This window comes from Candoia aspera, chromosome 1 (assembly GCF_035149785.1).
Source record: "Candoia aspera isolate rCanAsp1 chromosome 1, rCanAsp1.hap2, whole genome shotgun sequence".
In the NCBI taxonomy this organism is placed as follows: domain Eukaryota; kingdom Metazoa; phylum Chordata; class Lepidosauria; order Squamata; family Boidae; genus Candoia; species Candoia aspera.
This window is the reverse complement of record NC_086153.1, coordinates 94,410,741-94,699,098: the sequence shown is the minus strand read 5'-3', so window position 1 is coordinate 94,699,098 and position 288,358 is coordinate 94,410,741. Positions and strand designations below refer to the sequence as shown.

General features: G+C 38.4%; 3 protein-coding genes and 1 pseudogene across 12 annotated transcripts; 1 reads left to right on the top strand and 3 right to left on the bottom strand.

Annotated features, from left to right (window-relative positions):
* Window positions 1-45,499: 45,499 nt before the first annotated feature.
* On the bottom strand, window positions 45,500-159,367 carry EPB41L2 (erythrocyte membrane protein band 4.1 like 2). Of its 8 annotated transcripts, none has more exons than XM_063310029.1 (21): window positions 159,264-159,367; window positions 123,815-124,260; window positions 121,486-121,686; window positions 110,811-110,915; window positions 102,385-102,427; window positions 96,327-96,402; window positions 94,562-94,780; window positions 90,675-90,762; window positions 88,802-88,954; window positions 87,210-87,307; window positions 74,747-74,919; window positions 73,195-73,352; window positions 66,317-66,349; window positions 63,360-63,506; window positions 58,654-58,707; window positions 57,895-58,440; window positions 56,525-56,647; window positions 55,425-55,517; window positions 53,669-53,749; window positions 48,996-49,101; window positions 45,500-46,905 (listed from the first exon to the last, which is right to left on the bottom strand). In XM_063310029.1, exons 2-20 carry the CDS (start codon window positions 124,244-124,246, stop codon window positions 48,997-48,999), a joined length of 2,928 nt encoding a protein of 975 aa, XP_063166099.1. In that variant the 5' UTR covers window positions 124,247-124,260; window positions 159,264-159,367; the 3' UTR covers window positions 45,500-46,905; window position 48,996. The 8 variants fall into 8 exon arrangements, with proteins under 8 accessions (XP_063166099.1, XP_063166082.1, XP_063166091.1 ...); XM_063310012.1 differs by lacking the exon at window positions 66,317-66,349 and adding an exon at window positions 66,070-66,132; XM_063310021.1 differs by lacking the exons at window positions 66,317-66,349; window positions 159,264-159,367 and adding exons at window positions 66,070-66,132; window positions 132,439-132,458.
* On the bottom strand, window positions 148,935-149,417 carry LOC134488575 (V-type proton ATPase 16 kDa proteolipid subunit c-like; annotated as a pseudogene).
* Window positions 159,368-183,424: 24,057 nt separating the features above from the next.
* Window positions 183,425-270,863, top strand: AKAP7 (A-kinase anchoring protein 7). Of its 3 annotated transcripts, none has more exons than XM_063310093.1 (8): window positions 183,425-183,766; window positions 191,711-191,848; window positions 193,178-193,320; window positions 196,886-197,022; window positions 205,691-205,851; window positions 227,673-227,782; window positions 240,710-240,857; window positions 266,714-270,863. In XM_063310093.1, the coding sequence occupies exons 1-8, from the start codon at window positions 183,487-183,489 to the stop codon at window positions 266,911-266,913; spliced, it is 1,317 nt and encodes a 438-aa protein (XP_063166163.1). In that variant the 5' UTR covers window positions 183,425-183,486; the 3' UTR covers window positions 266,914-270,863. The 3 variants fall into 3 exon arrangements, with proteins under 3 accessions (XP_063166163.1, XP_063166171.1, XP_063166154.1); XM_063310084.1 differs by lacking the exon at window positions 266,714-270,863 and adding an exon at window positions 265,786-266,684 and having other exon boundaries at window positions 183,430-183,766; XM_063310101.1 differs by lacking the exons at window positions 191,711-191,848; window positions 266,714-270,863 and adding an exon at window positions 265,786-266,684 and having other exon boundaries at window positions 183,429-183,766.
* On the bottom strand, window positions 229,428-232,223 carry MSH5 (mutS homolog 5). The gene has a single exon (XM_063291049.1). It carries the CDS (start codon window positions 232,221-232,223, stop codon window positions 229,782-229,784), a length of 2,442 nt encoding a protein of 813 aa, XP_063147119.1. The 3' UTR covers window positions 229,428-229,781.
* Window positions 270,864-288,358: the final 17,495 nt, after the last annotated feature.

Below are 288,358 nucleotides of genomic sequence, written 5' to 3'. Positions count from 1 at the left end.
AGGGAAACACAGGTTATTAATCTCAAACACTCAGCCCTCCCAAGCATAAAGAATCACACGCTTAGACAGATTAGTTTAAGATAAGTAAAAGAATTTCTTACCGAGTTTATTGTTGCTTCTGTTACATCCATCTTGGTGAAAAGATGAAGTTCCTTTGTTCTTCTTCTATTTCTAAACACTTAGTTTGCCCTAAACTCTCACCCCTACAGCTGCCAAGAACTGTGTGGAAGAAAGGGGAATTCCAGACCCACCACATGGTGCCCAGAATGGAGGAGAGCAGCACACATCTGTGTGCTTGCTTCTGGTGGATAAGAAGGAAGAGAGAAAGAGGAAGTGGGAGTGGCAACAAACAGCTTCCTCAGAGTTGCATTGTGGGACAACTTAATGTACATGTTAATTCACATGCAAATGAGGCATGCTGGATTTGCCAGAACTTCCAAGATGAATGGAATGGTTTCTTGTTCAATTATGGTTACCAGTTCAGGGCTGCAAAAATCCAAATGGCTACTAGATTTTTAAATTTTTTATTTATTTATACAATGTAGAGGCCACCAACTCTGAATATCTCTGGATGGATTACAATTTTAAATGGTAAGAACACTGAAAAGAAACAGAAAAGAAATCGTAAGCAAGCCAAAGACAAACATAAGCAAAGAAAAGCCCATCTAACGGGCTCAACCATCACCCTGCCCAAAGGCTAGGAGAATAGTCAGGTCTTTAACAGCTTCCTGAATGCGGTCAGGGTGGAAGCCATCTGGATTTCTGGGGGGATATTATTCCAGAGGGCAGATGCTGCAACAGAGTAGTCATGCTTCCTGGGTCCCGCCAGATGATACGGCTTAATTCAGCTGAACCCTAAAAGCAATCCAGATAAATATTCTTAAACCCTTATCCCACTTCAAAATAAACCAAAGCATTTACATATCCCCACAATGAGCACAGAGTTTTTTTCTAAAAAAAATCAAACAGCCCAACTGCCCCCCCCCCAAATTCCAACTTCTCTTCAGGAGACCTCCTATCCATAATAACCTCTTCTTTTCCATAGTGTTCCATCAGAAGATCAATTTCACTTATCACTTGCAACTCGCTCTGTCCCTTTAATTTCTTCAACTTGACTATCCGATCATCATCTAGCATTTCAACAGAAGTCAAAGAGACATTTCTGTTGCTGTTGAGTTCCTCAGTTTCATCCATGACATCCCCAACCAGATGACACATTTTAGATCTCATATTTTCCAGAATGTCCTGAATGCCTTGCATAAAAACTTGGTGGGAATCAGAAAGAATCTGTTTAAAACCTTGTTGGTAGTCAGAGAAAGTCTGTTTAAAATCCTCCATGTCTCAAGCAATAGATTATGGCGCCCCCTAGGAGCTTAACCAGCAAAAGTTGAAGATATGAAAGAATTGCAGAATGTGAAAGTGAGGTATGCAGACAGTTCCCCAGGGAAAGTAGAAGCAGAAAACTGAAAGTTGAAAACAGCTGATTCAACATGTAGGGGAATGCTAATATCTTCAAATTTAGTACAAAAATAATAACAGGGAGACAATTATTTACTCTCAATCCTCCTTAATATTTGGATGGAAAACAAAGTCCAAAACTTAAAAAGAATTTTTAAAAAAAATTAATCCCAAAAATAATGATAAGCACCAAGACAGCCCACTTTTCCTTGCTGTATAAAGCCTCTCTTAGGGTACATGTACTTAAAAGAAATATAAATTGGGTGATTTAGAAATGGGGTGGCCAGTCTTAGTGTCCCTTTAAGGCTACAGTGTGGGTTGGAAATGGTGACATCCCAGCCTCCCGGCTGCTCTTACCAATCGAGCGCAAATGCTGTTTGCAATCTTCTGGCTGCAAGCAGCCATCTGGAGGACAGATGGGGTGATTCCAGGTGTTTTCTTTTTTCTGTAAAAACACTCCTGGGCTTCAGGAAAAACCTGCCTGAGCCCCAAAAAACTGCCCCTTTGTCAGTTCTGCCCTCTGAGCCCGCGGGCACAGCTGTTCAGTCCGCCATGTCCCCATCAGAAATCAGATGATACGGCTTAATTGATGGGATACAAAACATGCCCACTCAGCCTGATCTCATCAGATGACAGCAAAGAGTTAGATTTTTCTGTAGCTCTTAGCCTAGTTATTATGGAATCATTAAAAAAAGGAAGGTATTTAGAACATTTGTGCTTTCAAATATCTATTCAAAAATTAAAATAAAAAGCGATTAAGGTGCTGGACTAGAAACTAGGAGACAATGAGTTCTAGCCCTTCCTTAAGCATGAAAGCCAGTCGGGTGACTTAGGGCCAGTAATGCTCTCTCAGCCCAACCCATCTCATAGGGTTGTTGTGGATGAAACAGGTGGTGTAACATTATCTATGCCACCTGGAGTTGTACAAAATAAAGGTGAGATAAAATGAGGAGGAGGATGACTTCACATTATAGTAAACTTGGCCCAGCTATAAAGACTTAAAGTAACACTCCAAGGATGTGGCTGTTGTTCTCACAGCATTCTGAGCCAAAACAAATCAAGCACATTTTAGACTTGAGTAGCTCATTTATGGTTCAGGGTGTCATGTGAACAGAAAAAATCGAGTTGAATATATCATAGCTTAATTAACAATGGAGAAGAGTGTCATGTAAAACATCCTCAATCTTGATTCCTCCAATATTATATTGGTTTCAGACATCATAGTGGGCTATAGTTTCCTGTAACCACGATAATTGAACAAGCCATCTGGTTCACAAATAATACTAAGACTGAAAACATGATTTAAAAATCACAGTGGTTTGCTCATACATTATACTAAACCCAAACAAAAGCAATCAGACAGCTTGGTGTCATATATGAACACAACCATTATCCAAAATCCTTTCTCCATGCCCTAGGAAGAGGTCTGCTGCAGATCAAAATTATGGAACACAAAGTAAAAAAACCTTTGTATTTAATTAATTCTATGGAACCCAATCATAGACCCATTTTAAATAAATCTTTTAATTAACAATGCCTTGCTGTGAAGACTGAATGAGCAATCAAAGTCCAATAGACAACACCATGAAGTTCACATAAGTCAAAATGTTCAGAGAGTACACTTTTAGAATTAAAGTATTTATATAGGATGCGATCCTGTACACACTAATCTTCAGCTCAAATGAAACAGCTCAGTGGAAAAGTTTTGTTTAGGTGTTTTTACTGTTTCACTATTAAAAATAAATTATCTCTTTCAAAAATATTTTAAGAACTGTAGGGAGACAACATTTCTTATAATTAAGCAAGTTGTAAGCTTGTGAATTCCTGTGCTCAGCAGATTTACAGAAAAGGGGGAAAAAATCATTTTTTCCCCATTTTTTAAATTGACATTCTCTCTAGGTGGCTGTGCTCCCCATGCCAATGTCTTTTTAATACGCCTTGCAGTTAGGTTTTTTATGCTAACACTAAACAGACACACATCTTTTTCCATGCTAAAGACTCAGGATTGCTATCACACTTGTTTCAGCTGTGAAATAATTTCAATTAATTATAACTAAAGCTGCATCATTGTTGCTAAGTTAAACCCACCATTTCAAAACAAACTGATTCAGACTTAATACATACAGATTAAGATATTTTAAAAATAGAACTTTTTTTAACAAATCCAATGCATTCTTCATTCACAGATAAAATTGAGGCTTCCCCAACCCTTGCAAGCTTTTCTGCATTGGCTGCTAATCTTTCCTTACCTCTGTTCAGGCAGACTATTCACATCTACATTTAAGAATGCAAAAATAAAGAAAAAATCAAGGAGCAAGCATTCTTCAGGCCATCCTTTCCATCCTGATATCCCCACATTAATAAGAAATATTTGTAAGAAACCAACAGTTTTCAGCTGAATGTAATTACAGTTTCCCCGCATATCTTCCCTGGCAACACAAGGAGATGGAAAGGGTTGTGTTTTCCATCTCTATCTATGAACTGAACATGTTAATATGGTAAATATAACTTTGTGTGTTTCTCCTGTAGGCTTAAATGTGGGTGAGAGGTGAATGGAGGGTAATGTACCTGCTTGTCACAAGGATTCTTCCATTTAGTGTCGACAGTTGGATGTTGAATTGATCTCCCAAGCCTCTTGTCACCCAGATGAAGAATGCCCACTTGGGACCACTGAGCAGAATGGAAATTACCTCAGACGATTTCCCACAAATGCATTGTGCCTTGGCAGCTTACTGAAACATGCATAGATGACTTACATACATGATTTAGTTGTTTAAAGAAGGCCCTACTATACTGGAGGTGGGCTGCTTTTCAGATGCAGATCACCCTTGCTGCAATGGCTATGTCATCTTGGCTCCTCTACATCCCCTACCGCCCTCAGGATTGAGGTGGTTGATCAATTGTATTAATACCTGTACACAAACACAGAAATGTTTGAGAAGCAATTCAAATATTTGAAGACATCTGATTGGAATTGCAACACTACGGACTTTTTCATACAATCCTATCTACATACAAAGATCAGTGTTCCTGGGGAGGGGCAAGGGGTATGGACAAATGCGGTATTGTAGCATCACAGTGCAAGCCCCACCCCTTTTCAGTGTGTGTTCTGACACTGCACAGATGACAAAAAGAGGCAGAACTTTTAGCCCAATGCTGCCTTTGTTACTCTGATGAAAATAGCAGGATCCTGCAGACAACAATGACCATCCAGTTGAGTTGATGGCATTCCAGGAAAATCACAGCATGGAGCTATAAGATATTTTTCAACAGTACTGTGGATCTCCACGTTTCTCTGTAATACAATGCAATATATGGGACTACTTCCAGCACAAGCCACCATTGAATTCTAAACATTTTTATTTATTTATTTATTTATTTAATAAATGTATAGGCTGCCCAACTAACACACAGTGAATATGGGCGGCTTACAAAATTAAAACTCATAATATAAAAAACCCATGACACCCCCCCCCGCCCCCCATGGCAGCTACAAACACAATCAAATCAACCACTTGATTGGCTCCGTCTCAACCTGGGGTCTCCAGGCCTGCTGACAGAACCACGTCTTCAGGGCCTTTCATAAAAATGTCAAGGTGGAGGCCAATCCAAACTCTGGGGGTATGGTGTTCCACAGGGAGGGAGCCACCAGGGAGAAGGCCCTTTTTCGTGGTCCCACTAGATGAGCTTCCCTCATAGAAGGGACCCATAACATACCCTGCCTCCCCACTCTGGTGGGCCAGGTAGATGTAACTGGGGAAAGGTGGTCCTTCAAATAACCAGGCCCAAGCCATGTAAAAAGGTAAAGGTCTCCCTTGACGTAAAGTCCAGTCGTGTCCGACTCTAGGGGGCGGTGCTCATCTCTGTTTCAAAGCCTTGGAGCCGGCGTTGTCCATAGGACACTTCCGGGTCATGTGGCCAGCATGACTCACGGAACGCCGTTACCTTCCCGCCGAAGCGGTACCAATTAATCTACTCACATTTGCATGTTTTTCGAACTGCTTGGTGTGCAGAAGCTGGGACGAGCAACGGGAGCTCACCCCGCCGCGCGGTTTCGAACCGCCGACCTTCCGATCGACAGCTCAGCGGTTTAACCCGCAGCGCCACCGCGTCCAAGCCATGTAGGGCTTTATAAATTTATAAAGTATTAGATTAGTTATTTTTCTTATGGTTGAAACCACTGTATGCAAAAAAACGGTACATCTAATTTTCAGGTTCCCTTAGTCAAATAGCAAATCTTACATTTAGATGTGAAGTGCTGAATTAAAAGCCACATGTCATTGAATACATCTGCCACTGAAGGATGCTCTTTTCGGGAAGCAGTTTGATCCAAGTCCAACTGGAGAGATGCCTTCAGTTTTTATTCACAGAGAAAAACCTGTGTCTGTCTATTAGCCTCAAATATGCTGATGGACATATTCTACATCTTTTATTAAGGGATTTTTAAATAAAAACTGAGAAGAAGAAGATATTTGTATTGCTTTTGCCTGTTGGTTCCAGTGACATCATTTATCTTGAAATGCTTGGCTGATTTAACTTGTTATTTATTGCCGACTCTAACCTAAAGTGACAGCACTTCACAATCTGATTCTCTTAAACATTTGCAGATGCCAGACACACTGACACGAAGTCAAAGTTCATTTCTATTTTCCATTAGAGGTGCTCACATCTCAGCTGTATTCTTTATTTTGCTACAAATTTGGTTTCTAGAGCATAACATTTAATATGACAAGTTTAATCCTTACCAATTAATGCCATCGTATGTGCAAGAAGTTCTAAATCATAGGGTTAAGAGGATCTGTAATACCAGTGTTGCTGAATGTAAAACTAATCCTCCTTTCACATTACCCCAGATTAGGGGAAAAAAAATCTATTCAGTATAGTTCAAATTCAAAAATGTTGATGACACCTAATATGCGAAAGCAAGAATGCCCAGATATATTGTCATGAGTACTGCTGGTGAACAGGAGGGGGCCCCTATCCAGGGGGAGAAACCCATGCGTAGTTTAGAAGCTTTGAATCTCCCATCGAAAAAACTCAGAGCAGGCCCACCTTAGATTTCTGGGTTTTATCTGTGTGGGTTTTCCCACTGCCTTTCAGTTCAGCAGGATTTTCTGTCTAGTAGAGTAGAACAATAAACACTAGAGATCAAACCAATCATCTCAGTGTGGTTCTTCATTCCAAGATAGGACACGTATTCACCTTTTGTCAAAATACTTCTCTGATGATGGATATTTTCTATACTGCAAGGTTCCTCACTCTGATGATCTTTTGATCGGTTCGCTTCTTTGGCCATTTTGGCTTGGAATCATAGATGTTGCTGTTGAGCACCTCTGGGGAACATGAGATTGGAGAAGGTTGGTTTTCTGCTTTTACATAAGAGTAGTGCTGTTTGCCTGATATTTACTACTTATTTATTAAAGGTCTAATTGAATGTTTTCAACTGAGGTACAATTAAGTAGTCTTGGACAGAATTGGCCTTAATAGCTTTAATTTTACATGCAAACATTCACTCACACATAACCATCTCTTCAGATTGCAATACAGATTCTTTCATTTACTCCAGATTCCAGCTTGACTTGTGGCAAAAGCTGTGCATTGCTGGCTTAAACATCAGGGCCACATTCCAAAACCTAGTGGTGGAACCCTCTCCAGTTATATATTTTTAGGCCTGAAAGCTGGCTGGGTGACCTTGGGCCAGTCACTCTCTCTCAACCCAACTCACCTCACAGGGTTGTTGTTGTGGGGAAAATAGGAGGAGGAAGTAGTATTAGGTATGTTCGCCGCCTTGAGTTTTATAAAAAAAAATAATAAAGGCAGGATAGAAAATAAAATAATAAATAAATAAATAAATAATGCTTTCCTCTTTGGTCACATTAAAAATTGCAATATGATAATAATTTATGTAGACATGTAAGGCTTTGAGGGCAAATAATTGAGGCTTCAGACTATGCACCTCTGTCTTAAGGTTTTAAATTAAAGTGGGGAGGTATGTTCCCTTATGCTTTTTAAAATTATTTTCATCTTATTTATTTGTTTGTTTGTTTGTTTGTTTGTTTTATCTTCAGTTACATGATGCTCCCAAATGGCTGAAAAAAACAATAACATTTAGTACTGTTGCAATAAGATCGATGCTTTTGAACTGTGGTGTTGGAGGAAAATTCTGAGAGTGCCTTGGACTGCAAGAAGATCCAACCAGTCCATCCTCCAGGAAATAAAGCCAGACTGCTCACTTGAGGGAATGATATTAAAGGCAAAACTGAAATACTTTGGCCACATAATGAGAAGACAGGACACCCTGGAGATGATGCTGATGCTAGGGAGAGTGGAGGGCAAAAGGAAGAGGGGCCGACCAAGGGCAAGATGGATAGATGATATTCTAGAGGTGACGGACCCGTCCCTGGGGGAGCTGGGGGTGTTGACGACCGACAGGAAGCTCTAGCGTGGGCTGGTCCATGAAGTCACGAAGAGTTGGAAGTGACTGAACGAATAAACAACAACAACAACAACTGTTGCAATGCTTCAGCTAGAAATATTATCCAGGCAGCGATTCTTTTGGATATCAAGAGACAGGGTTTTCCTGTCTGTCTGAAGAATGTCATGGGTTGCAACTGGAATTTCCTGCAGGTGCTCTACCCCTGAGCTACAGTCCTGCCCTGTAGAATGTTTTGTGGTCCACATCATAATAAATAGGTGGCCATTTCTTTGGAAGTTTGCACATTTTAGGTTTTAAAAAGAGCCAGAACCAGGGGATTGATTCTATCTCATGCTAGTTTAAGAGAGCCATAGTCTGGCCCACAGGTGGTGCAGATTAGAGTAGAACATGAAACCATCTCCTAATCCCAACATGCCTTAAATCAAGGTATGTTTGCACCCCCTACTGGGTGTACTGTGAACATAGAGCAAATTATTCCCTGTGGAACAATTACTGAAGAATTCATACAGTTCCAGAGGGTTTCAAAATGTCCAAGGAAACTTGACACTGAGGAGGCCACAATCCTGAAAGTACTAAAGTATAGAAAGTATATTAATCATCAGTATGATTTTGGTGAAGAGTTAAGATTTGAGGCCACCGAGGAAGGACTCGAAATGTGTCTGGCCCACTGAGTGTCAAGTTTCCTTTGGAATTAGGAAAACGCTGTTCATCTCCTCCATACTATGTTCTACCCTCAGACCAGAGGACAGAGAATCTACAGGAGAAGGATATTTCATTCATGGACTGTGCAGGAAATTTACCTCCCAGGAATCTGGGGATTATATTTCATTTGGGCATTTTACAGATGCCTATATTTTTAAACAGTATTTAATTTTGAGTAATTTTTCTAAAGCATATAACTTGTTTTCTATTCATATTGCTGCTCATAAGGATTTAACTTGATTCTTGCTCTGTCTTTACACAATCTTTATTAGGTTTTGTCAACTTGTTTTGCAATCCCTCCTGGCTCATGCAGGATGAACTATACAGAGAAAAAACACATTCAACAGAAACAAAAGTGTTTTTTATGCCCTGTCCATTTTGCTCTTCCAGCCAAAATACTTCAGTATTTGGATAGATGGTATCAGTAGATATTTGCAAATCCAAAGTTTTTCTAATGCTTGTTTAAACACTCTCTTACAAAAGGGGCCCTTCTGCCCAGGGGAAGCCAGGATTTGTTGATTATTGTTTCAGAGTGTGGATTTGCATTTTCCAAGTCTCCAGGCCCTGTTTCCTTCATCTAATTAAAAATAGGTTGATAGAAATGAAATAGATGGGCTTGAATGGAGTACTTTACTTGTATGAAGCACCTGGGAGTACAGATTATTCAAGAAGAGAAAAATCACAGCCCTCAGGACCTGGCTCTGCAAATATGTGTTTAGTTAAGTGACAGTGACCCTCAATCTATCATCACTTCCTGCTTGAAACACCTTCTTAAAACCTGTTTTTTCTGAATATCTTAGTTGAGACACATCTTTTCAGTACTGTCTTCAAGCAGCTCATGCATGTATGGCTTTTGTCCTGTCCTTTTCTAAGTTAAGCTGAGCTAAGATAAGATAATATTTTTAAAGTGTTATAAAAAGTTCTTCACCTGTGGGTTAAATTCAGTTTTAATCTGATTCACAACTCTTCATATTTACTTATCTATACTAACTTTTACCTTTAGAATGATTTAAACTGGAGCATAGATATGCATCCATGTGTACATTCTTTTCCTGGCTTAAAAAATTATAGACAGGTGGAACACTTCTATGGTGACAGGTAAGGAGGATCAATAATTAAATAACCAAAGGACCCAAGCTCTTCTAGGAAGAAAACAGGATTTGCCATTTTATTTTTCAGTCTGGCTTTTTGTCATCCTGATTTTTTTTTCTGTTTGCTCTCCCAAAACTTCCACTGATCGAGGAGATTACTATCAAAGGCTGCTTAAGCCTTCCCTCTTTATTAGAATCATATTGGCAGAAATGAGGATTTTGTCTGCATGGGATCCATTATCTCTTCCAGGATGCTTTTTTGAACTCCTACTGTCAATGGGGGTACAATTGTGCAATGGTAATTGTCCATCAAATTCTGGATGAGCTCCTAGCTTTGCACCCTAAACAACAACTGTAAAATTATCCAGGGTATTGGGAGATGGAGGAAGCACCAGTAAAGTCACCAGTCCTAATGCTACCTACAGCCAGTTTCTCCTTTCAAAAACACTCTGAGATTGATCAATATAGATAGAGAGAGATGCTGTATATGGATGTAGAGGTACAGGTAGAGATATATTTCAGAGGATCAATGGGAAATAAACGGGCTTGGACATAATATAGTCTCCCCACCCCACCCCATGAACAGTACAATTGTTTTTATTCATAGATTTTACTTTCTCTGAAGAGGAGCAGCAACCACCTAGTGCACTGCCTCACATATTCTTTAATGTTCTTTAGTACAATTTTATCCCACCTAGACCAGAAGTCTTTCTCCCCCTTTCCTACTCTAGCTTCACAGATCTGGAAAATGGGTTATGCTGAAAGATGGTGACCAGCCCAAAGACATATAATGAGCATCATGGCTGAATGAAGAGCTGAACTTGTCTCTTTAAATCTTAGTCCAGCATAGACTAAGATCTTAATCCAAGTATCTTCTTCTTCATGCATACCTCTAAATGCTATAGAGTAAGCATGAGTTATTTTTATATCCACTTACTTTTGAGCAGATGGTCATGGTAACACCCTGATCTTCCCAGACTGGGGGCAGCTCATAGAAGCAAGAGCAATTTTCATAGAATAGGTTCTGATGGGGCTCTTCAATAAAATCAAAACAAGAGAATACATTTTCCTTTGTGTTATATTTTTATGCCGTGGGCTCTACAGGTTAATTTTTTGCCTTGTCCAGTGAAACAATAACATACATAACACAAAAAGGGGATTCAGGTGCCCGTATTTTTTGGCTGTAATTGGCATGAAAGTAAGTTATATTTACTGCTGAAATACAAAAGATTAAATAATGGAACAAATGGATTATAATATTCTGCCCACACTAAAGAGCTTTAATTAGTATTAGAGAGAGGATGGTTTTCCATTTTTAAGAAAAGAAACAACATGGCTATTGTCCAAAGGGACTCAATTCCTAGCAGATAAAATGGTAGTCAGTGGAAATGCAAGATAATTTATACTTCTTTTTGATTAACTGTCCTTGAACAGCTGTGATAAGAGATGTACACAAACTTTACTTGCTGCTTTTGGTTAGCAATAAAACATTCTTGGACTGCTGCCTGTTCTGAAAGATGGTAAAATTAGGAAAACAACCTATTTTTCTGAGCACTGATCATATAATGTGTTTTGTAAATAATCCTGGCCACTCCTACTCCAGTATAAATCCTACAAAATGCAATGGGATCCCAGGGAAGGGAGTCTTAATAATACTAATCCACTTCAGGAAGGTACAAATTCCTACTAAGCATTCAGCTGTAGAAATTTGAGTTTAACAGCTGGAGTTACACAAGCTAAAAATGTACAGCTGTGAAGGATACAGCCATGAACTGGTGACTACCTATGTTACGATTTTGTTGCAGAAAGCTAGCAGGATGATCAAACCTGGTTTCAGTGTGGCTTATGCTGCTAGCTTCAGTGTATTTTTCTGTTACCTTTGGTGACACCAAGTGGTAAACAGAAGCACTGTTATTTTAAATAACTTACTATGTACATATAGAACATGAAGAGAATAAAAATATGGTTATAGTGTATAGCTGACATTTGATTCATTAAGGTTGAAGTCCTAAGCATAGTTACTTTGGACTAAGCATCACTAAACAAGGTAGAAACAACAAAGTGTTTTTGTGCCACCTTAACAAATTACTGCATATGTTGTGGGTATGCACAAGTCACTCTGTGCATCTGATGAGTAACAAATGCTTGTGTGATAATGAATTTATTAGGTTTTAAAGTGCCACAAGATTATTTTTGCATAGCTGCATCTTGGAACCAAGTAAAGTAGGTCTTAGTTACTTCTGAACACTAAGCTCACCCCTTATTCTTTGGAGAATGCATAATTGCATCAATTTTCATTTGCAGATCTTTATGTCTATGATTTAAATTAGTTAACCAAATTTGACTAATTTAGTTAACATAAGAACACTGACAAATCCTACTGAATCATCTTGAAGGTCTGTTGTACTTGGATTCGCATGATGTGTCCAGTCCTAGGCTGAGTTCCCACATCAATCTAAGCCAAAATGAGATTCTTTAGTTTCAGTTTAACACAGCCTTTCTCAACTTTTTGACACTAGAGGAACCCTTGAAATATGTTTCAGGCCTCAAGGAATCCCTGCACATTCAGGCTCAAATATAGGCCAGAAGTCACAAAATTATTATCTTTGTTTTATGTGTAGGCCTGTATATATGCATTAACAGTGTTCTTAAATTAAAAATAAGGAATGAATCTTACCTCTTTAATGTGAAGTTGCCCGAATTGGAAATAATTTTTTAAATAAATTGTGATCTCCCAGGGAACCCCTAGGGACCTCTCACAGAACCCTAGGGTTCCACGGAACACTGGTTGAGAAACTCTGGCTTAACATGTAGTATGAAGCCTATAATTGTAAGTGATAAGTATTATGGCTTAACATCAGGTGTGAACCAGAAAGTATAGTTTCTTTAGTTTTGGTGTAGCATGTTGTCTGTGTTGTATGAAACAAATCATTGTGATTCATAAAACATGGCTCATGGTTTAACATTATGTGTGAAGCATGCCATTATGGTTTATTTTAGATATGGTTGCTCAACAAATCATACCTCAATGTAATAGGTAGACTTAGCTTCCAAGGCACAAAATAGCCAGTCAGGGAGACCAAATGCTTTTTGCAAATACCTGTGCTACAGATTTAGCAAGTGTTGCAAAAATCTGTACTTTCCAGAATGTTCCCCACTACAGTAACACACACTTTAGCAATGGCATGATTGTCCCTTAATATGCCCCATAATAAAAGCAAATGTATGAAGTGCAAGGCACATATCATTACATTCAACCAACATTTTGAAAGTGCACAGCTTACCATCCATACTTCTAAAGGTTTAGATTTTTTTAACAGTAGCACTCAAATTTGGGGGTCCTTGAGTCATTCAGTGCACTGCCAAAGGTGCACTGAAATGTCTGGATGCATCATTGCAACCCTCTCTAATCTGGGGTCTTCAACTCCCCTTCACTTACAGTCAGCTTGAGCTTCAACTCTCATAACATCCAGTCATTGGTTTAAGGACTTTGCTGTATCAAACCAGCTAAGCCAATGGCTACAAAGAAGACATGAGCCACCTGCATGCCAAGCTGCCCTGGACAGTTGAGTCCCAAGGTGTTTGTGGGCTTTGGAGATGCTATTTTTGAATGCAGCAAAAGGATCAAAGCAATTCTTATTGAGAATAGTATTCCATTATGTTGTGTAGAATAAGGAATATTTCCATTTTCTTAATGACATAAGAGAGCTCTCCTGTGTGTTTCACATCTAATGATAAAGGAAAAGCTAAAATTAGGAAGATGATTAGCACTTTGAAGCCATCCATAAATTATTTTAATAAGCTTTACCATAATTCATGTCCTTGTATGTTATTTTTCTCTCTAAAGTGGCAGTGAGAACAAAGTCAAATCTTTGTAAGCTCATCAGCTTCTGCACATTGTCATAAGCTTGTTAAGAACTCTTTCTGTGGCAGACATGCTCATTTATGGGAGATAACATGGGAAATGTACACTAATATATTAATGATTATATGTCATTGCTTTCTGCCAACGGATGTGGTATGCTGTTGGTTAGGCCAGTTAGCCCATGGAATAATTATTTGCCTTTCCAGAACAAGGGAAAATTGAAGTCACAATCTCCATTGCCATGGGAAAATAATGTATTCTTTCAGTGACTGATGAGGTAATCAATTAAGGATTTGTTCTGTTCCATTTGCATAAAATGAGTTTGCAAATAGCATTTGTTTCCTTGTATTGTAGATTTCTACAACAAGCAGGTTAGAAATTCTGTCATTCAAACTCAACCTGAATGGTAATTAAAAGCAATCTCTTTGTGCTGTGAGATAGGATTAGATAGATTTCTGGGACAAGAAGCTGTATAATATTTAAGAATTCACCCCTTTTTGCTAAAATTAATTTAAGAATGTAGATGAGTCGGCCCCTCTTCCTTTTGCCTTCCACTTTCCCTAGCATCAGCATCTTCTCCAGGGTGTCCTGTCTTCTCATTATGTGGCCAAAGTATTTCAGTTTTGCCTTTAATATCATTCCCGCAAGTGAGCAGTCTGGCTTTATTTCCTGGAGTATGGACTGGTTTGATCTTCTTGCAGTCCAAGGCACTCTCAGAATTTTCCTCCAACACCACAGTTCAAAAGCATTGATCTTCCTTCTCTCAGCCTTCCTTATGGTCCAGCTCTCACAGCCATATGTTACTACGGGGAACACCATTGCTTTATGCGGACCTTTGTTGTTATGTCTCTGCTCTTAACTATTTTATCGAGATTTGTCATTGCTCTTCTCCCAAGGATTAAGTGTCTTCTGATTTCGTGACTGCAGTCAGCATCTGCAGTAATCTTCGCACCTAGAAATGCAAAGTCTTTCACTGCTTCTACATTTTCTCCCTCTATTTGCCAGTTATCAATCAAGCTGGTGGCCATAATCTTGGTTTTTTTGAGGTTTAGCTGCAAGCCAGCTTTTGCACTTTCTTCTTTCACCTTCATCATAAGGCTCCTCAGTTCCTCTTCGCTTTCAGCCATCAAAGTGGTATCATCTGCATATCTGAGATTGTTAATGTTTCTTCCAGCGATTTTAACTCCAGCCTTGGATTCCTCAAGCTCAGTTTGTCGCATGATGTGTTCTGCGTACAAGTTGAATAGGTAGGGTGAGAGTATACAGCCCTGCCGTACTCCTTTCCCAATCTTAAACCAGTCCGTTGTTCCGTGGTCTGTTCTTACTGTTGCTACTTGGTCGTTATACAGATTCCTCAGGAGGCATACAAGATGACTTGGTATCCCCATACCACTAAGAACTTGCCACAATTTGTTATGGTCCACATAGTCAAAGGCTTTAGAATAGTCAATAAAACAGAAATAGATGTTTTTTCTGAAACTCCCTGGCTTTTTCCATTATCCAGTGGATATTGGCAATTTGGTCCCTAGTTCCTCTGCCTTTTCTAAACCCAGCTTGTGCATCTGGCAATTCTCGCTCCATGAATTGCTGAAGTCTACCTTGCAGGATCTTGAGCATTACCTTACTGGCATGTGAGATGAGTGCCACTGTTCGATAGTTTGAACATTCTTTAGTGTTTCCCTTTTTTGGTATGGGGATATAAGTTGATTTTTTCCAGTCTGATGGCCATTCTTGTGTTTTCCAAATTTGCTGGCATATAGCATGCATTACCTTGACAGCATCATCTCGCAAGATTTTGAACAGTTCAGCTGGGATGCCATCGTCTCCTGCTGCCTTGTTATTAGCATGCTTCTTAAGGCCATTCAACCTCACTCTTCAGGATGTCTGGCCCTAGCTCACTGACCACACCGTCAAAGCTATCCCCAATATTGTTATCCTTCCTATACAGGTCTTCTGTATATTCTTGCCACCTTTTCTTGATCTCTTCTTCTTCTGTTAGGTCCTTGCCATCTTTGTTTTTGATCATACCCATTTTGGCCTGGAATTTACCTCCAATGTTTCTAATTTTCTGGAAGAGGTCTCTTGTCCTTCCTATTCTACTGTCTTCTTCCACTTCCACTCATTGTTTGTTTAAAAATAATTCCTTATCTCTTCTGGCTAGCCTCTGGAATTTTGCATTTAATTGGGCATATCTCCCCCTATCACTGTTGCCTTTTGCTTTCCTTCTTTCTTGGGCTACTTCTAGTGTCTCAGCAGACAGCCATTTTGCCTTCTTGGTTTTCTCTTTCTTTGGGATGTATTTTGTTGCCGCCTCCTGAATAATGCTGCCAACTTCTGTCCAGAGTTCTTCCGGGACCCTATCTACTAAGTCCAGTCCCTTAAATCGATTCTTCACCTCCACTGCATATTCCTTAGGAATATTAGTGAGCTCATATCTAGCTGATCTGTGGGTCTTCCCTAATCTCTTTAGTCTGATCCTAAATTGTCCAATAAGAGGTTCGTGATCGGAACCACAGTCAGCTCCAGGTCTTGTTTTTACCGACTGTGTAGATGTCCGCCACCTTTGGCTGCAAAGGATGTAGTCCATCTGATTTTGGTGTTGTCCATCTGGTGAAGTCCATGTATAAAGCCATCTCTTAGGTTGTTGGAAGAGAGTGTTTGTTATGCAGAGTGAGTTGTCTTGGCAAAATTATATCAGCCTATGTCCTGCTTCATTTTGTTCTCCCAGGCCATGCTTATCTGTAATTCCAGGTGTCATTTGACTTCCCACCTTAGCATTCCAGTCTCCCATGATGAAAATAACATCTCTTTTAGGCTTGTTGTCCAGGAGGTGCTGCAGATCCTCATAGAACTGCTCTACTTCAGCTTCTTCAGCATCTGTGGTTGGGGCGTATATTTGGATCACTGTGATGTTAGATGGCTTGCCCTGAATTCGAATTGAGATCATTCTATCATTTTTTGGATTATATCCAAGCACTGCTTTAGCCCCTTGACTATTAATTATGAAGGCTACTCCATTTCTTCTGTGGTCCTCTTGTCCACAGTAGTAGATCTGGTGGTCATTTGATGTGAAGTGGCCCATTCCAGTCCATTTCAGTTCACTGATGCCCAAAATGTCTATCTTTAATCTTGACATCTTACCAATAACCACATCCAATTTGCCCTGGCTCATAAATCTTACATTCCAGGTTCCAATGGTGTGTTGATCCTTAGAACATCGGATTCGCTGTTCACCACCAGCACCGTCGGCCACTAGCCGTCCTTTTGGCTTTGAGCTAGCTGCGTCATCATGTCTGGGACTAGTTGAACTCATCCTCTGTTCCTCCCCAGTGGCATTTTGACCATCTTCCGACCTGGGGGTCTCATCTTCCAATGGTATACCGACATATCTCTGATTGTACTGATCCATTGAGTTTTCATGGCAAGAATACTGAGGTGGGTTGCCATTACCTTCCCCAGGGATTGCATTTTGTCTGACCTCTCTGTCATGACCTTCCCATTTTGGGTGGCCCTTCACGGTTTAGCTCATGGCATCATTGAGGTGCTCAAGCTCCAGCACCACAACAAGGTAGTGATCCTTTGCTGAAGAATCCCATGTATACAATGGCACAATTGGTGGAAGTTAGATTGTGCATTTATAATTCCACAAGGAATCTTGGGAAGGTGGGCTTAGCTACTGCATAATTTCTTCCTTGTTTGCCAGGTCCAGAACTTTAGAGGTGGAACATTTCTCTTTGCCTGGGCAAATCAGAGTCAGATGGTGACTTTCACTTTTATTTAATCTTTTATTGATAAACCTTAGGGTAGGTTTCTCCATAAATCCTAGCATTCCCTGATAGTCCTTTGGTGTATCTCATACATTAATCAGTTAAGAATAAGATGAATCAGATCATTCTTTATTTTAGATATATACAGAGAGAGAGAGGGGGGATATGATGTCTCCTGCAGTGTTAGATGTTCTGTTCAGAACTGGAAATCTGTCCCAGGAAAGGAACAGTAGTAAGAGGGCAGAATGGGAGGAGAGAGGAGAAGAGAGGGAAAGGAAGCAGTTGGATAGGATGGATTTTACTGCAATAAAGCTCTTGATAAATAAAGGAGAGCAACTGGGTTCTTGTGTTCTCTCAGATTGGTTGTTTTCCTGCAGATATTTTATTACCTGGCTAAGTAACATCATAAGTGCATGGGAGAGTGGAGTTTGCTGATTGCTTATATATAGTAGCTTGCCCTGCTAGTCTTGGTTGGCATGTAGTTTCTTCCCTGATTATTAATCTGATACTGTTTCCTGTTTATCTGAATGTTGGTTGCTAGGACGATGTGCTCTGGACTGTTTGTTTCCTTTCTTGACCTTTGATTTCATATGGCTTATATGGGTAACCACTATGCATCTGTTGATGGCTGATTTGTCAGAGTGCCAAGCTTTCAGGAATTTCTTGGCTTTTTTTTTTTTTTGCTTGATCTAAAATCTTAAGTTTCCCAGTTGAAACTGTGGTTGAATTTGTCTATGTACTGAGAGATTCAGGGATGTTCATCGTCCTGTCTTCTGACTGCCATTGAAATTCGTGGATGTGATCTGCCAATCTTCTACCTCCCTGTCCTATAGAGTGGCTTTTACTGTCCTTACAATATAGGTGTCTTTTTTTCTTTTGTTATTGATGGTGTTACCTGACTTAATAACCAAGCTCAGAGAACACTAAGAACTCAACAGTTCAGCTCTGAGATATGTCCTTTACTATTGAAATGGGGACAAGGTAGGATTTCCACAAGCCTGAACCATCAGTAAGTAAAGACTGCTTGAGAGAGGTAGCCAAGGGATTATGATTTTAGACAAAGAGAAAAACAGGACTTCATTTTTGTTTGAATCCAAGGGGAAGAAACATCTGTTTCAAAGTAATAGTTCTTACAAATCATATTTAATCAAAACACATGATAATTCTTTATAAATAATCTTATTTCTGGCAGAAACCCCCAATTTTGCATTTATAAAGCACTGTTTCCTTAGTGGTATGGTGACAGGGCAGGAAAAACTGCTACATACTCACTTTCATGTATAGGTTTCTATGGAGACTGTCAATTTTTTTTTTTTGGTCATTCCAGCTTTTATTGGTGCCTTATTTTAGCTCAAGAATGGGACTACTGGATATTCTAATGTCACAGAGGCAAGTCTATATCACAAATTCATCATTGGTCATACATTATGCAAATTAAACCAGGCAGTCCTAAATGTGTATATATCTGAAGTAAGCTCCAGTGAATTCAATGGAACAAGAAAGTATATGATTATAACTTAACTGTTTGGTGTCAGGAAAAAATCTTGATGACAGGTGAGAATGCAGGAATACTTGTCTCTTAAAAGTATGATTCCCAAGTGAAGAGACGGTTGTTTAAACAATTCATGTTAGCAGTGTAACAGTGAATGTATAACAGTGAATGTATAAACTTCCAAAGTATTGAAATTATGATTCACATGGAAGTATGTTCCTATTTTATACTCACCCAGTATTTCCTGTAGTCAAAAGCTTAACATTTGATCAACGAATTGTGAAAGTTGTTTCTAAGTGACGCTCAAAGCATATTAGAGATATTTTAAAATGTTCCTTGAGAAAGCAAGCAGCTATTTGCAGAAGAATGGAATCAGTTTTCTTCGTGCCAGACTGGCAGTGCCAGATTCATTTTCCTGCTGCAACATGGCTGCCAATTGATGAAAGGAAGTCACCTGGACTCATTTTAAGAATTTGATTCTGGGAGAGGAAGGTTTAGAAAAGGGGGAGAGTGCTATTTGACCAGGTACAATAGGTATACTATACGTAAGTACCTGGGAACTTTACAAACTGGGCTGTTTAAGTCATACAGGAAATACAGTTTCTAGCTGAAATCTTCCTACAGCCACTATGTCAGAACTAACAACACTGTAGAATTTCCAATCAAAAACAAATGTTAAATCACTGTGGGCTTCTCAATCCCAAAGTTCTGTTTTTATTGTCAACCTGTTATTATTTTATGCTAGGAAAAGCAGCTACATAAAAGTGTTGACTTAAGGCAGGTGAGATTGTTGAGTTTGCCACAAGACGTATTTCTTACCAAGTTTTCTCTTTCTTACCAACTTTTCTTTTTCCCTCAACTAATGAACATTCACTCTGGGGCCAAAAGCAGCTTAGAGGTTATTATTTTTAGGAGAAAAGTTACCTTTTGAGAAAGAGAAAAGCATCTCCAGTCACTCCACCTTATATAAATCCACATACACACACGCAATCTTGCAGATCATATTGTTTACATGCCTCAGGATAGTGCAAACACACAATCATAGACAAAACACTAATATGATGGTATGTGACGTTGTGATGGAACACGATGTGTTGGTGGAGCTTCTGTGCAGCAAACTCAAATCTAGGCATCATTATGGTTTCTTAAAAAATATTGGGGTTGTTCTCTCAAACATAAAGTCTCTTTTTAAAGAAAAATCTCAGTGGAATTTGTCTGTTGAATAAGAAGATTTATGAACAAGTAAATGTTCTTTAAAACCTGGGTTTATAGATTTTAGGGTGAATTGTTATCAGAAAGTACATAAAGCAAATCCTCAGGTATTAACTACAGGAAATCCCTTGTAAAGCTAACTTTAGCTATGCTGTTCTTAACTGTATGTAAACAAGCTTGCTTGAAATGAAATATTTGACAGAAAATAAAATACACTACAAGAACAAAACCCAACAGCTTGAGGTAATTTTTTTTTAATTATGAGGCTAATTGGGGGAAGGGAGATCATTATTTTAAAATGTAGTTGCAGTTTCTGGAAAATCTCAACAATACAGTACTTGGATGAAATTTGGGCTAGTAATGAAAAAGTATGGTCAGAAGATCCAAAGAGCAGAGTTGGTCCTACCATTAGACAGTATGAAGCAGCCATCTTCGGCAACTCAGGGTTAATGAAATAATAATGTATTGTTTCAGTTTTCCATAATTTTAGGGACTAAAGAGAGAAAGAGACAAAGGAGAAGGTTTCTGCCCAGGACAAAACAATTTCACGGAGCTTGGATTTGGCCTGGGAGGATTCTGCCTCAAGCAGCAAAATGTTTTAGGCCAGTTTTGCCAAGGAAATAGGAAATCATTGAGGGAAGTTTTGAATCAGAATTGTATATTCTGTTTCTAAGAATGGAAGGGAGCACAGTGGCAAGAGAGGAGTGTCTATATGTTCTTAAGCTAAGATGAACTCAGATTCTGTACTATAGTTGCAGAATGTGTATGAAAAAGATAAAGATTCAAAACAAAACAGATAATCCTTTGACTTCTTCCCTCTCCACTGTTGGAAAAGGACTTGCTGGTATAAACTGACCTGGTGATTTTGTTATGCTGAATCTCTGCTGCCTTTAATTCAGCTTGCATTGAATTAAAGGCAGCCATGCGTGCTATCAGAACCATCACCTGTGAGGCAATGGCTTTCTTAGCAGATAGAGAGGCAGAGGCAGAATCAGTCTGATTAGGAGAGTCATCACAACTACCCAGCCACTGAAAAGGGGAGGAAAACATAACAAACAGTGTGGAAAAAAGGAAATACCAGTAATTTCACTTTATCTTCAGCAGTAAAGCATTTCATTTCTGCAAAGCCTGTACCATCAATTCAGGGGGATAAAGTTTACTGCTATTGCTTCTTGCCAGGCATGCAAAGCCAGACCAAGAAATACGTTCACATTTTGGAGGGAAAGGCCTAGCAACAGATTTAGTTTACTCATGAGGTTTGAGGGAACACTGTGGAATTACTCTGTTAACACTTTAATGAGCTAAACAGCAAATATATGCAAGCTACACATAATGAGACCTCAAGAATACTGTCTTGGAAGAGGCTGATCGTATTGTTTCAGAGGCATTTGGATGGGCTGATTCTCTGTTGACACATAAATTACACTTTTTCTCATCAACATTATTCTGATACCATGGCTTAAAATTTAACTAGGAAAGGGTGGCCAAGTCTCAAACTTTGAGAGCTGATAAAAATGAGAATCTCTTTTTGGAACTCAGAATCATGAAGCCTCACTGCTGATGCACTTCCTTGATGCACTTCCTTCCTTTAGGCTGTTTCCAGTGCAGTGGTACCCACTGTTGCCCTGTGCAGTGCAGGCAGAGAAGGGGTAGGGGACACATAATTCACTACCGACGTCATCATCATCTGTCATGAGCAGTGTGGTCGTTAATGGTGACTTGCTTCCAGAATTTCCAAATTTCTTTACATTGCCAACACCAGATAAGGCAACAACTGTTAACACAGTTGCTTACCATATCTCCCTTGTCCTGTCCATTTTTTCTTCCTTGAGGCTTGTTCATAACAATTCCATTGATTAAAGAGAGTTGATTAAAGAGAGTTGCCAGATTACCACCAAGGAGCTGGCCCCAACAGTCACCCTGGCAGCAAAAACAGCTAATTGAGAAGAGCTCTCATTTTTGGAATAGCTCCATTGAATTGGCCTCTTTGCCTAGAGATTGCTTTCCCTTGTAGGTCCAGAGAGCATTACCATCTGTCATGGTGCCCATGAAATGCAAAACTTATTTCCCTATGCAATACGTATTTCATTACCAGCTCCTAGACAGGACCTTCTGTTGGGGATGTATCAGTTGTGATAGTGAAGAATAGAAGGCAGAGCTGGTAGGGAACCTACTATCAAAGGGCACCTTTTAAGTGTCTTTCCATATCAAAGGATGGCTCTGGGATGGCTCATAATCTAATAATTGAATGAATGAGCAACTTAGGTGCATTTCTTCATATAGGCTTGAGGCATTTCAATTTTCAAGCAAAGCTAACTGTTTTAGGGCAATTCTGCATGGCAACTTGAATGCTTGGCTCCCATGGTGCTCCTAAAGTAAAGGTAAAGGTTTCCGTTTAGTCGTGTCCAGCACTAGGGGGCGGTGCTCATCTCCATTTCATGGCCGAAGAGCTAGCGTTGTCCGAAGACACTTCTGTGGTCATGTGGTGAGCATGACAGTCACGGAATGCTGTTACCTTCCCACCAAAGCAGTACCTATTTATCTACTCTCATTTGCTTGCTTTCGAATTGCTAGGCTTGCAAGAGCTGGGGTGAGCATGGGAACTCACTCCATCACACGGCACTCAGGTCTCGAAGCGCCGAACTTGCAACCTTCTGGTCGACAAGCATGGCGTCTTAACCACTGAGCCACCATGCCCCTATGGTGCTCCTAGATGTTACTTAAACCTCAGTCCAGACTATGGCTGCCACAAGACCATACAGTCCATTTTTTGTCCTTCTGATCCATGCAGGGAAGGCCAGACTTGCTGGCTGGCTGGCTGTGTGAACCAGTCTTCCAAGTTCCTACTTTTTCTTTTTAGGGATTGTTCCTTCCTCACCAATCCCTGTGCCTTTCTTCTACTTTTCCAGATGTTTGCACATTTGGATGCCTCCACCCCCTTCTCATATCTTCTCCTTTGACACTAACGCAGACCCTTTCTCTTGACTCCCCTCCCCCCAATTTTGTAAACTCCAATGCTACAATAAACCAAGCAATAGAGAAAAGGTTGGTCTTTTGCTCCCGCGTTCCTCTGTAGCTCCATGCAAACTTTGTAGGAAGGAAGTTCAGCTTCATAGAAACAAAGTACTAAGCTTTGTATGTTGCAACTCAAAAAAGTTTCTAAAAAATCAGGGGTGGGGTAAATTTTGCAGTGCTTGCATCCAGATTGGGCAGAAATCAAAAGGTGTCCACTGGGAGGTCCAGGGATTAAATGGAATTTGCATTGAGGTAATGTATTTGCTATTTATAGGGTTGATATAATATATTTACTCCTGCAAGCTGCTCTACCTACTGTATCAGCACTTTTGAGTTACTCCTGATGTAGTGTAACCAACGCTCTGGCACCTGCTTTCAGTCCCAATTTGTTTGCCAATCTCTGTTTTTATTTTAGGACTACTACAAATGGTGCTAACTAACCTTTTTTTTCCTTCTGTATTATTTGTCACTCTGTGATAAAAATTTAATGTTTTCTCTGAAAGTGAAGAAAACTGTCTTCTGTGATACTTGCTTCTTTGGAACACAAAGCAATGCTATTTATGTATTTATTTAAGCAACAAGGAACATTCTTCAGATATAGGCCAACAGACAATTACTGGAAGTCTTAGAGCCCGCTGTGAGCAATTAGCACCACATTTTATAGATAAAATCACTTGCACCCATGCCAACTTGGATAAAACTTTTATGAAGTCAAAGATAGATGCAGCCAGAATGACTGTCTAGTAATGTTATTACGGATACTTTTCAGCTTGTGTAGCCTGGGGATATATACAAGCTGCTTGTTCTGTCCCAAATCTAATGTAGTGGAAATATTTAATCTCCAGAATCTAAATAACTAATAAACCTTTGGAGCCAGTCCTAGGAATGAATCATTTCACATCCCTGGGGGAAAAAAGGAAAAATTAAATAAGAATACAGAGAGGAGACCCTGGAGAACAAGTGTCAGAATATATATTCATATGCCAATATTAAATATTTCTGTCATTTTTTTTCTTCTGTGCATGTGTACTTGGGTATGTTTGTGTGTATAATCTGCCTTACTCTTTTGGTACATATACATTATTCTGGATGGCTTCTATTTTGATTTTATTGAGCTGATCTCTGAGACTACGGGAAGTGTGTGTGAAGGGTGAAAAGGAAAGATGGTAAGATTATAATAGCTTTGGATTCTCTTTCCATGAGTCATCTTGTCACTGGTCATCTTGGTTTTATCATATCCCATCAGACTGCATCAACATGCAGCAGAACATAGCTATCGTATGTTCTATGATGCCTCCAGTGTTGGGGGTTTGTTACAGTAAGGATCAGAGGATGTGGTCATAAAAGTCAAGATAGCACCCGTGATGGTGTGTTCAGAGCTCTACCATCTTGACTTTTGGACAACCCGGGTAAAAAATGTTAAGTATGGAAAGAAGACCCAACTTGCAAATGGACACACACCAGGCAGTAGTATTCGGCCACAGCTCTGTGAGAGCTTTCCTCAAGCGCCTGGAGGCCACCTCTGCTCTTCATACTTTCTCACATCACAGCATTAAGGCAGCTAAAATTTGGCAGCAGCTTTGCTGGAATCCTTCCCATACTGTTCCTCTGTCATCTCATTGAGGGCTTGGGATATACAAATGTAAAAGCTATCATTAAAAGGTGTGTGTCTGGGGGAACAACACAGAGTAAAAGCACAATGACAGTAAGGAACCACACAAATCCCCTTAAGCGCTCATTAAGGCTTACCATATGCACAGTACACTGAAGTGTTCTTTGCTGCTTCTCAGAATAAACAGGAGCTAAAAGGAAGTTGCAGAGCTCTTCCTTCCTCTCATTTGGCTCATAACCAACTGTTTTCAGAGTGCATTAACACAGTTTTCATTCACATCAGCTGCCATTGGTAATAACTGAGCAAATCAGAGATTACAATAAGCTTTAGTAATAAAGTTCTGAAACTGGAGAGAGGGGTGGTGGCAGATGGGCAGGGTTCCCTTGCCCTCCCCTTGCTCCTCTCTTCCACTGAATTAGATGTTTCTGGGCTGCAAGAGTGTTCCAGACAGATGTTGGCAAACTGGGGTCAAGAGATGGCAGGAGACTTCCCTTCATGTGAGTACAGCATAGCAGTGGACCTCAGTATCTCATCTTCCGGGTAGCTGTCAAAAACCATAAACCTGTGATATTGGGCCCATCAAATGATTTACACTCCAACAAGCTGAGAAGTTATTTTCTCTAAAGTCTCACCTAGAACGAGATCACACTTCCAAAAGTGCAGCTTTTCCAAATGTGCACTGAATAACTGAAAGGATCTTGTGTGAATGGAAAAGGGAAGCCAAGGGAGATGTGGGGAATTGAATGAAATTTAAATGCTCAGCTTTTAATGGCAGATAAACCATTCTTGTGTCTAAGTTAAAAGCAAATTGGAGGGTAGACAAAAATGGGAAACTATTCTTGGAAAGCTGCCCCTCAGCTTCCATATGGAAAATGTAGCATCCATATGCATCCCTTGCTCCAGCTGGACAGGGAATCATAGCGCTGACTTAATAAAACTTGACAAATGAAAGAAGAGCAGTTTGTTTGCCCCATCACTCCATAACATCTGGCAACAGCTGGCTGGGGTGTCAGGCCAAGGTCTTAATAACATTTCTTCTGATCCTTGTAATGGAAGATGTCAGTGGTTTTATCTGGGATCTTCTTCATGCAAAGTGTTTGCTCTGCTGCAAGCTGTAATCCTTGCAGGATGGCAGTGCAGATGATCTATATTTTTATCTATAGACACAGATGATCTATATTTTAAAATCATGACACTGCATGCAATACTAAAAAAGTTAAGCATCATGACTGGAAATGCCCTTGGGGTAAGTTGAGTGAAGAACAGTCTGCTTTCTTAGACAAATGCTCACAAGGCTAGTTTGGCTGAATTGACACATTCTATGGGCTGCAGCCCTGAATCTCTGCAGAGTTAGCTCATGGTGCACTCAGAGGCTCTTGCAATTAACAGATGAACCACTCAATATACAAGTTAACTAAAAAACAGGGAACAGGGTATGGTATTGGACTTCATGATATAGCAATCCTCCAAGCAAATTTGTGCAGTGAATTGAAAAGCTTAATGTATGTACTGTATGTCAGAAGTTGGAGTTCTAAGCCTAGCCCCATTCCTGCTTAGAGATGGGAATGAGCTGTCTATTGGTGAAGCTTCCTGAAACTAGGAAACTGTAGGTATATATACCAGTATTCATCACTAGACCCAGGATGCTAAGTCTACCAGCTAGAAGAAGACTCCACAGATCCCAAAAGCTAGGAGATCTCAATCAATCAATCAATTTTATTTCAGTCAGACCAGCATACAACTAGTAACATAACAATTATGCTAAAATAGAAATAAAAATATAAAGTCATATTGATAGCATAAAATAAAGATGAAATTATCAAGGTAAAATTACAGAGTACAGGTATTAAAAAGCAAAAGAATCCTATAAAATTACAATTGTTTTTACAATGAATAATCTAAATACTATAAATAACTAGGGCAAATAACTATAAAAGGACATAAGTAATACTAGAATTTATAAAACTACAAAAGTGTAAAGCTACGCTAGCTTATATTAAGCTAGGAGATATAAAACAGTGCTAGAGGCTGGTAAAAGGAGGATGAATGAAGGAGGTTTAGGAGAGAGAACAATGCCTTTTGATGCTTCAGGGACTCTGCCAAAACAACAACAACAAAACTTTCTTGCATAGGAAGAAGAAACAAGCACTTTCTAACTCCCAGTCTCTCTCAGTGAGGGAGGAAAAAGGCACCAGTTGAGGCACCTTATCAGAGTTTAGCAGATTAAGCAGGTGGGAACAGAATGCATGGGTTGAGTCTGAGCTCTTACATATCTTGTTCATGGGATTCATTAACCCTTGGAAGTCCAGTGAAGTAACAAGGGCTTTCACAAACACCTGGCTAAGAAGGTAAGCTGTAAACTATGCACAAATGAGGATTCTTTTATAGTACCATGCAAACCATTCAAAAGAAGTGTTTTGCAACAGGCAGGAGAAGAGTCATCATGGATCTTAAGCTTTCTTCAAAATGATGGAAATGGCATCTTGTCATCACAACACCAGCTTCGCCCCTTTTATATATCTAAGAGACATCATAACATATGTACAAAAGGGTTAGAGATTGCATTGTGATGGTGTGGTGCTACTTTTGTCACTTGTCGCACTGTAGCTGCCTCTGAGTGGAAGTGCAAAGAATACACCTCTTTGTTCATTGTTAAAGCAGCCGTGTTTTTACAAGGCTCACAAGCTGCTTTGGAAGCTACTTCTAGACATCTCCGCAGCAAAACAAAATGGTGGTGCAAGACACACCAAGTGATCAGGGATAGAACTGACCAAAGTTTATTAGCAACAGGCCAGATGGATCTGCCTGTTTTCTTCAGAGTGTGCTACAGAGACAAAGAAGTTCTCATTAGTTTCAACAAGGGATGAGCCAGCATGCAGAGCACCCTGGCATTCTGTTTATTTTTATTGGCTTGTTAGCTTCAGAGGGAACAACAGTTGAAACAGTTCTTTGTGCTCCTAAACAAGGAGAATATATTGGGATTTCAAACAATTGTGAGCCTCTAGCCATAACACTTGATTAGCAGGAGACTCATCTTGTGCCAAAATGGGACTGCACCTTTGTCTAGCAACCTTCTTGTTTTTCAGACAGAACAAGTATCTTTTTACCTATCTACCATCTATCAGAATGGCTGAAAAATGCTAGTATTTCTTTTAGAAAACTTCACCCTTCCCAGCATTCTTAATCTTTAGGAAATATTGGTGAGCCTCTGGCCTGTTTTCAGGTCACTTACATTGCCAACATGGACTGGGAAAATATCTCAAGAGGACTCTGTGAATTCACTTTTAATGTGAGGAGCTGATTGGGAGGAAGAGGACAAAAGCTGTGTGACCTTTGATGGAGCATCCTCAATTCTTCATTAGGAAGAATAAAACGTTGAACATATTGCTCAGGGGAGGTTGCAACTTAATTAGCTCAGAAAGGGCAATGCTGTGAGGCTTAATTTAGAATTGCTCTTTGTGAAGTGTGCTGAGGCTGCACTGACCGTGGCAATGGCTTGTTGCTTTGGAAAACACAACAAAGCTTTGCTCCCTTGTGTGGCTACAGACAGGAATTCTCTGGCTTCCACGTTCTTATTATGACCTTGGAGCAGCATTTCTAGGCATCCTGGAAATCACTGAAAAAATGAGCCAGATTTTGGGGAGGGAAAGCTTCAGCAAGCTGCTAAATAGCGGCCATGCATTCCTTCTAGTGGTTCATTTCTATACAGACAGCCAAAGCAGAATTTTGCTGAAACCACACCCATTATCAAGTTCTGATGACTCATAATAGGCTTCTCAGTGAAATTATGCCCAGAGGCTTTTATTGCAATGCTGCATGTCTCTGAAGGAATCCTGACTTGAAAAACAAATCTCGCAGTTGCACTATTATTACCAGAAACAACATTTATATATTGTAGGCCAGCCTTGGGTTAAGTCAAGGTTCAACGGATGCCTACCAGCATGTATTTTGCGGCCCCTCAGAACCACTTTAGTGTGAGCGGGGCCCAAAATATGGGATCTGTTTTGCAAGTTTGGGGTGGGGGGCTTTAACAGAGTAAAAATAATGCCTTGGTTGGATAGATGCTTAAGGCATAATTTTTACCTCTTCAAATTCTAAAAACCTTCTCCCTCCAAAAACAGGGATTCCCCCAGTGTTGGAGTGTAGCCCTTGATATGCTGTACTAGGTCTGGTGCAGCCTTTCAGATAAGCAGAGAGAAGTATCTGACTCAGGATTGTCCTTTGATACATTTTGAAAATACAACAAATGGCTCAGTTTATAAACTATTTTGGGTTCCAAAATAGTCTGTGGGTTTGGATACTGTGTAAATTGGCCAGGAATGGGTCTTCGGCTTATTGTGGTATATGAATGTAATTACAAGCTCATAAATCTACTTGATGGGAGAATATCTTGCCCATCTTTGGTGAAGAGGAAAAAAAAACTTCCTCACAGGGAAGGGCTGCCTGTCTTGTCTGAGCCATGAGGTTCCAGACAGTCAACATGCAGGTAGAGGGTTAAATAAATCACAGATCGTCCAAGAGTCAGCTAAAGCAGGTGATGCTAGTCCAGAAAGCACAAGGCAAGACAGGTCAAAGTCCAGGCCAGGTCAGAGTCCAAAAAAAAAAAAAAAGCAAGGCAGTGGTCCAAGACAGAATTAAAGAGCTAGTTATAGGAATGTGTAAAGTACAGAAAATGTTTCCAGCATTGGGTTCCTCTCAAATGGCAAGTTTTATACAAAAGCTTCAAGTCTTTACTTCCAGCAGAAGTGGAATGACTAGAACTTCACCCAGCATGTAGACCCACTTGGGAGCAAGGGATCCCAAATAGATTATTTCCAAAAAGTTTTTTCTTGTGAGCTCATGTTTCTATGCTTCTCATACCTTTTGTGATCCTGTGACACTGCTGCCCTTGTGGGCTTGGAGGTCATTCTGAGGAACCCAGACTACTGTCTGGGGCTTCAGGTCCCATACTTAGAGGGACAAATGCCACTGTTTGTTATGCTGGGGCCTGATTCAGTGCATTCATTGGTGTCTAAGGCCTCCTTGGTTCTCCCCATTTTCAGCAGATTATGATCTGCTTTGTTTTTTCTCCCTTAATGCAATTACCCATTTCATCTATCATCTCTTTTGACCCTTGGTCCATCTACCATTAGTGTCAGCAGTTTGAAGAGGCCTGGACTAATGGAGGGGCAGCTACAGTTGCAAGCAGTTCCATTCTCCTATGAGTCATCTCAACATGTCTGACTAGCTTTTAAATGGTCACATTTAGCTCAACTTTTTGATTTTTGCTGAACTTCCTAACTCAGTTAAACTAATACAACTGAGTAGAATCCGTGTGTACTTCTGCTGGCTTTGTGCCTAATCTCAGCTACAGCTACTAAACAAATAGTGTGTCCCTTAAGGCATCCCTAACAAGTGCTAGAATTTTGAAATGTCAAAACTTGGCACAAATGAGATATGCCCAGGAACAAATTAAGAAAGCTGGAGCAGCCGTCAAGATGAAGGCAACACTCTGAGCATCCATGAATAGCAGAGAAAGCAAAGCAGTAAAAGCTTCAAAGGCATTGTTTTTCCATAAAGAAGGGGGGGGGTGTTTGCAAAAAGATTGCTTTCCTCCTGAAGAAAACGAGCAATAGGAAAGATCAAGATACTTTCTAGTCTGCCCTCTGAGATACTGAAAGGTGATTTGATATTACACTGATGGGCAAGGCCTGAAAACAAGAGGCACCCTATAGCTTATGCAGATAATTGCTTTTGATGCCTGTGTGTCAACAGAAGCTTATTAGTACCAAAACAAGTAAAAGGAATGGGTTTTTTTGGGGGGGGGGGAGAAGAGGAGATTAGAAGGGTATGAATCATCCATTGTCAATCACTTAGAAAAAGGCTGAAGCTCTAAAGGCACAGACACTGACCCATATAGCAGCAGCAGCAGCAGGCTTGTTTTCTTAGCAGCAGGTTTTTATCTCTAAGCAGTTTTCAGTTCGGATCCCTGGTTGCACGACCAGTTAGCCCTTGTGCTTCTGTTCAAATCTACCTCCTCTGCCAGCACCCCAAGCCTTCTTAGAATGCCTCTCTTTTGGAAGATGCCTACTAGCATAACCAGTTTAATTGCATTTTGATTACATTTCCTGGGTTATTTAAATATATATTTATATATTTATTATTTTTTTATTTTTTAAATTACCCACTGGGCATTGTTGTGTGTGCAGCCTTTCCCAAGCTAGGGTTTTGACTACTTCTTTCCAAGGGTGTGCCAAAAAGAATGGGAAAGAAACTTGCTGGAGCCCCCTGTTAAATTGGGAGGGTTATCAGAACCCCTTGTGGAAACAGTTTGGTAACATTTAACCCTGCAGCCATGGAGAGTGGTGAGATCATGTGGAAAGAAGCCCTAAAGAGGGATTCACTCATAGTGGCAGATTGCAACTGCAGGGGCAAAGGAAGAAAGATGGGTTGCAGTTTGATCTTGCTTAATGAGGGCTGAGTGTGAGAGCACTGAGGAAGACCAGAGAGAAGATGTTATCTGGCTGCATTAATTACTCTCATCTCTTCTTAATTGGTTCCAGATGAAAGAGGAAAAGGGAAAGTGAGACAAAGAGGATGTCTTTATTTTTGCAGACCTCAAATACTTTTCTCATCTTTCCTCCCTGCTCCACATCTAGCCAAAGACCATGCTGACTGAAAATCATGGGAGTTGTCATCCAAGCACACCAGGTTGGGAAAATTGATCTATCCTCTTCTTTGCTTGCTCTGGTTTATGGGTGTGCAAATATTTTCAGATCCAACCATAAATATAGTATATGTTAGGATGATGGTAGATTGATTACAATAAATACAATTAAAGATATAAAACATAAAAATGAATAAAACAGTCCTAACTAAAATATTTTGTCTCTAAATGTTTCAGGAGTGAGATGTCATGAAACTTTCCACTTCATGTGCTAAACTAGAGATCAGCCATTTTGAGCATTTGGGGGATATTTCAAGCTTGTGTGTGCCAAGGTCAAAATGCTTCTGAAATGCATGGGATGGTGGGCTTCTGGAGAGGAATTATGGCGGGCTGATGTCTCCAAAGGAGTGGAGAGACACCATGGCTGAGAAAGCAGGCTGGAAGGCAGATGCTGGCCTGTGAAATCTCTCCGGATCAGAGAGAGATCGTGAAATAACCCAGTTGCACTCCAGATGGTGGCTCCTTGTGGGTAAAATGCAGAAATGGAAGTTTTTAGCAGTCAGCTTGGGAGTTGAGCAGCCGGGAGTCCGGGATTCCATCTACGCTCACAATTGCAGTGCAGCCTATACAATAAGCCCTCCCATTCTCATTTCTTAATCACTTTGGGAAATAATTAATCTACAGATATAGATTTCCTTTGCGTCAAAACTTTTTTCAGGATTGCAAAAAATAAAGAGAGACTTTAAGGACTTAAAGAGTCAATAAATTTTTGCAAAAAGCGTAATGAAGAGAAGATTTAAGAAAGTGTTAAAACGAATAAAGGGGACAGTTACTTTCCTATTTTTAAAATTTTTACTATTTTTATTTTTGTTGAAAGTGCTTTTGTATAAACTTGAACTAAACTAGTTAAAGAGACCAGAGCTTCTTGGGAAGGCTGTTTGTTTCCTGTTAAGGATTGCATCTAATTGGTAGACTCTACATAACAAAGGATAAGGTAATGAACTAGACTGTGACATTTCATTACTATAGTGATGTGATTTGTGATGTGGCTTAAAGTGACAGAGAGCTATCAGAGACAAAAGTGTTAAAGCCACAAAAAGATAAAAGAAGGGGAAAAGAAAAAAAGGGGGAAGCTTGCCATTTCCTCTTGCTTGTTTGAGATACTTTCACTTTTGGATTATAATATATAATGGCAACTACAAGAGAAGGCAGGAAGGGATCGCTAGAGCAGCCTGCAGAGAAAACAGTTACACCTGATTTGCTTCAAAAACTATTTCAAGAAATGGGCAATAAGATAGAAACTTTTGAAAAAAGACTTGATGAAAGACTTGCAAAGATGAAAGAGGATGACAAAAAGATGGAAAGTTCTATAAAGCAAGTATCTGGAGAGGTAAAACAAATCAATGATAAAGTGGAAATTTTAGAGAGTAAGACAGAAGTTACAGATAGAGAGTTGGAAGGAGAATTCGATAAACTGGCTTTATTGGAATTGAGAGAGAAGGAATTTTGTTTGAGATTTAGAGTTATTCCAGAGGTTTCTGATGAAGATATTAGAGAAAGGATTATTAAAGTCTTGGCTAATTTTCTGGATTGTGAAGAGGAAGATATGGAGACAGAAATTGATAAAGTTTATAGAATAAATTCTAGATTTGCCAGAACAATAAATATTCCAAGGGATACTTTGGTGCATTTATTTAGCGTATGGCATACAATGCCAGGAAGTCTACAATGTTTTTACACACAACGGATGTTCTGGCGCCGACAGTTGCTAGTTCTTTGTTGCACCGGTGCACCACAAGAAGGCGAGCTAGCTTCGCACTGGCTGGCCAGCAGCGTTCCTAGGGAAGTCGGCTCATCCGGGGCTTTTTCTCCACCAATCCTCCACCATCCGCGTCCAGGCAGATCCAGCGCCGGTTCCTGTTCCTGTGCAGAGTGCCACCAGCATTTCCCCCCACCAAAATGGGGGTACCTATTTATCTACTCGCAGATGATATGCTTTCGAACTGCTAGGTGGGCAGGAGCTAGGGACGAAATGACGGGAGCTCACTTCCGTCACATGGAGCTGGGCTCGAACCGTTGGAGCGTCAATCATTTTTGGCCAGCAAACTCCAGCGTCATTAAGCTGCTGCGCCACCGCGTCCCCACTTTGGTGCATTTTGTTAGGAAACAAACAAGGGATCAAGTTCTGCAGCATCATTTTAATACAAGTTTAAAAATGGATAATACAGATATAATTGTTTTGGAAGAAAATTCTATTAGAATTTTACATAAGAGAAAAGAATATGCCTGTTTGGCTGAAAAATTAAAATAGAAAAAGATCCCATTTGGATGGGATAAATTGGAAAGTATGATTTTTACTTTTAAACAGCAGAGATTTAGACTGTATTCTGTTCAGACGGTGAGAGATTTTTCAGAATGATTCACAGAAGAATTGGAGAAGATGCAAATGGATTTTATATATGACAACTGCAGCAAGATTATTATATGCTCAAAAGTGGAAAGGTTCAGCACTACGCCCAATGGAGGAATGGTTGGTGAAGATGATGGAACTTGCAGAGATGGCTAAATTGTCTTCCTTGATTAAAAAAGATACAATATTTACATTTATTGCTGACTGGAAACCTCTTATAGACTTTTTGCATGAAACAGAAAAAAATGAACTTATGATTTGTGGTTTTGATTAGAAAAAAACTAGATAATAGAAAAAAGAGAGCTTGTCTTTTTGTAGCCACAGAGTAAGAGATAAGTTTGTAATCATACTTGTATTTGCTGCAAAGAAAATCAGAAGCTTCCTCTTTCTATTTCTTTTTATCTTTTCTTTTTGCACTTCTGTCTTTTTTTTTCTCTCTTCCTTTCTTCTCTTCTCTTCTTTACTTTATATTAGTGTTAGTTTTTCTTTTTAAAACATTTAATAACATTTATATGGGGAAAAAAATGAAATGCATGAGATGGCCTGCCTTGCACTTTGAAGGGATTCATTTTGCAATATGTCAAGTAAAAAACATTTGTTTCCCATTTTTCTTTTTTTTGTATACACCTACTCTGGTGAGACACAGTAAAGGAAAAGCCACATTCAGAGCACACTGGCAACATATATCATACTGGCTGATATACTGACTTATAAATACACCATGGAAGGAGTCCACTAGATGGAGGTGGACTTTCCACCTTCCTTTCAAGAATCCCCATCCTCAGTTACTATTATCTGCTGTATCCGCAGGATCTCTGATCCTATGAGTAGCAATTTGGGAAGCTGGAATGGTTCCTATATCTGTGCACACATCTGAATCCAACCTTGTGTGTGTAATAATGGTTTGGCAATCAACAGGGAATGCAAGGATCTTCACATAAATTTACTCAGTTTAAGCCCCCAGCCTGAGTGATGTTCCAGAAGAAATCAAGACTGTAGTTTAGCATTTATTATCAGGTTATGGTGGAAAACTGAGGATAAAAAATAGGGTGAAGCTTAAAATAGGGCTTTTCTGTCAGGGAAAGATTATGAGGAGCAGGGAGACAACTGAGCCTTATTGTGATGCAGAACTATAGTACTGAGGGGTGAAATGTGGTAAATTAAATTAGCATTCACAAGAAGTGAATGGCATGCCATGATGAATGCCAAATGTCATTTTTTATTTCATGTCACATTACACCTGCCACGGGTAAGTGACAGAAAGTATTTAATTCACCATCGCTAACAATGGTGAACTACAGTAAGTCTACAGCATTCATAAATAGCAATTTCATGCCTTGTAAGAGTAGTCATGCCAGCCACATGACCACGGAAGTGTTTACGGACAATGCCGGCTCTTCGGCTTTGAAACAGAGATGAGCACCGCCCCTTAGAGTCGGACGCAACTGGACTTAATGTCAAGGGAAACCTTAAGAGTTTCAAGGGTTTTAGGGCTCCAGCCAAGATATACAGACTCCAGTATATTTAAATCAAGCCCTCTTGGGTCACCGGGGATCCCCAAATATTAATCCAGCCCTAACCGCACTTTCCTTTTGGATTGCCCCTTGAAAACTTAAAAGAAAGTAGTTTCTTTCAGCCACTATCAGATCTGTTGAGATAAGATTGGCAGGGCACAAACTGTTGGATTATCTCAAAGACTCTCTCCATCCTGGAAATCAATATTGTTGGCAGAAGCAAATTAAACATGGGAAGTCTCAAGTTCATTGCACAGAGCAACTCTCTGCACGCAAGAGTGTAGAATGTCACTTCACTTGTTATCCAGCTGATTCACCTACCACATACCACACTAAAGGGGTATTCCATTGTGATTATTATTCAGATTGCTTTTCTTACACCTTGTGTCACAGCTGCTTCTTTATTTTAGCTCAAACTGATCAGAATAATACTATTCACTTGAATTCTAATATAGATGCTTGTGATATCTTCCAATTTATTTATTTTCCAATTTTGAGGCTGCCCAACTCCTTAACAACTCTGGAGCCAACGCTCCTTACAAATAAAAGGAAAACTGTACTTATAAAAAGAAATCATAGCCAACCAGAAGCACAATACAACTAGTCATAAAACCAAACTTAAGTAAAGGGGACTCCACATCCATCCTACCCCAAGACCTGGGAGAACCACTAAGGTTTTAATGAATGTCTTAAGGATTGGACATACGTTTGAGGAAACATAATTTTTAAGCACTTCTATATGATTGAGAATCTTGAATGAAATTAGAATATCTAGCAGAGATTGTATGTTGACAGTTTGGAGAATATAGCTTAGAAAAACAGCTATGGAAAATTTTAACCAGAAATCTGTATGGCTCCAATCCTAACAATGTTCTGAAATCTTTGAAAACTTGCTGTTGCTCCCATGCCTCAGAATAAAATGGTTGCTGAATCCCTGTTGTTGTTTTTTGGAGTGGGGTGGGGTGGGGGATTGTTGTGCTTGTTTCTTCTGGATGTGCATGATCTTTCCCTTTTTATCTTACAGTTCTTTACTTTTTAAAGCGTAAGCTATCCAGAGCCTCTATCAAAAAACTGAAGTGTCCCTCACTATCACAAAGTTCATGTTCCATATGAATGTTAAGACTGCTGTTAGACATAATAGCTACCCACATGCTTTAGTTGAATATCTACTAATACAAGTTTGTCCAATCCAGCTCCTAGATCTAAAAAAAAAAAAAGCTTTCATTAAGTAGAATATGTATACCAACATCTGGTTGTAATTTTTCCAGCTTGTTACACATTTGTCCATTCTTTTTATTAATCTAAGTGGGTTTACATTCCAACTGACTAGTTTAAATACCATACTTTCTTGTAGTCAAAAATATTTCTCAAGGTCATTTTCCCAGGGTGAGAAGAATTTTACACTATAATAAGCATAATAAATAGGAAATATATAAGGAAAAAAGATTTAACCATGTTTCAATGAAGCTACCTCTGATACCAGTACATATAGTTATCCTAACTCTTACTCTAGCACCCAGTCCCAATGGTAACATAAACATAAAGCTACTAGTAACCATTCAACTGATTGAGCCTTGAATCAAACATTGCATCCTAGCTGCCAGCTAACTGGGAAGATGGGAGAACCTTCCTGCCAGACCCATTCTTCCTAGGGCTCCTGAAGATTCTTGATAGGCTGGCACTGGCCAGGCTGAACCTCTTGACACCCTCTAATCCAGAGTTTCTCAAACTTGGCAACTTTAAGATGTGTGGACTTCAATTCCCAGAATTCTCCAGCCAGCCATTGATTGGGGAATTCTGGGAGTTGAAGCCCACACATCTTAAAGTTGCCAAGTTTGAGAAACACTGCTCTAATCTATCTAGTTGGGTAGTTCTTCTACCAGGCATCTCTCCCTTCAGGCCAGCTCTAGAAAAACAGAAAGGAAAATGCTTTGGATCTTCTTGTCCAACGTCCAGAAATATAGAACAACTCTTCTGCCAATTCTGAAATACAAGGGATAGTTCTACAACCATGCAAATTTAAATGAGACACTTCTTTTTTAAAACCAATGAAGCCAAATCCCTAGTTATAAAAAGTTTATTGAGGAAATAGGAATACAGAAAAACCTAGGAAAAACAACCATCACACAACACAGAATTCCAAATAAAATGAATATACTCAGCCTAACTTAACTAGGTACTATCTGCTTGAGTAAGATCTTAGGTTTCAGCACATAGCCCAAGTTCACTGCAGGGAGGATTGCTGAAAAAAGTTAATTTGGACCTCCTGCCTAGATGTTGTTAGCAGGCCTTACTTGCTTTTTCTGCCTTGAGCACTGTCCTCAGCTCTAAAGTTTGCATGTGAAAGCAGGACTTTGGGGTGGGGGTGGGGAGAGAGAGATTAACTATTGATTATCTAATCAGGTAAAATGCTGATGTCCAATGTTTAGCCAGCAAACAACAAATTATCTAGTAACTGAACCCATCTTCTTATGAGTCTAGATGGAATGATAGAGATGCAGGCAAGGTTTTACCAGTTATCCTATTATATAAAAAGGGTTATATGAGAGAAAACAAAATAGGAATTCCATCTATTCAGACCTCTCAGCATGAGTCAGCTTACCAGATGCTTTAAGGGGCACTGTTCTAGTGCATCAAAAACTAGGGTGTTCTTATACCACATCTCTCCCTTCAGGTCAGCTCTAGTAAAACAGAAAGGAAAATGCTTTGGCCCCAAATAATTTGCGTACTGTAAGTTGAGAGAGATGTCAGGAAGAATAGAAGACATGAGAGGCATGTGCAACAAGAGCAGAATACGAACAGACCAAATATAACAAGTACAATTACATCTCCATAGGCATAATTTCAGCTCAGCAAGTGGCTAAAGTGGTACACCACTTGTATACAGAAAGACGGGAGCAGCATATAAAATAAGACAGGTAGGTTAAAAAATACATTGTCACTGAAATATACACATGCAGGAAATCAAGTAAAATTCCCTACTAGACATGGGCTATTCTGAGTGAGAAAGTAATAGTTTCTGACATGACATGGTAATATTGACTTCTACAACCTGATAATAGAACAGAATAAAAAATTCATGATTATGGGTATCTATTCTGTCATATTTATTAAAATAGTTGCTTAGTTGAAAAGATGCTTTTGTGAAATATCAGCAACAAATTTGCCTCTTTTGTCATTTGAAGGATGCCTTTCACAGTCAAACCATGTACACATGTAAGATCCTATTTTCACTGATTTTGCAGTTCTGTGTCAGCACAGCAACACTAAGTGTTACAAATACATAGACATGGCATCCATAAAGTAAACTAGCCACTCTATAAGCAACCAATTGCCTGTTGTTCAGTCATTTTGATTTTCATCTGATTAAGTGCAGTCCTCCACTGCTTTCATTACTCACAGACAACATACAGTTCAGAAAGTTGAGCAGCAATCCTTGAGAGATTTGTTTTTATGCTTTATTTGGTTGTGAATCATCAAATAACGAAGCTTCAAGAATAATTAGAACAATGCATAGGATTTATGTTAGTTAGGTGGACGCTATAGGTGTGTACATCTGTTTCATATCTGGATATGTCAATATGGTTTTACTTTATATGGTTCTGATTGGAGAAAATGCATTGCAAATAAAAGAGAATCAAAAGGACTCTAATCAGATTAGAGTAGAAAAACTCCATGAACAGGTTGAAATGTCCCCTTTGGATTGATATCATCATATCTGCTCATGAAGATAACGGAAGAGATGAAGAGACACCAAGGACATTTCAGTGCTCAATGATTTCTTAGCATTTCATGTGTGATTAAATTGATCTATTAGGAAAAAAAACACATCCTAGGCGTTTATCTTTCAGCTTGTATCACTAGTTCTATTTAAACATCCAAAATATCACATTGGATGGTAACCCCACTTTCTTTGGCAACACACCTTAGAATTTCTTAGGGGCATCCAATGATAGCACCTAATCCCCAAATATTATGCCATATTTTCTGGGAACAGAATGAGAGATAATAAATAGCAATATCCACCACCTTCCTGTGCAGAAAAGTAGCTTTCAGCACATAGTAAAGCAATACAAATGCCAAAAATGCATCATATATAACATAATACTCTTATATTAACTGTCTTGATTATAGTAACTAATCAGGGGAGAAGACATCCGAACAATGATTGACTGCAGGAAAGAAAAGAGAACTTCTTTTATTCCAAGTCTAGTCTAATTAGACCACTCTGAGTAATTCCAACAGTGTTTTAAACTTTGCGCTGAGTAACTCTGTAACCAAGTGGCCTTATTAGAAATCACAGGCTTGTACAAACAAAACAAAGTCCAGAAGGGAAAAAAATGTCATAAGGACTGAGCAAAGGCCCTGCAGCAGAAGCAAGGATTATCAAGGAACGCAAACATAAGTTCACATTTAGTAGGCCTACATAAAAACTACTTGTGTTTGCTAGGCCATGGGATATACTCTAGCAGTGTTTGTGAGCAAGGTGCCTGGCTGGTTTCTCTTCACTGGGATCTTCCTGCCTGTAACTTTACTTCTATTACTGCTCATTGCCTACCTCCGGATCAAGCTGAAAGAGGGTAAGTCAGCCACCACGGGAGGAGGGTCTGAAAGGTGAGCAAGAAGGCAGCAGTATCATAATATAGAAGGTTTTGCCTTGAAGTTATACACGAATTAGGACTGAATAGTTCAAGCTGCCTGTTGAAATGCTAAATACCCACTATCTTACTTGTAATTAAGATTATGCTAAATACACTCCAACATAGAGCAGCCCTTCTGATAAGGTTTGCCAGTATATGAAATGCAAATGCCTTCATGCCTGACTGCTGGGACAGCTGGTTGGGACTGCTGGAAGCTGGATTAGCGTATTTGGGAGAAAAATAGGTTATCCATACCTGAACAAACTTTTTTGGATTGTTCAAGTATGCCTCATGTCCACTTTCTGTTTCAAGCCCTTCCATAAAAATTTGACTATTGCAATGTGCAAAATGTTCTTCTGAGATGTGGAAGTCTTTATCCTCTCTCATTTATTTCTAATCTACACTTGATCTTAGCCAAAAGGCCAAGAAGCAATCTGTTTTCATTGTTTGGGAAGTAGATATACTATGATTCTTACCTAACTTGCCTCCAATGCCCTAAGAATAAAAATGCTTTCGTTAAATATTCAAGTTAGCACATTATTTTATCACAAGGATTCTCCACCTAATTGTGTCTTATTGGCCTTTTTTCCATTCAACAGTTGCAAATGTTTTTATTCTTTTCAGTGAACAAGCAGTTGTCTCTGGCCAATAATCCCACAGATGCCGTCCTCCAGTACTATGCCAAGTGCAGCAAATTGAGGAGTTCAAAAAGAAAGCAAGATCTTCAGTAAGAAGATGATAACTTCTTTGGAGAATGTCATTTTGGATGATAGGTTCAGCTTCATCTATTTACTGGAGAAATTCAACTGCAGCTTACTACTATACAAAACCCGGGAAAGATATTCTGATGATGTGGTTAAGACAAAGATAAAACAAACCATTATTTAAAATGACTTTTAGTTAGTTTGCTTCTTCTGATGAGGCAACATCTTTCTGAACCTCATCCAGAAAATAGCTTCATTTTCTGTTGGGGAAAAAAACCTTACAAGATAGAAGCACAGAGTTTTATTCTGTTTTTTCTGTATCGGTATTTTGAAATATTTGCAATTGTTAAGTGATAGAAATAGAGACAAATGAAATACTGTTCTGATACAAACAGTAAGAGATGATGCACAAAAATACATACAACAAACATTGCTGCTTTCTTCTGTCTAATGGTTTTGTCTTTACCTTGCTTAGGACTAATGAATTGGGGTTTTGTTGCAAAGAATTGTCTTTCCTGACTACATTATCTTTGCCAAGACCACCTTCCAATTACTACTGCTAAACATTGATGACATGTTTTCCTTTCATTCTGAGGCAGGAAACACACACAAATTTTAGGCTGAAAATAAATATCATGTTTTAAAAGATATTACTGTAAAATAATTACTGTAAAAAGAACAGGTAAAATGATATTTTCCCCTTTGCATTATCATTCCACCGAATGCGGCTCTTGGATCCCCCAAAATGTTAGACTTATCATGAAGCTGACCAAACAATGCATAACACTAAGTGTTTTGGAAGACATCTTTTTCAATCTGGGTTCTGGCTTGGCTTGGGACTGAATCAGCCTTGGTCAGCCCTGACTTCTTATAGGTAGGTAGGTAGGTAGGTAGGTAGGTAGGTAGGTAGGTAGGAAGGAAGGATAATTTTACTCTGTTGCTTTGCTTCATATCTCAGCTGCTTTTGATACTGTATATTACAATATTTTCCTGGACCATTTGTGTGAGCTGGGAATTGGAAGCACTATGCTAGACTGATTCCAATCTTACTTGCAAAAACAATTTCAGAGAATAGTATTGGTTGACCATGCCTCTGCTCCCTGACAGCTGTTTTGTGAGATACCATAATGCTCTATTTTATCCGCAGAACATCTGGCCATGCACATGTTACGCTCTGCTGAAGCAACTGCACTGGCTGACAGTTAGCTACCAAACCAGGTTTACCTTTGGCATGTAAACAGTCTCAGATACTTGACAGATCACTTCCCCCAGTAGAGTCCTGCATAACCAGTAAGATTAACAGAAGACAACCTGCTACATTTGCTGTGATTTATAGTCTGCAAATGTTTGCCATCTTGCAGTCACTTGCCCCCTCTGTAGTACCAGCTCTATATATTCTTTCCCCCAGTATCTGTGAGGTGCTTACTATTATATCTTTTAATAATTTTAATTCTACTACTTGTACATTGCTTTAAAACTAGGGATTATCCTGGTTCAAATCCACCCTAATTCACAAAATCTCATTCAGAGTACTGTAAATGCAAGAATGCAGGACATAGATTTACAGAGTTTGGCAAAGTGAATTCATTGTTCACTGCCACCTGTTTCAAGCAACATAAACACAGGCTATACCCCTGGGATCACTGGTTGGAAAATATACTAGGAAATGTGAGATGGTGAAGTAGAACCCAGTCAGCCAGTGCAGATTGTGGAACAGTTCATGAATTACTGGCATCAAATGTACATGTTAATTTTAGAAAATTAAGGAGAGGGAGCATTTGGGAAAATATTCCCAAAATTTCAAAGAGGAAAAAATTCAAGGGGCTTTCAGAACAAGACAGCTGGAGAACCAGGGAGGATGAAAGCCTTGGAGAAGGAGAATATATGGCAACTGAACACAGACTTTCAATGTCAAACAAGAAATGATAATAAAAAATATCTCAAACTAGATGGTCATCACTAAGAAAAAGGAAAAAGGAGAGATGTTCTAAGATCACAAAAAAATCAGGGAAAATTACAGCTAAGGCAGGATTACTGAAGAGTAAATATGGAACAGTTCTAAAAGAAGCAAATGAAGTTAAAGAAGCCATAGAAACTATATTTAAATTTTATTTTTATTTTATTTATCAAATTTGTCACTGCCCATCTCTTCCCACCGAAGGGGCTCTGGGCAGTTTACAACAAAATAATCAAAAAACAATAAACATATAATAAAATTCCAGTATAAAAGTGCACTATAAAACAATTACACATAGCTACTAAATATAAATAAAGCCCAGATGGCTGTGATCTCATTCAGTCCTTGCATAGGAGGGGCACTTCAAGGCACTAGCCAACCCCAAGGATGACTATTCTCCTCCCTGCCTCAAGCCTGGTGGCAGAGCCAATCTCCGAAAGGCTAGGAGCGATGGGGCTAACCTCACCTCCGGGGGCAAGATGTTCCATATAAATGCTTTATAAATGGGATTTTAGAATGATAGAAATATTTACAGACAGAGAATATATTCAGAAAGCAACAACACTAGACCAGCTGTTAAACAGTGAGGCAAAAGACCAGCTGTTAAACAGAAAACACTAGATGTAGCTGAAGTTGAAATGGCTAAACTACAGGAGAAGGGGCAATTGAAGTGCTAACAATTCTGTGTTAACAAATAAGAAGGAAGACCGTGTACTGAAATTGGAAAAGAATGGTGTATGTACCTATACTGAAGGTGGCAGATATAAGATATAATGTACAAATTACCAAACCGTTGTACTAACTCCTCATGCAGGCAAAATTCTGCTTAAGGTCTTACTAAGGAACACAGCCATACCTGGAGAAAAAAATGACAAACAAATAGGTAGGTTCCAGAAAGGGCAAAGTTTCCACAGGATCAAATAGCTAACATTAAATGGATAATGGAAGGAGCAAGACAATTTAAAAAGATTTACTTTTGCTTTATTGATTACAGCAAGTTTTTTTATTATGTACCTCATGCCAGAATGTGAAAGTAAGGCTACTGGATGTGCCAGAACATTTGGTTATTCTTTTGAGTAGTCTTTACAGTGAGCAAGAAGCTGTTAAGAACTGAGTTTGGAGAAATATTGTGGTTCAGAATAGTGCAGGGAGTAAGACAAGGATGCATACTGTCCCTGTATTTGTTTAACTTAAATGGCAGGATTGAAAGCTGGAATCAAATTTGGAGGTTAAATACTAATGAGATATGCAGAGTACACTACTTTGTTAGCTGAAAGATTCAGAAGAGCTCACTGTGAAAGTAAAAATGGGAAATGAAAAATCTGGGTTAATGTTAAATAACAAGAGAGTAAAAGTATTGTCAACCAGTATACTTAGTAAACCCACATTGAAGAAGTGAAGATAGTAGATACTTATGTTTTCTTGTGCTCAGAAATTAAAATGGGGAGTATGAAACATTAAAAATGAGGTTTATCCTAGGGAAGAAGATAATGACAAACTTAATCAAGGTAATGAAGGCTAAGAACATTGCCATGACAACAAAAATCAGAATAATTAAAGCAATGGCTTCTCCAGGAGCAGTGTATGTCTGTTGAGAAAAAGAAATAAGATAGATGCCTTTAAATTATGGATTTTAGAGTCTGTTAGTCAGTTACTTAAAGAGCCATGGTTTGGAAGAAGAATCAACAATACATCCTGGATGAAATAAAAAACTGACTATTCTCTTGAGGGAGTATCAGCAAGCAGAAACATACTTTGGTCATTTGATATGAGAAGATGATAGATTAGAAAAAATGACTATCCTGGGCAAAGTATCCTTTGGGGGAAGCATAAAAAGGGGAAGAAAATAGGTAAGATTGATGGAGGGGACCAAGGATGTTATTGGAATGTCATTGAAAGAGCTGTGGATTATCACTGGGGACAGGTTGCGATGATTGGCAGTCACCAAGGTGTGGCTCAAGAGTTTGTAACTCACAAACAAGCTGTGTTCTTTCATTCCACTATCTGAATTTGTACTTCCTAAAAACCTTACAATTGCTCCCACTTAAAATCTGAATTGATGTAGCCCACTTGTTTTAATGAACTAATAAATTCTACATGGTTCTTCCTTAGTTACTAATTATTTTATTTATAAAAATAGGACCTTTCATCATACAAATGGTATATAGCAGGTCCCCAGTTTAAGAACAAGTTCCGTTCCTAAGTCTGTCCTTAAGTCGAATTTGTATATAAGTCGGAACAGTCATTAAGCATCAGTTAGTCAAACGTCAGTCTTAATATATAGTATATATTTTACCTTTCTATACATATAAAACACTTAAGAAACACTTCAAATACACTAAAACATCTTAAATATAATAATATACAAAGAAGTATTGAGTATTTAACCCAAAACATTGTACTTAACTCAAATTTTTAATACAATAGCCATTATGGCAATCTGTTCTTACCCAGGAGTCATCCGTAAACTGAGATGTTCTTAAACGGGGGACCTGCTGTAAACCCTACCTAACACTAACTGTAAACCATCAACATTTTTAACAGGTCCACTGCATCTTTGGGATCTGAGGATGGAAATCAGAGGTAGAGCTCAGAATCATCAGCACACTAGTGACATTTCAGCCCAAATCTTCAGTTTCATATAACTGCTAAAAAGCATGAGAGCTACAAAGGAATTTTATATAATCCAAAAGATCAGTGGCCATAGGGTGGGACACAAGTCCCTTTCCCTACTCTCTAAGAGTGATCCTCCAAGTACCAGAATTATCTTTCTCTAGAAAAGCAAAGCACTTTAGATAACATGTATTTAAGTAAACAGAAGGGAGAAAAGCAAAGTAATTTAGATAACATGTATTTTAGTAAATAAAAATATGTTCCTAACAATTTTTTCAATCCCTACACAATATATTTATAAAAGTTAAGCCATGCTGATAGGCTGGCATTCGTTTTTTAATGTCAAATATGACAGCAGTGAAACATTTAGAGAATAAAGAAACTTTATTTTATAACAGTATTATGGAAGTAAAATATCACTTAATACAACTTCAAGCTACTATAACTTTAATATGGCATTTTAACTATACAGTACATATGGACAACAATGGAGAAAAATAGATATAGTTAACAGGTTTTCATAGAGACCTCCTCAGTAGCAGGCACCATTGATAATGGGCCTAGGCCATACCCTTGGTTCCTTATAGTCCTCAAAACCTGTTCCTATTATTAGGCAAACTACTTAAAAACAGTAACTGCTCAACAGATGTGTCAGTTATAAACAGGAGTTAATGAGTTTTTACTAGGGCTGTGCAGTACTTAAGATTTAAAGGCAAAAAGGCACTTCAAACGGCCCAAGAGACCTTCTGTAGTACCTGACTGCAGCTGCTTAGGTGAAACCTGTCTATTCCTGGGATCACATAGACAATCCCATGGAAAAAACGAGTTTTGTTTAAGGAGTTGCAGAGGGATACTGCATGTGCTTGTTTCCACTGTATGCTCTGAAGCTTTTCTGTATTTGAATCCCAAGCACTGCACAACCCTGCTTTTTATGCAATGCAGACTTTCAGCAGATGCATTTATATAATGAAAGTTTTTGACATTTAGCATATTAAGAGAAAAGCATTAAAGTTTTAAGCTGCCTAAATTTGCTGGAAGGGAAGAGAATAAAGTCCTTCCAACCCTAGAATGTTGCAGACCACAGATCTCTTTGAAGAGACTAGTTGAGGACAGCGAAGTGCAAAAAAAAGGCTACTTGAACAGTGCTCAGTCAGTAGAAATATTTTTATAACTAACTCGCTTCTATATGAAACCAGCACCAGTTCCCTCAAAAAGCAAGAGACCCTCAGAACAAACAGAAAACGTTTATATAGGAATCTATATAAAATTCATACAAGTTTTCAATTTACTTTCCCTGCCAAGCTATAAGAAAATTTCGTATTTTTTTAATGAAAAGAATATTTTTCTTGTATTGTTTGATATTTACCTGAAAAAGTAAAATTATTCCAGTAAGAGTCTTTGAGACATTCTGAAAAGGCTATATCTAAATTAGTCAGGGCTTCTTTTCCCTGCTTATTAAAACTGCTCAAGTAAACAGTGCTTCCTAAATATTTTTGTTTACTTTCATGCGAACAAGAAATCAGTTATACAAAAATAGCAAGGAATTGTGCAAAAAAAAAATCCTCTAAACCTTATTAAAAATCCAAGAATGTTAAGAATTGGTTATAAAAACAAAGACAGACATGAGAAAAGGTAAGGTTTGGTGTTGGCCATTCAGTCTAGAGGTGTTTGGTCCCTGTGGTGAGGCTTGGTAAATTCAGTGAAAGAATGGTGGGGATACCAACTTGGAATGATTTAAGTTCTTCATAGTCTCAAAGCATTCTTCATAAATCTAAAGAAGCAAGCAATTTAATGTAATTTTTAATGTTATTATACATGTCAAAGTATATTAAAAACATTTTTACCAAATTGCCTCTTTTCCCTTTCGGAAACATTTTTCCTTTTTGAGGCCCCATGCCACATTTTTCTGATAAATTCCAGCTCTTTCTATAATGAACTGGTCACATCCAACCACCATTAGTTGGAGATGGACAGAACCTGCTACTTCATTCTATAATTATAAACAGCAGAATTACCCTTAGATTTTAGAACCTGAAGACCCAGCTATGGTCGAAAATCCTTATATATCTTTAGGTAAACATAACTCCCATTTATGGAAATAACTCGTTATTGGAGCAGGTTCTAGTCAAATGGTAATTTGCTTCTTATTGTCATGACCAATATACCACCAAATAGGAGAGTATATGATATAAAAATTAAAATCTCTTCTATCTAAGTATATCATATTTCTTAAGTTAGGCATGCCTAGTTGTGTCCCTGTCTTAAGAGAGACTGCAGAGACTAATAAAGTCAAGTATCTGGTGCTACATACTTCCCTTCCACATCTGGATAACTTTGGAAAGGCAATGGTATCAGCGGAGAGGCTCAATTTCTACCCATTTAGGACACAGATTACTTTGAAATCCGTGGGTCTCTCAAGATGCTGTCATTATATTGATCCAAAATCCTAAGAATGGGAATATAACTGATACTTCCCTGGGACCCAGATCTAGTTGTGACTTCAAGACAGGTATCAAAAGCTTTTTACTACTTAACTTACGGTAAAGTCATTCACCCGGAGAGGACGCAAGAGAGATTGCTTGGCCTCCATAATGCAGAAATTTGGTAATAACATTTTTTGTATTATCTGTACCTTAAATTCAAGGGTTGCAATTTAGAAACCACAATTAGGGTTAGCATAAAGCTCAATTTCCATCAAGATCACTAATGACTGCTGGAATACACTGTTCTTATAAGCAGCTTGTGAATATCTACAATTTGATATGTCAGAGTGTTTGAAAATCCATCTGGTTATTAATTCATCCAAAGCATTTACATGCGACTTAAAAAAAGTCTTATTACTGAATAACAGGGCACACAACTTTCTTACCACACTTTGGATTTTTTTTAAAAAATGTTGAATATCATTGGAGGGGATAGCCAAAATTTTATCTTTAGGGGAATGTAAAGCATCTATTTTTCTGTTGTTTTTTTTAATCGCAAATGAACGAAGTATCTCCGCATAAAAAGCAACATTTAAATTTGTGGGCTTGTCACCATATTTCAGTGGAATAACCTAGGGGCTGCAAAAGAGCTCATCATGTAAGTGATCAGATACTTAATTTACCTCTGAATCAGAGCAGTTGCCCCCTGCTAAGTTTACAAGCTGTGTGACAAATAGTCACCCATGGGAAAACCTGCCCAGTTATTACTAAGAGGGCCTTCTCCAGTGTGGCTCTCACACTATGGAAGGTGCTTTCTAAGGAGCTGTGTTATTTAGAAAGATGGTAAAAACATACCTCTTTCACCAGACTTTTAATTGTTAAGTATTTTAATTATGATTTTAAACAGATTAATTTTATGTTTTCCACTCTATATTTTCTTTGCTGGAATAAACAGAAGGGTGGGGTATAAATTGAATACATATATAAAACTTAAATAGGCTGTCCATTAAATCTTCCTGCATCAGGAAGACAACAAATACTGTAGGTTGGAACAAGAGACTGTATTAGATCTTCATGCATGAATATTTAATGTAACACCAGGTGGTATCAAATTATTTTGTCAGTATTCTCAATAGACAGGCATCCTTTTTTCCAGCTCTCCATGTTTTGACACTACAAACTGCCTCCATTTCCTTTTGTTTTTTGCTCCTGTATTCTTGTTTCCTCAACCTACCTTAAAAAAAAACCAAAATGGAAGAGTAAAATCATTGCAGAATCAGAGAAGATCCATTTACCCGCCATCAGGAATATTCAAGGCCAGGTTTTCATGTGATTGGTATCAACAATCAGCACTTCTAAAGCCATAATGAAGAAAATTTCCTACAATTAACTATTATATTGAGTACTGTTGTAGACATTATGAGTTGAAGATTCTTACCTTAATGGGCTTCCTCTTCAAGCTCACTTTCCTTATGCACCACTACTCTTGTTACAGACATATCAGGGTGCTGCTCTTTGGCTTCCTTAATGGCTTGTGCCAGTGCCTGCAATGTCAGGAAAAATGGACTAACTATGGGAATTAAAATTAACAGTGGGTTTAATGCGTAATGGCTAGCAAGGCTCCTAACACTAATCTTCCTGGAACAATTTTATTTTGGGAGGAAAACTGGACAGATAAAATATACTTTTCCTGAGTAACTTTGTATGTTCTAGTCTGTGTACTGAGGTACAGGTAGCCCTCACTTAACTACGGTAAGTTGGACTGGAATTTAAAGTGCGATGTCACATGACTGCATCGCTTAGCAACGGCAATCCTGGCAGTTCCTGTTGCCATTAAGTGAAAAATGCGGGTTGTTAAGTGAGGACCTCACATGACCGCAACTTGTGACTTCCTGCTGGCTTCCTGCAAGCAAAGTCAATGGGGAAGCCGGCTGGAAGTTGCAAGTCCTGGATGGCTTGCAAGCATGCTGGAGGGTAAGTGAATATATGGAGTGAGGTGGCGAGTGCGTGTGGGCTGGGGAGGGGGTGCTGCGGCATGAGCACGCTACAGAGTACAAGGCTAGAATAAAAAGTGGCAAGAGTGACTTGCAGCCTTCCCTTCCCCATTGATTTTGCTTGTGGGAAGACAGCAGGGAAGGTCGCAAATGGTGATCACGAGACTGTGGAGGTGGTACAATGGCCGGAACTTTGAGGACTGGTCATAAGTACCACTCGTTCAGTGGCACTGCAACTTCAAACAGTTGCTGAACAAGTGGTCATTCACCCAGGACTACCTGTATTTTATTTATTCATTAGAAAAGTTATCTTAAATACATAACTGGGCAGTGAGCAAAGTAAACAATACTTTAAAAAAGTAACCAATCTAAATAATCCAATGCAAGAAAATAATAACCAAGCAATACATAACAATTGGGGACCCTTAATATCCTGGCCCTAATTCTTGGGGGAAAAGCCAGGTTTTAACAGTTTTCTGGAAGGCCAAGAGAGTTGCGGCCATCCCAATCTCAGAGGGGAGGCTGTTATATAGGGCAGGTTTTTATTTATTTATTTATTTATTTATTTTCTATCCAGCCTTTTAATGGCGAACATACCTAATACTCCTCCCTCCTCCTAATTTCCCCACAACAACAACCCTGTGAGGTGAGTTGGGCTGACAGAGAGTGACTGGCCCAATTATGACAGAGCAGGCCCTGTTTGACAGAAGGGACCTGGAGCATGCCCACCCTGTCAGATCTGGTGAAATGGGTAGAAACCCTCAGAGGCTGGCAGTCCCACAAGTAACCTTGGCCCATATATGTTGGGCTTTAAAGGTGATACTTAGCATCTTTAATTACGCCTGGAAGTATACTAGTAGCCAATGCAGCTCACTCAGCAGCAGTGCTGCACAGACAAACTTTGGAACACCCAAAACTGCATGTGCTGCCATATTCTATACTACAGGTAGTCCTCGACTTACAACCATTTGTCTAGCGACCATTCAAAGTTACTGTCAGAAGCAAGCTTGTCTCTAACTCAGAATTAGTTTCACTTTCTGAGTCAGAGGAGGAATTGGAAACTTCTTGGGCTGGAATCAGAGAAACAAAACTCCAGCATGACTCAGCAGAGCGGGAAGAACTTACAACGCTGATTGGGTGAGATCTGGAGGAGGATTTGAATTTGCCAATCAGTGCACGCCAGAGACGGGCTGAAAAACGGGTGACGGAGAAGGCAGCCCGATTGGCTACAGGAGACTCCAAACGCGCCAAAGATCAGGATAAAAGGCAGCCGCGCCAAGAGCAAGCTGCCTGAGACAACCGATCCTCTAAGCCTGCAGCTTCGGGAGAAGAATCCCTACCAGCATCAGAAGCAGTGTCTGTAGTCGAGGAGGAACCAGCGCTCGACTTCCAGCCTGAAGACGGGAATTTCATGCCTGCTGCATGTGAGGAATCAGAGTCACCTGAGCCCAGTAATCTGCGTTGTTTCAAGCCTCGAAGGCTCGCATTCTCCTCAGTGGCACAGCTACTTTGGGAATTTTCCATGCCGCTGTTTGATCATAGATCGCTGCAACCGCTCTTCGCAGACTCCAGAGAGTTTCGGAGATTTTCACCTACCTTTTTCAGGATTTGGGTTCGTGGCACACATGGTCCTTCCAGCCGAGTCCAGCCTAGTTCCGAGTTCCAAGCCTTGCTCCAAGATCTCAGTCCGGAGAATTCCGCCTAGTCCGGAGCTTCCAGCCGAGTCCAGCCTAGCTCACGTTCCAAGCCTTGTTTTCCAGCCTTTGTGTCATAAAATACAACCTAGTCCAGAGACCTCAGTCGAGTCTAACCTTGCTCCAAGTTCGAGTCCTGATTCAAGTCCTCAGTGCATCCCTGTCTGCTGCTCGCAGTCCTGCTTCCAGGTCAAGTGAGCCAGTTACCTAGTATCTATGCTGTTCCAGTATTGTTCCAGTTTGAGAACTGTTGTCTCCAGCTCTTGAATTCTGGTTGAACCCAGTCTTGTCTTCAGTGGAAGATCCTCTTTGCTGCCTTGCCGTGCCAGTTAACCTTGGTTCATCTAGTCTTCATATTTCAAGGACTATTTGATTGTTAATAGTTATTTAATAAGGAGTTTTTATTAAGAATCGGTCTGGTGCATAGTCTGAACAGGATAGTTAAAACAGCGCTGAAAAAAGTGACTTGCAGCCAATCCTAGCACTTACAACCGTCGCAGAGTCCCCATGATCATGGGATCATGTGATCAAAATTCGGGTGCCTGGCAACTGGCATGTATTTATGATAGTTGCAGGGTCCTGGGGTCACGTGATTGCCATTGCAACCTTCCCAGCCAGCTTCCAACAAGCAAAATCAATGGGGAAAGCTGGATTTGCTTAATGTCATGATTTACTTAATGACCAAAACAAAAGAGGTCGTAAAATTGAGCACAGTCATATGATGCCTCACTTAATGACTGCATCGCTTAGCAACCAAAGTTATGGTTCCAATTGTGGTCATAAATCAAGGACTACCTGTAGTTGAAGCTTCAAAGTGTTCTTTTTTTATATACTGTATCATGTACTTCAAATATTTATAGCCTCTTTTTCAGTTGAGTCTCACTAAGTGGCTTAATCAAAAATATTAAACTAAGCATATAATGCACATAATGAAACAACAAACTATGCAAGACAGGAAAAAAGAAAAAAACTTTTAAAGTAGCATAGTAGAAGTTAGAAATACATTTACAAATTTGCTGAATGATATCAAGTAAAGTACTGTCAGAGTAAGGATTCTTTTTCATGTTTTGTTTTGTAAGGTACAGAAGACTACACAGTTGCATATGAATAATAAAGCAATTATTTTCTTCTGCTAACTTCCAATATGCCTTCTTCTAGTATTTAGCCTATTTTCCCTACTTGAGCTGATCTAGAATCTCAGACTAATGAAACAGAGTTTACCAAACAAACAATGGGCACTTGGAAGAGTTAAGTATTTCCCTCTTGCTAATCATTTCTACTCTACAATTTGGTCTTTCCCTCTTCAATTTGTGCTAATGTGGTAACTGCAGAATTTGGAATATGTGTTGCCAGAACACTAGACAGTAAGTTTACTCTAAATGTTACTTGTTGATGTGGAAAAGGTCAGCAACTTTACCCAAGTGATCTTCTGAAAATATAATTGGGGATAAACAAAATCAATGTTAGTTTAGCTTTTACAGATATACTGGGAAATCTCAATAGGATCTAAGCCAAAATAAATAATAATTGCTTTCTATATACAGTTATACTAAACTTCAGTTGAAAAAAAATGCAAAAACAAACCCTAAAGAGCAATATAAAGGAATATACAATCACATCTTTTTTCTGTGCCTAACATTTCTTTAGTAGTAATATCTTAGAATGTATGGAAATAACAAGAATAAAGAATAAAACTGGATAAAAAAGATTCCTATTTAAAGTCTATCACAGATTGCAATCTCTTGAAACGCTGCCCAGTATACTACTGAATAAAAGCATCCATGTATTTTACAAGAAAAAACAAACATTCATGGAGCCATACAAAGATTAGAGTCAAATAGATGCATAGGACCCACTGCAAGATTACTTTAGGATGCCATAATTTTATAGACTCCTAAATGGATTATACTGAAAGGAGATAAATTTAATTTTATTAAAATAAATATGTTATCTGACCTTTTCAAACTCCCCAGCTGTACTGAGCATGTGCTGGAAAGGATATCCCTCAGGTCTAACACTAAGCTGCTCTGCCATTTCATTTCAAGCTTCAAGGAGAGATTGAATTTGTCACATACATCCAAATCTCAGATTAAATTTACTTAGAGGCCTTCATACACTACCATTAAGAAATTAAAATTAAATCCTAGTTTCATTTATTTATGAAGAGCTTAACAAGGGCTAACTATGAGTTTAATGAACATTTGTGATTTTTTTGTTTTGTTTTTATCCACAATAGTCGATCTTTTTGTAAATGAAGCATTTTGCAAATTAAACACATTTTAAGTATTGTTCATTTTCTTACTAGGTCCAATTCTTATATCTTATATATATTCTTATATCTTCCTTCCCTCTATATACAAAGAGATAATTGCTTCATTATAGGCTAAATAGGGTACAGAACACAGCATTAAATTTTGCCTCACCTGATCATGATCAAGATCTGCATCTCCGGTGATAACAATCCGCTTTTCAATTCTGGTTTCTGACACACCACCTTTTACCATCTAGAGGTTTCACAAGAAAAGGGTTATATAATCCTATAATGCTGTGAATTTGCTTGACAAATATCGCAATGAAATAGAAATTCAACAGAATCTACCTGTGCAAAATTAGACAGAACTACAATACTTAAAATGGAGTCTGAGTAGAGAGGAAAAAGCTAATGCATTCTCACTTCTAGATTAATATTCCTGCTATCCACATTTCCCTGACCCCTATTGTATATGTTATCTACTGGAACTGTTTCTGCTACAGGTGCACTTTATTGATAACTGCAAGCAGTCATAGACTCTTTTCAGCAAAACTTCCTCTGAATGCATCATATTAGGAAAAAGATGGCTAGAGAACCATTTATTTAATAATGCAAGAAAGAAAATAATAACTGGAAACAAAATTCTCAAATATATGTCCAGCTGAATACGGCTTGGAACCTTTTAGTGTTCTACTAGCCTCCCAATCAGAAAAACAAGATTCAAAATGCAAAGTAAAATAGTTCTTGCCTTGCAAATTCAATTGTGCCAAAGTCAGTGCATCCAGCACCTCTCTGCCTTCACTAGCCAAGGAAAAATAGGCATCACGGATGAAAAGGTAAATAGAGGTTTTTGCCTCCATTCCAGCAACTAGTGGCTGCTATTTGTTTGATGGCTGGCTTCATTTGATTCATATCTTTATCAACAGGGGAGGAGGAAGGAGGAATTCTTTTCAAAGGTAAGCTTGAAAGGGAAAGAAACCCTTTCTGAGAAGGAAACCCATAAAGGAGGGGAACTAGGGATAGATTTGGCTCTTGAGCTAGATTCCATTCCCTGCACTAGGGTTAGATGAGAATTAAAAGAGTTCTCCTATCAGTTGCCTGGCTTTTATTAAATTAATTGTTTGAAATCAACATTTTCTAGAAAGCCCACAAACAAGAAGATACTGGGGGTGAGGGGTAGGGTGGAAGAAGAATTAATCTACTCTACATTTAAAATGGTCAGCAAAGCCCCCCTGTTGCAGAGTTTTGAAATGCTCTTCTATGTACTTCTTGATTGGCTCCAACTTTTACAGTATTTATTTTTATCAACTGCTCTGTTGTTCATTAAACATTCATTTTTTATTTCTGACATAGGATCATAATTTTATTATTGCTTTGTTTTTGTTTGTATGTTACTTTAATAATTTTATTGTGCAGTGCCTTGAAGTATTTGCTGAAATACTAAAAAAGGAAAAGCATTAGCAAGATCTATGTTTCTTAGCGTAAAGTAACATACAAAAGCATATAGAACTTTATGAAGCTAGTATTCATATCTGAGAAGCCAACTATAAAAGCCATCTCTAACCAAGCCAATTACAATTAAAATAAATATTCCTTAGGGGAATATAACCATATCACAGTAATAAAAAAATTCTGATGTACATGAATACATAGGCTTGATTACTTTGGCTTCACTCATCCTTTTAATGGCATATTTAAAGCAACTTCTACAGCATATTTAGATGGACATATGCAAATATGGCTTCAACTTTGTTTAGTTAGGAAAAAGAACAAGGACCTTTATGAACTGCTGAGTTGCTCCCACAGCAGGAAGAATCAAACAGAAACAAATGACCTTGTTCATATAAACCAGAATTACAAAGCTCAAAGACTCAGAAAATAGCTGAGTTACAAAAGCTTCACATTCTAAATTATTCCATTTTTCCTACCTTAGTAATATGTGTAGTTGTGGTAGTAGAGATAGATTCCGATGTGATCGTCTGTGCACTTAACAGCATACCGGCATCACCACCATCATCAAACTACATGGTCAAGAAGAGCACAGAGTCGATTTTGATTAAGAATTAAACAAAAACCTAACTTCATGAATTCGTTAAGCAAAAACAACCTTGTAAGAAATCAAATATTGTCTCTCATCAACTACGTTATTGACTGCATTGTACTCAAGCACTGTTTGTTATTTCCTGATTATGAAAGCAGTGCCATTCCTTCTCTGATTGTGACCTTATAGTAAACAGTATGATCTTCTGACTGAAAAACATCCAATTCCAGTCCATTTCAAATTGTTGATGCCTAAGATGTCAATATGTAGTTGATTCATTTCATCTTTCGTTGTGTTGAGCTTTCCCATATTCATGCTTTTTCTATTCCATGATCCCACTGTAATTTTCTCTTTGCAGAGAATTCAGATTTTCTTTCCTGTTAGGCAAGTTCAATGACTAGATGTACCAAAGACTTTAACCTAGCAGCATCATAAACACCATAATTACTCCAAAATACCATCAGCATATACTCCAGGCATTCTTCGCTCATGACTCCCAGGAACACCCCACCACCACCACCACAAGGAAGCAGCATAGCAGGAACCTGAGGGGGAATGATTCTTTAGAAGGGATCAATTTCTTAGAGAACAGAACAATATTTTCTTGTGCTGAGGATATATGAAGAGGTAGGCTCTTGTACTGGGCAATCAGACATTAGAAACATAAAGATGGGCTTGTGACAGGCTTACAGACTTACTAGGCATCCCAATTTGTCTAGATAGGCTAATGTATAGTGTGTGGGAGAAATCAGTAATTGTGGTGCATATTATCACCCTATTATTACCTATACAGGATCAGAAACAATATTTCTCTCAATAACCATTTGGGAAATATATGAAAAGAAAGCCACTGTTGTGCTCATTATTTGCTTGTAACTTCCAAGAGGCATCTGACTGGCATTTTTCATATCTTCTTAAGTTCTTATTCTTATTTAGATAGGCAATCCCTTTCAACAAACTTAGCTAATTTAAATTAAACCTCTATACCTGAGGAGATTCATAGGTGATCGTTTTAGTCTCTGTCTGGACAATTGGAACTTCTTTGGTGGATATTTCAGTTCTTTGTGAAGCATCTGAAATCGTCACCATCTCAGTTTTAATAAGCGGAGGCTAGTATTCAGAAAATACAGAAGGCTGAATTCAAAAGTCATGAAACAGTAAAGTATATAGTATGTAGACTACAAATCAAGCTTGATGTGAGAAAATAATGGTTATTGTAAAGATATTCCTCGATTTCCTAAAGTCAAATCTTAACATGAGGGACACAATCCTGACATACAATATCATCAATAACCTACCTAAAAAGCATTTTCAAACCATATTAGATATTCTTTCCTATATAAAATATCTGTTAACAGATAAATAATGTTAACAGATTAACAAAAAAAAATGTCCAAGTCCTTCAAATGTGCAACTCCTAAACATCTGAAACAGCTATGAAGTACAGAACAGGCGTTATTTGGCTTTTCAATATACCAGTGATGCCTGGCCAGGTATGGTTAAGTAAAATCTACTTTCATTAATTCAAAAGACGACACTCAGTTATGAATCTATACAGATTCCAGAGCACACCATATTGCTTAAACCCTGCCCCTCCATATACCCAAATCTAGCTGATTGGCACTATTAGTTTTTTTTTAAAACAAGATTGCTTACTAAATATATCATATGAGATAGGATACTTTAAGTTATGTTTTATTTCCCATCATTCAGTATAATTAGACTGCATATTTTGGACTCAGAAAATTTTGATTTACCATCTACCATAATATATTAGCGTCTTTATAGGCCTGTCTTTATGATGTAAAATAATGATAACAGTAGATGCAAAGGCTTTTGGCAAACAGCAATAAATCTGATAATGAATATATCCAATGATGCTTCATGAAGCACAGATATCCATATATGAATGTAGTGATGTTGTGCCAAGCTCCAGAAAATAATTTCATACAATATACAGGAAACATATATGTTTTAAACTTTTACAAATATTTTACAAAATCTTTTGTTTTAAGAAGTAAATTGCATGTTAAACATACTGTTTTTACTACTCACATTAGAAAGCTTTATATTGGGTCATGAAAGACCAATCAGCTAAATGCTAGAAGACTCATACAAAGCAACACATGCAAACAGAAGAGGAACATGAGAAACTTAAAAAAGAAAAAAAAGATGATATAATCCCAGACAAATTCCTTCTTCTCAGAAGAAATGTCAAAGACTGACTTTGACTGCCAACATTCTCCCCTTCCCTCTGCAGTATTATGAAATCTGAATAAGACAGAGAAGAAGAAAGGCAGAAATATGTGACCCTGTGGTGAAGACAATTCCAGGTCACTTCCTCTTCTACCATTTACCTCTGAGCAACAAATTAATTGTGGTGAAACATCGACGTCAATATGCGATGCTTCTCCATTTAGTTTGGGTTGATCTTCCTCCTTTTCTTCTTTTAGGCTTCCGTCATCCAATTTTCTTAACTTTGTCTTTTCTGATGTCTTTGTGGAAGCTTCATTTGTCTGGGCCAGAACGTCAGTCAACTGCTCATGCTCAATTGCTGTTTGGATTGGACTAACTTCTTCTGAAAATTGAACACACGCTTCTGCTGATGAGTCGTGTTTTTCCTCTTTGATAGTTTCATTTTCTTCCAACTCTTCTCTTATAGAATCTTGCATAATCTGCTGGTGTGGCTGATACTCTCCTGCTTCATCTTCACTCTCACTACTGCCGCTACTGGATGACAGTGATGAAGAGTCTTTTTTTGATAGATGTTCCATCTTCTGACTTTCCCCACCACCACAGACAAATGGTATTTTCCCCCTGTTGGTATCGTCTGTGACTACTGTCTCTGCTATCCCAACCTCTGCCTGCTTCTTCTCCACTATGTCCAGAGTCTCATGTGAACTCTGCACAAAACAAATGGATGAGAAAAAACAGAAAGTACAACATATGAATAAACAAAATAACGAACATAAAACTAAGTGACGGGTGGTTCAGGTCATATGAAGAGCAAAAATGATTTGCAATTGTTAAATGAAAAACAACACCAATAACAAACAAAAGAAGAAAGAAGGTTTTGAAATGTAAAAGCTCAATGGACTATGGCAAAATAGTAGAACCTTAATAGTCCTGCTGGTTCCAATGGAAGGCTCTTCTGTTTGGAAAGTAAATTTCTGTGAAACAAAAAGTAATTGGAAGATATATAAATACAATTTTTACACTCAACTGACACAAACATCTGACTTTACCATTTTCCAACTCACGGAGGGACTGACTAGACACTCATACATTTATGGTGCAGTTTTGTTAGTCACAAAAAAACAAGAATGCTGAAAATATAAGAGTACTTGGGCAGGTGACTCTGCTAGGGTCTTATTATGGGATAAGTTAAACGCCAATATAAACTTACTTTCTCTCTTTCTCTCTCTCTCTCTCTCTCTAGTATTGGTAATAAAGTACCATTTCTCTCATAAATAACAAAGGCCAAACCATCCAAGCTAATACTAACTAGTACAGGCTTCACTTAGTCAAATTAAAGAAATGTCCATCAATTTCATATACAGTATGTACCTGCAATCTGGTTTCTAACTAACTTGTAGGCATTTCTGAGTAAGTTGCTACAACTACCAAATATTCGTATTTCACTGAACATAACAACACTTCCTAAATCATTATAATGTAAGAACTGTGGAGCTAATGTAGCTCGAAAGAAATGTGAAATTTGTCCATATAAAGATATTGTATCAGGTGAAGGAGTTCAATTAATAATGGAAGCATAAAGCAGTATTACTACAACATAGTAATGATTTCCTGCTTCAAAGAAATTGACACTGGATATTAACATTTAGCATCTTTTATTACCTATGCCATAGGTCCTAGCGTATAGACAAATCAGTTAATAGAATTTAAAAGCTAAATGATGTAGAAATATGAACAAGTAAGCAAAGGGCATTTTTTAATTCAATTAAACCTAGCACAGCATCTGTGACATGATGGGGAATTTTGGTTTTAGCAGGTATAAAGGGTTGATGTAGTTCAAGTTGATGTGCTTTCAAATACATGTGAGATAGATACACACACACACAAATAGAAAGAACTTTTGTTTTTTATGATCTATCCCCAAGAAACATACAGATTAATGGTGAAATAGTTTTACCTTATTATTTTTACAAAAAAAAAATCTTTGCATTTAAAATTTCATTAGCTATTGAATTTTTTTTTTTTTAAAAACAGAATGTAAGTGCCTGTAGTGTAGTCATCTATTCTCAATGCATTTAGGGACGTAACTCTGAAAGAACATTGATGGAAAAAGCCCACCATACAACATTATATGTTTTTTAAAAAATGACTGGACACTGAATTTATTGGACATAAACATTTATCTGACATGTTAAAAGTCACCCACCCACAACTCTATGGCTTTGGTTTGGGAAAAGGAAATGTGTAAGAGCACCTCAGGTAATAGCTGAGAGATGGATGAGGCAGAGTGTTTTTCAGAAGGTGCATTATCTTTCCCAACATCGCCCTCTGCTGTCCACGAGAAAGCTGAAGTGAAGGCAGATTTCATGCTAGTGGAAAACCCCTCTTTACTAAATAAAATGGATGCTATCTCCTCTTCTAGGCTCTAGACAAGTTAGAAAGTGGAAATCAACAAATTAACACTAGAAGACAGAAGTGATCTAGAAGAAAAAAGAAAGAAAGAAACAGGGAAAAAAGGGAACGATCATGCAAGAAGAGTGACAAACACAGAAAGAATAGTACATTCAAAGATGTTTTACTTCTAGGACAAAAATATATATTTAAAGTTAATTCAATATTTGCCATTGCATATAATCCTCTTTCTTCTATTTTTAAAACTACAGATTTCAAACTACAACACTCTGACATGGCCATTAAAATTTGGTCACATTTTCAATTGTTTTCCCTCTACATGTTGGCTGAACTTGCTTAATAAATATTTCACTTTCCGTGGGATATTAATACTAAAGATAAGAGTAGGTTCAACGATGAATGTAATAAACCCGCACAATCAATGTGAACCAAATGCTTTCATTCTGCTTAATTCTGTGGTTTTATTTAAACTTGCACATTATATGCAAAACAGTAAAGTAATACCTGGATATGGAAAACGGACAGTAAGCTAGAATTAATTTGTAACACAAACTGTAATACAAGTAAAGTTGACCTAATTTTAAGTTTTGATTGTCTCTTTAAATTTTTTAAAAATTAAATGATTTGCACATATAAAACATGAGTTAGGTCAAATAGGAGCACTTATCAAATGATTTTAGTTTATTTCAAAGTACAGCAAAAAAGGACCTTAAGATATTTGGATATTCCTTGAAATAAAGAATTAAAGCTTTTTGAAGGGGGCAATTACACAACAATTCTCTTTAAAAACATATATTGTTCCATTTATTTAAGTACTGCAAAACATCACTCTTTCTTTGTAAAGCTCTAACTTCATTTTCCTCGTAAGGCTGCAAAAGTTCTACATCTACATTTATTGATTAAACTTAGTATACTTGCCATACACCAAGGTTTCTCAGTATGTTCAATACTAATACGTTTAAGTTAAAGTATATCTTGATCAGGAGTATCCTACACAGCATCTAAAGTTGTTCTAACAGGTTATTGTAATCTTTTCGTTTACTAAAAAGATCCCATGCTTTCAAATGAGTTAAATAAAAGCAATATGCAATGGTTACTGATGTTTCCTCACTTTAATATGTCCCCCCCTCTCTCTGTGTGTACATAAGCACACACACAGTCTTTATAGGAATGATAAAATTCAGGAATAAGACTTATCAGTGCTGTTATAGAGCATAAGAAGCTGCACTAGTAACTTTATATAACTGCATATAACATTCATGTGCATAGGGTAAAAGACAAGAAGAAGAAAAGTGTGAATTAGAGGTAGACCTTTTAGCTTGTAAACATTATAGATTTTAGATGAACTAAGTAAATATGTCTGTATATCATGTATTTTAATACTATATAAATTCTAGCCTACATGAATGAAAATGTGTACAAAGGTTACCACTATCATAGTTATCTCATTAAATGGGTACAATTAAATGAACTACTACTACAACAACACCGCTACAATTACATTCACTTTCTGCTCAGTAATTTGGTATATCTATTGGTACTGGATGAAGAAATATAGCACATTACTGAAAAGGAAATCCAGATTCCTGGAAGTTATATAAATAATTTTTGCAAAATTATTCAATCACATATGCTGTGCTAGGCAATAGTGGATGAAAATGCTGTTGAAAATACCCCCTCACCAAAGATAGTTCATTAGGGGCTCTGAATTTGGAGAAAGAACAAGCAGTCTTCAAACTTAAAAGAACTGCCACTATTTAATTGCCTGTTAAAGTTTCAGTTGGAATATCTACTTTGGACATTGCTATTTGGTAGACAAAAAAGACAGAAATTGAACAATTAAGTAGTAACAAAACAGATAACAGAGCCCCAAACACTTGGAAGTATAGAAACAAAGGATAAGGTTCTAGACAGCTTCATTTGCCATTCCTTTGTGCTCTTTTGTCAACCTGTGGATCCTTTAAGTCCATTCTTACTCCACTGAAGGCAGATACCCATTCCTCCTTGTTTACATTCATTGTGGGAATTTTGTATTTTTTTTTTTCCAAATCAAAGAAATGAACAGGGAAGTAGCTTTACAAAGCATCAACACAAGAGGTGGAGGACCTCTCAGAAACATAGGCATTGAAATGTATGGAACTTTTGTACTCAGATCCCACAGTCATTTCATGCATGAATGTCCAGTAAAATGCTGGCACACCATTAAAAAATGAAGTGTCTTATGAACTAGCTAAAAAGCTTGTATGCTGTCTTGCACGAGAAGCTATATGCTACTTTCCCCAAAATACTCAAAATATGAACGTCTAGCAGTCTAGCAATAGGATATCACTTATACTGTATAAATACATTAAACTTATTTTATGTATCTATAATATGACACTAATACAGCTTATAGAAAAATGATGAAAAAGCTCTGAGCCTCCTAATGCATACATATTTTATAATGAAGTTCTGGTCAAATCAAGAGGATAACCCCAGAGTCAGTAATTTCAGGACTGCCATGTTCATACAGATTAAAATTGTGTTAGAAGAGTACTATGAAAAATATGTGGCCCAATATTCAAATTCCATATATCTGTACTCAAATTGGTAGCAATTTCTAACAAGAATCTCTAAATGCCAACTTATTAAGGGGATATATTTATTTGTGAAAGTAGCTTTCTAAGTTGGCGTCCTTATTTTTCTACAAAATTGTTAACTATGACCCCTAATTGAATAGTGAAGATATTGTACTAAAGTTCTATGGACACCTTGAATGCTATTATGTTTCAGGATATTTTTATAATATTATAAATCCCTGATGCTTTGACTACATTGCATCCTTCAGCAATCTTAAACACATTAGTTTGTGAGATGGAGAGAAAATGCTGTAAATGATGCTTCTCTCCTACTTTTTTCTGACAGACTGCTTCCTCTGTCATTTACTGTAAACAGTGAGCAAACAAAGCCACTTAAGAATTTTGAATGAATATGATTAGAACTGCACTACCAAATGTTACTCTAATGAGGTATGATTCTAAAATGGGCAATATCTTCAACTCTGGTTTCCTTACTACTTGTGAACAGAAAGCAAAACATGCACAAAAAGTTAATAAGTATTAGCTGCAAATAAATCTCACATCAGCAGTGAAGAGACAGTCCTATTTTTCTTATGAATATGAAAAAAGTCACATAGTTTACTATGGAATGCTGACAAGGGTCTTTAATGACATACCCCTTGTGCCTGTAGAGTTAGAGGTGTGATACGCCGTTTTTCCCATTCATTGGGGCGTGGCTCAGGAGTAGATTCCATAAAATTGCGCTTGAGTTCACTAATGCTAGCCTGATGCTTCAGTAATTCATCCTGAGTCTTATCCAGCTCCTACCAATGTGTAATGTAAAAAGAGCAGGGTAACATACAACAAACAAAGATAATTTAAAAAAAAAAAACACCATGAAAAGTGCCTAGTATTTGAAAATACAAGAGCAGTTTGCCATTTTAAAAATATTCATCTTTACTTTTTTCAGGAAAACAAATACCTTGTTTTTATTTCCATTAGAATGTTGAAAATCATGCAATGCAAATATTTCAGATAAAATAAACATTTGATGTTGCTGCATTACTAGTATTTTGCAGGCACATTTTAATGCTTTTATGCATTGTGATGCAACATGATGCACACTGACCTAAAAGGGACAGACCGTTAAGTTGATGAGAAGAAATACAGTACTTGGGCAGGGGACTGCCAGGGCCTTTACACTACCTACTGGAATGAAATCCATTCCACAAATATGAGGAACTGATGTACATGTAAGGTTATGAATCCTATTATGCAACAAGTGAATTGTTACAATGAGTCTGCATATTCTAAGGTTTCTTACAAGTACTACCTTGTAATTGTAATTGCCTTTGTTACAGGTATTACAATTAATCAGACTATTTGTTCATTTTTATGTCAGTGAAATATACTAGGAAAGGAGCTGGGAATTAGAGTAACTTGGCTTAACTATCAGAAGAAGAGCCAGAATATGCTCTCACTACAACAGAATCTCTATCAATGAATCTGCATTTATTTGCAGCAATACGTAACGCTATAGAAAAAAAGTAGAACAGTTCATTTGGAGACACTTAGCTGGAAGGACCACAATCTTTCCTTGTCTACCAATGAATTTACTACAAGAAAGCAGCAAATTACAGCTGCCTTTTTTAAATGAAACAAAATATAGCTTAGTGAAAACAGATGACTTTGTCATCCACCTATTGAGCTTTCAGCTGAATTATTTCAGCGTACAAAACTGACTTCTGCAGTTTTTTCTAAATAGTATGTCATTGTTAATGACACATGAAAAGGGAGGGATAAAAACTACTTTGCAATTAATTTGAAGACATCTCAAATATTATTTGTAAAACAAATGAAATAGTAAAGAAGTATGCCATTGGGCTAAATGATTAATTCAATCAAATTGAGAAGCAGAGTTCAGTTCTCCTTATATGTTATCCTTGTGTCCATGAAGCCAAGTGGATACATAGCAGGGGAGAGTGAGAAAACTAATATATTGTATATTCTAAGAAACAAGAAAAAAACAGAATCAGGATTACGCTGGGGAAGGGCATTAAAACAGGAAGTAGAGAAAACAGTTTCCCACAGACTTGGGGAAACAGGATGTTTTGTGCTGCTATTCTTATCAACAAAAGTCTTATTTGACAATATTCAAGCATCACAATGTATGACAATATAAACTGTATAAATAAAAATAATTTCAAGGGACAAGTGAAATTTTAGTGGCAATCTGAATAATGGAGATTAACTGGAATTTATTACAACTTGTATCAATTCAATATTTTTAAAAAATAAGTTTGATTAAAATTAGGCACTTTTCTTGGATTTGTTCAATGCAATGTTATGCAATAATATCTACAATGTTTGGTAAAATTATGCCAAGATATATTAAATTATCAGAAGCTGCCAGAAAGCAACAGAACATATTAGTAAGGTTACTGTAAATCTACAGTTCTATACATCATATATCTATCTACCTATCTCTGAGATATCCTAAATTTAAGATTGGAAATAGCCCCATCTGGATGTTCAACTTTGTTTTTTACTTACAAATTATGCTGTCAAAAGAGTCTAACGCCACAATTTCATCTTCAAAGCACTTGGCAACCAGTACTTCTTGCTATCATAAAAACTAATTTACAGTATGAGAAAATTAAACTTACAATACTTTAGAAAGGATTGCATGTTGCACACAACTTATTTAGGAAGAGAACTCAGAACTTGTGTTCTAACTTTAAAGCAACATTTTCTCAGTCAGGTGTAAGAAGTGGTATAAGGCAATGGGCTAGAAACCAGGAGACTGAGAGTTCTAGTCCCGCCTTAGGCATGAAAGCCGGCTGGGTGACCTTGGGCCAGTCTCTCTCTCTCTCAGCCCAACCCACCTCACAGGGTGGTTGTTGTGGGGAAAACAGGAGGAGGAAGGAGTATTAGGTATGTTCCCCGCCTTGAGTTATTTATAAAAATAATAAAAGGCGGGATAGAAAATAAATAAATAAATAAATAAATAAATAAATAAAATACGCCTTGAGTTATTTATAAACATAATAAAGGTGGGATAGAAAATAAAAATAAAAATAAAGTAAAAATAAAATATACTGAACATTCCAGGTGGAGCCTCTATAATGTGACAGGCATTTCTAAAAAATTCTGTCTTTTAAGTCTTTAACATCTAAACAGGGCTATGTCCCACTTGCCACTGTAAAATGGTTTTAACAGCTGCCAACTTAACTCATTTTATAGAATTACCAAGACAGAACATGCATGTTCAAGTTGAACTTCCCCATGCATTTCATGCATTGTGCCCAAAACAGCCTGCAGGTGATTTCCCATCCATGCAGCCTAGCAGCCCATGAGAACAGAAAGTACTCCTTTGATTATACAGACCTCCAACATTAAATTGCTATGTCTGACATAAATATTTTCCCCATTTACTCTCAAGGAATAAATCTGTAAAATTAAAGCACACACACACACATAAAAGAGAACAGGGGAAAAAAAAAGCCCATGATCATCAAAACAGCCAAAAAGTGCTTAAAAGTTCAATAAATAGGGCTCTGAAATTAAATACAGAAGGGCACCATGCAAACATAAACTACAGAAGCTTCAAACACTGGTAATGGCAGGCAGCAACCTTCTTGTGAATTTTGTCCTCTTCCATCTCCGCCTACGTAGTGGAGTCACCCAGAGATCAGCAAAAAAAGGAGAATTAGGGGAAGCTACTGAAGCAGCACAGAGTCTTTAACTGGAAATACTGTGAACAACTTAGCCTATTTCCAAGTACTGAATGCATTGGCTTCATATATTACTCAATTTATTAAACCACTAGTCATCTACCCATAGCACTCAAGAAATGGCTGAAATGGAAATTCTGTCTCTCTACAGACAGAACTCTCTATTAGTGTATTTTTCTCCATAACTTTAAAGGAGTTTTAAAAACAGAGCATTGTGTAAAAAAACCCAAGTTTTTTAGTTTTGAACTTTCTAAGTGAACTCTCATAATACCAGAATACAGTCTGCTGTCTATGCTCAATAAAATAAAGTGTCTTGACTTTCGGCAGGGACATGGCAGACTGAACAGCTGTGCTCATGGGCTCCGCGGGCAGAACTGACAATGTGGCAGGTTTTTTTGGGCTCAGGCAGGCTTTTCCTGAAGCCCAAGAGCGTTTTACCGGGAAAGGAAAACACCTGGAATTACCCTATTTGTCCTCCAGGACGACAGCTTGCAGCCAAGAGATTGTAAACTGTGTTCGCACTTGACTGGTAAGGGCTGCCAGGAGGCTGGGATGTCACCATTTCCAAGCCATGCTGTAGCCTTAAAGGGACATTAAGACCGGCCACTCCATTTCTAAATCACCCAATTTATTTTTCTTTTAAGGATGTGTACCCTAAGAGAGGCTTTCTACAGCAAACAGAAACAGTTCTCTTGGTGCTTATGGTTATTTTTGTGATTATTTTTTAAAAAGCAGATTTTTAAGCTTTGGATTTTGCTTTCCATCCAACTATTAAGGAGGGTTGACTATGTAATTGCCTCCCTGCTATTATTTTTGTACTAAATTTGAAGATTTTAGCATTTTCCTACATGTTGAATCTACTGTTTTGAACTTTCAGCTTTCTGTTGCTACTTTCCCTGGGGAACTGCCTGTTATCATACTTTCACTTCTGTAAACATGTCTCAGAATTTTTCTATTGTCTCCCACATTCGTTGGTTAAGTACCTAGGGGGCGCCATAATCTACTGCATGAGTCATGGAGGATTTCAATCAGACTGTTTCCTACTTTCACTGAGACTTTAAACAGATGTTTTCTGAGTCCTGCCAAGCTTTTATGCAAGGTATTCAGGACATTGTGGAAAACATGAGGTTTAAAATGTGCCATCTGGTTGGGGATGTCGTGGAAGAAATTGAAAAGCTTAACAATGATAGAAATGTCTCTTCTAATAGCGAGATTGGGGCTTCTGTTGAAATGCTGCATGAAGATCGGATAGTTGAGTTGAAGAAATTAAAGGGACAGATCGAACTGCCAGCCATAAGTGGAACTGAATTGCTGATGGAATGTAATGGAAAAGAAGGGGGTTCTTATGTACGGGAGGCTTTTTGTTAAGAAGTCGGAGTTCTTAAGGGGGCAGTTGGGCTGTCTGATTTCTTTATGAAAAAACGCTCTGTGTGTGTTGTGGGGAAGTGTAAATGCTCTGGTTTATTTTGAAGAATTTTTAAGAATATTTATCTGGATTGCTTCTAGGGCTGGTTTGACTTCATTCATCTCTAACAATTTGGATTAAGATTAACAAGGTATAATAATAAGTGCTTGGTTTTAGGCTTAATATGATTAAGATATTATAATTGTTGTATTATTAATTACAATGGCAGGCAATTTATATGCCTTTTAGTTTGATTTTTATTACAGTAGATAGAAATGTATAGAATAGTAGTAGGAAGGAAATAATTAAATAAATGTTATCTTTGGGGGGAAGTTGACTAGGAAGTTTATACACACACACACAGTGTGTGTGTGTGTGTATACAAAAGCATATATAAATAATTTTTTCTTTTTCTTTTAATATAAGGGGATGGAGCGACTGTATTTAGCGATTTTTATAATGTGCCAATGGAATGATTTATAGAAATAATGTGATTTTGGTTTAATATAGAGTAAGGGATTGATTATGGAAAATTTGTTAAATATCCTTGCTGTTAAAAGTCAGAAATCACCTCTTCTTGTAATTTAAAAAAAATAATTATCTTACGTTTTCATTCTTTTTTAGTTTTTTCTTTTTGTAGTTTTTTGCTTTTTTGTAGTTTTTATCTTTGTCTTAAATCTAATAGATAGATGCAAGATATATATTTATTTGGTCAATGACCAGCAAAATTTAAAAGAAAAAAAAGTACAATCAAGAAATACAATAAACTACAAACTAACAAAATATATCACATAATGATACAGCATTCACTCTGCCATTACTGTATTAATACATTTGTTACCTTATGGGGTGAGCCTAAAACATTAGAAATTATACAATAATAAATTATAAAATGAAAGTAAAAATATATATCCCCTGACAATTTATCAATTAAAATATTTCAAATTTAAAAGTACTTTTTAAAATAGGGAGTTATTTCCTTTTCTGGATTTGTCTTATTTTCATTGCAGCAACACAGAATTTGGCAACTGTACGCGTAATGTAAGGTATTAAATCCTGACGTAGATAGTTCATGTAAAAATTATCTGGATACCCAGGGAGTTTTTCTATTAGGGGCAAAATGTAAATTGACCTGATATCCCTATAAAGTTTACAGTGTAGCAGTACATGTAAAATGGTTTCTACTTCCTCTTCACCGCATGGGGAGATACGCTCAGCTATGGGGACTTTGTTGTATCTGCCTTGGAGTAGTGCAGATGGGAGAATATTGAATCTGGCTTTAAAGAATGCGATCCTCAACTTAGGAAATGTTAAATTTAGGAGATATCTTGCTGGTTCCCATACACCCCTGTTTATCCAAATTCTGTTATGTTGTGGGAGCCTATTAAATTCATTCTGGAACTCCATGTCCTTCATTCTTTGGATGACTATTCGTTTGGCTTGATCATAGCCTAATGATGTTAAGAATAGAGGAGAGAGTCCATACGAAGCCCGCTTATATTCTACCGCCTGCATTAGATCTAATAAAATTCTTATAAAACAAATAAAATAAATTGTCTTTCAGGATTTTCTTTGTTCTATTGAAAAATGTTTAAAATCAACTAAGATCACTCAAGTAACACAGCATAGTTCTCCTAAAGTTGATAAATAGATCTTGGTTCATGTATAATGTTAAGCTATGATTAAGGTTTTGTAATGAACTCCTTGCAGCTCCCCCACCCATCATATACTTCACTGAATTATTTTATCTTTAATTCAAGCTCGGTACGTACAAAATGTTTCAAATTCAAACCACTTCAGCATGATGTAGTTGTCCAGTTTCCAGCATGAAACCGATTGTTGCATTGATTCTGAAAGTGTTTTGAGTGCTGGATACACTTCCAATATGGTTGAAATAGACGATTTGCCTCACATAATTGGGTTTCCTTCTGAATCTGAAACATTTTGCCTATTCCTTGCACAAGCCATATTGTGAATCACTGTTTGCAACTAGTTGGCGGTCCTTTTTAAGAGGGGAAGCACAAACCATTATTCAGTTCTTTAGATGCAGCTGATCTGCATTAACAAGGAGACAAGACATTACTGGAATAGATAAAGAATGTGACTGAAAATACACAAATGCACAATTCACTCATATAATATCAGAGGATGGTTTGGTGTTAAGGATTAAATTATTCCTCCCCTTGCACAGTCAGGAGGAGACATCTGGAAAGTCTTGTCAACCCATAGCTTTTTGTATTGTAAAAATCCAGTAGTTAACCTTATTGATTTAGAGTCTGTCCTGGATAACACAGGAGAGAGAAGATTTAAATCCAAAGAGATGTAGAACAATTATAACCAGAAAGGTTATAAAATCAGAAGGTTTAACATAAAACTTCAATGATATTTTTTAATTTTCTCTGGAAATTACTGATTTTGTATGATCCATGTTGGAGAAGTTGGGGTGGGGCCAATGTAAACAAAGACACCAGGACAGAGGCAGCACAGAAAGCCATGTCCTTCTCACTTATGAAATATTATTCAAACATAATGCCAAATACAACTAAAGACAAGTTGTCTTCAACAGGATTAACATGTTTAACATTTGCCCATATCAAAGAGATGTATATTTATGTGACCTCTGGTAAACTCTGGCTTCAATTCTAATTTTTTCCCCCAAAGTTAAATTCCCCTCCCCAAACCCCAGTAATATTGTTTCACATTCTGATTAACACTGAATTACAGTTCCAACACAGGGCTTTAAATGTACTATATACAGAATTCAGGACCATTCTCCCAGTTCTTTTTCTGGGCCAAGGGTAATATTTGACCTTTGAGTGGCATGCTAGAGGCCACACTCTGAAAAATAAAGGATGGATTCATGATTTTAAAAAATAATGTTGATTTGTTTCATTAACATTTAATTAAATATAAGTGTATTTAATATGTTTGCTCTTCAATATGCTTAATAAGTTCTAACAACATTTGGAAAACTCTAGAAGCCACAGCTAAACCTTCCAAAGGTCACAGGCAGCTTTGCTATGGCATGACAAAAAGAAAATCAGAATTAGCTGCTGAATTACTGAGTTGTTGCCACTGTTGAACAATTCACCAAACTGGTTTTAAAAATGATTTATGGACAAAAGAGAGTTTCACAGAACTTGCTTTAAAGTATGTTTGTATCAGCAAACCCCAACTAAGACTGTGTTCAGGTCTGTGGTTTATTATTAGCGAAAATAAACATTTCCAGTCTCCTCCTCACAGCTACACTGGAGGAAGGGATAACATACAAACTTGCATTGTATAAAGCCTTATTCTAATCATAATACACAACTGCTTATTGTTACATCTGAACAAAGCCTTTTGAGTATTTGTCAAAACTAGACAGCAGTATCTAAAAGAAAGTGGCAGAAATATCTAAAAGAAGGGGGAGAGAACATATATTAAAGGAAACGAGTTAAAATATTTCTCAAATAACTAAGGAATGCTAAATAATTTACAGAATACTGTGTCTAAAGGCCAGCTGCTTGCTTGGCAGGTTGTATGTTTCACTTCTGGGAATGCTTTGACCTAGTCTGTTTTGGAAGAGACATTCTGTAAGAATAGCACCTCCGTACATAAGTTTGTATGGACTTGATTGCTATAAGCATGAAGCAAAGGTAAAACGAAAGGGTTTTATCTATTTCAGTGGTGTGCAATCTGAGACCCTCCAGTACTCTAAGATTGCACTTCTGAAAACGGATGGTCAGTTTTTGGCAGTGCAATTTTTCACTTGATTTGGGATATTCTTAACATACTAGAAAATATTTTAATGTAGCTTGTGTTCTAAAACTTCTCTTTAAGAATAGTATCAAGTAGATCATACTATATATCTACTTTTTAATTCATATAGAATTAATATAGACAGTTATACATCAATAGATGACATTAAACAAACAGCCACATTGGCCTCATTCTGGAAGTATGAATTACCTCTAAATATGTGCAAGCAAATCTGCATACAAAAGACAGTTAGGCAACAGAGTTACACACCTTCTCTTCCTTTGCTTTGTCTGTTAGAGTAGTGCCATTAAAGACACTCAGAGAAGTTGCTTTAGGCTCCATGTTGCAATGTAACAAAAGGACAGGAAGGGACAATGTGAGTGAAAGAGGAACTGGTCAGAAAGTAGGTAGAAACAGCACAAATAATGAGGAATGAATGAATGAACCAATGAATGAAGGAGAAGAAAGACATTTCTGAAGACCAACTGGGAGGAAGGAGATGCAAACCTCTGGAAACGTAGGGAATCCAACCCAGCTATCCATATCAAGCCATGAAGGGAAACTAAAGAAAACCATTTTCTCAAACTAAATAGAAAACTAGACATAGCATCTTCATTTTCAGTAATTTTATCGGTTTCTCTGTCTATTGCAAGAGGAAGAAAATGATCTTTCACCATTCCATGGATTACAAGCTACTAGTTGGTGAATGATTTATCTTCATTTCTGTTACATTCTGGCTTTTCAGCCAAAGAACTATGGTTCATGCTCTCTATACAGATTTACTAAGGTTATATGCTCTAAAATACCTAAAAGCATGTCCATTTCATGAATATCAAGTAAGTTTGAGGAATGGGATGACAAGGAATGAATGAATGAAAGGTGAAAACTGATAAATAAATGTATAAATACAGACTGAAGATGGGGGTGAGGAGAAGCAAAATGGGAGGAGTATGGTGGTAGAGAAAGTCTAATCACAGATATAGATATGACCATAATATAAATGTATATTTATAGGCAGAAGGAAAGCATGGAGGAGGGGGAGAGAGAAATCTGTTAGTGAGAATTTTTACTCAAAAGTAGGATAAGTAGTACCATTAGATTATGGATGTATAAACATTTATAAGCCCCATTTGTTATCTAATTACGTAAACAACATACAATCCAAACATTTGGATTATACCGTCTCAACCAGCTTTTTGTTGTCTGTAAAGAGTAGTGTAAACGGAAACAGACAGACATTCAAAGCTTTAGCAGAAGGGGAGAAAGCAGCACAAGGTCACGTAAAGCTTCTAATTATAGATCTCAAGAAATGTCCAGTTTTTAAAATTCAGTCTTACAAAGCAGTTAAATATTTAGAAATGTGAATGTTTAATTGTTAAAGTACAAACATCCACTATCTCAACAGTTACTCAATGGTTTAGCATCCTAAGAGATAGATCATAATCTGATCTCAAAGTGTTATGCCAGTCAGTGCACCAGTCCACATCTTCTCCAATGTAGACAGGTAATACAGTCATAAAAACAGCCACAGAATTTGAAGCTACAGTATATCTCCACTATATAAGCACTCTAGTTTAATATTTTTCCAGAACCTATTATTTCTACAAAATTGACTGTCTTCAACAATCATACCTTTCCATCTTCTAATTGTGGCATTTTAGCAATGCCTCCATCCACATCTCTGCCTTCCTCATCTTTTAACTTGAGGTGTCCGGCTGCTTCAAGGGTCTTCTCACCAGCAACAACAGGAAAGTCTTTTAGCAGGCTGTGGTCTACAATACCTACTGGAGCTACAAAAATATATTTAAACCCCTATTAGTTTTCAGATAAATTCTAACTTGTTTCCTTTAAAAACAAACAAACAAACATTCCATCAGGATAAATGGGTACATCAGGGTTTTCACCCTGTGGATTTAGAGCCCCTGGGAGTTAAGAGCAACTGTAGGGGGTCATATTTTTTTATAAACCTGATTAGTCTTGCATGGAAGCACTGGGAGCACTGCCACTCTGGGCTTTGCTCTTCATTTTGCCTGTGCAAGCCTGAACAAGGCAGCTGCTGTCCTACAAAACTGATATAGATTATGATATAGAAATTAAAATTTAATTACAAAAAGCAGTATGCTTCTTTCTTGCCCAACATTAACACCAATGAAATAATTAGTTCTGTGGCTTGCAGATGTTTCATTACCCAACTAGGTAACATCATCAGTGCACTGTTGATGTTACCTAGTCAGGTAATGAAATATGTGCAAGCAAACAACCAGGATCAGAGAGCACCAGGGACTCCACAATTCAACCCTGAGCTACAATTATTTGCTTCTATTGGATAATTAGTTTTATTCATGCGGGATGGAGTTTATCATTTTAGGGGAGTATGAAACCACATAGTTTGAGGATATATGACATGTCAATGAAGTTTTGCAAAGGGGGGAATAAAACACAGTAAGACAGATAGAATTACATTAATAAAATGTTTGAATTTGTCTATAAGTAAATGTTACATTACAACAAATATTACTAGATACATTTTATAGATGTATAATGCAAATATAAACCACCATGCTTTATGACTATTAGGACTATTAGTGGCAATGTTTATAACTGTCCTGTTTTTGCATATTTGTGCATGCATAAGGGTGAAAACTGCTCTACAGATTAATAACACAGAGGGCCAGGCAAACATCACCTTCACCTAAGCTTCTGATTTACTGCCAAATGCACTAGTCCATGCCTAATGGCTCCTCACTCAAATGGCAGCTTGTAAACTACTTGTCTGTGGTAAGTTTGGTTAACCGTATTGTCCATACATAGGATACAGATCACTTAACCCAGGCTATATTCTCCAATTAGTTTTGAATTGGTCTATCCTCCTTGTATTTGGATGAGACACTTAACCATAAACAAACCAAGGACAAGTGGTTTGATAGCCACATTGTTTTGAAAGAGGAGCCAGTGGCAACTTCTATGGAACAGTTTCTTCAGTATGTTTTTTTTAAACCAATCCAATCCATTATACTGAAAAAAAATAGCATGTCCATCTTAAAGAACAGGTTTGGCAGGATTTGTGAAAAATATACTAACTACATGAAAGCTAAAAGACAAACAGGGTTACCATCATACCAATATGTAAGATTCTTTTACAGGTAATAAATAAGGAAATCACTGGTTTCTGTCCAATTCTTACCACCATCAAGACTCCTGGAAATTCGTTTGCTTGACGTCCGTTCAAAGTATGGGGCAGGTCTGTCTATGAGATTGCTAGCCTGCCGGGTCTGTGCTTGGGTGCGTCCACTGTAACGGAACTTGGAACCCAGGGTCAGAAATTTGGCTTTTGGAGGCTGTTCTGGTGATACAAGTCTACAACCACAAAAAGTGAACAAGGTCACTTCCAGACTATAACATGGTAGTCACCAAACGTTGTACCTCTTTTATATATCATACCAACTGATTTCTAGAAATTATAAACCAGAGTCTATACATTTCTGAATATAGCTTCTTAATATTCCCTTTCTGCATATGTAACAATGGCAATCTTCATACTTCAGAGGATAGACAGTGTTCAAAGTGTTCCTCCTCTACCACACTCCTTATTTGCTTATATACAATTTCTTGTTGTTACAGGAAGAATGTTAGGACTTAAATACAAGGCTATTTTAGTATTACAGAGAAAATTTCTAGAAGGACTTGATTCAAATGTATAAAAGGTAATCAAGTGAAGAATGAAAATAAAGGTGCTAACTCTAACCCTAACCTTTGTGAGGGAAGTTGACACTTACTCCCAGGCTAAGCAACTCACATTAATGACAGTTGGAACTGCTACATTCTTTTGCCTACCAGCTCCTTAGAAACAAACCATGAATATATATCATTTGTTGGCAGTCATAATATGAATTTCTATTTATTTCAAAGACACCTGCATAAAATCTCTGTGTGATTTCAACTGAAATGAATGCCAGTAACAAAACAGAGTATTTTTGTTCCACCCTCCTCTCTCACACAGAGATTGATTTTGCTTATCTGTTGGTATCTAAGGAGCACATGAATGTGAAAATTGTTATTGTCGTAATTATTATAACTTACATGCTGCTCCATATCAGAACATTCTGAGCATGTTATAATATTAATACAATAAAATAAAAAAACAATAATAAATACAATAATAATTAAACTAATGGGCCAACATTTGGGGGCAGCATGATCTTACTAGTCCCAAAATGCATTTCTGAAGAATCATGTTATGGCACTCCATTAATGTAATAAGGATGGGGTGGTCCAGATATCTTGGGAGTAAGCTGTTTCAAAGGAAGAGGGTCATCACTGAGTATACTTGAGCCTGGGCTCCCTGGAGATGCATTCCCTCCACAGTAGGACTCTCAAGAAGCCCACACTCCCTCCTTGCAGTAGATGGCCAGATTCAACTCAGAGAAGGCAGCCACAGAGGTAGCCCAGCCCTGAACCATATAAAGATTTAAAGGTGACAACCAGCACCCTAACTGGCAGCCAGAGCAAATCCTGTGATGATGATGTTATATGGGTGAACCTCAGAACTGCCATAATTGCACCATCTGAAACTTCAAGGATGATCTTCAAAGGTAATCCCATGAAAGCGCATTGCAATAATCCTGCTGTGAAGACACAAGGCCATGCGTGACGCTGTGTAAAGCCTCTTGATCCAAAAAAGGCCACAACTGGCACACAATATAATTGTGTAAAGCCTTTCTGGCCATTGTCTCCATCTATTGTTCAAGTGGGAGCAAAGAGTCCAGGAGGATCCCTGTATTTCAGGACAGCTTCATTGAGAGGAGTACTACCCCATCAGAGTCAAAGATAGACTATCAATGAACTTCTAAATCCATAGCCACTCTATTTTTGTGGGATTCAGTCTACACTTCCCATCCAGACCCTATCAGCCACCCTCCCTTGAGAGTAGATTTATATAGTACTTGGAAATCATCATCAGATTGATGATACCACATTCAATAACAGAAAATTATCTCTTCCACTGGCTTCATGGAAATTTAAATAGTAGGGGGAAGAGGATCAAACTGCTGTTTATTGCTGATTAATATTTGTAACGGCATTGGTCACGCTTTTGGATGACCTCTAGCGTGAGTGGCATGGGGGTAGTGCATCCATTCTTGCTCTTCTTGACCTCTCTGCATCTTTCAATACCACTGACCATGGCATCCTTCTGGACTGGCTATGGGGATTGTGGGTGGACGGCACTGTATTATGCTGGTTCTCCTTCCTCCAGGGCCAGTTCCATTCGGTTTGGTTTGGGAGTGAGAAGTCCTGCCCTTGGCCCATGCTTTGCGGGATCCCACAGGGTTCGGTGCTTTGTCCGTTCCTGTTTAACATCTACATGAAGCTGCTGGGAGAGGTCATCCATCACCGTGGGGTGAGGTATCATCAGTATGTTGATGATACTCAGTTGTATAACTCTGCCCCTGGTAAATTAAGTGATGCTGTTGCTGTCCTTTCTTAGTGTTTGGAGGCTGCGGGGGTTTGGATGGGGAACAACAGGCTTCAGCTTAACCCTAGCAAGGCTGAGTGGCTTTGGGTTTTGGGGCCTTCGGGTTCTGGGGACTTACCATCTTTGGAGCTGATGTGTTGCACTACCCCAGACAATTTGGGGATCCTTCTGAACTCAGGATTCCTGCTTGAAGAGCAGGTGGCAGTCATGGCCAGGAGGACCTTTGCGTAGCTTCGTGTTATGCACCAGTTGCACCTGTTCCTGGACTGGGAGGCTCTACTCTCAGTCACTGAGGCCCTGGTCACCTCCCAAATGGATTACTGTAACACACTGTACATGGGGCTGCCCTAGAAGAGCATCCAGAAGTTTCAGTTGGTGCAAAATGCAGTGGCAGAGAATATATGCTCCTTGTTCAGTGCTTATTAAACCTCTGCTCCACAAACTGCATTGTCTGCTTTCAGGTTCAATTCAAGGTGCTGGTAATAACTTATAAAGCCGTACATGGCCTGGATCTGGGCTGAGGGACTGCCTCTCCCTGGTTACATCTACCCATCCCATCAGGTCCAGCAAAAAGGGCATGTTAATGGGCCTCATCAGTTAAGGAGTGTCATCTGACAGGACTCAGGAGGAGAGCCTTTTCTGCCACATTGCCCATCTTTTGGAATGTCACCCCCTTGGAGGTTAGATTGGCCCCAACTCTGGTTGCCTTTCAAAAGGCTCTAAAAACATGGTTGTGTCAATGGGCCTGGGGATCCGGTTATGGTTTGGAGCCTGCTAGATGGTTATACCGATTAATCCATGACTTGTACTTGCCCACTTTTTTGTTTTTTGTTTTTAATTAGGTTTTTTATTTGATTTTAAGGGTTGTTAGGTTTTCACTGTTTTCCTGTATTTTGTCTATTGGTTGTGTTCTTCAGTTGTTTTTAACTATGTGAGCCACCCAGAGTCATAAATGTGAGATGGGTGGCTATACAAATTAAATAAATGAATGAACAAATGAATGAATGGATGAATAAATGAATAAATGAATAAATAAAATTTTGTTTTGTTGCTGCTGTTTTAAGTCACCCACATTATTCAAGGTGGGCAGGAATACAAATTCTATAAATAAATGACCCATTAGTACCCCATAACACAGTGGCTGAGAATGCAATCTCTTTCCACCTACCCCCAACGAGAACCAGACACTCAGGAAGGAGGATAGTCAGCTAAGACCAGTGCCCCCCCCCTTCCAACCCTTGCTACTGGTCCAAAAAGTCAACATGATCCATGGAATGAAAGGCTATTAAGAGGTCCAGGGGGACCAGGATAATTGTACTTCCTCTTTCCTCGTTCTGCCAAATATCAACAAGAACAACCAATACTGTTTTGGTTCTCCACCCAAGCCTGAATCCTAACTAAATAAAATCCAAACAATCTATTTCATCCAGGGCTCTCTGAAGTTGTAGTCCAAGTACCCAGTCAACAGTTGCCTAAAATAGCTGGATTGGGTGATGATTACTTAAGGAGGGCATGTTACCATCACTTCTTTCAAGATGGAAGGCATTTACCACTGTCTACATCCAGTTCTTAGCAGTTCCCTGGCTGCTTTCACCAACCAGGTAGGGCAAATATCTAATCCACAGGTGGCAAAGCTAACAACACAGATTACCTTGTCTTATTTTCTTAGCATTCATAGGCTGAAAGCAATCCCAGATAACTCCACAAATAAGCCTTCTGTTATCTCAGCTGGATTTGCCCAGCTGGTGTCCAATTCCAAGTGAATATGAGTGATTTTATGTTCCAAATGCCTAGTGAATTCATTACAATAGCCTAGTAGACCATTTTCCAGCTTGCTTTTCTCTTACAGGGACTATGAATTTATTATTCTTAAATCAGGATTTGAATTTCTTAGGGTTATCTGCATAGTGACATCTGTTGTAATAGATAATATAAAATAGCAGGAACAGCACAATTGGGCACTTTTAGAAACATGCTTTTTTCCTGTTCAGAGCTAGGATGAAAGCTGCTCAGGTGTTTGGCTATATAAGATATTGTGAAAATGTCACAATTTTTTAAAAAAAAATGTTTTTACATTTATCGTCTGCTCACTCACATGTTCAAAGTACAGTATGCAAGTTTCTGCTTGCTAATTACTGCCTCATGGAAAGTCATTCTTTATATCATCCAGGACCAAACAAGTTTAATTCAGGGGTATGAAACCTGAAATCTTCAGATGCTGCTAAAATACAACTCTCAGCAGCCCCAGCCAGCCAAAGATGTGGTATGCTGGAAGTTGTAATTCAACAGCAACTAGAAAACTAATATGTTGTAGCAATAAGACTCCTGTTATGAACATTTCTTTATATATTGTCTGGAGAGCAGTTTCTAGGGGTAGATTGCGAACTAGTGTCACTAAGCTTACTCCTCATATTAATTATCTTCATAGAAAAACATTGTTTAGACACAGAGTAGAACTGATATGCAGATTTCTCAGAGTCATAATCCTTAGCATTGGTCAGTCACTAGATTGAATACAGATAAACCTCGCTTACCAACTGCCTTGTTCAGTGACTGTGCAAAGTTACAACAGTGCTGAAAAAATAACTTCATGACCAATGCATGCATTTACAACCGTTGCAGCATCCCTCATTCATGTGATCCTGTGCATGACCTGTTTGCTTTTTTCCCCTCTTGCAGAGCAGAGAGATTGGAGAGGAAGGGATTACAAGAGAGAAAGCAGGCACATAATGGGCAATACACATCAAAAGTAATGCACTGGTGCTGGCAGCCATGAGCATGCTACTATTCCCCATTGTGTGCCTGCTTACTCTCTTGTAATCCTTCCTCTCCAAATCTCTCTGCTCTGTGAGAGGGTGGGGAGAAAAAACAAGCAATTTCTATAGGCCATCTCTCCTATGCCTGACCGGTTTCCCCTCCTTGAAGAGTGGAGAGATTGGAGAGGAAGGGATTACAAGAGAGTAAGCAGGCACATAATGGGCAATACACCAAGCTGTTTGTGTAGTGCGCTCTTGGCTGCCGGCAGCAGTGCATTGCTTTCAATGTGTATTCCCCACTGTGTGCCTGCTTTCTCTCTTGTAATCTCTTCCTCTCCAATGAATGTAAATGCAAACATTAATTCCCTTCTTGCTAATTATCCCAGTGCTAGGGTGAGCATTCCAAAGGGTGGAGGAATGGTTAGGACAAAACAAAAGCTGAAGGTGTGAAATTGATTAGTTTTGTCAGTTTTGAGCTGGCTATCCCAGCACCACTGAGGTGACCATTCCAAAAGGTGGGGGAGTGGGGAAAAGGAAAGCACAGTCATAGTGACATGATTTCCCACTTAGCAACCACTTTGCTTAGCGATGGAGTTGTCGGTTTCAATTGTGGTCACTAAATGAGGACTACCTGTCACACTAAAGACTAATCCAACATCTTTTATACTGTTAAAAATGTGGATCTGGGCACAAAATGGGCAATTTGGAAAAAATATTTGCAATCTCGTAAGAACATCTGTGCAATCCAGAATTCAAGTAATATGGAAGTATAGTACAGCAGATATAAAAATTGCCTGATAAAAAACAAAAAGTGAAATAAATGATTTATTAGATCCATTAAAGCCTGATCAAGAGCATCAATTTCTCCTCCATACCAAGGCATTCCTTGCAGGGCTTTGCTTTTTTCCAATAAAAGATTACCAATGTTTCCAAATGGAAGAAAATCATTCTAGAACAATTAAAATGGTGATGCCAGAAGATATTAACACATGATAATAAATTTCCTGCATTTTGTGTACTTCATTTTCTTTTTTCATATTGTTAGGTTTTTTTCTATCTTCCACCTCTACTAAAGTTTTGTTTGATTTCTGGATTATTCTTGTATAAAGTTTGAATATAAAGTCTTTAGCATTAATGCTCTCAAGTTCCCAGTATTTTCTGCTACCATGAGTAGGGTTTTAAATATAACAGAATGAGACTCTAATCAACAAAATACAAAATGCAGGTATCGTGTTCTGTCTGCACACACCTGTGAGTTACAATCACACAGCACCATTCAATTCTCCTCCCACGTGAAAAGATTTTCAGGAATTAATGAAAACAGAGCCCCATATGCTGGGCAGTTTGATATGGATACACATGCTCTTCAGATAACCTTGTCTTAAACCACTTAAGGTTTTAAAGGCTAAAACTAGCTCCTTAAATTAGAATGAAAACAATCTAACTCCTGTAGAACAGATGTAGCAAATAGGCTTAACATGATGAAAGCACTTAGCTCCTACAAACATATGTGTTGCATTTTGTACTTAGAAGTTCTTGATCATATATAAGGGCAGTCCTCCACAAAGAGAATAATCTAATCCAAATGATTTAAATTGCAAGCAGGCTATCTGGTGTCTATGTGAAAAATTTTAATTATGAATTAAAAATAAAAGGATTTTGGACAAATTAGTATTTTGAAGTTAGAAAACCAGAAGCAGGTAAAAATGAATTCCTAGTAGAAGGAAAAAGAAGCCTGGTATAAATCCAGTCCTTGGGTCCACTAGCTGACCCTGAAGCAATCACTGGAAAGAAAAAGTAGATGTGTTTTGCAGCTCAAAAAGCCAATGAACAGTGGTGGCATTTTCTGTCTGTAGGGCAAACTGGAAAAATAAGGCCTGTTGTTTTCACTCAAACTTCTTTCTGTGCTGGGTTCCCCTCTAACAAAATTAATATTCTATGTTACCATTGGCAAGTTATTATAGCCTACAGTTTTATCAAAGGAGTCAAAGAGAACAAAGAGAATCAACCATACTGAAGGCAAAAAATCTCGAATAACATGTGGCTACAGATGGAGGGGGGAGTATTAGGATTCAAAACAAAATTCTATTTTCACCAGAACACTTTCATTCTATTGATTGACTCAATGAGCTGTCTACTTAATACCTGCAGTCTATTTCTGGGCTACCTGTGGGGAATGGCAGACTGAGTGGTACTACTTTTTTAAGCAGCACCAATGGCGCAGCATTCTCTGGGTCCCTGCAGCCTGGAGAATTCTCTGGGTAAGGAGAATCCAGGAAATCATCCCTTTTGTTCTCTGGACAGCATTTTCTTGCGGTGGGGGGGGGGGGTCACAGAACCGAGTCCCTGCGATCAATCAGTGATTGAGAATGCTGGGAGGTGCAGATGTCATCAAGTTCAGGGCTGCACTAAAGCAGTAAAATAGACACTAAATCTTGCCACCCCATTTCTAAAACACCAAGGGTTTTTGTTGGTGGTGGTATTGTTTATTTGTTACCAAAGAGAGGCCTTTTGCAACAAAGAAATGTGAAGCTCTTGGTGATTTTCATTATTTTTGGAATTCACTAATTTGGAAAGTTGGCCTTTTTAATATTTAAATTCTAATATTGGGATTTAAAGATTTTTGCTGTTTTGTTGCCATTTTCTTAGTGTTTTGAGGATTATAAAAGATTTATCTACTTCGTTGAATCTGAGGAGTTAAATTTTGACCTATATGCCTATGCTTTCCTGTGAGAACGGCTTTTGTTGACATCTTTCTTCTCCTGATAATGCACTGTGGAGAGACATGGAAGAAATGAAAGCGATCTCTGAAGAACTCTGTCTTGACCTCACCCAAACCCTGGATCGTTTCTTAGAACTTGTGGAGTCTAAAGCCTACCAACAACTTGAAAAAGAAGACAAGAGTGAAAACTACTTTGAGGGTAGTGCTCCTTCTTTAAAGGAGAAAATGAGGATTAACGTTTCCAAGTCAAAAAGTGAAGGGAGAAAAATTGGACTGTGGAGAGTTAACTTTAATTCTGAAGAAAGAAGAGTTTCGGCCCCAAAGGGAGAGGGTTGATTGGCTGTGTTCCTGTGTTCCCAAAAAATCGGGATCAAGAATCAAGGTTGGCTGCTTAATTTGAGACTTGTAAGGGGAAAGCTTTGTCTGAAATATTGATATATGTAAATGCCTTAGTCTATTTTCAAGTCAAGTAATTGTTTAAATATGTTTATCAGGATGGTCTCTTAAAGGTTTAGACTGATGTTTTTGTTTTGGGGATAATGATTTTGTTGTTTATTCGTTTAGTCGCTTCCGACTCTTCGTGACTTCATGGACCAGCCCACGCCAGAGCTTCCTGTCGGTCCTCAACACCCCCAGCTCCCCCAGGGATGAGTCCGTCACCTCTAGAATATCATCCATCCACCTTGCCCTTGGTCGGCCCCTCTTCCTTTTGCCCTCCACTCTCCCTAGCATCAGCATCTTCTCCAGGGTGTCCTGCCTTCTCATTATGTGGCCAAAGTATTTCAGTTTTGCCTTTAATATCATTCCCTCAAGTGAGCAGTCTGGCTTTATTTCCTGGAGGATGGACTGGTTTGATCTTCTTGCAGTCCAAGGCACTCTCAGAATTTTCCTCCAACACCACAGTTCAAAAGCATCGATCTTCCTTCGCTCAGCCTTCCTTATGGTCCAGCTCTCGCAGCCATATGTTACTACGGGGAACACCATTGCTTTAACTATGTGGGCCTTTGTTGTCAGTGTGATGTCTCTGCTCTTCACTATTTATTGAGATTTGTCATTGCTCTTCTCCCAAGGATTAAGCATCTTCTGATTTCCTGACTGCAGTCAGCATCTGCAGTAAACTTCGCACCTAGAAATACAAAGTCTTTCACTGCTTCTACATTTACTCCCTCTATTTGCCAGTTATCAATCAAGCTGATTGCCATAATCTTGGTTTTTTTGAGGTTTGGCTGCAAGCCAGCTTTTGCACTTTCTTCTTTCACTTTCATCATAAGGCTCCTCAATTCCTCTTCGCTTTCAGCCATCAAAGTGGTATCATCTGCATATCTGAGATTGTTAATGTTTCTTCCAGAGATTTTAACTCCAGCCTTGGATTCCTCAAGCCCAGCTTGTCGCATTATGTGTTCTGCGTACAAGTTGAATAGGTAGGGTGAGAGTATACAGCCCTGCCGTACTCCTTTCCCAATCGTAAACCAGTCCGTTGTTCCGTGGTCTGTTCTTACTGTTGCTACTTGGTCGTTATACAGATTCTTCAGGAGGCAGACAAGATGACTTGGTATCCCCATACCACTAAGAACTTGCCACAATTTGTTATGGTCCACACAGTCAAAGGCTTTAGAATAGTCAATAAAACAGAAATAGATGTTTTTCTGAAACTCCCTGGCTTTTTCCATTATCCAGCAGATATTGGCAATTTGGTCCCTAGTTCCTCTGCCTTTTCTGTACCCAGCTTGTACATCTGGCAATTCTCGCTCCATGAATTGCTGAAGTCTACCTTGCAGGATCTTGAGCAATACCTTACTGGCATGTGAAATGAGTGCCACTGTTCGATAGTTTGAACATTCTTTAGTGTTTCCCTTTTTTGGTATGGGGATATAAGTTGATTTTTTTCCAATCTGACGGCCATTCTTGTGTTTTCCAAATTTGCTGGCATATAGCATGCATTACCTTGACAGCATCACCTTGCAAGATTTTGAACAGTTCAGCTGGGATGCCATTGTCTCCTGCTGCCTTGTTATTAGCAATGCTTCTTAAGGCCCATTCAACCTCACTCTTCAGGATGTCTGGCTCTAGCAAACTGACCACACTGTCAAAGCTATCCCTGATATTGTTATCCTTCCTATACAGGTCTTCCATATATTCTTGCCACCTTTTCTTGACCTCTTCTTCTGTTAGGTCCTTGCCATCTTTGTTTTTGGTCATACCCATTTTTGCCTGGAATTTACCTCCAATGTTTCTTATTTTCTGGAAGAGGTCTCTTGTCCTTCCTATTCTATTGTCTTCTTCCACTTCCACGCATTGCTTGTTTAAAAATAATTCCTCATCTCTTCTGGCTAACCTCTGGAATTTTGCATTTAATTGGGCATATCTCCCCCTATCACTGTTGCCTTTTGCTTTCCTTCTTTCTTGGGCTACTTCTAGTGTCTCAGCAGACAGCCATTTTGCCTTCTTGGTTTTCTCTTTCTTTGGGATGTATTTTGTTGCCGCCTCCTGAACAATGTTGCGAACTTCTGTCCATAGTTCTTCTGGGACCCTATCTACTAAGTCCAGTTCCTTAAATCGATTCTTCACCTCCACTGCATCTTCCTTAGGAATATTAGTGAGCTCATATCTAGCTGATCTGTGGGTCTTCCCTAATCTCTTGAGTCTGATCCTAAATTGTGCAAGAAGAAGTTCGTGATCTGAACTACAGTCAGCTCCAGGTCTTGTTTTTACCGACTGTATAGATGTCCACCACCTTTGGCTGCAAAGGATGTAGTCAATCTGATTTCGGTGTTGTCCATCTGGTGAAGTCCATGTATAAAGCCATCTCTTAGGTTGTTGGAAGAGAGTGTTTGTTATGCAGAGTGAGTTGTCTTGGCAAAATTCTATCAGCCTATGTCCTGCTTCATTTTGTTCTCCCAGGCCATGCTTACCTGTAATTCCAGGTGTCATTTGACTGCCCACCTTAGCATTCCAGTCTCCCGTGATGAAAATAACATCTCTTTTAGGCGTGTTGTCCAGTAGGTGCTGCAGATCCTCATAGAACTGCTCTACTTCAGCTTCTTCAGCATCTGTGGTTGGGGCGTATATTTGGATCACTGTGATGTTAGATGGCTTGCCCTGAATTCGAATTGAGATCATTCTATCGTTTTTTGGATTGTATCCAAGCACTGCTTTAGCCACTTTACTATTAATTATGAAGGCTACTCCCTTTCTTCTGTGGTTCTCTTGTCCACAGTAGTAGATCTGGTGGTCATTTGATGTGAAGTGGCCCATTCCAGTCCATTTCAGTTCACTGACGCCCAAAATGTCGATCTTTAATCTTGACATCTCACCAATAACCACATCCAATTTGCCCTGGCTCATAGATCTTACATTCCAGGTTCCAATGGTGTGTTGATCCGTAGAACATTGGATTCGCCGTTCACCGCCACTACCATCGGCCGCGAGCCGTCCTTTCGGCTTTGAGCTAGCTGCGTCATCACGTCTGGGGCTAGTTGAACTCATCCTCTGTTCCTCCCCAGTAGCGTTTTGACCATCTTCCGACCTGGGGGTCTCATCTTCCGATGGTATACCGACATATCTCTGGTTGTACTGATCCATTTAGTTTTCACGGCAAGAATACTGGGGTGGGTTGCCATTACCTTCCCCAGGGATCGCATTTAGTCTGACCTCTCTGTCATGACCTTCCCGTCTTGGGTTGCCCTTCACAGTTTAGCTCATGGCATCATTGAGGTGCTCAAGCTCCAGCACCACGACAAGGTAACAATCCTTTGCTGAAGATAACAATCCTTTGCTGAAGATAATGATTTTACCTTGGGTAAAAGGACATTAACCAAATGTAGATAATTTATTTTTTGTTTTAGGAGTAAAATTTTAGTGAAGTAGGATAATATTTGAGTATTTGCTTATTAGATGAGTAATTATGTTAGAAAAGGTTTTTTATTTTTTTAAGGGGGAGAGAGTTTGTTTTAGAGAAGAATGTTATATAGGGATGGAAACGCTTTATAGAAATGTTTATCTTAGTTTAAATTAGAATAAGAGATTGATAATGAGTTTCATATGTATTTGTTGTAGAAAGTCAGAAGCCACCATATAATATTTTTGCACTTTTTTAGTTGTTTTTTCTTGTAGTATTCTTTGTTTCATTCTTCTTAATTTTTATGTATTTTATGCATATGTTGAAAAAATTAATAAAGCTTTATAAAAAAAAATACCTGCTGTCTATTTCTACTAGTCTACAGATGCCACAGGTACCTATCAATAAACATTTTGCAGACATAATAACCATGACTGAACATACTATATCATATTACAGATTACTGAAGAAACCAGCAAATCACTATTTATTGTATCATAACAATATTTTAGGAGAATAATCTAGCATATAGCTTGAGGAAGAAAATTAAGGGTCCCTTTGTTTTGTTATTTTTTAATAAGGCAGGTTGATTATCATTTAGCAAAACAAAGGATTTTACACTGTAAATACACTGTAGATCAAGTGCATAAATTAGGGCCAAATCAAACAATGTGGGGCATGCACAACTGAAAGGCAGTTATAAAGAATGTGTATTTTTGTCTCAGGGTAAAAGGAAACTCATCCATTTTTCCCAGGAGGCTTTTCATACCCAAAACCATGTCTCAAAGTTGCTTTTTCCTCAAAAAGACAAAAGCCATGGAAATCCCATAACGCACAAATTAGAAATATATGTTTTACCTATAAAAGGTATGATGCTCCACACAAACCTTCCATAATCTTTTCGCAGCCCTGTGATTTGGCAGCTTAAAGCCAATAGTACTCTCAAACTGTTCCAGCTGAAAAAAATTCACACAATCAAATTAATATAATTTTTGGAAACTGTTTCAGCTAGCAACTTTTAGCTCTCATTTTAAATATTGTATGTCTTCCTATTATGATTAATTTTCATTACTGCCCTGAATTACAGACACTAATAAATATTTGGAGGAAAATAAAGGGAAAAAAAACTCAATGTATATAAATAACAGTTTTGAAGGGCTTTACTGGTTGGTTCCAGGGATTCTACTGACAAATTTTTCATACATTGTTTTCCTTCAATAAGCATTATAAATGTTGTAGAAAAATATATTCATTTTTATTACAGTTCATATATAAACTAAATTTTATTTAAAAAATAAAAAGATTACAGCTCCAGTTATACATATTGTATATATCAGACAGGAAGTCATACTGAAACCAGTGGGATTAATTTCTATGTAGACAGGCATTTGATTTCATTTACCCTTAAACTTCATGTAATCATTTTCAGTCACTTGGTGCAATGGTTAAGGTGCTGGCCTAGAAACCAGGAGGCTGTGAGTTCCAGACTACCCTTAGGCATGAAAGCCGGCTGGGTGACCTTGGGCCATTCACTCTCAGCCCAACCCACCTCACAGGGTTGTTGTTGTAGGGAAAATAGGAGGCAGGAGTATTAGGTATGTTTGCTGCCTTGAGTTAAAAAGACGGGGTAAAAATCACCATCACCATCACTATCACCATCTTAGAACACAATTTAATTTACAATTCTAAACCAAAGGCTCAAAGGCCTCAAGTTATACTCTGAGACTACAATCCGAAGACAACATAATGTAAATATAGGTGACAAGATAAGGGCTTTCTTGGAAGTCTTTTCCATAACATTCAACATACAGAAAAACTATTGCTACAGAAAACAAAACTGCTGCAAAGTAGGAACTAGTCTGGCAAAATGAAAAATAACATTTGTTTCTTTGTCCACTGCCTATTATATTTAATGTTCAGGCAAAAATGTGCATTCATTTTTGTATAATTAAACTTCGCACTGATTTAATGACTTGCGTACAGTATACATATGGGTAAGTTATCAAATAGCAAGTCTACAATTGATTAGATTTCATACTAATTAGTTTGTAGGACAACAATTTTTTAAAATGATAGTTGGAATCTTTTTAATTGCTCATGAATTATTTGTGAACATCAAATGCCTTAAAAAATCTCTTATTGTTCATTACTAATGGATCTGATCAAGTTTGATTCTGAAAAGTGAAACAACAAGAAAGCAAAGTGCTAGAGAAATATCAACTTTTTAAAGCATATTCAATATAGAAAACATCTCGGGAGAGCCATGCAGCAGCTGAACCAAGCGTGTGAGTAGCTATGGCTGCTTTGCACTATGGATCTAGCGTGATTTTAAAAAAAACAACTTTACCAGGCAGACATGTATCCAGTTTAATCACAACATGAACTGTTGAACCACCTGACATGTATTCATACAATTTCTGACAAGTGAATCATGATAACCAAATACTTACTTCAGTCGGTCTGATTTTAATATAGAAATTACTGCGTTTATAAGAAATCTTCAAAATTTTGGGCCAGGCAAACCGGTTTATTCTGAGCCTGTCTTTGTAAATGAGGAGCCCATTGGCACAAACCCCCAACATGATGTCCACACCTTCAGAATCCTATCAAATTAAGAATGAAAGCAATTTCAACATGATTACAGTAGGAATACACACAGGCAGATAGACAGACAATGGGACAGCAGGAGAGTACAGAAGATTATCTAAATGACAAGCATGGAAATTTAGCTGAGCAACAATATTAGAATCTAAGAAAAGACTTCAAAAGTGGAAGGATAGATGGTCAATAATGAATGAAATACTGCAGAATGATAAATGTTATTGGACTGTTGTATAAAGTTGGAAATACTAGCTGAATATCAAAAGAGTACACAGAAGATAGAAATCCAACATATGAAAGGAAAAAAAACAAAGGCTTCAATGATCAACAATCAGCAACCTATTGCCTAATCCATTCAATTTTGTAGCATGTAATAGTCTGCCTAATGTTTCAAATCATAACTATCCAAATATTTGGCTAGTAGTCTTCCTATTACCACAGGAGACTCATCTTGCTTCAAAACTGAAGCACGGGACAACCCAAGTTCTTCACAAGAAAATATTTTTATAGATGAGATTTCAGGGGAAAATGCAAACATAGACAAACTCCTATACCCTAAATGTTCTGTAGAATACATGCTGTGGGGAATTTTCACCCCACTTACTTTTCCAGATCATTCTAGAATGTTCACTACTTCCCCATCTTCTCCATTCTAGCAACTGCAGCAACATGCAGTCATGATTATAACTGTATGGAAAAGTTTCTAGTTGCAAAACTGTCAGCATGATAGCCATTCATTATCACAGTTAATAATGGTCTTTTAAAATGCATTAGGTGAATAGCAGCTTGGCAGCTTCACAAAGTATCCTTCTGGGGCAAGCACTTGGATTTTTCTTTTCTTTTCTTCTTTTTGCAAATGCCCAAAGGCAGATCAAAGTTCTGGATACTTAGGCTTGCAATGTGTTATCTTTGTGGAGCGAGGAGGGGATGGAAGAAGAGTTTTGCTATCCCAGGATTTGCAACAACTTGGGCAAAGGCTCTGATTAGGTGGAACCTTCTCCAGCTAGTCAGCTAGAAAGAAAGCACTGATGGGCATCTTAGTGTTCCCTACCTGATCTCTGTATTCAAAAACCTGCAGTGGTAAAGGCAACCCCACAGCCAGTTTACAGAGTCTTGGGACCAGAAATGGTGTTGTGTGGAAATAGCATCACTTCTCTCTTCCCACCTACCACAAAGCTGGCTACAGAAGCAGCAGCACTGGGGGAAGGTGCTTTTCCCCAGTAGTATGACCATGGAAGAAGCAGCAATTCTGTATTTGCTTGTGCATGTTGGCACGGAGAAATTGTATTGGGGAGAACACAGCAGTAGAATGCTGCTCAGAAGACACTGCTCTTGCTTAAAACAAGCCTAAACGTGCATGAAATAATGTATATGCAATTGAAATGTTAAAAATATCTCCCATGGATTTCAAATTATTCTCCAAATTTTAATTTCCCTATCTTCCTTGCAGAGGAAATAAAATACATGAAAAACTATAGCACTGATACAGGGTGGATTTAGATTGATTCACACATCTGCCAGGAACTGTAACACATACTATATCTACTTCCTGTACTCTAATCAAATCTCCCATCAGATTGATTTGGTGCCAGCAACAACACTGTCTTCTTTTCCTCACAAACAACAAGATCTTACATATTGCACACTTGGGATTTTTAAGTACATGAGTCTACCACATTTTCTAAATGAAATTTTATTTTCCATAGAAATGCTGACTAATACCTTAGCATGGTGTAAATCCACTCCATACATGGATAGTCGCTTGGCATTTTCTATGAATTGGGAATCTGCCTGTGCTGGAGTCAAACCTCTGCAAATATTTAGAAAGGAAACAGAAAAAACAATTTTATGTTATTTTGTGGTGTTGTTATTATGACAACATATGCCTTGGTACTCAGACCATGATCTATCTAAGTCAGTATTTTGTTTCTAGGCATGCCCAGTCTTTGCAAGGAGTAGCACTGGTTTGAATCCCATCCATTTCAAACATCTGACCTTGAATATTGCATTATTCCCACTGAAGGAGTGTCCATTTTCAAATGTAATAGCTTCCAGTCTTTGCATTTGTGAAAACTATCAAAACATACTGGAGTAGAAACACACTTGGCACAGACATGCCAAAAAACTGTTACATCATTACCTGATAGTTGGTTACAAACATTTTGGTAATTCTAAAAGCTCAAACAATAAAGGGAAATGCCCTGGTGTTTTTCAAAAGTCTACTATTTAAGCAAGAAAAAAAGGACTGAACTTGCTCCTGAGGGATTCAGACTACATTCTCTCTCAAGTGTAAGAATAGCCAGGGATACTGCTTTTATGAAAATCCTGATGAAGTAGTAAAGATGTTTCTCTTGACCTATACACCTGGCATTATTGAACATCTTTCCTGTGCTATTGAGCTTCTTTGGTGTAATCAGAGAGGGAGAAAATCCCTAGTTTTTAGTCATCTTTGTTTTGAAATTTCAAAATAGTACTCAGAAATAATTTTATAATCACATGGAAGCTGAAAAATATATTGCATTTTTAAGTTCCTGTTGGAAAAGAAAATTTTGTTTTCATATGTTTTACTATTATGCTTACTTGTATCCTGGCTGCTAAAACTTTGTTACCACTGGCTTGTAATTATAGACTTGCCTACTGGGAAATACGGGATTTCCCCCCCATAACTTTATTCTAACCCTTTTTCTTCCTGTGATTTCTCTTTCTTTGCTTTTTCTTCTTCACTAAGCTTTTTCTTCTTCACTAAATCATTGAAGATTATTATTTTCATTATTTTTTTCTTTCCCTCCCTAACAATCTCCTGATTAGTTTATGTATTTGTGAGGGAGTAGCAGGGACATATTACACAATGTTTGACTACAGCCAATTAGGGTTATAGATTTAATTTTTAATTACATCACTATTTTTTCTCTATTCTTCTCATGTCTTTTGGCTTGGTCTTTCAATATGGTGCAGATACCGTATGGATAAAAAGGGTATGTGCCTTTTTTCCTTGTTGGTTTTTTATTTCTCATATTAATAGCAGCCTCTTTTGTAATATGAAACATTAACAGACTGAGATTTCCAACTAAGCAGAGACAGGTTTTAGTTAAGTTAAAAAAAGATAACAGGAGACTCATGTTCTTCCCAAAGACGAACAACTTGTAAAAAAAAGCTTCCCCACCCAAGCATTTTGTATGCAGATGTATCTGAGGTTGGTTTCTACTTACATTGAAGATTATTTTCATTTTTTTTTCTTTTCCTCCCTAACAATCTCCATTTTGAGTTTATCAAAGTGTCATATTTTGGACTATGCCATTGATTCAACTCCTAAATCAAGGGAGATTCTTAATGGTGTAGCCTATCCTCGGTTATATTTATTTTGAGGTAGAAACCAAAGATTCCTTTTTCTCCCTTTCTTTTTAATCTAGCTCTAGAATCTCTTGACTGCATTATAAATTCTGTAAATAGTAATGGCATAATTATAGAGGGCAGAGTGTGAGACTTTATTATTAACAGGCTTATTATTTTAAATTACTCAATTCTGAGAAACTGTTTCTGAAACTTTTATAGAATTAAAATATGAATTTGATTCACCTGAGTTTGCTTCTTGGCAGTTTATTCAACTTAATTGCTTTTGTTAGGTTTGTTTTTTTATTGTTTTGAATTGAATTGAACTGAATTTTTGTTGTTGTTATATTGTGAGCCACCCAGAGTCATTCAGAGTCAGGAAGAAGGTGCATAAATTAAATAAATTAAGCATTTGTTATTTAGTCTATTTGTTCTAGATGTTAAAACTGGTTCTGAAATACCACAATAGTTGGAGGTTTGGAAGGAAATAATTGTGGCTCCTAAGCCTTTTTGTATGAGATGCTGAAGAAAGTTAATGAAATTCATACTCATCATCTATAGAAACTCTGGAACAAATCACAATGTCCCATTTTGATAAATGGATGGAGGGCTGTTTTAACTAACATAATATTAGCTTCCTATGATCTTAATATAAGGTTAATATAAAAAAACCAAATTGCTTCGTGTATACTGGACAGTTCAGAGAATGTATAATAAAACTTTGTTATTATAGCCTAGTTGGAATTGCAATTAAGGAGTTGGAACATTAACTCCTATGATTTGGTCCTATCCTTAGTTGTATGGATTTTTCAGACATAGGGATTGGCTTAAAAATTATCATACAAGACCAAAAGGAAAAAATTACGCACCTTAAACAATTCTAGGCTGCTAAGAAACAATACATTAAAAACATATTATAAACAATATAAAAAGAGACAAAATACTAGTAAAAATAATTGTAATACAGTACAATAACTGAGGCACCTCATGACCAGCTCATAGCACCAAAGCACACATATTGGGCTCTGCTAACAACCTGGCCGTATCACCTCAAGGAAAAAAAAAAAGTCTTCACTGCCTTCTGGAAGGCCAATAGGGTCAGGGCCATCTATATCTTGGGGGGAGGATACAGGTGTGGCAACAGAAAATGTACATCTCCTGGGTCCCACTATATGACATTTTTTTGCAAAAGGGATCCAGAGCATGCCCACAGACCTGCAAGTAACCTGATCCAAAAGGGATCCAGAGCATGCCCACAATCCTGCAAGTAACCTGGACGTGTGCCATGCAGAGCTTTAAACTGCACCTTGAATTGCATCCAGAAGCCCAGTGGGAACCACTGCAGCTTGTGCAGCAGCTATGTCACATGGGTGAATTATAGTGGCCCAATACTGTGTGCACCACTGCATTCTGGACCAGGTGAAGCTCCAGATGCTTTTCAATGGCAGCCCCATGCAGAGTACATTGCAGTAATCCCTCCTGATCCAGGAATGGGTGCAGCTGATGCACAAGATGGATTTAAACAAAGGCCCTCATAGCCACAGCAGCTACCTGATCCTCAGAAAGAGTTGTGACTCCAGGAGCACCTCCAGCTTGGGTGCATCAGTTCTGACTTGGGAAGTACTATCCCATCTAGAATTAAAGATGGAAAATCTCCAGATCCAGGGGGCCGAAAGACCTACAGCCATTCAGTCTTGCTATGGTTGACTTGCAGCCTGTTCTTCCCCATCCAGACCCTCACTTCTTCCAGACACCGAGGAAGAACCTCAGCAGCATTTTCTTCTTACAGAGGTTTCAGAGATAATTTGCTGGTGCAAAATATGTTAGCATGCTATATAAATATACTTGAGTATTAACCACTAGATAAACTGAAGGCTGGAAAATCAAATAGCTAATGTGAGGCTCACTGATTATCACTGACAATGTTTTATATTTACATGTGTAAGCTCAATATTTACTTTCCCATCAAAAGTGTTCATGAGTATTTGTGCTTAAGTAAATAACTTTGATTCATTTGAGGCTGATTTTTATGGTACATCCACTACTATATTTAACTGTGAACAACAAAAAAATTCTCTTCTATTTCAAGCTTGATCTGTCCCTAGAGTCCAGTGGAATTGGGTGGCTATAATAAATTTGAATAAATAAAAAAAAATCAAATTAAGGGCATAAAGAAATACAAAATCACTGTTGGTATTAGGTTCTACCTTGAATTCAGTACCATCTGCCACAAGCAAAACAAAAGTGAACAAAAATCAATTACTCGGAACATGACGCACCTGTGTGTCTCATGTAATTCTACTACTTTCTCCTCCAATTCCTTTGTCTGGTTAGGTGCAAACTGGAATTCCCGTATGTAGCCACTATCATGCTCCTCTGGATCATAGTCACCTAGTTCAGCTTGTAAAGTATATGAACCAAGCAGAGCATGGGTTACAAAAGAGCATGGTAGACGTCCAGAAGCAATATCTTGACGAAGCTGCAAACAAAGGAAGTACCTGAAAAAAGAACAATAATTGTCTGACAAATATTCTTACCTACTTTAATATTTTTAAAATCTGCATTAAAAGCAATCTCCAAACATAAAAAATATAAGATTGTATTTTAATAAGCACAACCCCCCCCTCCCCAAAACCCCAGAGCCAGTTTGGTCTAGTGCAGGGTTTCTCAACCAGGGTTCCATGGAACCCCAGGGTTCTGTGAGAGGTCACTAGGGGTTCCCTGGAAAAGCACGACTTAGTTTAAAAATTATTTCAAATTTGGGCAACTTCATATTAAAGAGGTAAGTTTCATTATTTATTTTTCATTTAAGAACACTGTTAATACATATATACAGGCCTACACATGAAACAAATATAATAATTTTGTAACTTCTGGCCTATATTTGAGCCTGAATGTTCAGGGAATCCCCGAGGCCTGAAAAACATTTCAAGGCTTCCTCCAGGGTCAAAAGATTGAGAAAGGCTGCTCTAGTGGTTAAGGCAACGGGCTAGAAACCAGGAGACTGAGAGTTCTAGTCCCACCTTAGGCATGAAAGCTGGCTGGGTGACCTTGGGCCAGTCACTCTCTCTCAGCCCAACCCACCTCACAGAATTGTTGTTGTGGGGAAAATAGAAGGAGGAAGGAGTGTTAGGTATGTTCCCCGCCTTGAGCTATTTATAAAAAACAATAAAGGCGGGATAAAAAAATCTAAAAAAAATCAAACACAACCTATTTCTCATGTAAAACTGGAAATTATACTATCAGTGAAGTCTTAGTGCAATTATTCTGACTACTAGTACTGAAGTTTATAGTTTTAAAATGTACAAATTCCTTTTCATTTTCCATATTGCACTGCATAATATTTGAGGCAAATTATAGAATAACTTATTACTGTAAGATTCTAATAACTGTTCTAAATAATGGCTAACTGGAACACTAGTAGAATAAACTATTCTCTTGGCAGATAAGATGAAAAATTTTAGCCAAAACTCCATGCAGTTGGCTTGAAAAAATATGAGAAACATTTCCGTGAACTGGGAGTGAAAGTTATAAAGGTTCCAGTTAAAGGAACATAACCATAGAAATGTCAGGGTTATATCAGCAGAGGACAGAACATTCCCTATTATCAAGAAATATCTTCATTCACATAAAAATTGATTTATTGAAGCATTCTTTCAACAGGAAAAGTATTTCTTCCCTCACTCACCCATACTATGATCTATGTTTTGAATATCTGCAGTTGATTCAATATTGTTGCTTTTCTGCTTTTAATTTGTTCCTCTTCTTCAATAAAAAACATTACTATCAGATGATTAACTTTTCTTCCATGATATTTATCTACAGTAATAATCTGTATATACATCTTTATACTAGATTTAGGAAAAATACTAGAAATCAAACACAGAGGAAACCAATAGCAGCTAAAGTACAGAACATAGGCCAGAAACAAATACAATACAAACAATTCATTTTTGTATCTTGGCCATTTTCTTTAGGCTTATGGGATGTAACGTTTTACAGATTTTCCAAGAGAATCCAACTCAATAATGCTTTATAGCATACCTGGTGATATCTTCCATTAACTGTGAAGGATCAGGTGGATAAAACTTCACATTAAAGGTGAATAGCCATGGCAGATCTACATTTGGCACAGTCCATAGAAAATACATAGGAGAAAAAATGAAAACATTCAGAGTAAACTATTTTTATCCATAAATAGGAAAAAAAAACCCTTTACACTAAGGACTGGAGAGAAACCCTTAAACTGAAATTGTTTTGTATCTATTGTAAAATATACTGGATTTTAAATTGTTTTGTCCATACCATTTGAGATTAATAAAAAATGTTTTAAAAAATCATCATCCTAAATGATAAGAAGAGACAGGGGAAACAGCTGAGAGGATTGCAACCAAGCACTCCGAATGGTCACTAAACGAGGCAGTAGCTAAACAAGGACTACCTGTAGTATAGGACAAGCACCACATAGGGCTTCTAAATATTATTAGTAGAAGTAAATAGTACAATAAATAAATATTCTATGTAAGTATAATAAATAGGAAAAGAGATTGTATATCAACAATTTTATAACTTGTGAAATAAAAATGCATAAAGTAGCATATATTTGAGTACATAAACTCAACTGACATAATACTGGTCAGTGGTTGAATTTAATTATAAAGATCCCAAGTTAACAACTTCACCTTTTAATTTCATTCTATTACCAAGGGCACATGGGAGGGCATTTTAATCCTGTAGTAACTGGGACAAAATATTTGGTCTAACAGGGGGCCATCTCTAAAGCAGAACACGAGGCATCATCAGAGATGAAAAACCATTGCTTAAGATTAAAGAAAGCCAATTTCAACTTCATTTCCTTCCATCCCTCCATCTTTCTCATGTATATGTATAGGTATAGGTATATGTACAGGTATATGTATATGTATATGTGTGCATGCACATGTTCATACTGCTTTTAATTCAGTGTAGATTTGGTTTTTAAAACACAATTTTTATTTTTCTAAATTTTATATAGGTTTCATATGTTAATAAAAGAGGAATAAAGTATATTAAGTAAAATATCTATAATAATAAAGGGAGGTTGTTAGGAGATATTAGGTATTACACATAAAGACTTCAGTCTGTGATTTGAGTGTGATAACTGAAGTATCAAGAAGAAAAACATTACAAACAAGTCACTCAACTCTTGAGAGAAGGACAACAAAAATATTACAAATAATTCATTTCCATTTGTAAAAAAAATGTTCTTTGTAAGTAACAAAATATAAAACCTCTTGATGATTATTATATTTGTTCTCATAATGCAAATACTTCAAAAATATTTGACTGGTCTGTCTAAAGCTACTTGGTGGATAATCAACCAAGCAGCTTCAGAACAATGAGTTGTTAAAACTGCTGAGCTGCTATACAAGCAAATCATTAAAACAGACTATACAGGTGGCACCCATTTGCTGTTCCAGCTGAACAACAGTGCATAATGAGACAGTGAAACAAGTACCACAAACATGCACAAAAGCCCTTTCATCGTTTTCCACATGCATAAATATACAAAAACATGCCAAAAATCATGGACAACAAGGGTCCCTGTACATACTGTTTATTTGTCTGAATAACATCTTTTGAGCCTCACAACCCTCACAAGGTGCCCACAATAAAAAAAACTAAAACTTACCAAAATGAAAGAAATGTATTTAGCTAATTGCAAGGTAACAGGCAACTTGGTAAGTATGTTCCAATCACAAGAGTTACAAAAGGGAAGAAAAATCTCCTGCCAGCAACATGAATGATGAAATACTTGGGCCTGCAAGTATGGCAGCCAATAATAATTTTATAGGCCAGTGGTCTGCTACTTTTTGTACAAACAATATGCAAGTTTGCATAACTGCAGAATCTGGGTTACTCACTTGCACTTGCATACTCATCATGCTATTCCCTTTCAGGTTAAGAAATGTTCTGCAAAGTGCAGAAAGAGAGTAAGAAATAATAAACTAAAGAAACTAAAGGCACGAGATAAGAAAAAGAAGCATAGCTAAATACAGGTAGTCCTCAGTTAATGAGGGCAATTGGGACCAGGAACTCTGTCACTAAGCGACATGGCTGTGAAGTGTGACATCAGTTCCAGCAGTTTCAGTTGCGGTTGTTAGGCGAATCCCACATGGTCATTAGGCGCAGCATCATGTGATTGTCATTTGTGACCTCCTGCCGGCTTCCCCATTGACAGCGAAGGTCCCAAATGGTGATCACGTGACTGCGGGATACTGCAACGATCGTAATTGCGAGCTGATTGCCAAGCACCCAAATTGTGATCACATGACCACATTGTGACAGCTGCAACTTCGAGGACCAGCCATAAGTCTCCTTGTTCAGCGCTGTCATAATTTTGAATGGTTGCTAACAAATGATCATTAACCAAGCAGTACCTGTATAGTTTACATCAACATCTCTACATCATTACCTTTACATCCTTACTAATACCTCTCTATACCCATCTTTGCAAGTCTTCCTTGCTTCCACCATATGAACAGTATACACCACCACCTACATTCTCTTTAAACTTCTCTATTTCTTTTTTGAAAATTCCCACAAATGCATACAACCATGACTTTATTTTTTTCATGTATAGTTTTCCTAGTCGATCCTCATTCATTCTCTTTGTATGACCAACCAACTCTATACAGATAGTCCTCGTTTAGTGACTGCTTCATTTAGCAATTGTTCACAGTTACAATGGTGATGAAGAAGTAACTTTATGACCAATCCTTGCATTTATGACCTTTACAGGTCTGTAAAGCAAAGGAAAGCTGAAGTAAGATCATAAGCATAGTTGTGGTTTCACTTAGTGACCACTTCATTTAATGATCGAGTTGCTGGTCCCAATTGTGGTCGCTAAACAAGGACTATCTGTATACTTTTTTAATCCTAGTGACTCACTTTTGTCTTCAATCTACATTCATTTAGCACTCATTAATTCCTGATTGTACTTCTTGTCTTATCACATATATTTCTTAGGTAACTCATTCCCACCGAATTAAGCTTTCTGACACACCCAACTCTCATTTCCATATAAAAAAGTGAACAGAAGCATCCTATTATATATATACAGTAGTATAACATATACTTTCTTTTGACAAATATTCACTACCCACTATCTTTCTACTAGCACTTGCATATTTTAAAATTTCTCAACCCAGTTTTCCAACTTCAGTAAATATTCTTGCAAAATATACAAATTTATCTATTTGCTCTAGCTTTTTAAATAGTTTGTTCTATTTCCTCCATTTACTTTGGCCTTTGAAACTTTAATTTTTAGATCCACACTCCTCACTGCATCATACAATCCCTACATCGTAACATTTTCAGCCAACAATATAGCAATGTCATCTGCATACCAAAGCACACGTACATTCATGCCCCCAACTAAAACGACTCTGCCATCACTACAAACATTCCTTGTGCATTAATTCTTAAACATATTAAACAATTAAATGGACATTATACACCCTTGTATTGTTTCCTGCTCAATTTTACCAATCACTGAGCATTCCATTTATTCTCAGGCAAGTTTTACTACCATCATATGCTGCTCTTACTGTATTCAGGAACTAAGCTTCAATTCATATTAGCACAAAACACTCCCTAATTCAAGCCTATTCACCTCATCACATCCTTTTTTTCAATCAACATTCAACAAAAGTTGTCATATACATACATACAAGTAGAAATTCTGCATCACCTTATTTTTTTTTAAAAAGAAGACAAATACACACATACATTCAATACATCTATTGTGAGAAACACAAAAGGGTTCATGGTTCTTTCTTTCCCATAAGAAAAATCAAGTGGGTGCCAATAACTAGCTCCAGCAATAGGATATAAAAGATAATAATAAATAAACAGCATTCCATCTAAGAGACAGGGAAAGGTCTACTTGGAGAATGATGAGTGACAAGCTCCTCACCATCTATATTTCTCTTTCTTTTCTCAGCTACCATCCTTTCTACAACCTCCATCTTGAACAGATCAGTGAACTACAAACATTCAGCACTAATAGCAAATGTGGCTGCTTGCATTCATTATTATCCCGACTGCTAGTATCCACTACTACTATCAAACGTGGCTACCAGAGGACACTACTGCTTCTGATATTCTTAATTCTTCAGTTATAGCAACTAATTACAGGTAGTCCTTGATTAACGACCATAACTGGGACCGGAATCTCGGTCATTAAGTGAGATGCCCATGTGACTGCTCAATGACCACAATCCCAGCACTCCCGGTTGCAGTCGTTAAGCGAGCTCCTAGGCCATTAAGTGGACAGAGTGAAAGAGCTGCCTGCCAAAGTGTGTCCCCTCTCCTCAGTGCACGGAGGGGAAATCCTTCATGGGGTTGCTGAAACAAAGCATAAATCTTCAGGATTTGAGCTCCGTTCCTTCAGCCTGCCAAAGCCTCTTGCAACCTTCCCGATTGGCTTCCCCATTGACTTTCTGGGGAAGCCAGCAGAGAAGATAGTAAATGGTGATCATATGATCGTGGGGCATTTGGCAACCGGTCATAAATGTGTGCCGGTTGCCGAGCACCTAAAATGCAGTCATGTGACCACGGGGGGCGGGGAGAGCTGGGGGTGGTACGATGTTTCACGACAGTTGGAAGTGCTTGGAAAAGCACCCTTTCTGAGGCTGTTGTAACTCTGAATGGTCGTTAAGCAACCGGTTGTTATACGAGGACTATCCACATTACAGTATTTAGAGACCAAAACGCATTGTAGCAAATCAGTAAAACAAAATAAAACAAAGGACAGTACAGGGCTTATTTGTTACATTTCCAATAACAGACTACCAAAACAACAGTAACAGATCTCGCTCACAAACATTGAATCAGAAAAGAGGAAATTTAACAACTAACTTCAAAGATGTCATAACACTAGCACTAAAATGGAAATACAAAGAGGCAGGACGCAGTGTGTGTTTACCTGACAATAAGTGGACACAAAAAATAACATTGTGGTGGGCCTATAACTGCATATGCTGCTTGGCCGACGGAGAGATGGACTACAAAAAGGTCTCAGTTCCAACTAGAACATCATAGAAAAAGCCTTAACGAAATACAAATATCTGTTGATTGCTCTGGGTATCAACACTCCAGATGAGTACAATAAAAAAATGTTAAAGTAAAAGTGACTACGAGTATCTGCAAAAGGTGGCTTTTACCCAATTAAAATTCAAAGATTCATGCCTGAAATCGTAAGAAAATCAAAATAGGGTTCACAGACATTGCACTAATACCAGATTAGATTATGCAGTTTTACCAAATGAGCTTTTGGAGTATCATGCCAGACTGATAAAGTATTTGCCTCTGTTCACTTTTCAAAAACCTGATTTTTCTAGGAATTTTTCTAACAGATGACTTGGAAAGTTCACCAGAATTTAAGACGCTAGTCACCAACAAGGGATTAATCTAACTCTTAATAGCTGACCCTCCTCATCTAGTTAGACTGAAAGGTCTAGATCATTTAACACTGTGCATGCTGATGGAGATTTCTAACAATCTTAAAAATACTTATAAATACAGTAATTGATTATGAACTTTTGTGATTTTTTATTATGCTAACTTGGAGCTTTATTATAAAAGCCTTATTTAAGATACAACATTACATCAGAAGGTCTGACAAAGTTGCGTATGCTATCTAAGCCTTGAGGCATAGAAGTGAGCCATCTGTTTCTCATATTTAGCCAGTAAAAAACAAACAAACAAAACCTCAGAAAGACTCACTGGAAAAGCCCATTAAGAAGCATGTAGTATTTATCAGCATTTATCTAGCCTTTATCTAAGAAATAGTATTAAACAGTGTTATCTCAAGTAGACCCTTATCATATTAATTAGAAAAAGTAGCATACGAGGATGGTTCCCTACATATCAAAAAAGCTACTGCGCAGGCTGTCCCTTCACTGTCAAATGAACACAAATTTTCTTTTCCATTTTTAGCATGCAACTATTCTAAGTCAGCAGTAATGTACTGCTAAGAAATCAGATTGACAAGGTTTTGTCCACAAATTGTCCACTAAAGGATTAATTTAAAAGCAAAAATAAAGACTGAAGCACTTACTGCGAATTTGCTTCTTGATTTCCTTTGAAGAATCAAGCCAATTCTAAAAAAAGAAGTGACACATAGTGAGAAAGAAATATTTAATATGTGTTTTATAGTATAACTATTGTTGGTTCATTCAAAATCAGTATACTATAATACTCTGAGATTTTTTCATCTATCAATTTCTAGACTGTCTCAACCACCGGAGTAAGTTTGGGCAGCTTACATGTTGGGGTTAAAACATCTACAGAAATAATAAAATACAAAAACTGATAATAATAGATGGCCCCGCATCCTGGAAGGTAGTCAACTGAAAACTATTATAGACAATCAGGAATAAACTGCCAGGGAGTAAATCACTGAACCTGACTTTACCCCTTCCTATCTCTACTAGAAAAGCCATGTTTCCACAGCTTTACAAAAGCCCAACAGCATTGGGGTCATACAAAGCTCTGGGGAAATGCTGTTCCACAAGGCAGTATAGCATGCTGCCTAGGTCCTGCAAGATGACAGTGCTTTTTTACTGGGATGCAAAATGTGCCAACCCTTCCAGATTTCACTGAACAGGGAGAGATGACAGGAAAAAGACTGTCCTGTAAGTAAGCAGGTCCTAAGCCACGTAGTGCTCAATAGGAGACAATCAGTACATTGAATTGCACCCAGAAGCCAGATAGTAACCTGTACAGCTTGTAGAACAGAGACATAGGCAAAATGAAGAATACCCATAGCTGCTTGTGTGGCCACAATCTGTATCAGTTGTAACTTCTGAGTGACCTTCAAGGGAAGCCCCATGTAGAACATTTCACAGGAGTCCAAGCATGAGGTGATTAAGGCATGAGTGACTATGAGAAGGGCCTCCCAAGGATGCAATTGACACACAAGATGGATTTGTTCAAAGGCATTCCTGGCCATTGCTGCCATTTGCTCACTGAGCAGGATCTGAGAATCCAGGAGGGCTCCCAAAGAGATTACAATTTAAATTGGATTACATCAGATATTTTTTCCTTTCTTTTGCATTAATTTCTTCATTCATTAAAAAGCTATCCAATTTTCTTAAAAATAAGTAGATTTTACCTTCAATAAAAGTATCCCTGGCAAAACACATTCATCACTAGTAAAATAAGGCATACAGTAGGTCACTGTGGTCTTACAGTATTTTTCTTTATATATATCTAATTCACTACCAATCAATGGTAGGCTCTGAGTACTCAAAATAGTGTTTTTTTTTCATTCTCACAAGTAAAAGATTACCTGTTTGCTATATGACAATTATAAAATGCTACTGAAGCTAAGAAGATAATATTCATACAGCTGACTATATTGTTCAAATTGTCTCTCCAGAAAATTATGGTGAGAGGAATTCCTTTGAAATATGGTCTTAAATAAGTCTAGAGCAATGAGGCCTTTTTAAAGTCTTGTGAGGGCAGAAACATTTACAAGATTTAATGCTTCCATCATTCTGACTTACTTAAGATTTTCATTTTCATTTTGATGAAAGCAGTGTTGTGCTGATGCTTTTTCATTTGCACCCTCCCCTTCCTGTGGAGAAGTATGAGTAGGAAACAATTTTTATCTTGGATAAGCTGCTGATCAGAAGATGAGTTTTTCCCCTTTCCCTCAGGATAGGAGATGCACATCAAAGGTAGAAAAGAGGGGACAGCTTTACAAACCAGATAGGAAACTCAGAGACTAATGCTTCCTGTGCCTGTTTTAACTGACAGTGTAAAGTTATTATCTATATATAAAGGTAAAGGTTTCCCTTGACGTAAAGTCCAGTCGAGTCCGACTCTAGGGGGCGGTGCTCATCTCCGTTTCAAAGCCTTGGAGCCGGCGTTGTCCCTAGGGACACTTCCGGGTCATGTGGCCAGCATGACTGCACGGAACGCCGTTACCTTCCCGCCGAAGCGGTACCAATTAATCTACTCACATTTGCATGTTTTCGAACTGCTTGGTGTGCAGGAGCTGGGACTAGCAACGGGAGCTCACCCCGCCGCGCGGTTTCGAACCGCCGACCTTCCGATCGGCAGCTCAGCGGTTTAACCCGCAGCGCCACCGCGTCCCGGATTATTATTATTATTATTATTATTATTATTATTATTATTATTATTATTATTATCTATATATAGTTGCAAGCTATTTGCTGTTTTACTGAAGATTGTAAAATTAAAATGATATATGTCTCATATTTTCCTGTCTGCAGCTTCCTCCCTAGCTGAAGATTGCTCGGGATCTAGCTATGTTTGTTTACAAACTCCTCCTGCACAAATCACTGCCTTTTCATGAGCGAGAGAAAGGGCATAAGGAAAGGTAAAGAAAAACACGAAGAACTCCAAGTGCCTAGAAAATTTCCTCTAAGATATTAGCTGTGATCGTCATAAGATAATTTAACTACTTCTTCAAGTATGCACATCACATGAGAGAATTTCCTTTTAGATTGTCCTCTACTGTTTCTCTAATTCTAAATTATTTTTCTACAGATACTGCTCTTTCTATGCTAGGAGTTCATGAAAATAGCAGTTCCAGTCTTAGTCATATACCTGTACTGATGTTCAGCATCTCTGTACACATAGAACTCCAGTTAAAATTAGAATAATGAAATTCTTAATCCTTTACAAAGCAGTGTTAGAAAATCTAGCTTTCACAATTAGTTATCTATGTATAGGGTATTTTTTCTGATGAAAAACCTTCAAAGGATAAGTTTTTCTTGCAAAACTTTTGTATCTTTTTGATTGCATTTGGTATACTAGTAAAATGTTCATGCTTGCTATGGAGCCCTATAAGTTTATTCTGAAAAATCTGAGTGGGAGGGAATTCATGTAAAAACATCTCTATACATGTTTTCTAATCAATATCACACAATGTCCATACTAGGCAATATATGTTTAAAATGACATCATATTTACCATTAGAAGACAACAATGCAGCACCCCTTCACATAGTCTTCACTGAAGCCACTGAGGTTTTTTATCATATAAAATATAAGTTAGCAAATAAAGATATATTGGGGAGCACTAAGCCGTCCACTGGATTTGAAGCTCCAAATTTTCTTCCAGAAGAATTAATTCCTTCCCACAGTTAAAAATGAAAGTATAGACCAATACTTAATATAACATTAGTTAAACATTCATGATTCTCTTTGAATGTATAGTTCTTTAATAGGTACTTTTGATTATATAAAACAATCACTAGATTAATTGTTTACTAGATTGTTTACTTTGATTTAAAATATATCAGGTGGGCTTGGCCTGCAATATATCACCAAGGTTGTTTCCTCAGATAGCCCAATTAGGTAGCCTTCCCATAACATTTTGAGGCTATGTTTGGGAACACTTCCAATTCTATGTTTTAGCTTCCAGGTTGTCTTTAAAGGCACAGAGCAAATTGCAGTAGTTTAATCAAGTAGGGTTAGGCTTAGGTTAATATTGTGAAGTCCTTCCTGTTCAGGTAGCCCACACATGGCACACCAGCTATACTTGGACTAAGGCAAAGCCCCGCTTTGCCATAGACTCTACCTGCCTATCCAACAGTAGCCATGAGTCCAGGAAGATCACTAAATCACAGATCTTATCTCTCAGAGGGTAGTACTACCCTTTGAAAATCAACCCCAAAGCTGCCAGAAAACTTTAATGTACACATAGCAAATCTGCTTTACTCAGATTCAACTTCAGCCTGTTTCTTTCCGTTCAGGCCTTCAGGAGTCTCCAGACACCAGGATAAGACTTCAACAGCATCACTGGCATAATTCAGGGTGGTGATACACAATTGGGTATTATCAACATACTGATGATACTGTACTCCAAAGCAACCTATCTCAATGGTCTCATGTTGATAGTGAAAAGTAGGGAGAGGACTAAGATCTGCAGCATTCAACAAGAGAGTAGCTACCAGGCTGACCTCTGTTCCCCACAACCATGGACTGGAATTGCCTGCAGAGGAAGGAGGAGAATCACTGTAGTACAGTGTTCAAATCCCCAACACCTGCAGGTAGTCCAGAAGTTCAATATTATCAAAGACAGCTGTGAGGTCTAACATGACCAGAAGAGCACACTTCCCCTATGTAGGTCCAGACAAAACATCATCCACCAAGCAACCAATATTGTTTAGGTCCCATGCTCAGATCTGAACCCAGACTAAAAGGAGTCCAAATAATCAACTTTCCTTCCCCAAAAGGGAAGGCCAAAGACCAGGCAATTGTTGTCAATTATCTCTCTTAAACAGGGGGTGTGTTGGAGCTTCCTTTAAGGTTACAGGCAACATCTCTTCCAAAGTGAGGCACTGAGCACACTCCAGTTCCAGAACATCACACTCCCTCCAGCCCCATGAATAAGCCGAAAAGGGCATGAATCTTGTCTACAGGTGGTAACCAGAGAGCATCCTATCTGCATCCTGAGACTCCACAGACCAAAAGGAATGCCAGCTAACATGACAACATGTTATCCCAGTCACTGGCATAGACTATGTCTATGTAGTCACAGGAAGAGTCAAACCTCTAGCAAAGTTGAGTCACTTTATTGGCAAAGTGCTGTGTAAAACTGTCCAAGCTGCCAAGTGGGAGATACTGTATCTCTCTCCCAAACTGGGGGTTGCCACCATAAACAAGGCAATCAGTCAAGAGCTCATCAGTGCTTCTGTTACCACCTCAATGTAGGCCTGAACTTGAGCTTGTACCCATACTTAGTCAGGTTTACTGCCACTTCGTCTCCTGGAGCTCCTTAGTAAGCCAATGAGCCAATCAGGATTAACAAGAAAGAGAGGCTATTTAGAAGCAAACTCAGTAAGGCTTCCTGTTCCCAGTGGTTTATCATATAAGCAACAGACCTAGCTGCCAAATTGTTGCCCTAAGTGTCTGCCGAATCTCTCTAGATCCATAATGTACTTGAGGCAGTCTATTGTATTAGATTTGTTTGCTCAGTGGAGGGCATAGTTAACAGTCAATTTTATCGGAACCAGGAAATGACCTGACGACAGCAAAAGACTTAGGGTAATTAATGCCTTTTATATCCAGATCATTAACTATCTGTTCTGAGATGAAAACAAGATCTAGTATATGACCATCTACATACGCTGGGGTGGAAATTACCTGGAACAAGCAGTCACCATTGTGCTTATGAATTCCTGAGCCTTCCCAGTGGCCTAGAACTTGAGGTCCCCCAACAAGTGACTGGAGAGCAACACCAGCCCTGAGACTAGATCTAAGAACTCAGGAAGAGATCCTACCCAGCAGTAGAGTGGCTGGTACATGAAAATTTGTCCCAGTGGCCTAAATTAACATACAGGCATTCATATTTCATCACTAGGACAGAAGCCCTGGTCAGAACCAAAATGTTTCCACAGATTAATACCATTTGCCTGCCCCAAACCTAACACTGAGATTACTGAAAGACCTAAAATCCAGGAAGGCTGATCTTCAAAAGGGCAACATAGGCACCTCTACCCAACCAAGGTATCAGTAATACATATCCAGTCTATCTGCTCATTAGCTACAGAATTGTGGATGAGCATGGCATTGTCATATTGCAGACAGACTTGGTGTTTACCATCAATAATGTGAGGCAAAGGTCATCAAACCCCCTCCCCAAAATGATACGTCTCCCCGCACATAGTTTGTGAAAGGTGAAAGGTCCCCTCTGCAAGCACCAAGTCATGTCTGACCCTTTGGGGGGATGCCAGTTTTGTAATGTTTTCTTGGCAGACTATAGTTTACTGATCAACAATTTACTCTGCCCAATCACCTGCAAACTATCACCCTTGGAGGCCAGCTATCTGGTATGCTACTCAAGTTGGTATTTCACTTATACTTGTCCTCCTAACAACCCTTATCCTTGACCTCCTAACAACCCTTCTTAAACAACCAAAGGGTATTCCAGCTTTAAGGAACCCTCCCAATAGTGCTAAAATGTGGTAGTTCCCGGCCTTCCAACACCACACCCCGTTTCTACCTCTGGCACTGTGGACAGTTAATTTATGTTTTTAACTTTTTATATTCTGTTTTTATTTTTAAATTGTTAGCTGACCTGAGTACTTAATAGGGCAGAAACATATGGTATAAATCAAATAGAATATGCCTCACATGAAAAAGCTAAACAAAAAAAACCTGCTTTATGTTAAAGAGTATTAAGTTCTTATACATTCAATTTCACTCTAAAGCAGTGCTTCCCAAACTTTTTCTTTCATTACCCAAAACCACTGATCAGTAAGCCCTTTTTACCCAATGTAGGTAAAACACTTTAAACCAGTTTAATGGATTTGTGTGTTGTTACCTAAAGAAAAACCACTTTTACTCAATTTTGGGTAATTTACCTAGGTTTGGGAAGTACTGCTCTAAAGCATAACTAGATTTATTTTGTAACAATGGGAATATAAAGACACTGATCATGTGTCAGTTGCAACATGATGCAATTGACCTACAGTATATAATATGCATAGGGTTAGATTTTCTGTATCCATTTTAAAAATATCCTTTCCAAACTTCAAACAGTTTTATATGATTATTAATTACCATGTTAGCATAAATCAGACTAAATGCCAAAACATGGTGAAGAAATTTTAGCCCTTAGCTACTTTGACTGCAAAATTTAGATATTGCAGGAGGAAGTGAACGTTTCAAAGGTACACAGGTACAAATGTTGGAATCAATGAAGTTACTACAGACTGATGTTTTAATACAACTGTTTGAATGACTTTTTTACTCAGATGACAAAAAATGTTTATCTTATTCATCCTAAATTTGCAGAATCTGCTTAGTTTGGTCAGATTAGAATCATGTGTTAGTTAACTCAAACCTTAGCTTATAATTCTGGATTGGCCAATATAGATGCCTACATTGAAGGTACTGGTGCTGTCATTATGAGAGAAGGCTTCCTCCTATTTAGCGAGAGTGTCATTGCTACATATTACAAGGTGCCCCATCACAGGAGAGTGTTTGAGATAATACATTACCTCCTGAAGTGCTAAAAACAGATCTGGCTACCAGTTAACACCACAATCTGTGATTTAACCTTGGTATCAGTTGCCTTATTCCAAGAGAAGTGCACATGATCTTGGGAGAATGTACAACACAGGAAGACAGAGCAAATGTCTGCCTCTTTGGGGACAACTTCTTCTTCTATAGATGTAAGCTTGAGGTAATAACATGCAAAGATAACACAAATTAAACAGAAATAGAAGTCCAAAATAAAAACAAGACAAAGAAATTTTTAAAAATGTTATAAATACAATTCAGCTCAGCTCTTCTGAGGAGACAGAGAAAGAGGGATAATGAAATTTTCTATTATACCATTGCTACAATAAAAAAAAATTATGAATAAGAAAAGAATCATATCATTTCACATACAATGCAATGGCAGGGGCAGAGTCCTGAACAGAGCCCAGCATAAGCATACAACTCCTCTGTGTGGTATAAACTACAGGGCTGGAACTGTACAGATCCAATCCTTACCTCCTTTTCTAATGTAGAAACCACCACTTAACCAATATGCACTGCAATCCTTCAGGAAAACATGAAGGAGATTTCATACTGTATGTCTTATCTTCTGTTAAAAAAAATTGTGTATGTCCGCCTTATGGACAATTGGTTCTTTTCTGTCCCCAGTGTTAAAACTCCTTCATCTACCAGACCCTACATGCCAGTATATGCACAGTACACCCCCATAAAGCAAGATTAACAGTGAGTATTACACTCAAATTAATTGTTCTAACAATGAAGATGTTGTTCTATTTCAAATGTAATTTTAAAAGACAAGTGAAAACTAGAGTTCAAATGCTTTCAGTCAGCTTTCTCCCCTTCGGCTGATCACAGCCGTATAGCATCTAGGCAATGCAAAAAAAAAGAAACAAAGAACAAAACCCACAACTGAAATGTACAAAGGAAAATTTAGCCAAAGGTTCTGTTGTTTTCTGTACCAAGAATACAGGAATAGAATTCCTTGCCTATATATTGTCTTCTGCAGCAGTGAGACAGTGACTGCATTTAGACCATCATCCAGACTATCATAATCCATGGTTTGGAAGGCTATGAAAGAACAATAGAAAAGCCCAGGTTTGACTGCTCTCTCCTCTTATGGAGTTTATTATGGTTTATTAGAAACAGAAGATGCTAATTTTGTTGTCACACATGGTGATAAAAGAGAAGGAAAGACTAGACAAGCCTCAGGCTCAACAATGCTTATTTCCAATTCTCCATATTAAGAGTTGAAGGTCCATCTGAACATAGTTTGGACCTAGAACTAATGCTACTGGCAATTCAGCATTTGCCCAGTTCAAAGTATGGTGTCTCTTAAAAGTATGTTGCCAACTAGAGATAGTGTTATAGCTAACTTTCTTCTGCTCAGAAATCTGAGGCTCTGGACTACAATAGAAGACTTAATGTTCAGTAACAAATTTTCAAATATTACAAAGGTTCCCAGTCTTCTAGAAGTTATTTTTACACAACATTTAGTACGTACCTTCTGATCTGTGTGATCTTGAAATAACAAGCCAAAGTAGTCCCTTTCCAGTAGGTTAAGATGCTCACACACTATGTCAAACAATACCTGTCCTTTTGCTTTTTTCTAGGAGAAAACAGGATAAATTAATTAAACATTTATATCATACAATGCTAAATATGTTTTCTTTTGAGAATCTAATTTAAAACACACCAATACGAAAGAAAGTTACTCTATATTTGTTATCGCTGGTTTCAATTTGCTGATTTAGAAAATAAATCATATGTGAGTAGATGCTTCAGAGTCTATACCCAGCACATAGGAAAGCTCTGATTAAAACCATTGGAGGGGAGGTATTTATTTGAATAGCTGAAACTTAAGTAGGACACATGAAAAATCAGCAGTAATTCTTAAAATCCTGAAATACTGGTGTCTATTTAAGAATCACCGATGTCTCTCAAAAATTGTTTTTAATCAAATATATATGTAGTTTGTTATCCGAGTACTTGCCAATAGTACATTATATTTAATGGTTAAGCAACTATATTGCTTTCAGTAGCACTCTGTAAGTTTCGCATAATAAATCCATGAAAACAAAAGAACAATTAAATGCATCATACTATAATAAATACTTAAGTATCTACCTGACCATTAATGCAATTCAGAACAGTTAAAGCTCACTACAAAATATGTTTGACACAAAATCAATCACTTAACAACTAAACATTTAAATCAGAGATGATTAGCCAAACTCAAAAAATTGGATGAAATCTATGAAAAATTCTACTCCACTAGATATGTTATGATTTCCTGGCACAGAAATGTGAATTTTGGCAACTCATAATGTATATCAATGGTACCAAATGACCACTGGTATTCCCAATATTCTTTAATTCAAGTTTTTTTTAAGTATGTTTAAATGAAAATATTTTTACTGTACTTTGAGTACTTTTAAATTTTTTAAAGGGGGCTTAACTCCTAGACACCAATTAACTCTCTCAAAGGTTTCAGAAACTCATTGGCAAACTCGGTGATGCTCCAAAGCCTCGAAGAATATGAATTTGTAAATCTGGAATCTTTTTTTTTAAATCAGCTATTTAGAATACTCCTAACTTACCTTGCAGACGTTTCATTGCCAGACTAGGCAACATCTGAACACCTTAAGATGACACTGAAGATGTTGCTTAGTCTGGCAATGAAACGTCTGCAAGAAAACAACAAGGCTCAGAGAGCACCAAGGACTCCACAGTTTAACCCTGAGCTACAAATATTCGCTTCGATTGGTAATACTAACTTAAGAGGGCAAAACCAAAACACAACATATATATTCATTATCTCTTAGATCCTAGTAAAAAGAAACAAAAGACCTCCTCCTAGGCATCTCTGTACTGAATGCTTTTTTGAATTTACGAAGTATTGAAGTAATTAGTGGTCTATGCCCATATGAGCACATAGCCCAAAATTTAACAGGCCTATTCAGCTACTACAAGGTATGTTAAACTGTGATATGTGAACCAGGCCTGTATGTACCCAAGAATGTTAACAATTAATGTTCTTTAAAAATATTTTAGAATTATTGCTGTGTAATCGTAATTGTCAGATTAAAAGAAGGGAAAGAGAAAGGGAAAGGGAAAGGGAAAGAGAAGGAGTTACTGTTGGGCCTTGAATCTCTCCCCCACCCAAATAAACAGTCTCCCTAAAAAGCAAAGCAAATGTTAAAATAATCCAAGGTATGAGGGAGTTAAAAGCCCTGGATACTTTTCTGAATTAAATGCCTTTATACAATTCCACGGTGGAAAAATTCAAACACTGAAATTTGTGTAAGATATATTTCTCAGTCAGAAAGAGAACATAAAAAGGGACAAATAACAGAGCGGGGAATGATGAATGAAGCACTGAGATGGAAAGCAGTGTGAAGAATAAAAAAAGGACAAACAAGCACATGAACTATATTGTAGACAGAAGGTCTTTGAGAATAAGAATAAGAAATCTGAACAGACTGTGGCAACTATTATCTGCAAACCCTTTAACATTTCTGGAAAATAATGCATCCAATTTATAGGTTGAATCCTCTTATCTAAATGACAAATTATTATAGTTAGAACTATTTTATCTAAAGTAGCCACAAACTTCAACACTCCCAGATACCAGTGAAAAGTCAGCAAGTATCTTCAGCTCTTATTTCTGGTTATTGCTATAATCTGATATTAATACAAAAAGCTATACCTTCTCAAAACAACATCAAGTCATACAGGACTTGGATAACTATTGCCTTCCTCTCATTTCAGTTGAGATTCTTCCATTTCTTGTGATGTGAGCAACTGTGAAGATCCTGTTAGGCCCACTCTGTTGCCTTATCTTCATTTTTATTCTCATCTGCTCTTTTCTTGCTATCACTACAACCTGATCCTACATCTAAGCTCAAAGTACCATTTGACTATTAGATTATTTTGGCAACCACAAAACCAAGATTCCAAGTAAAGACTAAAGTTTTAATAAACTTGCCTCCAGCCTAAAGATTTACCTCTGACATTTCTCCATATTTTGATACAACCGATGGATGTCCTAGTACTAACTAAACTGCTCAACTAATTTTAGTTATATTTTGCACAGTTGCTCACATCACAAGAAATGGAAGAATCTCAACTGAAATGAGAGGAAGGCAATAGTTATCCAAGTCCTGTACGACTTGATGTTGTTTTGAGAAGGTATAGCTTTTTGTATTAATATCAGATTATAGCAATAACCAGAAATAAGAGCTGAAGATACTTGCTGACTTTTCACTGGTATCTGGGAGTGTTGAAGTTTGTGGCTACTTTAGATAAAATAGTTCTAACTATAATAATTTGTCATTTAGATAAGAGGATTCAACCTATAGGTGGCGCTGCGGGTTAAACCGCTGAGCTGTCGATCGGAAGGTCGGCGGTTCGAAACCGCGCGGCGGGGTGAGTGCCCGTTGCTCGTCCCAGCTCCTGCACACCAAGCAGTTCGAAAACATGCAAATGTGAGTAGATTAATTGGTACCGCTTCGGCGGGAAGGTAACGGCGTTCCGTGAGTCGTGCTGGCCACATGACCCGGAAGTGTCTATGACAACGCCGGCTCCAAGGCTTTGAAACGGAGATGAGCACCGCCCCCTAGAGTCGGACACGACTGGACTTTACGTCAAGGGAAACCTTTACCTTTACCTAACTACTTATTTCATTTTCGTGTGGCAGTATTACCAAGGTTTTTACTACTTACTCAGCACTCAATTATCTGAGGAGACCCTAATACTTAGCATGAGCCTCCTTGTTATTTTTGCTCTGTGATTTAAACATTAGACTTATGAAACAACCCCGATTTAAAACAGAACTGTTAGCCATCAATGTACTACCAACTAATGTTTCACTTGTAATAAAGAAATATAACATTGTAGTGATTTATTGAGTCTTATTTCAGTTCATTAATTTTCTTCTTTCCTTGTATTAAATATAAGCTTCAGATGCACTCATAGCCAGCACCATTCAGCCCCAATAAAACCTGAATCAATTAGAGGATAATAAAAGTTATTAGAATGATTCACAGAGGCTACGGGGGAACATGAAAGAATCAACATTTCTTCAAGTCACTTTAATAATAGAGATACCCCCCAACTACATGAAAATAAAAAGAATAACAAGTTTAGCAAAATTTTGAAGAATCTGGGGCATAAGAAACTGACAGAAGAAATCTAACAGAAATAACTTTGTTACCATCATATGATATTTAATATTTCCAGATCGCACACAATATGTGAGCATTCAATTAAATTAACATTTTAAATATTTTGGGGCAACAAAAGTACACAGTAGGCAAGCAGATAACATTTTTATCTATTCTAATATCTAATAACTATTAAGTATTAATAAATGTATTAATTATTAATATTAATGACAAACTGGGTGGAAGCATCCAAGAGAGAAAATTTGGGACATTCAGAGTAGTGTGGCTTGATTTGAATTAATAATTGAGAACAGAGTAATTAGCCTTTCTGGCTTTTGAAGATTTGTTGAAAAATTGAAATAGTGTCTGCTACTGGCAGAAATCAAGAGACGCAGCACACTGCCTTATATTTTCAAGCAAGTCCTACATCCCTATTTGGCTATTTATGGCATTTAAAAAACAACTATAATGTGACATTTTTGAGACCTGGCAACTGAAAGGCATTTTTGCAATTGCTTATCATGCAGATTTCAGTAAACGCCACTGCAATTCCAGAGAAGTCCCTTCCAGTGCCTATGTGTAGGCTCTTGCAACACTAAAGTTATTGTGCCTGATAGTCAGAGACAGAAAGCTCAAAACTGAACAAGCTATCTATGCTGTTGAGCTATGTACTACACAGTAGTTGCGAGAAACACTGTACAAGTACAAAGGACAAGGGAAAAAAGGTATGCAATAAAACTATCAAGCTCAATAAAAGCATTGTTTGTTGTCCAAAAGAAATCAAAGAACATTCATACCAAACCGAACTGCTCAATTTATATTCAGCATTTCCAATTTTAACTGGATCATTCAGTGTTACAACTCATGAGTTGAAACACAAGGAATAATGTAAATAAACCAGTGCAAAACTATTTCTAATAATAGGCTCAGGTACAATTTGGGAGGGAATGGTTTCTTAACTTGTATTCTTAACTGCTCAAGAGATTTTACTGAGTTTTGCTTCTGGCCTTACATGATTTATTTATTTATTTATTTATTTATTTATGCTCATATTTATATGGCTGCCCATGTCACACAAGAGGACTCTGGGCAGCATACAACGAGATAAAAACAGTGAGTAAATACAATTATAAAAGATAAAATGATTATTAAAAAGAATATTATCACAAAATTTAAAATATACCAATTCATCATTTAAACTGGACTTTAAATTTTAATAAAAAATAAATCCAGATATTTAGGTACCCTGGCTTAAATTGGATTAAATATGTAAAAGTTCCAGTTTAGACTTGTATTAAAATGAAGCACATCCATCTGTCAAATACATTGAATTGAAATTGTCATTATAAATACTATTTTGCCAACTGACTCTTGGCACTTATGAAATCCAACTTATAACCCAATTTTACTGACTTATTTCTTCAGAAATAAGCCTGACAAATCAAGCTTGGGTTTCAAGAACATCAGTTTTCCTAACAAGTTACCATTCAAAAATTTCTACCTTCTCTGAGCAAAAATTCTACAATGCACATGGATTATATGATCATTATGCTCTTCGGTAGTATTTCATTAACAGTATTTTGTTAGAACAACCAAAGAGAGTCTACTCATGCTGAGAAAATATTGATCTTAAATCTTATCATTTATCTATAATTTAAAAACTGATTTATATGAAAAGATTTAAATAAAAGAAATCCTGTTTAATCAGACCAATGAGCCATCAAAACCAGTATCATGGACTAGTGGAATGGCAATGTTTAGCAGAAAAATTGCATAAATTGAATTCTGATCTCTGCTGAAAGATCCTCAGTTGTATTTTTTATGAAAAGATAGATGTGGAAAAACTCTTGTCAGAATGGATGTTACATATAGCTTTAGTCTATCTCAAGTTCGAACCTAAAATACTATAAAACTAGTATGTTATTTTATTTTAGTTACATTTCTAAATTTAACACTATATTCATGATTACCAAATCTTTTTGCCGAAAACGTAGTTTAAAACAAGAAAAATACTTGGAATAATTTAAAAAGAATTTTATTTATTTATTTTCTATCCTGCCTTTATTATTTTTATAAATAACTCAAGGAGTTATTTATAATAACCTAATACTCCTTCCTCTTCCTATTTTCCCCACAACCACCACCCTGTGAGGTGGGTTGGGCTGAGAGAGAGTGACTGGCCCAAGGTCACCCAGCCGGCTTTCAGGCCTCAGGCGGGACTAGAACTCTCAGTCTCCTGTTTTTAGCCCATTGCCTTAACCACTAGATCAAACGTCTTATTTTAGCATTTTGCTAAAACATAATAATATTAAATGAACAATGTTCATGTCTAAAAACATGCTTTATACAGCTTCTTATGGCCAGGAAATCACTAGCAAATTGTAACACATATGGTACTTGAGCATTTAATTTTTCATAAGATAGCAAGTGTACTTTTGTACTTCAACCAAGCCCTTGAACAGTTATGTCATGCCCAATACACTTCAGTTGTTCAGACGTGCATAAAATATAGCCATGCAGTCATATTTAAATGTCCTTGTCATAACATTTTAATTAGAACAGAATGCCCTGTGTAGAAAGCACTAATGAAAATCGTATTTGCCTTGGAAAGAGATTTTACAATAAGTCAGCTGCCTAGATCTCATTATGGCATTCTTTAGACTTGATAAATTTAGACTTAATATTTATATGATTGAACCCTTAAAATTAACTATAACAAAGCTTCTAACATAATCTCAAACATATATTTAGATACTTTAATTCAATGAACAAAAGGTACATTACTGGATTTAGTATTTTCTACTTATTAATAAATGCTATTCATTCATTCATTCATTTATTTTGTTTGTCAAATTTATATAGCCACCCATCTCACAGGAAGTGACTCTAGGCTGCATACAATAATAAAATAAAAGCAATACATATATAAAAACAAGCACTGAAAATATAAAAATATAAAAATCAACATTAAAAATAATTAGAACAGAAATATACGCAAACCCCAGGAAGAGAGAGAATGAGTACACTCTACCCTACATTCTATTAAATTGCAAATAACCAAGAATGTATGACAATGGAACCATTAACCATTCCCTTAACATTTATTCCTCTTCCATAAGACTGAAGGGCAATGCATCTATAAGAAGGGAGAGGGAACAGAGAGGAAGCTGGAAAAAGTCTGAAAGACATGTAGGTCAAGCTGGCAACATTCCAATACGTCTACGTGAGGAAGAGTTCGAGCCAACTCTGTCTTTTAACATTCAAATGTTAATAGCAATCAGAGACAGGATAAGTCCAGCTTAGCACAATCAAGGCCAGAATGTATCACAGACAGTGAAACTCAGTGAGTCAGCTTTGTGCACTGTACCCAGCTATGGTTCAGTTGCTGTTAGACTCGTGCACTTCTTAGTTTCCATCAAGCCCAAAATTTGGTTTTCCTGAATTCCAGTTTTCTCTAAGCTTGAATTTCCTTGAGGCAGATGTATGACTGCCACATCAAGGAAGGGGAAAACCATGTGAGGAAAGAAAGAACTTAAGAACCAGAACAAAATTTTGTTACTGAATATGTGAATCAATTCAATTCCTTGTTTTTTTCTCTCACACATATATACACACAGAGCTGTATATCAGCTGGGTTTTACATACATTAATTTCTAGCTGACTCCCTCAAATTCGAAAGAAATATTTGCTGGCATTTTTCCAAATTCAACCTCAAGTGTAAGCACAATAAAGTTTTCAAAACAACAGAAACTGGAGGGCAGTTTGCTTTAAATATTTTTTCTCATCCTTCATTTGGACAAATACATCTACAATATTTTCATACAGGGAAAGTGACAGAGATAAAATGAATAGGCTACAGAGACTTCTTGGACAAGCCATAAATTTCAGGTGAATATTCTTAGAAATTTGGACTGGATCTGAAACCAAAGTAGTTGAATATGAAGTTGGCTATTCAAAGACTGAGGAACTGTTAAGTGTCAGTGCACCAAATCTGTAAAAGATGTTAACATTTTACAAGAAGGTTGTTCTAGTATTGAAAAAGTGGCCTAACTTCAGTCATTTGAAAGCTGCAGCTGCTGCCTTTTTAATTGAAACCCCAAAATCTATTTATATGCTTTTACTTGAAAAAGTAGACATCCATGCCAGATACTTCAAATATTGTGGAGTCCTTGGTGCTCTCTGAGCCTTGTTGTTTTCTTGCAGATGTTTCATTGCCAGACTAGGCAACATCTTCAGTGCAAAGCGGGAGTGGGCCTTGCTCTCAGTTTATATACTGTGGCTTGCCCTGCTTGCGTTGGTGGGGGTGTTGTTCTCTCCTTGGGAGTTCTTTGATTGGGCTGTTGTTTGCTGCTTGGTTGGGTGACTGAGTTAGTAATTCTTTGATTAGGGTGTATTGTGCTGTTTGGTTGTTTATCTGGTGTTAATCCTAGTGTTGATTTTTGCATATCCAGGTGTTGATTGCTGGTGAGGTGTTCTGGTTTTTTGGCTTTTCTATTGTCCCTTTTGAATGGTATGTAAATGTTGTTTACCTCCATGTGTCTGTTGATGGCTGCTTTGTCTGAGTGCCAGGCTTCCAGGAATTCTCTGGCATTTTTGGATTTGGCTTGGACTAGGATGGTTTATTACATTAAAGATGTAATGGTTTATTATGTTTAGAAACTAGACTTATTGAACTGACACTTATCTCTATATCTCCAGTAATTAAAAAAAGCTCTGCCCTCTTCTATAACAATTGTTCACATGCCCAATACCATCAGGAATTGTGATCCATGCATGTGTTTCGGCAATTCTAACATGTGAGGAAAAGCAAAACCTATATAATAAAGGCATTGCTGCTGTGAAACAGCCATTGGTAAGGCTTCCTTGTGAATGCCAGAAGGCTGGTAAAAATGTTCTTTGTAGGAAACTGCTATACTTCTGTGTGTCTGTTAGCTGACTATTTTAGTCCACAGATTTTTGCTTTTTAAGTCTTCCATAATGAAATTCATTCTTTTTCTTTAGAGAAAAATGTGCTGCTGACATGAGATTCATTATCATCATTTATTCTGATGGTAATGAATTAATATATTCAGGTACATAGCTATGATCTTTAAAAAGCTGTTCTATACATGTAATATGAGCATCTGTTGCAAAAACACACATGTCAAACTCAAATGAAAGAACTGATCATGAAACCCTTGTACAATGTAATAAACGTTTGAATTTCAAAAATAGTTGCTGATCTTCTTGAAGAGTACGTAATTTGACACTCAAAACAGGTTCAGTGCCAAAGAATTAGAAGGTAGCCAACGTAACACCAATTTTCAAAAAGGGACCCAGGGAGGGGAATTATAGCCCTGCCACTTTAATATCTGCTCCATGCCATTTGGTAGAAGTGGTACTCAAAGAAAAAATAAATAGGTTCATAGAAGAACAAGCTTTGCTGAAGGAAAATCAGCATGAATTTTATAAAGGTAAATCCTAATTCACCAACCTTCTGAAGTTTTCTAAGAGTAACAGCAGGACCTGGATGGAAGTAACCCTGCTGTTACTGTATACCTGGGTTTTCAAAAAGTTTTTAACAAAGTTCTTCATTGATGGCTCTTAAACTTAGTGGACATAGGATAAGAGGAAATGCTTTTTTTATGGATTGCTAATTGGATAAAAATACAAAATAAACTAGAGACTAAATGGGTAACTTTTTCAATGGAGGGAAGTGAGAAGAAGAGTCCCTCAAGAATCCATCTTAGGGCTAGTGCTCTTTAACCTATTCATAAGCGATCTCAACTTAGAGGTAAATGATACTGACTTGCAGGTGGTATTAAGCAGCTTAGGATGGTAGGAATCAAGTGACTATGAAGAACTCCAAAGAGATATTTTTTATTTGGGTGAATGGTTAATCAAATGACAAATATGGTTCACTTTAAGTAAATGTAAAGTGTTGCACACTAGGACAAAAATTCTAAATTCATACATATGATGAGGACTGAGTTGTTTGCAAGTAACCAGAAGAAAAGCTTTTGGGGCCATAGTGGATGGCTAAGTGAAGATGTCAACTCAGTGTTTGACAGCTATGGAAAAAGAAAATTCCATGCTATAGATTATTAGGAGAAACACAGAAAATTAAAACGCCAACACTGAAATTATTTTATATAAATCTATTGCGTCTTTGCATTTGGGGTGCTGGGTAGACGTCCAGCCATATTTGAAAAAGTATGTAACAGAGTTGGAAAAAAGTGCAAAACAGGGCAACTAAATAATCACGGGGCTTGAAAATCTTCCCTGAAAAAAAGTTAGAATGTTTGGGATTTTTTTAGCTTGGGAAAAAAGCAGCTGAGTGAGATATTGTTCACGTGCATAAAATCATGCATTGCATGGAGGAAATGGAAAGGTGGGGGTGGATTCTCCATCTCTTAAAACACTAGGACCAGGGACCATCTAATGAAGGACATTGATGTAAAACAGAGGAAAGAAAGCACTTCTTTGTACAGTGTTTAAATGATCTATGGAATCCATTACCACATGATGTTGTGATAACCACTAAGCTGGATAACTTTAAGAGGCAATTAGATAAATTTATGGAGGACAAGGACTATTGGTCTTGAAGAATCAGTGCTACCCAAGGTTGGGGGCAGCACATCTCCAAACACCAGTTGCTGGGATACAATTAACAGGAGACGAACATCTCTCCATTTCCTGCTTTCAGCACCCAGAGGTATCAGGTTGGCCACTGTGAAATACACAATTTGAGAATAAGATGAGCTTACCAGCAGGGCTATCCAGCAGGGCTGCTCATTTGCAAAATAAAAATAGGGGATAATAGATTTGTAGATTTCCTATGGTTGTCAGGAGGCTTTAGGACTGAGTTGTAACCTCATAAAATGTGGATATAAAATGGCTCAATAATCATTGATAGGAATTCCATTGTCTTTTAAACACCTTGATTAAAACATATTAAATGTTTAGTTCTCATTTCTATAAAAGTATTGCACTTACTTCTTCTGAGAAAGAAAAAAATTAAGCTCACTAGCTTACCTCAAGGTCACAGCTGTATTCTATGCCATCCAAAAGCACAACTTTAGCCTGGACTATCCTGATCTTCTTAGGAGTTTTTTGAAGGACTTTTTCTACTTTGACTTCATTTGTCTGGACCTCTTTCGTCTCCCTTTTCCCATCTTCTTCATCTTGCTTGTTTTCCATAGCTTCAGCAACTATTTCTTTATCTTCTTTAGCACGCTGTGCACGGAAATGTATGTTACCATACAGTAAAGCTGTATTTACAGAATTGTAAATTTAATGAAATGCAGTTACATATATTTCAAATTACACTGTCAGATAACCATTATGTAAGATACACATATCTACTTTATCATTTTGCTCAGAGAAAATCCAGATTGCCCATAGAATAAATTTGCAGGAGGCATCAAGCATCCTTCACTAATGAATAAAACAATTGTTTTCCATGTCTCAGGTAAGTAAAAAAGTGCCTGTTGACAGGGACAACTATTCTCAGATTCTACTGTGTAAAAGTAGAGGAGATTGGCCACAAAGAACCTAAAGACTATCATGACAAAATGCTGTCCCATATTCTTTATAGAGCTCAGTTAAGTCTAGATATAAAGTGCAACTGTGCCTCATTAGTGCACCTACAGTCCAGATTGAGAGCTCTGAAACAAGCACCCAGGTATATGCCTAATGCCATATTTCAGCTGGAAACAACGCTACCAGGGCTTGGGAGAAGCATGTAGCTTTCCATGTTCAAGTACTGGCTAAAATCAAATCTTTATCCATCAAGTCTAGCTCTTTGTTTAACTATGATTTACACTCAGCTTGGAAAAAGACTATAACAAAGAAACCAAATAACAGTATTTTTTATCTATGTTGTGTTATATAAGAGCTGTTTAGATTTCATACATCACAGACATGGAACTGCAAGTCAGCCTAGCAACTGTCCCTTTAGATTACCAACCTTAGAGACCAAATCTCTAGTACACCTAGTTAGCCTGTTATTTTGAGACCTTGGCTTGCTCAACTATTGGAAAGAATTCTTTCTTCTATTGGAGGACAAATTCAGTTATATAAAACAAGTGGAAGCATACACTTATGTTCATTTAGACATAATATCTAGTTGCAAGTCTAGTTTCAATCTGTCTTTCCACATCAATTCTATATCTCTGCCAGAATCTGAATCTCTTAATACTCTATGCAAGCAAGTGAACACATTTCCTTCTTTAAGAATAAAATAACTATCTATCCAGCTAGCCTATTCTGCTTCAAGCAGCAGCTACCTGCAGGCTTCCTAGCGGTCACAAATAGGGTGTGAATGCAAAAGACTTCACAATATTCTGGAGAGCCATGAATGCCACTACTGAAAGACCTATCATGCATATTGTAGCATCTAAGCTAGTTGCTTAGTACCTTTTTTCATAAGTTTTGACAAACGGGCTATATAAATTAGGAAGACCTGGGCTGGGCAGAGTTGGAGGGGAGAAGAATTACAGGAATTACAGTGGAGAATAGGTAGCATTGATGCAACTTCAATATCTTTTTCATTATTGTAATTGGCTCGCAGATTAAAGGCACTGAAAATTAAAGAGCATCAGGTTGTGGAAAACCAAATCATATTAATACTTTATAATAAGAAAGAAATTGATTGGGGAAGTAACTGTGGTACTCATCTCCATAATCTTATTTTCCTGTTTGCAGTGCTGATTATAGAAACCAAAGCTAAGCAGATGGAAAGGGACTTTTCTGAAAATTTTCATGGTTGGATATAATATTTGAAAAATGAAATCATCATCATCACCATCATCACCATCATCATCTAGTTTGAGATTGAAAAACAAACCCAAAGTTACAGAGCTTGAAAAAAATATTTTAAAAGTCTGAAATGTGTTTTACTAACCCTCCCAACTCCTGGAGAAAATTTATCTACATGGTCTCTAAGAGATGACACCAACTTGAAGGCAAACAATTATCATCAACAACCCACAACATAATGCAGTATTACTTATTTATCTTATTGTTACTTATTCAACCATCAGCAAACAAGATAAACCTGTATTCTAGTTTATAAAAAAATAGTTATACTAAACATGACTGTTTCTCAGTATAGAAGAAATCAAGTAAATTTCAAGGCCTTCATTTTAAATGGTACAGTAGCTTATTCTGAAGTTTCAGAATCAGAGCATTAGGTTAGGCCCAAAGGCACATTATGAGTCACTGCAAGATCAAAATACACCTCAGAATGAATGGGTATAAAGTCATATTAACAAAAGAAAATGTAACATAACACATTCTCCACAACAATGCTGAGGCCACTAAAGTATGTTTCCTTTTTGTTTTGCTTTTCTTTCTAGTATACCTGTGACTCAACATAACGTTTTTCTTCTTCTCTCTCACCCACTTCAGCTTGTTGAACATTCTCAGAAATGTCCTCTAATTTTCCTTTAGGTTGTGCTGCCTCTTCTGAAAGACGACATTCTCCTTCCTCCACTGCTGTCTCTTCTTCTGATGCTGGCCGCTCTCTTTTCTTACTTTCATCTTTGGGTTCTGACAAGGTGTATGATTTTTGTTTCCTAAGCCAGGGGGGGATAAAACGAGAAATACCCTTTCCTCCGGAGCTACTAGGGCTCCTTTGGGTAGCTGCAGTCGGAAGGACAGGAGAACCTTCTTCTATTTCAGGTTTCTCTTCTTTTTGACTCTCTGGAGCATCCCCAGCATTTTCGCTTCCTGTGTTTTTCCTCAGCTTCTCTGATTCTTTTACTTCGGTGTCTGAACCAACTTCAGTCGTCATAATCACTGGTTGTACTAAAAATACAACATAAATTTTAGTTTTAGAACACGTTTTAAACTGATGACATTTTTGTGATTGTAATCAATTAATATAGGCCTCCAGATAAAATACAGTATCAAAAACTCAATTCTGAGTTACTGAACTCTTTTGGTAAAAATGCAAATAATATGCTGCGAAGTTCTAGAATTATGTATACTGGTAATGAAATTTGGTAATGAAATGTAGAAAGTAGTTAACCATGCAAGTGCATAATATATTTCACATTTTAAAACATTAATATCAAATCTGTGTGATCAGATGCATCCAACTTTTCTAGTCCCTACAAGTATAATTAGAAGCTGTTATTTAGATACATTTCCTGAAAAACTGTTCAAGTAACACATTTCATTCTTCTACCTGGATCATCATCCTTACTAGGAATAACCCTCACCAAACTCAGTGGGACTCACTTCCAAGTAGACACATAAAATTATACACTTAGTGAAGTTAAAAGGCATTTATTGTGGGATGTTTAGAAGTAACTTACAGTTTGAATTTTATTGCAGTTAAAATAAAGAAACATTTAATAATCTATAATTGCAAAATTGCAAAAGTTATAAAATGAAGTTTTGCAAAAAAAATTATATATCTTCTATGCTTACTGTATTGCTTGCAATTATATTCTCTCTCAATATTGTTGAAATATCAAGCAATAAGACACAATGAATTTACTGAAAATTTTAGAACAACATGCTGTTTTCTCATATATACTTCCAGTTTGCTACTAGTCAAGTTCTGAAATGGAAGTTTCTGAAATAATTCAGATCGCTCCTGAAGTGCTGGCTGTTCAGTACAAATATTCTCAAAAATTAGAATTCTGGATCAACAAGGTTTTAATGAATCTATTTGGATGAGACAACTGATCCAAGTGTACAGTTAGATTTCAGTTTCTACAACTTTCTTAAAATATTAAGTTTAGTGTTTTTGAGTATATTCTAAGTAACAGACAAGAGTTAACAAAATTCAAAATACCATTAAGTTTAAACACTGGTAGCCTGAAAGGATTCATTGGCGTAAATCTTCTTAATTCAGATACAGTTCACAACACAATTCTCCTAGGACTTGCAATCTTACAATAAATTCACACCAATATTACACAGTACTTAGAGAAAACTGGCATAAGATGTTTAACTGCTGGTATATTACTCCAGTATTGATTGCTATAATAGGCATTTTCAAAATTGTTGGAAATGCAACAACCATGTTGAATTGCTTTTACATACTTGGTGGCAAAACTATAAAGCTCAGCAACTTTGGAAATGATTTATAATAGACTGAAACAAATTCTAAAGCCTGAATTTCCTTTCCAACCTATTTTTATTAAATATTACTAAAGCTTACATTCCGACAAAATATACTGAACTTTGTAAATGGTAATTCTGTAGGATACCTTATGCTTCCTATTGGAAAGCACGTACAGTTCCTTCTGCAGAAAACAGACTAAATTAGTTGTGGGAGTATGCCTCAATACCCAAAGTAACTTTGTATTTCAAAAATAAATTTGACATAGGGACTTCCACGGGAGATATGGCAAACTGAAGACGGCTCCGCAAATGCAGGGCCAACTGCAGCAAAGACTAAGGAACCAGTGAGTAGACCGGCTCCCTGGAACCTCTCTGGATAAGGAGAGGATGGGAGATCGCCCACATGTGCTCTGGACAGCTGCTCCTCATGAGGAGACTGGAGGACAGCAGTTTTCTGTGGGTTTGAGCACTGGGACACAACAGGATCAGCCAACTTGCTTACGACTGTAACTTTCATCTTTGGGTTCTGATAAGCTGTATGATTTTTAGATACAAAGTTCTCAAACCTCACTTTCTAATCACTCTCAGTAATTGCCTATTAAACATCTTAAAACTATTAGAGACCTTCGGAATGACAAGTTTGAAAAGTCTTAATCAGATGGGTTTATCTTCAACTCTGAACAAAAGAAAAATTTATTATAAGCTTAAGAACTTAAAGAATTTGAAACAAACAGCAAAAAGCTAAATAAGATTTAGATCTAAGAAAGTTATAAATGGATTATGGGTCCAGATAAATTTGGAATATTGACTTTTACTACAAGATTTTGGAATTAATTATAAAAAATAAACAGCTTTTCATGGGAAACAGACTTACTTTGGCTAACCTGGCGATTGTAAGTCATAACTAAGATAAGTGATGATTTTAGAAACTGGACACTAGAGAGGACTGATGATTCTAAGCAGAAGATTCTAGTAAGAGTAAGTCCCAGTATTAACTGACATCAAAAACAGTTTTGATGTTCTAAGCAGAAGAAAAATGTTCTGTGTAGAACATCAAAACTGTTTTTGATGTCAGTTAATACTGGGACTTACAAAACAACAAAAATGTTAAAACTTTGGAAATATTAAAGGAGATCTTTGAAGAACAGAGCCATAAATTAGTAACTACCATATCAATGCTGTCAGTAATGATGTCTGCTTCTATGGATAGACTATGTCTAAAAGATGTTAATGAAGGAATGACAGATATGAAACAAATTCTATTTGACAAGACAACAACATTTGACTGAATTAAAAATTAAGACTGTTAGAAGTAAAAGGAAGGAATATAAAGTTGGTTTATTTTATCAAGGTTAAAATAAGACATTTTTGCAAAGTTCTGGCAACCCTTTATCGAATTTTTGCAGACACCAGGATTGAAATGTTGATGTTTTATGGATTTGCTTATAGATAAGGGATGGGATATGGGATGAAGAGATATCTGTTTGTAACCTTATAGGGGGTGAAGAGTTATTAAATTTGTCTATGCTTGTGATGGTTAGGAGTCACTTCTTTATATATTCCTTTTCTTTTTTATTATTATTATTTTTTTTCTTTTCTTCTTTTTTCCTGCACTTTTTCTTCTTTTTTTCTCATCTCTTTTTCTAAGTTTAGTTCGTACCAGTTTTTAATACTGTAATTAAAATTCTTAACAAAAATTATATTCAGACAAAAATAAATTTGACACAGATCTTAACTCAACTTGGAAACCATTTTTAATTATTATGCTATATATGGCCTTATACTACATTCAAAATATGGGTTGATATTCTACTCAATGATTTGTTAAATTAGGATAGTCTTTCAACTGCGCAGATAGCAATTACTGTAATTCCTAATCTCACATTATGATTTATAATGTTCTGATTATTGTTGTTGATATTTACATTACTTGGTATTTAACAATGATCTATAGTTTTAAAAAGGATATAATGTATTGTTATTTAAAACTCATTATTTATTATTTATTTATTATTCAAATTTATATAGCTGCCCATTTCATATATATGACTCTGGGAGGCTTACAAACGATTAAAACAAATATAAAACAATTATAACAAATATAAAAACAAGAAAACAATTTAAAAACCAGAAAAAATATAAAATCACTATAAAAACCTATCATAACAAACAATCAATACAGACACTGCACCAGTTCCACCACACTCCCATGTCCCCATGCCTGCTGGCAAAACCACAACTTCCTATCGACACTTACCTGGGAGTAAGCCCCATTGATAGAGGTGTTTGAAAACAGTGTTATTTACCTTACTCAGAGGTAAGCCCACTGTATTCAGCAGGAAGGTGTAATCCTATCCTACTCACTGGAAACAAACATCTCTACCCATTGAGTATAATGGGATTTATTTCTGAGTAGACACAGGATTCAGCTCTGAGAAACTATTATATATGGTCAATATACCATTGCTAAAACAACACATCTCATGGTGGCCTAAGACTTTTGCACAGTGTGTGTGTGTATTAATATAAGGGGAGAGAACAACTGTATTTAGTGATTTTTATAATGTGCTGAGACACTAGAAGTGGCCTAAGAAAGAAGGAAAGCAAAACAGCAGCAGTGATAGGGGGAGATATGCCCAATTAAATGCAAAATTCCAGAGGTAAGCCAGAAGAGATAAGGAACTATCTTTAAACAATCAATGTGCGGAAGTGGAAGAAGACAATAGAATAGGAAGGACAAGAGACCTCTTCCAGAAAATAAGAAACATTGGAGGTAAATTCCAGGAAAAATGGGTATGATCAAAAACAAAGATGGCAAGGACCTAACAGAAGAAAAAGAGATCAAGAAAAGGTGGCAAGAATATACAGAAGATCCGTATAGGAAGGATAATAATATCGGGGATAGCTTTCACGGTGTGGTCAGTGAGTTAGAGCCAGACATCCTGATGAGTGAGGTTGATTGGGCCTTAAGAAGCATTGCTAATAACAAGGCAGCAGGAGATGATGGTATCCCAGCTGAACTGTTTAAAATCTTGCAAGATGATGCTGTTGATGCATGCCATATGCCAGCAAATTTGGAAAACACAAGAATGGCCATCAGATTGGAAAAAAATAAACTTATATCCCCATACCAAAAAGGGAAACACTAAAGAATGTTCAAACTATCGAACAGTGGCAATTATTTCACATGCCAGTAAGCTAATCTCAAGATCCTGAAAGGTAGACTTCAGCAATTCATGGAGCGAGAATTGCCAGATGTACAAGCTGGGTTTAGAAAAGGCAGAGGAACTAGGGACCAAATTGCCAATATCCGCTGGATAATGGAAAAGCCAGGGAGTTTCAGAAAAACATCTATTTCTCTTTCATAGACTATTCTAAAGCCTTTGACTGTGTGGACCATAACAAATTGTGGCAAGTTCTTAGTGGTATGGGGATACCAAGTCATCTTGTATGCCTCCTGAGGAATCTGTATAACGACCAAGTGGCAATGGTAAGAACAGACCACGGAACAACGGACTGGTTTAAGATTGGGAAAGGAGTATGGCAGGGCTGTATACTCTCACCCTACCTATACAACTTGTATGCAGAACACATCATGCGACATGCTGGGCTTGAGGAATCCAAGGCTGGCGTTAAAATCGCTGGAAGAAACATTAACAATCTCAGATATGCAGATGATACCACTTTGATGGCTGAAAGCGAAGAGGAACTGAGGAGCCTTATGATGAAGGTGAAAAAAGAAAGTGCAAAAGCTGGCTTGCAGTTAAACCACAAAAAAAACAAGATTATGACAACCAGCTTGATTGATAACTGGCAAATAGAGGGAGAAAACGTCGAGGCAGTGACAGACTTCGTATTTCTAGGGGCAAAGATTACCGCAGTCGCTGACTGCAGCCAGGAAATCAGAAGACGCTTAATCCTTGGGAGAAGAGCAATGACAAATCTCAATAAAATAGTTAAGAGCAGAGACATCACACTGATAACAAAGGTCTGCATAGTTAAAGCAATGGTGTTTCCCGTAGTAACATATGACTGCAAGAGCTGGCCCATAGGGAAGGCTGAGAGAAGGAAGATCGATGCTTTTGAACTGTGGTGTTGGAGGAAAATTCTGAGAGTGCCTTGGACTGCCAGAAGATCAAACCAGTCCATCCTCCAGGAAATAAAGCCAGACTGCTCACTTGAGGGAATGATATTAAAGGCAAAGCTGACCACATAATGAGAAGACAGGATATCCTGGAGAAGATGCTGATGCTGGGGAAAGTGGAAGGCAAAAGGAAGAGGGGCCGGCCAATGGCAAGATGGATGGATGATATTCTAGAGGTGATATTCTAAAGCTGAGAGAGAGTGAGGTCACCCAGCCCGCTTTCATGCCTAAGGAATTCCTAGAAATACTATTTCTTTTTATTCATCTTGCATAAGAATTTTGAAAAATAAATACCTTAGAGAGACCAAAGTGAACTACAGCTAAATTAAATTAAATTCCATTTCTTTCTGCAATAAGACATAAGGATCCATTTACCATGTTAGAAGTTCACTACATTTTAGTAAAAACACTGATGTATAAGTCTTAGATTATCATTATACCATTTTTTTTGCAGCTTTAAACTATAGAATATCTCATTTCAAAGTTAAAAAGCACAGTTTTGAACTACAGTATTTAGATGGCCAACTTGACCACTGATTATACTATACACATACTAAAATAGCATTGGACCATAAGTCAAAAATACGCGTTTATTTTATAACAGACTAGAATCAATTCATACTTCCCTATTATTGAAAGTTCTATTTTGAAGGTTTTTTTGACATACTGATTTACTTAGTTTCGTCCTGGTGCTCTCTGAGCCTTGTTGTTTTCTTGCGGACGTTTCATTGCCAGACTAGGCAACATCGGAACACCTGAAGATGTTGCCTAGTCTGTCAGTGAAACCTCTGCAAGAAAACAACAAGGCTCAGAGAGCACCAAGGACTCCACAGTTCAGTCCTGAGCTACAAATATTCACTCCGATTGTTACTTAGTTTCTACAGCATAAGTTATAAGTTATATACAGTTTTAGGGAAATCAAACCAATATTCAATCAGTGGTTTGCAACTCATAGATACTAAAAGTGATGCAATTATCAGATGAAAATCTAGTCTCTATAATGAGTAAGAGTAATGCTACCCAAGCCGCCGACTTTGCTGGAGAAATCATCTTTAACAGAAAACAGAAACTGTTTTCTATTCCTTTCATTCTAGCAGCCATAAATATGTATGAGACAATCTTGTTTCCATTTTTCTAATTTCAAAAGCAAAGGACATGAAACAAAAAAAACAATTAACCATGACATGTCTAGTAACCAGACAAATCTGCTGCTGTTTGGATCTATTATTCAGCTATTGAAATGTACACTAATTTGTTCTCAAAACTCAAAGCAAATAATTAAGTAAATACTGGTAATCTATGTGCAAACTCAAAAGAATTACTTTCTAGTCTTTCTAGAAGCAACTCAGAAATTCAGGCTTTAGCATATCTGTGACAGAGTTGTAACTTATTTACCCCAAAACAGAACGGAGGAACAAAATAGGTCTTTATAATATTTCTAACTTAGTTCTAACCTAAACTAATGATTTTTTCAAGTAGCTAAAGACATTTAATGAGCTGTCCTTCCAGTGAATGAAGATAAAGCCTATAGTTGTTTTAAGTATGTAGCAAAAAGCAAGATAGTAGCTGAGAGACTATACATTATGCCAGGACTTCAAGTAACTGCATACCTAGAGGTGGAGATGGGGCAAGAATGGTCTAAGACAGAATAAATTTACAGAATAGTTTACAATTATTCTTCATTCCCCTGGTGTGCTGAATTTGTTTCTGCTTTGCATGCCCAAGGCCTCAATTCCTGACTTCTCCAGGCACGACTGAGAAAAATAATCCAGTTTGAAACTATGGGAAGCAGCTCTCCATCTATATAGACAGAACTGAGATAGATTGAGTGATGGTCTAACTGGGTAAAAATCAACATTCTATAACAGGATCATGACCCTAATTAGAACTTATGATCCCTTTCCTGACAAATGATGTAAAGTTATTCAACAAATGAAAAAGATGTGGCTGCAAAAATCTAACATTTTTAGACTTTTTAATTGTGTTTCTCTATGCAACATAGTGCAAGAGAAGAAAGCACACTTAAAAGAATGGATAATCACATCCTACACAGCAGTCCCCCAACTCTGGAACAATTCTTGTGGGCAATAATAATGAAGGAATTACTGTATCATGACACAATTCAAGTAAAAGGCATATTTCCAAGATAAAATATCTTTTCAAAGAGGCAATGATGTGGGATGGAATATTTTTCATAAAAATGTTAATGTACTTTATTTTTCTGCAGGAAAAAAAATCACTTAATTCACAGTAATGAATTATGTTAATTTTAAAGACAATGAGACAAGTTGTCACTTTCACATTTTAGTGCTTTCCATGTGATTATTCATATATAGAAATCTAGTATCTATACATTTCTCTCTACTATATAAGAAATAGAGATAATTAAATATTAAATCTTCCAGTGCAGGTTATTTATGTCTAACTGACATAGAAAAAATCCCAGTTTAATATTCTTTTGAAAAGCTACATCACTCATAAGGAAAATATAACTCATCTTCTCCTCTTACTCTGTGCTAACTGCTAAAAAAAATTACAAAATGTTTATTTTACCTTGGGTAAAATTGACAATTATAATTTAAAAACAAAATAATATATGAAGACATATCTCAAAAAACTTCCTGTCAGAGAATTTAAATATGAAGTGCCAATCCTTCAAATTCCTCCGTTCGGAGATGGGAGGTGACAAATCTGATAAATAAATAAAATAAATAAATAAAATACATTGACTATTTAAAAATACGCTACTCAAATTTTAAGAATACCTGTACAAAATGCAAGATTATATTGTCAGCTAGGCTTTTTGGTAGGCACATTAGGTCTGAACATGTTTTGATTATTCATTAGCAAGAGAAACACATGTTACGCTTATTCAGTGGTATTTTCCTGCTTGAAAAGTTAATTCAGCCATTGATTTGGAAGATATGATTCTCAGAAGAACAATGGTTATGACAGTTGTTATTTGCAGAGTAAGGGGAAAGCCTATGTCCAAAACAAGAACAGGCACAAGAAAAACATGCATATAAGCTGAAGTGATATATGCTATGCATACAAATAAACATATGCAATGCAACTGTACTACAATTGAGCAAATCCCAATCTGTCCCTGGTTACCTCTGAATGTAAGTCAACAAACAGAAATAGTGTCTGAGAGAAAGACTGAAAACATCAGTGAACTGAAAGAGCTCAAGGTCAGAAAGAAGTGGGAAATGACTCATCAAACCCATTTGCTTTGGCATTTTCTTCATGCTGGATTCCACAGCTATTCTCATGAAGCAACATTAAACTTCTTTGCAGTTCAGATTTGTCATGACAGGCAAATGAAGTTAGGTTTCTCAGTAAATAAAGGAGAATTGAGTACACAATTCTATTACTTTAGCAAGCCTTTGCTGGTGGCCTAGAAGCAATTTTTATTTGCTGTAGTTGGATAATCAAAGGGTTAATTACAAATCTTATAGATTTATGTAATTTGAGTGTTTCCTGGAGAAAGGGATAAATTGGAAAGCAATTAGAATTTCAGTATCACAAAGGCAGTAAGCCAAAAAGTGATTTAGCCTGGCCTTTTCCTTTTTTAAAAAAATATTTGTATCTTAAAAATGAAACCTATCAAAATTATTAAATCTTGAGTACTTAAGAACTGCTTATATATTTTTGTAATGGCAAATAAACTGTACATAGATTTTCAACCATTTACAATAAATCACAAACCAGAAATGTACCAAAGTAAGAGAATATAAAGACTGAAATGGGATTCTTCTCTAGCTTCTCCAGCACTGTCATTTACTCTACATTATTCAGATTCATTTAGATTTAGATTCTTAGTCTTGCTTCTTTTCATACGACTAATCTGACTTAAGATAAATTCATGACTTACTAGCAATATTGTATTGCAATCATTTCTTTATAGTTCCTATGTAAGCCTTGTATCACCTGAATGGTACTCAGTATATACAACAGAGATGTTTTGCATATTGTTTTTATATTAGAAATGCAGCTTTATGGAAACCAGTACTGTTGCTTGAGTGTTACTAGAACAGCAACATTATGATGGACTTTCATATATATCTTCCCTTTTCACCAACCAACACAGGATGCAGCCATGCACAGACAAGCCTTTCTGGATGTTCCAGATTTGGTCCATAACCATTTCATTAACCAACTGTCTTTCAGTGAATGACTTCGTCATAGAAAGCAAATGTAATTAGACAGTGATATTAAAAATTCTCTCGTGGGTTGTTTTTTAAATCTGTGCTAGCTTAGTAAATTGTGACAAGTGGGAAAAATAAATATTGCAATCATCTACAGTTTTCTCCTATAGAAACAGAAGTGTATCATACATAGTTTTAATCTCATTTGAAAGACAATTGCATTAAGTCCTGCCAACTCATTGAAACTATTTCAGGAGTTTTATAAAAGTAAGGTATCTGTTCACTGACTGTCACATGGTTCTAAGTGTCTATAGGATAAATGCATGTAAAGCAGTTTCTCAAACATGGCAGGAGAAAACAATAGAAAAAATTAACATTTTAAAAATGTATCTTTAACAAGTACTAAAACAAAATAAGGATGCATCTGATGATTGTGTCCATTTTATCCTAGCCTACACAATGATATATTATCCTTGTCACAAGCTTCTCTACAAGCTAGCCATTCTGAATAAAAACATCACTGTAAAGAATTAGTGGAACTGGCATGTTAGATACAGTACAAAGAATGCAGGACATCTGAAAAGAATTGTGTTTAAATGTACTTTCATATTATCTGGAATATTTCATTAAAATAAAGGATATTAAATTTATAATATTTATTTATAAATGACTTATATTAATTATACCCCGTGTCTTCAACATAAATTTATGTTGCCTGGGCTGCTAATAAAATAGTTAAGAAAAAAAAGTAACAAAGTTTTAGTCTTGATAACTATAAACTGCCACGTAAGATACCTTAACTCCATTCACAGAATACAATCTAGATTGTCAACACAAAGGCTACTACTGCAGATCTGGATGGCTTATGAAAACTAATAATTTTACCAGTCATCTAAAGGATAGTAATAAGACTGAATATCAGAGTATCTATGGATCCTAATGGATTTGAGATTTTGTTACACAAAACATTAAGTAAGCAGAATTTCTACTAAATTAGATCCTTGTCATGCCAAAAAGAAAAAAAAGTTAATAACTGTATATTATTCATAAACCTACACACTATCCCACAGGAATGGGAAACTTTTAGTCCTGTAAATGGTATTATATGCCAGTCCCTGAAGATCAGTGGTGAGAGATACTAAGAGTAGAACTTTTACAACATTTGGAGAGCCACAGATTTCCCATCATTGTACTAAATATTAACTCCTAGAATTCCAAAAACTACTCGACACAGCCTTCCATCCTTCTGAGGTTGGTAAAAGGAGTACCCAGCTTGCTGAGGAAGGTGACGACTGGGCAAGGCAATGGCAAACCACCCCGCTCTATAGTCTGCCAAGAAAATGTCGTGAAAGTGGCGTCCCCCCAAAGGGTCAGACATGACTCGGTGCTTGCACAGGGGACCTTTCACCTTTTTCAAATATGATGCAGCTCTCCTATTTATTTTATGGGGGTGGGGGGATTTGACACTCCCCCGTTGAGAAATCAGACCTACTAATGCAAATCCTTCAAAAGAGGTGGAAGTGTCTACAACTGTTTCTGAATTGTTAAAGACAATGTGTTTTTCATATGCTCATGCAGCTGTTCCAGAAGTTGTTCGATCCCTCTGCATGTGTGTGAAGCACAGCCACTTTTCTTTGCTTCTCTCCCCTCTCCATAAGCTCCTGTATCTTCCAAATCATAACTTTTGAAGGATTTTAACATTCCTCAAATTTAGTTCAAATTTGCAACATTTCCCAATCTGTTTCCCTCCACTTGCTCAACTACAATTCCCATGACAGCTAGCCAGCATGGCTCTTGTCCAACACAGCTGCAAGGCAAAAGGCTGAAAGAATGTAAGGTCAGAGGAGGCTGCAGTGGTGAATTAAAATTCTGATCAAAAGGGTCAAGAACCATCTGTTATGTCCAACATGAGATACGACTAGAATGATAGTTCAGAGTTTGATTTATAGTGACTCTTACATATTGTGTACAACCTACACGTACATTTTATATTAAGGTACAAACAAGAAGAGTAAAGAAAGGTCACAATGTTTTTTCAAGTGAAAAATGTAAATTTCATAACGCTGATGTGTTAAAACTTCAGGCTGAACTGGTATGCGGGATATGTGATAATACCAGTTCTCATCATTGCTGACACAAGAATCCTCTTGACAGCATGGTAGTCCAACTGGTTAACCTCACTATTTTGATAAACTATCCTTAACCATTGTTAAATGAGCCACAATGGCTGGGTTATGCACTGAACAGACATATCCAATGGTTTACAAATCACAATAACTGGAGTCATACCAGACATTAAGCCAAAACCAAACAAAACACATTACTACTTAATCTGATACATGAACCCCAGTAACAGATCTTTACCAAAGGTCAGCAGCAACAATCAAAACCTGCAAAAATATCTCCCTCTTAAACCACTTAAATACAGTACATAGAAATATGCATCCTCTTCTCTACATTTCCACAAAACTATATGAATCTTGCTTCCTTACATTTGCCTTTACCTCATATTTTTTATTGTTGCTGTTTCATTTTTTACCAGTTTATCAGTTAACTACTAGTCACTCATCCCTAAAGTCATATGCCTTGCTAGAAAGCTCTTATGTTACCATGCTGAAACTTCAGTCAATTTTGGTCCAAGTGTTCATCCTACATCTGAAAAGACAATGATTTTCATTTGCAGTCACTTCTCTCTGGAATAGTCTTCTCTTAGAATTAAGGTTTGCCCCATCTCTTTTAACATTCCAGAAGCTACTCAAGATGGAGTTTTTCTGAAGAGGATGTGGTGGGCAGTTTGTTGCAGCCATCTTTATTTTATTTTGGAGGATTATTATGTGTATTTTTACTCTGAATTCCACTTGCTGTGGAAGTGTTAAAGTGGTTATCGTATATGGGGGATCTTTTATTGTTTGTCATAAACTGCCATGAATCAGTTGATTTGGTGGTATACAAATAGAATAAACAAATATTATTTTATTGAAAGATTATTTATATACTAGAGACAAAGCCTCAAAATCACAAACTTAATGGATAAAAATGTTAGTTTTTATCTAATTATTCAATATGCATTCAATCACCTTTGTCCAATCAGATGCAATCCAAATCTGCTGGACTACATCTCCTCTCATTCAAATACATATATTTATACAGAATCTAGGATACTTTTTTTGTAACTATTGAAACAATTTATTTTGTAATTAATTTTTTTAATCCTTACTACCAACTGTCAAAAATGAATTTGCTCATTTGACATCAGCATACCCCGCCATTTTCAAATTGCATGAAGTCAATCACATGTCATGATTATGAAAAATGCCACTACAAATTTGCTAGATTTCTGTTCCTCATAAACAAATAGATTTCTTTCCAAGGCTTCTGCAGTTACCATCTCTATCCTCTGTATCCCTCTTTACAGCTTATAAGGGAAAACTTCAACAGTAACATAATATTTTAGGTGCATTTCAAATAGTTACCTTAATAGATTTGCCTATAGCATTGCTGCCAAATAATCAGTCAGAAAATCAAAATAAAACCACAGTTACTTTGTTGGAAATCTGGAAAAAATCTAGAGTTGGTGATCTATATACTGATTGTAGCAAGAACAGTTATGTAACACAGAATTGGAAGCAAAGAATTTTATCCTTAGATTACTGGCATAAGCTGCTTTAGTATATGCAATGGGAGAAAAATTAACCCATCTGTTACATTTTCAAATAATCTAAAGGATACTTTCTGAGAAATGGGAAGACATTTTTCATCAGCCAAAAAACTACTCTATGACAAAAAACTGCCTGTTTGTTACACTCAGATATGGAAAAAAATGTACTATTTCTAAAAGGGTCTGAGGTTTGTAGATAACACTGATAATTATACAATCCTGAAATCAATGAAGTTTATAACATATAAATGTTTCTATATTACATGCTGTAAAACTGGTGTAATGTTAGCTTATTTTTAGTTATTAAATATTCAATATTTTTTGAAAATATCAGAAACAAGAGTTACGTAAAGCTTTTTTAGAATAAATGTAGGCATAGCAACTAGCAATCCGGTGACAGGGCAGTTTATGCTGCACAGATTTCAGAATAAACCTCAAGACCACAGATAAATCAACACTTAAATTTTTGAAAAACTGTTCAAACTCTTTCAAGTCATGATAGGAAAGTCATATATCACTGGGGTCGGGGGTTCCCCTCCTGGAAATGTGCCAAGCTGGGTTTTGTCTGTGGCATCAGCCGAGACTCCAGGGTAGGGGTGGGGGTGTGGTGGTTGTCATCCAGGGGTCTCTTATGGGTTTCAGGGGCACTGCTCCACAGGTTACCAAATATGAGCCTCTGTTCCTTAAGTTGGGATCTAGGGGTCAGTTGGGACTGTAACTACTGTATGCTGCCTCTGTGCTGCATAGCAATCTCCCTGCCTGAGCTCCTCAACTCGGTTTCAGGGTTGGCAGTGGAATTCCCCAAGCTTATGGTCCTGGGGGATTTCAATCTGCCTTCTCTGGGAGCAGGATCTGAGATGGCTCAGGAGCTCATGGCCATCATAACAGCCATGAGCCTATCCCAGGTCATCCAGAGCCCAATATAGAACAGTGGTCATACACCTGATCTAGTCTTCTTGTTGAAGCAGTGGCAACATGATCTGGAGTTGGGGGAGCTCCCTGTGGCTCCCTTGTCATGGTCAGATCATGCCCCAGTAACCATGAGATTCTCCAGCACTGCCCCCGACTGCAGGGAGGCAGGAACTATTAGAGTGGTCGGCTCCCAGCAACTGATGGACCTGGAAGGGTTCCAGAGGGAACTAGGGGTTGTTCCTGATGGTCTGTGCATGGTCTGACTGAGGCCTTAGCCATTGCTTGGAATGTGATGGCAGCTGCAGCCTTAGATCAGATTGTGCCCATGCAACCTCTCCCTTCTTGTGGATCCTATCACTCTGTATGGTTTACAGAAGAGTGAGGGAGATGAAGTGGGAGAAGAGACATCTCTAGAACATCGCTGGAGGTCAACGAAGACTGAACTTGACCAAACACAGGAAAGAGCTGCTATTAAGGCCTAGCTAGTGGCGGTAAAGGCAGCAAAGCATCAATACTTCTCCGTCCTTATTGCATCTGTGGATTGCCACCCAGCAGCCTTGTTTCAGGTGACCCAAGCCCTTCTAGGTAAGGGGGACCCAGAGATTCATCTGCCGGGCTGTGCAGAGGAATTTTTCAGAGCATCTGTCTGACAAAATTGCTCAAATTCATTCCCAGTTAGATGCCAGCCTTGGTGCAGGTCTGGTGGATATCCTGCGGCACAGTCTTGCCCTGTTATCTGAGAACGTTTTGAACCTCTTGGACCTGAAGAAGCAGACAGGGTCCTTATGACTGTAAACTTGGCCACTTGCTCATTAGATCCATGCCCATCCTGGTTAGCTAAGGCTGCCTGGGGAGTGGTTGGGTTCTAGTGGCGGTTAATTCATCTTGAGAGAGGGGGTTGTTCCTCTACCTCTCAAGGAGGCATTGGTTCACCCCCTCAAGAAGCCATCGCTGGATCCCACCATACTGGACAACTTCCATCCAGTGTCCAATTCCCCTTTTTAGGGAAGTGGATTATCTGGACCCCTTCCCATCAGGTTTCAGTGCAGGCATGGGATGGAAATGGCATTGGTCACACTTCTGGATGATCTCTGCAGGAGCAGGATGGGGTAGTGCATCCATCCTGGCTCTACTTGATCTCTCAACAGCTTTCAGTACCATTGACCATGGTATCCTTGTGGATTAGCTCTGGGGATTGGAAGTAGGTGGCACTGTATTGTGCTGGTTCTCTTCCTTTCTATGGGGCTGATACCAGTTGGTGTTGATCAGGAGTGAGAGGTCCCGCCCTCGGCCCCTACTTTGTGGGATGCCACAGGGAGTGGTGCTTCTCCACTCCTGTTTAACATCTATATGAAACCACTGGAGAAAATAATCTGTCACCATGGAGTGAGGTATTATCAGAATGCTGATGATACTCAAGTATATCTGCCCACCCTGGCAAACTAAGCAATGCTGTTGATGTCCTGTCTTGGTGCCTAGAGGCTGCGGAGTTCAGAATGGGGAACAACAGGCTTCAACTGAACCCTGGAAAGACCAAGTGGGTTTGGGTTTTACAGCCTTTCAGATCTGGGACTTTACCATTTTTGGTACTGGATGAGGTGGCATTACCCCAAACAGACCTGGTGCACAACCAGGGAGTCCTGCTGGATGCCTGCTCCAGGAGCAGGTTGCAGTTGAGGCCAGGAGGGCCTTTGCGCAACTTTGTGTTCTGCACAAGTTATACCTGTTGCTGGATTGTGAGGCCCTCCTCATGGTCACTCAGGCCCTGGTCACTTCCCAGATAGACTAGTGCAATGAGCTCCACACGGGGCTGCCCTTGAAGAGTATCTGGCAGCTTCAATTGGTGCAAAATGTGGCAGCATGGGCAGTTAGGTGTGCCCCTGACACACGTTACACCTCTGCTCCATGAGCTGCATTGGTTACCAGAATGCTTCCAGGTCCAATTCAAGGTGCTGTTTTTGACCTTTAAAGGCTTTCATGGCATGTGGCCAGGTTACATGAAGGACTGCCTCTCCCTGATTACATCTACCCTTCCCATCAGGTCCTGCAGGAAAGGCATGTTGCAGGTCCCATCTGCTAAGGAATTCTACCTGATGTGGCCTAAGAGACTAGTCTTTTCTGCTGTGGCACCCGCCCTTTGGAACATTCCCCACAAGGTGAGGTTGGCACCGACCCTTGTGACCTTCCGGAAATCCCTTAATGTAGCTTTTCCAGCAAGCCTGGGGATCCCCTGCCAACAGGAAGCCCATGTGTTAGCTGCATCATGTTTAATATCCTGATATATTCCTTTTTGCCACCTTGATTTTATTTATATTTGTTTCAATTGGTTTTCATATACTGTTTTAACTGTTGGTTTTATTCATGCTGCCCAGAGTCACCTTGTGTGAGATGCGTGGCCATATAAATTTGATAAAGAAATATGTAAATAAATAAGTCACATGAGGAACAAAGATATACTGTAAATAACTCCTAAGCAGATAAGCTGTAAACATTCTTAAGATTTCAAAGCTTTCTTTGAAGATACTGAGAAAGGATAAGCAGACTTTCTATACAAAGCAGGGCATGAGACTTCAATGGACTTCTGATATATTCTTCTGATGCTATCAAAGGATCAATGGTATTTTTAAAAACAAAAACAAAATCAAGTTTTAACTTTAATGAAAATATAGCATTTGTTGTTCCAATACTAAACCAGCTCACATGTGCTGGTCAGGTTTTATTTCTTACAACCCATAATACATGGGATATGCCTGAAAATCACTGTAACTCAAAGTGCAGTATTATACAAAGCAAATATTGAGAGTACAAGAGCTCACTTTTTTTACCAAAAGACCTCCCAAGATCACATTGCACCAAGCAGTTTACATGAAGGCTATTTTAAATCTTCAGTGTAGCACTGGGTTGAAATTCCTCAGAGGATGTCTCAATGTCCTGAAAAAGTAGGAGCTCTTCTGAACTTAGCTTCCAATAACACCTAGGGCCTTTCTACTGTATAGCCTTGCAGGACAGGCAGAAATTTCCACCTCTGATCAGGTTCTCCTTTTCCTAGCCTGAGGAAGAGGAAATAATTGTCTATCTGTTGCCCATATTTCCAATAGATTATAGGAAATTTATGAACATTTTCTGGATGTAATCATTCAGGCAATAATTGTTTCATCATTTAGCCCATATTTTACGATTTTATTAATGAGGATATCACTAGAGACTTCACTGAATTTACTAAAGTCAAAATACAGTATATACCTTATTAGATAATTATGATTATGTCTGAAACCTCCCTTTTTTAGGGAGGGTTATTGGAAGGTAGTGGACTGCAAGCTCAGTTGTGGAGGAAATGTATCATCTAGTCACTTTTTAGTCAGGATTCAGGCCTAGATGTGGTGCTGAAACCACAGTGATCACTCAGGTGGATGATGTGTGGTAGGACTGAGATAATGATACTAGTACCCTCCTCATCCTACTGGATCTCTGTGGCTTTTGGTATCACTATTCACGGCACCCTCCTGGACAGACTTCAGGAATTGGAAATGGGAAATATTGATTTACAATGTTTCCCTTCCTTCCTGAAGGAGAGGTCCCAGTCAAGGGTAATTTGGAGAGAGAGGTCATGCCCTGTAGGGCCCTCTGATGTGAGGTGCCATAGTTCTTTAAAACCCTCACCCCTCCTTTTCAATTTCTATTTGAAGCAGCTGGGTGGGGGTCATCCAATGGAAGATGGTCAGGTATCAACAGTATGTTCATGATACTTATAAATCTTGAGTTGTGTATCTCAATTCCAAGAACAAGAGTTGTAGTAGAATACCTACCCTGGTGCCTGGAGGCTCTCATGATCTGGGCAGGGAACAACAGGCTGAGGTTTACTTCAAGCAAACAGAGTGGCTGTGGGCACAGAAACATTCCAATTCCAGACATAATAAATCTTTGCTTTTGGATTATATTTCCTCATGAGGAACTGGTTTGTAATCTGAGAGTTTTCTAATTCACAGCTCATGCTCAAAGAGCAGGTGGCAGGTGTGGCTAAGAAGGCTTTTACACAGTTACATCTGGTGCATCAGTTACCACCATTCTTGGACTGCAAGGCCTTGCTTCCAGTTATGCCTTATTCACGTCACATCTGGCAAGTTATTGTACATATGGCTGCCTTTTAAGACTGTCCAGAAATTTCAAATGGTCAAGAATTCAGCTACTTGAGTAGTGGTAAGAGCATCTACCTTTTCATCAAGAACTGCTTCTGGATACAACTGAAGGTGGTGGTTGTCACCCTACATGGCTCAATATCTAGGTATCTATAGGATTGGGTTTCCCAGTAGCTTCTGAAGGTCCAATAAAATTGAAAAGGATAGGCTCCTTCCAGGTCCCTTCTCTTAAAGACTAGTAAGAGGACATGTGTTCTCAGTTGCAGCCCCCATTCATTGGAGCAATGTACTTCTTAAAATCAGATCAGGGCCCATCCTATTAAGTTTTAGGAAAGCTATCAAGAGGGTCCTGGAAGTGGAATTTTGAGTAGTGGGCCCCTATTATGGGTTTTGGCTTGATGCTGGATTATCCCTCAGTGTCAAAGTTACTATAATTGCAATTGTCATAGTAAATTCTTATGTTGTTCGTTTTGATTTTAACCTTCTTACTGTAGGAGGGGAATATAAGCCACTCAAAGTCCTTCAATATTGGAGCAGCATATAAACCCAGTAAAAAAATATGTCCACAGCAGTGCCCCAATCTATTAAATTAGCAACTCTGTCAAAAGGAGAGATAAGCTAGTCCAACATTACTTGTTTGTAACCAACCCATGCTGGCTCTTATTCACTGCTGCATTTCTATCCAAGTGCTCATTAACATGCTGTTTAATAATCTGCTAAAAAACCTTGCACAGTGCAGAAATCAAGCTGACAGGTTTGCAATTTCCTGTTCCTTCTGTTTGTTTAACACATGGACAAGATTTGCTCTCCTCCAGCCTCTTGGGACTTTGCCAGTTCTCTGTGCGTTCTTAAACAGTACAGATACTGGTTCTGTGCTAACCTCTGCAAGTTCTTTCTGAACCTTAGGATATATTTCATTTGGCTTGGGAGACTTGAATTCATTTGAATTAGCTAAGCATTCTTTAAACCTCACTTTATCCATCCTAAGTTGCAACCCTCTCCTTTCACTGGGGGCATAATGATGGCCACCTAGGGGTTTGTTTTCCTTCTAAAAAAAGACAGGCATAAAATATAAGTTAAGACATTCTGCCTTGTTACTTGTTATCAATTCATCCCTTTCTCCTGTCATCAGACCTGTACCCTATTTGCCTTCCTTTCGGTTTCTTTCATAACTCAAAAAAGACTGTGTGTTGTTGGGGTCATTTCACAAAAGCCTGAGCTCATTCCTTCAGCAAAGGATCGTTACCTTGTCGTGGTGCTGGAGCTTCAGCACCTCAATGATGCCATGAGCTAAACCGTGAAGGGACACCCAAGATGGGAAGGTCATGACAGAGAGGTCAGACTAAATGCGATCCCTGGGGAAGCCAATGGCAACCCATCCCAGTATTCTTGCCGTGAAAACTAAATGGATCAGTACAACCAGAGATATGTTGGTATACCATTGGAAGATGAGACCCCCAGGTCGGAAGATGGTCAAAATGCTACTGGGGAGGAACAGAGGATGAGTACAACTAGCCCCAGACGTGATGACGCAGCTAGCTCAAAGCCAAAAGGACAGCTAGCGGCCGACGGTGCTGGTGGTGAACGGAGAATCTGATGTTCTAAGGATCAACACACCATTGGAACCTGGAATGTAAGATCTATGAGCCAGGGCAAATTGGATGTGGTTACTGGTGAGATGTCAAGATTAAAGATAGACATTTTGGGCGTCAGTGAACTGAAATGGACTGGAATGGGCCACTTCACATCAAATGACCACCAGATCTACTACTGTGCACAAGAGGACCACAGAAGAAAGGGAGTAGTCTTCATAATTAATAGTCAAGTGGCTAAAGCAGTGCTTGGATACAATCCAAAAAACAATAGAATGATCTCAATTCGAATTCAGGGCAAGCCATCTAACATCACAGTGATCCAAATATACGCCCCAACCACAGATGCTGAAGAAGCTGAAGTAGAGCAGTTCTATGAGGATCTGCAGCACCTACTGGACAACACGCCTAAGAGAGATGTTATTTTCATCACGGGAAACTGGAATGCTAAGATGGGCAGTCAAATGACACCTGGAATTACAGGTAAGCATGGCCTGGGAGAACAAAACGAAGCAGGACATAGGCTGATAGAATTTTGCCAAGACAACTCAATGTGCATAACAAACACCCTCTTCCAGCAACCTAAGAGACGGCTTTATACATGGACTTCACCAGATGGACAACACCAAAATCAGATTGACTACATCCTTTGCAGCCAAAGGTGGTGGACATCTATACAGTCGGTAAAAACAAGACCTGGAGCTGACTGTAGTTCCGATCACGGACTTCTTATTGCACAATTTACCATCAGACTAAAGAGATTAGGGAAGACCCACAGATCAGCTAGATATGAGCTCACTAATATTCCTAAGGAATATGCAGTGGAGGTGAAGAATAGATTTAAGGGACTGGACTTAGTAGATAGGGTCCCAGAAGAACTATGGACAGAAGTCCGCAACATTGTTCAAGAGGCAGCAACAAAATACATCCCAAAGAAAGAGAAAACCAAGAAGGCAAAATGGCTGTCTGCTGAGACACTACAAGTAGCCCAAGAAAGAAGGAAAGCAAAAGGCAACAGTGATAGGGGGAGATATGCCCAATTAAACGCAAAATTCCAGAGGTTAGCCAGAAGAGATGAGGAATTATTTTTAAACAAGCAATGCGTGGAAGTGGAAGAAGACAATAGAATAGGAAGGACAAGAGACCTCTTCCAGAAAATTAGAAACATCGGAGGTAAATTCCAGGCGAAAATGGATATGATCAAAAACAAAGATGGCAAGAACATAACAGAAGAAGAAGAGATCAAGAAAAGCTGGCAAGAATATACCAGCTTTTAGACCTGTATAGGAAGGATAACAATATCGGGGATAGCTTTGATGGTGTGGCCAGTGAGCTAGAGCCAGACATCCTGAAGAGTGAGGTTGAATGGGCCTTAAGAAGCATTGCTAATAACAAGGCAGCAGGAGATGACGGCATCCCAGCTGAACTGTTCAAAACCTTGCAAGATGATGCGGTCAAGGTAATGCATGCTATATGCCAGCAAATTTGGAAAACACAAGAATGGCCATCAGACTGGAAAAAACCAACTTATATCCCCATACCAAAAAAGGGAAACACTAAAGAATGTTCAAACTATCAAACAGTGGCACTCACATGCCAGTAAGGTAATGCTGAAGATCCTGCAAGGTAGACTTCAGCAATTCATGGAGCGAGAATTGCCAGATGTACAAGCTGGGTTTAGAAAAGGCAGAGGAACTAGGGACCAAATTGCCAATATCCGATGGATAATGGAAAAGGCCAGGGAGTTTCAGAAAAACATCGATTTCTGTTTTATTGACTATTCTAAAACCTTTGACTGTGTGGACCATAACAAATTGTGGCAAGTTCTTAGTGGTAAGGGGATACCAAGTCATCTTGTATGCCTCCTGAAGAATCTGTATAATGACCAAGCAGCAACAATAAGAACAGACCACAGAACAACGGACTAGTTTAAGATTGGGAAAGGAGTACGGCAGGGCTGTATACTCTCACCCTACCTATTCAACTTGTACGCAGAACACATCATGCGACATGCTGGGCTTGAGGAATCCAAGGCTGGAGTTAAAATTGCTGGAAGAAACATTAACAATCTCAGATATGCAGATGATACCACTTTGATGGCTGAAAGCAAAGAGGAACTGAGGAGCCTTATGATGAAGGTGAAGGAAGAAAGTGCAAAAGCTGGCTTGCAGCTAAACCTCAAAAAAACCAAGATTAGGGCAACCAGCTTGATTGATAACTGGCAAATAGAGGGAGAAAACGTCGAGGCAGTGAAAGACTTTGTATTTCTAGGTGCGAAGATTACTGCAGATGCTGACTGCAGTCAGGAAATCAGAAGACGCATAATCCTTGGGAGAAGAGCAATGACAAATCTCGATAAAATAGTTAAGAGCAGAGACATCACACTGACAACAAAGGTCCGCATAGTTAAAGCAATGGTGTTCCCCGTAGTAACATATGGCTGCGAGAGCTGGACCATAAGGAAGGCTGAGAGAAGGAAGATCGATGCTTTTGAACTGTGGTGTTGGAGGAAAATTCTGAGAGTGCCTTGGACTGCAAGAAGATCCAACCAGTCCATACTCCAGGAAATAAAGCCAGACTGCTCACTTGAGGGAATGATATTAAAGGCAAAACTGAAATACTTTGGCCACATAATGAGAAGACAGGACACACTGGAGAAGATGCTGATGCTAGGGAGAGTGGAGGGCAAAAGGAAGAGGGGCCGACCAAGGGCAAGGTGGATGGATGATATTCTAGAGGTGACGGACTCGTCCCTGGGGGAGCTGGGGGTGTTGACGACCGACAGGAAGCTCTGGCGTGGGCTGGTCCATGACGTCACGAAGAGTCGGAAGCGACTGAACGAATAAACAACAACAACTGAGCTCATTCTGCATTTTAGTTGTTCTGATACAAGCCCCATCATTTCAAGAGTCTGCCTTGTATCTTCCTTTTGTTATATGTCCCTCCTTCCATTTCCCACAGGTGCCTCTTTTTCTTTTCAGCATTTCAGAAATCCTGGTGAACATCAACACTAGTTTCCTTAGATGTCTTACATTTTCCTTCTAGTAATAATTGTTTGCAATTGTACCTTTAGTATCTCAATTTGCAGGATTTCAAATATTTATATGTTATATTTATATTTTTATTATGTACTTGTTTTTATGATTTTAATCTGTTATTTTAACTGAATTGTAAACCTCCCAGAGTCACTTGCAAGATGGGCAGTGCAGAAATGTGAGAAATAAATAAATAAATTTCCCAACCTTGCCCAACATTTTTCATCTTAAGGATTTCAAGCCATGGGATATGGTCTATCTTCTAAGTTGGTCAAAACCTGCTATCCTGAAATCCATCATACCAATCTGACTCTTTGCTATTCTTTTTATCCTTGATATTGTGAAGGATAACATGATCATTTTTTCCCCAAAGTTCCAGCCAACTTCACTCCGACCGATTTCTCCCTCTTGGTAAGAATAGGAGACCCGTTCTTCAGCTACAAATGATTAAAAATTGCAAATGTAAATCCTTTGAATACAAATTGGAAGCTACAATTGATCCAAAATTTGGTGGCTAGACTGATAGCTGGGGAAACTTGCTATTCTAGGATTACATTTATTCTTAGATCTACTGGTTACCCATAGACTCTACATCCAATTCAAAAGTTCTGGGTGGCTATTTCTAAAGCATGGCCAGCATATTATCATTACTAGAAATATTTCAAAAGAAAACCAAAATGTGGACTTCAGGAGTTAAATTAAACATTTCTCAAAAACTGAAAAGTATTAGCTTGAAACAGACTAAATCCTGGAGACAAAATCTATGAAGTAGTCACCAATAGCCAGAACTTTGAAAAATTCTCATAGGCCTATCTCATTTTATATATACTAAAGCATTGACTCTGCTTGAAAAGAATGGTGACACCTAAAATTAAAACTAAATAGCTTTCAAGTTCCTCATTTATGGTTTAATCATGAATATGTTTATAATTGGTATACATTATACATTTAATATTATGCAAGCAAATGCCCATTAATACAACTAGACACTTTTGGTTCTCCTTTACCCTCATGCCACAAACTTGCTCTGAAGGTTGTTTTCTCTAGTTATAAAATCAAGATGAGACTACCAGATGAAATGCTAGATCAACTGACTCAATAAGATGCTATTAACTTTAACTATTAGTAATCATCAGATAGTTTGGATATAATCAGAAATCCAATTTCTTTCTCCAAAGAAATTAGATAATTTCGATTAAACTGCAAAGCTATCATATAATTATGGAATGTCCACATTTTCATACAAAGTTTTTTCAGAAATATGTTTCATTTCAAAGTTTAAGCCTTAATATCTTTTGCGTTACAGTCTTACACTCCAATGCCAGGACATGCAATCTTTGAGAATCAAATTACATCCAAGGAATACTCTGCACTTACAGTTAAACCCACAGTGTAGTAATCTATCTATGCATGAGATTAATATATCTATACACACATACATACATATATGGAGAGAGCATGGGAAATTGAAAACTCTTGTTCCATTATGCATGAACATGTCAAGTCTTATAAATAAAACATCCAATGAAGAGAGGGGAAAGTTACTGTTTCTAGTTCATATTTATACATAAAGGACTCTAATGGTAAAATGGATGGAAAATAGCACATGAGCTTCCTGCATGCCTTGCGAAAAGGACTGGCAACAGCTCTTCCTGCTTTTCATACTGAAGTACACACAGGACAAACAAGTCACATACATTGCACATTTACAAGAGATCAACTACCAAACTGACAACTGTACACATTGCGGACTTTTTTTTTTTTACTCTGGAACTTTGTTTTGTTTACACCGTACTCTGTGGTGATTACCCTCTTGTGGATAGGATAAGGGCAACGATGAGGCCGTACAGCCCCAAGACTCTGGCGAAGATCAACATCAGGATCACGCCCACAAATAACCTTGGCTGCTGCACTATCCCCCAGACACCTGTGCCACCCACAATGCCAATGGCAAAGCCAGCAGCCAACCCGCTGATAACTATGCTTAGTCCAGCACCCAGCTGAAGGAAGCTCTTGAATAGCGAGATGTCATGCATGAGGGAATTGGCAATAAGGACTGCCATTTCCAACCCACAGATTGCTATGATACCTGCCATAACCACATGGACTTCATGATCAGCTCTGGCCTCATGACCAACATGGCAGCAATACCTGTGCCACTCTTTGTTGTACCATAGGCAGCACCAAAGGTGCTAAAGACCACGGCAGCTGAGGTGCCCATGACAGCGGAAGAGTACTCAGGACCAGGCAGGGGACGGGGCATGCCAGAGCCAGATGAGGGGCAAGGCAAAGGATGGTTGCAGCACCATGAGGAGGTCAGGCAATGGGAGACTTTGGCTTCTGCTTCTCCTCCGCCCTCGCTGCACCGCCTGGGAACAAGGCAAGATAGCTATCTTTTGGTTAAGCTTCCATTTCTTAATATCAAGAACTGTTGTTTGGATTACAATTTTATTCTCAATGGTGTTCAAACTGAATACATACATTAAATACTGTACTTCCATTTCTTCAAGAGCTCTCTATTTAATATAAACAAGGGAAGAAAAAACATACCATTATCAACCCAATGTTGGGTTCCTCAAAGTTGAAGCAACATTACTGTGAACTCAGTATCTAGCCATTTTCAAAATTGTTCATGTAGTTTATAATATTATCAGGCTACAAATGTACAGACACAGTACAAATCAAATTTCTCCAAGAAATGTTTGCAATCCCATGAACATTAAGTTTGCTCGAGCACTGGTGAAATAGTGTGCCATAGGCATTTTGAAAATTTAAGCATGCTGTGTCAACATGTTCACCTCTATCCATATTCCTGCTGGCACTCTAAAAACACTCTAAAAATTTGGTAAGATGTAAAATCCTTAATGATTTTCTTTCAACAAAGCTTGTTCACCCATATGCTTAATTTTTTTTTCTTTGATTAAAAAGATCCATGAAATTATATCTCAAAGATTGGTCACACATCACCAATAGCAATAAAGCTGTTTGAAAAGACATAATGCCAACACTGTTTACATTGCTTCCTCAATATTTTCCACAATGTCCTTCAGATTGCTTACTCAACATACACATTTTCATTAATGAGTACATGTATTGCAATCCACCACTGATAAAATGTAAATGAGCACCTGCAATCTGCAATTGAAAATTTTTTACATTGTGAATTTTTCTACTTAGAGATTATTTTCCATTAAAATTGGAATAAATTTTTAAAATAAATAAATTGGACCAGCAGACCCTGTTATTGCTATATGGTATGCTATAGTAAATATGCAACTCTTAGCACTTGTACACCACCAGCATATTGCACTTACACGGAATACATCACTATCTGACAATTTGGGTTATCCCTCCAATCATCCAGCAAAATTCTTTGGTAAACAACAATAGCTGTCACCCCAAAAGAGACCATTAGAGACCATTTCATCTCTATGAAACTAACTAGCATCACTTCAGAAATAGCCTGAGATGGGTTCCTTTTGAATTACATGCAATTATGGGAAGCTATTTATTGAATATTTTTCCTGTGCATGTGACAGTGGTGGATATACAAAGATTTTGGATTTAAATATATAAAAAGAATGGTTATTAAATACATAACATACACATACAATATAAAACTATTTCAAATCTAAAGATATTAAGCTTCCCATTGTGAAGTTAGATACCATGCCCTGTTTTCGAATGGGCCAGACAAGAAGTTTATGCTACACCATAACACAGTTTGTTTGTTTTAGGAGAACATGTTGTGAGTCCAGCCACTGTGATTCCAAACATGCAAATTAAACCATAATGGCTTGTTAAACTAATTGTAGTTAAAAGAAAACTTTGCTCATTATTATGTATTTTTAATAAACAAAAATGCAGTTCCTTTATGGTACATGGCTTTGAGAAAACACTAGACCTCAGGTTTCACTTTATTTCATACAGGCAGTGGCAGTAAAACACTTTGATTTTATGACAAAACAAGTCCAAGCATTTTGTACAAGTTGAGAAAAATAGGACATTTGTTTTCAGGTGTTCAGTAGAATCCAACAACTAGTCATGGGCTCCCATTCCCTGAACGTGTTCAAGCAACTAGAATCCATCTGACAGAGATATTTTAATTTAGATTCCTGCACTGAGTAGTGAAGTAGACTAGACGGTCTAGCAAGATCCTTCTAAATAGCAAAAAATAGTGTATGCTTTAGTGAAATTGGGGGTACCAACGAGCCAAAATTATCATTCCATGAATGAAAGGACTCCTACACCAGAAAGAGTAAGAAGGTAATTTTAGCTAACTCCCCCTTCCTGTTGCAGCCGCGCAGGGTACTCTCAAACACTGTTCCAAAAGTACCACAACCCACCAAAGTAGTTTTTCCAGATGGCTCAGGAGAGCACAAGGGGAAGGAAGAATTTTAATAATGTCTTCTTCCAGTATAGGTGTCCCATGTACAGTTTTTGCCTTACAGGAACTGTTTCTAAGCCTCCCTACTTTTGATTTTTCTAACTCAAACACAAGCTGTAATCCATAAGCAATTTATTTAAATACACAGCAATTTATGTCTATGCTTTCCACAAATATGCACTGTCATCAATTTCAACACTTGCTGAATAAAGAAAAAAAATCACAATGTGTTAGTAATATATCTCAAGTGTTTGAAAAAACTACTTACGCAAGAAAAAGGAAACAACCATCAACAGGAAACAAAAGAACAGCTTACTGATCATACAGCACTATGCTGACAAGTGTGATGCTGCTATTTGGAACACATATGAAAAGGCAAAGGTTAAATTGCAAGCCTACTACTATGCTTCCTGAAAATCATATCCTACCTATTTCAAATTATGAAAAAATCCCTGATACTGCTTTGTACATACAAAGATACTGGCAACCGATTTATCCATTATCTTTTCTTAGCAGATATTTCAAGCAACACAACATGTGGATTTCCAGTTACACAGCAAGACATCTCTTCCACTGTCACCCCATCCATAGCCTAAATCTTCTCCAGAGGATCTCTCCAGATTTCCAGAACATTTTTAAGCAATGTGGACTGTTCTTCCAGCAGAACAACATCACTGGAAACAGAGGAGTAGACCTGAAATGGGAATACTTAGCAGTAGACTTGAAATTGGAATACCCAGGTTTACACTTCCTTGTTAACTCCAGAACAACACAAGATCACTTTAGACCACTGACTCTTATAGCACAATCAGGCACCTAACTCCTTAATTTGAAGAAAAGGAGACATGCTTAAAACTATTTGAAGAGACTATAAGTGGCCAAGGAATGAATTAGTGTGATATCCATGAGGCATATGAGTATTAATATTCATAGACACATTTTTGTTTTAATACTATTTACAAGTAACTGTTTAATGGGAAGAGATAGATTGGATGAATCTTTGTTATATTTAATATCAATAACATATTTAAATGAAGTAAAAAGTAATTCAAGCTTACCCATGTAAGTAGGTAATTATTAAGTGCACTAGCTGAAGAAAGTACTATGTGCCAAAAACATTTGGCCCAAGCATTATCAGATCCATTCCCAAGATAGCAAAAATAGCTGATAAAAAATAGCAGATAATCAAATGTCATAGCAGAGGTGTACAATCCATGTCTAGGTCAAAACGGTTTGACCCCAAAATATCTTGTCCTGAATTCATCTTTAGAACAACTTGTCATTAGAACAACTTGATCCAATCTTACCAGAAGCAGTTCAATATTTCAACTTCACAATGTTTTGTACACCTCTAATTTGAAGTCTGCTTCTCTGTGGCACTCATATATGGAAAGGGCTGTATCTGCCAAGACTATAAATAATTTGAAACATGTTTGTAACCAAGTTTTTACTAAGCTTTGAGAAATTTTAGAAGCATTATATATAAATAGTCCAAATGAATAATAAACTGACTTTGTAATTTGTACTAAATTTAATATATTCTAAGATATACTGTTATATAAAACTGTTACATAAGTCATATCAAACATTCTGACAGCACATAACATTATTAATGGCCACAGGTTGAGCCAGATTACTTCTTATGAAGGTATAAACCAATATAAATTATTGAAGACATTCAAATACTGCCTCACTATTAACTGAAATCCTGAAAGGAATATCAATATCCTCTTATAACAAAGGCCACAAGCTAATCTTAGATCAACCTACTTCAATCAAGCAACGAATGTGAATACCATATATTACCTTTTCTTAGAATGACAAAAGTGTTTACATTACCTTTGAAGAATTTTAATCAGTAGGGAGAGCTACATTACACTATATTCTAGTACAATCAACTTTCTAGTTTCTCAGTTTAAATCATTCCGGAACCTAGAACTATAAACACTGCAATCAGTCAAGCCTTTGTAACATATTCTAGTTTTAACTTCTTTACAGCCAAGAACTATGGACCATGTGTCATGTACGATGCCTTGAATTCCTGGAGGAAATGTGAGATATAAATCTGATATGAATGTGAGAAATCTGAAGAAACAAGTTTAAAAAATAGGTTAAAAGTTCTAAGACACTTGAAAGGGAATACACTGGGAAAAGTTAAGCCTTGGAAGGACAGATTAAATTATTAACTTCTCCTTGCTACATAGAAGAAATAATATTAAGAGACCTGGTGCTAAAAATGTAAAAATGTTTTACTTATAAGTATAATATTTATACTATTATATAACAGAACTAGAAAGCAAAGGTAGTAGATTTCTAGACAGATGTTCCTAATGCTACCAAACAAAATACATCATGCAGCTATTCTGTTTTCATTCTGAATGGATTTTTTGGAATAAATGAAAAGGGCAGAAAAAAAGATGGGAAAATACAGGTTACAAATGTATGATTTTTATAATAAAATTTCAACAGCACAGCAAGACGGTATCCCCCCCCCCAAAAAAAGACTGGAATCATGAAGAAACTAATGTACAATTACATTTTCTAATTAAATATGAAAAAACACACCTCCTGGGGATCTAACATTTCCCTGATTTCTGACAACAGCAAACATACTATAAAAATAGAAAGTCTGGGTTCCTTCAAAAAATTCAAAAGTGCATTTATTTAATATATTTCTTATTGCTTCTCTTTTTAGCAAATCTCAGAATGTTTCACAATAGAGCAATTAAAATGTAACAATAAAATATGCCCAGCTAGGTTGCAGCACCTAGGCAATTCTGGATGATATGTGAGAGATCACCAAATTTGGCTAGGAAGACTAAACAGCTCAACTTGAATCTTTACTTTTTTAATATAGTAAGTTAAAAGCAGAATAAAAATAGCATCCATTTAAAAAGATCAGAGGGGAAAGAAAAAAAACATGGAAAGTATTCATGCAACATTCATACAGGGAAGTCCTTATGAAAAGGTAAATTTTCAGCAAACACCTTTAAGACGCTACTATAAAGGCCTCACTAATAACAGAAAGGACTGCATTCCATGTGCTAAAAGAGAAAAGGCCCATCTGAAAATTTGCAAGATGGCACTCTGTAGTTCTCAGCACATGTAGGTTAGCCATTTACTCTTCAAAATTAGGAGAATAAATATCTCCTAAAGCACCAAAGAGCCAAAGTTCCCTGGGGTTTTAAAAGAAATATGTTGTTTCTGTAAAGATGAATAAAAAACCAATATGGCTTAAAATATGTTTATTTCAGAATTACATCTCCACAAAGGACGGGGAGTCCTTTTTGCTTTACTAGCTTCATTACATTTTTCATTCTATTTGTGTGTAAATAGGGAAAGCAAGTCAATTAAAGCAAGCAGTCTCAGCAGGAGACCCCCCTTCTCTTCAAGCAACAGAAGGTAATGTGTTTCCTGTTCCCTAACCTGGCAAGCAATCTTACATCCAAAATCATGTAATCACCCCAAATATTTATGATGGCTCAATCATGACCAAAAAATCCCATTTGTAGACCTGGAAGAATGTTTTAGCCCAGTGCTTATGTTGAAGATACTAATAGAAGACTTGAAGGACCAAGTTAGGGCCCAATCATCATGGAGAAAATGTATCTATGTGGTCAGTAAGAGCTGATACTGACTTCATGGCACATAATATGTTGCAGATCTTGGAAGAAACTCAATACCATAAAATGTTGAAATAATTCCTAGAAATAGACTTTTTATGAGATTAAAGAAACTCTGTAAATTAATAGTATTTTTGCTGTTTACATGTACACCAGCTTGTGCTGTAACAGAACATCATTAACTTTTCAGAGACTTGGAAATAATATTGTTATAAAGGTTACATTATCTGAAGTACACTTATCAATTTTTTTCTGTTCCATTATCTGATTACACTAATTCTGTGTACGCTAAACTTCCACCAATACCCAGGAGAGGGGACAAAATAGCTTGTAATTATTGTTGCACAAGTAGCTTATGTTCAAAAATTATTACCATGACTTTCTATTGTTCAATAATCAAATCCTTTCCCCAAAAAACAAGTTGGAAATCATATTCCTTAAGACTGTAATTGTATATCCAGTGTATTCTAAACTTATTCCAGAAACTACTGATCAACAACTTGGATTAAATTTCAAACCACTAAAGAAACTATATTGAGATAATATATTTATTAAAGTAACAAAGTTTACAAAGCAATTCCATGATCAAAGTTTGAAAAAAAATTCATGAGACAAGACAGATAAAAATCCAGAAAAAAGGGTGCGGCAAAGAAATGTAGCTAGTGTTCAAGCCACATCTGTACCAAAGTACATTCTTATATGAAATATCTCTAGATATATACATTAGGCCTTTTCCAGGACAGAAGATTGGTTAAATTACAAGAAATGTTCTCAAAGCTTGCTGGGAAAAAGCAAGGAAGACAAATAAAAAAGAAAGCTAATAAAGACAAAACTCTTTCTATCCTACATTTGCACCTACCATGGTATGTCACAAGAGAGAGAAATGAGTTCAGTCTACCCTCTGAGATTCAACACCAAAGCCAACCTAGACAGAGTTCTTGTTCAAGTAAAAGAAATATATCATCTATATATCCACCATCCTTAACAGTTGTTGTTTATTCGTTTAGTCGCTTCCGACTCTTCGTGACTTCATGGACCAGCCCACGCCAGAGCTTCCTGTCGGTCGTCAACACCCCCAGCTCCCCCAGGGACGAGTCCATCACCTCTAGAATATCATCCATCCACCTTGCCCTTGGTCAGCCCCTCTTCCTTTTGCCCTCCACTCTCCCTAGCATCAGCATCTTCTCCTTAACAGTACCCTAGCTTAAAACTTTCTCTCACTTTTATCACCAAGCTATCCAGAAACAATGCTTCACCATTATTACAAAATAAAAAAATCATAGCTTTCCCACTCCATCCATTACATTTTCTCATTCTATAAGATATCCTAGCCCCAAGGATCCCTCATCAATCAAAAACAATTAGCTAAATAAGATTAAAAGATGGGACATATACTCATATGTCTTCACTCTTCAATGTATGAAGCTAACATACATCGCTACAGTTCTCTACATCTTACCTGTACTAAATCAGTGCTCTAACAAAAAACAGAATTATATCACTTGACGCTTAATCCTTGGAAGAAGAGCAATGACAAATCTCGATAAAATAGTTAAGAGCAGAGACATCACACTGACAACAAAGGTCCGCATAGTTAAAGCAATGGTGTTCCCCGTAGTAACATATGGTTGCGAGAGCTGGACCATAAGGAAGGCTGAGCGAAGGAAGATCGATGCTTTTGAACTGTGGTGTTGGAGGAAAATTCTGAGAGTGCCTTGGACTGCAAGAAGATCAAACCAGTCCATCCTCCAGGAAATAAAGCCAGACTGCTCACTTGAGGGAATGATATTAAAGGCCAAACTGAAATACTTTGGCCACATAATGAGAAGACAGGACACCCTGGAGAAGATGCTGATGCTAGGGAGAGTGGAAGGCAAAAGGAAGAGGGGCCGACCAAGGGCAAGGTGGATGGATGATATTCTAGAGGTGACGGACTCGTCCCTGGGGGAGCTGGGGGTGTTGACGACCGACAGGAAGCTCTGGCGTGCGCTGGTCCATGAAGTCACGAAGAGTCGGAAGCGACTAAACGAATAAACAACAACAACCTAAACATTGCACAGAGAACTGTGCATACAATCCTAAGTGATTGTTTCTCTATGTATATATCCTCATACTGATTGAGACTCATTAGCATAATCTAATGCCAAAAGTGTCTTTTTAATATTCATGTTTAAGTTTAATAAATTAAATTTAGGATTTTACAAGCTCCACTGCTTTGGGGACAAGACAAGCCTTTTCTTTTGCCCTATTTCTCAAACATGCAATAGAAAAATGTTTGGATTCATTCTGAATGAAAACTGTTATACAGCACATAATGCCACTGTCTCAATATTTGAGAGCCAGTTTGGTCTAGTGGTTAAGGCACCAGGCTAGAAACCAGGAGACTAAGAGTTCCAGTCCCACCTTAGGCATGAAAGCCGGCTGGGTGACCTTGGGCCAGTCACTCTCTCTCAGCCCAACTCACCTCATAGGGTTGCTGTTGTGGGGAAAATAGGAGGAGGAGGGAGTATTTGGTATGAATAACAATAAATAACCTTGAGTTATTTATAAAAATAATAAAGGCAGGATTTTAAAAAATCGTATTTTTTAATTTATTTTAACAGGACAAAAAGAAACCTTATCATCTCAGTTTACAAATATAACAGTGCTATTGTGGGTTTTAGACTTTTAAAAATATTTTAAAGATACACATAATAGTGAAGATGGTAGATGTAGCATTGGGGAAGCCACCCTCAGCCATGGAGGCTATCTAGATAACTTTTCTCAGTCCAATTTACTTCATAGGGTTTCTGTTATGGGAAAAATTGGGAGGAAGGACCACTACCCTACACTGCCTTGGGCTCCTACAGGAAAGGCAGGATACAAACCTAACAAATATTGTGATATTTTCCAAAACTGTTAGAAGTACTATCATTTTTCAGTCATAATTCATGTAGCACCTAGCCCCTTTTAGTTAGCTGCGTTCATATAAATACTCCTGCATTCCCTCTTAAACTATTTCAGCATGGTCTTGCCTGGTGGTTTTCTCCCCAAAACGAACCACAGCAGCTGTCTCAAATGTATGGCTGAGACTGTCCAACGTGTAACAATAGAGTCGACAGTCCTCCCACCTCCCACACGCAGGGGCTTTCCTAATGAGTCACGATCCCGAGACTGTGTGGACCAACTTCCAAAAAATCGTCAGCGTCGCCGCCGCTCATTCTCTCACTCGCCCCAGGCCGCACATCGGGAGTTGGGCGCACATGGGAAGGTGTAAAGGAGGGAGATTTGAACAACACGAGCGCCGGCTCCAGGTTGCAGCTTAATTGAACGAAGTTTCCGACGGCGAAGGAGCTTTTTTACAACTGGCATTAAAGCCGCCGCTCCCAACCCAGCGCGAAAGAAGCGTCTCCGGACCAGCGTACACCTCTGCATCTCACTCCGCTAGACGCGATGCAACTCGCCAAGAGCGCGAGTCCGGCTCGGGCTCGTTGTCCGTCTCCCCCTCTCGATAGGCCACGGTCCCCGCTGCCATCCCACGAAAGGAGGCAAACGGATTTCCCGAGGCCGAGCAGACAAGCATCTTCCTGGCAGAGCAGCTGCTCCCGCTGCTGCCCCCCTTCGTCCTCCCAGCCCGGACTGACTTTCGCGGAGGCGGAGGCGCCTCCAACTCTAACTACATCACTAATCTGGCCCAGAGGACGAGGAGGCGACCGGGCGGGAAAGGGGGGCGGAGAGCAGAGCAGAGGCAGCACTCGTCATCTCCTTCCCACCCGCCCTAGGGAGCCGCTCTCCTGCCTCCGAGTCTGGAGCTGAAAATAAATAGGAACCGAAGCTCCGTCGGAGGCAGTCACCGCCGCCCGGGCAGCAGAGCCAGCGGACCCCCACTCACCTCCAGCGCCCGAAGAAGGGGAAACCCAGCTCCTTCCGCGCTCCGCCTCTCCCGCTCGCTCGGTGTCCCGCTGCCTGCCCTCACGCCTCCCCACTCCGAGCCCCCGAGGGGAGGAGAAGAGCCCGACGCCAAGCCCCGCGTTCAGCCGACCACCTTTTGCGTGCGCTCGAGCCCCCCAAAACAGAGCAGGCAGGTTCGCTCTAGCTATACGAGCTCAGCGTTCCCTACCTGCCGTCCTCCAGCCCGTCCCCGCGCGCCCGTCGCCCTCACTCTGACTCGAAATTGAAATTCCCTGGCCGAGGCCGTCAGCGCCACCCCAGCCCTAAACTGCCTCCGCCTGGCACCCCGCCCCCTTCTGACCCAGCCGCGACTCTTAGCCAATCAAGGTCTCGGGACAGCTCTTGGCCCCACCTATGCCCTCTTGGGGTTTTTCCTTGGCCCATCAATCACAGCCATGGCCTGTTGCCTGACTCCCTCCGGCTTTTTCTAGCCACGCCTATCAATCGCCAGACTGAAGTTTGAAGAACCGCGCCTTCATGCCCTCGGGGCTCGCGCATCCTTCGGGTTATTATTGTCTTCTGTGGTGTGGGCGAGAAATGCAGGGAAAGGGGAAAAGAAAATAAGCTGCCATAAGTGAATCAACGATTTTAAATATTCAGTGGTTCCTTTTCCCTGCCAATTCGTTTATTGAAATTTTAGGCGCGCAGCAAACCCGGAATACAACGCGGAGACTGAGTTTGGTGAGGAGCTTTTAATGTGGCGTATGTCATCGATCATGTTCCATAAGCATTGCCCTCAGGATAACTTGGGACGCAGTCTCACGAGATACTTTAATCAAACGTGGACGGAGCAGCAATCTTTGCTGGCTCAGTCAATCTTGTTAATTTTATTTCTTCCAGGTTTTATATATCACCCCAATCACTAGGATTCTGGGTGGTGCACAAAATTCAAAAAAGAGAAAAAAAATATTATAAAAAATTATTTTTAACATAATAATGTCCCACATATTATAAGCCACTCAGAATCTTCCTGGAGTCTGGTGGGCTTGAAATCCAATAAATAAATAAGCAATCATAAAGGGTCTTTCTGAACAAAAGGAAAGTTGGGACCACTGTATTTCTAAGGTCAAAGGGTGGGGAGTCTTACTAAAAGGGCTTGACATTTTGTCTGAACCCCATCAATCCCTGGTGGTGGGGGAGGAGGCAGAATTCTCCACAGGGCTTCTCCTGATGGGCAGAATGCCTTTGTTAAGGCAATTCCTAGTATATCGTAGAGCCATGCGTTAGAAATAGCCATTCAGAACTTTTGAATTGGATGTAGAGTCTATGGGTAACCAGTAGATCTAAGAATAACTGTAATCCTAGAATAGCAGGTTTCCCCAGTTATCAGTCTAGCCACCAAATTTTGGATCAATTGTAGCTTCCAATTTATATTCAGAGATAGCCTTATGTAGAATATGTTGCAATAATCCAGTTGTGTGGTGATCAGCGCATGAGTTACTGTCGCTTGAACATCTTGGTCCAAACTGCCATAAATGACACACCAACTGGAGCTGAGCAAAGGCGCCATGATTTCCACCTGTGAGTCCAGGAGGATACTCAAGTCACAGACAAGTATTTTTTGGGGGGAAAGGGAGTGCAACCCTGTCAAGAATCACAACTGGAGATGATACTCCTGGACACTTACAAACTAACAACTCTATCTTTGGTAGGAATTATTTGAGCTCATTCCTCCCCACCCTATCACTTCTGGACACCAATTCAGGACTTCCACAGCATCGCCAAGGTGGCAATATACAGTGGAGTATCATCAGCATACTGATACACCCCTCTCTTAATTGACAGATAAGTTTCAAACAGATGTTAAGTAACAAAGGAGGTAGAGGCAAGCTCTGAATCACCCCCACCCAGAATGGCTGAGAGCTCTACTGCTTAACCTCTACAACAATTTCATCCAGTGCCCTGCTCCCTTCTGTATTCCAGAAATCTACCAAATGCAGACAGAGCTACCTGCCAAATTGTTGGGAAAGTCCCCAAGTCCCTTTTGAAAACCCCCTGGATTGATCTTATTTATTTATATATTCAATTATTTTTTATATATGTATTATTTATTTATATTGTACATATTTTAAAAAATAAAGTCATGGTTCAAGGTGACTTACCTCCCATAGCATTTGCATCTATGCTGCTTTGCAGAATCTTTGAAGTAATATTCACCATTTATTTACTGCTCAGTATAAATCTGTATGTACAGATACACATGGATAGCTATTTGCTTTTCTCTTACCTGAAGGATTAAAATAATAAATCATATATCATATCACCTAAAATGATGAGATAAATTGATGTCGGTTGAAGTGGGGAGAATAAAACAAATTCAATTATACAGGGTTTTTTAAAAATAAAATGGAATTAGTAAAGCCTTACCCCTTAAAATTATGGATTCCCCTCCAAAAATGTAGTTAGTAAAAATATTCTCTTTTGATGTTACAAAACTCTTCAGCTGCTAATTCCTAGCCCCATGGCAGTTGATGTGGGATGATGGGAGCTGCAGTCCAACATCTGGTGGGTCCAGGTTGCCCCCTGTTGCCTTAAGCAAAGAAGTCAACATACTCCCAATTACATTAAAATGGAGATTGTTACAAATCAGTTAGGAGTTAATTCAGTTTCATTTTACCTGATGGGCCTTCCAAAATGTCATTTCTCATACCAATTTTCAGACTGAATAGCATGATACCTCCCATGGTGCTTAGCACAGTAATTCTTAGTTAACCAAACCATCACTGTGCGTGAACCATAGAAGAGCAAAGCAATTACTTTTAAACAGCCTGTGTATAGTTTAACTTCTTGGCAGAGTTTGCACTTGCAGTTGAGTCAACATGGCTTATGTGTTTTCTCCACATTTCTGTTTTCCCTAGGGTTTAGAAAATCTCAGAAAGAATGGGAAGAATGTTCTCCAGCACTGACCCTGCTTTTCTCCAGAAGCAGCAGCAATTTTTGCCTTTAAAGATTTTGAACCTCTATAGATACATGAGAGACACACAAACCAGTTCCTTTTTGGCTCTGATACTACAATGGCTGTTAATGATTTTAATGGCACTAGCCTCAGCAGGTTTAATTAACACAATGTTATAAACAACTGGAGCTAGGAGCCCCTTCTCTCAATTAGGCCTCCCAAGGATATTGTCACTAGCAAGATGTTTTCCTGGACAAGACAAAGCCAAACAGGAAAGGAAGCATTTTGCAGGTCCCTTCTTCCCATTTTTCTTACCTGCTGTCTTAATAGTCGGAGAAGCTTAGTATCTAACATTCCTTCCATTGCATGCAGCAGGTTTTGACTCCTTTCTGACTTCTCATGTTTTTAAAACCATTTGTCTCAGCAGCAAATGTGACCCAGTAACACAGGCTTGTACAAAGCGAAAAGAAAAACCTCGGCCGAAAGTAAACAGTCTAGCTGTCAGCAATGTTGGTTTAAACAACAATGCTGTCTCCTCGCTCCTTCATGGCTTTCACTTATGCTTTGACAAAGAGGAATTTATGAGCTTTAAGCAAGCTTTTGAGGGATACTTCTTCCTTACAGCCCTCACTGCCAAAAATTAAAAATTAAACTGTAGTTCCATAAAAGTTTATCTAAACTGTTCATTGATTCTGGAGGTGACTAATTCCAAATGGGGTTAATGGTCAGGGTCTTGGACTAGGAAATTCAGTCATTGTTTGCTGCTGTTTCTATTTTTTCCCCATCATTATATTCTGGTAAAGACAGAAACAGTTTGGATTTTATTCACTGCACTTTGTTTTTCCACAAAATGAAAAGGGCATGGGAAGGAATGAGGAAAAAACAAACTAAGGCACAAATTTATTAAGCTCTCAAAATGATCGAATCAGAGAGAGGAAGAACTAAAAACAACTACTTCTCTGAGAACATCTTCTGGGGACAGACCTTGTTTCCCAACACTCTCTGCTGCAGTTTGATGGGATGGCAGCTAAAAGATGACTGTCAAGAAGTATTTCTATTTATATTGCCACAAATACAATTTGATTAGTTTATCTTTTGCCAGTGTGTTATGCAAAACTAGCCAACTGTGTTTTACTCTAGAAATAAATGTTGCAATATTAAAATCCTTATTTTGATATCTTTTATGTCATGGGTCACAGGTTCAAGGGAATTATCTATATTACATAAATTAACATTAGACTTACTTAGAAGGAACGAGTGAGCACTATTTTATCAGGTATACATAAGAGAACATCAACATCCCCCCCCCCCGCCGCCCCCAAGTCTGCCAATCATTCCATTGCCTTTTCCTTGAATGATTAACTGGTTGAGGCTTGGATGAAATTTATTCCTTGTTCCTGCAAAATGGAGAGCTCCAGTTCCACATTAATGGGCACTTGTCCAGGTTTAGTGGGTTAGCAATATCGCAGTGGAGAGGTGCAAATCATTATCAGGAAGGAGTTAACAACTTCCAAGCACATACTCTCAGTTCCATTACCATTCATTTTCCTTTTGATCATAATGGCCTGGCCTCTTGCTTCTTGTAGTTACAGGTTGGGACTGCTTGTAATCCAACAACATTACATTTCTGGATGGCATCAAATCTAACAAAGCAGGAGAAGTGTATTTTTGAGGTGGAAGCCTTGTAGTGTAATGGTTCCCACCTCCAGGTCATTTTAATTTTCTTTCAGCTTGCATTAATGCCATTATCTACTTTCTAATCAATGTCTGTACATTAGCTTGGACTGGAAGCTGCATATTTAAATAGCTTCACTAAATCATCCGTGAGCATTTAACATTTATTGCTGGGATGAAAGGTGGCTGATAATATGTATGGCAAGTCTCCTTATTAGAAAAAAGATAAAAGCTTATTGTATCCCACTTTGAAAGTACTGCTTAAAATGGTTTTTTAATGGCACTTACAAGTGTAAACTTAAGGGGGTGACAGGTCATACACTCCCCCAGATGCGGCCCCCACCAAGCCAACCACTGTCATCAGCTCCTTAGAGTAGGGAAGCAGTGACTAACCAACAAAAACACCACCTGAGACTCAGATGCCTGAGGCTACAGTAGTTCCTGCTCTGCCCCCTCCCAAGCTAGATATAATGGTATGTGGGAATGATCTTGGCAGACAGGAGAAGGAGCTGCAGACTGGACAACCGGCATGTAAAAGATTTCTCAGCCCACAGAAGGAGACCAGGCATGGGAAGCAATTTAGAAGGGACCCTCCCTAGTTTTCTGAAGAGTAAAAGGAAAGGAGGGGGAAAATACTTTCAATCTTGCAAGATTCTGTTAATGTAACCATATAATAAAGATAGAATTAGTACTCATGGTTGTGTTTCTTCTTTGGACTACCTCGAAGGACTAATACTATACAGTAGTCTGACCAGCCACACTGCCAGAGGGCACTACAGAGAGAAAGGGGGGAGATTCAACATCTGTCTCTCTTCTTGCCTCTCTATTGCTACTGCTTGCTCTCTCTGCCCTTCTTTGTCAGAATAATGGCCTGGTCTAGCTTAAACTAGTCAGGTCAATTTGCATTTGGGAAAAAACCTTTCCATCCATGGGCCTCAGCCAGGAGGGTGTAAAATCTGCAACATGGTGGGCTCGAAGTCACAATTGAAGCCCTACCCCTTTTGCATGTCAGCATGTACAAAAGAGGCAGGGCTTCTATTGTAATACAGGTAGTCCTTGATTTACAATCACAATTGGGACCAGAATGTCCATTGCTAAGCAAGGTGGTTGTTAAGTGAGTCATGCCCAATTTTACGATCCTTTTTGCCACGATCGTTAAGCGAATCGTGGTCGTTACGCAAATCCAGCTTCCCCATTGACTTTGCTTGTGGGAAGCCAGCTGGGAAGGTCACAATGGCAATCACATGACCCAGGGACGCTGCAACCATCGTAAATACATGCTGGTTGCCAAGCACCTGGATTTTAATCACGTGACCACAGGGACTGTGTGACAGTCGTAAGTGCAAGGACAGGTCGTAAGTCACTATTTTCAGCACTGTTGTAATTTCAAATGGTCACTAAATGAATGGTCATAAGTTGAGGACTATCTGTACCAAGCCTGTAACTCTTGCAGATTATGACACACACACACCGCCCCACAGATGCCACTGTTTCCATCACTATGGAAAGGTTGCCAATAAGAAACTGGAAAAGCAGTCCTGAGACAGAGTCAGTTTCATGGGTGATGGCATGTGATGTTATATTAACGACAAATAGCTCCAATACCTCTAATATGGGGCATACCATGAGTTGATCAACTGGGAATGTGATAAAGAAGGAGAGTCCTCACAGGTGAGAGCTTTGGATGAGACTATGAAGTGGAAGCCAGGAACAGGCACAGTGCAGACATATGAGTAGTTCCACTATGATTTAAAGGCAGGCAAAGATTATTGCAGGATTTGCTGCTTAGCCGGTCAGATGAACGTTCCTCTCCCCAGTGAAAAGGTGAAAGGTCCCCTGTGCAAGCACCGAGTCACGTCTGACTCTTTGGGGGGATGCCACTTTCACGACGTTTTCTTGGCAGACTATAGAGTGGGGTGGTTTGCCATTGCCTTCCCCGGTCATCACCTTCCCCAGCAAGCTGGGTCCACATTATACCGACCTCGGAAGGATGGAAGGCTGAGTCGATCTGAGCCGGCTACCTGAGAATCCAGCTTCTGTTGGGATCGAACTCGGGTCGTGGGGAGAGTTTCAGTTGCAATACTGCCGCCTGCCACTCTGCACCACATGAGGCTCTCCCCGGTAGTCTCAAGAAATAAGGATGCCTATGGAGCCTTTGATAATTCAGGCAGGGTTCTCCAACTAGAAGAAAGTGCTGGAGAAGTCAAATGGTTGTCAGCATTCTAACTTGCACTATGCAGCTATCCACATTGCAGCTGCTAGAAAGGCTGGGGTAAAATTTGTTCCTGTTTTTAGAAGGTTAAAAAGTATGTAATATGCTAGAACAGTGCTGTTGTCCATCTTATCCCTTTTATATATAGTCTGTCGAGTTGTGTCTATCTGTGACCATCCTGAAGAACAGTCACAGCCAATGCATTCATCTAGAGAGGTCATTCGATGTAGTTGAGACATCCCAGATTTCATTGAGATGCTTTGTCCCCAGCTTCCTGTACAGCACTAAAAATGATGGAAATGTCATGTCTTCTGTTTTGCATTCAACCTAGTATATGAAAGGGGTTTTGGACATCTGTTACTTGACTGCAGACTGCCCTACATCTGCAGACTGCCCGAATTTACATCCAGGATAGCACCCCCATTTGGCCTTCATTCAGCTAAAGCCTCATTTCAATTTTCAGTTAAATGTTCCATTGCCCTTGAAGTAGCTTGCTGCAAGAAACCTTTTGAAAGGCAATAGTAGCCAGAAGTGGGGTTCTTTTGGGCAGGCATCTGTCACGTGCCTGGCCTGGATTAAAAGCATATTTCAAAACAGGCCCCTTAAAGCTACTTTTGCTTAAAAAAAAAAAGCAGTCAGCTCAAACCCACTTTTGAAAGAGTGAATGTCTAAACGGAGGTGTGGCTGAAACCAAATGGGAGAACAGGTTTGCTGGCTGTAAACATTGTTTTGTTCCATTTTGGTATTCATGAAGTTTTTGCTTTTCCGCTCATCTCTTATTTTGCAGTTCAGTTATTTTCAGCTTAGTTCATAGCAATCCTCCTAGTTTAACACATAAATAAAACCTTCCAGTTAAAACAGAAAGGAAACATTGTTTAATCTTTCACTCATTCTTACCATCTAAGATATTACTGCTTTACATAATATTTGCATACATAGATCTTTCTAGTTTTACAAATAAACAAGGGTATATTTTTCACACCCTGCACAAATTGCTTTGATTAGGAGACGAAAGACTATCTAAAATTCTGCTCAATTATATTTTGATCAATGTGTCTCTAGTATCCTTTACATGTTGTTATTGGTGATCTTACAGCCATCATGAGCCAACCAAATAACATTCCTAACCTCACCTGAACTGGCTTGGCTCTGACTTGATAATCTCTGAAACATCACTTAAGAGGTTCCTTACATTATTATGGATTAGCCTGTAAATGTCTACTGTACAAGTTTCCTATTTGAATGGTGTGATTATTTTTTTCTTGTTTTTAATGCTTTTATTTGTGAACTCCAAGAGTTGAACAAAGTCAGATGGCGTATAAATTTAATAACTAAATATCATCATGAAGATAAAAACAAAAAGGGATGTTAATGTTTCAGGCTATCAGCCTTAACAAAGAAAGGTTTTTTTCTCCAGATATTTGCTTAGCCCAGGTTTAAAAAAAAGGATCCTGAGAGGTTTTGAACCTGTACTTTTGTAATGTTAGCATTTATTTCCAGTATAATTTCTTTTTGCAAAAATATACATAAAACCATTGTACTGATCATGGTATAATCGTTGTATGAAATCTGTTTAATCATTGTAAGAACTCCTTAAACTTAATCAATATACTATATTTCATCAACCTTGTAGACACCAATTATGTGAAATTATGGGGAAGAAAAAATACAACAGATGAAAATATGCAAGTCAAAATTGACTCCCTGATTTTTTTATTTATGTTATTAATTAGAATTCCACCTTAGATTTTGGTCTTTTATTATTCCATTGAAGAAAGCTCAACAGTCTTCGTTAAATGTCTTATTATGCATAATTATGCTCCAGCAAAGCTTGTCCTATTTATCTGTGATACTTCTAATGCAACCCCTTAAAATATTTAATATGCAAGTATCACTGGTCTTATTCTTTTTACTGTACCACTAATCACAAACTTTGAAATGAACAGCATGTAAGTGGGCATAAAATATTCCTAGTGATCTGAATCAAGTAATCCACAAACTCTATGATTCTTTCAGTAGATATTCTCTAATTATTCATATTCTAATAGGAGCAGATGTATTTCAGCTTCAGCATGAAAAAAGAAATAATATATTAGAAAGTTCAGATGAGATGAAATTTGCTTTGAAAACAAGTTTTTTAAAAAAAATTATTTTGGAATACAAAACAGTTTGAAATTCCATTTTTTATAAGCTGGGATCTCTCATATATAAGATGCAATCTTATATGAGAGTCAATACAATTGAAATCAGAGGATTTACATTTTAGTTTGCACATATTAGATTATGCTGAGAATCAAATAAATAAGAAGTTTTATGGGAGCAGGATCCAGTGTTGTAAAGCCAGTTTCGTCTAGTGGTTAAGGCAACAGGCTAGAAACCAGGAGGCTGTCAGTTCTAGTCCAACCTGAGGCATGAAAGCCGGCTGAGTGACCTTGGGCCAGTCACTCTCAGCCCAACTCACCTCACAGGGTTGTTGTGAGGAAAATAGAAGGAGGGTTGAGTATTAGGTATGTTCACCGCCTTATTTATAAAAATAATAAAGGCAGGATAGAAAATAAATAAAATAAATAAAAAATAAATAAAAGCAGATGTCCACTTGAATAATAGAATTTTATGCTCATACCTCCTGTCTTGAAAAGAAATTGCTCCAGAGGTCTTCAAGTCCTCCAGAACAGAATTTGAGATTATACTACAGAAAGCAAAAGACAGGGAATCTTTGATTCCACTGATGGTGGAGGTTTTCTTAATGGAACAAAAAGTTCCATCAGTGGAAACCGACTACTAAAGTTTCCACATAATATGTTGTTATTAACATGTAATGCTTTGCATCTTTCTTAAAAACTAGGAACTTGGATTTATTACAGGTTATGGATTTGTTTCTTCTTTATTCTAAAAGTGTCATCAGCATACTGACATAACAACCCAAAGTGACAAATAACCTCACCTAATGGCTTCACAAATATGATAAATAAAGAAGAGAGTGCATATGCCTTTAGCACTCTATACTGGAGCATCCAAGGATTACAACTCTGGTCCCTTATGATTACATGCTGTAACTGTCCACTCAGGAGAGGAACCACCGAAGTATATTGCCCCCAACTCCCCCACTCCTTGCAGATGGTCTAGCAGGATACCATGGTTGACAGTATCAAAAGCCAATAGGGCCAAGAGTGATGAGTTCCCCCCATCAAGATCTTAGTGACAGTCATCAACTGGAGCAACCGGTGCCATTTCTGTACAATGTACAATGATAGGTCTGAAACTTGAACAAGGATTCAGATAAACTGTTTCTTCTAAGATCCTCTGTATCTGAATTGCCATCACCTTCTCAATAACCAATAACCAATTAACCAACCAAATAAGCTCAATTACCAAAAGGGGCAGTGGGAAACTGAGCGATAATTATCAAATTATCTTCTTCAGGTGAGGGTACACTACTACCTCCTTCAAAGCAGGCAGCATTCCCTCCTCCCTCAAAGAGGAACTGATAATTTCCATGCTTATAGGTAAAGGTAAAGGTTTCCCTTGACGTAAAGTCCAGTCGAATCCGACTCTAGGGGGCGGTGCTCATCTCCGTTTCTAAGCCTTGGAGCCGGCGTTGTCATAGACACTTCCGGGTCATGTGGCCAGCATGACGACTCGGAACGCCGTTACCTTCCCGCCGAAGCGGTACCTATTGATCTACTCACATTTGCATGTTTTCGAACTGCTAGGTGAGCAGGAGCTGGGATTAACAACGGGAGGTAAAGGTAAAGGTTTCGAACCGCCGACCTTCCGATCGACAGCTCAGCGGTTTAACCCGCAGCGCCACCGCGTCCATGCTTATACTCACTATTATAATGCAGGTGCTGATTAATCTTAATAAAAGCCTTACTACTGTGAGTGTTCTTAAAATTATATAATTTTTTGCCATTAGCGAGGTTATAGAAATGCCTTGCACAATTGATTACAGTTAACATTATTCATGAATTTGTGCATGAATAGAATGTAGAAAAGGAGTGTGTGGCTGTCCATTTTCTGAATCATAAATAGTACTGGCTGGGAACAGTGCCAACCACACACACGTTCATCATCTTTCTGTTGGCCTAAAGGAAAGCTGCACTGCTCCTTGAATTGAAATAATAAGGTCCACCATGAGAACCCATGTCAATATTAGTATCGTGCTGAAGCTGTGATGGTATAACTGATAAAATTTGGACAAACAAGCAAGCAAATAAATAAATAAATAAATACTCACTAATTGGCAATACCAACATTTATTAGCAATTATTACTATAACTACAAATCTGCAAAAATTAATTCTCCCCCAATTTATTACCATTTATAAGGTGATAAATAAAACAAAGTAGTTCACTTTTGATGTAAGGATGACCAGCCTTCATGATAGTTTACATTTGTCATGATATATAAATAATTTACTAAGCCCCCTGTGATTAAGAAACGTTGTCCAAATGCAATGTTTGGCCATCTGTTCACACGTAAGCAGTCACAATAGTTTAATTAGAGATTTTTGCTGAATCAAAGGCCACACTCATAGCACTCAGTAACACGTTTTGTCTGCTTAACATATCTGAGTGCCGTTAGTACTACATTTATCATTTCAGTTACATGACAGAGCTGGTGTGAAATGAAGCAATTTTTTTTATTTTATGTTACAGTCCTTGGGTTACAATGGCAATTGGGACCGGGACTGCTGTCGCTAAGCAATGCGATGTCACGTGACCGCATCACTTTAGTGATGACAATCCCAGCAGTCCCAGCTGCTGTCGTAACCCCAAGACAGGCGGGTCATTAAGCAGGAAGTGGCAGGAGTCCCAGGTAAGGAGCATGGGGCTGCCAGGGAGTGTGTGTGTGTATGGGGGGGGGGTGCCACAGGGGGGTGGGGGTGCTGCAGGGGGATGGGGGAGGCCAGGGGAGGCAGGCCACATGCGAATGCAGGAAGGCCAGGGGGTGGTTGGCGTGGCAGGGCACGAGCTCAGGAAGGCCGGGGAAACTTACCACAGTGACTTGCGATCTTCCCTGCCAGCTTCCCCACTGACTTTGCTTATGGGAAGTTGGCAGGGAAGGTAACAAATGGCGATCACGTGACTGTGGGATGCTGCAACTGTCATAAGTGCAAGCCGGTTGCCAAGTGCCTGAATCGTGATCACATGACTATGGGGGTGCTGCAACAGCTGGAACTTCGAGGCCCCGTCTTAAGTACCACTCATTCAATGCCGTTGCAACTTCAAACAATCGCGAACAAGTGGTTGGTAAGTGAGGATTACTTGTACTTCATTTATATCTAATAATTCTTCCAGGAACTCAAGTGGCATATATAGTACTTTCCCCTCCCATTTTTCTCCAGAACAAAGCCCTGTGAGGTGGGATAATTTTAGTTTAGTTTAGTTTAGTTTAATCAGATGTGTTGTGGCCACCCATCCCAGAAGTTTTTGGGTGGCTTACCAAATCCCAAATAAATAAATAAATAAATAAATCATAGATACTACAGAAATTCTGAAAATCATTACTGAAAGATAAGAATATCCCTAAGGGCATGTTATAAGGTGGTTAAAAAGAGATATATCTTCCTAGAAACTGCACCCTATAATCTAGATGTAACGCCCGTACTCCAGGATGTACAGAAGTCAATTCTAGTTCTTAAACAATATAAACGTGGAGTAGCATTAAGCTCATGTGTATTGCAGGAAACATACTTCAGTGCTGAAGCCTTCCATTGTGTACAGCAACAAGGTGTAATCCCTTTGTCCAGTGAATTGCACAAGGTCTGCAACTAGAAGGTGTGTGGCCATATGAGAACACAGAGAGAGCTCTGGATTGGAGAGAATAGATGAAATACACCCAGCTTTGCCCCAGATCAGCAGACCTCATGTCAACAAGGATGTAGATATGCCCTCATAGGGCACAAGTATCCATTAGCATATGTAACTAATCTGATTAACTGGGGCATGTGCAGACATAAGAAAACATACTGTATAGTGCCACTCACCCAAATATCAAGACAATAATTTTTTCGAAGGCCTTCTTTTTAGATATAGTTCTGTTTAAGCATGCAAATAAATCTCTCTGTATATCTGTGTAGCTCCTGCAATCCTGTCAACTATGTTGCCACACGTAAGCAGCATCATTATGTCTATTTTCAGTGTTCATCTATGAGCAGTTACTTCTGTAGCAGCACCTATGCCCAGGAAGAAAGTTCCCATTGGCTTTGAGGAACCTGGTGATTCCTCTAAGAGAAGTCTCGGCAGGAGGATCACCCCACCCTCTGTAGGTATACTTCAAGTTCCAGGTGACACTGCAGCAGACAGGAAGGGGAAGGGTTTAAGAGTTGGTTAGAAAAGGAGACAGAATGAGAAAACTATGAGAGTGCAATGTCTAAAATTAAGAACCCTTTCAGAAAGAACACAGCAACTGGCAACAAGGGTGGGATCCTGGAACATCACATAAGCATGGCTCATTCTGGTTTTGCAGGTCTGAATACAACCAACCCCCCTTGCCCAACTTCACTCAAACAACATGAAATACCTCAATGGACATGAAGTGGTGTGTGACTGTTTGGACTAAGAGCAAATGTTAGATGAAGGGAAATTGAATGGAGTGGCTAGAATTCCGAAGAGTCACCCACCCTGGGACTGCAATATTTTGTTGCCAGTCCCACTTGTCTTCCTGAGTGCAGTGTGACTGTTGCATCATAGTCATCAATTCCTACATGTTTAGACTTGCCTTGATTCTTTGACTAGCCAAAGGAGAGGCAAAACCCTTTCATTTCACTTCAACAACAGTGACTTTACTGTACAAGGGAGAGAGAGAGACCTGTAACTAATGTGTAAAATACAGCATATTCTAACACATTTCAGGGTCATATTTGCATTATAATGCCATGGGTAACAGGGGTTTCCAGTAAAAGTGTGTATTTTAAAATCTCAAACCATTATTCCATACAGTTTCCAAGTGTTTAGTGCAGTGTATTACGGTGTTCACCATCTGGCTCTCCAATATGGAAACAACATTAAAGAAATCAAATGAGCTATAGGTACAGAATCTCTGCTGGTGGACAGAGCACCCCGTTGTGAAACCACAAATAAAAGTTAAGCCTGGGCCATATCACAGTATGATACATTTCAAAATGTCACTGCAAGCGTATGTTCTTTTTCTCCATTTCCAGTCCAATGGCTTACATAACATATCCCCTGTGTACATATACAGTACACTACGAATACAGCTCATAATTTAAAGATATTCTGCAGGTTGAGCATATGAGGAGACTAATGTGTTAATTTTACTTTTTAAGAGGTCAGCTCCATTTTTTACCTCAACATAGTTCTTGTCTCATGGAACCCTGAATATGGAACTATCCATTTAGGGACCATCGCCAATGTAAAATATAGGTTTGTATTTCAGTCCAGCTGTTCTCTTGCAAATTGGTATACAGTATATCCTTGTGAATAAAATATCCCTTTATAAACAAGGACAAAAGATATGCTTCTCTGCTCTGGTAATGTTACCCAGAATAAAGAAACTCAGAAAAGCTCAAAGACACAGAACAACCAGCTTGTCTTGGCAAAGAAGTCTACATTACTTTCCCCATAATGGTTAGCTCCTTGCTCTGTCAGAAAAGGCAATCAAGAGTTACATTCAAATGTTTGTGAAAGAAAAGAAAACCCATTCAGGATTCTTAGGATGATGTATCTCCTGGGTCAAAGTGACCCGGGCCGGTTGGTTGGAAATGTTCTGAGAAGAACTGAGTGAAGAGCAAGTGATGTGTAGGAAATTGTAAATGTTTTGAAATGTTTTGATCATTTAAAAATCATGGCTATCACTACTTCTGATATTCGTTCTTTTAGGTGTCTCACTTCAGCTGTAGCAGTACAAAATTATGAATTGGGCTTTTCCAGCTAAAAACCTGCTATAACTGGAAATAGGGTAGAAGCCTGCATTTTGGCTGTTACAACTAAGATTCAAATTATGAAAACCCATACTGTATCACTTTGAATTAGTACTGTACTTTAAATAATTTTGAGTTAATATTACTCCCTAGCAAGATTGTGCCTTGATCAGGGGTCCCCAAACTCTTCAGGTCATTGACCACTTCATGAAGTTTCAGATTGTTCATCAACCCTCAAACATTTATTATATGAAAATAATTTAATAAATACTACTTTAACTAATAGTATTATGAATAATAACAATATTATCATAGATCATAGATAATGACTATAAAAATAGGTAATATTTAAAATATGAAAAATATAAAATTCAACATACCTTTTTTTACTGAAACTGTTGACATCCACCTCACCTTCAGGATTAGGGGCTGGCGTGGAGCTCTACAGAGACTCCAAAAGATTAATTGACCCCAATCAACCTTCCATCATTTATCAACCACTTATTGATCCCCAAACATTTATAGACCCCTTGGATAGTCCCATTGACTCTTTGGGGTCAATACTGAGCATTTTGGGAAACCCTGGGTTAGATGGATCTCCACTACTCAGTAATCCAAAGATATTTCTTGGTTTACTATTTACACATATCAGTAAATCATTCAATGTCCTCCCACATTCAAGCTGCGTCTGCCCAAACACCAATGCTCCCTGTCCAAGGCACAATAGACTGCAATGAGAAGGAAAGAAACAATATGGACATTGCAGCCTTTGGAAGTCAAGGTGTGAGAAGGAATCTCATACAATTGCTGGGTAATATTTTCCAGGGGGAATGAAAGGTTACAAAGTCAGGAACTGGCGGCAGAGGAAAGAAAAGAAAGAAGGCAGTAGGTAAAGGCAAACAGTGGATTCCAGCAAAGAGTAAGAGGAAATAGAGAACACCAGCTTCTGGAGCTGGATGGGGAGATCTATACTCAGAATAAACTTGATAGCAACTTGTATCCTCCTGTACAGATTCCAAGATCAGTTTGCAAGATACTGACATCTAAAAGAAGTATTTTGGCTGCTGCAAGTTTTTTTCTCTTTAAAAAAGCCTTGCATGATCTAATAAGGTGATCTCCTTTAGGAGGAATATATAGCCCTATTTTCAGTTTCAAATGTGAAACAGTCTTGGGAAGAAAAACATATAATGATGGACACCCATATTTGTTTTATGTTCAGACATTAGGATGAGAATTAGTCTGCCAGTTCACATGTTATGAAGATCTGTAAAATGATCCAGTTTGTCTTCTGTAAAAAACAAAGGATTGCCACTGTTACATTTCTGTGCTTCCATATACATACAGTATGTGTGTGTTCCTAAAGTACACTTATTAACCTAATTTCCTCATTGCTTATAAATTAAAGTATGCTTTTTGCATTAGTTTTATTAAATATTGTTGGAATTTTGAATGAAAATTTGAACTTAATTAGTGATTCAAAATATGTGTGAAATAACAAAAAGAATAGTATATAAAACTATTGTCTGCCCTGGATAATTTAGGCAACTGACCCTACATGAGAGTATGTGTGTGTGTGTGTACACACACATATATACACACATATGAATGAATGAATTTGTAGCTATATGGGGAAGGAGGACCTCTTGCAAAATAACCCAACTTCTATTACCACAAAAAATTGTAGAGATAATTTTTTTTCTTAATTTCTGCTAAATTTCTGCCTTCCAATTTCCTGAGAAGGAAATTCCTAAATGCACACTATACTCCATATTAACATTGTTGATTTTGTTTTAATCAATTTAATAAAGAGAGTACAATAATAATTGGAATACAGTAACTAACAGGCAGATCTGTGTCTAGCTTTTAATCTACTTTCCAGTCTTCACCACATAGCTAAACTTTATGAAAGTATTCATAAATCCAGCTCATCCCATGCCCGAGAACACTGCTACCATATGGAGAAAACTGGATGCCAGCCTTCGTTAAACCAGGTCCAGTTACATTCATCTTTGGTAGAAAATGAAGTTCCTTGTTTCTTCTGTTCTTTACCTATACTTGGTGATCTCTCAGCCCTATAGCTGCCAAGAGCTGCATGTAGAAAGGGGAATTCCAGGCCCACCACATGGTGCCCAGAGATGAAGGAGAGCAGCACACAGTTGTGTGCTTCACTCCCAGTGAAGGAGGAGGAGAGAGAGAGGAAGGGGTAGTGGCAACAAACAGCTTCCTCAATAGCATGGAGAGTTGCATCCTGGGACAACTACATCCTGGGACAAACTCAATTTACATGCTAATGCACATGCTAATGAGGCATGCTGGATTTGCCAGGACCTCCAACACATCTAGTGCTTTCTTTATCCTTCTACAAACCTGTTTTGCAATTTGGCTACCTAAGCATTTGCACCAAAGAAAAATGGAGAGGCAACAGTAACCTCTATTCCACAACCTAGCCTTTTGGACAGGAGAAGAAAAAACAATTTTAAAAATCCTAAAAGGATAAAACAAATGATACACCTGCAATGAAGGGTAAATTAAAAGGAAGCATACACAGAAAAACCAAAAGTATAGCATTTCACAAAAAGTAATGTTGTGGAAGCAGGTTTTAGAACTGGGTTTTTATCCAGCAAGGAATTTAGTCTTAAAACAGTTATTTTACTAGGTTGCAAATATGCATGTCTTCCAACTGGAACAGGGTAATTTTTGGATACAATTCTGCATTCCTCACTAAAAATCCCAGTGAAGTCAATTAAGTGTGTTCTGGTTTGTTGGACAGGATTGTAATGTATGCACATGAGCAAAAATGCAAAATCTGGTCTTTTTGCTGGAAAAGAAATTGCCTCACAGCTTATGCATCAATCTGAAATTATATGTTTTATTGTTGATGTTGCTTTTTAATGATCTGTTTGACACATTTTCTCTGTGCTCCATTTCAGATTGAAGATTAATTCAAAATACTTACAGTGTTGGAAGATTTCCATCCTTTTTTTCCTTCTCACTCCAGACTGCACAGATTTTTCAGTGTTGTTGTGTGAGAGAGGCACATTTTCCCCCATCAGCTTTCCTCAAAAGTATGAGATTTTTGGACTTCAGTGAGCTGTTTCATGGCATCCTGCTTTGGTGAATAACTACTGATAATGGCCTCTCAAGCTCATATCCTTTTTCTTAGAGATACATTTTCATTTGGAAGGGCAGGAAACAAAAATGCAGCAGACATCCCATTGAAGCAGTTTCCTGCTTTGTGCTGACTTCATACAGTAATGCCATGTGGCATCCTGGAATGGTGTCAAAATTCTGCACTCAGAAACTGTAAGTTATATGCATTTTGCTTAGAGGTGTAATAAACCTCACCATGTAATACTGAGAAGTGCTATTTGGAAATCAGTAAGGCCTGAATGCGTCTTGGATCCTAAGCATACAGAAAGCTCTCTGTATAGGATCAGATCACTTGTTTAAGTAAACAGAAATGCTCCTCAAAAAGTCATGTGTCTCAGCAGCACAGTTAAAGACATCATCATTCCTTGTTTCCAAACAAAGATAGGATTACACGTTTTGAAAATACGACAACAGAAACCATTGTCTTCATATCTTACAGGATTAAAAAAAAACCCACCCAGCTACAATAGTTGAAACTCCAGATCTCCATAGCATATCAGGGAATTTAGAAGACCCACAAGAATATGATATTGAAAACTTAATTGTTATAGTTAGAAAAATTAAACATTCCAAATTCATAACATTGCAGCTCAAACCCCACAGATTAAGAATACAAGCATTTCGCTATATAATGCTGTCCAATGACCACAATGTGATTTACTAGAAAAATAAAATGCAAACTAAAAAAAAAAGTATGATAAAATCAGTTGGAAGCCAATACATCAGGAGGAAGCAAGTGCCGGAATAAAGAAGTGTATCTTAACCTTTTTTTTTGAAAGCTAAGTCTCCTTCAAACGTGCCTCTTTGGGACATCATAGGCATATCCACGCAGTTTTCTAGGAAACAATATGGAAGTGGTTTGCCATTGCCGTCTTCTTCCACATTAATTTTAGAATTCCCAATCTAATATGGGACTAATAAGAAAACAAATGCTCCTACCAGTGCAGAGTATGCCACAAGTGTGCATGGGATTGCTGCCAACCCGCATCCAACCTCCCATAAATCAGTTGTCAAAGATACAAAAATATAGGGATATGCAACATTCTATGCACCAACTGTTCTGTGTGCAAATAGCTAGTTCCAGGTGGCTAGAAATGCTTCAGGGGAAGAGAGGGAAAAACCCAAGGTTATTGGTGGGAGCTAAGGGGATGTAGGGAAAGGAAGGTGCTAGAAAATAAGGGGGAGGAGTAGGTAGGCTGAACAGCCAGCTACTGTTGCTGTCAATGTCCTTAGCTTTGAGTGTGACATATCTAATTTGTACCACCCAAAATGAATAGTTTTGCCACTGAACTTTGAGAGCATGATGGAGGGCTGCTGGGGAGGTTCATATGTGGCCTATGGAATGGTTATCTGACTTAGATTACATAGGTATGTGTACTAGAGCCAACTAATTAATTTAAGACAATTTTAACTATATGCCAAGGTCCTGACAACCCACTTCAATAGAAAGCAAGATCTTCTTAGGATTTTATGTCACAATATTGATTGAAAGAGGATAGGGGGAAAACTACAGAAATCTCAGCAACTGGACTGCTTTCAACTGAGAATGTGATTTATCTCATAGATTGCAACACTGGAGACTTTTTCAGTCTTACTCACTGACTCTGTGTGAACTGGTGAAGAAGTTGGTCTCCTAACTGATAAGTGATTTAAAATAAAAGGAAACCCCAAGAATTCTAAATTCAGGAAGAGCAGAAATCCCAGTCCCTATCTTTGTACCTCACATGGTCTTGCCTACTTTACTGTGTCCCCAGTGTCCTCCAATACCTTAACTTAATCAAATCTAACCTAGAACCCTCAGCTTTTTATCCCCACAGAAACAAGTGACAGGCCTTGGGGTAGCATCTAATAAATTTGTGCATATATTGGTGTTGGATTCAACTTCATTGATTACTAACATGAAGAATCAACCTTCCATATTTTATACTTCTTTGTAACCTCTTAAATTGAACAGATACCATTTGAGAATCTTTGATTTATAGACATTCCTACTGAATATGGAAGGCTGCAATTCTAAATACTTTTAGAATACTAATTCCTGGGGAATAATAGTGGAAGAGGGCTACCACCCTCCTATCCATATTTCTGAGCTTACTGTACATGCATTTGGTTAGTCAGCATGTGACACAGAATGCAGGATCAAATGGGGCTTTAAATTGATGCAGTCAGCCTTTTCCTATGTCCTTATCCTAAAACTTTCTGCTCAGAAATAAGCACTATTCAGTTTAGTGGGGTTTAGTCCTATGTAGGAGGTCACAAGTGTCAACCTTGTTAAAAAGTCAAAACAATTGAATATAGTGGGTTTTACTTCCACATGAATTCACAAAGAAGAATATCATAAATGGTTACTGAATTCTAACAAATATTCATAACATTACTCTGCTGAAATTCAGTAGCCATTTATGATGCAATAATATTTACTCACTTCCTCTATCTGCAATGAAGGTTGCTTCCAGATACTAATGCACAGCACTTCAGTCTTAGGCTGAAATCCTATCTGCTTTCATATTTATTTATTTATTATTTATTGTATAAATTTATTCACCGCCCATCTCTCCCCAACGGGGGGACTCTGGGCGGCTTACAATAAAACAAATAGAAATAAATATATAGGATTCCACTCTTAATGTATTAAGGTAGCAACCTTTCCATGTCAATATTTTTTGTGGAGGGTGGGTCCCCAGTCCAAATGGGCAATGTATGTTGAAGCCTTGAAATCACAGCACACCCCATCATTTCTATGTATACTCACTACCTTCTCTGACCTACAGAGTGACACTGATTCCAAATGTCTTTCCCTCTCCTTTCTATAATGTGTATCTATATTGGTTCTCTCCCTTTCACTAGGGTTCCATTGTCTGTTTTAACTCATTTCAGCTGAAATCCAAGCAATCCAGCCTTCCCCATGACATTTCCCAACTTATTCCAAGACCATTGATTCCTCCCTTATTCATTTTCCAGCCAAATTAGATGAAGTGACATCTGCTAACTCTGTAAAAGGCACACAAATCACTATGCAGTCTAGACTCCAATCACAAATCCATCTCTCAGAGGATCCTACATCCCAGTCATGTATCCCATGGCAAATAAATCCTCAATGGCATTTCTTGTTTTGGGGTATGCTATATAAAGGCTAAGTGGTGATCAGTAATATTTCACTTTTTCAATGCCTACTTGGTGTTTAGATTTCCATTGTTCTGTTCCAGGTACAACGCAAGTTTGCTGCCTTTAGAAAACCTTTGTTATAATTAGTAAGAAGTGGAAAAGGCAGGTCTAGTTAGGACATAAGTCACTCATGATTAGTTTTGCCCTTTGAAATGTGCCATTAAATAAGAAACTCAGGCTACCAGGCCAGGTTCAACTGGTCTTTTAGCATCCTGTAGCAGAATACTAGCTTTGATGAAAAAGGTTTCTTAAGCCTGCTCTTTAATTTGAATGTTCTAACACACCTTGAAAATCACTGGACTGAGTAGTAAAGAACCAAGAAGATACTGATAGATTAAAACTGCAACACTGAAAAGATCTCTTTATTCTCCCCCCCCCCCCTTAAGTTCAAAATCTGGAAACACTGGTAAAAAATGAGCTGCATTCAGAACTATTTTGCTCAACAAATTTGCTAACTCCATCTTACCGGTCACACTTTCCCCTTAATCTCCAACAAAAGGGCTAAAAAAATATTTCAGTTCATTGCCAGCTGCTCAAGATGTGTGTTGTTGCATTTCCAGAAAGATAACTCTTCCATTAGCTAGCTTTCTTCCTCTGGAGGGAACATCCTTTATAATACCGCTGTAATTGGTTCCATATGAAGATTTTTCCCTTTTCTTTCCAGTGCCTTATTAACTCCTTCCTTCCTCCTTAAACTTCTGCTGCAGTTTCAGTTCTATTAATGCTCTGATGGTGAATTTGCAAAATGGATAATCTTTGTTTTATTTTGTTAAATTATCCATGACGATTCCTACAAGCTTCAGTGGCATCTCTCTGGATATTTAACCCCAAATACATTAAATTTCTTCCACTCTTCCCAATATCAGACAGTAACATCCATCCCCTCTCTAAAACTGTAAGATTACCCCAGTGTCTTGATGGAAATATGCTCCCAAATACCAGAATATTTTGACAAAGTTTAGGATTATTTCATTTGTTTATTAGACTTAAATCTTGCCTTTTATGTAGCAGTTCAACATTGTATGCATAGCTCTCCCGCCATTATTTTTTCCCACAACAGTCCAGTGACATAGATTGTGCTAAGAGAGAATGACTGGCTGGAAGTTACACAATGAGCTTCCATGACTGAGGGAGAACTGGAACTTGATTCCCTCCACTCCTTAACCTCATGACAAACACCAAGCATACAAATGGCAAGGCAAGAGCATAGAGATTAAACGTTTTTAGGCTCCTCTCAAGAAATTAGAGTTGTTTCCCCAAGAGATTATATAGTTTCTCTAAAGGCAAAATTAGCTAGGCTTCAGATTTGTATATACTCAAATATGTTTGCCCAAAACCACAAAAATGGAACGAGATGGGCTCTGAACGATGGCAGTTTGATCAAAAGGCTGGAACAGTCAAGTCATGGGAATATTTCAAAGACCATCTGCAAGGAGAGAGATCCAAAAGGCAAGATGGTAGAAACAGCATTGCTATACAAACTTCACTCCTTTTGTATTTGCATCTATATCACACACATACACACATCTATAAAAAGGGCATGGTTTGTATTGTGACTACAATTCCATCATCTCTTTTGGTGGACACCTTTGCTCTGGATGAGTTCACACATCTAACTAGCTCATGATTAACTACCTTCGTTTCCTGAGTTAACATGGCTGGATTTACATGCTGTAATCAAGCATAAATTAACCATATTAGCTGAACTTCCACAATACATTAAGCTACGAACTAAACAACCACAACTGAGTCTAATATGTTGTGTGACCTCAGCCTTTGTGTTCACTTATTTCCCTACACTGGGCAAATTTACGCAATACATTTAACTGGTAATTTCTAGATGTAATGAATTGTGCCAATGCACAAACTCAATTTATAGCCAGGAGATGACCACCCTCACCCCACAGCACCCTACGTAAATTATCAATTAAACCATCTCCCAGTCAGGCCTTGTTCTAGAAACCGAGAAGCCTATTCAATTCCTGTTTATATTTCCAGTCAGGTATATGGACAGGGAGAGCCAGTTTGGTGTAGTGGTTAAGGCGCCAGGCTAAAAACCAGAAGATGGTGAGTTCCAGTCCCACCTTAGGCATGAAAGCCGGCTGGGTGGCATTGGGCCAGTCACTCTCTCTCAGCCCTATGAATAAGGCAAGGGCAATAGGAGGAGGAAGGAGTACTAGATATGTTCCTTGCTTTGAGTTATTTATAAAAATAATGAAGACTGGATTAAAAAAATTCTTTAAAAAAAAACGCTTCTGAAAATCTTGCCAAGAAAACTGCAGGGACTTGTCCAGGCAGTCTACAAGAATTGGACACAACTGGAGATATAGACAGACAGACAGACATATATATTTATTTATATATATATTTTTATATATATATATATATATGGACAGGTGTAGAGCAGCTGAAAACACAAGGCATTCTTTATGAAGTTGGCTGCCAATGGTTATGCAGTCATAGCATACACCTTCCAAAATGGCTTGGCTGCCATACCCACCACTTCCTGTTTGAAGAGGTCACATTGCCACAGTGAAGTTACCAATGCTGTCCTTGCACAAAGGCTCATGGGATACCAGGCAGAATTCCATGAAGTACTGTAGTGAGAAACACTGGATGGTCTAGTGGTGAAGGTGCTGGGCTAGAACCCAGGAGGCTGTCAGTTCTAGTCCCACCTCAGGCTGAAAGCTGGCTGGGTGACCCTGGGCCAGTCCCTCTCTCTCAGCCCAACTCACCTCATAGGGTTGCTGTTGTGGGGAGAATGGGAGGAGGAAGGAGTATTAGGCATGTTTGAAGCCTTGAGTTATTTATAAAAATAATAAAGGCGGGATAAAATTAAAAAAAAAATTTTTTCCCCAAAATGGGCTCTCTTCATCCAGTTAGCAGTTTTGCACTGCGATATCCAATAAAAAGGGGCTTTGGCGGGATTATGGGTTATGTGGTTCAAGAATATATGTGGGTCAGATACAGCCAGTGCTCCATACCAAGAGCTCTGGTTCAGCCTTGGCCCTATACCAGTCAGAAAATGCAGAGACATCGGCTTGTAGTAGCTACCTTCCGAGCTGCGAGAACGTAGAGAACCCCGAGAGGGCGAAAAAACCAATAGCTGGAAATTCTTTCCACACGAGTAACAGCCGGTCCCCTCCGCACCTAACAGAAACAAAAGCCCAATGCCATTCACTCTCAAGAAACATTCGGAGCAACGTCACAATATACGGCTGGATCCTCCACCTAATTTCGAACGAACTCTGCAGCTGCGTTGCATGATGGGAGTCGTAGTTTTCTGCAATGTAGACGTGCGGGTAGCAGAATCATGTCTGTTCCGCTGACCGAACGGGAATGATCGATGGAAATTTGCTTTGACTCCTCCGCTTTTCCGTAGGTGCTTGGACGGAGGCAAGAGCCGGGACATGCTACCGCGACTGCCGCGGCTTCTTTTCCGGACTCTCCGCTCCGCTCGCTTCGCCGCAGGGGCAGCTGGTTTCCCTAGTCCCCAGATCCCCTGGACGCCCCCAGAGGCGGGACGGGGATCTCTTGGCTCCGGGGCCGTTATGGCTGTACAAGGGCCCTCCCCTCTCCGAGCGGACTCCCAAAGGCTGGAAGCGGAGGAGGAAGAGGAGAAAGCTGGGCAAGGAGTGGGAGGAAAAGTTCAGCCTCCCCCTGCAAGCAAGCAGTTGTCACAACAGATCGGTGAGGAGGAGAAAATAAATGCTAGCAGCGGCCCTAAGGCCAAGAGAGGAGCGTCCAGCAGGCCCACCCTTCTCTCCAGCCTTTCCTTCCTTCGCAGGGGGCGGTGGGGGGGGACTTCCATTTTGTCTCTCACGGTTTGGCACTAGCAGATTTGAAGCCCCCCTCCCTCTGAAGCCTGTGCAACGCTCGTTCCGGCGCTTAAAAACGCTGGCCTGCAAGTTCTGAGCCCAAAAGGAAGTTCAGCGATCATAAAGGCATCTAAGTCCCTAGAGAGACCATCAGATGTGTGAACGAATAATAATAATTATGAGTATTCCACAAAAGGAAAAAAGGGTGAGAATCCTAAAAGAAAATAAGCGCTTGGCCAAAAGACTTGGTGCAGTAGAAAGCCTTCAGTCATTAAAGTAGGATATTGTTTGAGTCCTGTTCAACTTTTGGATATTAAACAGACATGTCTTTGTTGTTTTCTGGGCAAGAGTACAAAAGTGGCTTGCCATTGTTACCCTCCTTTTTTTTTTAACTTTTCAGTCTAGCCTGCTATTCTGGTATTTTCTGGTGGCCTCCTTTCAAGTAACTGACCAGGTCTAATCCTGCTGCTGGTTAAGACATTGGGGATATCTAGTGCCTGGCAGCTGGAGGTAACTACTAGGAGTTATGATGTCCTTCTTAAAGGGTAGTAAGTGAGCATGTAAGTACATGAACATGCCAATATCTATCACACCATGCATTTTAAGTAAACAGCTGGTGAGAAGGAGGGGCATAAAGCCCCAATTTGTTCTGCATAATTAGCACAGAAAATAAGCAACTGCCTTATAAGCCATTGCATTTTGTTTATTAAGTCCTCTTTTTGTTTTACATATATTATGACTTCATATGAGTATTTTGTTCTATTTTTAGTTGGTGTAACACATAAAATAAACTAATTTTCTTTCACAGTATGTTTACCCTGTTGGGGAAATTTGACCAAAACTTGGTGGTACATGATAAACTTTACGGTACAGTGTGAAGTTGAATTTTCTATCCACCTTATTCCATTATCTCAAACTTTTTTAGTTTCCATTAAGGTTAGAGGTGCTTTTTGTGCCCCTTGCCCTTCCATTTTCTCATAGAAACTTTAGACACTGAATTCTTTGTTGTTTATTCATTTAGTTGCTTCCGACTCTTCGTGACTTCATGGATCAGCCCACGCCAGAGCTTCCTCACAGTCGTCACCACCCCCAGCTCCCCCAGGGACGGGTCCGTCACCTCTGGAATATCATCCATCCACCTTGCCCTTGGTCGGCCCCTCTTCCTTTTGCCCTCCACTCTCCCTAGCATCAGCATCTTCTTCAGGGTGTCCTCTCTTCTCATTATGTGGCCAAAGTATTTCAGTTTTGCCTTTAATATCGTTCCCTCAAGTGAGCAGTCTGGCTTTATTTCCTGGAGGATGGACTGGTTTGATCTTCTTGCAGTCCAAGGCACTCTCAGAATTTTCCTCCAACAGCACAGTTCGAAAGCATCGATCTTCCTTCGCTCAGCCTTCCTTATGGTCCAGCTCTCGCAGCCATATGTTACTACTGGGAACACCATTGCTTTAACTATGCGGACTTTTGTTGTCAGTGTGATGTCTCTGCTCTTAACTATTTTATCGAGATTGGTCATTGCTCTTCTCCCAAGGATTACGTGTCTTCTGATTTCCTGACTGCAGTCAGCATCTGCAGTAATCTTCGCACCTAGAAATACGAAGTCTTTCACTGCTTCTACATTTTCTCCCTCTATTTGCCAGTTATCAATCAAGCTGGTGGCCATAATCTTGGTTTTTTTGAGGTTTAGCTGCAAGCCAGCTTTTGCACTTTCTTCCTTCACCTTCATCATAAGGCTCCTCAGTTCCTCTTCGCTTTCAGCCATCAAAGTGGTATCATCTGCATATCTGAGATTGTTAATGTTTCTTCCAGCAATTTTAACTCCAGCCTTGGATTCCTCAAGCCCAGCATGTCGCATGATGTGTTCTGCGTACACGTTGAATAGGTAGGGTGAGAGTATACAGCCCTGCCGTACTCCTTTCCCAATCTTAAACCAGTCCGTTGTTCCGTGGTCTGTTCTTACTGTTGCTGCTTGGTCGTTAATACAGATTCTTCAGGAGGCAGACAAGATGACTTGGTATCCCCATACCACTAAGAACTTGCCACAATTTGTTATGGTCCACACAGTCAAAGGCTTTAGAATAGTCAATAAAACAGAAATAGATGTTTTTCTGAAACTCCTTGGCTTTTTCCAGTATCCAGCGGATATTGGCAATTTGGTCCCTAGTTCCTCTGCCTTTTCTAAACCCAGCTTGTACATCTGGCAATTCTCGCTCCATGAATTGCTGAAGTCTCCCTTGCAGGATCTTGAGCATTACCTTACTGGCATGTGAAATGAGTGCCACTGTTTGATAGTTTGAACATTCTTTAGTGTTTCCCTTTTTTGGTATGGGGATATAAGTTGATTTTTTTCCAATCTGATGGCCATTCTTGTGTTTTCCAAATTTGCTGGCATATAGCATGCATTACCTTGACAGCATCATCTTGCAAGATTTTGAACAGTTCAGCTGGGATGCCATCGTCTCCTGCTGCCTTGTTATTAGCAATGCTTCTTAAGGCCCATTCAACCTCACTCTTCAGGATGTCTGGCTCTAGCTCACTGACCGCACCGTCAAAGCTATCCCCGATATTGTTATCCTTCCTATACAGGTCTTCTGTATATTCTTGCCAGCTTTTCTTGATCTCTTCTTCTTCTGTTAGGTCCTTGCCATCTTTGTTTTTGCTCATACCCATTTTGGCCAGGAATTTACCTCCGATGTTTCTAATTTTCTGGAAGAGGTCTCTTGTCCTTCCTATTCTATTGTCGTCTTCCACTTCCACGCATTGCTTGTTTAAAAATAATTCCTTATCTCTTCTGGCTAGCCTCTGGAATTTTGCATTTAATTGGGCATATCTCCCCCTATTGCTGTTGCCTTTTGCTTTCCTTCTTTCTTGGGCTACTTCTAGTGTGTCAGCAGACAGCCATTTTGCCTTCTTGGTTTTCTCTCTTTGGGATGTATTTTGTTGCCGCCTCCTGAACAATGTTGCGAACTTCTGTCCAGAGTTCTTCCGGGACCCTATCTACTAAGTCCAGTCCCTTGAATCTATTCTTCACCCCCCACTGCATATTCCTTAGGAATATTAGTGAGCTCATTATCTAGCTGATCTGTGGGTCTTCCCTAATCTCTTTAGTCTGATCCTAAATTGTGCAAGAAGAAGTTTGTGATCTGAACTACAGTCAGCTCCAGGTCTTGTTTTTACCGACTGTATAGATTTCCGCCACCTTTGGCTGCAAAGGATGTAGTCCATCTGATTTTGGTGTTGTCCATCTGGTGAAGTCCATGTGTAAAGCGGTCTCTTAGGTTGTTGGAAGAGAGTGTTTGTGATGCAGAGTGAGTTGTCTTGGCAAAATTCTATCAGCCTATGTCCTGCTTCGTTTTGTTCTCCCAGGCCATGCTTACCTGTAATTCCAGGTGTCATTTGACTGCCCACCTTAGCATTCCAGTCTCCCGTGATGAAAATAACATCTCTTTTAGGCGTGTTGTCCAGTAGGTGCTGCAGATCCTCATAGAACTGCTCTACTTCAGCTTCTTCAGCATCTGTGGTTGGGGTGTATATTTGGATCACTGTGATGTTAGATGGCTTGCCCGGAATTCGAATTGAGATCATTCTATCATTTTTTGGATTGTATCCAAGCACTGCTTTAGCCACTTAACTATTAATTATGAAGGCTACTCCCTTTCTTCTGTGGTCCTCTTGTCCACAGTAGTAGATCTGGTGGTCATTTGATGTGAAGCGGCCCATTCCAGTCCATTTCAGTTCACTGACGCCCAAAATGTCGATCTTTAATCTTGACATCTCCCCAATAACCACATCCAATGTGCCCTGGCTCATAGATCTTACATTCCAGGTTCCAATGGTGTGTTGATCCTTAGAACATCGGATTCTCCATTCACCCCCAGCACCGTCGGCCGCTAGCTGTCCTTTTGGCTTTGAGCTAGCTGCGTCATCACGTCTGGGGCTAGTTGAACTCATCCTCTGTTCCTCCCCAGTAGCATTTTGACCATCTTGCGACCTGGGGGTCTCATCTTCCAATGGTATACCGACATATCTCTGGTTGTACTGATCCATTTAGTTTTCACGGCAAGAATACTGGGGTGGGCTGCCATTGGCTTTCCCAGGGATCGCATTTAGTCTGACCTCTCTGTCATGACCTTCCCGTCTTGGGTGGCCCTTCATGGTTTAGCTCATGGCATCATTGAGGTGCTCAAGCTCCAGCACCACGACAAGGTAATGATCCTTTGCTGAAGAGACACTGAATTATTGGGGCAAATTAAATGTGTCTATCTCTTAAACCCGCTTAGAAAGTGAAAGTAATATTAATATCTGGTCTGCTTTAACAGCTGCCAGGAATTCAGACATTGTAATAGGCTTTTAATACATTTTGGGGAAAAGTGTTAGTGTGGTGCATCCATATATACTACCTAAGCCAGCAATTCTTCATTCAGGTAGTAAAATTTGCCTGTTGTTAGTTACAGACACCAAAATGGAGTAATTTGCTTTTACTCAATAATACTGAAAACAATTCAGAAAAGAAGTAGTTTATGATGCAGAATTTGCTGAAATAAACCATGGTGAGCATATCTCAAGAGCAGATATGGTAGCACAAATAATGCAGAAATACCTATTTTGGAGATGCAAGGGTTGAATGCAGGTATATTCATGATCCTTCCATTTGTGAATATTGCTTGAATGCACTCACGGATCCAGCTTGTATAGCTTCAGCAGAGCCTGTCTGAGATACATAGGCATTCCAGAGTCGCAAAATTTCTAATAATTGAGGATCACATGCTTCTGTATGACAGCTGTAAGAAAAACATTTGACTGTTAGAGGTCTGTAAAACAACATGCTGTCTGTCCCCAAGAGTGTGCTCATATTTTAGAAATGAACATTTTGGATAGGAATCCAGTTCGAATTGCTGTATCTGTGATAAGGAACAGCTTATGAATCTTTACAGTACAGTAGATTCCCCAAATCAAGCTCAACTCCTGATGATATAATGGGTAGGTTCATGTGATTTTATTGGTAACAGCCCCAGAAGTGGTTTGCCATAGCCATTTTTCTGGTCTGTTGTTTTGACTTCTCAATCTAGTCTACATCTCTTGTATTCCCTAGATGTCTTTTATTCAAACAGTAACCACACCCCTGCTTCTCCATAATTAAAAATGCATCTTCAGTTTGAAAACAAGGAACGAACAGTATATTGAGATGGGCAGCTATAGAAATCAAATCAAATCCATCCATACATAAATATTCTGAGAAAGCACCCAGTTCTAGGCACACTCAATCAGAGATAACCATTGTTTTATAACTATACAATCAGAATTGAAAGGAATCATTGAGGCTATTCACTTCAACCTGCTACTTATAGCAAGAATCAAATTTAAAGCATCCCTCCTCACATACGGCTTTTCAGTCTCTGAACATAGGCAGAAAAGGAGAGCAAAAGCATTCAATATTAGAGGTATACATTGGATCGCAAACCATAACTGGTCTTTTGTGAATTGGTTCTTTAATGAAGCTTATGGGCCAGTAAATAACAATAACGTGTTGGAGTTACTTTTTTCTGATCTATAAAGAAAACACACACATGCATACACAGACACATACAATGTGTGTGTGTAACCAGAACACTATCCAACATTATGACTCACTTGTTTGTCTCATCCTTTTTTGATAATTTCCCTTGAGAGAAAAAATACCTGCTTCACTTGTTGATACTGCAAATCATTTTGTTCCACAGTTACTGCTTCTTTGAGTATTGATCCTTCATAGTATTTATATTTAATTTATATAATGGTCGAAGCACAGATTTCTTTGTATTGCGAATGGGGCAATTAAGCTCCTACACATACTGGTCAGGGAAATCCATCAAAACTTTATTTTCCATTTAATACTGTCTTCACAGAGGACCAGAAAATCAGACTAATAAAAGACAGTTGCCGTAATAGCCCTTTTACTTGTAATAATTTGGGAATTAAGATAGTAAACTAGATTTGGTCAGTGATAGTGCACCTAAAAGGAACTTGTGATTAGTTTCCCAATAAATTGTCCAGATGGTACATGCATCTGTAAATATTTTAGCTGTCTGCCTAAAACAGAGCAACTGAAATTCAAGCTTCTGATTTTGGGCCAGGCCGTTTTTTTCTCCCCTTCCTTCCCATCTCCAAGTAAAAAGGCACGTAGTGGTTTTAAAACTTCAGGGCCATTATCATGTGGAAAAAGGGGTTGCTGAACTAAAATGCCCATCTTTAGCATTTTATACTAGAGAAATCTTACTAGTTTTTTCAATCAGTCACCACCTATTGCAGTTTCTGTACAGCCTCCAGGGTCAGTTATCCTTGTTATCCATCCCTTGTTGTTTTACACTTAAGCCAATTAGCTTGTAATCAGGTGGCTTATCTCCCCTAGCGCTAGGGATGAAGTATCCAAGAAACACTATACAGGGCGCTAATAATCTGGATCAAATGTTTGGGTTCTTTCACACTCCATCTATCAAGCCCCTGGTTTCTTTTTATGTCTTAAGAATTGAATGTGCTTCTTATACAAGCTGGACCTATGAGTCATTCAAGAATAGATGTGGAATACCCAACCTTGAGATGTGCTGTTCTGCAGTGATGAGAGATTTTTTACTACACTGAAACTCTTGCATGAGGGTTCCCCTCATCTTAGGGTCCCCCCCCCCCGAGATTTCTATTGTCAGTGTAAAGCCTCAAGGAAAAAAAGAAAAAAAGCCAAATACACCAAAGACTGTTAAAACCTCTTACTTTTTTTTTTAAGGCACAAACAATATTTGGACAGTACATGCTATAATCAAAATGGCATTGAGTTCTGAAAAATACATGAAGGATATGATATAGTTAAAATATGGCTAATAATGTAATGTAGTGGTATGGAACAAAACTTATACATGCTACTTTGAGTTCCTGCTTTTCAGGATGAAATCCCACGTTCATTTTTCCTGGAGCAGGCCTTGGGGAACCCAGCAAGGTTTCTGAAACTCTCTAATAAATCTCTCTAAATCTGCTTAGATTTGCAACCTAAATCAACATGAAAAAGAATTCCCACAATTCCTCTTTTATGTTGTTGCCTGATAGCCTACCACTGTGACAAGTCAATAAGTAATGGATAAGAGGAGAATATAATTGAATCATGGCTTTTGCTTATGTCCTTGAATGCATACACAGCCACAACACAACAGGAGAGATGCAGTTACTTGAGCATTTGGAATTCAAAAAAAAGGTTGAAGACGTTTATTTAAAAGTATGGGTCCCACCTTTTAATGTAGGTTTCCCAGATAGCTCTAAATAAGAAATGAGTGGTAAGTAATAACATCTAAAGCCAAATAAGTGATAAGATTGCTTCCATTTGACAGTTCCAGCTATGGAGGAGCCTGCTGAATGTATCTTGGGTGAACCATCTTTCAGTGCAGAGCTGAGTCACCAATCTTTCTTCATGTTTTAAAACACTGTTAATAACTTACTTAGCCATACCCAGACCCAGCCACACTACTGGGAAATTTGTTCTAATTTTGAAGCTTAAAAATCAGAGCAAGAGAATTAACTAAACTCCAGATTGTTATGAAAGACTTGAGTCAGCTTTGTCCCTGTTTTTCAAATGGGGATCAAAACATAGGCATATTTGTTATTGTAATGTATTAAATGTTTAAAAAATCAGTTAAAATTGCAAAATGAAGAAACAAGCAAATGCTTAAGAACCTCTGCTGTTCTACTTGAAAAACTGCCTTGTAATGAGCTATAAGTCTAGAACAGACTTTTACTGATGATGGTTTAATCAGCCATGAAATCTAAAACCCAATTCATTGTTTTAAATGTATTCCAGATGGAAAACAAACCGTGGAATGCAAGAAAAAAGAAAGAAAAAAGCAAAGAAAGGAATCATACAGTTCTAACGATTTGACTGATAATTTAATGATGGAAATGCCATTTGCCAGAGCAGATATTGAACCTGAATTTAGCAGTAAGTTTAAGGTTGCAATATAGAACTATGAAACTTTGTTAGATTGGATATTCATACTGCAGTTTAGCAAACCAATTTCCATTTAGGCCAATTTTTTTCAGATTTTTGTTCTAACTTTTACAGTTTCAAATGCCAGGACTTGTTGGTCCTGCCTTTCAAAGTGCTTAGAAGTATCAATTTTTCAAAATATGCTTGCATTCCAAGTTAATCAGTAAAAGAATTCTATGAAGTAAAAGCTTTCTGTTTTCTAGTGTTTGCTGGTGCTAACCCTTTAAGGAAATGCCACAAAAGGGCAATTAAAATAACGAAAAATGCAGTGAAAACATTTAATAAGGAAAGGTGGGATTGCTTGATTGTACATCTGAATCAACTAACTGAAAGATTAAGTGTGGCCAGAGTGTATGAACACAGGACTAATTAAAGCTTCAGGAGCAGAAGGAAAACTTAATAAGTACTCTGCAAAGGCCACCTGGACCGAATGGTGCTATAATCTGAGTTTTAAGTTTCAAAACATACACACAGGGTTACAATCACACAAGCACTCTGAAAAAAGGCGTAGGTTTAAGATATCACAGAAAATACTGGAATACAAGAATTTTGAAGCAATGTTGTATGAGTGTCTCAGAAAAGAAAAGATAGGCAAGTGAGTGTCCCTTCTGGAGAAAACTGTGTTTCTTAATCACCTTGAGCTTACTATGTTTTATGTTTTTCAAGCTCTTAAGTATAGCCCCAATTGTGACAGGTAGAAACATTTCAGAGTTTGAATTCTCAGTGTTCTTTTAGCCATGACAAATGTTTGTTCAGGCAGGCAGGACATTTTCCCATCAGTGTGTTAGAAGTTGAATTGAAAAACCATTGGCAGGATTAGGCAAACTGCTACTTGCCAGATATTCTGGGCTTTAGTTACCATTAGTTACTGCCAGTGTAGCCAGTGGTAAGGAGTCGTAGACCAAAACATCTGGAAGCTCCAGCTTTCCAATCCTTAGCAAAATATTTGGATTGGAGCCAGATTTGTACTTAACAGTATGTTGTTGGGCTTTCTTTAATATCAAAAAAGAGGGCAATGTGGTCTTTGTTTTTAGTTTCTCCTTCCTCCTGCACTCCTTAGCATTACTTCCCAGGATGGAGGAACATCCTGAACAGTGTAGGAGGTGGTGCTGGAGATTTGTTTCTATCTAAGATAGGATGGAACCTTGCCATTCGGATTTGAAAATAAGGATACAGCTTATAATGTCTGAATGGCCTTTTGATGTCGTATTTATCAAATGTTATGCATTGTTCTACTTACATGTGCTTACAGTGCAATAACTTGTTTTGCTTTCTACCCAGCCTCAAGCAAATCTAAACTATCTGTTAAAAAGAAGAGAAAGAGAATTACTGGAAAGGAGAGTGAAGAAGACAATATAATAAAGAAAAAGAAAAACCAAGACAGACCCAATTATTTCATATCTGTTCCAATCACAAATCCAAAGGTGGTCTCCTTTTTTTCCCTTAAAATCTGCTCTTTTAGTGGCCAAAATGGCATGCCGTTAATAAATCACAGTTTAGTCCTAATCACAGTAACTTGTTTCATGTTGTTGGCACAGGAACACCATTGATTTAAAATCATGTTACCTAGAAATGCTTCGCCTATTCTGATTGCAAACAATGACATCTAAGATAAATTTAATCAGTGAGAGGGTGGAAGGAGCATGGAAAGTAAGAGGGTGGTTTGAAAACAGGAGGATTTTGGAGAAATAATAATCTGCCCAACTGGCTTTTTTTTTTCTTTCCAACATAGTATCTGGGTTTGCATAACATGCTGGGTTAAAATGTGGCTGGTTAGTTTGTGCTTTATAGTTTGTTGTGTTGTGTAAGCCTAGGCAGTTGGGATGATTCTCACAATCATTTTGTGTTGTAAGAATACAGCTAGTAGAAAGGATCTATTGGGTGGTTTCATTCTGTAGAAAATAAGATACTGGTGTAAGAAGGCTCTGGTGGGACCGTGCACTTATCTGGGATATTTCATCTTTTAGCTGGACCTTTCCTTTCAACTCTTGTGGTTGTGTACTTTAATGACTAAGATAGTTGGTCTGCATATCTGTGTAGCTTTATTTACATTGTGTCTATAACTTTATTTCAAAGCATTTCTTGTTACTATTACCAGGTAGGCATGATCTGAAGAAAGTTTGAAAAAGTCAGTGATAGGGTTTGTGAATTTTATTTAGGTTCCTCCACTTAATCCCCACCTTGAAATAATTTAACCACTGCTTTTCTTAAGAGCGTTCACCAAAATGACAGTACCTGTCTTATCTTGAATCATCTCGAAAAGTCAAGCAGGGTCAGACTTTGGATGGGAGCTCCCCGGATACATTCAGGGTTGCAAGTTAGGCTGTGAAGTTGAAAAAGACATTTCAGAAAACTATAATGGCAAATCACATCTACGCTGTTGTCAGAAAACCATGACAATGAAACTTGCAAGAGTCCAGTTCAACTCAAAGGAATGGACTTTATGGTGAAATGAATACTTTTATTTGAACCAGTTCTTTATCAGACTATATGCCACTCTTTGAATTTCTATTCCCCTTTAATTTGACATTGAACTCATTGCACTCATTCATTGTCACTTGGAGACAATAGCCCTGAACTGATAGTTCTTGGGAAGCACAGTTATGGTTAGGCCTAACTCAGAGTGATCCAGATCGTTATTCTAGGCTTGCAAGAAGGAGAATCTTATGCTGGGAATTAGGAAATACATTAGATCGAAGCCGCAGTGAGTCTTGGATTCCCGTTGTAGTTCCAGATATGAAATTAGAAGCTCTTTTTGATAAAGGCAATTATGTCCATACACTAAACTGTGGTTAACCTTAACTGGTTTCTTTGAACTCGGCTCACGTCAAACAAAACATAGGCAGACAGGTCCGCTGAATTTAATACCTGCTTGCTGCTCTTGGATGAAGATGCAAACATCTCATACAGTGTTTCTAGGTTTTACTCAGCAGCTTGCAGCATATGAAAATGAATAGTACAAAAAGATAAAGTTGAACATATCCTTACCACATTTTTGTTTTGCTTTATTTCTCTGCATAGCAAAGTAATAATAATAAAAAAAACCCTATTTCCTTGTATGTAATTATTGGATAGAAGCACAAAGTTAAATAATGTAACAGATTTAGCAAAACAAGCCTCGTTTTTCAATCCTCTTTTAATAAAGTAATTAGATTAATACATATCTTGCTATAGAAAATTAGTCAGGATCACCATAGAAAACTTAAATCTAGAATAACTCAAAACAATCCAAGTAACATTTTAAAATTAGGTTGTATGTTTATATTCAGGGTGCAATGCAAGGTGCTGGTTGCCATTTATAAAGCCCTGTATGGCATAGGGCCTAGTTATTTGAGGTCTGCCTGTCTTCCATTGTTTCTGCTACCCAGCAAGATTGGAAGAGTTGGCTTTCTCCTGGTCCTGTCTATTAAAACAATGTCATCTAGCAAGTCCAATTCCTTGGACTATACTTTTGTAAAAATAATTTATGAATGATAATTATGAATTATGCACACATCAAATAATTATGTCCTTATACTATTAACTCAGGTTGGTCTCTATATTAAAATTTCTTTCATTTTAAAGAAATACCAGTAGAATAATGGATAATTATTTGAATCTCTCTAAATATTATTTAGGCTGCAGTTCTCTTATTAGAGATGCAAAAGTTATTGCCTCAACATCCTTTTTTTATGGCTCTTAGAAATAGAGGTGGAAGAGGCCATTTAGGCTATCAAGTCCAACCCCCTGTTGAGCACGGGGATCCAAATTAAAGCATGTTTACAACCTTTTCTGACAGTACTATCAAATTGTCAAGTACTATTGGTACAGCTTACTTCAATTTGAAGAACTGAGGGGTTACATTATAAAAAACTTTTAGTGTAAGCCCTAAAATAGGTTTTTTAAAAATCCTCGATGAAAATCACAGCATCTTCTCCCTACATATTATAGCCCTCATTCTCTCCCATTACGTTAAATGTGTCCCAGGCAACAAAAAATCATACAGTCCTGCTCACTTAACATGGAAGCGTCTCATTCAGATGTTTTGTGCATCTCTAACCAATGCTAATATCCACCATCCCATCGCTATGGCTGATCTTCTGTTTTCTTCTAACTTAGTGAAATTACTTTATAACCCTGTAAGTAATTGTTTGCTAGTCTCTCTACGAATTTAATGTCCCAGGCAGTGATGACCCAAGAACATTCAAACTCTTCATATTGATGTAGAATAAAATGAACCTTAATTCCTATACTGTATATATTTAATATTTGAAGATGGGCTGCTTGTTCTCACTGCTATAACTTCTAAGCTAGCAATACGTGCTGTTAAAATGAAAATGATTCAACACAGATGTTTTGTGGCAAAAGTCTCTTGCTACTTTTGTTCTGTCATTTCCAGCCAAATAGACTGGGCGTGCCCTCACATTTCTCTTTAGGAAAAAACCTAATACAATCTGCCCTCATTGAAAAATGAGTGTATTCATTAATCACAGATACTATTAGATTTGTATGTTTTAATGGGAAATCTTACTTGCTCCCATGTCCTTTGCTTAAGATTTATGTGTAGGCTAATGAAAGAAATGTTTGTGAAAGCACATAATCAGGCACAAATGGTGTACAGTGACATGCTTTTGCAAGGAGAAACCATTAACAAGATGTGACAGCAGGATGCCATTTTATCCACTAATTATTTGTTCCCCATCAGCTTCAAGTTTACTGAAGCAGATTTAAAACTCCTAATCAAGGAGATGATTATATACTTGTCCAGTGGAACAACTTTGAAAATAAATGCCATACACCGAACTAGTTTCTTGCATAAGTCCCACTGAGACATAATGGATATTCTGCTTTTGTCAGTTGTGTTCTTCCATGGCCCTATTGACTACAGTATTTGCTTACCTAGCACTAAAATGCTTGATCTTTCTCTCTCTCTCTCTCTCTCTCTTTTGCTGTTGATTGTAGTAAACTTTACAGTAATTTGGTTTTCTATGTGCTTCTGTTTTATCTTAGATAATAGATGACATTCAGACCCTCCAGAACACAATCATACAAAAAGATAATAGGCTCTCCAAAGCAATGATTCATTATGGTTCTTTCCATGTCACCCTCTTAGTGATGCACCTGTCCAGTGAAGAAGCAATTAGCAAGTACGTGTTTCATTCTGAAATCCGATGTTGTTTTAAAATGTTTCATTTAGGATAAAATGGAAAAGAATGACAATTGAATGGGAGTAATAGGTAATAGTAGAAATGATTATTTTAACGTTAATTATGACATCAATTATATACCCAGTAACATACCACTGTTATGTTATTAATATGAATTTCTTCTGAGGCACAAGAGGAATTAGCTGTGAATTAATGTTCTCAACACATACTTAGTAACTATGCAGAGTGATAGGCACACCATTGATACGTTAGCACTATACATTAGTACACATAAATTCATGATGCTTAAACTTACTTGGTGGCCTGTGTTATTGTTAATAATTTGGGTTGACAACTTGTGCACGGTTCACGTCACTCTGATCTTAAAAGGATATCAGAATAGAAAATAGAGAAGAAAAAGAATGACCAAGTAAAGGGTTTGAAGAGATGGGGCAGAACAAGGATAAGTACTTGTCCTACCAGTCAGGAACCACGCTGCGATGAGGAATAAGTCTCTAGTGTTTTATTACTGCTATATTAGATAGAAAATCCTAACAAACTGAAGAAGCGTGAGAAAACCTATACAGATAAACCCCAAAAGTCAAGGCGGGTCTGTTCTGTGTCTCTTTGAATGACTGCTCAACTCCTCACTACTACGCATGCGTTTTCCCCCCTGGATAGGGGCCCCCTCCTGCTCACCATCAGTGCTCATGACAGTACTCCAATTTAAATATAGGAGCCATTTGTAAAATAACTTTCCCTTTATCTTGAAGTCTAGAATTTGTAGTTCCAAATTATTTCAGATAATTTGATAGGAACATATTTTGTTTTTACAAAAAGTTACAGTTAAAAGTCATGGACCGGAGAAAAGGAAAGTAGGTTGAAGATTTGAAATTGTATATGAGAGAAATTCAGGAAGATAGGTAATTGGATTTTGTAATATTGTTTAATAGTAGTAACATTTTCTATAGTGCTTTTACATAGATGCTTCACATAATTTTCTAATAATAATACTGGTATTATCATATCTAATTTGCTAGTAAGCTCTTTGAGACTATGTTTCGATGAATGCATCAAATGAATGCAAGGCAGAGACAGACTGCATTTGGGATTTCCTGTTTTCTTACTCAGTTTCTTAGATGTTCTGCCAGTCTTCATCAAACTTGTGCTCTTCAGCCATCTTGGGATCATAGCTTCTGACCGAGTTGGCTGGGGTCCCTGTAAGACTGTAGAGTATCAAGTTATAGCAGAATGTCATACATCAGCTGTGACACAAAGGCTGGGCAAAGTGGCCATGATTGTGAGATCTTCATGGTGATAAGGAGCATTATCCAGGAGGTAAATAGTTGTGAGGAGGTAGGCCACGTTGACAAGCTATGTCTGCTGCTACTGTACCAACACCTAGCTGCATAACAGTGACTCTCCATGAAATCTTAGACCTCACTTCAGAGCTGATGTTGACATTCACAGTGCTTTTGATTTTGGGTGGTGTCAACCTCCCTTGCCCTGAAGGATGGTTCCAGTTTAACTTGTGAGTTAATGGCTTCCATGACAACCATGGACTTGTTACAGGAAATTGTGGCCTTAACATATTGGGCGGATGGTGGGGGACACATGCTTGATCTGGTCTTCATGTCAGAGCAGATGACATGTGATCTGAAAATGGAGGACATTTAATATCTATCCTTTGACTGGGTCAGATCATTTCTTTGTCACTGCAGTTCCCTGCACCTCTAGACCTGTGTAGGGGACTGGATCCTTTGGATTGGTCTGTTCCAGGAACCTAATGGATCCAGAGGGTTTCCAGAGAACACCTGGGGATTTTCCTGACAATTTGACAGACAGTTCTGTTTCACGTCTGATTGGTCTATGAAATATGTAAGGGCCAGAGCACTAGACGAAATTGTTCCTGCAAGGCCTCTGCCTAGTCACAGATTCCAAGCAACTCATTGGTCTACTGATGAGCTATAGGGAATGAAGTGACATAAAATATGCCTAGAGATGGTGAAAAACCAGAGGTGGCCCCAACACTTGAGATGAGCTTGTGTTTGAGACTCCATGGTGGCAGTAGGAGCACTGTGTCACTTTTTCTCCACATTTATTGCACTCGTAAATTGCTGCCCAGCTGTTCCATTTAGAGCAGCCTTTCTCAACCTTTTGACCCTGGAGGAACCCTTGAAATATTTTTCAGGCCTCAGGGAACCCCTGCACATTCAGGGTCAAATATAGACCAGAAGTTAGAAAATTATTATATTAGTTTCATGTATAGGCCTGCATATATGCATTAACAGTGTTCTTAGACTAAAAATAAAGAGTGAAACTTACCTCTTTAATGTGAAGTTGCCCGAATTTGAAATAACTTTTTAAATAAATTGTGATCTCCGAGGGAAGCCTAGTGACATCTTGTGGAACCCTAGGGTTCCACAAAACGCTGATTGAGAAACCCTGATTTAGAGTAACCTGGACTCTTGAAGAAGGATGGGTGGGACAGGCACACTGGATGAATCTGTCAGTTTCTCAGTAGATACCTACCCTGGGCTGGATGCTAGTTGAACAGAATCTACTCTGGTGAGCGAGTCATCTTTGTTTGTTTGTTTGTTTATTTTAATTTGGACTTCTTTTGAGCTTGTGCAACTAGAGGAAGTGGTTACTGGTCCCTGTAGCCTGAATTCTGCCACCTGTGGATTCGATCCATGTCCTTCCCAGTGCCTTTGGATGGTAAAGTGAGGTGTGAGCAAATTATAAGCATCTCTCTGGGGGAGGGCATAATTCCACCTACTTTAAAGTAAGTAAGGTCCTCTTGTCTGAAGAGGGCCTCTTTGGAGCCAGCCCTTTTTAATGATGTTCACCCACTTTCCAACCTTGGTTGAGAAGGTGGTGCCAAATCAACTTCAGCCTAAATGAAACAGATTATTCAGATTCTTTTCCATCAGAATTTAGGCCTGATTATGGAATAGAAATGGCATAGGTTGCTCACCTTTGTCTATTTCAAACGAGATCTTAACTTTCTAGTGAGCATATACTTACGCTGATGTTACCACTGAACTCCACTTACGTGCTTTTTGTACACTGCGGCACTTGGCTGAGGGCCCTGTGAATTTTGACCAGGAAAAAAGAGTTAAACTATCTTTGGGAACTTTGTGTTCAGCTCTGACTTCTTCACAAAGCAACTAATGGCCTGAGTTTAGTAAAAATAAATCATGTGGTAAATGGGAGGATATAATGAATCTGTGGCAGAACCTCTCAATATTACTGTGCTAAAAGCCCAAACATTTCCATTTTACTTGCTTTCAGTAATTTTAGCTGTGATCTTAAATCCTCAAGTTAGCAGATGTTGAACACACTATTGATCTGCAGCAAAATTCACTTTTAACACAGCTTTAACCTAACAATGAAAAAAGTGAAGAAGTTTCCTTTTTGACATATGCAATCTCTTGTTATATTTTATATATAATTATATATTATATAATATATATAATTATATGAGGGACGCGGTGGCGCTGCGGGTTAAACCGCTGAGCTGTCGATCGGAAGGTCGGCGGTTTGAAACCGCGCGGCGGGGTGAGCTCCCGTTGCTCGTCCCAGCTCCTGCACACCAAGCAGTTCGAAAACATGCAAATGTGAGTAGATTAATTGGTACCGCTTCGGCGGGAAGGTAACGGCGTTCCGTGAGTCATGCTGGCCACATGACCCGGAAGTGTCCTATGGACAACGCCGGCTCCAAGGCTTTGAAACGGAGATGAGCACCGCCCCCTAGAGTCGGACACGACTGGACTTTACGTCAAGGGAAACCTTTACCTTTACCTATATATTATATATAAATTATATAATTATTTATAAAAGATATGCAATGCTTATAAAGTCTTGTTTTGCTGCATCCACTGGCTTTTTTTTCTTTCTCCCTTCTTCCTTTTCCTGCAATTTCTTTGTCTTCTCATAATTCAATTTACGTTTGTGCACTCATTATTTCTGAACCCTCCTTCAGTGCCACTTGAAGTTCTGCATTATCTAGCAGTAGAAGTGAAATATGCAAATGACCACTTAAAAACTATTCAATCTGGAGTTTCAGCCTTCACTAATTAAAAGGGGGATCATATGGAAGCATGTCTTCTCCTTCAGTCTTTGCCTCAGCATACCATCAGTTACTGAAAACCAGTCCAGCAGTTGAAATACGGCATTGCTGCTGCAAATAGTTAGCTTCAGTCTGTGGTATATCTCCAGTGGAAAAGAAACCTGAGTTTTTGAGTTTATTGTTAAAATGTCTCTTTGAATGCTGTTGGCAAATGAATTCCTCTGCACATGTTGTACTATTCCTAAAAAGGCCCAAATATGAATGGTATGTTTTCCAACACCATTTGGTTTACCTTGGTCAAATACTCTTCTGGCCTTTTTTCTCTACCCTCAAACTGAAAAGATCTTCCATTTCCTATCTCACAGCACCACTCCTCTGTGCCCTGTATCTTTATTTTGATAGCCATCCAGTTTTGTGAAATGGTTACCATTTCCAAGAAAGTTAGAGCAGTGGTCCTAGCCTCTTTTAACGCTCACAGTCTCTCCCTCAGATGTTTGTATAGCTGTTAACTGACATAATTACTGTATTTTTTCCCAGCAGTCACTAAAAGGTTATCTAAATATCTTGCTATCAGGCAATAGGCTAGAAACCAGGAGACCGTGAGTTCTAGTCCCCTTAGGCATGAAAGCTGACCTTGGGCCAGTCACTCCCTCTCAGCCAAACTCACCTCACAGGGTGGTTGTTGTGGGGAAAATAGGAGGAGGAAGGAGTATTAGGCATGTTCCCCGCCTTGAGTGATTTATAAAAATAATAAAAGAGATAAAAATTAAATAAATAAAATAAAATATTACAGTATCATCTTGCTAGTTATGTTTTCTGTAATTGATTCATTCCATGGAAAGTTCAGATGTCCAACCAGCTCATCTTCTGTATTTTGTGAGGTTACCCTTATTGGAGAGAAACCTACCTGTTGCAAACATTTGTGGCCTCAATCTTGCGTTATCTTAGCAGTAGCTTCTCCAATAAGTATGTTATATCTACTGCTACTTTAGTCACAATAGGAGTTGAGGGTCACAGTTTGCTTGTTTGTTAAGCCTGACATGAAGTCACTTGAAATACTGGCTTGAGTGCATTTACTTGGATTTGACTCTGTCTTTTACCGAGTGGATTATAGATAAGGTGACCATATTTTCCTGGAAAAAATAAAGGACAAACCTGAAAAAAGGGAAAATGTGAAAGGTTTTTAAGGATTGAAAAAAAAAGTTTATGTTTATAACTTTGCTTTACAAAGGAAAGTTAAAGAGCAAAACCCAAAAAAAATTAAATAAATCTAAAGGGCAGCTTTCTGAAATAAAGGCCTGTCGATTATAATAAAGGACATATGGTCACTGTATTTATAGATCGAAAAATAGAATGAAAGCAAATAGAATACTTCAAGGATCCATGTTATGTTTCAGAATCTTAAAACTACATTCAGAGATCACATAGCTTAGGACTTTTACAGATATAACTTACTTCTCATCATAACGCATTTAAAGTATATGCCACTACTTCCCTTGACTTCTTCTTTAAAATTGCACCCAGAACATTAGTTCATTACCCCCAAACTGAAACAGGTTATAAAAAGACCACAGATGCTAGTCCAGTCTTGGGCCACCAGCATGGCAAGTTTCTGTTGTAATGAGAGATCTAGTTGACTCCAAGCATCACAACTCGCAGTGAGAAGGAGGATTGCATTTCTCCACGTGGCAGAACTAGAAGCAGCAGAAGTGAGAGTCATTTGTGCTTCTGCTTTTGTGGCTGCTCTCAGCAAATGAATCAGCTGTTGATCAGAGACAGTCAGCAGAAGGTCTGTCTCTGAGGCAGTTTATAGGGCACCGAAGAAGCATTTGTGTGTATAGGATAGAAAATGACTAGGGAGAAAGTTGGGTGGCTGAGGGCATAGATAATGTATAAGAATGTAAAAAGAAAAGTATGTAGATATCAAGACCAGTCAGTTATTAGTGTTTATGTGGCTTGATTATTATATTTTACTTATTTAGAAATTGTAGATCTGGTGTGAATGACTTTTGGAACTCCCTGCATTCTTGGTTGGGAGAGCTTACCTATAGGCTTTCTTTGTTAGTTTCCTCCCCATGTAATATTTGCTTGTTCCCACATGCAATCCACCCAGTTATTCCTTATCAGAGAATGGAAAGAAAAGCCACTGTGAAGTGGCTGGTTCCTGTACTTGTGGTGGACTGAAAAAAAAAGGGCTGCTTTTACTGCAGAAACCCGCCAACCACTGCCTGTTTCCTCAGCGTGTAGGCAGTGAGAAGCCTTGAGTTTCTTCACAGAATCTAATATTAGAAACAAACATGTGAAGAAAAAGAGTTGCTGGCCTATGCCTTGAAACAGTCTATCTTGAAATTATTTACTTGGTGCGTTTATGTTCCAACTTTTTCTAAAAACTCAGAAAAACTTTTAATTTCATGGGAATTTATAAAATTAGCCCACCCTCCCATTCTGTGCCCCATAAAAGTAGCCTTATAAGGTTGGGTTAAGAGACCAAGCCAGCAAACTCCCTGGTCAAGGAGGGACTTAAAACTGGGTCTTTGTAGTCCAAATCGAAGAGCTTATCCATTATTTTCACAGACTGTGTTACTGCTTGCTGTTTTGTTTCCTTGTTCTATTTCCTATGATAGCTGTAGTTAAACAAATTCATGATTTTAAAGCAGTGATGTTAAAGCTGTGTTCCAGGGAACACTGATTATTCTGCTCCTCTTCAGTGACTCCTCAATGAGTTGTAGTGAGCAGGTTTCTTTGCAAATCAGCTTCTAGCTGTTGATTCTCCCTGTAGTGTGTTGCCATGGGAGATTATTAAATATATTTATAGGCACAGTCATATGCTGAAGTAATATGGCTTGAAAAGTGGGACACATGTGATCTCTGGGACATGACATGGGAGCCTCTATAATTCACACAGATATTGTAGCAAAGCCCTTCGGAGTTCTACAGCAGACAAAAAGGAGTGGAAAGGGAAAGCTAGAAAATGATTGATTTGAAGGAAATGATTGTCAGAGCATATGCCTTAATTGTGTTGATCATGTTCCATGTTACTATCCTGAGCCACAGCCATGGCTGTAGTAGGCTGTAGTGCTAATCACTAAAGGAACTAATTGCATATCTTACCATTTCTTTGCTTAAGGCATACTTTATGTCAAAATGAATGTTTTTCAGTAGAATGTATGAAAGAAAGGATGCTTGCTTAAAAGGTAGTTACTGCCACCTTGTGAAAATTATGTGAATGCAATGGCAATAACAACAACAACAAAGGTTTTAAAGACCATAATAGGCTTAATAAGACTGAAATCTTAATTATGCCTATTGGGCAGTAAATCCTATTAATTATTTTTAAGATGTATTGTGTTTTAATCTTATCCTTTTCTCATCAGCATATTGAATTGTAAGATTGAACAAAACAGTGTCCTGGCCCAAGGTTAACTACCGTCATTTTGTAATTTAGCAGGGCTCTGAATCCAGCTCTCCCAAGTCCTAATTCAACACTTTAGTTCATCTGTGATGCTGAAGGAACATGATCTTTTTTTTTAAGAAATGTGCAAGACAGATTATACTAGATTTTATTATTCCTTCTATGGCAAATTATGTCATAGAAATATGACATTATGCAAGTTGATCTGAAACCATGCTAAGGAAGAAGCATTTTCTACATTGTGTGTGTTAGAGAAAGTGGTGTGCAAAGGATGCCAAAATGGGTTGTAAGGAGAGGCTGTCCTTCTCACCTCCATTCAAACTGCAAGCCTACAAGAAAATGTGTAGCTTGTCCTGAATTTATAGCTAAGTAAAGCTAGCATTTTGTACAACTGCATATGGTGAAATGATGATTTAAATTGTTCTTAGTATGTTCTAAACAGGAAAGGTATGAAATATGATAATCAGGGAGCCAATGCAGAAAATAATTAATACAGGTAGTCCTCGAGTTACAGCGGTAATTGGGACTGGAATTTCCATTGCTATGGGATGCGGTCGTAAAGCATGACATCACATGACTGCATCGCTTAGCAACGGCAATCCCGGCAGTCCCCATTGCTGTTGTTAACTGAATGCCACCAGTCATTAGGCGAGGATCCATCCTGATCCAAGCCATTCCTGGCTTGGTCTCTTCCAGCCTGGAGACTCAGTAAGGTAAGGGACTACCTCCTCTGCCTTCTCTTGAACTTCCCCACCCACCTATATCCCCCCCATCTTTGCCCTTTTGGCCGCCCTGCTCAGCAGCACTCCTCAGCGGCAGTTCTGGGGCTGAAGTAGAGGCCTGGGGCCTTCAGTAGTCTCAGCCAGCTGCCCCTGGGCCTCTATTTCAGCTTCAGCGCTGCCGTGGAATGCTGCTGTGCAGGGTGGCCAAAATGGCAGAGATCGGGGAGAGATAGGTGTGGGCAGCCTGCCAAGTGCCTGAATTTTGATCACATGATTGGGGGCCACTGCAACAGCCGTAACTTCAGGGACTGGGCTTAAGTACAATTCATTCAACGCTGCCGTAACTTCGAACAGTGGCTGAATGAATGATTGTTAAACAAGGACTACCTGTAGTAAGCTAATGTAGTAAATGTATGTATTAAACCTGATAAATATTTGTATATATTATTTTCTTCCTGATAGTGCAGTTGGTGCTTTCTTGGAGAGTGGAGGTTTAATTGAAGAATTACTGCAAGGAAAGCCTTTGGATTTATCTTTTCAAGGTACTGATCACTTCAGAAATCAAATTGGATTTGTGAAGTTGACTGAGAATGATCATACAACCACGCTTTTAAAGATAGCAGGTAAATCTTTTTTTAATATTACTGGAAAGTGGTCTTAAACTTTTTTAGTGTAGCTGCTAAATTAGTTCTTGAACAAGCTTGATCCACGTGTGAGTCTTTATTTTCAGAAGTAGAAGAGAATGCAGAGTAATAGCTCTAGAAACAAAAGAGATGAAATCACTACACTACCATGTAGAATCTCATAGAATCTTTGGCAACTGCATGATCATTCACCAATCCAAGAAGGATTAGATACCCAGGCTTGATTCAGATGTAATGGGAAATCAGATTTCAGGCTATGAGAACAAGCAGAGATACACTTCAGGCCCATGCAGTCTTTTCTTACTATTTTTCTTTCATGCCCACAAAAAGGAGCTTCCAATTAAAGACTAATCACAGTTTCCTGTGATGTCTGTAATTGAGGAACTCATAATATTGAGGCCAGACATAGTCTAAAAACATAGTTTGATCTTGACTTGTTTTTAGTAACATTGCTTAAGCAACTATAGATTCCCACACTGTGCAAAATTATTATGCTTTCACAGGTATAGAACGAGTTGCAAGCATGAACATGTGATTTGCTACAATTCTTTTATAGCTGGAAACTATTATTTTTGATTATGTCAGAAATTAAGGTGCCAATAAATGAAAGCTTATCATTGGTATATTACAGTGACAACCCACTTGCATGCAATACATAGCTGTTTCCATAAACCAATTATGAGGACAGCAACAATTGCTATCTGCAATCACACAGCTAGAGGTTTCCTTAGAGATTCAGATTCACTGGTAATCTTACTGTCCAGAAACCAACCTCCGTATTATAGAAAAAGCCACAACCAGACAGAAAAATAAGGGCTGCTATTGCCATCTCACCCATGGGATCATGTTTGAGTGGTTACAGAGCCAAGGGTTCTACATGAGATTCGCTGGACTGCACTGAGCAGTTAGGCATCCTATGAATGCAGTGCTTAAAACACAGAGCTCTGCCATAACCGCCAGCTCTCCCATTGCAAGTAATTCTCAACCCATTACAAAGCCACCCTGAGATTGCTATACTTTGTCCTTGCTGTTTTCAGATCAAAACCACTTCGCTTAATGTCTCTGTGCTTGTGGGTTTAGGATTTGCAAAGACCATCTTCTGATGCTGAGCTGGCCTATAGCCAAGGCCACAGAGGGTACAGCCAAAGAGAACTCACCCTGTATGCTTCAAATCTGCAAATTGCTAAGTGTATTGCTTCTCCAGAGCTTCCAGTGCTCCTGAGTTTAAAAAGACCTTGTGTGTGTGTGTGCGCGCACGTGCGCATATACGCACACACACGCATATACAAATATACTGTATTTTCATACATGTAGCAACATGTATCTGCGTACATTTATCTGTTGGATTGCAAAATGTTCCTCCTGGTATGATTAACAAAGAATTAATTTTAAAAATATTAAAAATGTACAGAGAAACCTAAAAAAATCTTACTCTCTCCATAGCTCTGGAGGATCCTTGAAAATGAAATGTGTATTCCCTGAGAACAATTCCTGAGAGTGTTGCTTGGCTGCAAATCTACAAGCCAGCAGTACTCTTTTTGAGAGCTTTTTTCCTAGCTGGGTTGGGTAAAACATGAACTGGGAGGTACGGGGCAACCACAGCACTGTCTTTAGTGAAAAAACAAAACAAAAAAATTCAAAACAACTTTTATGAGTTTCATCAGTTGCTTAAGTGTAAAGAGGAGAAGAGTTGTTTTTTCGAATGTATCAAGGAAGTAGAATTCTTAGCTGCTGGCACATCAGTGGAGGTTTGTTGTTGGTGTCTTGTGCTGGTGGGGATGTGTAAAATATCTGTAGGGTTTATCTCATGTAGTACATACATACTGATATCTGTCGGAGGGTATAAGTTTCATGGGGGCAGGAATGGGAAAGGAAGAAGTTAAATAGTGGAACTAGTGTCAAAGATAGGATGTGTTTTACTTTCATCCTTTGGTGATGGCAATACTGATTTTAGGGCCATATCTTAGAGATTTTGATAGCAATTATAATTTCAGTTGGCCACTCCAGAATAAAGCACTTTAATTATACAATGACACAGATTTATGAGAGATTATAGGCATTGGATCTGATTGAACAGGGCTCTTCTGATTGTCGTGTGTTCTTAAAATGGGAGCAATACAAAATGGGGTATTAAAAAACAGAAACCATCTGGTAAAGCAGACTGTTGGAAAAATAAATTAACAAAAAGATCTCAGTGTTGGATAAAAGCCTGGAGTTTGTCGTTGTCCTTTTAGACTGTTCCCCAAATTCCAGTCATTTCTTGAAAAGTTTTCCTTTAAGACATTATTAGATATAATGAATGTTCTTTTGTGCTCTAAGGAATGTGAAGTCGTACCATGCCTGAACATTGCGTGACTCACATTAGGAGCATTTTTCAAAGTTGCAAAGGCCATAGCCATCTTGATTATGTTTTGCATAGCTCAATATAAGGTTCACAGGCGTTCTATGTGTTTCTCTAATTTCCAAATGATTAGTATGAAACTGGAGGATGGAGATGGGGGCAGTTTTAGCGGCATTGAAAACATTCTCAGGGAGAATGAGATAAACATGTTGTTCTACTCATGGAAAGTAAAACACACATCCTTTACAATAAAACAGGACTTCTTAGAAAAGGAGTATTTTTTCCGACTTCGACCTTGGTAGCCAAAGACAGCATTATTTCCAGTTCTAATACAAAAGCTTTTAGTATTGTGTACTGCAATATTTAAGCATTTTTATTTTCTTATTGTATATCTCTGATATGAGAGCCAGTTTGATGTAGTGGTTAAGGCACCAGGCTAGAAACTAGGAGACCCTCAGTTCTAGTCCTACCTTGGGCATGAAGCCAGCTGGGTGACTTTGGGCCAGTCACTCTCTGTCAACCCTTGGAAGAAGGCAATGGCAAACCACATCCAAAATCTTGCCAAGAAAACTGCAGGGACTAGTCCAGGCAATCCCCAGGAGTCAACAATTACTTGAAGGCACAAACAACAACAGCAACCCTGTATTATAATTTTAGATCTCTGTACAAGAGGTTTCTAGGATAGATGAGGGATAGCCAAATATGGGAGAAATGGAAACTAGTCCTACTCATGCATATGCAAAAATAAATACCAATCACTCTAGTGTCCTTTGTTCTATCCATTTATGTATATGACTTCATGAAGTATCTCATGCCATGCTATTACATTTTTCCTGACAACTATGTTACTAGAGATTAAAACAGTTAAAAAGTAGACTCAAGTATCTACGTTACTCTTAATGAGCTTTTTGGGATGGCTTATGCAAATAAAAGTATAATTAACTTATATGACAGTGTCAGGTGATTTGAAACGGTCTGTGCATGCAAGAAACCCCTCAAACATCACACAGCTGAAAAAATTCTGCATGGAGGAGTGGGAAAGAAATCCTCCCAGTCATTGTCAGAGACCGGTAGACAGTGATACCAAACACTTACTTAAGTTTGCTTCTGCCAAAGGGGGCAATACCAGGTATTAGAGCCAAGGGTATACGTATTTTTTCCACAGAGGGAAATGGCATATCTTTTAATTTTTTGCTACAGAAATGATTGCAAAGTCAATTTTTCATAGTTTTTTGGTTCAGTTACATCACCTTGAATAAAGTTAAAATCGATATGTTTACAAATGTAAAAAAAAAGAAAAAAACTTTACATGTGGTGTACATACTTTTTTACATTATGGTAAATATTTCTTGTTTCAGAGAAATGTGTGGATTAATCAGAAATGGTAATAAAATTGAGGTTGATGGACATGGAACAAACAATGGCAGATTCTGAAATCTACATTTTTATAGAGAAAACTGCTAAAAAGTGGTGAACAGTCCTAAGATATTTTATTTCAAGATCCTTTCCCCATAAGACAGAATGATTAGTGAGCTCTAGGAAAGTAATATCTCTATGATTAAAAATTTGAGCTGTCATTCACATTATTCCCCCTTTTAGTCCTCTTATTTCTCTCTATGTTTACTTTCCTCAAAAACAAATGTTTTTGTTTTTGGAAATGCATTGCCAATATTTGTATATTCTTTTGAATCTCCAGGTCATTAACAAAGCTTCAGAAGTGTTCAGAGTTGGACTGTCTTGAGCTGTATTTTCAGTTGTGGCCCAGCCATCAGCCTCGCTCCTCCCACTTTTTGCACTGCTTGAGTATCCTCATGGTTTCTCTCCGAGCTTCAAAGGAAAAGGCAGGAGGAAGAAAGAAGGGCCATCCAGTTGTTCAGGGAAATACCAAGAAAATTAATGCCCCAGCCATTGCCCTGCCTCCCATCTTCCTACTTTCAGCACTATTTTCTTTTGCCATGTGGAAAAAAAATTGCCATTCGTGATTGCGCATGGGAGGAGGGAAGCTCAGATAGCAGATGGGAATCCCATAGGAGAAGGAGGTCCTTGCCAGTGGGAAGCCATCTATTTCAAATGTGGAAAGAGCCTCAGAAATCTTTCTGAATCCACACAATTTGCTTCTGAATCCAGAATTCATCTGAAAACTGCATACACCTCTATTTTTGTCTTTCTTTTTCAATTTAAATGCATTTTTCACTTATTCTTTCTCTTGTTTCATTCCTTTTTTTCCAATGTAATTAATTGAAAAACCAGGCTTATTCCCTTCGTTTCTTGATTTCTTTCCTAAAAGTTGCAAGAGTAGGGGCGAAAAAAGAGAGTTGTTGCTGGATGTTATTGAAGATGTGACTTCAGATGTACAGTACCATCTTTCAGCTTTTCATAACATAGTGACCACAAGATGCAGAAAGTTATAGATTGTTAGGCATTCTCTCTGTGGCTTATATCTCTTACTCTTCCTCCTCTTTGATGATGAGATTATTAATCTCAAATTCCTCCTTCCTATTTTTGCACATGAACATTCTACTCCTAACTTTCCCCCTGGTAGGATGTAGCTAACTAGATGCTGCTTTTCTGCCTACTTGATATTTTTCCTATAACTAAACCTTATTTCTGTTAGAGCTACCAAACCTGCTTCAACAGACTTTGCACAGGGTAGGCCCCACTCTTCAGCAACATAAAACACTTCCTCCAACAGATGCATCTGTTCTATATTGGGCTTCCAGATACATCTCATAAAAACAAATATAAATCATAATGATCTGTTCTCGTCCATTGGCTATCACTTGTAAGCAAAGGAAGCATTCTCAACACAGTGACATCATGTCATGTGGTTTCTTTACTAGATATTTTCACAGACAACAAAAACACATTGGATTGCTTCTATTGGTGGCTGTTGCATTGTCTGTATTTGTCTAATTTCACTGTACAGTTACGGTAATTATACTATTTTAACTGGTGAGACTATTGTTTCTACTCCGTAAAAAGGAGTATTAAGTTGTCCATTGTTTGGTACTGCACCATAGCAATTTAGAGGAAGAACGGTATAAAGAAATGACAGGAAATGAGAGCATTTAAGGTCAGCCAACAAGCAGATTATATGAATTTAATTAGATACTAATCTTGTGTTGGCATTGTTCAGATTTCTAATAACATCTAGCTTTTCCAGAGGAACTTGCATAGTTTTTGGCAGCAACTCTCTAAAATAATTTAGAAGTAAAAGTTCAGACACAAAGCAGGGCTTCAGTATATATACAGATTCACATTGTAACTGTGTGCAGTGCAGATCAGTTTGAGCAATATACTGTTTTTAGCTATACAATTATAGCACCATACTATTACCTCTTGGAAGCAGGAAGCGTTTACACCAAAATTGATATTTGGGGTGCAGTCGGGGACCTGAAGAAGCATTTTCTGCTCTTTTTAGTCATAATTTTGGATCATCTTCCAGCATATGAGCTATCAAAACTGAAGGTATTCACATCCATGAGATTGGTGGCTACCTGTTCCTATTGTGTTTCTAAATAAACTCATTTAAAAGGCTTTGTCTTTTATGCTATGCCTATCATATTTTTTTGTGGGTTAGGTGCTGAGTGTCTGAGAGCAAACATCTCAGTGGCTGTTAATTGAACCAGGGGTTTTACTGAAACAAATAATCAGTAAATAAATGAGCAACCTAAGTGCTTAGGAAAAAAATGGAACAAAGCAGCATGTTATCTTATTGAATGCACTGAATCCCTTGGGATTCTAAATGCTGCTACACAAAGAAATGGCATTCTGGCCACAGTGCAGAGCATGCATTTTACAAAAAGCAATGTACACTTTAAAACTTCCTCAGATGGTGAAATATGGTAATAGAAATCAAATCAGTTTTGTGCTGATTCCCCTGTTAATATAGAAAAAGTAATTTGATCCTAGGATGTTATTAATTAGAATAAATAATTGGACAGAAGCTGTGGTTCCTTAAATAGTGTATTTGTCAAATCTCAACAGTGTCAAACGTGAGCAAGTTCAGAGGCCAGCTTGAAGAGATGATGAGTCTGGAGAGCAAGCTGTATGAGGAAGAGTTAAAGGATCAAGGTCCATGTAGCCTAAAAGAGAAGTAAGGAGGGATAAGATAGTCTTCAAATACCTGAAGGGTTTTCACAGAGGAGCAGCACTGGGCTTATTCTCTCTTGCCCTAGAGGACAGGACCAGAGCCAGTGGGTTAAAATTACATGGAAGGAAGTTCAGGCTAAACATCAGGAGGACTTCTTGACTGTATGAGCTGTCAGTGGAACAGGCTGCCACATGTAATGGTGTTTGGTGAAGGGCCAGACATTCATTCAATCAATCAATCAATCAAATTTATACACTGCTCATCTCACTATACAAGTGAGTGAATCCTGTACTGAGCAGGGAGTTATATTTTATTTATTTATTTGATTTCTATAGCCATTCATCTCAACAAGTGATTCTGGGCAGTGTAATTGAATATAATTGATTGTTTGTTTATTTATTAATTTTTTCAAATTTTGCCACCACCCATCTCCCCCGAAGAGAGGGACTCTGGGTGATTTACAGTAAAACTGGCACATTAAACAATAACCATAAATAACATCTGAAATATAATTACCAGATATAAATATAAAAGTAAAAATAAATATAAAATCCAAGTGGCCATAAAAGATTGAATTCAGTAAGGAGAGCTCTAAGGCACCAGCCACCCCCAGGAATAACTACTCCCCTTCCTGCCCCAAGCAAGGCAGCAGAGCCAAGTCTTTAGGTTCTTCTGGAAGGTTGGGAGTGAAGGGGCCTGCCTCACCTCTGGCGACAGAATGTTCCAAAGGGCATGAGCCACTGCAGAGAAGGCCCTCTTCCTGGACCCCGCCAAGCAAAATTCTCTTACAAGCGGGGTCCATAACATGTCCTCTCTGCATGATTGGGTGGGACGTGTCGATATCATGGGGATGTGACGGTCCCTCAGGTAACCTGGACCCATGCCATTTACCTTTATGGTGACATTTTTGGTCTTTTCCAGCTATATGACAAAGGAGGGGAAGGAAATTGGTGGACATATAAAGGTTTTTGCTCAGGTTATGTGTAAATTGAGCTGCTTGTCTCCTACAGTACCAGCTACTTGTTCCCCAGAATGTCAGAAGCAACAAGACTGAGGGCATATCCTCATTTCCACTGCTTCTAGTGTCTAGCCCCTCAAAAACACCCCCCACCCCTCTTCCAGTATGAAGAGCACTCCCAAACAGCCTGCCAGTCTGCTGTTTTATGCTATGCTACCATCTTACGGAAGGTTATGCTTTGTCCTTTCTCCCTTGGCACAAAGGATTGCTCTAAAACATGCCAATCTGTCCACTGGTGAGCAGTAGGTGGGAAGAATTTGGGCAGTAAGGACCCTCGTGTTAGGCCCCATGGGAGGCAGCCATAGACTTGCTATAGACTCTAGATTGTAGAGCAGTGTTTTTCAAACTCAGCAACTTGAAGATGCATGGACTTCAACTCCCAGAATTCCACAGCCAGCATGGAATTCTGGGAATTGAAGTCCATCTTCAAGTTGCCAAGTTCGAAAAACACTGGTGTAGAGCAAGATTGGGTGATCTTTTTTGGTGGAGGTGTCAGGACTTTCCTCCTGAAATTCCCATCTGGAAGTAGTGCATTTCTTTCAAATGAATCTCCAGCATATACCATATTTTGGCAGCAAAGTCTTTTCCTGCTTCCTGGAGCAATTATGATAGAGTGTGAAAGTAAGATGGAGACTTGGTACTATAAAGGTGGGACAATCTGCATCTTATCATTTTAATGACTGCTAGTTCCCTTATCAGTCTGGGAAAATAGCTCTCACACTAGGAGCTGCATGTTGTGACATCACTGTAGTGGGTATGGCTAGGCTGACCATACTTCCTTGAGACAAAAACGGGACATTGGGATGGCAAAATGGGGCAGGGCTGGGCAACGGGCTGGATTGGCAGGCAGGAACTTCCCCGGTTTTCTCAGGCTGGGAATCTTCATATTCCTTCATTTGCGAGAGGCAAGGCTGGGCTGGAGAGTCTAGTGAACGGTTGTCCCCGAAAAGCCGTTCCTCCTCTGGGTGTGTTTTTACGTTCTTTCTGCCGTTTCAAGGCAGGAGTCAATCAGCTCGCCCTTTGATCACCGCCTATCAGCTGATCCTGTTTTTTTCCTTTTTAGGTTTCCCGCTGGGTTGAGCTCTGCAGCTTTTTTCCCCGCCATTTCTGCCGAGCTCCCCCTCCTTCCACTCAAAGTCAGACTGCATTCTGACAGGTTCGTGGGAACTTTCAAATTTTTAAGTAAGGTTTTTAAGAAAACAGGACAAAATGGACATTTATATTAAAAGGACAGAACGGTCTGGAAATGTTAAAAAAAACAGGACTGTCCCGTTCAAAACGGGACGTATGGTCAGCCTAGGTATGACTGAAATTTTTGGATGTTTTAAGAGTTTTGAAGAGGCAAAATAGGTTCCTTAATCTTCATGCTTTAATCTTTTCAAAAAGGGAACTGCCTAACTTGAGGTTTTTTTGGGTGGGAGGGGGATTTTTAAAGAGTGCAGTGACTGCTTAAGGCACGCATTTTGTCCCCTAAACCCCACCAAATGGAATTTCGTGTTACCAAATGGAAAAATGAACTGAAGTTAGAAATTGCAGTCTTCTCTCTCATACTGTGGAGATGTAGATGTTTCAACAATGCCAATATTTTTACAGTAAATATGGGGAGTAGGGGAGAGGAAAGAATCTGTACTCAAGATTTCTTTCCGTTTTTTAAATTAATTCTATGTTGTCTCAAATGTGAAACTGCAGTTTTTTGCTTTGTTGTTAACTTGATTAAGGAAAAGTCTCACTCAAGTCAAGTTTGATACCTGATAACTGATGATACATCCATGTTGTTTTCTTGAGAACAATATGGAAGCAATTTTTCTGGGCTGTTTTTTCAAGTTCCCAGCTCATTCTAAAGTGGTGGTCTCCCAAATACTAATCAGGTCCTATCTTATCTTTTTTGGCATGGGAATTGGCTAAAAGAATTATTGTGAATCCACATCTCTTTTGTAGCAATGGGTTGTTAATACATGTTACAATACTTGTAAATGTTTAAATAGCTTATTTTCTTTTTAGCAAAGGGACAAGGAAGAATACTTTTGAGCAACATGGTTGAATGTTTTAGTGTTCCTTTTATAACATACTTTTCCAGTCCTTTTCCCCACTATTTTTATTATAATTATTATTAATTTTGAATTTGCATTTTCTTGTTAATACTGCTGCATTTTCTGCTGTTAATTAGGTTTATGTACATATGAATTTAATTAACTTTCTCAAGATCAGCCATGGTCAATGAGGTACTGCCACCTACTGTCACAGAGCTGTAGACTGGGCTGAGAAATCCAAATAACATCTCAGAAAAAAGTGGTGGCAAATTGCTACCACATTATTAAATTAATTATTGAAGATTTGTGCCTTGTTAAAGTTAAATGGCACATAGTTTTTGAGCCATGTTATGCTAACTGTGGTGTTCACATTTTAGAAAGAAAAAAAAGTTACAGAAAACCCCACACTCCTTTGGGAATGAATTGTTTAATCCTAGGAAATCATAGCCACGTGTAAATGAAAATTATAACTCTGTTTGCCATTGACTTCATTGCAATTACTGAATACAAATTCTCATTCAACATTGAACATTTCCTTACCTGCAGAATCCAAAGCAGCCCCAGGGCCCCAGGGTACCTCTTCCCGAGCAAACTCAGGACAACTAGCCCTTCCAGTCTGGTGATACCTCAGCCCATAACAACACAACATCTCACATTGCTATCTGCTGCTCTCCTGAGCTACTAGATTGTCATGAGTTCAGAATCCCTGGCTTTCCAGGACTAGATGCTTTTGGAGGAACTGGAAGCTGTAGTGACTTTTGGAAGAGATGGATAACTGCTTGGGCCTGGGACTTGCCAGCCTTCATTACCTACACTGCTACCAGAGAAGATAGGGATCAGATCCATTACTCTCAAGCTTATGCTTAGTACATTGCTAAATAAATATTATATCAACAACATGTACTAATCCAACTGAGAATCTATTTCATAATAGGAAATGAGAAGGGATAAAATAGAATAGGAAATAATATATTGGCACACAATTCAGTTTTGGGAATAGTTATTAGAAGTCTAGGGAGCCAGTTTGGTGTAGAGGTTAAGGCACTGGGCTAGAAACTGGGAGACTGTGAGTTCTATTCCTGCATTAAGCATGGAACCAACTGGGTGACCTTGGACCAGTCACTCTCAGCCCGAAGAAGCAGGCAATGGCAAACCACTTCTGAAAAACCTTGCCAAGAAAACTACAGGGACTAGTCCAGGCAGTTGCCAGGAGTCAAGACTCACACAAAGGCACCCCCCCCAAAAAAAAGACTAATTAAAGGGGGGGAGAGTTTTTAAAAAACAAAAGGTTAGTGCTAGTGGGTCTTTTAAAAAGAGGAGCAAAAATGAAATCAGAAGAGTGATTTCTTGTTTTGGGGAAAACAAGATGGGTGTTGGATGCCACACTGAAATGGAACAGTTGAGACAGGTCTGTGTATAGGCTGGGGAGGGGGCCGATGGAACCTGGTCCTAGGCACCAAGCATTTGGCCTACTAGCTCCCTTTGGATCTTACTGTTTGTTTGTTTCCACCCAATGCCTGCCATATTGCAAGTTTGGCCTCAAGGACCGATGTGAATGTTTGACTTTTGATGCAAGGACTAGAAAAAGTTCTCAAGCATCACTGTTTGAGTCAGCCTTTTTCTTAGAGATGCATCCAATTTAAATGCAGGATGATTGGAGACCAGTCCCTTTGAACACTATAACTATTTCACTCAGCAGCTGGTGATGCAATCCCAAGGAAAGGCATGGCTGCTCTAAGGCATTGTGGACTGGTGTTACATTCATGCTCATGCATGTTCAAAGTGTTTTTTGGAGTTCAAACCCAAAACAATGCATTCAGTCTTACAGATTTACCTTCCTTTTCTGGCTTTAGAGCTTTGATAAGAGTAAATTGGTTTTAAACAACTACAGGATACTGAACTTTAGGTGATTGGAATATGATGCTCTTTCACTTGACTTTAGACCAGGGTTTACTCCTCTGAGTACTTTATGAGGTCAATACTATCAGCAAAAGAAAAGATTTTACATTGGCACATTATAATGTGGTATCTTTTGCGGAAAATTGCAATATCATTTCTTGAATCTGTTTACCCATGTGATATGAGACAGAGGGACATGGATTGTTATACATTCTGTTTTATGGAGATTCTCATCTAATGTATATTTTTTATCTTACCAGATCAGGATGCATTTGTTTTGGAGAAAGTGACTAGTTTTTGTGTAATTACTACTATATGTGTCAACAGTTGACCAATTCAACATAGTTTTATTACTGTTACTTTGGAATGCTGCTGCATGTTTTGTATAAATAACAATCTAAGCTCATGTTGGCTTCAAGACTGGTCTGTAACTGAAATAACTATTTAGCAGCCTGACTTGCAAAAAATGTAAACATGTCTTACTCATTTTAAAAATTAGTATGACTCCTTCAAGATTGGATTTTCTTTCTATGCTGAATGAAAGGACAAAAACCACTGGTATAGACCAAGGCATACCACATACATCATGAAACTGAGCAATTGAAAAGGAAGTAGAAGAAATATAATTATTGAGTATCTCCAGAGTGAGAGCAATCTTGAGATATACAATATATGTATACTTATGTATAAAAACTTTTAATGCAGCTTAAGAGACAAACATGGTTTTTTAAAGATGATATTGAGTATCTTCTAGGTTTGTATGTGCCATTTTCAACTTCTCACTCAGTTCTGAAACAGAAAACAATTACTGTACATCTCTTGAGAAGCTGATTAAAATTGATATTGCAACTTATGTCCAGGAAGGTACAGTTTGTTTGATGACAAAGAGGACTGGTATTGAAATGCCCTTGGCATCCTGTACCCTGTGATAATGATTCCCAAATATGGCTAAAATACTTACTTGTGCTGTGACACTTGGTGCATCAACAACTCAACAGCTACAAGTAAGGCATTATTTTTTTTTATCTCACATGCATCTTACAACCTCAGAGAAAGTGAATGGAAAGTAATTGGAAATACGTTTTCTTATTGTTAGGCTGTGAGAAAGCATTTACTTCAAATAATGACCTTTCTTTCCTTACCTATTTTGTCCTGACGGCACACAAGCTAATAATTGAAAAGCTTATGTGTTTGAAACTGTGTGGGTCTTCATTGACAATGTGTTAGCAGCGCTTATCCTGGCTCTTTGTAGCAAGAAATTGGGCTACTATTTCATAAAAGCCTACATTTACTACAGCATTACCCAGCAAACGGTGTAAAGGGAATGCATTAGGGACTACGACAAGTCTTTATTTAAAGTATAGCCATTAGACACAATGTTTGTAGTTCCAAAATATTTGTGCAGTTCAAAACTCATATAGCATAAAAGTTCCATTTGGTTAGTAGAAGTGGTTAATAGCAATGTCAGAATAAATTCAGTAGTTCAAGGTCCTCTTGAGCCCCAAATTTCTATCAAGTAAACCATTGTCCCTCAGATTTTTGCCCATGTTTCTAACACAAGATAATTGTTCTAGAATTTCCTAGGTTTCCAGAAAAGTCAAGTAAATTAATCAGTATATTAAGTGGAGAAAGAACGTTTTTTTCTGTCAAAAGCCATATTTCCCTAGAATGAAACAAGCAGGAGGTATAGCTAGAAGCAGAATAGGGACAGATAGTCCTCCTTTGTCATATTTCATTTTATCTCTGTTTCTGGTCTTCTCTTTTACTTCTCCCAGACAACAAGCTTCATGTAGGGGAGACATACAGTAGCTCTTATCAGACATCTGAACTGATTTTTTTCCATAGGGATTTTGAAAGTATGTAAAGGGCCACTTGACATTAGTCTTAGATCCACATTATTTCTCTTCCTGCAAGGTGTCGTTTGTAACAGAGACTGCTGTATTATGTTTGTGATTTGTTTTCTTCATTTTTTTTAATGTTCTCTCACTCCAACAAGTTCTGTTGGATTTCAGGATGCTCTTTGTATGATATGTGTATATAATTCTATTAATTAATGAATTTGATTTGTATCCCCCTTTTCCATACAGTTGACTCCTCAAGGCGACTTCTAATTAAAATATAAATACAACAGATTAAAACCTAGTGCTAAAACAATTGTTGATTAACAAAGTCCTGATGAAAGAGATACATTTTGTCTGCTGTTCAAAAGGCTGGGAGTGATGACTGAACACATCTCCTGAGGATGTGTATTCCTCACTAGTGCGCCTCTGAAAGTGAGAGCATCCTCAGGAGGGCCTCACATGCAGATATTAATGTCTGGACAAATCCATAACAGGAGTGGTAGTTTAGACAGTCAAATCAAAGCTGTTTTTCAAACCATTTGAAGTCACTATTTTCCTCTCAGTACAGAATCAATGCTAAATGAAAATCTGCCTCATTTTTTATTGATCATTTAATCCCATTAATTGATCAGTAAAATAGATTTGATTATTCCCACACCAGGTATGAAATGCAAAACAAAAAAAAACTTAACAAGTAGATATAAATGTTTAATTCTTAAGAGGTCCTGTACCATCAATGAAATAAAAATATGTGAGAAAGAAATGAGGCCCTGCCTGTAGTTTTTATTGTATATCATTTCTGTGTCATTTTAGAGACAAGTTAAAACATTTTTTCAGAAGTTTATATTGATAGCTTTTTGCTAGATCTTATTACAAATTTTGTTTTACTGCTTTTTTTAAATTGTTAGATTCGGCATTTCCAGTGGGCAAAAAAATTATACTTCAAATAAACATGAGATTTATTAAAAGGAGATTCAAACAGTCAAAATAATTTAAACTAAGGATAGCTAAGTGGCTGTATTTAGACATTATTGCAGGTTTCTGGACTAGTCCCTAGGAATCTTAATTAAGGAATGGTAAACTTCTATGTCTTTAGCAAAGGATCGTTACCTTGTCGTGGTGCTGGAGCTTGAGCACCTCAATGATGCCATGAGCTAAACCGTGAAGGGCCACCCAAGACGGGAAGGTCATGACAGAGAGGTCAGACTAAATGCGATCCCTGGGGAAGGTAATGGCAACCCACCCCAGTATTCTTGCCGTGAAAACTAAATGGATCAGTACAACCAGAGATATGTCAGTATACCATCGGAAGATGAGACCCCCAGGTCGGAAGATGGTCAAAATGCTACTGGGGAGGAACAGAGGATGAGTTCAACTAGCCCCAGACGTGATGACGCAGCTAGCTCAAAGCCGAAAGGACGGCTAGCGGCCGATGGTGCTGGGGGTGAACGGAGAATCCGATGTTCTAAGGATCAACACACCATTGGGACCTGGAATGTAAGATCTATGAGCCAGGGAAAAATTGGATGTGGTTATTGGTGAGATGTCAAGATTAAAGATCAACATTTTGGGCGTCAGTGGACTGAAATGGACTGGAATGGGCCACTTCACATCAAATGACCACCAGATCTACTACTGTGGACAAGAGGACCACAGAAGAAAGGGAGTAGCCTTCATAATTAATAGTCAAGTGGCTAAAGCAGTGCTTGGATACAATCCAAAAAACGATAGAATGATCTCAATTCGAATTCAGGACAAGCCATCTAGCATCACAGTGATCCAAATATACGCCCCAACCACAGATGCTGAAGTAGAGCAGTTCTATGAGGATCTGCAGCACCTACTGGACAACATGCCTAAAAGAGATGTTATTTTCATCACGGGAGACTGGAATGCTAAGGTGGGCAGTCAAATGACACCTGGAATTACAGGTAAGCATGGCCTGGGAGAACAAAACGAAGCAGGACATAGGCTGATAGAATTTTGCCAAGACAATTCACTCTGCATCACAAACACTCCCTTCCAACAACCTAAGAGACGGCTTTATACATGGACTTCACCAGATGGACAACACTGAAATCAGATGGACTACATCCTTTGCAGCCAAAGGTGGCGGACATCTATACAGTCGGTAAAAACAAGACCTGGAGCTGACTGTAGTTCCGATCACGGACTTCTTATTGCACAATTTAGGATCAGACTAAAGAGATTAGAGAAGACCCACAGATCAGCTAGATAATGAGCTCACTAATATTCCTAAGGAATATGCAGTGGAGGTGAAGAATAGATTCAAGGGACTGGACTTAGTAGATAGGGTCCCGGAAGAACTCTGGACAGAAGTTCGCAACATTGTTCAAGAGGCGGCAACAAAATACATCCCAAAGAAAGAGAAAACCAAGAAGGCAAAATGGCTGTCTGCTGAGACACTAGAAGTAGCCCAAGAAAGAAGGAAAGCAAAAGGCAAGAGCGATAGGGGGAGATACGCCCAATTAAATGCAAAATTCCAGAGGTTAGCCAGAAGAGATAAGGAATTATTTTTAAACAAGCAATGCGTGGAAGTGGAAGAAGACAATAGAATAGGAAGGACAAGAGACCTCTTCCAGAAAATTAGAATCATTGGAGGTAAATTCCTGGCAAAAATGGGTATGATCAAAAATAAAGATGGCAAGGACCTAACAGAAGAAGAAGAGATCAAGAAAAGGTGGCAAGAATATATGGAAGACCTGTATAGGAAGGTAACAATATTGGGGATAGCTTTGATGGTGTGGTCGGTTTGCTAGAGCCAGACATCCTGAAGAGTGAGGTTGAATGGGCCTTAAGAAGCATTGCTAATAACAAGGCAGCAGGAGACGACGGCATCCCAGCTGAACTGTTCAAAATCTTGCAAGATGATGCTGTCAGGGTAATGTATGCTATATGCCAGCAAATTTGGAAAACACAAGAATGGCCATCAGATTGGAAAAAATCAACTTATATCCCCATACCAAAAAGGGGGAACACTAAAGAATGTTCAAACTATCGAACAGTGGCACTCATTTCACATGCCAGTAAGGTAATGCTCAAGATCCTGCAAGGTAGACTTCAGCAATTCATGGCGCGAGAATTGCCAGATGTACAAGCTGGGTTTAGAAAAGGCAGAGGAACTAGGGACCAAATTGCCAATATCCGCTGGATAATGGAAAAAGCCAGGGAGTTTCAGAAAAACATCTATTTCTGTTTTATTGACTATTCTAAAGCCTTTGACTGTGTGGACCATAACAAATTGTGGCAAGTTGTTAGTGGTATGGGGATACCAAGTCATCTTGTCTGCCTCCTGAAGAATCTGTATAACGACCAAGTAGCAACAGTAAGAACAGACCACAGAACAACGGACTGGTTTAAGATTGGGAAAGGAGTACGGCAGGGCTGTATACTCTCACCCTACCTATTCAACTTGTATGCAGAACACATCATGCGACATGCTCGGCTTGAGGAATCCAAGGCTGGAGTTAAAATCACTGGAAGAAACATTAACAATCTCAGATATGCAGATGATACCACTTTGATGGCTGAAAGCGAAGAGGAACTGAGGAGCCTTATGATGAAGGTGAAAGAAGAAAGTGCAAAAGCTGGCTTGTAGCTAAACCTCAAAAAAACCAAGATTATGGCCACCAGCTTGATTGATAACTGGCAAATAGAGGGAGAAAATGTAGAAGCAGTGAAAGACTTTGTATTTCTAGGTGCAAAGATTACTGCGGAAGCTGACTGCAGTCAGGAAATCAGAAGATGCTTAATCCTTGGGAGAAGAGCAATGACAAATCTCGATAAAATAGTTAAGAGCAGAGACATCACACTGACATCAAAGGTCCGCATAGTTAAAGCAATGGTGTTCCCCGTAGTAACATATGGCTGTGAGAGCTGGACCATAAGGAAGGCTGAGAGAAGGAAGATCGATGCTTTTGAACTGTGGTGTTGGAGGAAAATGCTGAGAGTGCCTTGTACTGCAAGAAGATCAAACCAGTCCATACTCCAGGAAAGAAAGCCAGACTGCTCACTTGAGGGAACGATATTAAAGGCAAAACTGAAATACCTTGGCCACATAATGAGAAGACAGGATACCCTGGAGAAGGTGCTGATGTTAGGGAGAGTGGAAGGCAAAAGGAAGAGGGGCCTACCAAGGGCAAGGTGGATGGATGATATTCTAGAGGTGACGGACCCGTCCCTGGGGGAGCTGGGGGTGTTGATGACCGACAGGAAGCTGTGGCGTGGGTTGGTCCATGAAGTCACGAAGAGTCAGAAGCGACTAAACGAATAAACAACAACAAACTTCTATGTACACTTCAATTTGTGAAAAAATCCCACTATCTTTTGTTATTTAGAGCCTACTGATTAAAGAAAAGAAATTGTAATTAATGTAATATATAGATATTAAATGAAAAATTTTGAGAATGTTCATACATTTATAACAATATCTCATATCAAACTTGTGTCACATAATCTTTAATCTGAGCTGTAGAATGTATCATTGACAAACCTGAGTCAAGCTTAATTCTTGATGGACATTGCCTAGTTCTTGAAAATATTACAAAGGCAATTGCCTTTCTCCAGGTTCTATTTTTTTTTCTTTTCCTTTTTTAATTACTCTGTCTGGCTTGTAGATCTGAATTCCCTGGTGGTTTTCTATGTGAGTGCTAACCAGATGCAACATTTGAGCTTCTGAGCACAGGCATGGTTGGCTAGGCACTGAAATGCTCCGTCAAGTCAAACTCAGTTTCTGTTGACTGTACAGACATGTCCATGTAGTTTTCTTAGCAGCAATACAGAAGTAATTTGCCATTGTCTAATTCAAAATTTGGGTTGGGTTTTGTTTTTTTACTTAGTCTCACCTATAAGCCTGGGATTTTCTGGTCTTCTCCAATCCAAGGATTGGCCAGGTCAGAACAGAATAATGTACTCAATGCTTCCTTGTTTGAAAATGTTGCATAAAACTGGATGGCCGTCTGTCATTTTTAATTATCAATGAATTTTTATACATCTGCAACCTAATCCTGCCTGTTGTAAGAGATTCTGGGGCACAACAGATATTACCGCTTTGCACAAGGTACAGCTGGAATTTCTTGGACCTGAGTTTACTCAAAAGTATTCTAGAAAGTGATCATTGAACCCCCACTGTTGTACATTGCATGAGAAGACTGAAATCAGCATCAAACAAGACATTTCAGAGGAGCTTTCTGCCTTAGTAAACAAGCAGTTAAGAATACCATTTGAAAAGTACTGCCTTTCATACAGCCTTTGAAGGTTTTTTGTGTGTGTGATTTTGCAAAAAACATTCTGTGCAATTTTTTTTCAAAATTTACCGTTTTTTAAAAAAAAACAAATTTATTTATTTATTTATCAAATTTATATGGATATGGTTTGATGATACTGATTGCAGAGAGATCTTTTATTATCGTGCTCTCGCTTCTTCTGTATAGTTATTTTTATTGTCGTTTCTATAATCTTTCCTAGGTTTATTAAAATTTTAAAAGTTTATAATTTCCACTGTTTAGTGAAATATTTCAGGTTCAGTAGGCAAGCAGTTTTTAGCTTTTCCTTTTTCAAGCTTGAGCAAGTTTTGTTTAGAGCTACACCTTCACCTCTGCTAGGTTTATTGGACTATAATCAGTAGCTATAGTTCTGATGTCACTCTGCTTTTCAACATGTCTTAATCTTTTTGTGAGGAAATACAGGTAGTCTTCATTTAGCAACTGCCTCACTTAGTGACCATTCACAGTTATGACACTGATGAAAAAGTAACTTTACAACCAATCCTCACATTTACAACCTTCGCAGGTCTGTAAAGTAAAGGAAAGCTGAAGTAAGATCATAAGCAGAGTTGTGGTTTCATTTAGTGACTGCTACACTTAACAACCAAGTTGCCGGTCCCAACTGTAGCTAAATGAGGACTACCTGTAGGTTATTTGAAGGTCATACAGTTGCAGATTTATATTTCTGATTCTAGAAATGTTTAAAAACAGAGGAATAATAGTTTTTTTCCTTTCTTATAAAATAGGACCAAAAGTAAATATTTAGTTGAACGCAGAGATGGGTTGGTGAAGACAGAGATAGAACAGATCAAACTCAGCCCTGTGCAGTCCCAGTTTATGCAGAATCTCTGAATAGCCAGACTGAGGTTTCTAGTTCAAATAGAAAAATAGAGGGCATGTCTGAAAGGTTACTGAGGTATGAAATCTGAATCCAGCTATGTTCACAACTGTAAATATCACAGGTTTCTTTGCATGACAAAAAAGCAAAGGAAATTAAAATGGGAAATGGATGTCAGAAGGAGATACTGAAAAATTCCAATAAATCACTGTTATTAACATTCAAAGTTTAATGTAAACCTTGGATCAGATAACTGTAACTTGTTTTAAAAATTCAAAGGGGAGAGTTTTCTGATCTAAGACCATACTATATTAACAAAGGAAAATAAAAGATCAGTATACCAGCTGCTCAGTGAAGAAGGTAAACAAGAAAATGCAGAGCTACTTGGCTCCTATTTTGGTCCAGTTTCCTCCAGCAAAAATCAATGTGTTCCACAGCAAATTGTGAAGAGCAGGATGAAAGGACTGATAGAAACATATCATGGAAAACCCATTTAAATGTCCAGGACCAGATTAATTGCATCTTAGAGTACTGAAGGAACTAGCTAATGGTCTTGATGAAGTCTTGTGTTTTAGTTTTTGAGACACTCTGGACAACTGAAGTGCCAGATGATTGAAAGAAGACAAATGTTCCTGTCTTCAAAAATAGGGAAAAAAAACTCCAAGAAAGTATAGAGCAGTCAGCCTGATAGCAATACCTGTGAAGATTCTATAGCAGTTCATAAAAAGATTGACCTGTAAGGATCTTGAAAACAATTCAGTAATTGCTAGACATCATCATGCTTTTGTCAAGAACAAATCTGGCCAGATTAATTTTATATCATTTTTTGATTGGGTAACTTCCTTCACAGACTGTGGGAATACTGTAGACAAGCTATAAGTGCAGAAAAGCTATGCTGTAGACTGCAGAAAACATTTGACAAAGGACTCCATGACCTAGTGATTAAAAAGCTATTAGGTATGGGCTGGATGGCATTAGTTAGATTCATAGCTGGCTTGAAAATCATACTCAAGGGCTGCTTGTCAGTGGTTTCTTATCACATTGGAGGAAGGATACTGCATGGATCAGTCCTCAGCCCTCTATTTTTCAGTGTTTTAATTGATTATTTGGATGCAGTGGTGGAGGGAATGCTTATCACTTTGCAGATGATAGAAAATTGGGTGAGATAGCTTATATACAATAGAAATGAAATTCAAAACATACTAAGTTAGGAAAATAGGCTGAAGGTAATAGAGTGAAAATTTAAAATGACAAGTGCAAAATTCTTCACTAATAAAACAGAAAGACTAAGGTACAGGTATAGAATGGAGAATACCTGATTTGCTAATGGTACTTATGAAGAAGATACTGGAACAGTAAGTGATTGCAAGTGGAATATAAGCCAAGTGATGTGATTGCAAAGATGACAAATGCAATTTTAGATTGCATCAAAGAAGTATAATTTCCAGATGACAAGTACTAATCATTCTATTTTGGTCAAACTCTATAGTGAGTGATGTGTCCAGTTCTGGGCACTATATTTCAAGACAGATTGAGGAAAACTGAAAAGATTCAGAAAATGATGATCATGGAATTAGAAACTCTTCCCTATTGGAGAAACGGGGCCTTGAGAATAGATGACTGATAGCATTCTTCAAATACTTGGAGGGATATCATATAGAAGAGCAACCCCTCTGCTGTCCAGAGTGCAGAATTCAGAATACTGGCTTTAAGTTACAGGAAGGCAGAATCCAGTTGAATGTGAGAAAAAACACTAAGAGCACTTTGAAGTGGAATCAGAGAGGTGGTGGGTTCCCCTTCAGCGGATGTCTTCAAGTGGAGGCTAGACAGCCATGTGTCAAGAATGCTTTGATTTAGATTCCTGTACCGAGCAGGATGTTGGACTCAGTGGACCTTCCAGCTCTGTGGTTCTACAATTCCAGTCTCCTATTTTAAATATGTCATTATAATAAAAAAAATTCAACCTTTTGACAGATCAGTCTAAGATTTAAAAACAACAACATTGCAGTAGACTGAAACAAAATTGTTCTGCTGCCTGATCATACTTTTGTAAAAGTCACAATACGATTTGCATTACTACTGACTTGCCAAATATATTTAAGATTAGCACACAATGTGATTCAGCATTAGTATTCCTGAAGCAGATTTGAGCTGACAGTTTGCTCTCAGGCACCCCAGTAATAGCAAAATTAAGTATGACAGAGATCTCAGATAAGATAACCCTTGTGTATCACCATATAGCTATGTGTGGTGGGTAGGATTCCAGCTTTCACCAAGAAATAATCTGCACAATAGTTTTGTGCAATTAATGTTACAAGTGTGAAATTATATGGTTTAGCTGTATTTAATTTTAGAAATAAATTAAAATATTCTCTCTTTTCAATGGATTCTTCTTTTTTTCCATGAAACAGGTATGTCTCATCCTCTGATTTCCTTTCCATTTTTTTTTACCTAGAAATTGTGAAGAAGATGTTTCAAGAAAAAGATATCATCATAGATGACAAAGCTTTTAAGCCTCACTTGACCTTCATGAAGTTGTCAAAATCCCCAAAACTACAAAAGCAGGTGAAGTAACCACAATATGGCTGAGGGGCAGCTCGCACTGTAAAGATTTAGACTGTCCACATGTTATTATATGATTTTACATTTGAATGTAGCCAAGTGACAGATACACCAGTGTTTGTTCTGTTATCAGGGAAATCATACAGACATTATTTCACAGTTGAAATCTAATCCAACAGACAACAATCCAACATTGTTAAATGGAAGAAAGACCTCTGCCTTGATCCCATTAATAATTATACATATTTTATAATGGAGAATCTGGAAAAGGGAGTATGTAAATTGCCCTGAGTTGTAAGACATTAGGATGGTATATATTGGTTTATACACAAACTTACATAAATGTAGGTTCTGTTTGCATTAATTTTAATTTAAGGTAAAATCAAATAATTGTTATTTCATTTATATCCTCATAAATATTGGTAGTGTAACCTTTTACCTGTCTGCTTAGAAATCAGTCTCGCATTTACTTCCAGAGTAAATGTTCATAGAACTGAAGCCCTCAAATAATAAGGAAAATAATATAACTTTAAGTGTAGCCAGTATGAAGATGCTTGCAGATAAGATGCAGAAAAAATATATTTTAAAAAAGCATGAAAATAGAATTAAGACATTTTGTATTTTTGGAAATATATTTATTATTTTTTCCAAGATTATAAATAACATAGTTGAAAATTTTAGAACAATTTGAACCTAGGAAAAATACACTGAGAGCAATAAGTTTGTTAGCAGCTTTGTTTGATATGATATAAATGATATTGGGGGTCACTCCCCAATACTTCTAGCTTTACTGTACTCTTACTAAATTTTGGATTTTCTTCTTTCACTATGAATTAAGAGTGAAGAAATATATCTCAGTTTTACAGGATGATAGCTATCTCACTACTGGCAAGAGTTCAAAGTAAATAATGAAACTGTAGTTTTAGTAATCATAGCAAGTTTGTGTATGATTTTATTTGCATTCTAATCTAACCAGGACTAGTATCTCATTCTTGATGTAATATCACCCATAATGAATGATTTAAGAATAACATGGATTTACACGTAGTTACAAATGCAAGCCATAGGTTGCTGCTCTGGATGCAATGGCAAACAGAAAAGAGAGGGAGAGAGAAATATAATCTTCTAGACTTGATCATATACTGCCATCTATGGTTATGCTTGAACTAACCCAAGTTATCATGGATTGTAATTGTATTTAGTAACCAGTAATAAAGGGTTTTTTCAGTGTGCAAAATACCTGAATGTTCTGAATTAAAGAATTCTATTGTAAAGCTAAAGAAACTGGGACATTTGAAAGTAATACCAACATGAAGCAATAGTAGATGTTACTTTTTAGAATACCAGCATACAAAAACACTTAACACACACAATAAGGCAAAGAAAATCTACTATTAAAAAAGGAATGTTAATCCCAATTTCTTGGCATTTAAATGTTTTTACACTGTAAATTTTCTGGACTACTTTTGTGTTATGGAAATATTTAATGTGCATTACACAAATTTACAAATTAGTTATCAGTGGAAGAAAAGGTAAGTATCCTGCACATAGCCTACGTGTGTCAAAATATCATGTCATTGACAAGTTTGTTCACAGAAAAACGGAAATCTATAAATACTCTTCTAAATTTAATTTCAGTTATAATTTACTCGTGCATACATATTTATGGTTCATCAAATCCATAACAGTAGCTGTATGGTGGCTTAGCAGCATCAGGATCATAGTTTTGTCACCTCTCATTTATGGCAGAAGGGACACGCTGGTTGGACACGTCAAGCACTTGGTAAAATATAAAGGGCTAATGGTGAAGCTCAGTTTGGTGGATTATGAATTTTTCAGATTTTTGTGTATGTCAAAAAAGCAAAGAGTAGTATTTCTTTCTGATGTATTTCCTCCTTTGCACAATTCAGTATACACTATACCATACAGTTCTATTATTTATTTATTGTGTGTCTTACAATTATTCATATGCTGTCTATTCAAATCACTCTAGGTTAATATGTTACAGTATGGAAGCTGAAGAAGGTAGCACTTCTTGATTCATAAACTCCTTTAAATCCACTTGGGAATTATCAAGATCGAGGGAGAGAAATTTATCCACCAGAGATTTGCAGCTTTGCATTTGTTTCTCTTTTGAGGGATGGTCAGTACGTTGGATAGGCTTTCCACTGCGAAACAGCTCTGATACTTCTACTCCTCGGTCAATAATTTTGGGTGGCATGCCAGCCAAAGCTGCAATATTGGCTGCGTGACTGACCGTGGACACGCCTTCTTTAATCTGATAGAAAAATACAAGCTCCTCTCCATCTTGATGGGTATCCATGGTCAGATACTGCATGAGAGGAGTGTGGGGCAAGAGCTTCAGCTGCATCAAGCTATGGAAATTGGTGGCAACAAAAATGTATGGGCACCGGCTCACTTTTGTTATCCAGTGCCTCAGCACAGCAGCCAAAAGAGAGAGGCCATCCACGGTATTTGTGCCTTTGCCAAACTCATCAATTAACACCAGAGACTTTTCAGTGGCATTATTCACTGCTTTGGCTACCTGGTTGAGATCAATCATGAAAGTGGACAGTCCAAGAGACACTGATTCTCTGCTATGGATCCTTGTATAAATTCCATCTATAGCTCCTATTTCAGCTTCAGTAGCAGGGACATAACTGCCAATTAGGGCCATGAATGTAATAAGGCCTACTTGTTTTAGATACACGCTCTTACCAGATGAGTTAGGCCCAGTAAGAAGCTTAATCCGCCCATAGGTTTCCCTGCTCTCCACTGAATTAGGCACAAAAGTTTTTGCACATAACTCCATCAGAGGGTGCCTTCCATCTTTTATGTGGATAATATGAGAATGAGAGAAGCGGGGCCGGGTATATCCATTCTCTCGAGCCATCACTGCCATGGATAACAGAACATCCAAATGTGCTGTATATTCAACCACATCACTAAGTACTGCAGATTTTTCCAAGATCTTAGACTGTAGCTGGTACATGATTAATGTTTCCTGATCTCGTATTTCACAGTGAAGGTCACCAAGCAAGCTATCCAGTTCCTTTGTCCTGGCACTGCGATAATGCAGCTTTTCTTCTGACAAGAACATAAAATCTAGACCTTCAATCTCGAAGTCAGTCTTGTTCACCATTGTGGGTAGCCGTGGAATAGAAAGTAAGAACCCTATTAAAGGAATATAAATAACACTGCAGGATGGAATTCTGTTATCCAGGTCCTCTAGTTCTTTGCGAGCTACCTCTGTAAGGAAGTCTGAAAGCCCCACTAGTTTTCGTTTCTTTTCATCAATTATGGGGTCTACGTTTGGTCTGACGATGAAGTGGTTTTCTAAGATGCTGCTTTCAAAATCTACCACTTTGCTAATTAGGCTGGCTATATAGTGTAGATCATCAGTGAAAACATGTGAAATTGTCTGGAAAAGCTCAATGGTGCTGGGGAGGGAGCGACATTTATCTCTTAGGCACACAGCACTGTAAACAGTTTTGTATAGTGCCTGCCAATCACTTACCTTTGTGTTAGAAAGAGCCATCCTCTTAAGAATCAGAGGTACATTTTTTATATTTTTGAGACATTCCTGTAGGGTCAGAATTGTTTCATGATTCTGAGCTAACAAAAGGAATTGGATAACATCCAGTCGTTTATTAAGCTCTGTAAAGTTGCTGGTGGGCCTCATGAGCCACAGTTTCATCAGTTTCTCTCCCCACTTGCACCTACAGTGGTTCAGAATCCCATATAAGCTGAGTCCTTCTTTCTTCCCACTGGCCTGTTTATACACAGAAGGATGTACTTCACTTTTAAAAATCTGCAGTACACAGTAAGTGTCTTGATCCATGTTTACAATATCTGTCAATACAAACTTTTTAAAGGCCAGGATAGGGACAACAACATGACTATCTTCTAATTCAACTCCAGGCCTTCTCCTGTCAAGGAATTTTAGCAGTCCTCCTAATGCTCTTAGTGCAAGAGGGCTCTCGAAAGGTAAAATAGAGGACAAATAAAGAATTTTCTCTGTTTCGGTAATATGAGAAGGGACAAAAGGGAATTGCCTTGATAGAATCCTTTGTTTGCTTACTTCCAAGCCAAAATCCATATTTGGATAGAGGACAACCTCTAGTTTGCCGCCTCCTGGCTTTTCTTCCTCAGTGGCACCTACATTGGTCAGAAATTTTGCAATGTTAGAATCTTGTTTGGCACTACTCAATATACATTTGGGAGATACCTCATCCACCACTTTCTGAAGCAGTTTGAGGTCTTCATTGTCAGGTGTGTCAGACATGAAATATACTGAGCAGTCTCCAGTGTCATAATAAACAATTCCCAGCTCACCTCCGTACCACAAAACACACAGGTAGACTTCAGATGGCCCTTCTTCTTCTTCAGTGACATGCCGAGGTTGGAACTGGCACTGGTTGGAAAAGGTTGCAGCAATACTCATTTTCCTTGACTTCAAAGATATTCAAGAATCTGTGTAGTTGGATAAACAATATTTGTATTAGTGGCTCATCCTTTATGGTAGATATGTGCAAAAACAGGACTATATAATCTTTGTAGGCTAGAAGCGTAAAGAGTAAAAGGGCCCAGGATAAAACAGTTGACCAGGACAAAATCTAATTAATACAATAATAATAAACTCACACACAGATACATACTGATGGTCCCGGCCACCCTTAACATTTATTCATTCCCTGGATCCACCTTTAAAATTAAAATGCACATGCATACAGAGACTCAACAATCTTTCTGTATACATTTTTTTAAAGGAAGGCTTCCAAAAGTTAAAGTAAAATTGTTAGATAAGGAAGGAACAAAAATGCTAGGAAGAAAAAGTGTATTGAATGCACTTAATTTATGCATTTAGTCTTTTCTGGAATCAAAACTGAAAATATACATTCTTCCTGCACCTGTGGAAAAAAATGCTAGGAAGAAAAAAAATAGTCTTTTTAAGGTAAGAACTGACAAATAGCCATCATCTGGAATTTTTAAAGTAGAGAATCTAAATACAAATATTATGCACAATAAATATGTAGGACCATTTTTTAATGTAAATATACAGATATTGTCGTTCTATAGAAATATAAATTCTGGACAGCAACAGATGAACCAGAATAAATTTTAGTTAACAAACATTCAATCATTCTTCTGCACAATTGTGGACCACATTATGGCTTTTGTATACAGAATGAAATATCTGAAAAAAATTCACCCCATTACGGCAGTCACAGTAAGCACTTCCATTTTGTCTGCATTTGGTTTCATACAACTCATTATTGACTGCAGGCAGGTGGGCAGGCAGGCATATAGGGGAACCTGAAGTTGTCACAGAAATAGATTTGGGTGTCATCATCAGACCGAGAGCATCCAGTTCTGTATTTCCTGATGATCCCCCACCAAGTTTCATGTGGGTATTGAAAAAGATTGGAGACAGACTGGAGCAATTAATATCCACCTGAGAGATATCTCTAAGGGATCCAGTGCACTTAAGATATCTAATAATTGACTCCTTTAAACAATAAAGTATGTCTCCGAAATATATTTACAGAACTGAATAAGATTTCTCTAATAACTTCCCAGCTAGAAGTTACAGATAAAGATCAGAAGGACAGGTGGTAAAACATACCACCCCAAGTCACCTGTCCAGTAGCTTTTTGGGGGTAGACCATCCTAATAGATCCAGGGCCATCACAAAGGTGAGGTGTAGCCATTAATCCAACCTTAACCAGACAGCAGTCTGTCCATAACACTGGGGAGACCTCAGGCTTCACTGACAGAACAGCTTCCTGATCAGAACAAAAGATCAAATTAAGCATGTGAGCTGCATTATATTGACCCACTGTCCTGTTGTGACGGTGCTCTATATTCCTGAACTACTCCAGACAAGCCGGCTCCAAAGCAGATATTGAAGTCACCCAGCACGATAAGCCTGGATGATTCTAAACTTTGAAATGATCTCTGTAGGGATTCCCTTCAGCATCAGGATGAGTAGTACACTAACAAAACCCCCAATGTATTCTGGTCCCAAGCCTAAAGTACCCAGATTCTACATGAACCAGTTCCCTCATAAGTATCCTGCTAATGGAGATAGTATAACGGTATTAATCTATTCCTCATCTATCTATAAGCCACCTTTTCAGTATTGTAAATAGACGTTTTCCATGCATAACACTAATTTTCCACCTCACTTTATCCTTAACCCTGTTAAGAATTAAGAGGTTTTGTACCCAGTGTTGCTGACTGTTCCTTTTCTAAAGTGGACCTCCATTTACAGTATTTTCAAATTATTCCAATGGCATAGACTGACTTGATCAATGGTTCCTAAATCCATACTATTTGTTTCTTCCTACATTTATATGCACGTATTATATTTCAGTCTTGTGTGTGCTTTGAAAATTATTTGGAAGAGACAAAGACACCTTTGATGAGATGCTATGCTTGCATTCCTGTGTGTTCAGCACGAGGTGTGCTGAATTCTGAATCATTTCTGAGTGATGCATAGCCTTATTTTACATATAGGCATCCACACAGGTACATACACTAGCATGTTTCCTATGTACACTGTTGCAGTACAATTGTAAAAATAACTTTCCTTAGCAAATACTTTCCTATCAAAGCCCATGTTATAGAACATTTATTTTCTGAATGTGTCTATTTTTTATCCCTTGCTTATAGAAATAAACCATTTTTCCTTCACCTCTAGTCTATAAATGTCAAACACTGAAGTTTTGTGATCCTTTGCTTATAAGTGTTCCAGGTTGGCTGTATTTGCCTTAAAGAAAGAGCGTGAACCCCTTCCCTTTGACAGAGTCTCTAGGAAAAGCTGGGTCTTGTACTGCTGCCCTAAAGACCCAAATCGTACCATTTAAAAAGAGTTTTCTTTTTAAAAGAAAGAGTTTTCTTAAGATCCTAAAGATTAACTTTTTCACGGATCTCGTGTGCATTTTTCCACACCTTGCTTGAGAACTTTAATCATCTTAATCCTTCTACAGATCCTTAATTGCTGTAGAAATACACACACACACATACTCCTCAGATCATCCCTAAATAATTTCCCCTCTTCCAGTCAAAAGAGCTACAATTGCTGTTTTCTTTCACTTTCAGCATCCCAGAGAGGGCCCCCTCCCCCAAGGCTGCAGTTCCTCAGTGTGTGTTTTCCTCGCTCTCTCCTGTTGTTGCCAGAAAAAAAAAAAGGGGGGGGCTGCCACCTAGCAGGAATAGGCTTTGAGATGAGTGAAGAAACTAACATAACTCAAGGGAGCATTTAGTATGCCATAACATAAAAATAAATCTTCTTTTCAAATGGCTTCATTGCCAGCCTATTGAGGGGAGAGGACTAAATTACTTGTTTCTGCTCGCCTGACTGACTGAAGGTTAGTTAATAAATCTGGCCCTAGGAACTTACTTGGAGCAAGGCATTTACAAAAGATCTTCCTTTTCCTCAGAAACATCTCCTCTGAATAAACGAAGGGATAACAAACGGAGGGCAGGAATCCAGTCCCTCATGATATAGTTGTCTTAGGGCCTATCGTTTCAGACTCCTGAAATGGGGCTGGAAAGGGTTCAATATTTGAATGGCCGACATAAAGTAACTGTAAAGAAGAAAACAACGTGTAAAACAAAACAAAACAAAAAGTCTGCAAGCACTATGATGCAGTGCTCAGACCCACTACTAGTTTCTTCATCCAGACTTTAAACTAACTTCAGTCCTGGGGCAAATCTATTCTTGCTTTTAGCAGCTCCAGTGTACAGAGACCAATGGCTAACAGTGTTCTTCATATTCTCAGTAGAAAGGGAATTCCATTGTAAAACATAATTCAAGCAATGCTTACTAACGGGTCAAATAATTAAATAATTAAATAATACATCATATTCCTTGATCATTTCTCAACTGGTGACCCTTGAAGCAAAAATACAAAGTAAAATCTTGTGACAATAAACACAATCAGAAAAGGTTCTCTCCAGTGACATACATGCATGTGTATTTTATTTACTTTGTTTATTTACTGCCAGATTCAGAAAACGATCCCCAACAGTTTACAGTCTAAAAGGTGTCTTGTTCTCACAGACTCATCCTTGTATCTACATTTTTTCACATCAGTGTGCAGTACATAGAGAAGCAGTAGTCCACGATCTTCCACAACTTAATGGCACCAGATAGGTTGGACTGCAAATCATACCTTCTGTGGGCTAGGAATGATATGAATTATTGTTCCATGCATCTGGACAGACATGGGATGAGGAAGGTTCAATCTATAGAGGAAGATGAGATTGCATTTTCCAGTTCTTGGAAGTTCTCTTGTTTAAATTACGAAAAGGGACAAGCTTTTCAGATTTAGAAGGGTTAGTTTGTCTCCTGTTTCTTATTCATTTAAATCCCTTGGTCAGTTAATGGAATGCAAATATTGCATTAAACTATCATACTGTATTGTAGTTGCCCTGCAGGTAGTTAAGTAGCCTCTGTCCATAGTTCTTAATTTAAAATATTTGCTGTGGAACTAGAAGGAGCTAGGGATGGGATACCAAGAAACATATGTAGCACACATGATGCACCACTAGATGTCAGTCACATTTCAAGCACTAATAGAAATATATATCACACAGTAATTACGACTGGACCTCATATATATCCTTATTTTTCTGACAGTATTGTTTGGTTCTTGTGTAAATCATTGATAGAAGAAATAAAAACTATAATTACACTTATTTATGAATAACTCTAAGCAAAAAAAAAAAAAGACAAACCATTATGATGATTGATGATTACGTGCTATTCAGTCAGTGTTGACTCTTAGCAACCACATAGATAGATTTTCTCCAGGATGATGTCCCTGACCTGATCTTTTAGCTCTTCCAACTATTGCACCCATTGCTGCTGTAATCAAGTTCATTCATTTCTTCTCCTTCCTACCCCATTTCCCAGATTATACACTTCTCAAGAGAGCGGGTCTTCATGTAATATGTCCAAATATGATACTTTGAGCCTGGTCATTTGTACCTTGAGTGAGAACTCTGGATTAATTTTTCTTTAATCCATTTGTTATTTTTCTTGGTTATTCATAGTATTCTCAAGATTCTTCTCCAACACCAGAGTTCAAAAATGTCAATACCCTTTCTATCCTGCTTCTTCAAAAACCATTAGAACTAAATTTAAAGCTGAGCATAACTTTTTAATATCTGCCTATTTTATTTTAAATATTAAATTAAAGTTACATATATGATGCGCCTGTATTTTGAAGGAGTTGTTGTTGTTTATTCGTTTAGTCGCTTCCGACTCTTCGTGACTTCATGGACCAGCCCACGCCAGAGCCTCCTGTCGGTCGTCAACACCCCCAGCTCCCCCAGGGACGAGTCCGTCACCTCTAGAATATCATCCATCCACCTTGCCCTTGGTCGGCCCCTCTTCCTTTTGCCTTCCACTCTCCCTAGCATCAGCACCTTCTCCAGGCTGTCCTGTCTTCTCATTATATGGCCAAAGTATTTCAGTTTTGCCTTTAATATCATTCCCTCAAGTGAGCAGTCTGGCTTTATTTCCTGGAGGATGGACTGGCTTGATCTTCTTGCAGTCCAAGGCACTCTCAGAATTTTCCTCCAACACCACAGTTCAAAAGCATCAATCTTCCTTCTTTCAGCCTTCTTTATGGTCCAGCTCTCACAGCCATATGTTACTACGGGGAACACCATTGCTTTAACTATGTGGACCTTTGTTGTCAGTGTGATGTCTCTGCTCTTAACTATTTTATCGAGATTTGTCATTGCTCTTCTCCCAAGGATTAAGCGTCTTCTGATTTCCTGACTGCAGTCAGCATCTGCAGAAATCTTTGCACCTAGGAATACAAAGTCTTTCACTGCTTCTACATTTTCTCCCTCTATTTGCCAGTTATCAATCAAGCTGGTTGCCATAATCTTGGTTTTTTTGAGGTTTAGCTGCAAGCCAGCTTTTGCACTTTCTTTTTTCACCTTCATCATAAGGCTCTTCAGTTCCTCTTCACTTTCATCCATCAAAGTGGTATCATCTGCATATCTGAGATTGTTAATGTTTCTTCCAGCGATTTTAACTTGTTAAATCACCTGGTAGGAAGTCATTCCAATAATTATTAAGTCAGTACTTTGTTTAGGTACTAGATGCCAGGTTGATGTCTGAATCTTACATTTACTATTACACAATTGGTTGTTCTGTTCACTTATATAATACTCTTCATACATAATAGCAGAAATCCCTGCCTATCAGTACAAATGGCGGTAATTATTTTTTATTTTGCAGTAGATTGTGAGGTTGTGCAGCACTCCAGATTCAGTTGAATAAAGTATGTGGGGGTGTGAATGCAGCACCTGTCTGCAACTTGTTAGAGTAGCCACACCTTTTCTCAAGATTGTGTAGCTGTTATGAATGGCATCTGCTTGATCCTGGAAAGACACAACGGTTTTAAAAAGGCTGAGTTTGCAGCTCTGAAATACATTTTTGGAATCCTATCTAAAATGCTACACAGTGGTATTCCAAAGAGCTGTTATTCAGAAATAAACAGGGAAACAACTGAAAAAAGGGGGGAAATAGAGACGTTAGCACAGAGGAGAAGAGTAAGAAATTACTTTGTTATCCATATTTTTATTTACAGAACAATACAAGTCCTGAGGAGGGGGAAAGGGAGAAAAAAGAGTAAACTGGCAAATCTGCCACCTTCAAAATTCTGCTGTGCTTTGTGGGTAGGGCAAGCAGGTGCACCTCTCCTCCTCCTGCAGTATTTTTTTAAAACAACGTGTTTGTTACTTTCTGCAGAAAAGACTCAAATCAGATTACAGAGGAAATAACAAAGAACCAAGCTAGTTTCTATCCCAACATAGAACTCACAAAAATGACACTAAAGAAATAAAGAATTAGGAAGAAATAACACAAACTCAGGCACCAATTCTTCTCGCTGATTTTAGTGGGAGAGAGTAGAGACAGTTGGAATCCTGATGCTTCAATGAATAAGTCTTGGTAATGCAAATCCATTGGCACTGACTCTTCAACACCTCATGACCTTCTGACCACAAGAGAGCAGTAAAGTATAGATAGAGAGTTACGGATCTACTGCCTGCTCTTTGTCTAAGAGATTGCTAATCTGAGGTTACTTCTTTCTGCCTTAGTTCCCAGGCACGTATATACAGAGCACACACTATTTGGCTCTTCTCCTGGTAGGTTGGTTGGTTGGTTGGTTGGTCATTTATTTATTTATTTAATCAATCAATCGATCAATCGCATCTATATGCCGCCCATCTCACAGAATCATGACTCAGTATTATTAGTTATGTTCTAGGCTTTGCCTATCCCTATACAGGTAGTCCTCGGTTAATAACCACTCATTCAGCAACCGTTCGAAGTTACTTCAGTCCTTGAAGTTCCGGCTGTCCCAGCACCCCTGCTGTCACATGATTGCGATCTGGGCAGTTAGTGACTGGCTTGCACTTAAAACAGTTGCAGTGTCCCATGGTCATGTGATTGTGATTTGCAACCTTCCCTGCTGGCTTCCCACAAGCAAAGTCAGTAGGGAAGTCAGCAGAGAAAGCTGCAAGTTGCTTGGGTAAGTCTCTCCCACCTGTGCACCCTCCCTGAGCCTCACTGTGCTTGTGCCGCACTTCCCTGGCCACCCGCACACTCTCATGTACCCTCTCCCACCTGGCAGCAGACATCCCAAGCCCCGCTGTGCTTGCACCACACCTCCCTGGCCACCTGTACACACCCTGGCTCCCTCTCCCACCCAGCAGCAGCCACTTACCTGCCTACTGGCCTGTTTGCAAGCCACCTGGGACTTACAACTTCCTGCCAGCTTCCCCACTGACTTTGGTTGTTGGAAGCTGGCAGGAAGTTGCAAAAAGGTGCTCACTTGACGACCCGCAATCCTCGCTTAACAACAGCAATGGGGACTTCAGGGATTGCTGTCGTTAATGTTATGTGATGTCACGCTGTACAACTGCATCACTTAGCAATGGAAATTCCAGTCCCAATTGCCATTGTAACTCAAGGACTACCTGTAATGTTTTTCCTTTAAATACATCCCCTTATAAAACCTACTTCATGAATAATTGGTCAAATCAGATTCCCACTTCTCAGGAACACATGCAGAATGCTTCAACTTCCATCATAATGGTGGGGCTTTGGATCCAGTGATCAGCTTAAGCCTACTCTTTCTATGGGTTACTGGGACCTTCACTGTACACATACCTTCTTTGTTAGACCTCTTCTCCACTAGTGAAGGAGCAACATTCTAGGTATTGTGGGGACATTGAGGAAGATGTCAACCTTGGATCATTTCCTCTTGAGTGGACTTGCTAATTGCTTCACATTTTTGCTTTTATGTGCAGGGACTAATCTGCACAGCTATCCAAAGGGAGAGTACAAAAAGTATGAATGCATACCACATCTTGTCACTCTTGCCATTGCCTGCATGGTAATGCTGAACTGCCAGGAAGAGCTGGGAATACCACAGCAAAGCATGGAGCTAACAGAGATTAGCTATGAGTCTGGTGTTAACCTCAATTGCTAATTATATTATTTACTAATTAAAAGAATTGTATGTACTAATGAACAGAGTACATACACATCACGATCTATTGGAGATGGTATTTACAATTGATAGCAGGTTTCACTGTGTTGATCTTTTCCAGTGTTATGCAGAAGGCTACTTTAAGAAGATGAGAACCTTACTTGCTTAGGCTATGGCAGTGAAATTTAATGCTTAATAAATTAATATACCTGTAATAGTTTTCTAAATTAGGTCATTAGCTAGGAAATAATCAACTTTATTTTAAAATTTCATTAGATTAGAAACTTTAGTACTATCCAGAAGATTCACATTTTTCAGTTATTCCATGAACTGTTTTATATACTCATTGTATGGTGTTTACGTCCTCCTCCTCCTCCTGACTGTGCTTTTTCTTTGATGTTTCAAGGGAGTAAAAAGAATTGATCCAAGCATGTTTGCAAATTTCAAGAATCATTATTTTGGCGATGAACTTATGAAGCGTCTAGATCTTTGCTCAATGTTGAAAAAAAAGCAACCTAATGGCTACTATCATTGTGAATCTTCTATTATAGTGGGTAAGAAAATATATTTCTTAACCTTTTCTATGCTACCTAAAAATGGAGAATGTACAGTACGCGTAAAAATTTTGCTGATTTCTTTAGAGAATTTTGCAAGTGAATTTAACATTAAGAATGCAAGTATGAGTACTAGGCCTTTGAGTAAGTCTTTGAAGCATTTTTATGTAGTACTGCCCTGTCTTTAGCCATTGCTCTTAGAAAAGTGGGCTGTGTGGCATACCCGAACTGCAGTGGATACTTTTTTGTTTGGTTCCTCAGACTGAAGCATAATTCCAGTAATCTGGGGAGATCACTATAGCATCTATTGGTTTTGCTGCCACCACCAAATACTTTCCTGATTTGGAAATTCTTTTTTTTATGTATGTAATATGTATTCATATGTGTGTTTGTGTGTGTATAAAAGGTAACATACATTGGAGGAAGACAGAAAGCGTTTATTATAAAACTTCAAAAGAACTGTAAAAGCACTCCCCTTAAGTTTATAATTTAGTTTAACCTCTCTTAACTTTCACAGCAACATGGCTTCTAGTTGTTGTACAAAGTAGCTATATATCAGCAATAAATATCTGTTCACAGTGATAGTAGGAGGATTTCCTTTGTCTTAGGCTTCAAGCTTCTCATACCTACGTGTCCACCAAATCCCTCTTTCTTCACCTCACTTCCCTTTAGAATTTAAACTGAAATGTGTGTCCTGTGTTGATCCTTCTTTGAGTGACAGTTCTAATACTCAGTTATCATGGGTAGTGCTTATATTTATAAAAGCTTCCAAGTTCACAAACTGATAAATTGGATCTTTAATTGCACATTAAAATTGCTTTCTCTGTCATGCTTTAGGAAGGTAAGGCTAAAAGACTTATTTGGGATCTGCTTATCTTCCTTCTACTGCAACAGAATTGGTGGAAACAGAATAGAATTAGGGTTGTTTCTCACAGTTGATTTGAAGTGTTATGCACCTGTCCTTGAGCCAACAGAAAATTTGCTTCTTCTGTTCTGTAGAATCCTGTTCTGCTACAGTAACAAGGCCAGCAAATGGTGCTGTCATTTATTTATTTATTGCAGGCCACATTAGGAAAGGGGATTCTCCTCGCTTTGTTTCCCACCCCAGAAAGTGACGCTTGCTGGCAGGAAAGCAACCAATTGCTGTCCCTAGTATAGAGTGGGGCAAGTTTGTGTGGAAGCTTAGAAAAAGGACTTAGCCACCTGTCAAGTTGCTCAACTAATAAATGACAGGCTCAGGAAGAGGGATATCAGGGGAAATATGTAGGAATGATTGATAATGAACAAAGACAGTTTGCAAGTAGCACTGCAGGGAAGTGGCTGTGCTGGCAATCAGTGACCAAGGGATCCAGTTGACTTCATGGCTGGAAGAGTCCAGGGAACAGCTGTGGAGGACACATGTACTGGAGGAGACTTCTGGAATCATGCAATTGAATTGGTCTGCCTGTAAGAACTGCCATCACCCTGGTCTGTAATATCTCCAAAGCTGGAACAGAATGGGCAAAACGGTGCCCTTCTGCCCCCCCATTGAGGATAATAATAAGTAACCGTGGTGCATTCTACAAACAGCTATAGAAATTGCAGTTGCATGAGACTGTTTGGGAGCATTGTCTGGGCAAGGCAATAGTTGTAGCATTCTTGCAAGAGTCCTGAGAAACATAAAAGGAAATAGTAAGAAGTACAGCCATGTAAACTTTTGGTAGAAGCAGCAGAGAATCTGTAATGCATCCAGTTGTATCAGCTAGCAATACACATATGGCAGAACCTGGCTGTGTTTCCTAGTTTCTATGTGCATAGGACTATTGATATTTCAAAAAAAAAAAAAAGCACTAAACCCATGTTTTAAAAAATAGGTCAGCATTTTTTCCAAGCAGCACTAAATCTTTGTTTTTAAAGAAGTTGTTTGCATTCCCATAGAGCAGCACAGCTTACTCTTTCACTGTCAAGAGGTGGTTTACCCAGCTTGCAAGTGCAGGAGTTCTTATAACACAGAGAGAAGCAACATTGGAATTGGCCGTTTATTTGATCCTCTCCCTTCAAACTTCAAAGCTAAGGTTTGTACAGAAATAGAGCTGGTTCCAAGTACCTTTAGTCCTGTACCCAACAAATGGAAAGGTCAAAGAGAAGCAGAGAGAAACAAAGGAAGAGAGAAACAGTTTAGAATCTTTTTGTAGAGGAATTCTGTAGGCTCTCATTTGAGGGGCAAATTTAGTTTGCTGGACCCAGCTTCAGAAAGCTTCATATGAAATACATTATTTCCAGTTGAAGGTCTTGCAAAAAGTGCTTGGCAAACTCTTCAGCAGCATCAAAAAGCAGGAAATCTTGGAAGAGTTTGACCAAGTTAGTCAGGCAGGTTACCAATTAAGCTGCTGCAGACATGGACTCGGGATGAGACAAAGGCAGTGTCATGAGTACATTTGGCCCATCGTGTCCGAGATCTGTTAAATGTGGGTCCACTAAATCAAGGTTTCACTGTACACCTGAAATACCTATTTCAGCCAAGTATTTGGCTGTTTATTCTTTGTAGTTACTCTGTATCCATGTAAGAGCACTTTCTTATTTGATCTAGGGCAGGAAAAAAGATTTGCAGGAAGAAAATCCATAATGACTTTTGTTTTCAAGACTATTTCTCCCTGCTAATATAAACCACCGTGGACCTGTGAATAACACAACTGTTTTTGTTTTTTTTTAAAAACTGCATTTCTCTACATTTTAGGAACTGTGTACTATATAAACTTGCAGATAAGTCAAGAATTTTAGGTGCTAAAATTACCCAAAAAATTGGGTTCAGTTTATCCATGGACGGGCTTATCTGTAAGTGCACATGGTAATGCCTTTCTAAAGTACCTTTATGTCCTGTATATACTCACATATGAGCCCATTCACGGATAAGCCAATCCTTGAATTTTTAACCAAAATACCACAAAAAATGTGCCACCCATGGATAAGCCAATCGTGAAAATTAAAACATATAAAAGGATGCAGGATTGAATTGGCTGGACATATGTTATGGGAGACAGGTGGTCCCTCAAGTAATCAAACACTTTAATATGGCTGAAAAAAAGATGAGGTTAAGAATATCCAAACGTGAAATCTGTTCTGCAGTATAAGGCTCTTTTTTTTAACTAGAATATTTGAACTGCAGTACTGTATCTTGGGATCTCTTCAGGTTCAGTATGAATAGTGTTAGCAGTTGTATAACTAGCAACTGCTAATAAGTTTTAGATCAAAGGTGTTTTAGAATTATTTGTGAACCAAAGGTTGTGGTAAAGATTTGAAAAGATGCAGAAAAACACAAAACCAAGTGTTTTGTGCAGGGGTCTCATGATTATCCAAAATAAAAATATTTATATTAAGAAATTAAATTTTAAGAACTTCACTTTTATCTATAGGCATAGAAAGCATGCTTACTGCAGGCAATAACTAATTAATTAGTTTTAGCTGTGTATTGCAATAATTGATATACTGACTACATCTTGCAAATTTATTGGCTCTTATAATAATTCAAAAGGGACGCGGTGGCGCTGTGGGTTAAACCGCTGAGCTCCTGGGCTTGCCGATTGGAAGGTCGGCGGTTTGAATCCGCATGACAGGGTGAGCTCTCGTTGCTAGTCCCAGCTCCTGCCAACCTAGCAGTTCGAAAACATGCAAATGTGAGTAAATTAATAGGTACCGCTTTGGCAGGCAGGTAATGGCGTTCCGTTTAGTTATGCCAGCCACATGACCATGGAAGTGTCTACGGACAAACACCGGCTCTTCGGCTTTGAAACGGAGATGAGCACTGCCCCCTAGAGTCAGACACAACTGGACTTAATGTCAAGGGAAACCTTTACCTTTACTATAATAATTCAAATCCTAAGATACCACTAAACAGTAAAATACTTTATTACTCAATGTTATGCATTAATTCTACAGTATATTGATGTATTAGTACTAAATGAAAAAAGATACGATTGTTAACAGTACAGTATACTTCAGGGACATTCAAATAATTTGATTTAATTTTCTTTTGATTTAGTCCTTTTCCCCTGTGATTTTTAATATACAGTACATAGTCAGAAGAAATGAATGATGGAGGAATTAAAAGCTTAATTCTCAGAATAAATAAATGGCAACAAGGCTAACCTGTTAAAATATGATAGGATATATGGTTAAAACTTACAATAGATTAATAATGATGTGTTACTGTGGAATGATCTTATCTCAAAGCATTAAGATAAAGCTTTCTTTGAAGTTTGCTTGATTTAGCTAATGTCCCCATAAAATACTTTCTAACAGCTTTGGTATATCATTCAGGCTATGAGTTAATGCTCTAAGAATATCTATTTTAATTTGTGCAAGCACTCTGGCCCAATTTTGAAAATATTTTTGAATTGCTACTGTTATTGTTGAGGAACCCATACAGAGTTATAAATAAATGGTCACATTTACGCTGGGCTAGATTGCTTTTGTTTGGAATAAAGGTTGATATTAAAAAGTGCCATCCTGCAGAGAAAAATGAGGAGCTTTGAAGCCTGTTTCTGCTTGTAATTTAGAGGATTCAGCTGCAAAATGTATTATTAGATACAGTTAAACCCTTTGAGAATGATAGTGTACATTCTTGAGAAACCGTAATAAAGAGATTTAACTCACTTCTATCAATAGACCCTGGAGAAAGGGGAAAAGGGCTTTTCAAATAAGACAGGGTTTTGGGGTTTGATTTTTAATGTTCTTAAACATTAAAGTATTGCTTTAAGTCTTGCTTTAGAATTCAAATAATAGAATTCTTTACATCAGAATATAGTACAGCTGGGGACATCCACTGGCAATGTCAGCTGGGTCAAAATGGTGGGTGCTATTGTAGTGATCAAACTCCCGCACATGTTAGAAGAGGCAAGGCTTTAGTTGCCAGTTATGCCTGTCATTGTGATGCTGTTGACCCTGCAGATATCCCTGGCTACAACCCTGTATTGATAATTTGGCATTTATGTAACAATTCAGGCACTGTGACTTTTATATCATATAGCTCTCTGTGCATTGTGCCACAAAAGCTGTGTGGAGGAAAAGGAGGCCTTCAGGAATACCAAGTAACTTCATAAAAAGTGAACTTTTTACAAGGAAATCTTCAGGATGGCCTTCTGTTGTCCGTAGAATCCCAAGACTAAATCTATTTTAAGGAAGTCAGAGAACCGAAATAAATCTGAATCCGAAATAAATCTATTCTAATCTGTCTAACAGATCTTTTAAAATCTTTGTGTTAAGATATGTCTACCCTATTTATGTATACAGTTAGTCCTTGGTTAATGACCACTCGTTCAACAATCGTTTGAAGTTACGGTGGTGTTGAAAGAGTGGTACTTATGACCGATCCTTGAAGTTCCAGCTGTCCCAGCACCCCCACAGTCATGCGATCACTATTTGCAACCTTTCCTGTCAGCTTCCTACAAGCAAAGTCAATGGGGAAGCTGACAGGGAAGGTCACAGGTCACTCTGGTAAGTTTCCCAGCTTGTGCTGCACTCGCCCCTCGTGCGCCCTCCTGCACCCTGCAGCAGCCACCCCAAGTCCTGCCGCGGTTGCAGTGTAGCTCTCTGCCCCTCACACACCCCTCAGACCCTCCCCACCCAACAGCAGCCACTTACCTGCCTGCCAGCTTGCTTGTAAGTCGCCTGGGACTTGCAATTTCCTGCTGGTTTCCCCACTGACTTTGGTTGTTGGAAGCTGGCAGGAAGTTGCAAGGAGGTCCTTGGTTAACCATCCATGAACCTTGCTTAATGACAGCAACAGGGACTGCTGGGATTGCTGCCACTAAGCAATGTGGTCATGTGACATCATGCTTTATGACCACATCACTTAGCGATGGAAATTCCAGTCCCAATTACCATCATTAATGGAGGACTACCTGTATAGGAAAAGAGGCCCCCATTGGGTTCATATATTGTACTAACCAATAATGTATAGTAGCTTGTTTGGTTTTGCCCTAGTTATGTATATGAACAAAATCACAGTGATTTATAAGCTATGGCGTATGGCTCATGTTATTGCATGAACTCAGCCATTGTGGTTTAGTCAGAAAATCATTGTTTAGCAAATAATAGCTTAGTGTGATGAGAAAAGGAGGCCATTCTTCCTTTCTTCTCTCTGTGTTGATATACACACATATACATAGATAAAGAGTAAAGCATTTTCTTTGAAATCTCAGATCTATCCCTTTTAGTAAGGAATTGGTGGTGTGCAAGAGTGTTCATGTAAAAACACTACCCAAAATGGATGATTTCTTTTTGAAAATGTCACTGTAGTTTTAATGAACTAAATATATGAGGAAATGAAGATTTCTAACAGGAAATTTGAACTCTAAATAGGCTGTGCATGTTTGAACATTTTTGTGATATAGAATCAATGGTATCTAAAAAGCAATGAAATTTTGGTTAATGAAGAAAATTCACAGAACAGGAAAAAATATTTAATACTCATAGCAGCTAGTCCAGTAGTGATATAACAATGGACCTTAGATTCCAATGGGAACTGTCCTAACAGCCAGGAACCACGCTGAGACAAGGAATAGGTCTCTAGTGTTTTATTACTGCTACATAACAGAGAATCCTAACAAACTGAAGAAGCATGGGAAAAACCCAGACATATAAACCCCAAAGACTAAGGCGGGCCCGATCTGTGTCTCTTTGAATGGCCACCTAATTCCTCAGTACTACACATGCGCTTTACAGCCTGGATGGGAGCCCCCTGCTCGCCATCCTCACTCATGACATGAACAGAAAAAAGTAACTGGGGTCCCTCACCTCCCTGGCTTTAGTATTTCAAATGTTTGTTTGTTTGTTCTTTGATTCTGCATTAGCATGCAGCAATGTCCATATAGAACAAGTTGTCTGTTTTTTCACTTGGCCCTCCTTTTGCCAGACCTGCAACACAAAAGGGAAGAAGGTGGTAACGGAAAAGGTAGCCATGGCCATGAGAATTTTTTATTTTATTTTACTGATAGATATCTATCCTAAGAAACAAGAACAAATATATTCATACTTAAGACAAACTAAAACAAAAATAGATTACCACAGAAATTGAAATGTCGCTACAGACTTCAGGCTTCTGTCTCTGATTTCAGTGACGCTGTTCAGAAGGGGCTTTAGAGCATTGTGGGAGCCACTGCTTGTCACTCCTGACCTAAAAGGAATCATCTTCATGATGCAGATTGGGGACTGCATTGGACAGGGCCGCAACTAGGGTCTGTGTCACCCAGGGCAAACATGGATTCCGCGCCCATTTTGGCGCCTCCCCAGCACAGTGCCCGGGGCACATGCCCTGGTTGCCCCCCCCCCCCCAGTTGCGGCCCTGGCATTGGAGAGATAGCGTCTTGCTTAAACTTGCCCAGTGAGTTCAGGAGACCAATGTGATCAGTTAATCGGGATGGGAGAGAAATTTGTTCAGCTCACATCTTAAAGCATACATTTCTAAATAGTTTTTCTTGAATAAATTTGTATACAAAAATGCAATTATACTTTAATTTTTGCATCTTTCTTACCTTTGTGATGCTGTTTTTCAGTCAGAACTGAGTATAAGTCTGTGTACTTTAGCAAGAAAGTACACAAAACTGTATGTTTTAAAAAAATAATGGATAAAGATGCATTTTATTCAGGAAGTATATATTTTAGGGAAAAGAATATACTTATGAATTTTTATGCAGATTTTAAAAAATTGTAAACAAATGTAGATATGGAATGAAGTGTATTTAAAAAGTATAAAAACAGGGAAACTAAAATGAACAGATTTATGTATTAAAACCTGATTGTATATCACATCATTTTGCGTCACTGACAGAAAGTGTTCATAGTTAAGTTTTATTAAATTCAGTGTGAGAATTTTAAACCCACATTTTTCTTCACACTGAAATTATTTGGACATATTTCATTAGATATTCTTAGAAATTAACTATTTGTTGTCACTTATTTTCACTACACAGTGAAAATAAAAATCAAACAAGCATTTTTCCCAATTTATTCCCATTTTTCCTTTATAAATTAATGGGCATAAGTCCCCTGAAAAGAAAGAAATGAAACTAGTTCCCACTAGACATATTTTCTTTTGCTTTAATGACAGGCTTTTACTTATGCCTGTAGATGTGTGTTAAGTAGTCATGTTTAATTCATTTGTTCTTTAGAATATGGGTCATGTGGTTTTTTTAACATTTGATTTGACAGGCTGACAGTTTTTGCTTAAGCAGGCTTTATTACAAAATGTAGATGAAGCTGTTCATATGCATGATAAGTTCTATAGTCGATCCTGCCATATCAGAATAATTTACAAGTACCATATAATATTTCCCTGAAAGTATCACGCTAGTATTTCCATGAAAGAACCTTCTGACTTCTGTCCCTGATAAGGCAGCAAAATGATCTGGGAACAATTCGTAGCATTCTCAGGACAGGGCGTTCTGTTCATATTGTTTTAAAGAACAGTTGTGATTCAATATTTAAAAATAATGCTCCTCTGTTTTTGTTTGTGGATGATACTGCAAAGAAGAAAGTCTTCTAGCAATTGGGTACTAGTTGTTAAAGACCCAGTAAGAAGAGGATAGAGGCCTATTACATACATGTTGTCCTGTGACCAGTGATTTTTCCCTTCAAAATTTACTTCATGATTAAAGATCAAGAGAACCAGGTGTTTAGAATCAGTGGTATCATCACATTATCCCAGCTGGATTATGAGTTTAGTAATTACCTCACAATTGTTTAAGGTAAATCATAAAGAGAACGCTATAGGTTGCTGTGAAATATTAACTACTGCTCTGATTTTGGTGGGAAATGATTGCTTTTGCTGGTATTTTGGGCTGCAGCGTCAAATTAGGCTCAGCCACCATGGCACGTGGTGAAAGATAAGATGAGCTGTAGTTGCCCTATAGTCTGTAGGGTCCCATGCCCTGAGGCCAGCCCGCCCCTCCCTCAAATAAAATGATCAAAAGCGTATCCAGAATGCTTGAGGTACAAGAAATTCTGCCAGGGCAAGATCAAACAATAGGTGGCTCTTCAACTTCTGTCCTCATTACTTCATTGTTTGTGGCTGTTTCTGTCTGTGGAGCCCTTCTTCAGGGCATGTTCTATCCTCTGTTGGGCATTTTCTCACTTCTAATGGTTTTTCCCTTATAATTAATTACATAAGCATAACAAAGCATCATCCATCATGTGGTATTAGTCAAAGCCTAGGAGAATTTGATATGCTCCCTGACCTTAAAACTTGGGAAAAGAAAAAAAAAACATATACTTAAATAGAGGTATCACCTTTCTCTGGTTACATTCCTGCATCTTTGTAAGTTTTAAGTGAGGTAGGAATATAAAATGCAGGGGTTGTTTTAGAATTGAGATGTAGTGATGAAAAATGTTGTACCTCTTATATTTCTGCAAGTACTATAGCTTTTAAGGCATAGAAGGACAAGAGGAAAAAAAAATCTGAGAAGGAAACCCTGTCTGTAACATTGTCCCAACTCTAAGCTTCATAGAAAGATTTTCAAGCTAGCTATTAATATATACCAGTTCTTAATGGTGACAGAGTACTGTATCCTGATATTCTAAATTCCTGGGCAAAGAAATTGTGAACTGTGTGAAGCATCCATGTGTGTGTTTGTGAATTAGTGTCACTGTAAACCCCTCCAGATGGTAAAAATACTATCGGTGCTAAGGACAAGGAGGTGGAGCTTTCCTCATTCTTCTCAGCCCAGAGCTTGCCTGCTTTCCCTTTCCCTCCCCTCAGTGTGCCTGTGCCTTTCTGCGTGCCTCTGAGTAGAATGAACAGTTTTCCTTCAGAGTCGAGATCCACATCCAGTTTACAGTTTGGGGTGGTGTGCGCTGAAAGGACGAGGAAGAAAACAGAACCGTAAATATCATGGGCCAGCTGTGCTGTTATCCTTTTGGGAGAGAGGAGGAAAAAATCAGTAAGTCTGATTGTTTTGTGCAGTGCCTGGGATCAATACTGGGTGCAGCTATTTTAGAATGTAGTTTGCTGCTAAGAAAAGACAGCTATATGCATTTGGGGTGGACAGCTATATACATTTTAAATGATATATTATGGTTCAAAGGAATGCAGGTAAGTAGAAATTGAACATATATCTGTATGTTTATATACATGATGTATTAAATCTCAGGCAGGGAAACAAATTATATCTGTAACTCTGAATTATGAATGGTTATTCAGTTAGTGCATATAATTAAATATGACATCTTAACATCGGGGTGTGTATTTGTTTAACTTATCAGATGTACCCTATCAGATAGGGCAGTATTGCCATGCTAAAGTCTAATTCCAGTTGAAGGCTGTGCTTACTAGCAAAATGTAACAGACATGGAGGACCAAAAAGCCAGATGATTTGTTGCTGTTCTACTTAAAAATAGGAAAATGATTCTCTAGTACTTTTGCTATAATGCATTGCACCTCTTCAAAGAGAGTCTTCTTTTCTGAACAGCTGCCAGGCATGTTCCTAGTTTTATTCAGATTGCAGAAAAGGCATTGCCACAGATACATTCTATTAACTTATAATAATCATTTCACTTGAATGTTCATTTTTTTAATTATGTGTTTTAGAATAGTTTGTATAGCAACATTCAAACATTGTGTGCTGTCAGACTTCCTGTCAGAAAAGTAATTGAGATACCTGACATATGATCTCAGATTTAGTTTTAATAGGGATTATATAGGGAGATTGTTTTTAATGTTGCATTTTTGTTTTATTTTGCATTTCATTTCTATTTTTGCTATTGTTAACAATGATAAACTCTGTAGTTCTATACACATACCCTTGTCCTTTCAATGGAATTTCCAAATAAACAGCTATAAGAGTATCATATTAGCTGACCTAATATGAGGTCCTAATATTAGTAAACCACATTATTAATATTACTAATATTAGTAAGGTGGTTTAGCTGTGGCACACCCATGATATAATCATTTTAGTGCCTAATCCTTGATTCTATGTAACCTCTAGTTAATGCAACTCCTCCTTCCCATTACTATAAATTAAGTAAAATACAAAAATAGTACAAAAATAGAGTCTAAGAACTCTAGAGTTTTTTGCTATAAAAATAGTATAAAACTAGAGTCTAAGAAGATTTTATAAGGACTCAACTGGATGGAGATCCTAAGTAGTTCCTGAGAAATTTAATTGAGAGGAACAGGGTAAGAGCCAGGTTCAAAATAAGAGGAAGCGGCAAAAACATTGCTGAAATAACTGGCAGCATCTTGAAATCAAGAAACAGTGTGTCCCAAAGAAATATTGTATTATGTCAGAAAGTCATGGAACAAGTGAAATGAAATAAAGAGGCTAGTAAATCAGGACTCAGATGAAGCTTCACCAGAGAAAGATACATAGAAACTTAGATGATAACTAAGTAAATGCAGATATCTGATCCACTTTTAAATATTAGTCTGTTCTTCTTTATTTTATGGAAATTATTTTTAAAAAATCTACAATAATTGACATGCTAACCTTCAAAGTGCCTGCATTTTGTTAATCCTGTTGACTGATAAACTCTTTTGTAGTATACTCTTTCTCCAAATAGCTGTTTTTTTAGCCAAGAAATAGTTTAAGAGGGATATTAATGGTCTCCATGAATTCTGAGCTTAACTGAATCAGCATGGATTCCATCTTGCATAGGAGTACAAGTCTGGGAGATCATGATAATGCAAATGAGGTGTGTTATAAACTTTGATCTGCTACATAGGAAAGGGGAGCTGTCATGTAAACTGTATGGTCTGGTCATAATACAATATTTGTTCTTCAAAATATGCTTCCAAATCTATTTTTAATATACATATTTTTTGAATTTTTTTTGTAATAGGGCAATGAATATAATTATACCTTTTTTTTTTTTACAAAAAATTATTTCCACTTTTAACATTCATTGTAATTATAAAGCAACCAAGGACATTGAGACTCCTTTTCAAGCACTTCTTCCTTGGCAGTCATTATTATATATGCAGTATAAACAATAATGAATATATTATTTAGAAAATTAAACTTAACATATTAAACTTTTAACCCTTAAATGTAATAAGGCCGAAGACTGAAGTCTTGATAAGATTTTTCTGGATTACCCAATTGGGGCCATTAACTATGTACACGCAAATGCAAAGGAAGTTGAATTATGAAGTGAAAATGAGGCAGTAACTTTCATCAGCTATCTTTGATCTGTAGCTAAGATGCTTTGGTTAAGATTGCAGGTCAACGTGATTGCTGCCCCCCATACTAAAGAATAGATCTTACATATAGGAAAGTAGTCAGCCAGACAGAAAGCATACTCAGTTGCATAAGCTTTAATCTGGAGTTTGATATGACACATCCCAATAACGTGTTTAACACCTCTGTATACTAGAGCAATATTGGGACATCAGTGTTGACACATATCAGTCAGAAACACAAGATTGGAAACTGCAGTTGATAACAGGTTCTGGAACAGGTTTACGGAAGAGGCAAATAAAGAGTTGCAGGTGAAATTATTGGTGGCGTAGATGAGCTGATTTAAGTCAAAATGCCTAAGTAGCTTTGTTTAATTTACAGATATCCTCTTGGAGGCAGGAGCCAAGAGGTTAGGCAGCCAAATATATTTAAATTGCTTCTAGCTTTAGATCACTTTGCAAGAACAAATATCCCCAGCATTAACAGGCTAATAGGATGATGAAAGGGACGCGGTGGCGCTGCGGGTTAAACTGCTGAGCTGCCGATTGGAAGGTCGGCGGTTCGAAACCGCGCGGCGGGGTGAGCTCCCATTGCTCGTCCCAGCTCCTGCTCACCTAGCAGTTCGAAAACATGCAAATGTGAGTAGATCAATAGGTACCGCTTCGGCGGGAAGGTAACGGCGTTCCGAGTCGTCATGCTGGCCACATGACCTGGAAGTGTCTATGACAACGCCAGCTCCAAGGCTTAGAAACGGATATGAGCACCGCCCCCTAGAGTCGGACACGACTGGACTTTATGTCAAGGGAAACCTTTACCTTTACCTAGGATGATGAAATATGAACTAATTATCAAAACTTAATCAGAGTAGAACCACTGAATTTAGTCTGATTTAAGTTACCATGAATAACTTGGGTTGAAGAGTGTGGAGATAAAATATACAGTATGATTATATATGGAATGCAATATTGGAGAATATACTGTATGTATTGTCAACATATGTTGCAATGGTTCCTGATTGCTTTATAGAAAGGATCAAACCAACCAAGGAACATATATCTTTAGTATATGTGAGAGCTGACAAAAGAACAACTCCTCTTTGTTTAGTTTTAGAATCTAGGGAGAGGGAAAAGAGAAATGTGATGTAGCTCTCTTTATCATGCCATGATTATGGGATTCCCATGGGCATCTGTCTGGTCACTTTAGAAGACAAAGTGCCCAATTAGATGGAACATTTGTTACACAGACTCCAGGAGGGAAGGAAGCCACTTGGCATGTGCTTTGCACAAGTGTGTCCATTAATGCTAGAAAGGATTTTTTTTACTGCTAAAGGTGACATAGTATCCCAGGATGGCAATAGTTAAAAGATGGTAGTTCCATTGGATTTGCTAGTATGACTTGATAAAACAGAAGAGGAACAGTTTCTTCAAAATGGAAAATAACTTGCTTCAAGTTTAGTCTTTGAATTATTTGATCTGTTATGATTTACACAGCATTGCAAGGCCATGTATACAAGCAATGTCATAAAAACTGCTCAGTGAAAGTTTCCCAGCTATTATATCTCTCAAGGCTTTTCACTGTTTCTCATATTGTTAGATTAAAAGGTCTTTCTAATGCAGTTCAAGAAGAAGAGAATATGCCATGTCTCTCTATTTTTTTAATTGAAACCAGATTACTATTTCAGAGAGTTTATACATTTTCATGAATGATTTAAAAGATTATGAATTTGAATAACCTAAAGTAGGGGTATGAAAACTATGGCCCAAGAGCTGTATTTGGCCTGCCAGTATTCTTTGGTTATTTCTAAAGCTTGCCAGAGTAGTGGAGCCAAAATATGGAGCCTTTTTTCCTCTTTGGGTGTGCATATGGTTTTTAAGGGGTTAAGACAGTTTAAAGCATCCATTTTACCTCTTAAAATTCCTGAACTCCCTTCCATACTTGGATCCTGAACCTACCCACTTTTAGAGTCTAGCCCTTGATATGCAAAGCCAGGAGTAGCCTTGAAGCCCACAGAAACTGCACACTCCAACCAAAGGCTTTTGTTAGACTTTGGGGCCCAGTCTTTGTAGCAGTTTTATAAGGTATTCACTTTTCTTTCCCAAAGCTCTGTGACTATGAATTGATATTTTTTCCCTTAATTTTAATTGTCTATTGTGCCAATACTATGTTGTTGTTTATTCGTTTAGTCGCTTCCGACTCTTCGTGACTTCATGGACCAGCCCACGCCAGAGCTTCCTGTCAGTCGTCAACACTCCCAGCTCCCCCAGGGACGAGTCCGTCACCTCTAGAATATCATCCATCCACCTTGCCCTTGGTCGGCCCCTCTACCTTTTGCCCTCCACTCTCCCTAGCATCAGCATCTTCTCCAGGGCGTCCTGTCTTCTCATTATGTGGCCAAAGTATTTCAGTTTTGCCTTTAATATCATTCCCTCAAGTGAGCAGTCTGGCTTTATTTCCTGGAGGATGGACTGGTTTGATCTTCTTGCAGTCCAAGGCACTCTCAGAATTTTCCTCCAACACCACAGTTCAAAGCATCGACCTTCCTTCGCTCAGCCTTCATTATGGTCCAGCTCTTGCAGCCATATGTTACTACGGGGAACACCATTGCTTTAACAATGCGGACCTTTGTTGTCAGTGTGATGTCTCTGCTCTTAACTATTTTATCGAGATTTGTCATTGCTCTTCTCCCAAGGATTAAGCGTCTTCTGATTTCCTGACTGCAGTCAGCATCCGCAGTAATCTTCGCACCTAGAAATACAAAGTCTTTCACTGCTTCTACATTTTCTCCCTCTATTTGCCAGTTATCAATCAAGCTGGTTGCCATAATCTTGGTTTTTTTGAGGTTTAGCTGCAAGCCAGCTTTTGCACTTTCTTCTTTCACTTTCATCATAAGGCTCCTCAGTTCCTCTTCGCTTTCAGCCATCAAAGTGGTATCATCTGCATATCTGAGATTGTTAATGTTTCTTCCAGTGATTTTAACTCCAGCCTTGGATTCCTCAAGGCCAGCTTGTCGCATGATGTGTTCTGCGTACAAGTTGAATAGGTAGGGTGAAAGTTTACAGCCCTGCCGTACTCCTTTCCCAATCATAAACCAGTCCGTTGTTCTATGGTCTGTTCTTACTGTTGCTACTTGGTCATTATACAGATTCTTCAGGAGGCAGACAAGATGACTTGGTATCCCCATACCACTAAGAACTTGCCATAATTTGTTATGGTCCACACAGTCAAAGGCTTTAGAATAGTCAGTAAAACAGAAATAGATGTTTTTCTGAAACTCCCTGGCTTTTTCCATTATCCAGCGGATATTGGCAATTTGGTCCCTATTTCCTCTGCCTTTTCTAAACCCAGCTTGTACATCTGGCAATTCTCGCTCCATGAATTGCTGAAGTCTCCCTTGCAGGATCTTGAGCATTACCTTACTGGCATGTGAAATGAGTGCCACTGTTCGATAGAATTTGAACATTCTTTAGTGTTTCCCTTTTTTGGTATGGGGATATAAGTTGATTTTTTCCAGTCTGATGGCCATTCTTGTGTTTTCCAAATTTGCTGGCATATAGCATGCATTACCTTGACAGCATCATCTTGCAAGATTTTGAACAGTTCAGCTGGGATGCCGTCATCTCCTGCTGCCTTGTTATTAGCAATGCTTCTTAAGGCCCACTCAACCTCACTCTTCAGGATGTCTGGCTCTAGCTCACTGACCACACCGTCAAAGCTATCCGCGATATTGTTATCCTTCCTATACAGGTCTTCTGTATATTCTTGCCACCTTTTCTTGACCTCTTCTTCTGTTAGGTCCTTGCCATCTTTGTTTTTGATCATACCCATTTTTGCCTGGAATTTACCTCCAATGTTTCTAATTTTCTGGAAGAGGTCTCTTGTCCTTCCTATTCTATTGTCTTCCACTTCCACGCATTGCTTGTTTAAAAATAATTCCTCATCTCTTCTGGCTAGCCTCTGGAATTTTGCATTTAATTGGGCATATCTCCCCCTATCGCTGTTGCCTTTTGCTTTCCTTCTTTCTTGGACTACTTCTAGTGTCTCAGCAGACAGCCACTTTGCCTTCTTGGTTTTCTCTTTCTTTGGGATGTATTTTGTTGCCACCTCCCGAACAATGTTGCGAACTTCTGTCCATAGTTCTTCTGGGACCCTATCTACTAAGTCCAGTCCCTTAAATCTATTCTTCATCTCCACTGCATATTCCTTAGGAATATTAATGAGCTCATATCTAGCTGATCTGTGGGTCTTCCCTAATCTCTTTAGTCTGATCCTAAATTGTGCAATAAGAAGTTCATAATCGGAACTACAGTCAGCTCCAGGTCTTGTTTTTACCGACTGTATAGATGTCCACCACCTTTGTCTGCAAAGGATGTAGTCCATCTGATTTCAGTGTTGTCCATCCGGTGAAGTCCATGTATAAAGCCGTCTCTCAGGTTGTTGGAAGAGAGTGTTTGTTATGCAGAGTGAGTTGTCTTGGCAAAATTCTATCAGCCTATGCTTCGTTTTGTTCTCCCAGGCCATGCTTACCTGTAATTCCAGGTGTCATTTGACTGCCCACCTTAGCATTCCAGTCTCCCGTGATGAAAATAACATCTCTTTTAGGCGTGTTGTCCAGTCGGTGCTGCAGATCCTCATAGAACTGCTCTACTTCAGCTTCTTCAGCATCTGTGGTTGGGGCATATATTTGGATCACTGTCATGTTAGATGGCTTGCCCTGATTTCGAATTGAGATCATTCTATCGTTTTTTGGATTGTATCCAAGCACTGCTTTAGCCACTTGACTATTAATTATGAAGGCTACTCCCTTTCTTCTGTGGTCCTCTTGTCCACAGTAGTAGATCTGGTGGTCATTTGATGTGAAGTGGCCCATTCCAGTCCATTTCAGTTCACTGACGCCCAAAATGTCTATCTTTAATCTTGACATCTCACCAATAACCACATCCAATTTGCCCTGGCTCATAGATCTTACATTCCAGGTTCCAATGGTGTGTTGATCCTTAGAACATCGGATTCGCCGTTCACCACCAGCACCGTCGGCCGCTAGCTATCCTTTCGGCTTTGAGCTAGCTGCGTCATCATGTCTGGGGCTAGTTGAACTCATCCTCTGTTCCTCCCCAGTAGCATTTTGACCATCTTCTGATCTGGGGGGTCTCATCTTCCGATGGTATACCGACATATCTCTGGTTGTACTGATCCATTTAGTTTTCACGGCAAGAATACTGGGATTGGTTGCCATTACCTTCCTCAGGGATTGCATTTAGCCTGACCTCTCTGTCATGACCTTCCCGTCTTGGGTGGCCCTTCACGGTTTAGCTCATGGCATCATTGAAGTGCTCAAGCTCCAGCACCACGGCAAGGTAACAATCCTTTGCTGAAGGCCAATACTATAAGCTCCTCAAATCACCTCTATAGGGCAATTAGGAAAAAGGATGAGAAAGAGTGGAATACGAAGTGTGAAGAGTGCTTATTGTCATGTTTGGTTGCATGTACCTATTTACATCAGAGTCCTAAATAGAAGCAGTTCAGCATCGACTTGGGATCTGCTCCGAATCCTTTCTTTTCCTGTATATTTTTCTGTTGGAGGGTCTCCTAAGGTGCTGTCTGTGATTTTAGCAGCCCTCTATTTTTGCACGTAACCAATAAAGTTAAAAAGGAATATTTGCATTCTCTTTTTAAAATAAAGTCTGATTCTATTTATCTCATGTGAGATTGCTCGCAGTTCCTGTAAAACCACATGGCACGACAGTACCAAGCCAGTAGATGTCACTATGGAATTTATTTCTTTTTTTAATCTTTTTTTTTTAATTGCCAGTACGGCACACAGAGTGTGGGAGCCTTATTTCTCACAAATTGGGATTAAGGAGCAGGACAGCAGGTAGAGTCATCTTCCTGGAAGGTAGGTGGTAGCAGCAGTAACTACCAAGCTGCTAGAGGTGACTGTCAATGCAAGAGGGGCAGGTAGAGTGGGTGTACCCAGAAAAGGAGGATGAGACCACCAAGCGTTCACCCTGTGGGCTCAGCAACCACTACAGGTACAAATCAATATACTCCTCAATTCCTTTCTTCTGTGCACAGAATAAATTAGAAATGCGTTACAGCTACTAAAACCTTCTAATAGTGTAGCATTGAGGTGCACAAATTCAGGATCTTTATAGAAACATGTAATTACATCTACTTTGGCAAATTCATTGTACCCATCAGTGTATAAAGGGGAGTGATTTTTTTTTTAAGCGACTGCAAACGGTTACTCTATTTTTATGGCAATGCTGTAGATTGGTTATTCACTCTATTTTTACTTTTCATTTATTGGTGTGGTGTAGTGATGAAGATGTTGGACTAGAACTGGGAAAACCCAGGTTCAAATTCATCCTTGAATCTACACCTCCCCACAGGTGGAGTGAATTTGGACTCCTCAGAGGTGGAGTGAATTTGGAATTTAGCGGATACACATAGAAAGCAATGTGCTGGTGCCAGCAACTGCAAGAATGCTATGCAGACAGCCTGGTGTATTCCCCATTGTGTGCCTGCTTACTTTCTTGTAATCCCTTCCTCTCCAGTCTCTCTGCTTCTCCGGGGTGGGGGTGAGAAAAAACCCAAGCAATTTCTATAGGCAATCTCTCCTGTGCCTGACCCATCCCCACCCCACCAGAGCGGAAAGATTGGAGAGGAAGGGATTACAAAAGAGTAAGCAGTCACACAATGGGGAATACACCCGGCTGTTTGCATAGCACACTTGTGGCTGCTGGTGCCAGCGCATTGCTTTAAATGTGTATTCCCCATTGTGTGCCTGCTTACTCTTGTAATTCCTTCCTCTCTAATGAATACAACTACAAACATTAATTCCCTTCTTGCTAATTATCCCAGTGCTGCCAGGGTGAGCATCCCAAAGGTCACGGGAGTGGGAGAAAGGAAAGCAGAGTTGCAATCATGTGATTTCTCACTTAGCAACCACTTTGCTTTGCATCAGAGTAGCTGGTCCCAATTGTGGTCACTAAAATGAGGACTACCTGTAATAACATTGTTCCACAAGGTGTACTGGCTCCCAGTATGCTTCCAGGTGAAGTTCAAGGTATTGGTTACCACCTATAAAGCCCTTCATAGCACAGGGCCAGGTAACTTGTGGGACCGCCTATCTCCAATTAACTCTGCTTTATTCTATGACATATGACAGGATGGACATACTCCATGTCTCCTCTATTAATATCATCTGGCAGGACGCAGGAGGCATATCTCCTCTGCCACAGCACCTGCCCTGTGGAGCAACAACACCCTTGAAATTTGGATGGCCCCAATCCTGTTTCCGTAAGGCACTGAAGACCTGGTTTTCCAGGCATTGGGGCAGAATGATGGTTTGAAATTGAATCATTGTGGATTGCCCTCAGTTATGGCCTCTTTGTTGTTGTTTTCTTTGTTGGTTCTGCATTTGGCTTTAATCTTGGTTAAGTTGCAAACCCAAGACTGACCACCAGCCTCTTCATCATTTTGGTTGTGTTTTTTTCTGCATCTGCTGCAGATCTACAATATTATTTTTGAGAACCAGTTATCAGAACAGTACACAATGTTCCTGGAATGGTTGCAACATAAATTGTATAAGGCATCATGGCCCTGGCAGTTTATTTTCAGTTCTTTTCTAATTATCTTCAGTGTAAAACTTACTTCTCATTCACTGGGTTCAGACAACACATTTAACTTGGTTATTGAAGTAACCTGTTAACCATTTTCTGGGATTATGTAATGTTTAACACAATTTGCTAAGCCACAAAAAAGCACTCACGTTAAAACTATGCAGCCCATAGGTCTTTGAGTGACACAGAGAATTTTTTTGCTTTCCCTCCCCCCTTATTATATTGTTATAAATCTTGACACGTATTGTTTCAATACAGTGATGTTTGTATGGTATGATTAGAGATTATTAACATTCTATTTTTTAGATAGCTTAAAGTATTGAAAATAGAGAAAGGAAAGAAAAAATTCTTTCAATATTAATTATAACTTAGGATGTCAGTATTACAAGCATGAAAGCCAGTTTGGTGTAGTGGTTTAGGCATCAGGCTAGAAACTGGGAGACAGTGAGTTCTTGGGCACAAAGCCAGCTGGGTGACCTTGGGCCAGTCCCTCTCTCTCAGCCCTAAGAAAGATGCAATGGCAAACCAAAAAACCTTGCCAAGAAAACTGCAGTCTCCGAGAATTGGATGATTGAACAGATTACAAAAAAAATTACAAGCATAAAATTATTTGGCGTTTTCATCCAAAGTTAAATATAACATTTAAAAAATGAACCACTGCAACTCACATCAAGGTATTGGTTACATGATAATGGTTCTGATCTTAAGCTAATTACTTAATATTAAAACCTCCATTATCTTGTTACTATATACTGTGTGTGTGTGTGTATAATATATATATATATACACACACGTACGTATGTAGGGACGCGGTGGCGCTGCGGGTTAAACCGCTGAGCTGTCGATCGGAAGGTCGGCGGTTCGAAACCGCGCGGCAGGGTAAGCTCCCGTTGCTCGTCCCAGCTCCTGCTCACCTAGCAGTTCGAAAACATGCAAATGTGAGTAGATCAATAGGTACCGCTTCGGCGGGAAGGTAACAGCGTTCCGAGTCGTCATGCTGGCCACATGACCCGGAAGTGTCTATGACAACGCTGGCTCCAAGGCTTAGAAACGGAGATGAGCACCGCTCCCTAGAGTCGGATTCGACTGGACTTTACGTCAAGGGAAACCTTTACCTTTACCTACGTATGTATATAAATAAATAATACGTTGATAAAAGGGAAAAAAAGATTGACAAAGCAAATTTAAGAAAAGTTAAAATACCTGAAAAGTAGAAAAAAAGTGAAAAAGGAAAATAATAATAATAATAATAATAATAAAAAGAACGGTTGGTATTTGACTCCCCCTTTTTATACACTTGCTAATTTGCAATAATTGTAATATTCAGGCCCCTTTAAAAGCCAGACTGTAAATGGTTATATTTACCATGCTGCATGACCAGTTGAATGTATTGCTGATCCTCAACTCCAGAACATTAATAAACAAATTAAAACACACACACACACACACTAACCAGTACATTAGTAATTCTTGGAGGAACTATATTGATTACATTCAACTACTGGTGTGTGTGTGGTGGTCAATTTATTCCTTTCTCTGCTTTGTGTTTGAATCCCTTATCCTCTGGCTGATAGGTCCTTAGTGGAATCCAGCCACAGACTCAATCCTGATTGGGGGGGGAGGGCTCCATTGTTCTATGGCATGGGCAAGGGGTAGGAGAAAAGTTGGCTAGGAAGTTGAAAAGGAAGCTCCAGACCCTCCAGAAAGGGTCATCTGGAGACTGACTGAATGCTAGGTGAGCAGAGAAAGGGGGGGAGGAGAATGTCACCTGAGCGACAGGCTACACACCCTCAGTTTGCTTCATTAGGCTGTATATGAGACTGTGGCCTCCTGTTAGTCAGGGAAAAGAGGGTAAAACTGTTAGGTCATTACGCTGATGTTGTAAATAATGATGAAAAAAGAATTCCTCTTAAGTGTTTTTTTTAAAAATTATTTAGTCAATTTATATGTCCATCCATCTCAACAAATGCCTCTGGACAGCGAACACTGTTAAAAAACTATACATAGACACACACACATACACACAAACATATTAAAATACACAGCAGCGAGAAAATCACAGGAAGCATTAGCATATATATATTCACCCATACATCTTTGGTAAAGAAAACTGTCCAAATAAACACTGTCTACCAAGTCACCTCATCCACATGCTTATTAACATTTTTCAAGTATTCAGAGAATTTAATAAGACAGGTTATTAACCTTATTAACAGGTGGAAAAACTATGTTAATTGTTCTTTAGCAAGAGTTATCCATTTTTGTATGCTTTGTAATTTATCATGGCTTCTTCTGATATACATAGCATGTGATTGATTATCTGTATTCCCCTCAGTCTCTTCTTAAAACCTCATGTTAAATTGGCCACTTTCCCTCGACAGAAGCCAAACCAAAGGTCCTAGTAGACACTTTTATTACGATAATAGCAATTTCATATTTGAGAGAGTTTTTTTTCCAAATAATTGTTGAATGAGCACCATCTGGATCTACCATTTATTCTTTTCAGTTTGTCAGTATCCAGCAGTTTCCCTTCATGTACTGAAGGTTCTTTGATCCAGTGGAGATTTTGTGAACAGAAAGGAGAGAGGTAATTTGTTGATATTCCCTTATCCTCCCCTCCCCTCCCCTCCCCTCAAATTTAGGAAGTAGATTTGGGGACTATTTATTTATTTATTTATTTATTTTATATCCCGCCTTTATTATTTTTATAAATAACTCAAGGCAGCAAACATACGAAATACTTCTTCTTCCTATTTTCCCGACAACAGCAGCCCTGTGAGGTAAGCTGGGCTGAGAGAGAGTGACTGGCCCAAGGTCACCCAGCCGGCTTTCAGGCCTAAGGCGGGACTAGAACTCAAAGTCTCCTGGTTTCTAGCCCGTTGCCTCAACCACTAGACCAAACTGGCTTCCAGAACAGTGTGGAAGGTGGCATAGAGGTAGTTTCCAAAAATAATCTCTCTCTATTTTCTTTTTCACACATGGAAACCTCTTTTGGATTATAGCACTTGAATGGAAGGACAAGATTGGGCATAGTCCCTTGTAATGCTAAGAGGAACCAATATTCCTATTCATTGGGAGCAAACATTATTCAGGAACACTAGCAGAAAATTGAAACCTAGGAAAGCAGCCATATACCAATCTCCTTTAGCATCTCAAAATATAATAACAGTAATATTACTGTCCCTGCCCACTATTTCTCAGACTTGGTTTTATTTGCAAGTGACATTTTCAGTCCATTAGTAATGAGTTGCTTAGGAGCAAAAAAACAGTTTTGCTTTAAAAATGAAAGCTTTACAATAGTGTTAGTTTCATAGCAAAATATAAATTGACTTCATTCAATAGGGTTGTAGACTTATAAACTACACTTTGGTAGAAAAATATATGATTAAGCAGCTAGGGCATATTATATATTCATTAAAAAAGGACTTCCACACTGCCAGCATTTCCATTTCCCAGTTCCTCACAAAGCAGTTTCAGATTGGCCTACTGTATATTTCTACTAGCCTTGAAAAACCAAGAACACCATGAGTCAATCAGGACTGACCACCCTCTCCTCCAGCTAACCAACAAGAATACATCACCCAATCTATGTTCTGTCCCCAAAGCTACCACCATTTAACAAATACCCCTCACCCCTTCTCCACAAAATAAAATAAATTGCTAACACCATGTTTTCCATACATCCCTTTATATATTTGGCACTTTGCAAAAGAATTTGAGAGATAGCAATGATGGGAAGCTGTATTCAAAAAAGGCACTGCACTCTTTCAGTGGCTTTCTAGCATGTTATTTGCTTTTAAAACCTCTGTGAGTTATGAAAGTGAAAGAATAGCAAGTCATCACTTTTTCAGATGCTTTTCCCAATACTAGGACCACGATTGCATGTTGGCAATCATAAATAATATAATATAATAAATAAAATATATTAAAACAAAAATAAGATGAGAAGGGAGAAAGAAAAGGAAGAATTAGGCTTTAGGAACCTGAATCTTTGTGGGAGGAGAGTAATAGGTAACTTAACCCTAACTCAGGAGCAGTAGGTGGGATGAGGCAAGATTTCTCACCAGTAGGAAAACTAACAATGTTTGCAGGATTGCAGTGATTCAAAGGAAAATACTAGCCTTGCTCCAGTTTCTACTTCATACTATATGATCAGTGAGGTATGGAACCAGTCCAGGAGTGGTGCAAAACATAGGTATGGAAGTGCCTTATGTTGGACGTAAATATGAAACAAATAAGGTTTCAAGTTAGGGATCTTTGTATAACTTTGACTTGCTATTTCAATTTATAAATTATTTGGCTAAACATTGCATAACCAGAAAATAAAGGATTATTCTGGAGGATAAGCTCTATGTGAATTGCATTTCTGTTTAAAGGTATTTATTATATTTTTGGTTATTGCTTCTTAGATGGTCTCCCAGTAGACACCCATCAGGCCTTCTTATCTGAGCCACAATTTCACAACTTCGACAAGACTATAACACAAATCAGTTGCAAATTGCACCTAGATTTATATTTTGAGTTCCTGTAATAAGATGATTTTCAAAGTTTATGCTGAGACTTTGGGTAGTTGTTGGATCAGGAATATTCTTAAGTGCAAAACAGGTAAATAGAACAGCCAGAATCCCTGGGAGGAGAAGGGAAAGTAAGGCAGGATGGTTTAAAATTCAGGCAAAGAACTGAGGAAGAATTTGTAGCTTGCAGCCCCACTACGTAGACCAAACCAAGAAATCAACTCTACAAGAAGGCTCAAACTACTTTTATTATTATTGACTATAGTAGCAGAATCTTGCAAGTCTGACTGTGCTTTACTCCCCTCCCTGCCCCCACCACCATACTCATGTGAATTAGGCAGGTGCCTGTCTGAGTTGCTTACACATACCTTCTTCTTGTTTTAGACTTAAGCCATGTTTTTGCCCTTGTCACTTTGGTAACAGATCTGGCCTATCTGCCAAGGTCATCTTCCATACTGTCTATAGTAGCAGGCTCTTTTGTTTCCTTCTGAAGGATTTGCAGAGGGTCTGGAACCAAAGGAAGCAAGAACACCCTGGTGAATGTGCATTCCATGGGCTGAGGAGCTTTTCCCCAGAAGTGTGTATTGCATGCAGTTTTCCCTGTTCAGGTGTACTGATTTTTGTCTGTTGTGGTGTACAGGTGAAAAAAAGGGGGCAGAGCCAGATGATGCAGAATTGCTGAGCCTCAGCAAAAGGCTGGTGGAGAATGCAGTCCTCAAGGCGGTACAGCAGTATCTAGAAGAAACTCAAAACAAAAACAGACAGAATGATTGTGGGAGCCCAGTGAAAACTGAGGAGGTGGCCTTTGGAAATAGCAAGGAAAGTGAGAGTGATGTTAGAAAATGACTGCTCTGGAGGCCAAAGAGGCAGGGCTCTAGCACCAACATCCATGACTCTGCTCCCTACTCTTCAGAGTTGTCCTGGCTGGCATGATGGTTATGGTTTGTTATCAGATTATTCTTCTGAACTGAGAACACAGAGCTTTATGGAGCTTCAAGATACAGATGCCAATGCTACTGAGAATAATAATAATTTAAAAAAAACTACTGAACTCTGGGAAGGAAGATAAGACAGAGAGAGGGAAGGACAAGAAGGACTGAGAGATCTGACCCCCAAAAGTGCCCCCTTTCTTGTGCTCTTGACTACAAAGCGATCCCTCCATTGCATTCTTTGTGTGCTGCCTGGAAGCAAAATGAATGGCCAAAGAAACAATACCTTGAATTTTGTTCAGCAGAAATAAACAACTCTAAAGAGTTTTGTTGGAGAAGAAGGCAATTTATTGTATTGAAGAACAGTCAGTACTGAAGTCTTACTATGAACCACAGTTACTGTTATCCAATAGAACATAACTGGATAATGAATTTCATATGCTTCATTTTTAAGTACTATTTTCACACATAAATTGTATTTTTCTCTGATTAAAGTTTACCCTTCATAGCAAAAAAAATGCATACAAGCAAAATGATGTATTTTCCACACAATGGTATCTTTTTGGTAATTTGTTCCATAACATTTTAATCACCATTAATTATATAAAAACATATATGTTGTTATTCTTTTTCCTCTAGGGAAGAGCCCTGAAACAGCTATAGTAAAGGAAGCTTTGCATAGAGAATTGTTGTCCCTGTTGACTAAAGTGAATCAGATAAAAGAACTTTTATCCAGTCCATCAATTCGGATGAAAATATACAAGGAACTGCTTGAACAAGGACAGCTCAGTGACAGCATCTGGGAAAATGTCACTAATCCTACTTCTTTAGTGTCTTAATTTTTAATGGCAAAGTATACAGATTCATTTATAGTGGAGATTATTTACATACCCAACTTGTATTGATTTTTTTTAGAGGAAGAGACGTATCCAAATAATTGAAAGTGATAGGGAAAAAATATGTAAGCACTCTCTTCTAAGATCCATCCTATTTGGTGAGGGGTAAGGAAATCCAACTGAGTCAGAAGAAGGCAAGTGTATTGTAAGTAGGTACATAAAGGCCTCCAGTGCTACTAATATTTTTCACTACATGAAAATACAGTATACTGCTGTAGTATTGATCGGGAGAGGTCATGATTTGTGCTATGACTAATCTCACCCTATGCATTTTTTGCTGGCACAGGAAAGTCGAAGGACAAAACTTAGATGCAGACTTTTATTGCTTGGAGTATAAGATAAAGTACAAACCAAAAACTGAGTTAGGGACAGGTACTATGTGGAGTGGAATTGCATGCCCTGGTCTCTTGTATGAATCATCTCATCTCATTAGCCTTAGGTTTTGCTTTCTTTTCTTTTTCTTACCATTTACCACATAGACCAGATCATGTTCTCTCTCAGCCAGTGTTTATTTTATAATAGGTAATACTATAGATTATTTCTATAGCTGTGAACTTTATAACAAGGCAACAAGTTCTATTAAGTGGCTTTAAACTATATCACTTAGAAGAACGTTTTGTATTATATGTCTGTCTTTTATCTATTAATGGTGAAATTTTGTTTTTGGACTGCTTACTTTTTTAACACATCAGAATTTGAAATCTTATGTACAGATTCTGACATATAGTTTTTGCTATTGTTTACATGCGAAACAAGATGGTTTAAAATGTTTTAATATTTATTGTAAAATTGCAAGTGGTCTTTATTTAATCATTTGTTACGAGTATGCTGATTTTAAAAAGAGAAAACAAATTCATTTCAATGCCTTTTGTGAACATAGTTTCTGAAATTTGAAAAGGGCTAAAAGTGTCTTTGGGGGTAGTGATAAAACACTTCATATTAATGTTTATACAAAGTGCATTTTCTCTGTATGCAGGTTTGTGCTTCCAACAGAATTATCAAAAGTATATGGTAGGCTAGCCTCTGTCCTCTACCTCTGCAGGCAACTGGTGAAGGAAGGAAGTTGATCTCTTCAAATGCGTTAATGGTTCTTTGAATTCCCTTGCTCTTATTCCATCTTTAAATTCAGTTTTCTGGATATTCATTGTTGCTTCTTCCAAATCAATTCATAGAAGCCACATTTCATACTTAAATTAATTGAACTTAGGGATGCTGCTGCTGAGGTTTATATGGTATCCATCTTTGCAGCACTATAGTGTGGTCCAGGGCTGATATCTACATCCCCAGGAAGTCAGCAATCCAGAAATTGGATATGGATGTGCCATGGCCTGAACGTTCTGAAGAGAATGCTACCTTTTATGGCTTCACAGAAACTTCTGGGAGAGTAAGAACAGAGAGATACACCTGATCCACCATGCAGATTGACCATTAAAAGAAAAAAGGGATGTTGTGTGCACAGGTCCTAACGCAGAAAGGATTTTAGCATATCAGGGGAGCCTAGGATGGTAAGCTTCATGTGGGTCCAACAGTTAATAGGGGGAAAATGAAAATTAATGATAGATAATTCTTTAGCATGTTTATGGAAACTTGTTTCCCTGCATTTTTCAGCTGTTGTCCAGCTCTTGTGAGATGTGCAGAAGCCAATAAGAAGCAGTGTTGGTAAGAAAGGGTGAGATTATAAATTTTGAAGACAAGGACTTTTTTTTTCATCTATTTACTTTGTGTAATGTAAAATATATTTGATAAGGGTGATGTTTTTCCGTATTTCCAAGCCAAGATTTTAAACAAACAGGGAAAAAAACCCTGCTTGACATGGCATTAAAAAGAGCCAGGATCTTTGCTATGCTCAGCTGGCAGAATCCCAAGGACCAAGTGCCCAAACAAGTAGCTTGATTGCTGGAATACAAGTTTGTGTGCTTTGTCTTGATACTGCAAGTGACAGCCAAAACCAAAATGTAAACACACAAATAATAAATCCTTTATTTCACAGGCTTGAGAATGCAGTGCTCACCAGAACAAATGCCAACTATCTCACGTCACCATCAGCCCTGACTCCTTTTTCCCCAGACAATTTGAGTTACTCCACTCAATCACAGCATGGCAGCATCCATGACAATATATAAGAGCAGCCATCAGCCCCCAGGCTGAGTGCCACTCGGAGGCTTTCCATAATGCCTCCTGTGGATGGTGGACCTGTTGCTGCCCTTCCAAACCTTTCTCTGCTATCACTGCTTTGCAGTGGGAAAAAAGGCAAAGCCATCTCGCCCATTTGAACCGTGCTCTGGACAGCCTGTTAGGGAGGAGGGTGAATAAGTACGTTCTTGGCATGCTGTTTATATTGCATGCCCATAATTATGCTGGCCCAGGACTATAATAAAGAGTTGATGTGATTTGCATGCCAATAAAAACAGGGCATATAACAAGTAATACTTCCTTTTAGGAGGGTAGTTGGTTTGCAGCATTCTATATGTAATGGTGTGACCTAGTTGAATAATGCTCTCAGAAGAAAATTAGCTGGAGGGGAATATTAGGAATGTACTAAATTGCCAAAGGAAGACATACCAAAAAAGCAACTATTAGAGTTTCTCCTGGGAAGCCTCAGTTGCAGGTGGGGGTGCTTTCGGATGGGGTGGCTCCTCTGCTGTCAGTCAGAATATATTGTTCAGTGATTCTGTCTTTGCTTCCTTTCTGTAAAGAGGAAAAAAACCAACCAAGATGTCTGTTTTCATATTGGTAGTACAGGTCTCCACTTGCCATAACATTTTGTGAAGGAGACAAGGGGACTTTATCAAAAGAAAGAAAGCCTAGTCTGGAAGCACTCTTAATTGCTAGGCTTAAGGCATTTGCTCAAATTGGTGCAACCCAGCTTCAAGCGTGCCTGCAATATTAAAGCAAACACACGTTGTTTGGTATTCTGCATTTATTGGTGCACTGGGTTTCCACATGCACAGTAGTGTTATTCTTACATGAAACCTGTTTGACAGATCTGATTCTGGACCAATTTAATCATAATAGTCTATGTTAATTACATTGCTATCATAACAAGTATAATAGGCCAAACTGATCAGAGAACTTAAAACTGTAACCCTTGGTTTTCATCCATTTTGTGCTCTGATACCCTTGAGTAAATCCATACAGATATTGGACTAAAAATAACAATGTTCAGGTAGGGTTAGGGTTGGTTTGGGTAACATCACAAAACACGGAGAAAAAGTAAAGAGTTAGCTCCATATACAGATGATTCTTTCCATCAAATTGTCCTTTGATTTCTAAAAGGCACTCTGTGCCATTCAAACATGAACATTTCGTGAAATACCACAGTGTTCTCCAACGGCTCATTACAAAAAGCCATTTGGTCATCTAATTCCTGGGAAAAACCTAATGCTGTAGCAGTTTTGCTTCACTTTTTTTTGATCAATATATACAAAAATCTTGGCTTGTACAAATCTCATTTATATTCTTCCCATGTTAAATGTCTTCCTAATGAGAACATTTGTACTACAGAGAAACTGATTCTGCAGAGGCTAAAATGTACTTTCACATCCAAACAATAATTGGAAGCCTGTTGAATTAAAAAAAAAAAAACATTACTAAGAAGTATCTGCAATGAGGAAAGCAGAATATTACAGGAATAATAAACTCAAATATTTCTCTTGTCTCTATTCTACTTTTTTTCACAGCTTCCATTAGTGCTTTGATTAAATAAAGCAACCGTTACATGTCTTTGCTGAAGCTCTGGAATGTTTGGAGGGCATACCGAGACATATTGTGTATGTAATGTTAATACTTGAAAATCATGATCACAAATTGTTCATCTCTGTAAAAATTAAGCTGAAATTAAAAAATGAAAACACTTGGAAAAATGAATCTAGCATTAAACTTAAAGCTTCTAATTTCAGGGCATTCAACTATACTTTTATTCCATGTAGTATGTACTATATGTAACTGGTTCAAATGGCTGACCAATTGCTTCTTTTTTCCATGTCAAAACTGCAGGTAGAAGACTTTAAGAACTCCCTAAATATACCTACCCCCCCACCCCCCCACACATAAAAATCATCAGAGAAAAGGGTGAGCTGAAGTCCTTCCCTCTGACACCTAGTTTCCTATATGCAGGGAATGTCTTAGAGATGTGTTCTAATGTAGTTTGTTTATTTGCAGCCTAAACTTATATATCAAAGACTGCTATTTTTAGTTTCCAATTCAATTCTCATATGAACGTTTGAAAGAGAGTGGCATAATTAAACGTATTTCTACCTGCTGTTTCCTGTCTCATGAGGTATCATTAAGATTGCTCAAGTTAATATTCAACCTGTGCATACCCATCACACGATTCCTTTTCAAGTAACCAACATTATGGAAAGTAGGAGGAAAACAAGAATGAGAATCAATGAACAAAGATTAAATGCAAGAGATGAGGGGGGAAAAAAAGAAGAAATGTAACTAAATCTACTTTACACCAAGACCATTCACTAACCTCACCAAACGTTCTAGCAATCCATACTTGTTTCACACCAGCTACATGCTGGTTATTCTTTACAGCTGGTATTTCTCACTTTTTGAGGTTCTTGTCAACTCCATCTACCCATGACTTTTTCATTTTCCCCCTTCCTCTTGACCCATTGACTCTACCACCAAATATTTGTTTGTGATTCAGTCTTTATTCATATTTTGTATGTGACACAACCTTAATATGTTTCTTTCATACTGGCCACTCATTTTTGGATTCAGTCCACATCCATTCAGTCCACTCAGTCTTGACCCTATCTTTTGTTTTATCACCACATTTCTTAAGTTCACACTGCATCTCAACTTACTTTTATGTTTTTTCCTGCCATCCCCAACTTTCACTTCCATATAAGTAAGCTGTAGCAATTTTCACTTCTTTTGACAGACATCAGTTCCATATTCTACCCATTATTTTCTATTGGCATTTACAGTTCTTAAAACGTCTCCACGTATTTTGTCTTTAGAAAACATTCTACAAAGATACAGAAATTTATCTACTTCCTGTAAGTTTTCACCACTGATGTGCAACTTAAAATTGTTCTCTCTATTTTCCTTGTCAAACCTGGGCCTTTCATGCATTAATTTTCAGATAATACACCCTTACTTCCTGCTAGTATTGAACTATTCACTAACCAATTTATTCCCATACTGCTTTTACTTCCATCACTCTTAATGTATTCTGCAACCAATTTTCAGTTATTCAAAATATTGCATAATTCAAACATTTATTTTGCCACTTTCTCTAAATTTCAACTTTTTTACATTCATACATTTCTCTATGAGCAGCAATTTGAATTGCTCATCCCTGTCCGGTATAAAAATGTTTCATTTCCCAAATTTTACTAATTGTTACCTCTCATATCTTTTCTGTCAGCATTCCTCCAAATATTTTTCCAAACATGCTTTACAAATTAATCCACCTATAGTGTTTGCATTTACTATTACTACTTTTCCATTTATATTTATTTGATTACAGTACGTGCCATCAAGTTGGTTTCGACTCCTAGCAACCACATAGATTTTCTTGGGGATGACTATCTATCCCTAACCTGGTCTTTCAGGTCTCCCAACGGTGCACTCATTGCCACTGTAACTGAGTCCATCCACCTTGCTGCTGGTCATCCTCTTCTTCTCTTTTCTTCCACCTTTCCCAGCATCAGAACCTTCTCCAGAGAGCTGGGTCTTCACATAATGTGTCTGAAGTAGGATAACTTGAGTCTGGTCATTTGTGCCTCTTCCCTTTATATAGGGGAATTATAACAGTATTTTCCATCTTCACACAAAATGTTAAAGAAGTTGCCACCTCATAAATCAACCACCTCATAAATCAACCACATCAATGGTACTGTACTGTAACCATCAATACCAATTTAACTGCTTGGATTTTATACTTATTTATTGCATTTTATATCTGTAATTGTGTTTATAGATGTTAATTATTATTATAGTCTTGGTTTTATTGATTTTATTGTAAACCGCCCAGAGTCCCCCTTTTGGGGGAGATGGGCAGTAGCAAAATTTGAATAATGAATAAATAAATAAAATACTAACACCAACTGCCTTTCTTCAATATTTTCATAGCATTGATAACTTCTTTTTCATCATTTTTTCCTTGCACATTAGCATTTATATCATTAATTTCACTGCCACTCTTCAATGTATCACTATCATAAAAACCTCTAAAATACTCTTTCCAATATTTCCTCACTTTGATGCCATGCCATTCTTAATCCCATTCACTTTGTTGGAAGCTTTGTCTTTATCCCTTGCCATCCATTTATAAAACATTTAAAAAAAAAAAATCCATTAAAATAATGCTACATTTTATGCCTCTCTTAATAGGTCTGGCTCCCTAAATTCTTTGCAGCTGTATTTTTTCTCTTTACACATTATGCAATATTTTTCTCTCATCATCTTTGTAGCAGCCATTCCCTTATGTGCATTTTCCTTCATCCACAGCCTCTTTTGCTGCATCATTCCACCAAGCATCCTTTTTCATACAGTACTTTCTATTAGTACCCACACGTTCCAGTGCCACTTTGTAATGTATATTTTTTCACTCTGTTCCAAGCAACTTCCGCATCCTTTATCTTTAATGCTACTTTCCACTCATTCAGTTGAAAAATTAATCTGTATTTTTTTTCATACAGGAGTTACTTCATTGTGAGATGGGCAGCTATATAAATGTGATAAATAAATAAAATAAAACTGCCTTCTATTTTTGCAGTTCTGCTTTATCTTCTGTCACTTCTTCCATGACCATTCTTCCCCTCAATATCTGTTTTTAACACTATCAAACAATGGTTTGCTCTACATTAGAACTTGTCACCTTGTTGCCTTCATCAATTGTCTCAGCTGTTAATTAAAATAATAAATCATACTTTGCATCAATCATACTTTGCAGGGCAGCAGGGGTGGCAGAGTGCAGGATGGCCAAAAGGGCAGAGATGGGGAGATAGGTGGGTGGGGGGAGTTAAAGGGGAGGCAAGTGCAACAGGGCAGGAGGAGCGTGATGTCCTTGCCTAACGATGGCATGGTCCTGGCCTAACCACTGCAACCAGGACTACTGAAACTGCCCTTGCTAAGCTCTGCAATCACATGATGTTTCACCAAATGACCGCATTGCTTAGTGATGGAAAGTCCAGTCCCAATTAGGGTCGTTAAGTGAGGACTACCTGTACTCCTCTTACATCCAAATTGCAATTTTCTGGATGCCATGTCCATCATTAGATGGGCCCATGGATATTGACCTCAACTTTTCTAAACTGAGTCACTCTTATAACACTTCCTAGTAAAAGAAGGAAAGGGTATACTATATCATATCTGTGTCTTAGTCATTCCCTGCTAATGATAAAGACAGCAGCAGTCATTTCTGGCCATTTAGCCAAGTATGCCACAAATGTACCTAACACCCAATTTATCTTCAAGCATATTCACTCTATTCTGTGCAAGCTAAGATCTCTGATTTATGGACTATCTTGCAAGCCAACATACTGTGGATCTATCTCACCAATACAAGGTGCATGCTGGGTACTGACCCACTCGGGCTACATTAATATTCAGTTGAGTCACATCTTGATCTTTGCAGATTCTTGAGAGAAGCAGAAAAGAAAAGGCTGGTTTACCTTTACTTTCAGAAAGACCAGTTAGGAAAGTTTACAGTGCCAAGACTAGCTTGGGGAGGCTTTGTAAAGTTCTTTCCCATCATCAGCCCTATTATACCTGTCAATCGGTCAAATGGGAGCTATCATGGATGGATTTACCCAGGAACCTTCTGCATCAAAGCATGTGCTATACCACTAAGCTGTGGACTTTTTCTTTGTTTACTAAGCTACTAGAGACCCATAGTTAAAGTGATTCTTGGTTTAGGTTGAACTTTGTGTTGGTGAATATATCTTTGTTGACATTATAAACAATTCATTTTAGCAAAACTATTCCAAGAACAGAAGAGCATTGTCTGACTTTAGGAACAGTAGAAATCTAGGAGTTCTCACTGCTGGCTTCCTACTAGGACTGAGCAACCGCAGGTTATTTTCATGAAAGCCTTAATATTTCTAGGTAAACATTTGTGTGGGATGGTGCCTCTAACTGGTTACTGGGTAGTTACCATGGAGAAAGAGAAGGTGTGTTTTGTGAACAACAGCAGAAATAAAACCTTTATGACCCATCACTCTTATTTGCAGAGTTAGAAAAAGGCAAGTGTTTGTTGCTTGTGGATCTGATAGAGTTGTGAACAAGCCTGAACAAAATCATGACCCCAAAAAGGATTATTTAGATGAAGCAAACATTAATTATGTCCAACTTATCTACAAATATAAGATGGGCTTTTTGCCCATCAGGTAATCTCTGTATTTTATACATACAGTAAATAAAAGTATTAGCAGAAAGGAAATTGACATGCCCTCCCTGATACTTTGTTTTCTGTGTGGAGAAGTACTTTGAGTTGGAAGTGGGGTGATGGGGAGGGATGTGGGCTTTATTTTATTAAAAATAGTTTTTAATGTTGCTGTTTTCTATTTTGGGAGGGAAACAATTCCATTTTTAATATTGAAACTGGCAAACCAGCACATTCTTTGCAGTGAATCCTGCTATTAGATTGCCATCACCCCAATTCTTAGCTCACACCTCGCCTTACTCAGATCCAAATACAGGTAGTCCTCACTTAACAACCATTCATTTAGTGATGGTTCAGACTTACAATGGTATTGAAAAAATGACTTATGACCGATTCTCACACTTTTGACAGTTGCAGCGTTCTTGTGGTCACATCATGATTTGGGCGCTTGGCAACAGGTTCACATTTATGACTGTTGCAGCGACCCGTGGTCACGTGATCACCATTTTCAACCTTCCCAGCCGGCTTCTGGCAAGCAAAATCAATGGGGAACCACATGATTTGCTTAACGACCACATTGTTCACTTAACGCTTGCAGTGATTTGCTTAACAACCACCACAGAAAAGGTCATAAAATTGGGTTGGATTCGCTTAATGACCACTTTTCTTAGCAACTGAAATTCCAGTCCCAATTGTGGCTGTTAAGTGAGGACTGCCTGAACAGGCACAAGAATTCCCTTCTATTTTCCATTCCTTTTATCAACAGCCAGTTGCATGGGAGATTTCCTAGTCTGTTTTTCTTTTTTTTAAAGTCTACTAGCCAGCCCTTTCTTGTCTCATATATTTGCCAGTGATACCTCCTACATGTGCCTTTATCACATATACTCCTGAAAATTTTCCAATAACACCAGCCATATGTCACTTGGGTAAAATCTTCACCAAAATGCCTTTATTTTTTGAACTACTTTCTCTGTACAGTGTTCTCCACACATGTACTATAGGTGCTCAGCGGTCACTCATTAATAAATAGATCCCTGACTGTATTCTATACTTAGAGCATGATCAAGTACCATTTATTGTTATACTTGCAAGAGCAGAAAGGTCACACATAGCATTTGTGTTTATCTGGGAAGCCCTTATCACAAGCGTAGCAAGTCCGAGGTGCAGTTTTAAAAATAAAGCAGGTGCATTTTTATTTACAGTTGTCCAGCTCTGTGTAAATGGAGGATAAGATCAAATTTCCTCCTTATATATATATATATATATATATTAATTTGGTTGGGATACATGTGCATTCAAAGCAACTGGCTTTGTAACTGACAAAAGTTTCACAACACTGGGGGGTTAGAGAATTACCTTTCAAACAGCTGGTTTCAAGCACATGCACATATTCTTATGTACTTTCTCAGCCAGTATTTTCTTCTAAGGAGAACATTGCTGGCTGTGTAATAACATTACCAAATGATTAAACATGACTTCTGAACCAGATAATAAGAAATTTGATTATATTCCTAGTCTAGATATCAAAGCCTTTTTACTTCAAGTAAGTTTTCATTCAGGATGGCTTGTACCATTTTGCTTTAGCCTATATACACTTATCTTGGGAGCATGGCCCACTGAACAGAGTAAGGCTTCCCAATCAAACATATTAAAGATTGTCTTCACTTCAGTCAACTGCAGAATACTGACTTTTACACTTTTCATTCAGAGTGTAAAATCCCACTGAGAGCTGGGGCAGCTCATGGAATAACCAAAATCCATTCACTCCAGCTTGACATGGAAAGTAATAAAAGTAAAATACCCAATGTCTTGGAATGGCTGGATGGCTGCCTGGCCACAAGGCATATACATTTCCAGTTGAAAAATGTAATGATGGTATGGCATCAGAGGGCTCCTCCACATGGCCTGCTTGCTGTAGTGACAGACACTATCAGGGATATCTGCCAGGGGTGTGGGGGAAAAAGTCAAGATGGCACTCATGATGATGCAATTGAAACTTGGCCTGTTTTTTTATCTGCACAGTCTTCAGAAGGTGTGCTCTGTTTGGGGCAGTCAGTGAATCAACTACAAATGGCTGTGCTTGGGGACCATCCCTTTCTGGTCATTGTCCTCTGTACCTTCATAGCTATTTTGTCTATAGCTACAAGAGGAACTAGATACCTCACTTGCATAGCCTAACTCTTTTTCGGTGGTAGGGGGTACAGTGGGGATTGGACATGGGTATATCAACCTCATGGAAGACCAAATGCAGGACTTCCAGGAGATTAACGTTCCCATTGGCAAGTCCAAATAATCCTAAGAAATTCACCACTGAAAAGTTCCAACTGTCATGGCCCAGAACACAGACGAAGCTGGTCCAGCTGAACCAATAGAATGTCAGCCTCAGGAAACACCAAGCCAGAAATCACCTGAGGCTAATCAAACACAGGCAACTTTGTAACAGCTGGAGCAGTCAGATGATGAGGTATGGCCTCCAAGCCTTGAAATTCGGTGAATGGAGCAGAGCAAAGATGTTCAATGAGGCTCCTTGCCAAGCAAAGGAGTAACTATTTTAATTGAAGATAGCTGGCTGCAGCCTGATTTAAGAGGCAGCCCTGACCCATGTTTCTCCATTGGAAACAACTGTCTGATCTCCTGCTTTGGCCTGTCCTTCCTGTGAAGTCTGCTCGTGAACCCTGACCTTTGGACTGGCTACCAAAACTTACTTGGCTCTTTGAACTTCAGACTGGATTCTGACTTCTCTTCTGTGGGTACCTGTTGAAAGTAAAACTATCCAGGCAAGCTTTCTTTCCCAGAGACTGTTTTGATTTAAGTTCCTTTCCTTGTCCACTGAGCCTTGAGTAAGTTGGTATTTTCACCTAGCAACTGTGTGCATGTGTGAGTTTGAAACCTGAAACAGGACACCAACAAATTTAGGAGGCGGCAATTGTGAGGGTTGCGATATCCATACTACTTGAAGCAATCCAAAACCTGGGACCTGCTGAGACCTGGCAAGCCTGGGAGGACCAAATCTGGAGTGCAAGCCATACTTTTTGGGGTGACTCTGCTTCCTGGCACTGTGGATACCTGGGAAACAATTGAAAAGTGTAGGCTGCCTAAAGGTCCCTGACCTAGATAGGATCCCTTCAGCTGTGGCTGACATGCAATCCAGCATCAGCCAAGGCAGCAACCTGACTGCTATCATGAAGTAAAGACACATCAGATCCAGGCACACAGCAGGGTTTTGCCAAGTGGCAGCTGCATCTCTGCAGAGCAAGTGAGGAGGTTTCCACCAAACATCCTGTAAGTGCTGGGGCATGATGTTTCTCATGCTGGGGACCTGGAGAAAGCAAAGCTAGGCATCACGAGGCTTTAGGAGCAAGTGTTCAGACATGGGAATCCTTGCCTTTTATAGCTATCACACTTGAACTCAAAATTGGCAAACAAGAGGAGTCAGAATTACTATCCTGAGAGTAAGCCAAAAATGCACCTTCCTGGACTATCTTTGATTGGATGTGGGAGAGGAGAGGCACTATGGAAAACTATGATTGGTGATGGGATTCCTTTTTGTGTATCTGAGGCTCTCTTCCTCCCTTTCCCCACAACCTGTTTAGGTCCCAAGGTGCAAAGAAGAGAGTAGAAAGGTTCCAGAGGATTCACATGACAGGCCTTAAAATCACAGAAGGTTTTTTTTGAAAAAAACCACCTTGGAAGAGCCAATAACTTTTTAAAGACCATTCCATGAATTTCAGATCCCTTAAGAAGAACAGTGGTCCCCTCCCTGCAAGGTTACTCCCCTTCTCCCATAAGCAGGCAGGGAATAAGAAAGACAGAATTGATAGATTACATGCCATCAAGTTGCTGATGACTCTCAGTGGCCACATAAATGGATTTTCTCCATGATGATCTGTCCTTAACCTGATATTTCAGGTCATGAATCAATGCACTTATCGCCCTGAAACTGAGTTCATCCACCTTGCTGCTGGTCATCTTCTTCTCTTTCCTTCCATCTTTCCCAGCATCAGAGCATTCTCTGGAGAAAGAAAGGCAAGATACCTATAAAATAAAAATGACAGCTTGAATGCCAAGCCGTGCCCTTTCCACAGACATTCACATGTTCAGAACAAGTAGTGGTTGGTTTTTCCAGCAGTAGGAGATGGTGGGTGGGAGGGGAAGGACAGTCAGGAATGCACCAATCTTTGTGCTAAAGGTAGCCTGCATTGCACTGTTTTCCTGGTAGCAATGCTAGCCAGCTTTGTCCCTGAGATGTGATAAAGGACAGTGCTTTTTAGGTCAACATACTTTCCTCCTGACTCGAGAGTAGTAGGAGAGCATGTTTCTATGGCCATGAGTTTAGTGCAGACTGTTCACATAAGCAAGGAAAACAAAACGAGTTTAAAAAAAAACAGGGATTTTGAGACTGACTAAAAGGATTAAGATCAGGTTTACTGATAAGATTGCTTCTGGAATCTAGAGAGCAGAGCTTAAACTGGAGGAGAGGGGCAGATGAGACAAGAATTTCCCCAAATAGGAAAATAGCCATCCCCAAGCCTTATGGAGCTCTAATACTACAAATGGCAAAAGAGAAGTGTTGTGATTATTGCTGCTCCACTGCTGAACTGCATGAAGAATCAGAGGACAGGTATAATGCCATGCATCAAGAGACCTGAAGTTATCTAGTGGATGTTGTTGAATTAAAAGTTAATTATTTCATGTATCAGCAGATTCATCCAAGAGAAGGAATGTAAAATCAGGGCCAGGTATTTTATGATTTGTAAGTACAAGACATTTTATTGCATCTTTCTTCGGAGAATCTCCTCTAGTTGCATGACAGTGTTTCATCAGAACAGAAAACTAATATTAATGATGTTCTTTTTCAGCATTATGAATTGGAAGCACATGTTTAAGAAGCACATGATATGAATAGAAAATATTTACTTTTAGGGCAAACCTAATTTGGCATGGATATCTGTGTATCTGCTTCCTCCACTTCATTTTATTAAAAAGCCTGCAATTGCATCCCATTCCTGAAGCTGATTCCCACCAGCAGATGAAAGATACCAGTATGTGTAGCTTTTCTCCCATGGTGAAAAGGAATGTGAGAAGGGCAATTTCAAGTTTCTTTTTTTTTTAAGGAACTTTTGTATATATTTCTTTGCCAAGCAGATTGGCAGACTGCCAAGTTTGTGTTTTGTTTTAATATGCAAGATCCAACTTCATGGCACTTTTGGACCTAGTTCACACAATACGGCTAATGTGGTTTTATTTTTGTTTTCATGTGCTGTGTGAATGCAGTATTTGTGGTTATTAACCATGTTTATTGGCTTCTACATTGTCATGAACCCAGTCAATTGCAGTAAACTGCTTGTCTCCCATGCTGCTTCCAGCTGTTGGATATCCACCTGTGGGATATTCTCAGATACGGGATGTATCCACTGTGGGCTGGGAATGGCAAGAAGACAATGTCATCTGTTCCTGCATTCAGGAAAGGGAAAATGGCCTATACCAGGCAACAGGCCTTTCAGAAAGTGAGGATCTGCTCATAATGTATTAAATAAGACTTATATTAAAGCAAGGCCTAATATATTGTGCAAGCTAACACTTTCATTTAATGAAGCATAGTTAAACAACCATGTAAACCAAGACCTTGGTTTGCTTTTAATAGCAAAAGGTAAGAATTACACATTGTAAAAAGAAAGGAAGGTGGTGCCATATACTGAACCAGGGTTAAGTAGCTCAGTATTCTGTACTGTGACTGTGGATCTTTCAATTTCCCATTTAAAATTTTCCTGAACTTGACTGAATCATGAACCCTCCGCAGGAAGTAATTGTCTGCCACTGAGCTACAGAATGTTTGTCTGCCCTCCAAATAGATGGTCATGTATCTGGACCAATCTCCAAACTGAAAGGAGGCAAGCCCACAACAATGCAGAAATGCAACAGTCAGCCTCCTCTGAAAGGGGACCCTGCTATGGCATCTCTGCATAGGTAAGGATAGACCCAATCAGATCATCAGTGTGGACTAAGACAGCAGAGTGACTCAGCCCAGGAGGAGGCCAAGCCGAAAGGGGAATCCTACAGCAGATGCTGCACTCAAGCATCCTTTCTCTAGATGAGTATTTTGGAATCATAGATGTTTTCAGTAATTTATTTCTGCCTCCAACCCCAGTGACCTCATTTGGAATTGTGGTATGTATGGCTTTTTGAAACACAATTTTGGAATTACTATTCTAAAGTGCTTTTGTTAACAACATATACAGCAATACATAATGGCATGAAAGGCAATGTGCTGTGGCTGTCATGGGTACCACTATTTCAAAATTCAGATTATTGCTATTCAGAAACATTTCAGGGCACATTTTTGGCCTTCAATAAATTGAATAGACAAAGGTATATTATATAGAGCCAGTTGTCCAATTGTACAATGCTTTGCTGCTGGTACATTAATCAGTTGGGACTTAATAAAATCCCTTGCGTTATTTCAAACCGAGCTGTTCTGGATGGTGGAACTTGGAAATATGGGAAGTTGTCTTGGAGTTCATCTATATATCCAAACTTCCTCCAACCAGGTGCCCTCAGGATAAATGGGACTACAGCTTCCCAAATTGCCAGCCAGACTGGAACTCTGATCCAACCTATCTGAAGGCTCCCAAGTTCAAAAAGGCTCATCTAAAATATGTCATGCAGCTCACTTAACATGAATCAGACTACATGTCCATAAAGACCAGCCTTCTCTAAAATGAGTGCCCTCCAGATACGTGGACCTCAATTCTCCAATTTCTCAGCAATAGCCATGTTGGCTGGAAATTCTGGATATTGAAGACCATACACCTGGAGGGCACCCAAGTTGGAAAAGGCTGATGTAGCCCATAATTTGTAGAGCAACTGCCTTGCATGATGCTTTTAGTAGCTGAAGAGGCTTCTTGCCTGAGTTGTCCAGGTACAGCAGAAGCCTTTTCTGGCATTTCAAATAGTGCCCTTATATTAAACACCTTTTCCTACAAATTGCATCACAGCTGTGGTCTTGGTCAGAAACCCTGGCTTAGGGGTGTAAATGCCAGATGTGTTTGCTGAATGTTGGTATACCCAAGCAGACCCAAACACCTCAAAGTGTTATGTCCATAGTGGCCTCTCCCCTCTGTCATGTATGTTCAAGCTGTGGCAATGTTTTTGATCAATTTAAAAATAGCAATGGTCATGATTAGCACTGAACACACACAAAAAAAAATGATCCCTCTTTCTAATGAATGGAACTGCTTGATCAGAAAGGATACTGGAAGTTCTGCTTTACTATCTAGATAATTGTTATAAAGAAGCACAGATAGTACTTGATTCAAGTTAGAACAAGTGGAAGAGGACTGAAAAAAAAGGTATTGAATAATACTTTATGGGTAATACTTTAACCATTCAAGTTAATACAAAAGGACTGAATAAAAAGAGGTATTGAATACAAGGTTAAAAACTACATTTAAGTGGATAAACAAAACCTAGCTTGCATACTTTTAATAAGACTCTTGTAGAACTAAAACTGATCAGTGGAAACAGAAGGGAATTGAAGGAATGATGGCTTAAGATGTGAAACTTCACCACAAAAACATGAAGGTGTTGATCACGAGGCCCAGGGACTGTTAAACACAACGGGTAAAGGAAAATAAAATATTTATAGACCCCTTTAATTTCAATAAAAATATCACAGGAGGAACAGAGAAAAGAGACATGAAAACACACGCGCACAAACCCCACAACCTTCAACAGGAGAGCAAAAGGAAGTGATGGATCAGAGGCATAGTAGGCTACTATTAATCTATTTATTAATACATGAATTAATTATCATTTCATATATGTACTGAATGTATTAACTATTTAGGTATTCTTATCCCATGTGACATTTCTCAAACAATTACTGTACATTAAATATGAATACACAGAGGTTTCTTTGGATATTGATAAATGGAAGTCTTTAAGCTGCACCCTTTGCAGTAGGATAAACGTCTCAAATAAGTGTCATTTGTAGGATACTTTATATTTTGCATGGAATTCCCATATGCATATCTGGAAAATACTTTCAAAAACTAAGGACACTGTTCTGTAAATTTCTGTGGGGTTCTTTATTTCCTAAGATATCTTTGAAAAAGATGCAGTTCAGTTAAAGTTGGGGGCATTGGTTTCCTGAATCTTGAATTGTACTTTTATGCATACTTTTTGACTACTATCCAAGTTTTGGATGGGTTTACTTAGTATAAATTCTCCTTCCTGAGCCCTTTTGGAGTATTCATATATGGCAACTTTAGTTAATTGGACAGATTTGTCTTCAAAATACAGTAAGTAGATATATCTCTTCTCATTATTACATAAGTTTAAAAATTATAGTATTGCATTATGATCCTTTTCTTCATGACAAATTAACACTATGGGTAACCCAGACCTTAAAATGAACAACCCCACTGCTATATGGAAGATTTGGATGGATGCTGGGATTTTGCTTTAGATTAATTATGGGATGATAAGGGTAAGTGTTTATCATTTCCTGTTTTAAAAGACAAATATCATTTCCCTGTTGCCATCAACAGGCAGCATTTACAACATCAACATTTCCTGACATCTCAATTTGGACCAGCAGCATTTTCAACTTCAGAGACATTTAAATTATTAGAAGTGATCCTTCAAGACAACCTCCCCCCCACAATTAATATTTATTTAAAAAATGTAAATGTAATGGACTGAATGGAACAAGGAATTGGAGATCCCCACTGTGTTTGAACAATGGGAAACTGTCTAAACAGCTGTATCCAAAATGTTTAACAGATCTTACCAGAGCTTATTAAAAAAATAAGATTTATTGGACCCTCATTATGTTCATATAGAAAAGAAAAAAGTAAATTATTGTGTTCTTGGAGATGCAATGAGAATAATGCTTCATTAAAACACACATTTTTGTGATATTTTGTTATATTCTAGGAAGAAATAATTATAGTAATTTCACTTTGAGGCATACTTTACTTTTTTCAGCATCCATACTATTTTCAGCTGCATGGAATTGACAACTAGACAACAGAAATGGACTCCACACTATTACTAAGACACTAGTCTACCAACATTGGAAAGATAAATTTATGGCCCCAGTTAGTCAGTTGACTGAAAACCTGATGTTGCTTGCAACTTGGGAACAAACTACTTGCAAATGTAGATTATGTATAGGTGCTTACAATGTAATAGTCCTCTTTTATTGAAACTGTTGTGTAAAACTTTATATACAAATATACATATATGAGAAGCCCTTGAATAGATCATCTTCTTGTAGGTGTTTGGCTCTTGTTTTGTTTTTTCTATTTTGCTTCAAAACAGAACAAAACCATATCTAAGCTGCAAAACTTTGGATGCATTTTTGTATCTCAACTGGCATATCATGTTCATGTGGATTTTTTACAGCCTAGATATTGTATGCCAATAATAAGTCTAATCAGATTGGTGCTTGTTTGAATAGGAGTGCAGTTCCTTCATTCTGCATGCCAATTAAGTTGGGGTGTGTGTGTAGTTTCCTTCGATTCATTGGGATTTGCAAGATTTCAGCAAACATATTCTAGGCATGGGTCCCAAATACCTAACACTGCAAATCATATAGCAATGGCATCCTGATCCATGTGGTTCTTGGGTTATTTATTCCTGTCGACATATAAATCAAGTACATGGTTAAACTTCCATGGCCATTTTCTGAAATCTAATGTTCTCTAAGTCAATCTCCTGCACATGAATTTTAGGATTTTTACATTTAATACATTGTAAGGTGCATTAAATCAATAATTTGACTCAATCCTATTTCATAAGCATGAACATATGCCTGCTTTTGCTGGCTTACATTCTGTTCAATGTCATTATAGGCCTGGGGCTTTCAGCCTAGAAACACACATCACTTTTTCCTGACACTCAAGTATTTTACGGCATTGCATGGCTCACTGGTTCACAACACCTTCTGTTGCCATTTACTCTATGTAAATAGCACTAAATCTATCAGGGAGCAATATTAAGTAACTGTAGAGCTTGAATAATTTCCAGATAAGTTACACCTTTCATTAAATGCTGAACTTGGCTACAATTTTCTGTTCAATATACTGCAATCAGGACTGAATCATATGTGAAATGCAAAATGAGCTTGGAAACACCTGGTGCAACTGGGCAATGAAGAAAAGGGCTTAGACTGATTCTGTTCCATTAACAGAGGGGTGCTCTGCAGAAATCAGCAGGTAAGTCATTTTGTCACTTACCAAAGAGGACTCCTGGGCATTTCTATTAAAGGGATAGCAATAGAAGGGCTGGTTCAACATTTTACCATCTTATGTAGCATTAATGAAGGTGTTGATAACTGTCTAAATGAGACATCACTGGGAGTACACAGTAGGTTGTGATATGATTGGTAAAGGAAGAAATAATATATACAGGCTGTGCATGCTTTGAAAATGTGAAGAAGCATTTTAGAGCTCAGGGGTCATTTCCAAAGCTTGTGTAGCTTTGATTCATCCTTCATGATCAGATAGACACAGCCTTTGAGAATGTTGCCACCAAAAATCTTAACATGCTGGCTGGGGGATTCTGGGAGTTGAAGTCCACACATCTTCAAGTTACCAAGGTTGAGAAACATTGCTGTAGATTAACTCCTCTCTGTTTGCTCAGGTTCTCTGAATTATTTTTGTTGTGTTTCTCATAAATTTATTGGGTGCTGCATTCTTTAATTGGCTTATGTACTAGTTTACTTATATGCAAGCTTTATTGAGAAGACATCTGTCTTGAAAAATGGAATCTAAATATTTGGATAAAATATGGAAGTAAAATGTTACAGACATTAGTAGGTATTTTTAAGGAACTCGAAACAACTTATGCAAGATCCTAAATACAAGCCATCTCTGAGTCAGAAATCCCAAAAGTAAATTCAAATTGTTGCTTCTGGTTTCAGCAGGTGTCTGTTTCAACAAAAGACAAACTGATAAGATCAGAAGACAAGACTTAGCTAAACACCTAAATGCATAACAAAGATGGGGGCCAAATTTGGTCCTGAGTGCTTGGTTGATAGCATGCAGCCTTAGCATGCAGTCTTACCTAGCTCAGGTCAATGTGGTGCTGGATCAATGCACAGCAGAGAAAAGTTCAGAGATCCCCTTCTCGATCTGCAACTCTGGCAGGGTGAGTTGTCCTGATGGATTTGGAATGATGCAATCATCTCAGTATTAAAGGTTTTTCTCTTGTGGGCCAAAAATCAGGCTTGTGTAGGTATTGAGAAGCTTCATGGCTGATTAAAACACCTGGATTCAGGGACATCTGCTTTCTAGCTGTAAAAAAGGGCAGACGATAAATAGAGATGCGCATGTCTGGAAAGTTCCTCTCCTTTTTTCTTGTCCTCTGGCAGACTCTCAGAAAATTGCAAAGGTCCTCTAGTTATGTGAGGCTATAACTCCCTTCATTCCCCACTATCAATAGTTATGGCTGGGATACTAGTAGTTGTATTGAAACCACATACAAGGCACTAAGTTGGGCTGTTCCTGCTTGTGAAGAAAATATCCATGCCTATCTGCATATAAATTATCCCGGTTTCGATCCCTGACATCCCAAATAATTCCTAAACAGAACAGGGAATGTCCCTTCCCTGAAACATCAGATTGCTGGTCTCAGCCATAGAAAACAATACAGGTAGTCCTCACTTAACAACCATTCATTTAGTGATGGTGCTGAAAAAAAGACTTACGATCAGTCCTCTCACGACCTGTCAGAGTCAAGCCTGCCTCTGACTCGGAAAGTGAAACTTACCGGCTGAAACTGGGAAAACAAAACTCCAGGATGAGTCAGCAGAGCAGGAAGAGTCCAAGGCGCTGATTGGCCAAGATTCGGGGAAGGATTTGAATCCACCAATCAGCACGTGCCAACGATGGGCTGAAAAGCGCATGAAGGAAAAGGCAGCCCGATTGGCTGCAGGAGGGTCCAAGCGTGCCAAGGATCAGGATGAAGAGTAAGCTGCGGGAGACAACTGTGTTAATATGTTTTCTACTACAGATTAAGGTTACTATAGTAACTAATCATTTTGGCCGGGTGAAGACGTTGAATTTAATTGTCCTCTTTTCGGATGTTAATTTTTGCACCTGGGGAGAAGAACTTGCCTGGACTTATTTTAGTTTCAGTTTCCCTTCTGTGTAGGCATGTAGAGAGTTAAGCAGCTCTCACTGAGAGCCTGTAAATATGTTTGCTTTCTGTAAATAAAATTATTTTTATAGAAATGCCTGGTGTGTGACTTTTCTGATCTCTCCTGGGCCAAAGGATTTCCTAGCAATCTGCCAACAAACTGATCCTCCAAGCCTCCAGCATCCACGGAAGAGTCCTTACCTGCATCAGAGACCGTGTCTGTTGCCGAAGAGGAATCAGAACGTTTGCTCCACTCTGAAGAGGACTTGAATCCTGCTTCTGCTGCCATCGAGGATCCTTTGCCTGCCGAGCCCAGCAGTCTCAGTTTTGCCTCCAGTCTTGAAACTCCACGATCTTCCAAGTGGCTTCTTCATACCTTGAAACTCCAGCACTGCTGTGTGGCTTCAGTTCCATCCAACCGTGCTTCATGTGCTTAGCTGTGTTCAGGGATTTCACACCTATCTTGTTCAGGATCTGGAGTCCAGCCCAGTCCAGGGCTTCCAGCCAAGTCCATCTTGTTCCAAGTTCCCAGCCTTGCTCCAAGTCTCCAGTCCAGAGAATCCAGCCTAGTCCGGGGCTTCCAGCCGAATCCAGTCTCATCCCTAGTTTCCAGCCTTGCTCCAAGTCTCCAGTCCAGGCAGTCCAGCCTAGTCCAGGGCTCTCAACCAAGTCTAGCTTTGCTCCAAGTTCCAGTCTTGCTTCAAGCCTTCAACCCAGTTCAGAGTTTCTAGTCAAGTCCAGCCTTGTTCCCAGTTCCTAGTCCTGCTTTGAGGTTCCAGTTGCTGCTTCCAGTCCAATGCAAACTTCCAGCTATCTAGTAATCCAGCACCAGGGCAGCTCCAGTATTGTTCCAGTTCGAGACCTGTTGCCTTCAGCTTCCTCAGCACATTGTGTTCAAGT

Coding starts and splice junctions, on each gene's coding strand:
- EPB41L2 (XM_063310012.1), bottom strand. CDS start 124,246: ATGACGACTGAAGTTGGTTCAGACACCGAAGTAAAAGAATCAGAGAAG. Junction 102,428..110,810: donor AAGATCACACAGATCAGAAG/GTACGTACTAAA, acceptor TTCTTTTTTTAG/AATTGGCTTGATTCTTCAAA. Junction 96,403..102,384: donor AATCAAGAAGCAAATTCGCA/GTAAGTGCTTCA, acceptor TGCCAAATGTAG/ATCTGCCATGGCTATTCACC.
- AKAP7 (XM_063310084.1), top strand. CDS start 183,487: ATGCTACCGCGACTGCCGCGGCTTCTTTTCCGGACTCTCCGCTCCGCT. Junction 183,767..191,710: donor GCAGTTGTCACAACAGATCG/GTGAGGAGGAGA, acceptor AATGTATTCCAG/ATGGAAAACAAACCGTGGAA. Junction 193,321..196,885: donor TTCCAATCACAAATCCAAAG/GTGGTCTCCTTT, acceptor GTTTTATCTTAG/ATAATAGATGACATTCAGAC.
- MSH5 (XM_063291049.1), bottom strand. CDS start 232,223: ATGAGTATTGCTGCAACCTTTTCCAACCAGTGCCAGTTCCAACCTCGG.